This window comes from Anguilla anguilla, chromosome 11 (assembly GCF_013347855.1).
Source record: "Anguilla anguilla isolate fAngAng1 chromosome 11, fAngAng1.pri, whole genome shotgun sequence".
Lineage (NCBI taxonomy): Eukaryota > Metazoa > Chordata > Actinopteri > Anguilliformes > Anguillidae > Anguilla > Anguilla anguilla.
This window is the reverse complement of record NC_049211.1, coordinates 3,582,018-3,870,375: the sequence shown is the minus strand read 5'-3', so window position 1 is coordinate 3,870,375 and position 288,358 is coordinate 3,582,018. Positions and strand designations below refer to the sequence as shown.

The 288,358-nt window shown below is 45.5% G+C and overlaps 7 protein-coding genes and 1 long non-coding RNA gene across 22 annotated transcripts; 2 read left to right on the top strand and 6 right to left on the bottom strand.

The window, feature by feature from the left end:
• Positions 1 to 1,427: 1,427 nt before the first annotated feature.
• si:ch211-169p10.1 (coiled-coil domain-containing protein 120) lies at positions 1,428 to 59,546 on the bottom strand. 2 transcript variants are annotated; one of them, XM_035382910.1, is made up of 12 exons: positions 59,059 to 59,546; positions 58,010 to 58,901; positions 13,960 to 14,124; positions 13,475 to 13,580; positions 11,912 to 12,042; positions 10,082 to 10,198; positions 9,846 to 9,969; positions 8,817 to 8,873; positions 6,810 to 6,966; positions 6,347 to 6,448; positions 4,967 to 6,097; positions 1,428 to 4,522 (listed from the first exon to the last, which is right to left on the bottom strand). In XM_035382910.1, exons 3-12 carry the CDS (start codon positions 14,005 to 14,007, stop codon positions 4,417 to 4,419), a joined length of 2,079 nt encoding a protein of 692 aa, XP_035238801.1. In that variant the 5' UTR covers positions 14,008 to 14,124; positions 58,010 to 58,901; positions 59,059 to 59,546; the 3' UTR covers positions 1,428 to 4,416. The 2 variants fall into 2 exon arrangements, with proteins under 2 accessions (XP_035238801.1, XP_035238800.1); XM_035382909.1 differs by lacking the exons at positions 58,010 to 58,901; positions 59,059 to 59,546 and adding an exon at positions 31,451 to 31,770.
• Positions 59,547 to 67,870: 8,324 nt separating this feature from the next.
• Positions 67,871 to 105,298, bottom strand: mbd1a (methyl-CpG binding domain protein 1a). The gene is made up of 19 exons (XM_035383288.1): positions 104,990 to 105,298; positions 86,779 to 87,925; positions 85,042 to 85,185; positions 84,653 to 84,782; positions 82,730 to 83,319; positions 82,058 to 82,140; positions 81,861 to 81,904; positions 78,718 to 78,861; positions 77,141 to 77,206; positions 76,776 to 76,823; positions 76,228 to 76,260; positions 74,998 to 75,051; positions 73,809 to 73,880; positions 73,061 to 73,225; positions 71,223 to 71,480; positions 70,968 to 71,054; positions 70,341 to 70,433; positions 69,640 to 69,813; positions 67,871 to 68,344 (listed from the first exon to the last, which is right to left on the bottom strand). The coding sequence occupies exons 2-19, from the start codon at positions 87,162 to 87,164 to the stop codon at positions 67,871 to 67,873; spliced, it is 3,045 nt and encodes a 1,014-aa protein (XP_035239179.1). The 5' UTR covers positions 87,165 to 87,925; positions 104,990 to 105,298.
• A 5,471-nt stretch (positions 105,299 to 110,769) lies between these two features.
• cxxc1a (CXXC finger protein 1a) lies at positions 110,770 to 130,484 on the bottom strand. Of its 7 annotated transcripts, none has more exons than XM_035381965.1 (15): positions 130,192 to 130,484; positions 121,278 to 121,399; positions 120,910 to 121,010; positions 120,077 to 120,225; positions 119,606 to 119,761; positions 118,830 to 118,892; positions 117,601 to 117,750; positions 117,193 to 117,300; positions 116,331 to 116,518; positions 115,727 to 115,934; positions 114,686 to 114,796; positions 113,483 to 113,532; positions 112,856 to 112,952; positions 112,330 to 112,482; positions 110,770 to 111,969 (listed from the first exon to the last, which is right to left on the bottom strand). In XM_035381965.1, the coding sequence occupies exons 1-15, from the start codon at positions 130,303 to 130,305 to the stop codon at positions 111,823 to 111,825; spliced, it is 1,917 nt and encodes a 638-aa protein (XP_035237856.1). In that variant the 5' UTR covers positions 130,306 to 130,484; the 3' UTR covers positions 110,770 to 111,822. The 7 variants fall into 7 exon arrangements, with proteins under 7 accessions (XP_035237856.1, XP_035237857.1, XP_035237861.1 ...); XM_035381966.1 differs by having other exon boundaries at positions 120,098 to 120,225; positions 130,192 to 130,483; XM_035381970.1 differs by lacking the exon at positions 130,192 to 130,484 and adding an exon at positions 122,115 to 122,458.
• LOC118207853 lies at positions 123,907 to 128,296 on the top strand. The gene is made up of 2 exons (XR_004761473.1): positions 123,907 to 124,056; positions 127,328 to 128,296. It is a non-coding gene; the product is annotated as an uncharacterized LOC118207853 (long non-coding RNA).
• Positions 130,485 to 146,438: 15,954 nt separating the features above from the next.
• On the bottom strand, positions 146,439 to 172,375 carry tfe3a (transcription factor binding to IGHM enhancer 3a). Of its 3 annotated transcripts, none has more exons than XM_035381744.1 (11): positions 171,725 to 172,375; positions 163,105 to 163,218; positions 159,880 to 160,123; positions 159,144 to 159,365; positions 156,190 to 156,285; positions 151,737 to 151,854; positions 151,326 to 151,364; positions 150,922 to 150,978; positions 150,334 to 150,409; positions 149,830 to 149,977; positions 146,439 to 147,320 (listed from the first exon to the last, which is right to left on the bottom strand). In XM_035381744.1, the coding sequence occupies exons 1-11, from the start codon at positions 171,907 to 171,909 to the stop codon at positions 146,868 to 146,870; spliced, it is 1,752 nt and encodes a 583-aa protein (XP_035237635.1). In that variant the 5' UTR covers positions 171,910 to 172,375; the 3' UTR covers positions 146,439 to 146,867. The 3 variants fall into 3 exon arrangements, with proteins under 3 accessions (XP_035237635.1, XP_035237637.1, XP_035237636.1); XM_035381746.1 differs by lacking the exon at positions 171,725 to 172,375 and adding an exon at positions 166,186 to 166,655 and having other exon boundaries at positions 146,441 to 147,320; XM_035381745.1 differs by lacking the exon at positions 151,326 to 151,364 and having other exon boundaries at positions 146,441 to 147,320.
• A 2,860-nt stretch (positions 172,376 to 175,235) lies between these two features.
• Positions 175,236 to 238,723, bottom strand: fgd1 (FYVE, RhoGEF and PH domain containing 1). Of its 2 annotated transcripts, none has more exons than XM_035382954.1 (17): positions 238,564 to 238,723; positions 192,898 to 193,110; positions 192,590 to 192,773; positions 191,488 to 192,214; positions 190,104 to 190,342; positions 188,861 to 189,017; positions 185,819 to 185,957; positions 184,860 to 184,918; positions 184,068 to 184,214; positions 183,407 to 183,499; positions 182,995 to 183,074; positions 182,404 to 182,434; positions 182,140 to 182,241; positions 181,759 to 181,887; positions 181,354 to 181,512; positions 180,795 to 180,941; positions 175,236 to 180,331 (listed from the first exon to the last, which is right to left on the bottom strand). In XM_035382954.1, exons 1-17 carry the CDS (start codon positions 238,721 to 238,723, stop codon positions 180,062 to 180,064), a joined length of 3,036 nt encoding a protein of 1,011 aa, XP_035238845.1. In that variant the 3' UTR covers positions 175,236 to 180,061. The 2 variants fall into 2 exon arrangements, with proteins under 2 accessions (XP_035238845.1, XP_035238846.1); XM_035382955.1 differs by lacking the exon at positions 238,564 to 238,723 and adding an exon at positions 208,827 to 209,382 and having other exon boundaries at positions 180,062 to 180,331.
• A 3,043-nt stretch (positions 238,724 to 241,766) lies between these two features.
• LOC118207509 lies at positions 241,767 to 256,587 on the bottom strand. 3 transcript variants are annotated; one of them, XM_035381166.1, is made up of 10 exons: positions 256,444 to 256,587; positions 251,088 to 251,336; positions 250,636 to 250,809; positions 249,936 to 250,093; positions 249,131 to 249,329; positions 248,276 to 248,372; positions 246,653 to 246,824; positions 243,848 to 244,048; positions 242,813 to 242,952; positions 241,767 to 242,346 (listed from the first exon to the last, which is right to left on the bottom strand). In XM_035381166.1, the coding sequence occupies exons 1-10, from the start codon at positions 256,485 to 256,487 to the stop codon at positions 242,278 to 242,280; spliced, it is 1,503 nt and encodes a 500-aa protein (XP_035237057.1). In that variant the 5' UTR covers positions 256,488 to 256,587; the 3' UTR covers positions 241,767 to 242,277. The 3 variants fall into 3 exon arrangements, with proteins under 3 accessions (XP_035237057.1, XP_035237058.1, XP_035237059.1); XM_035381167.1 differs by lacking the exon at positions 256,444 to 256,587 and adding an exon at positions 251,739 to 251,834; XM_035381168.1 differs by lacking the exon at positions 256,444 to 256,587 and adding an exon at positions 251,671 to 251,732.
• Positions 256,588 to 256,822: 235 nt separating this feature from the next.
• Positions 256,823 to 280,620, top strand: mecp2 (methyl CpG binding protein 2). Of its 3 annotated transcripts, none has more exons than XM_035380542.1 (3): positions 256,823 to 256,936; positions 269,136 to 269,516; positions 278,087 to 280,620. In XM_035380542.1, exons 1-3 carry the CDS (start codon positions 256,905 to 256,907, stop codon positions 279,450 to 279,452), a joined length of 1,779 nt encoding a protein of 592 aa, XP_035236433.1. In that variant the 5' UTR covers positions 256,823 to 256,904; the 3' UTR covers positions 279,453 to 280,620. The 3 variants fall into 3 exon arrangements, with proteins under 3 accessions (XP_035236433.1, XP_035236431.1, XP_035236432.1); XM_035380540.1 differs by lacking the exon at positions 256,823 to 256,936 and adding an exon at positions 256,950 to 259,361; XM_035380541.1 differs by lacking the exon at positions 256,823 to 256,936 and adding an exon at positions 268,125 to 268,213.
• Positions 280,621 to 288,358: the final 7,738 nt, after the last annotated feature.

The window sequence follows — 288,358 nt, the reverse complement described above, 5'->3', positions numbered from 1 at the left end:
TACACAGTTAACTCGACTCACCTGGTGTGTTGGGTCTCAACTGGGTGCTGATTTTAAGGTGAAAACAAAAACCAGCAGACCCTGTAGCTCTCCAGGACCAGGGTTGGAGACCACTGGACCACACCATCTAACCTTCCCGAGAGAAAGTCCCTTCACAGCCACTATATCGCCTCAGTAATCAACACATATATTCAGTGTCTGTTCTCGAGCAAAATACCTTTAAACAGGTAAATAAGGTGTGCATGTGGCGTAAAATGGTTCGATTAAAACCGGATTTCCTACATAACTTCGGCTTTTCCCATTTTTTTCCCCTCATATTCAACAAGATGTTACATAAATCTATCAATAGTTATCTGCATTTGAGTACACTGAAACAGATTAGTGTGAACACACCTTATTACACAGAAAATGTCGCCTTACCAACGTGAGAAAAATCCAAATAGCAAAGTATGCTTACATGTTCATATGATTTAATAAATAGCAAACACGTATCATAAATTTTCTGGGAAAATAATAGGCAAATAAACAATAGACTGTGACAAATTTTGCAATATGCTCTTAATTGCCTATATTTAGCAACATTTGACCTTTATTTGAAGATGTCATTGTGCTAGTTTACAAAGCCAATACAACAAGAAAGCCTCCTGTAAGTGCGCTAATTACTTGCAATAGCAACAACAACAGCACTACGATAGGAATCTGAGACGATGTATAGTGTGCTTGGCTGTCGGGACAGACATCCCTATTTGAATCCATCTTTATGAACGGCACTGATGGAAGTTAGTTCTGCTCGCCCCCTAGTGGTCAACGGCAGGTAACAGAATTGCGCTCTCTCTCCGTCGAGTCAGAATTAGATGCCTTTATTTTTTTTGCTCGTTTGGTTAGTGGCGCAGACTTGATTTGACTTCAGCTTAAAGCTGTAATTACAGGAAAGCAGCATGTTTCCTACCGAAAATTTCGTAAGTATTGCAGTCATCATTAAACATGTTCTCACCGATAACTAAGTTGAAACAAAGGGGGAAAACCAGATAGAAAGTCATGCGGCCCCGAATTGTGCTTTAAGCCGAGCGAACAAATGTACACATTCACAGAAAGATGCATGTGATGGTGACATGTAGGGGGTTTACATTAGAACTTAGCCATTGCCGTAAGGTTTTGTCCTAATTACTCTCCATTTTGCTTACTGTAATGTAACTGTATGTTGTCACTAAACCATCCTGATCAATTATAAGGAGTTTTCAAATCGGATGTAGCCCCAGAAAGGAGGAGGTAATTTATGTATTCATATAATAAAGACGGGGATTCCATGTTGTGTTTGGAATATACTGATCAAGAGTCTGAAGTACTTTCCCCTTAAAATTAACCAGAAATGACCATTTCACAGCTGTTCTTTAAAAAAAGAAAAAAAAAAAGTTTTTTTCTTTGGGGGGGGGGGGGGGAATAATGGTAGAGATCGATGATACTGAACACAAGTGATTAATTTACATGGATTGTTTAGTATGGTGATGTCACTTTAAGGTAAAAAAAAACGACTGATTTCTCACTACTTGCTCTGATGTAAGAAGTGTTACAACCAAACACTGGCTGGATGACAACCATTTCATAGCCATGACTCTATAATAATTTAACACTACAGAAAAACGTACACTAACAGTATTAATGATGGTGGAAGCATTGGAGTGTTTTTAATGGCAGCAAAATGATGTGGAAGTACTTCTCAGATGATGTTACACGTTTTGTTCATTTGTTACTAATCTTTGAAATAATACCCGTCAGTGGGTTCATATTCAGCTCAGCTCAAAATTTATCTTTATATTTGTATGTCCCAAAAATAAAATAAAGAGATATTAAGGGCCATACCATATAAGGACTTTACATTGTTTAAATGTTATCTGGAAACCATCTAGGTTCAGCTGGACTTATATTTAATATTCAGAATAAATGTAATAAGGTTTTTTTAAAATAAAATGATACAGCAATTTATTTGTAGTAATACTGTTATGTGTTTGGGGGAATGACACTAAAAATACATTTGAAGTATAATACTAAACCTAGAGGGAACTAGGAATACCAACATTTACTCCTGACGCGATTTGGACCACATGACATATTGCATTTGTCGAGTGACACGCGCGAAGACAGCGACGTCACTATGCAGCATTACAACGTACGCGCCTCAAGCTCTGCAGCAAGGATCCGTGTTAAATTAACACGGCTCTCTTACACACCCAACTGATTCTTTCATCTCATCAGCCTACACACTTGTCCTTCAACATGCGTCCTGGAAGCCAACAATCCCTCATTTGTTACCTGAAGTTACCTGAAAGCAGGAATGTGTTCACTTGAGGGATTTCCACGATGGTACCTTAAAACACAGTGGCTTTATTTTACTAATCAGCTCTGTTAAATACAAATTCTAACTTGGTGCTGTGTAATATTTAGCTGTTGAATTGTGGGTACTGTTTGTGTACGATGTGTGAGCTTTTCTTTTGTCATCACAAAGAACAGGTTTCACTCTTGCAGTTATACATGTTTTTCTCGTTAAAACCCGCACACACAACTTGAGTAAACAGTATTACTTTCTCCTCTTCATTGTAATCCAACTGATTAGTTTAACCTATTTTCTTTCTACAAAAGATGTATGCAGCTCTTAAATATTAAACATAGTTAACATTTTTGAATCAATAGTTATTGAGTGAAAGCTTTTAACAGTGATCCCACTGAAAACATATGTAAAATCATTTTTTTCCAATGACACCAAGGATGAATTTATGGTTTTCAAATATTTTTTTATAGAATTTGTGAAGCAACTGAGTTATACTGCACCTTTTGTGAGGTAAACACACATTACTTCCAGAGTATTCTGTGTGTACCAAGGTAAATACCTCACTATCCTGAGGACCAATGAGCTGGCACTATCAGAACACATGACTTAAAAGGTGTCATAAAGCTAGCAAGAAATATTGATATATTTTGGTAAATGTTTTGGTACACTTTTCCTAAGTTTTCAAGGACAGTCGAGTGTGGGATATTTAACCACTTTCCAGGATTTTTCCTCGACGTTCCAAGATGAAAATATTTTCATGGCTTTTAAGAATTTGCAAGGGCTGTAGGAACCCTGCTTTCATATTGATTTGTTTGTTTATTCTGGAATAAAATTATGATTTTAAAATAAATTGCACTCTACCACATATAGTTATCTACAGGCTTATACATACCTGATGGATTGTTGACCTCTTGGACTAAGCTCAATAACCTCAATCAAAATGAGAAGCCCAACGTATACCATTTTTCCTGCACAAAATGCTTTATCATACTAGTGCAAAACTAGTATTACTGTACACCTTATTCCATTTTAAAACGATGATATTCCTCAAGAACGTCGATAAGCATTAAAAAAATACAGCATTTTTTTTTCCTTTTCACACTTTTCTCTCCAAAGACTCCGCATTACCTGCTTTCAGCAAATGTGCCAAATACGAGAAGATTTCACCAAGATCATCAACTGAAAGGAACTTGCGATCAATATGAAGAATTGGTCAAGGTCAGTTTGGATCACGTCAACCTGGTTTTTTCACCAATGTAATGCAACATGAAGGCAAGCAAGGATTCCTTTTATGCACCTATATGTGCACAGATCACACTATTCTGATGTGCTCCATTAATATATATATATATGCAGTGTATATATATATCGTTGTTGTTTTGATTCTGGGCACCAGACATACTTCTGCAGCGTACAGGACAAGTGCACAAGACACAGCTGGCGTTTCGCTTGGATTTCAGTGCCCCTGTCTATCACAAGACCCGGGATTTCTGACGCTACGATTCCCAATAGAATACACTGACAGACTCCCAATAAAGAGCACAGATAAACTGGAGAGGGAGGGAAGGGGGGGAGGGAGCGAGGGAGCGAGAGAGAGAGAGAGAGAGACAGAGAGAGACCTTGAGAGAGAGAGAGAGAGGAGTGTTTGTAGCAGGTTGTCGAGACAGAAAAAGCGGGAAGCTTCAGATGCCCTGAGCTCATAGCGGAGGCCAGAGGGTCAGTTCGGTCCATTTGCGTTTCCAGTCCGTCTCTGGTTTTGTTCAGTCAGAGTTCCTGTTTCACAGAAAGACTGAGCAGGGCCCCTGGCCACAGGCCTCAGACTCTTTCTTTTCCTCCTCTGTTTTTCCACCGCTCGGCCTTTCCATCCAGGGAAGAAACCGGACGAAACCAGGGGAATGTTTATGTCGTCTTGTGTGTGTGTGTGGGTGTGTGTTGGTCCGGTACATTTACAACTCGATTTGCATCCATGTCTATTTGTGTGTATACTATGTAAGTGTGTGTGTGTGTATATACATGTTTGTTTATGTGCCGGTTCGTCATCTGTCTTTTTCTGAGCAGGTGTATGCGAGATGTGTGTGTGTGTGTGTGTGTCAGACCAGGGTTCCAGGAGCTGGCAGGTCAGTACTAGGCTCTTTCAGTGTTAGCTCCTGCATCTGTGCTGGGAATGGATCCTGGAACAGCGACAGCTCCATCGACCTGCAAGAGCCAGAAACAGCACATTAATGCAAAACTACACAGGTTCCCTTACTGCAAAACTACACAGGTTCCCTTACTGCAAAACTACACAGGTCCCCTTAATGCACAACTACACAGGTTCCTTTAATGCCCAACTACACAGGTCCCCTTAATGCACAACTGCACAGGTCCCCTTAATGCACAACTACACAGGTCCTATTACTGCACAGCTACACAGAACAGCTGTGTAGCACTACAGAAACAAATTTGGCATTCTCACAAAAGAAAAGAAAAATTCTTCTGCTCTAAAACAGCATTTCCCAAACCGGTGTGCTGGGTGAAAAATCCTTTTTTTTTTTTTTAAATGTAAGAAGTTCTAATGATTTAAAAAAAACTTAAGAACAAAACCCTTTCAACAAATTAAAAAAAAGCGTACAAGGTTCCAGCGAAGTGGCAGGAGCTCACCTGCCGTGCAGCGGGTGCCCGTGGAAGGAGGCGGACTGGGGCAGGTGGCCGTAGGCGGGCTCGCCCTGGAAGGACTGGGGCTGGTGGGGCAGGGGGTGGGCGCCATGCAGGGACGGGGGGGTGCGGCGGCGGGACAGGGCCGGGTCCTGGAGCTTGGCCGGGGCGGCGGGGTGCCCCAGGGTGTTCCGCAGGTACCAGTCCCGCAGGCCCTCCAGGGCCAGCGCCTTGTGCAGGCTGCGGGTGGAGTCCTCGGGGGTGGTGGCGGGGAACGGGGGGGCGCGGCGGGGCATGGCGGGGGCGGGGCACAGCGGCTCCGGCGGGTAGGGGTACAGGGCGGCGGTGGAGGAGCTGGCCGAGCCGGAGGGGGGGTGCAGGGGGGGCTCGGAGTAGGCGGACAGCAGGATGGACTCCTGCTGGTGCGGCTGCAGCGGGATGAAGGGCCCGCAGGACTTGGTGCGCGTCACCTTGACCCGCCGCGGGTCCCCGGGCTTGCCGCGCAGCAGGGGGCTGTAGGGCGGGGGCCCCGCGCCGAAGTGGGGGGGCTGCGACGGGGGGAAGCCGTTGAAATGGGGGGAGGACACCGAGCCGGCGGGGGGGGGCGGGCAGGGGCCGTCGGGCCAGGGCCTGCCGTTCCCGCCAACCCCCGCCAACTGCTGCTGCTGCCGCTGCTGCTGCTGCGCCTGCTGCTGCATCTTCTGCTGCTTGCCCCAGATGTAGTCCATCAGGATCTCGTTGTAGCCGCCTCCCCCCCCGCCGCCGCCGCCGCCCCCGCCCCCCCGGCCCCCCACGGACGAGCGCATCCTGCCCTGCTCGGCGTGCCCGTTCAGGTGCCTCTCCGGGCTGACCCGGTGCACCTGCCGGAGCCGCCCGTCGGTCAGCGCCTCCGAGCTCTTGTAGGGGCCCCCCCGCGACGGCATGCCCCCCCGCTGGGCCGCCTCCTCGGGGAAGACGGTGCGGTCCAGCAGGGCCTCCGAGCTGTTGCTGCGGCGTGTTCGGGCGCTGTACGGGCAGCCCCCGCGCTCGAAGGACCCCCCGGAGGAGGACCCCTCCTGAGACTGCAGCGGCAGCACCTGCGTCCCGTCAGGGCCGTCGGTCCAGTGCTTTCCCCCGACTCCGCCCGACACGTCCGACCTGAGGGGGGGGGGTACAGAGAAACAAAGTGCTCAGAGCTGGTCTTTCAACCTAAAGGTCACAGGTCCTATTCCCAGGTAGGACACTGCTGTTGTACCCTTGAGCAAGGTACTTAACCTGCATTGCTTCAGTATATATCCAGCTGTATAAAATGGATGCAATGTAAATGCTGGGTAAAACGTTGTGTAACTCGCTCTGGATAAATCCCTGTAATGTAATGTCCTGTAAAGGAGGGGGCGGGGACTGTACCTGACGTGGACGCTGGTGGGGGCGGTCCTGCTCAGGAGGGGCGTGGCTGGAACGCTCCTGCCCTCCACGTTGGAGATGCTCCTGGGGAGGGATCGGCTCGGGCTGCAGGTGCACACGGGGAGAGTCACTACAGGTGTGTTCCGACACCTGACCAATCAGGAAACCCAGCTCACTGGTATGGGTGGGTATTGTTTATATTTTGCCGATACTGATGCAACTACTTTCGCAACGGTGCCAATGCCAGAGCACCTGCCTAAACCAAGGGCCTGGCGGAACTCTCAGTGTACCTGGCGGAACTCGTAGCGTACCTGGCGGTACTCATAGGGTAGCGTACCTGGCGGTACTCGTAGCGTAGCGTACCTGGCGGTACTCATAGGGTAGCGTACCTGGTGGAACTCGCAGCGTAGCGTACCTGGCGGAACTCATAGCGCAGCGTACCTGGCTAGCGGTACTTGTGACGTACCTGGCGGAGCTGGCCATAGAGTTGCGGCGGGTCCTCATCTCGTAGTACACCTCCACGGGGGAGAGCTTCCGGCTGAGCCTGCTGTCGGGGCTCCCCGGGGCCAGCTGGGGCCGAGTGGGGGACAGGCCGTCTGGGGTCACGCCCGAGGAAGACTCCTCTGATGAAGAGAGATTGGGGGGGGGGGGGGTCGTTACTGCATGACCCAATGCGAAAATACAGTATGCTGAAGTATATACTTTAATTATACTTTAAGTACAATTACAGTTTATATCTACTATGCTTTAAGTACAATTACAGTTTATATCCAGTATGCTTCAAGTATAATTGCAGTTTTTATCCAGTATGCTTAGAACACTGTATTTTTCACACAGAGAATCACTGATGGTTTCACTTCACAGAAAAGGTTCAATTTGACCATAAAATAGAACTTATTCTACTGGAATTCTCTATTCAGATAGACATCAGTGTCAAAAAGAATACGATGATAGGTGGTAACAACAAGTGGTACTACTTTGTAAACTACTTTGCAAATTAGACACCGAGCGCTAGGTACTGATTCACACACAGGGCTGAAGATTCCTGAAGGGGAAATTAGGGCCAGTGATGGATATCGAAGAGGTAGCTCAAAGAAAATCTGTTTGGTTACAAATATTTACTTTCCCCCCCCCTAACATTACTTCGGTGAAAGCAGAAAGGTGTGTAAAATGGTGGTGAAAAGCATACATTTGCAATTAAAAACATGGGTAAACTTCTTTGTGGTTAAGATTAACTAGGGAAGCACATTTCCCAGAGTTTCTCCCAAATTCTTTTAAGGAGATGAAGATTCAATGGGGTAAGAGGGTTTTTTAAGTAATTACAAAATTACAGAGTGAACCAACTTTAATTAAAAGAGGAAGAACCTGATAGATTAACTAAGCGCTTTAGTATAATTAAAGGAGGCAATTTTGAAACCCGATGCAAGCTCTAGTGTGGAAGTAGAGGTCTGATTCAACGGCTTCAGCGATTCAGTTTTAACACGACACATTATCCTGTCTCTGAGAACGTGGTGGAGGATCCTCTTTCACATAAACACGCCGTCCTGGGAAGTTTCAGGATTCCTGCTGAAGCTCAGTTCACTTTGAAAAGGGAGGGAAAGTGTGGCAGTTAGAATGGGAGGGAAAGTGTGGCAGTTAGAAAGAGAGGGAAAGTGTGGCAGTTTCAATGGGAGAGAAAGTGTGGCAGTTTCAATGGGAGAGAAAGTGTGGCAGTTTGAATGGGAGGGAAAGTGTGGCAGTTTGAATGGGAGGGAAAGTGTGGCAGTTAGAAAGGGAGGGAAAGTGTGGCAGTTTGAATGGGAGGGAAAGTGTGGCAGTTTGAATGGGAGGGAAAGTGTGGCAGTTAGAAAGGGAGGGAAAGTGTGGCAGTTTGAATGGGGGGGGAAATGTGGCAGTTTGAATGGGGGGGAAAGTGTGGCAGTTTGAATGGGAGGGAAAGTGTGGCAGTTTGAATGGGAGGGAAAGTGTGGCAGTTAGAAAGGGAGGGAAAGTGTGGCAGTTAGGGAGGGAAAGTGTGGCAGTTTGAATGGGAGGGAAAGTGTGGCGGTTAGAATGGGAGGGAAAGTGTGGCGGTTAGAATGGGGGGAAAGTGTGGCGGTTAGAAAGGGAGGGAAAGTGTTGCGGTTTGAATGGGAGGGAAAGTGTGGCAGTTTGAAAGGGAGGGAAAGTGTGGCAGTTTGAAAGGGGGGGAAAGTGTGGCAGTTAGAATGGGAGGGAAAGTGTGGCGGTTAGAAAGGGAGGGAAAGTGTGGCAGTTTGAATTGGAGGGAAAGTGTGGCAGTTAGAAAGGGACGGAAAGTGTGGCAGTTTGAAAGGGGGGGAAAGTGTGGCAGTTAGAAAGGGATGAGAAGTGTGGCAGTTAGAAAGAGGGAAAGTGTGGCAGTTTGAAAGGGAGGGAAAGTGTGGCAGTTTGAAAAGGAGGGAAAGTTTGATTGAGGGGCTGCAGTGAGCCTCCCTCAGCTTCTTCCACTCACCGTTATCCTGGGTGGTGGAGTCCGACATGGAGCTACTTTCTGACTTCACCGTGTCATCTAAGGGAGAAGCACACACGCGCATGAGCACACGCACACACACGCACACACAAACACACACGCATACAAACACACATATATTAATACTTTTACTCATGTCCACATACCAAAATAACATCAGAGGACATGAACAGTACAGACACACAATATATAATAATGACACAGGAACTTGCAGGTTCATCAGGGATATAGATTGCAGCGCCGCCTCCTAATATGGTGGCTACCTAATACTGCTGACACAGAACAGTATCTTGCCAGCCAATTGCAGACCCCTTCACACTAATCTGTGGACATTGCTTAGACTGATCACACACACACACAAGCACACATGCACATGTACGCATGCGCACACACTCACACAGACACAGACACAGACAGTATTAAGCATCTGTTTGGGTAGTGGTAGCTCACACACAAAGCAGTCTGTTTTATGGTTTGTGGTTGGCTGAGCTGCTCTGTGCTGTCAGCGTGTGTTCAGACTGCCTTTCCTCTCTGCCTCTCTCTGAGCTCCACCGCCTCAGTAATAATGGCAGGAAGTGACCCCTCGCTCAGCACTTCCTGTCCAGGACTTTCACAATGTCCTGTTCCTGAAAGGGGCTGGATTTACCGGGGAGGTGCAGAGAACCTCGTTTTCCCAGTGAACTTCATAACCTTCGCACAAACACAGTGAACACTGCAAAAATGACATGGCACACACACCCATCAGGACACACACACACATACACACACACACTAATGCACGAATGCACACACTCACACACGCACTTTCTTATTTCTGCTATGGTCTGTCTCTCACATGCACCCTCACCCTGCTCTGTCTATCTGGCACAGACTGCCCAACAAAATACACTACAAAATTATGTACATGGCCTAACCTGACGGATTTACCAGACCCTAGTACATCTAGTTAAGGGAGATAATTCTGTGTTTAGTACAGAGTGTGGCATGCTGGGTAATGTAGTTTCTTGTCACCCGTGTGGCAGCCGCGATGCACCGTCCTCTTGCCCTGCGGTGGATGCTGCTCTGAGTCGGTCTGCCTGCGGAGGGCGCCACTGAACAGGGCTTTTTTTGGTTTCCGCTGACACACCTCCTCTTCCTACCAAACACAGGACCGCAAGTGACTGTTACTTTTCATGGAGCTACACAACAAATTTATCAGTTTTATATTATCCACCCCTCCGCAATGATAAATGGTACGCCCCACTTACCTCTCCCTTAGCGCTATGTTTGGGAGCATGGTGGGCCAGTCCACTTCTGCGCCGCACGTGGGGGGGCCTCTCTCCTGCCTCTAGGGGAAACTCTCTGGGAATTTCTCCTGTCAGTTCCTGTAAAGACAAGGAAAAACATGAGGCCCTCCCCAGGGTCTGGTCAGCGAGTAGCAGGTCTATAAATTATGCCTCTCTCTGAGTTTGTCTTGGTTCTGCTGTGCTCAGTTTCCTGGGTGAAACTCACAAGGGACCGAGACTTGTGAATTCATCTCAAAAAAGAAACCGCAGGACGGGGTTGGGTTGGGCTGTGTGAAACTGAATATTTTAAACTCTGAAATTATTTCTCAGCACGCTGGCCAAGCGCTTATTCTCTAAACCAAAGACAAAAAAACACAACCATTTTATTTTCCCTTTTTCTTTTGATGGTTTAAAAAAAAATTTTTTTTTATAGCACATCAAAACTCAATGAACAATGAGAAGATGCTTTTGTGTTTTGCCAAACACAAATGCCATGCCTGGGGCACCTTGGGGCATCTGTTGCCTGCTCTCCCCCCCCTCACCCCCCCCACCCCATAGCAGCGAGCCTTTGGCATGGGGGGGGGGGGGGGGGGGCGTATGTATCCCTGTCCCCCAGCCCGGGGGGTTAGTATGTATCCCTGTCCCTCAGTCCGGGGGGTTAGTATGTATCCCTGTCCCCCAGCCCGGGGGTTAGTATGTATCCCTGTCCCTCAGTCCGGGGGGTTAGTATGTATCCCTGTCCCTCAGCCTGGGGGGGTTAGTATGTATCCCTGTCCCTCAGCCCGGGGGGGTTAGTATGTATCCCTGTCCCCCAGCCCTGGGGGGGTTAGTATGTATCCCTGTCCTCCAGCCCAGGGGGGTCAGTATGTATCCCTGTCCCCCAGCCCTGGGGGGGTTAGTATGTATCCCTGTCCCTCAGCCTGGGGGGGTTAGTATGTATCCTTGTCCCTCAGCCCGGGGGGGTTAGTATGTATCCCTGTCCCCCAGCCCTGGGGGGGTTAGTATGTATCCTTGTCCTTCAGCCCAGGGGGGTCAGTATGTATCCCTGTCCCCCAGCCCTGGGGGGGTTAGTATGTATCCCTGTCCCTCAGCCCGGGGGGTTAGTATGTATCCCTGTCCCCCAGCCCGGGGAGTTAGTATGTATCCCTGTCCCTCAGCCCAGGGGGGTCAGTATGTATCCCTGTCCCTCAGTCCGGGGGGTTAGTATGTATCCCTGTCCCTCAGTCTGGGGGGTTAGTATGTATCCCTGTCCCTCAGCCCAGGGGGGTTAGTATGTATCCCTGTCCCTCAGCCCAGGGGGGGGTTAGTATGTATCCCTGTCCCTCAGCCAGGGGGGGTTAGTATGTATCCCTGTCCCCCAGCCCGGGGGGGTTAGTATGTATCCCTGTCCCTCAGCCTGGGGGGGTTAGTATGTATCCCTGTCCCCCAGCCCGGGGAGTTAGTATGTATCCCTGTCCCTCAGCCCAGGGGGGTCAGTATGTATCCCTGTCCCTCAGTCCGGGGGGTTAGTATGTATCCCTGTCCCTCAGTCTGGGGGGTTAGTATGTATCCCTGTCCCTCAGCCAGGGGGGGTTAGTATGTATCCCTGTCCCCCAGCCCGGGGGGGTTAGTATGTATCCCTGTCCCCCAGCCCGGGGGGGTTAGTATGTATCCCTGTCCCCCAGCCCGGGGGGGTTAGTATGTATCCCTGTCCCTCAGCCTGGGGGGGTTAGTATGTATCCCTGTCCCTCAGCCCTGGGGGGGTTAGTATGTATCCCGGGGCTGATGTCACGGCTAACGCGGAGTCCTGCAGCAGTACTGAGCGCCACTGACCGCTTCCGCCAGACAGACGCGTCGGAGCTCCCCCAGCCGAGCGCTGAGCAGCGACTGCAGGCCCCGCCTCCTCTCCTGCAGCTCCGACAGACGCTCCGCCCGCTGCTTCCCGTCCGCACAGCCCTGGAGATCTGCTCACACACACACACACATGCACACACGCACGTACACAGACACACACACGCGCATGTACACACATGCACGCACACGCACGCACATACACAAACACAAAAAAAAAACACATTCTTACAGAGCGCTCCTAGGAAATGAGGAATCTGCACACTGCACACAACTCAGGAAATTAACTTTTAATCCCCCTATTTTTTTCCAAAAGGTCAATATTATTTTCCAACGTCATACTGTAGCTGGCATTTAAGTGTATTTTCTACATAGACAAAATGTACATTATTTTAACTAATTATTTACAAGTCTTCACAATGCCACAGCCGGCACAATGCTCTACTGTATCAGACAATAGTGGAAACAGTGCACCAATAATATTTATCATCCGATCAGTTACACATAGAACACTGCAAAACTCAGTGTTCCATGTGTAACTGAGTGTACATTATCAGACCTGTGTCACTGTGCTAGCAGGTTTGTGTGCTGTGAGGTTAAGGACACTACACATGCCCTGGACATGGTTTTGTGCATTAAATGGTGGACACAGCCAACAACTGTAACCTTTCACAGTAATGACTCCAGAGGGGGAAAATTCTGTTAAAAATATGCTAAGAGATAAGAGAATACATATATAGATTTATGACTGCTTGAGAGAGTATTCGGTAAGCTAATGAGAAAACTGAACATTGTAGAGGATTCTGTAATGCTTCCACAAATAAAGTGGAACATTTTGAAAACAAGATACTTGGATTTTCTGTGTATGCTAGCAATAAAAGGCAACAATATAAGTCCAGTTTGAAGGACTGCTCTTTTCCATCTGCATTCCTTGCCTCAGAAAGCTTGCTTCAGTTGTGAAACTGAGATGCGGTACTGAGCCAAAATGGCAGACGGGTCAGGGATGGGGGCTCTGTAATCCCTTCCTGTCAGCCTAGGCGGTAATGTGAGAGTCAGTGCTAATCACCAGAGCGACGACACACACAAATGCATGTAACTGAAGCAAAGGCGAAAGCGTCCATTTACACATGTATGCAAGCCAGGGGTGCAGAACAAGGGTCGATCCGTTTCAGGATTTTGTGCCAACTTAATGATTTAATTAGGTCAATCATGTCTTGATCTGTCATTTTGTATAAGCAGCAGCTACAACCGCAGACTGTAAGTGTGTCCTAAAGATTTCACTGCGCTCAAGTACAAGAATGAACCAGCGCTGTTTATAGAGCTGTCAGAAAATTAAAACTAAGGCAACCGGTTGGAACAAAAACCAGGACCGGAGTTGTGCGCCTCTGATATAGGCCTCTGTATGTACACACAACACGCTTCATGATCATATCCATCCACTGAAGATGAACAAACACAGGGAACATGTGTGTGTCCCCTTCACACACACACACACACACACACACACACACACCCCTCCCCCCAGTACAGGTGGCCGTTGCTCACCTGGAGCCCCCAGGCCCATAGCAGTGATGGTGGGCCCTTTCACCTCCATGTCATGCGTCTCCCCAGTGGTCCTGCCGCTCACGCTGCCTGCCCAATGAAAACTCACCTACAGAGGAAGGGGGCGGGGTTTAACAAGCACAAACAGCAGGATTCAGAGACAGACCAACAAAGCCAAATAATGCAAACAGACGCCACCGGTAGCAGTGGGTAGAGGTGTTAGCACATCTGACAACCGGAACATTCCCTGAAAACCCGAGATCTATGAAGTACAGGTGACTGCCTGTGAGGATTTTCATTGGACGGTTTTTTATAGCATTACCAGGTGGCCAGAATACACCATTCTCTAATGAACTTTAATTCATGCTTACTTACATAACACACCCAAGTGTCCTGACTGCACACTTGAGGAGCTGTAACAGTTTGAGCTCAGTAATAATAACAGGCATGGGCTCCTAACACAGGTCACATGCACATGCGCGTCTCACCTTGCAGTTGTACTCATAAGTGCCACAGTGGTTTGGGCCCCTGGCCATTCAGCGCCCTGTGCCAACTGGGCCCCTGTGAGAGAACGCTGCAGTGCCCCCGTGGGCCTGAGGGGGGAGCCACTGTGCTGCCGCAGCTGCTGCTGAGGGCCGGTCTGACGCAGAGCCCTGGAACACACAGAGAGACCCCCCCCCCACTGTCAGAAACTCCACCTCCCTCCTCACAAACATGGTGGACTGCAGGGGAGGAAAAGAACCAGGTTTAAAACCCCTCAAAGAGCAAGTTTTTTTTGGAATCCACCCCCCCCAACATTCTAAGTCAGAGTTCTAGAAGCCCATTGTTTTCAGTTACCAGTAGTGATTGTTACATCAGCGTTAGAATGTTCCATTAAGAACATTCTAAATCACAAGGACTCTTAACTTAGAAATGTATGTCCATTTTATTTTTGGCTCACTACTTTTACAGCAGCAACAGAACAGGCAAAAAAAAAAAAAAAAAGTACAAACATTTCAACAGGAAAATGGTTACAAACATGCATTAAAATATGCCTTTTTTTCCCTGATTCTTTATTTGGCAGATGTCCTAATCCAGGAGACCGGTGCAGCCTTTGTGGATACACAAACAGAGCACTGAAAATATTGATGTAACCTTTACTAAGCGCGAGGAGGAAGGAGTGACTCAGAGTGACGCTCGAGTGCCTGATGAAATGTGACTGGGAGATCAGACTGTAACTGATCCAACGAGCCAAACAGAATCACACCTGTCTGGGTTTTGGTTCTCAGACCTGTGCGGTCGCGCCTGTTCCCCATCCCCATGGTCAGGTTCTTCCCAACCGTCTACTTACATATCCTCACAACCTTAAATGCCTGGTTTCACCTGTAGCCAAAAAAAAACAAAACAACCTGAATATCTCTGATCCGATTGGACAGACTGGATGGACTAATATGACATAACGTTGCTACGAAATTACTAAAAAGGTAGCTACCAGTGTTTTGCTCTGAAACTTAACGGCAGTTGAAAGTGTGGTTCTCGGCTATGATTCAGCTTCAACTTCACTTTGTTATGCCCTCGAAAGCATTGCCTTTTTTTGTGCAGTGACATCATGCAAACGTGGCTTCACTGAAACACTGGGGCCTGGACGCCACATCTCGACTCCTGTGTCTTTCAGTGAGGGAGTCTGGCTGGCTGTCTTAGCTGTGTAAAAACACACACACACATGCTGAGGACAATCCAACATGGCCACCCCGAAAACCCAACCAGTTTGACCCCAGGTCACTTCTACACCTTTTTTTTTTTTTTTTTTTTTTTTTTTTTTTACAAGCTATGCTCGAGTCGTACGGGAGCTGCAACTTCCTCGCTCTGAGTCCGAGTACACGGAGGTACAGGACACGGGTCTGGGAACAGGAAGTGCAGGATGGGAGGAGGAAATGGTTCACAGGACAGGAAGTCAGGACCAGAAATGGGAGGCTGACGCTGAGAAGGGTAAACAATGTGGAGAGACACAACCCATCATACGAATAACAAGCGGTGCCATTTAACCACACGCTTGTTATTGTGCTGGTTTGCAGGGCCTGAACAATGAGGCAGGCCCTCTGTACCCTGTGTGGTGTTTTCAAAGACTTATAATTGAGAGAAAAACATCCCACCGCTTCCAGCAAACGACATAGCTCTAGGAACACACACACACACACACACACACACACACACACACGCTCACTCGCTCACTCGCTCACTCATGCACACACACACACACACACGCTCACTTGCTCACTCGTGCACACACACACACACACACACACACACACACACACGCTCGCTCGCTCATGCACACACACACACACACACACACGCACGCTCACTTGCTCACTCGTGCACACACACACACACACACACGCACGCTCACTTGCTCACTCGTGCACACACACACACGCACGCACGCTCGCTCGCTCGCTCGCTGGCTCATGCACACACACACACACACACACACACACACACACACACACGCTCGCTCGCTCATGCACACACACACACACACACGCTCGCTCGCTCGTGCACACACACACACACACACGCGCGCTCGCTCGTGCACACACACACACACACTCGCTCGCTCATGCACACACACACACACACACACTCGCTCGCTCGCTCATGCACACACACACACACTCGCTCGCTCGCTCATGCACACACACACACACACACACTCGCTCGCTCGCTCATGCACACACACACACACACACACACTCGCTCGCTCATGCACACACACACATACACACGCTCACTTGCTCACTCGTGCACACACACACACACACACACACGCTCGCTCGCTCATGCACACACACACACACACACACACACTCGCTCGCTCGCTCATGCACACACACACATACACACGCTCACTTGCTCACTCGTGCACACACACACACGCTCGCTCGCTCATGCACACACACACACACACACACACGCTCGCTCGCTCATGCACACACACACACACACACTCGCTCGCTCGCTCATGCACACACACACACACACACACACACACTCGCTCGCTCATGCACACACACACACACACACACACACACACACACACACGCACGCTCGCTCATGCACACACAGCTGTTCTATTTTTTGCCGTTCCGCCTTTTGTGCCAAACGACGCTCGCGCGGAACGTTCTAAATTATTCACGGTCAAACTTGCTTCAAGCAAACAATAATTATCCTTTTCAGTTTGTGAGTCTGGAGTGTGTGTGTGTGTGTGTGTGTGTGTGTGTGTGTGTTATTGTGGTGACCTGAACACTCCCTGTGCCAACACAGCAGAGTACGAGCCGACCTCTGCTGAACGCAGCGCTGAACTTCTGAGCGAAACGGCCCGACGTGAACTCGCGGGGCGAGGGACCAAAGCCCTTAATAATAAATAAAGACAGGGACTGAACAGTGATGTACCCTGCAGGGGCGTGCTACCTTTAACTACAAGCAGAGGGGAAATGCACATGGGGAAAGGACTACAGAGAGAGAGAGAGAGAGAGCAGACAGCTGGCAAACAGAGCAGAAATGAATATCTAAAGTTTTGCGGAGATAACAGACGAGATCGATGTCGCGCTTTGAGTGCTTTCATTAGTCAGACCGCTACACTGATATGACAACTTCTGAGCAGGGGAGAAAGATCGCCAGCTCTTCTGGCTACGACAGACGCTCGCTCGCTCGCTAGCGCGCAGGGCGAAGCAAACGAAACAACACACGCCTTTCATCTTCTCTCATCGCACAGCGGGACCACTGGGGGGGGGCAGTGCAGATCTGACTTTGTTGAGAGGGATTATAATCCTGAGGACAGTAACGGGGCTAAAAACCCGCCGGGGCTGTGACGGGATCTCTGAGCTCGCGGTCCGGTCCCTCCGCTGGGAACACCAGAGCGGAATGCGAGGCAAAAGGTGGGCCCGTTCGAAAACAGAAGGCACATCCCGGGGGGGTGGGGGGTGGGGGGGGGGGGCGCTGGAGCTGGGCCCGGCTGGGCTTCACAGCCTCGGTGTCAGAAACCAAAAGAGGAACAGGACAAATGGCCCTCCCTTCGGCACCCTCCCTTCTGTTTCAGAGTCTCTGTCGCTTTAAAGTCCAAGGCTTCATCGCCCCTTTTCAAAGAGGAACACATTTTTTAAAACTTTCTTTATTTTCTCTGGTGACTGATTCTGCTGCAGATCAGACTGGGTGTCTTGAAAGCGGCTCCTCGTGATTGGAATGTTCTGAACCGAACATTCTAACGGTGATGTCACAGTCACTGCCGGTAATTGAAAGCAACGGAGTTCTAGAACACTGGCTTAGAATGCTGGGGGAAAAAAAAACAAAAAAAAACCTACTCTTCGAAGGGACCAGCAGGGTTCCAGTAAAGGCAGAATGTCTGTCCCTTCTGGGGGGGAAAGAAAAGCCTTTATGGAAACTTTCTCCTTCTCAGAACAACACAACGTAAAGTAAAGGACTCAGCACATTTTCTTCCCGGACCCAAGTCGACCTTCTTGATCTGGCGGGGGTCTGACAGACACGCCGCGCCTCCCGCGATTAATCCCTCGCTAACGAGGTCCTGTCGGACCAGCTGCGCTTCCACATGGCCGCTCGCTACAGAGCGGCAGGTTTCTCATGAGCGGGAAGGGGGGGGGGGGGGGGGGGGGGGGGCGGAGGAACGCGCAAGCCCACTCAGACAAGGCCCAAAAAATGCTGGCTCCTGTCTGGGTAGAGACAGACGCCCGGGCATGGGGGGGGGGGGTGTGATGGGGGCGTCCTGGTGCTCCTGGCACCACACCCCTGCTGCTTGGGAGAGGCGGATGCCCGGGCATTGGGGGGCGGGGGGGGTGATGGGGCGCCCTGGCAGTCTAACCTCACACCCCCACTGTTTGGGGAAAGGCAGGCACATTGCCATAGGGGCGGTGTGGGGGTAACAGTGCCCAGGCATCAGTTTCGCCTGCCCCCCCCCCCACTCTAATACCACCGCTCAGCATTCCTCCCAACGAGTGGGGGCGTGGCCTAATCTTCACCTCTCGTGCCAGGTCTCCGCTGGCCAGCAGGGGGCGCCGATGGCAGCTGTCCTTACAAACCACCGCGCCGGTCACACACTGGCCAGGCCCACCTGTGCCCGGCTCACGGGCCAAACCCCCGCCGGTCTGGTCTGGTCCGCCGCCAGGTCACCGCTAGGGGCTGCTCTGGGGTTAGCGAGCGGGTTTGGGCCCAGTGAGCACGTGTCTGCAGAAGGGTTCGTCGCTTCATCGTTCAGCTCTACTGGCATTCACACCCCTGCTGTATCCGGTCAACAGGAGGAAGCAGGAGAAAACCATATTTACAGAGTAGCCCTGCTGGGTTAGCCTATCATCAGTACTAAGAGCCAATCAAAAGGCACATTCAAGTGTGAAGGGTAGCTAACAATTCATAACACAACATAAAATGACGAGAACAGGCCGTTCAGCCCAATAACGCTCGCCAATTTCCTGACTAAATTAGTGCTCTGATTTACCTACAGACTAGATACTACTTAACACCGTATGAAGCCTAGTGTTGAAAATTCCCAGAGTTCCTTTGTTTATTCACACTTTGGCCTGACAGTTCAGGGCAAGAAACTAGAAACAAGAATCTCGAGGCTCAGCCATTTTGTGAAGAAAAACTCAAACCCGAGCTGGGAAGGTGAGGATTGACGGGAAAGACGAGCAACCCAACGTTCGTAGATCAGCAAAGTGACCTTGTTTTCCAACTAGTGAAAAAAATCTTGCGGTCTCATATTTCGGGGTTTCACATTAACATTAGCCCTTGTGAGGTGGCTCTTCAAAAAAACAAACTGCCAGTAAATTATAGCAAATTAATTTAAACTTGATTACAAAAAAAACATTTGGCTGTTGGTTTGGTAATCCATTCTCAACAATGTAGAAGACTGTTTGGCTGAGGCAGCAGAAACCACAGAAGAAGTCAAATAAACACTCCGCTGCAGCTTCCCATCCATATCCTGTACCAACAACGGTATCCCAGGGTCCTTTGCGTCAAGACACTGGATCCAGGGCATCACAGAGAAGCCAAGTTTCTAGGGCGACACGGTTCCTCACAGGGGAAGTCTTAGATTAATCTTCTACTCTAACACTAAAACACTACGCAAATGACCAGACTCCCGGACTACAGTTCAGTATCAGTCCATGTGAAACAATGAGGGGGAAAGAGCCTGCGTCATCTGAAGCTCTCTCATCCCCAAATAACACTGCCAGTGAGCAGACACACTCAGAATATCACTAAAAGCTCACCCTACAAACCACGCACAGCACCCAACAAACCACGCCACTTTTCCCAGTGTGCACTTATCTGTGCGTGTTACTGCGTCATTTACCCTACGCCACATATCTTAATTATATGGGCATTTACCTCCTATTACATCACCACCATTTACAGCAGCAGAAACTCTCACACAACAGAATGACTGACACAGCTTAAGTATTTATTTATTTATTTTTTTTAACATAGTATCCATTTATACAACTGGATATTTTTACTGAAGCTGTTCTGGCTAAGCACCTTGCGCAAGGGTACAACAGCAGTGTCCCCGACCTGGGAATCGAACCTGCAACCTCTAGATAACAAGGCCAGTTCCTTAATTGCCCTGCCCCGCCGGCCCAAGTCCCTGTGTGGCGGCTTCAGAACTCAGACGTTATGAAAATAAACGAGCGTTGCCGAGAAACGGGGGGAGGAGGGTGCCGGACAGCGGGACTCGGACCCCGAATCCGGCCGCGCTGACGGGACGGGACGGGGCGGGAGGCGCCCCGCTGAGAGAGGAGGAACAGGTGGGAGCAGATGGTTCCTGAGTGAGGGACAGAGACACCGGGCAGAGCAGCTGAGAATGAACACACACTGCACGCACGCACACACACACACATGCACACGCACACTGCAGAGACACCGGGCAGAGCAGCTGAGAATGAACACACACTGCGCGCATACGCACACACAGAGTAGAGACACAGGGCAGGAGGCAGGGCAGCTGAAAATGAACACACACAATGCATACACACGCACACTGCATGCGCAAACACACACACACACACACACACACACACACACACACACACACGCACTGCAGAGACACAGGGCAGGGGGCAGGGCAGCTGAGAATGAACACACACTGCACGCACGCACACACACACACATGCACACGCACACTGCAGAGACACAGGGCAGGGGGCAGGGCAGCTGAGAATGAACACACACTGCACGCACGCACACTGCATGCGCAAACACACACACACACACACACACACACACACACACACACACACACACACACACACACACACACACACACACACACGCACGCACACTGCAGAGACACAGGGCAGGGGGCAGGGCAGCTGAGAATTAACACACACTGCACGCACGCACACTGCATGCGCAAACACACACACACACACACACACACACGCACACTGCAGAGACACAGGGCAGGGGGCAGGGCAGCTGAGAATGACTTCATTGGCGCTGTCCCGTACGATGTGTCACCCTCACAGCGAGCTCCGAAACTGCACAATACGGACAAAGCTGCAAACGCCAAGCCTGCATTCCACACACACACGCATACACCGCACACACACACACACACGCACACACACACACACACTGCATTCCACACCGCGCACACACACACACCGCACACACACTGCATTCCACACCGCGCACACACACACTGAATGCACACGCACGCACACACACACTGTACACACACACTGCACGTACACACACACCGCACACACACTGCATTCCACACCGCACACATACACACTCCATCCGCGCGCACGCACGCACACTGCATTCACACACACACACACACACACACACACACACACACACACACACACATACACACACACTGCATTCCACACCGCACATACACACACACTCACACACATTGCATTCCACACCGCACACACGCGCACTGAACGCACACGCACGCACACACACACTGCGCACACACTGCACGTACACACACTGTACACACACACGGCACGCACAAACACATGCACGCTCGCACACACACACTGTGTACTCTTTTTCTCTACTGTACTTCTGTTTACATTTGACAGTATCACGAGGGAGCTCTACGCCCATCATACAAGCAGCAGCAGCAGCAGCTCACTGTAACAGCGCCGTCACACTTTACACTGTGGAAGCCCCGGGGCATTAGGGGTACATTACTGCCAGAGGCGGGGCTGATACGGGTGAGACCCGCGCCCGCAGCCGCGCCCGCACCCGCGCCCCAGAGCCTGCTGCCGTTTGGCAGCTCCCGCGGCGTGGCCACGGTAACCACCTGCACATCTGGCAACCAGATGCTCCTTAACGCCCCCCCCCCCCCCCCACAGCCTGGAGACCAGGGCCTCTACAGCACAGCCTGGAGACCAGGGCCTCTACAGCACAGCACAGCACAGCCTGGAGACCAGGGCCGCTACAGCACAGCCTGGAGACCAGGGCCGCTACAGCACAGCCTGGAGACCAGGGCCTCTACAGCACAGCCTGGAGACCAGGGCCTCTACAGCACAGCCTGGAGACCAGGGCCTCTACAGCACAGCCTGGAGACCAGGGCCTCTACAGCACAGCCTGGAGACCAGGGCCTCTACAGCACAGCCTGGAGACCAGGGCCGCTACAGCACAGCCTGGAGACCAGGGCCTCTACAGCACAGCACAGCACAGCCTGGAGACCAGGGCCTCTACAGCACAGCACAGCCTGGAGACCAGGGCCTCTACAGCACAGCACAGCCTGGAGACCAGGGCCTCTACAGCACAGCCTGGAGACCAGGGCCTCTACAGCACAGCACAGCACAGCCTGGAGACCAGGGCCTCTACAGCACAGCCTGGAGACCAGGGCCGCTATAGCACAGCCTGAAGACCAGAGCCTCTACAGCACAGCCTGGAGACCAGGGCCTCTACAGCACAGCACAGCACAGCACAGCGCGTGGGAGAGGCGTTCTTACGCACAGCGCCGCCTCCTCTCTGTCCAACACACACAGCGCACACACACAATGCTCAGGAGAGGCTTTCTTACACACAGCACCGCGTCCTCCCTGCCCAATGCACACACAGCGCACACAGCCTCAGTCAATTCTGCAGCGACTTTGGTGGGGTACACAATGCAGACCAAAATTTACACCCCCCTGACCCCCTCGATCCCTGGCTCTCTTCCTCAAAATGATCAAAGCTCACCTGTTTAAAAAAAGAAAAAAGGTGAGTGCCAAAGTTTCCATCTATTAAAGAAAAAAGTAAACAAACGCTTCTCTCCCTTAACCTCGCAGATCTTGATGGTGGCACTTAATGAGTGTAATTATGAGTCTGTCTCGCTCCAGCTCTTGTGGTTGTTTGCTTACCAAGCGAAATGCACTTTCGTGGGCCGATTTGGCTTTAAAAGCGTCTGCCAAATGACTAAACTGTAATTTTAATAGAAAATTTAAATACGTGTGTGTGTGTGTGTGTGTGTGGAAATTAATGTGGCTCCTGGCAGTATCGTAGCCGAGGCCCCGGGTGGGATTTTTTACGGCCTTGTTTTAATCCTCAAACGACTGCGGCGTGTGGAAAATCACCACCGCCTCCTGCTCATTTAGGTGAAATAGCCCCTGTCTAGAAGGTGAACAGAAATAAGAACTCCAGACGAGATCAAGGTGATGGGGGTGGGGAGTGGATGGGGGGGGGGGGGGGGGGTGCAGGTTGAAACAAAAAAGAAAAAGTGAAAGAAAGAGGGATTAGGGATAAAGGGAAGAAATGAAAAACAAAGTAGGATGAGAAGAGGGGGGAAAGGATAATGAGAAACAGGCTGACAGTATAAAGAGAAGATAGAGAGAGGGAGTGCAGGAGGACCAAAAAAAGATCTAAAGATACTGACTGAGAGATGAAGGGAGACAGGGAGAGAGAGAGAGAGAGAGAAAAGGGGAGAATGAGGGCAAGAGTGCAGAAAGAGATGCTGGGAGATAGAGAGATAGAGAGAGGGAGAGGGAGGGGGGAAGAGCGAGAGAGAAAGAGAGTGAGAGAGGGAGAGAGACTTTGACTTTGATGCCCTTTTATTAAAACATCAGTCAAATCATGACATTAGGGGGAAAAAAAAGTAAAATTTAAAATAAAACAAAAAGCCCCAATACACCATGATCGACTAAACATGTCAATACTGAGGGAGACAGGTCAAAGAAAGAGACAGCGACAGAGACTGAGTGAGCGAGAGAGAGACAGAGACGTTTATTTAAATAGGAGCAGTGTGGAGAGAGAAAGTAGTCCCAGAACATCTTGCAAATTTGAGCTGATTTGAATATTCAAAAACTGTGGGCTATCCAGCCAGCGCAATTACACCCCCCCCCCCCCCCCAAAACCAGAGCACTGCAAACTTTCACTTGCAGCATGAGTCAAAGACCTGAGAAAACATACACCAAATCTTCACTGCAGCCAAAACATTACACACAAGCTCCCCAAAGCTCCTCCCCCAACCCCCCCCCACCTACTGTAACACTGAAGCAAAAGGTCAAAGGTCGCAGATTGTGCCCGGTCAGCTCCCAGCAGGATTTGGTCTTTGAATGAATCATTTCGAAGAGATGAAGAGATTGTAATAACTTCACCTCCACTGATCGGTCTTCATCCGCACCAGAGATTAAAATTTAAAAAAAAAAAAAGTTTTTTAAACTCTTGGTAGCATTTAGCTACCAAACCTACATATGAGGTTCAGCTTTGTTCAGTTAATGAAATGCGTGATCTCCGTGAGTGGTACATGACACGTATTTTTATTAGCTCTTTGCTACCTTTAGCTAACCGTGGTCTTGCACAGTGTTAAACTCAGGGGCAAAATTCAGTCTGAAAGCATAAAGCCCACAGACAGGGTGGGAAGGTCTTTCCCGGCACTGACTCCAAAAACGGCAGGGTTTGGCACGCGGGTTCCTGGTGAGCACTCGGCCCAAACACTCGTACAGTTTGGAAATGAGCAAACAGAGGAACACAAGGAGAGTAGACGCTGTTACATATTTAAACAGAAACTCAACACAACACCCTACGGAACAACACAACAGAACACTCCCCCTCCCCCCTGAACACAACGGAGCGTTTAGTGGGCAGTTCACACGTTGTTTTTCAGTTGTAAATGTGAGGGGGGGGGGGGGGGGGGTTAGTGTTGTCCACCTGTCCCTCTGAAATGAGCTCACAGAAAAGGACACCAGCCAAAAAATTAAAAAATTAAAAAATTAAAAAAAAGACAAGTGGTGACTTGGACAACTTGAATCCAAAAGTCAGCGCGCTTGGCCCAAACTGAGCCCACCTGGTGTCCATGGAAACATCAGTTTGAGCTTCAACGCCTTTACGTGAACAGACAAGGGGACGGAAGACAGGGGCCCAGCAGCAGCGGAACAGTACTGCAGACTCACACTGTCCCACAGAGACACCGAACATGCTAAAATGGTGGGTTTCGGCACCGTGTGGAGCGTGCAACCGAGCCGTTAGCCAAGGGGGGCAATGCTAAACGCAACAGCTTGGGGCGAGGTGCATTCTGGGACAGCTCGTTAAACTGCCAATGGCGGTGGGATGACAGCCAGCAGACGTCACATGCTCTGGAGGCGAGCACACGCACACAGCGCCCCCCCCTCCCGAATAGACAGCGGGGGTTACGCCAGGGACCACTGAGAAATACGAATGGGCGTTCCAACTTCGGAGGAAAAGGGGCAAAAATAAATTTTAAAATAAAAGGTACTAATGTACCCATATGCAATTTATCTAGTATGACTCACTATTTCCTCTAGAAAGCAGATCTTGAACACATTTTACATTAGCACATGACTGTTGACAAAACTCGAATGTAATTATATCTCTGTAAGATTTAACAACAATTTTTATCCGACAGCTCAGACAAAGCGCCCATCAGATGTACTACACAGAACCGTGCAGGCAAGCATCAACACGGCCATCTTCCCCTCCGAGCTTTCAGTTTCTCCAGTTTCCAAGGTGTTGTTTTAACAGCTGTTGGGTAGGGGCGGGGTAGGCGGGACGGCGGAGAGACGGGCGGGGGGGGGGGGGGGCAGCTGATCTTTGACAATGCTGGAATGGATCCCAAGCCAAACACGCTGAAATACGAAACTCATTTCCACGAGCCCTGACCCGTGACGCACACTGCATGTGCCAGGTACACTCACACCTCACCTGTGCAGTCCCATCTACTGCAGCGGAGAGATCCACAGGAGCAATTTTACATCAGTTACTACAGATTAAGCAAACTACATTACCCAGAGTACCCAATGTATGTAATGTACACAGAAGTGCGCCACCAAATCAGCACTAGAAAATTCTTCCTAGTGACATATTTCAACCAGAGGAAAACACTCGCAGTCTGATAACAACAAATTAGACACAGTAATACGGCTCTGTAATCTTATTCTTCAAGCAGTATTTGGCTAAACGAGGAACTATGTACCCCACCATGTGAAACCAGCAGGTTTGGCTGTGTCCCGGTGTACCTAAGACAGGTGTACAGGGACACTGTGGAGACGGCCCAAACTGAGCTATGCAGGCCACAGCGTCACTCTGCTGGAGAGGTGCTGATTGGCTGAGAGCTGAACAGGCTATGGCCCAACAGGCTGTGGCACCAGAGAGAACAATATTGACTTCAAGTACACGGAACAGACCAGATGACACTGCAAATATCTCTGGACAAAGCACCATAAGAAAACTACAGGATTCAGCACCATATTTACTTTATTTCCCCATTTTAGTTACCGTTTAATTTTACTTTTATTACAAGTAAGAATGGGGTTCATCCCATGTCTGAAGTGAGTGCTGTTCCAGAGTGAATACTACAGTGACCAACAGTCTAGCCCCTCCCCTCTGCTGTGGCTCCTCCCCCAGGCTGTCGCCTGTCAATCATAGCAGGCGGGAGAGAGCAGCAGCTGACTGAAGGGGGGGGGGGGGTAGAGCTGAAGGAGGTGGAGCCAGAAGCCGGTGGCGGGTGGAGTGTGTCAGCGACAGCGGTGCGTATACACAGCTGCTGCTGTCGCGACCTCCGCAACCCCCCCCCCCGACCCCCGACCCCCGACCCCCCCCAAACTCACCCCCCCGACTCTCTCCACCCCTCGCTCTCTCGCTCTCACAGACACTCGCACTGCACAGGGGGACAGCAAACCAGGAACACCCCCCCCCCCCCCTTATGCCAGCTTTACCCATAATGCTCTCTGGGGTCAGGTCAGCGCACTGTCACCACTCTTCATCCTCAAGAACATAAAAAAATAATAATAAACCTGTCGCTGGGACATCCTAATTACTGCGCATTCAATCCAACACCTTTCCAGAAGAGAATTCTGTTTGCGCCACTAGCAACAAAAAACTGTAAATACTACGTAGGAATACCAAGATAATTATATCAGAGAATGTAATGCATACTCACAGGCAGGATGTCATTTGCTAAATTATGAGGGTCACTTTTCTTTTTAAGCTTCAGATACTGTATGGCACAGGATCTGCTGTTTTGAAGGGCTGATGTCTTTATAAAAGGACATTTCAGGTCATAACAACCAGTTAACAAATGAAGCCACCTTACTTTTTGGAAAAGATTTTTACTCAGTTCAATGCAATGCTTTAACACTGTTGTGTGAAATGAACCTTCACTTTGGGTATGGAGAAACAGTCACTTGTCCTGTAAGCATGCCCACGTGTGCACATGCCAAACTGCAGTTGCTGAGCCCATTTTCTGAATTCTTCACATGGCACAGAGTACCAACATTGCTCAAAACTATTCAGAGGTCAGCCCTGCATTCACTAGTCTTAATACTCATATTCATATTCATATCACACAGCTCCAAACTGTGCTCTGACTTCAAGTGATTAAGGTGTGAGGTCACAAAGACACAATTAGAATGTTCCTAACTGAACATTCTAATGCTGATGTCACAATCACTGCTGGAAACTCAAAGCAGTGGAGTTCTAGAACACTGACTGAATGTAAAAAATATATTTTTTAAATACTCCAAAAAAAAAAAACCTACTCTTCTGTTTTACTCATTTCAATTCTGTATTCATTATTTATTCAGTTGGGTGTACAAATTTCACCTGTTCACCCAAAACAGCACACTTTTTTTAAATTTTTTTTTTTTTTTTTTTTAAAAACATTTCCCCCGCTCTGCGCACACACAGCACATTCCAGTAAAGACTAAGCCCTGCACAAGAGGAGGCCTCCAATGCCAGGCTGACACGGTCACGCGTACAGGGCCAGATTAAAGCAAACACGGAACAATTAGGGAGCTAGCAGAGGACTCTCATGCACACGACACACACCACGAGCATTCGGATGCGCTCGGTTTGCTCCCAGAATGCAAACGCTGTATGAATATCAACATACGGGCAACAAGAGCACAAAACAGGGAACGGAACTCCAGGGCTGGAGGGACGCGGTCTCTGCTGGTTTTCCCCTCATTTCCTTTCAATCGGCAGGAAAAACGTAGGCCTCGGAAACAAGGGGTGCAGACTCTGCAGCCAATCAAGGGCTTTAAATTAGGCACTTAAGTGCGGGAACGCAACTGAGACCGCCCAGACCCAGCGGGCCCTCCAGGGTTTGGGTTTGACACCCCCCTGTCCCAAAACGCCAATCAGAGGACTGCGAATGCCCGCTGCAGGAAGAAAGATTAACGGACACACGAACGTTTGTGGCGAGCGATCGAGCGCTCGCGCGTTCACTCGTTCTGCGCAGCAGGTGGAGAGGTCCACGCTCCTCCCGGTTCTGGACGGGATGAGTCACTGAAGATAAATCCATCGGAAAACCACCTGCAGCTGCAGAACACCGAAGAATCCTGAAGATCCTGAGGCTTTGCCCAGCGCCAGTGTGTTACTGTTAAAATACTGTGTTCGGTAGCTAAGCATGTAGCTCTCATTTCAGCAGTTGGGGGGGGGGGGGGGGGGGGGTAAACAACAAACAGGAAATTTCCCGTTAAGATTTTTAGGGGGAGGGACACCAACAGTACCACCCTACATGGCATGATAATATTGGGGGGGGGGGGCATTTGAGGTTTCCCCAAAGTTGGAAAACAACCCTTGTTGTTTTTTTTTGTTGATCTGATTTTTTGCCAAAACGTTGGTTTAATAAACACAGCCAGGAGCATTCTGAGGGCGCGACTCCCCCCCCCCGGTCCGACTCTCCAGGAAACAAGCAAAAAAAAAAACAAAACAAAAGAACAAACACGGGGTCATGTTTAACCAGCGAGCCGACAAAAGACACTTCAGACCTCAAGCATATCGCGAAATCGCTAAAAGAGAAGGATTTGGGCCTCTTTGATAAGGCTACATGGGACCTCATCCTCTCTGACCTTCACGCATGAACTTATTTTCAAAATTTGCTAGTATCGCTTTAAGGGTGCACCATTAAGCTAATTCCAATCGGACCTGGGTCAAATACGTATTTGTTTTAGATTCAAATACTTTTCTGTGCTCCGTTGATCTTGTCTGGTGTAACTGAGACTGCCAATATGAAGGCAGAAGGCGGGGTTTGCATTTTTTCTGAGAGTATTTCATTGGTTCCAATACACCAGACAAGATCAGTAAAAGCGTAGAAAAGTATTTGAATTGAAAACAAGTACGTATATGACCCAGGTCTGATTTCAATCTATGACACAATCTCTCTCTGGATAATGGAATCAGGAAACAGGTGAGAGCAACTGCACACTTTCAAGCATCTACCACACAATGGCAGCTGATTAGCTCACCCACTCCTACAAGGCGGCGATGATGATGATGAAGGGGGAGGCAGGTCAACCCAACGGCAGCTGGGGGTTAAGCAGGCCTAGTTACCAGGCACCTGCCCAAACACCTTGGTTACCAGGCACCTGCCCAAACACCTTGGTTACCTCAGACACACAAGGGCCTCTCCACGGAAGGGGCGGCGACGACGCCTCCCTTCCCCCCACTGAGTCCCGCCGTCCAGGCTGCACAGCCACTATCAACTATGACATCACAGGTGACAAACGATACGCCGTGGCGACCGTTCGCAACACAAGCGTTCCGAGCGGACGGGTAACCGGGGAATGAAAAGGACAATAAAGACAATAAAGTTTTAGCCGCATAGAAACAAGTGACACGGCCGTACTTCACTGACGAGGTAACCCCATTTTAAAGGGTGCTTCTCTCAAACAGAATCTATTATAAATGTGCAAGAAATGCTGAACACAGCAACCCCATAGAACCAATAATCAAAACTGATTTCTGAACTGATCAAGACATTTTTTTCTGAACAGTCAAAGCACACCCCTATTACTTAGAAAGCGTTGTTCTCACAGTAATTGTTTGTGAATTGAACATGCACTTAAGAAAACACACATTTTGAAAACCTGCTCTCACAGCACAGTTTTAAATAAAAGCACAAAACTTAATACTATGAAAATGTGATTTCAGTGCTAGTTTTGTACTTGGCAGGATTGTTGTTTATTTGCAGAACAGGTTACCCTACAGGGTTGGAGTCCTGATCTATGTGGCCACTTCTGGCACTACGATCTTTACTTCACTCTAGTGTGAAATTATTTATCATGTTAACATTATGGAGGCAAAAAACATTTGAAAAAATCTGAAATTATTTGGAAAACAAGTTATGCAAGCTCTCTATATGTCTTATAACAGCTCACAGATCAAGGCATTTATGCAAGTATGCTCGCCAATGTATTATTTTTCTCACAGGGGAATAACAGTCTTCAACTCTTTCTCGTAGTGGCCTTACATCTGTCTTCAACCTGACAATAAGGGAGACCGCAAGGAAGCAATTTAAAACATTCCGACCACAGTATCGGTCCAGCTGGAAGGCTGTAGCAATATGCGCTCAGAAGATAACCCTAATTTCCCTAAACCAATCAGCAATTTCTCCACGGCCCGAGCAGAACATGCTCCAATTGCAGTGCTTACGGGCCCAAGGTTAAGTAGACGTGAAGTCGTCAAGGTTATGCATCTCAGCAAACTCCTCGGAACTTAAGATACCACGACTGCATGCCTAGCTGAAGCTTGTGCCACTATGAACAGTGAGACCTCAAGACAAGGAAATGCTTTTAATTTTAGAAAACGACGACACACGCATATTATTCTGGTCTACTGTCCAGTAGGCAAGTGCACTGGCCACAAAATTGCTATGGCTATCTTTCCCTTTGATAATGAACGTCTTCGAATGGGTTGCGCAAAACCCTACTTACTTACGACCTATGTTTAAATGATCAAACCTATCATTAAAAACGTCTTGCTCTTGCACTCGCGCACATCCACCTCAACCGAAAAGACACCGGTTTCCCAGGTTAAAAATGTGTGCCTTTCTGGCTCATTACCAGAGAAAATTATTAACTGTACACAAATCCATACGTTATGGAATTTCATAATTGCCCAGAACTTCCTGGCACCACATGATACTTCAAGTTTTTTTTTGTTGTTTTTTTTTATGCACTACTTGACAAAAAACACAAAGCCTATATCAAGAAACCGGCATTTTACGGACAGTCAAAGTCAGCTTTCCAACAATTTGAGACTCTTTCATTTTGAGCAAAAATGCTAAATGCATGGTCCATCTTACACCACCATTCTCTTGACCACTAAACAACATATTTTCAAGCTCCCCCGTTATCAGTACATGACATTATTAGGCCACTGGTCATTTTTCTAGAAGTCGTGGCAACATTTCACAAAAGTTACGGGCTTCAGAGGACCAAGGTGAAAGATAGTAACAAATACATTTGGCAACGAGCGAAACAAAATTGAGGCCAGATATCAAAATAAAAATGATGCATGTGAGGTTTTCGAGCTATTACGTATCCTGTAATAACTTGACAAAAGGGCTGGCGATATTCAAGGAACATTGTGACCAAAAAGCATCAATACAGTATGTCAATCGAGTTGGCAAAATACAGTCGACTTAATGTTTGTCGCTACCAAGAGACAATTAAGAGAACGATTTTATTTTTTAAAAAAGAAGACACTTGTGGCTATACAATTCCCGTTGAGATAAAAGCTTACCTTGGTATCTCTACACCTTCCCTCGGCGTATCGCGACCCTCATTACTACGCTGGAGAGGGGAGGGAGTCCAAACTCAACGCTCCAACCTTTTTTTTTTTCGCTAGCTTGCAAATACAGGCATCGGTCCCTCGGTCATATTCCAGTAGAATTTGACCATCCCGTGAGTAGAATGTCGGAAGACATGACCAGAATGTGCAAACTCTGGTAATGCATGGAATTGCGATTAATTAAGCGTTAAATAAATACACAACAAACTTCTCGCCCCACGTAACATACCGGACTAATCTCGAACTCCTGTTGCCCCCCCCCGTTTCTCAGGTTAGAGTCACCCAATACAGCTGGCTTTAAATAGACGAGACCAACTCAAAAAAACACAAAGGGATACTAAGTGTGGAGACAAACTTTATAAACATTACATTCTGTAACCGATATTTGCAAACCTCTCTCAAAGAAGACACCAATTTAAGGATAAATATGTAGGCGTTGTTTTGTTCCATTGTTTGTTTTAACTTGGCTCAACCGCAGCGTACTTTTAATTATTCACCCCGGTGAATCGTCTGTACATCACCCTTGTTTTCTTTCGTTGGTTTGGTCCAAAATAGGTGCACAGAGTTGAGATTCCTCTTTCCCCCTTACTTTATACCGTCGAGGGCTTCATTGTAGCATAATTTATGCCCACGGCGATGGAATGTTTAATATATTGCGACCCAGGCAAATGTTTTTGCACCGACCACTGAGCGATGCAGTTAATTAAACTGAATCTAGACTTATTGTGCTTAGCAACATGAACTCTTAACCAGCTTTTTGGTTAAGGTGCCCACTGACTGTCGAGGATTTAATTATTTAAAGATACGTACTTAGCTATGATATTTGGAGTTGAAAACGCACTGCTGAAATTGCAGCAGAATTGCACTATATTACAAAAAGAAGTTGGACTTGTCTTTCAAGATTACTGTTGTTGTTATAATCATAATTACCATCATTATTTCAAATGTGAAAAATAAAATGAAATGTCACAAAATTAGGTTAATATTCTCAAATAAGTTTGTATCCTTCTACTCATTGATAGTATGTTAAAGATACACTCTCAGTTTCGTCAGTATTGACAGACTTTTTCAAGTTTAATTAAGAAACCAGAGGTTCATGACATATATGGCCCTTTCCTTGACATAATCTATGATTTACACACAGGGCTCCATATATTGCATGCTGTAATATCAGTTCTGGTGTCCCCCAAGGGTTTATACTGGACCCCAATCTGGTTATTCCGGTTTGAATCCCAGCAGGAGCTCAGTGTCCACCTGGGTTTCCTCCCACAGTCCAAAGAGGGTCTAAATTGCCTGTAGGTGTAGGTATGAGTGTGTGAGTGAATGGGGTGTGTGACCCCCCCCCCGTCCCTAACTAGGAATAAGCGGGTATGATAATGGATAAATGAAAACAACCTGCTAAGCCACATTTCATCTTGATTTGTACTGATGATTAAACCCCTATAACACTTCCTGTAGTTCCATCCGTGCTTCCTTCTGCCTTCTAATCGTAACAATGGTCTTGTGATTGTCAGTGACGAACCAACTGAACAACTAGCTGGATGCTCTCAAACTAAAAACAGACCCGCATGCTACCTCTGTGCAAATCAAGTAGCCTGGTTATAAGTAAAGCACAACAGAAAACAAAAAACATGGAAGGGCCAGACTTCTTGTGTTGGAACATCACCTTTCATATCTCGAAACACATATCTGCACCAGCAAAAGAGAATCCAAGGCCAGCACTTGTCTTTTGGAGACTTTAGGCCAAATTTACTTTGTTGGCCACTTTAGAGTTTGTTTCAACTGCAGACAAACAGACAGATGTGGGGGGGGGGGGGGTGAGATGGTCCGTAGGTGGAGGGGGGGGGGGGGGGGGGGTGGCTTTCAGATTGCAGAACAGTAGGGGGATGTGGGGGGGGGGGGGGTTGCAATGGCCAATGTCGCCTATGCCTAGAATCGGCTGTCAAAGTTTCCCAGGGTCGTGGTGACTGGCATTGAGCTCCAAAGGCTGCTCCAACAGCGTACAACCAGAGTCTTATCTGGAGGAGCAATCACGTACATTTAACTTTCAGAATCCAACAATGAAGGCACATGACCTCAGTTTAACTTGTGCGGCCTCCTTGCGTTGCACAAACAGACGCTACAAATACTACAGGTGATGTGGTGCGTCACATCCAGAGACTGTAGGTCACATCACTAGCTCCTGCTGTACATAACTTAGCACATTCTCACACGGTCTGTTCCTCCAGGACGGTTTAAAACTCCTCTGTTTTTTCTGGATGAATTTCCTCCTCTCTGGAAATCCCTCCCTTTATTCTTTTACAGGGAGACGTGTTTTCGAATTGCTAAAACTTTTTTTTTTTTTGTTCTTTTTGGTTTTGTACTAGGCACACTCCCGTGAAAGCAGAGGCTTCCTTTTGATGCACACATTGAGGTGGTCGGCAGCAGTTCTATAAGACATTTTTCAACTTTACCTCTCTGTCTTTCATCTAGTAAAAAAAAGTGCTCCAAGGGACCATACGGTATCACATGCCAGAAACGATCATCCTTTTAACAAAGAAAGGGTGTTCAACTCTCTCTTTTAAAAAAAAAAAATTATTTTACTTTTACCATTTGTGACACGCAAAGTTTCATGCCTTTCCATCTCAGTTCGACTTTTATAAAAACTTCATATAACCTCTGCACCACAAAGAAACTACCCTATAGTTGAACACACACAGCTGAAATTTAAATGTATTGTCGGTTCAGCAAAGAGGCATCTGTAGAACCTAACTGACAGCGATGGGGACTGATAGGTCACAGCGTCTCGCTGTGATTCTTAAGTAGATGCGCCGTACCTGCGCGTGATTGGCTGTGTATCCACACTGACTCCGGCTCACACTTTATGCATCGTGGCAGATTAAGGTCCGCGCCACTTTCCCATCCTGATTAAGACAAAATGCGGCTTTTAGTCCGAGCCTTTTATCGCTGCCACAAATTACAGTTTGTTTTGCTCACTCTGAAGATGCCCCCCCCTACATTACAGGTCTCTCTGCACCTCTTAAGCCCCTATTTTTTTATAATCTGTCTTTGCTTTTTAATGACTTTGTTGTTAATGGGTTTTTTTTTAATTGTCATTGGGAATTTGTAACTGAACCAATACAGGTCTAGTTGTGAGGCACATACTGACTGTTCGGTTGTGAGAGAATGGAAAATTACCACACGCACAAATACAAACATTAAAAACCTACGCAAACATTTCTGACCGCACTGCTTTCGATGTGCACAATCACGATGCTCTCTCTGCCATAATGATACCGTACCGGTAATGCTGTAATTAGCATGGCCCTCCCGTTATTCCAGCAGCTGTCGGTCATGGCGACCGCGTTCAGGTTTTCACAGCAAAGGGGGTGCGGACGTCTGTGATCTGAATCAGAGGGGGGAGTGTGGGAGCGGGGTGGGGGGGGTGGGGGGGGGTTTGAGCTGAGGAAGGCCCGAGCGTGTGAATTTGAATTGGGGGAAGTTCAGCTGGCGCTCGGGACAAGGTACACCTCCAGGCCCCTTCCTGGAATTTTCTGGGCAGAAAAAGTTGTTTTTTTTTTTTTAGGGAGGGCAGGGTTTTGGGGGTGGGGGGGGGGGGGGTTGGGGGGGGGGAAAGGTTATCCTAGAACACCGCGCTCCGCTGGGACTGCGCTCAACGTGGCTTCCACTGGAAATTCATCAATTACACTCTGAATCGGGAGCCACACAATAGCCACCGACACAATCATACCGCGCTACCAGGCAATATCCTACTGATTCAAATCTGCTGGTGCCATTCTTATTAAATGTCATACTGTCAAAACAGACAACAAAAAAACAAAGATATGAAAATCAAATGGGCTATTTCCACGCTAGCGGTTGTTTATAGTCTTGACCTTACATGCCACAGCAGGACAGCAAAGAAACCAAAATTCCAAGAGCCGTTTTTTTTTTGTTTGTTTGTTTTTTTTGGAATTTTCTATCAAAATTCTATGTCAGTGTACTAGAACTTCACTGTTTTCAGTTGCCGGTAGTGATGTTTACATCAGCATTTAGAATGTTCAGTTAAGAACACTGGAATCACATGCACTTGTGATGTCACAAATGAAAGGGTTAAAGAAACAGCAGCATGTGGACATCTGAAACAGCACCAAGGCACCAAGCACGCAAGCGCAGCAGCTTAATCAAATCAATGGGATCACTTCCCCCTCCCCCCCTTCACACGTGGACCGCTAGGCGTTACTGATGAAAATATTGGGGGAGGGGATTAAGGGGGGGGGGGGTAATGTAAAGGACGTCGCTGAGTTATGACTGAGGATCTGAGATGACAGGGGGGAGAAGGGATACACCCCCTGCTGCATGCGTCTGGCAAAATTTATGAAACCGAAACAGTCATAAATCAGAATCAAGTTCACTGTTAATATAGAACAGTACAGCACAGAATACAAACAGTGGAGAGGCAGACATAGAGATAGAGAGAGAGAGCGAGAGAGAGAGAGAGAAAGCTAAACAGAGAGTGAAAGCGACAGAGTGAGAGAGGGGTAGAGAACAGACAGCTTAGAGAGACCCGCCATAATTTAGGAACCAAATGGAGACGTTTGGGCAACGGCCCCATCTGTTCGACACATCAACACCACCTCCGATTCCCACCACAGCTCGAGATGAGCCGGTCTGAAATGAGGCTCTTTTTTTTTTTGTTTACGGGAGTCCCACGGCCTTGCTTACCTATAGCCATCCTGGACTGCCAGCGTTCGGCAACACTGGTAGGCAAATGGCTGAACCAAATGAGCTGGTAAAAGAGAGGGGTATAAACAACACCCCGGAGGGGTGCTCGGTGTACCTACACCAGCCACATTAAATTGTATGTAAGTATATAAGTCTGACCATAACGAATAGTGCACAAATGGTATTTGGACCACGTGGGTCTAAAATAGCAGACGTTGAGTTTATCGCCATATTGTACGTGTCCTTGTTGATTCATTTGTCCTAGCATAACAACATTTTGTGCAAAGACGTGTGTCCTTTCAATGAATAGTTTTGCCTCAAGGACCTAACATCTGCCAGGCAAGATTTTTCCACCAGTAAAATACTTCAAAACATTTTTGTCGTATGTACCTTAGGTCTAATTGATGTGAAAATTATGACAAAGCTTCTTTGGAAAGTTTCAGGGGGAAAAGCTGCAACAATGTACAATGGCAGAATGACACGTCAACAAACTGGTACAGCTTTTCACCTAAAGGTTTATAATTCTAAAATGTTTTGTAATAATATGACATAGCTTGGTAATTATGTTGACAGCCCCAAATCAAAACACATGGTCAGGTTAATGCAGCTGAAAATATTATCAAAGTTTGAGTGCTTGGACCCCGTAGTTGCTGCTTGCAGATATGTTTTTTTTATTATTCCATTTTATTTTAATCAATATCTGTTGCCTCCTCTCATCCCTTCAACGTCCTAATAAATTTCAGATAGCACAGACAAGAAAGCAGATGTACATCTCCAAAGCATTTTCTGTCATCCGAGGCTGGTGTTTTCTTTACTTTGAAGTCCACCAGCTGAGCTATACATTCACTGCATCAGAGGACTACAGACTAACTGCCCAGCTGACCAGAGGAGGTTTCTACTGCAGTGATACAGAGACTTCCTTGGAAAAGAAGTACCCTCCTACCCTCGGTGGCCTTGACCGATAACTCACCGCCCTGCAGACTTACCAACCACAGCTGGCACCTGCACAGTCAAAACTCAATGTCAGTTATTTTTTTCCTCTGGTTCCCAGACAAATATACAGTACAAGGACAATCACTGACTCTCTACTCCACAGATGAAATGAGTAACGGAAAAAAAAGTGGGTCACTCTGCTATGCTTGATACATTCATTCATTGTTCATGCCAACTTTGCAAAAAGTAATCGGTCAAAAATAGCTCACTTAGGATAGGGTAGTTCCCCTGAAATATTAACCCTTTGAAGAGTCAGTTTTTTGGAATGTTTTTTTTTTTTTTTTTTTCAAAATCAGTCAGTGTTCTAGAACTTTGTTGCTTTCAGTCGCCAGCAGTGATTGTTACATCAGCATTAGAATGTTCAACTAAGAATTTTGTAGCCATACACTTGTGATCTCACACATTAAAGCGTTACTTCTGAACTAAGAACTTCCAAGTACCTTCATATTCATCGCTGTTCGTTTCACAAGCTAAAAGGGCAAATTCCACTGCACTGTTGTTTTTTTTTACTCTGTGTTTTTATTTACGGCTTTCAGGTGCGCCAAGCCCCCTCAGAGTCATTCAAAATGGCTCTTTGTGTTTCGGGTTTAACTGGCTGACCCCGGGAGCTGACCCTAGACCCTCTCCAGCAGTGTTAGTAATCAACTGCCCCTCCCACGGTCCAGACATCCTAAATACAGCCCGACAGGGAACTGCTCATGGGAACTGCAGTTCATTTCTGCCACTTGCATGCTGTTTGTAACTGTCCACATGTGTGCTAGTTTGAACCATGGAAAGTGAAGGGACATGACGTTGGTACTGTTTTTGCAAACTCAAATTCTAGAGCATGTTAGTAAAGTCAGCAGCAATTCCAAGTGGTTTTATTTTGCATGTAGTTTTTTACTATAGTTTTTACAACTTTCATGTGGTTTTACAATAGATTTATCTTGAAGAGATTTAAAATTTTATGATTTGGGAGATGAAGGGTTTGGTATTAAACAACATTTTAGGCCTGACACAAAGGCAGCACACCTGCAGAATAAATTACTTTAACGGGCACATCAAAAAGCACTTGGGGTTCTTTGTATTTTAAAGTAGAATGACTAAATGAATTCATAAAAATACAATAAACAGCATTTAATCAGTTAACTGTCCATACCTTCCCTCTATTCTGAACTAAAGCTTCTTGTACTGTTCACTTACTGGGATTTATGGAAAGCAACCCTTTAAGGTGCAAAGTATAAGATCACAAATATGTGATTAGAATGTTCTTAACTGAACAATCTAACACTCCAATGCTGATGTAACAATCACATTGAAAGCAATGGAGTTCTAGAACCTTGACTCTTCAAAGGGTCAAATAAATCAGGCCAACTTCAGTTTGGCCCAAGTTGGCTGGAGAGGGTGTTAGGTACGCCAGCGAGCTACAGAGAGACTGCCCTCCCAGCCCAAGTTGGGCTGTGAGAGCTGGGAGAGGTAATATAAATGCTAAAGCTTTAGCTGTACCCAAACCCAAGATACTGTAAACACGGCATCACAACAAACTCCTCCAGCATTACATACAGTAGTATGGTGCTGTCACTGTTGCAGTGTAGGATGTATTATTTTATATTGCCATGTAAAGTAAGGCTAGAACAGTCCCAGGCCATATTTCTAATGCCAACCCTCATGCTACAGTCCATCTGTTGCTGGCATACTGTGAATGGATCAACTGATGCACAAGATTAAAAGCAATTATTAAGTATTAAATGTACGACTTGATGATGCCTTTTTTGGACACACCCACATCTCACACTTTTGTCGCGATTCCAAGATAATGACGCTAAATATGGAAATTAGCTTTACGCTGCCTCCCCATTAGACCACAGAAGCAACCGATGTTTGCCAAAAATTAGCTGAAAAAGCCCCTTTAACGTTATGTCCCTAAATATATCGTAATTCAATATTTATTTTAATTTCGGTGACATTTAGGACATTTCCATTTGCAAATATGAAACAGAAATGCCACTAAAAGGGAAAAAAAAGAAAACGATTTACAATAATTTAATTTAGCTTCTCTACATTTTTTTTGCAGAACAAATATCACCGCCCCATCGTACTACACATACATTCACGCGTACGGCAAGGCTGTCTTACAGAAGCGAGCAGTAGAGTGCGTGAGAAGCTCAAGCTGAATCTACTCCATGCTGTCTTCCTGTCTTTTTGGACACCGTAACGGAGTGAATGTAAATGAAAATCAGGAGAGAGCAAAGCTGTATCACTCCAGCAGCGGGGAGAACATGGACATGTCGACATGAGGCAGGAAATAAAAAGTATGTGCATTCCTAGTTTAGCATGCAACATTTTAACATTCATATATTCTATTCCATATGGGCATTTAGTGCTAATGCCAGCAGTTCTGTGTTTGACAGGAGGAAGCCCAATTTCAGACTCCAGAATGCGGTTGCTTTCACGCTGTCTGTGACTGCATGATTTTCAAACGCCCTTCTGTGGGTAGTGCCCCCAGTGGAGGGCTGGTATCTCTACGGCAGCTCCCTGGAGACGGATTGCGCTCTCTCTCGCTCTCTCACTCACACACACACACACTCACACACACACTCACACGCAAGCACGCACACACACACACTCACACGCAAGCGCACACACACGCACACACACATACACACTCACACGCAAGCGCACACACACGCACACACACATACACACACGCACAGACTCATGCATGTGTGCACACACACACACATTCACACACACACACGCGCATGCACACACACGCACACACACACACACACTCACACGCAAGCGCACACACACGCACACACACACACACTCACACGCAAGCACACACACGCACACACACACACACACTCACACGCAAGCGCACACACACGCACACACACACACACGCACAGACTCATGCATGTGTGCACACACACACACATTCACACACACACACGCGCATGCACACACACGCACACACACGCACACCCACATACAAACACGCACACACACACACTCACACGCAAGCACACACACGCACACACACATACACACACGCACAGACTCATGCATGTGTGCACACACGCACACACACACACTCACACGCAAGCACACACACGCACACACACATACACACACGCAAGCGCACACACGCACACACACATACACACACGCACAGACACATGCATGTGTGCACACACGCACACACACTCACACACGCAAGCGCACACACACACACATATACACACACGCACACACACGCACACGCACAGACACATGCATGTGTGCACACACGCACACACACTCACACACACACACATGCATTTGTGCACGCATGCGCACACACACACACACACGCAAGCACACACACATACACACACACGCACACACACACACATGCACACACACATACACATATGCATGCGCACGCACACACACACACGCACACACACACACATGCACACACACATACGCATGCGCACACACACACACACACGCACACACACACAAGGGCAGAGAAACAGATGCACTGCCCTTTAAAGCCGGTCTGTTGCGTAACAAACCCAAGATTTATTGAGCAAAAGACAAAAGAGTAGCGGTGCCAAGTGTTTCTGTTTTTTTAAGACAGGCCCTGGAATAAACTTCTTACACACACTGGGGTGGGGGACTGGAAATCTCAGCACAACAGCTGATTCTGACAAGTTTAACGCAATTCCTTTAGTCCTGTGCCAGTTGGCAGTGTCTCCCCCTTCCCTAAACCTTCCCTAAAACACGCGTCCCACCCTCCCTCTTCTCTCTCCCCCTAATCCTCAGCTTGTTCACACTCGCCCCAGGAAAAACTTATACTTTTTCCTGGTTAGATTTCGTACTTAACACCCGACCTGAAATTTCAGAGACTGCAGCCGGGACACTGGCTCCCAGTGCCAATTCCCCCAACAGTCAAAAAAAAAAAAAAAAAACCGCAAACAATGTTAAACGCTGGATAAGTGGAATTGCACAGTGCTTATGTGAGATTTAAAGTGAACTCAAGAAGCACCGCGAAAGCAAACAGAACTGAAAACCTACGCTACTGCTATAAAAATAAAGCAATGCCAACATGCCTCTGACACAATCGCGGGACACAGCTGACTAAAGAGGTGTGAGACGACGAGGGTCACTCTGATCCCAGCACACGGGACCGAAAGCCAGGTGGTCATCCGAGGCAGCAGTGTAGTATAATGGGTAAAGAGCTGGTCTTGTAACCTGAAGGTCGCAGGTTCGATTCCCTAGTAGGATACCGCCGTTGTACCCTTGAGCAAGGTACTTAACCTGTATTGCTCCAGTATATATTCAGCTGTATAAATTGATGCTATGTAAAAAAAAAATTTCTTTTAAATAAAAAAACGTTGTGCAAGTTGCTCTGGATAAGAGTGTCTAGTGCCTGTAATGTAATGTGTTTTCATAACCGCTGCGTTAGGGCGTGTATCACAAGTGCAGCATTATGTCATCAGTGTAAAAACACAGCTCAGCTGGAAAAGGGACCTCCCCCCCCAAAAAAAAACGCAGTGGTGGCTCTTGCCCACGCTGTTCTTCCTCTGACCGTGACCCGGTTACCCGGGGGATGAATGACTGGCCCGCAGTCATCAGAACTCGCCTCCCTCCATTTCCTCAACGGGCATCCATCACTTCACACTTCCACCTTACGACTGCTTTCCGACACACTCCTCCCCCTCCTTTATCTCATCCTCCTTTCCATACTGTTATTTGTCTGACACTTTGGAAACGACCCCTTGAGAAAAAATAAAATATATATCTATGTGGGCGACATGGCTCAGGAGATAAGAGCGATTGTCTGGCAGTTGGAGGGTTGCCGGTTCAAACCCTGGCCTGGGCATGTCGAAGTGTCCTTGAGCAAGACACCTAACCCCTAACTGCTCTGGCGAATGAGAGGCATCAATTGTAAAGCGCTTTGGATAAAAGCGCTATATAAATGCAGTCCATTTACCATATCTTAAAGCAGTGGTAACCAATCCTGTTCCAGGAGATCTACCGTCCCGTAGGTTTTCATTTCAAACCCTAATTTGGCACACCTGATTCCACTGATTAGCAGCTCAAGGAGATCTCTAGCTGTTGAATGAGGTGTGCTTTGTTAAGAGTTGAAATGAAAACCTACAAGACTGTAGATCTCCAGGAACAGGGTTGGTTAGCACTGTCTTAAAGCAATACAGTGCTATGTAAGGATTTTAATTAGTCAGTACCTATCAATACATGACATATATGCCACAAATATCAATTATGGATAACATAATAGATACCATACTCATAGAAACTAATAAAATAGATGTAATGCATGTATATGAATACATTGGTACAATAATTCCATATAAAACATGTAATTCCATATAAAAGGGTAACCACAAATATAAACAACAATTTCTGTTAGAGTAATATACCAGTATGGCATATTAAAATAAATACACTATTCGTATATTATTCGTACACTATTCGCCCATGTTTAAATAACGGCTGAAATAACCAGCTATGCCAGTTCTTGTCTGATATCATTTTATGCAAAGACCAACATGCACACTCTGCCACCAGCAAATGTTTTATAATGCAATTATTACAGAATTATTCCTTTAATTTTGCATCTGAATGTGCGGCGCTACACTGCACCATACGTTTGCCTCTACGCCCGTGACACGAGAGGGTTTTAATCCCGATTTTTTTAAGAAGTGTCACAGCTGATGAGCTACACCACTTCTCTCTTTTTCCCGCCTCGCTTTGTGCATTCTCCCTCGCCCTCCGGATCCACAGAAGAGAGGCGGCATCATACATATATTTATATTCATGGACGGGGGGGAGATCAAACGCGCAGCGAGAAGATGAAAGCGCCTTTGAGAGGGGGAGAGGGGGAGAGGGGGAGAGGGGGAGAGGCGCGTGAGCTCGGGCCCCGGAGAGGGAGACGCGCGAGCCGGGGTCCCCCCCCCCCTCTCTCTCCCTATCTCTATCTCTCTCTCTCTCTCTCTCTCCCCCTCTCCCTCTCTCCCTCCCTCTCTCTCCTTCTCTCTCTCACCCTCCCTCCCTACCTGTCTCTCTCCCTCCCTCCCTCCCTCTCTCTCTCTCTCCCTCCCTACCTCTTTCTCTCTCCCCTCTCTCTCTCCCTCCCTCCCTACCCCCTCCCTCCCTCTCTCTCTCTCTCTCTCTCAGTTCATCCTGCCGGTGAGGGGTGCTCGGTGCCGGTGGGGACCCACACTCCGCGGGACCCCGGTTGTCACCACAGCGCGGTGCGGCGCGGTGCGGTGCACTTTTCTCCCGCGCGCACTCTGTTTGCGTAACACCGTTTCTCAGCTCTCTAACATCCTGCGCGGTTTTTTATTTCTTCTCAGCGGCGTGTGTTTATCTTAGCCGGCCGTCCTCCTTATTATTTCATGCGCTGTCTGTCTGTCTGTCTGTCTGTCTGTCTGTCTGCCTGTCTGTGTGTCTGTCTGTCTGCCTGTCTGTGATTGGCTCAAAGACTCGGGCGGAATGGGACGGGGAGTCTGAGGCAGGCCACGGAAAGAGACTTCAAACGGCAGCGCTTGCCTCGCTGAGATGAGCCGCCGCGATAGCGGGTTGCGGGTGCGGGTGGGGGGGGGCGTGGGCGCGGGGGGGAGGCGGGGCCCGTGCTACAGTGCGGAAACCCAAACACAGCTGTCTCCTCTGCCCCCCCCCCCCCCCGCACCGCCTCTCGCACCACCACAAGTGTCGTCTTGCAACAGCCGAGCCGTTCCACGAAGATAACTTTCGCGCGCAAGGCGCGGTTTCCCTCTCTCGGGTAAAGTGCCTCGCGAAAAGGCTGCCAGGCCGGGACAGGACCGGAGGGTGTCCAAAAAAAAAAAACGGCACGCTCTTTTAATGCTCTCCACGGAATATTCTCCTCTCATGAACACCTGCACTTTAAACATTTCCCATCTCATCTCCACATTTAACAACTTGCTGGAAACCCTCAGCCAATGAATGGGTGAGACAAGCCATAAATGGTTACCGTAGGAACTGCAGCTACAGTCACGTGTTTCCCGCACTCTGCCATGTCCTAAACGTGTTATTACGCAACATGTGATCAACAGTAAGCCTGACTGCGCTGGACAGCATCAGGTATAGACCACTCCCCTTTTTCCAGGGCCAATGGGTCCCTTCATTTTCTGCAGGCCAATTTAAATGACCAAATGATTAAACCAGGAAAAGATCATAAGACTCTAATCAACCCATTAACGTGTTAAAGATCTGGTGTAAAATATGAGTAAAATAACTTGTGTGAAAATATGTAATTACAATGCTCTGAAGTGAACATTGTACTAATGTTCATGTAACAATCACTACTGATAAATTTAAAAGCCGTGGAGTTTGAGAACACTGACTTAGAACGTTGGGAAAAACAAAACAAAAAACAAAACAAAAAAATAATCGACTCTTCAGACGGGTTCAGTGATAAATAACTGGACGGAATCATGCACAGGAACCCCCTCGCGGATCTTTGAAAGATGAGCAGAGGACCGGGCCCTCGCTGTAATGGTAGCATGTGCTCTGCCTGTGTGGAAGCGTGAAAGCTTTGCAGTCCGAGGAGTGGGGGCTGGGACGGGCAGAATAGCCCTAGTACCGCCAGCTGGATCTGCAGGCTTGTCGGGACCTGCTCCTCTTATTTGTGACAGCGTCTGAGGAGGCTTTTGCTGGGCTCCTGGGGGGTTGGGGGGGGGTGGGGGGGGGTGGGTGTGTGCAGGGGGGGGGTTGTCTGATGTTATCAAGTGACCAGCACAGATACAAGAAGAGGAGGGGGGGGGGGGGGGGGGGGGATGCTACATCGTTTAAAAAGCCTTTCATGCAAAGACGGCAAAAAAATAAATAACGATAATAATAATAATAAGAGGCCGTTTCTCCGCCGCTCGCCTCTCCCGCAGTGATGACTCAGCACACGCGCCGCACGGCGGCGGCTTCAGCGGGGCGCTACGCGCAGACGCGGGAGAGATTCCTCGCCCGGGGTAACGGCGAGGCCCCGCGGCGTGTGTCCGCACGCCCGCGACGGGGGAGCTCGTCCAGCCAATCATCCGCCTTCACACAACATTCCCCGGCAATAACACCTCGTTGGAGTTACCGCAACTTTTCTTTTTTTTTTTTTTTTCTTTTCTCCCCCCCCCCCCCCCCGCGTTTTACCTTTTCCCTTTTCCCGACAACAACACCAACAACACCGCCGTCTTCGGAACGGAGCAGACGCGTGAGTAGTGACGCGTGTAGTGGTCTGCCGTTTGTTCATTTAGAAGAGAAAAGTTGACATCAACTTTGACGGTTGACATCATGGGTCCACAGTCATATCTGCTTTAGTCTCGGTGGTTCGCAGAGCTCTACGCCAACATTTGTTTCCCCCAAAGGAGCGCATGTGCTCCTAACTAGAAAATTTTAGGAGCACACTAATGCATCCCAATTAGTAGACGTGCTCCTTAATTATTTTTTTCCCCAGTTAGCACACATCGATTTTCAGGAGCAAAATGCTCCTAAAATGGCAGCTCAGTAGACACCCTGATTTGTGTGAACAGCGCGGGGTAAGTGGTGGTATGTGCAAACAGGAGAGATTTACAGCACCAGATTTACAATCGGATCAATAGGGGGGTTCAGGCCCAAGGTCCACCGGCTTTTGTCTCAAGTTTATCGAGCTAAACCCAACGCCCTCGCGGCGCTGAGTCACTCCTCTGCTCACTAAGGTCAAGAAGAGAAAATCAGGCCACAGAAAACTAGAAAAATAATCAAACAAGAGCGCTGTGGTGGGCGTCTCTTCTGGGGTGACCCCAATGTGTAAACAACCTCCAGGTGCGATAGGAGAATTGGTAAAAAAAAAGAAAGAAAAAGTAAAAATGTAAAAAACATAGGTGTCCATTATGCATACAGACTTCTAAACTGCAAAGAAGCCCAGTCATCCATCCACTGTGCTGTGGAAACGGTATGATCTGTTTTTGAAAAGAAGCACGCAATGTCTTTAGCAAAACACCTTCCTCCTCCCAAACTCATCGAAAGACTCACATATTTCCTTCCCATCCTTCACTCTTCCCTGCAACACCAAGGCATTATGGGTCCACCGAGTGGCCATGCTTTGAGCACGTGGACGTTCAGAAACCGAGAGTAGAACTGCTTGATCAGATCTAGAGCCATTGTGATGTAAACGAAAAAAAATAACATGTAAAAAAAAAAGGCCTAATGAATCCGATCTGAAGTTCGTAATCAAATAAGTGGGCCTCAGTGGGCCCAGACAACTTTGCGAAAGAAGTGTGTTTTATCCCCACTTCCGGCTTTATGGTCTTTGGACATTCACACTAAACAAAAAAAAAACTGTTTAAAATGCAGCTAAAATGCCCAAATTAGACACTACAGTTTGGGTACAGGAAGGTAACGTAAGCACTTAAATGAGAGATCACTAAATGCGCAATCTGTGAGTCCAGCCAAATTGCCCATCCTCTGGTTGTTCCTGGAATTGTTCATGCAAACACACCGGAATGCACGAAAGGGGCGTGTCTACTGCACTCTTCTCCGTTGTCCATAGGTGGCGGGAGTACAGCAGGAAAGGACAGGGGTCGCAACGCTCCAACTCCGAAAAAAACAGGATCGGATTTCACGACGGCGACCTTCTGTCATCCCCCTCGGCAACCATCCACCTGTTCCTCCGCCGTCCCGCTCCAGCGCGTTCGACGAGCGTGAAATTCCCGCTTCCCGGCGGGAGAATCCGACGGCATTCCCAAACCACGGGCCCGGAATTTGGGTGGAATTTCATTTAAGTGCAAATCCGCGGCATGTGAGAGAGCAAGCAGCGTACACACCTCCACAGAAAACTACTGTAGAATGGAACGAGCCTAGATAGATGTATTTCTACCTTGAACAAATATTTTTTGGGAAATTCTGAGTTAAACAGCTGCTATCCTGTCAACTCAATCCCCGCACCTGCTGCTGTCCATCTTAAGCATCAGACCACAGACACAAGGTCATAAAGGTTTTCCTGTTCTTCTGAGTGTTTTTTCCAGATGTCGCATCTTGTTTTGTTTACAGGGGAATGGTGTCTCCCTTCTTGATAGTGGTAATGAATGCAGTTAAACGAAATCATTTTAAAATCAATATGAAATGAGCCAAACATTAGACACTTAAGACATAATTTTAATCATTGTCTTTAAGTCCCCACTCCCCCATTACCAGCACAAATCCATAATGTCAGCTGATAAACCACTGAGCACTGAGCATTGAGCAAGAGAGGCCAACTGTAAGCGCATAACACAATGAGAAATGGCCTGACAAATTAGGGGCGAAATCATTTCAATATCACATCCCATTAGCATATCTGCAGTAGGGTCTGCAGAATAATGGGGATTTTAATGGTGTTAATTTGTGAACCCATCATATCCTATAGAAATAAGGTGTTATGATATAAAAGGAGAGACAAACTATTAATATATCAACGGTATAATCCAGATAGGTAGAAATATATTTATGCAGTAAATATGCTCTCATTTGGCCCTTATCCACAGAGCTAATTTTCAGTAACTTTCAGTAACTGAAATTTAGTCTTTTACTTGCTTTTATATAGGCAGTCACTTAAAAAAAAATATGTTTGAACTTCAGGATGAACTCAGTGAGCTCACAGAATATGGCTTAATCTTCTTTGAAAACTTATAATTAATTGGTATTTTCCAACTAAACTGCAAGTGTTGAATTTCAGCAATTTAAAGTCAATGACTAAAAACAGCCAGTACATTAATGATTAATTTCAACACCACACACAGCTGCCATTTTGCCCGACCTGGGAAGTTTTCTGTTCCAACAGAACTTAGCTGAAATAGTTGCAACCTGGTTGCTGGCAACGTTGTTCATTTCCATGCCACTGATCCTACGTTTTCACTAAAAGTCAAAAGGCAGTACCATGGTAGTGGAGACGAAAAGTATGCGCGCATGGAAATGGCAGACGGAGGTAAACAGCGCCCTCACTGGTGACAAACAGGAACTGACTGAAATCCCTTGGTAACAGACTGCACTAGGAGCAAACTGCTGGATAAAACAGAAAGGAAAATCATAGTGAAAAAGGTTCACACAATCTTTCCCTTTAAAGCCATTATTTGTCTTCTCTTTCACCCTGCCTGACTGCGTCACATTTTTTAAAAATTTGTAAATTTCTAAACATGGATTCTAAACGACCATCTTCATTTCCCTTACACACAACCACAAATGTAAAATCGACAGCAACCTTTCACCCTGCATAAAGGTGACCTTTATAAAATAAAGTACAATCATTATTATTGACAAAGATATTACCATAGGCTGTCTGGCTTATATCGCTAACATAATTACCGCAGGTTGTTTGGCGGATGTCACCATTGAACATGGCGGATAAACAGCACTTTCAGGAGATTAGATAAGAGGAGCTGTGTTTTCCCAAAAGAAACCGGTCGCACGTGTTTGTCCGTGATGACTGGATTTGTCCTGTGTGTGTGTGTGTGTGCAGAAAAGCAAGGCACGTCAGGCTTTACCTCACGCAAGATAAGTCTGTGTGGTAAGCACTGGACTGAGAGGAAGCCATTTTGGCTAGGGGTCAGGGCCGGGTCATTCGACCGGGCTTTTATTCCGTCACCCTCGGCAGACGGGGTGATGAGCGCAGTATTCACCGTGTGTTCAGCTCACCGCTCACCGCTCACAGCTCACCGCTCACAGACGTCTAGACCGAGAAGAAACTAAAATAGGCTCCGTTTAGAGCCTATTGGGGCATCTGCGCTAGGGCATCTGCGCTGGTCCTCAGTGGCAGGTAGGACATCCCCAGCCAAACGTGTAATGTTTTCGCAATGTTACTGGAATGTTCTGTCCACTACATTGCAGCAACACTGTGAGAACGTCTGGCGCTAGCTGGCACTAGCTCATTCAGTGTGAGTCAGTAGGATAAGGCCATACCTTTTCCACCTATATCCAAGCTACGCTAGATGTGAAAATATGAATCCTACTGGTAATAGCTAAATCTCACCTTAGCATGTCAATACACAAACATCGAATAAAATGCTTTAAAGCATGGTGGAATGATGCTTCATTGCACAGGTAAGGATCTAGTCAGTCTTTTGTGGCTCACCATAACCCTTCAACCAGCCTCCTCCCTTGATCATCCCCACTGTCTCACCAGATCGCTTTCACTGGTGCGATATACACATCTCATCATAGCTCCACACGAACGAAAGAACAATAACAACCAACAAATCTACTCCGGAATGTTCTGACTCCAGGCTCTCTGACTGTCTCGCTCTCTCTCTCTCTCTCTCCCTCTCTCTCTGTCTGTCTCTCGCTCTCTCTCTCTCACTCTCCCATTCTCTAGGTGTTTGCTTCAAAACATGACCTAATTTTTTCTGCCTGAGCGAAGCGGCGAGATCTGTCACGGTTCGAGTTCTCTCTCTCTCTCTCTCTCTCTCTACGCTAACGCCAAAGCTCCCGATTGCGCTCGGCGGCTCACAAAGAGGAGAAACAACACTAGGGGGGGAGGAGGAGGAGGAGGAGGAGGAGGAGGAGGAGGAAAAAAAACTGACAAGACAGTGAAAAGCAGAGGCAACCATCGCATGGCAACAATGTGGAAAATCCCCTGCTAAAAATAGTGGCATATCGCAGGGCAGGCAGCACTGATAGAACAGCCAATAACCTTTCACCCCTGGGGCACTGTCGGGCGGGGGGTGTGGGGGGTTAGTGGAGTGGCGGGGGGGGGGGGGGGTCGGTCCATCCGTACGTAATTTGGATGAGTGACTCGGATCCAGATGTCTCGACCGAGCCGCCAAGGTCAAGCCCGTGTTAACGAATGGCGTTGGGGAGCTGGGCGCATGAATGCATAAATATCCAACCGCCACTCACTCTTACGCATTGTGTGTATTCACTCACATTGAGGAGGGGGGCTCAACGAACGCACTAGAACCTTCCGGAAGGTTCCATCTCCACCTTCCCTTCCACAGCGTTTGCCAAGGAAGCTCAAACCTCTCGACAAGAGACACACCCACCCTTCGGCGATGCATTCGTTTCCTGACTCTCTGGTCCAATCAATTGGTTCCAGTCAACAGGTTCCTCTGGAGATCTCAATACTGTTTCTTCAGTCATTTCCCACTAACCACATTTAATGATATGAATCTGTCAGCATACGAGAAATCTTTTCTAAAGGGTTTTTAATGAGCAAACCAATCAAATCAAAGACAGCAGAATACAGAAGCCATACATCTACTATTATGACATCATGTGCATGCAGTCCAAAAATAAACGTTTTTGCGTATCTGTCAGCACTACACTCCCATAACTGCATGGAGGTGATAACAAAAAATTCACAATTCCTCCATACAAGTCGATGTATTTGCCAACATATTCATAGAATAACTTTCATAGAATAAGAATGCACAATTTTGAGCATACAAGGCAATGGCATTTAAAATTAAAATCACTCGAGATAACCAAGCCACTGCGACTCCCAAAAACGCAATCTGTTGAAGAGTATCACCGTAAACAGCTGACTCATCATAGTACTCATTGCTGAAAAGCAATTCATTTTATTTAAAATCACATAGACCTGCACACTGTTTGAGCCTCTTCCAAAACGGCAAACTCAGCACGTGACAAACTCTGAACACAATGCAAAGAAGGAAGCACTCCGTGTGCCTCTCCCAGACAGAAACGCTCACTAATAACAGCCTCGGGTCAGGGCGTCGTGGCGGACTGACCTGTGAGAACCGCGTCCGTTAAAAACACACAACAGCAGCGCGTCTTTAAATGCTCGGAAAGGCTGTAATTACAGCTGATCGCCCGGCAGAGCTCAGCACCGGGCTGCAATTACGCTGTCCCGCGATCGCCATGGCGACGTTCACTTCCTGTCCTGTCCTTCGGCAGTGGAAAGCAAAAGGCCCAACCGCACGCGGGACCAGGTGCGGAGTTCAGGTAGGAAAAGAGCGGGAAACTGCCCTGCCCGACAGCTTAGCCTCGGCTCACGGAGTAGCGGCGTCCATCTGACATCCATCTATTCTGACACATAAAAGGTTTCCAATGTTTACTCAGAAAAGATCTGTATTCAACGTTTCTATCAAAGATCAGGCCATGCTAGCTGCCCTTGGTCAAGGCACTTTACCCGAATTGCTTCAGTTAAAAATATCCTGCTGTATAAATGTCTAATATGCAGAAATATAGTCTGTGTAAGTCGCTTTGGATAAGAGCATCTGCTAAATGCCATCACGCAATGTATCATAAAGAGAGCACCTCACCATATCACAACAGACATTAAGCATCCACTTGAGTGAAGCATGACAGCCATTAGGACCCCCATCCTTCAACACAATGGGCAGGTTAGACAGTTAAAGTGGAGAATTAAATGAGCGATTTTGTAATGTTGTCAGAAGTTAGTTTTCTACAAAAAGTGGCAGTCTCTCGTGGCAGAACCTCAGGGCTCCTAATTTAGGCTACGGTGCACACCTCCCGTCGCACAGTGTCCCCCTCGCCGCACATGAGGGAATTGAGGAAAGAGTGCCCTCTACTGGTCAATCAGCGCTATGTCCAGCTGCAAGCAGTGCTTTGTGACGGTGTCCCTTCCAAGAACTGAAGAGGTCCGACTATTCTGGGCTAGAAATGGTCTGGAAGCAGTTATGATGCCACGTCAACAAACAGCAGACTGTGGTTCACCAGAGCAAGCTACTCTTTCCTGAGAGCAAATTACTTTCAAAAGGAATGCGTCAAGTATCAGGGAAAATAAAATCAATAATTCAAATAAAGATCATTAAATAAATAGGTGCTCATAACCAAAGACCAAAGGCTTAGCCTGTCACGTAAAGATCAGGTTCAATTTGTTCCATCTATTATCGGTTTCAAAGGAACGTACAGTTTGAAGCAGTTTAATTTCACATCGGGAGCTTGACAAATATTTCAACAGAAAACCAGATCAAATTGTGTTAGCCTGGTTCACACCCCCCAAATCAGGGTTGAAAACACTGAATTTTCTATTTGCAGTGCAAAGGCATACCTGCCTGCTCTCAGTCCAAAAGTATACTAGGGAGATCATTCAGAATGTCTTATTCGCACATAACACCACAGGACCATAAATCACTTCCTGATGTTGTTCTGTGCCATGTTGAGTCAGTATTACTTTATACTTTACATCAAAACATTTTTTGGAGTCACACAGGCGCATTTAATCAACTAGAACAACACATTTTAAGTCTGGCTTTCCCTTTCTTTCCTGAGCTATAACTATCTTTTTCCTACTTTCTGGGAACAACCTGTTTTAAAACAGTTGAGACCTGGTTCTTATTAACATACCTCTACCGAACCAGGTCATAGGTATATTTACTGGTCTTTAGAAAGCATGGGAACTATTTGCTTTTCAGTTTTCAATATTTCACAGGGTCCATGTGTTTTTATTTTAGCATTGTGTAGTTTTTGTATTTCATCCACTGTACGAAAAGCAAATCCTACTGTACAAAAATACATAAATTTGTGTAAAAGTCCACTCATTTGCAAACTATAAATACAGAGAAGTCCTTATATTACATATAGCCTACTCTAAGTACTCTATATATGGCACATAACAGCCAGAGTCAAACATTCATTGGAAAATGGTAGGCAGCTAACCACGGGCAGCAATGCTGCATGGGGGGGGAGGGGGGGGGGGGGGGTTAGGGTGATAATAAGGGCCTGACTGAAAAGATTGTGCAGGGATGGGGTGCCCTGGGATGATGGGGCCCAATACCAGATCTTTTCATGGGGCCCCAAAATCCCTGGTGCCGCCCATGACCACAGGCACACCTGAGTTACCTGTTACCTCTCTCAGAGCACACCTCCCTTACGCCCGGCTCAACCATTCTAACGGAGGAGCTGAAGGCGCCATTGGATGTTCCAGATGGTCCTCTCCAGCCAATGCCTCAGTCAACTATCAGCCAAGACAAGTGAATCATTTAAAATAAATTTCTTTTAACTGACAGATTTAAAAAAACAGTTTTAATATTTGTAGCATTGAGGATAGTTTGGTAGAACAATGAATTTTCTTGTTATCTTTTAAATTTTTCATAACCAAAATCACCTGAATAATACATGATTTCAGACAGTAAATGTCAGGCTTGTTACTTTATAAGTGTTCTTCACAGACTCTTTCCAACTTTAACCCTTTAAGGTTTAAGATCACAAATATGAGATTAGACTGTTCTTAACTGAACATTCCATTGCTGAAGACACAAAGGCAGCACACCTGCAGAATAAATTATTTTGACTGGCACATCAAAAAGCAGTTGAAGTTCTTTGTGTTGTAAAGCAGAAATTAATTCATAAAAATACAATAAACGGTATTTAGCCAGTTAACTGTCCATACCTTATCTCTATTCAGCAACTAAACCCTCTTGAACTGTTCACTTATTTGGATGTACGGCTAGATAAATTAACCCTTTAAGGTGTAAGGTGTAAGATCACAGATGAGTGATCTGAATGTTCTTCACTGAACATTCTAACATTCTATTGTTAACGTAATAATACTGGTAATTGAGAGCAATGAAATTCTAGAACACTGGACTAATACTGAAAAAAAAAAACATTCGAAAAAACCTGCTCTTCAAAGGGTTAATCATCAACCAGCTTAAGTCCAACAGCAAATCTAGACAAATATCAGAAGACAAAATGACAAAGAGGTTCCGAACGCGCTTATTGTTTCATTGTGATGTCACAATGCACTGGCGCCAGTGTTCTGGTGAGTTTCCCTGAGAAAGAGACTAGCGGAGAGGGGGACTGCGAGTTCTATAAGTGGAAGCTTGTGTTGTCAGCACTACGAGAGACACACACAGTGCCTCACAGTCACCGCAGAGAGAGAGAAAAAAAACCTGTGTTTGACACCTTGACTGCGCTACGTTAAAAAGAGGGAGAGACTGCGCTATGCGCACAGCGTCCCACATTCTCTCAAATGCACACCCTGTCCCACATGCCTGAGAAAAAGAGAAAGAGAGAGAGAGAGCAAGACAGGGGAGGGGGTAAAAAAAAAAAAAAAAAAAGACTTTGATTTAGGCTCTGATTAAAATATTCACACCAAGCCTCTAGTGGCAGTGCGTGCACTGCCCTGAATGTCTAATTAGAAACTGGAAGCAGAGGCTGTCCTAATTATACTCAGAACTGCACACTTTCTCCCTCTCTCTCTCTCTCTCATCCACTTTCCTTTTTCCCATCCCTCCATATCTCCAGCTGACTGCGCCCGCCACCAACTACTAAATCATCTTCCCCCCGTTTCCCCTCTCAACTTGCTTGTTTCATCACTTTCGCTCTTTATATTTCTTTTTCTTCTTCTTCTTCTACTTCTTCTTTTTTTATATAACTGTGGCTTTGTGCACATCTTTAATTTGAGAGTGAAAGTGCCTTTAGGACTCCTGGGTGAGCCCCGCCCACCCCAACACCGCTGTCCTATAAAAAGACAAGAAGGGTCATGGCTGCAATAAAAAAAAAAAAAAGGCTGAAGGAGATTTTCCCAGCATTCTCTGTGGTGCTCAACTGGTCCCCCCCACCCCACCCCACCCCACCCTACCCTCAGCCAACGTGTGAACAGCACCCTAAATAGACCCTCTGCATTAGCTCCACATCCTCATACATGCCACTGAACACTTTTTTCCCCACTGAACACACTTTCCAATATTGCACTGACACTATTTCCTGTAGTAGTTGTGTAGTGTTGCAACAACACTCTAATACAGTATGTTACTGATGATTGACAGTATAGTAAATGACAATACACAACATCATAGATATGACTGAAAAGAGAAATGTCTAGTTAAATTTTTTTTCTCAATGTACGTAGTAAAATAGGTTAAATAGGAAGGTAATATGGCATTTCCCATTCTGTACGATTGCAAATTTAAAGTAGTGTTTCAGTTTTTAATACGATATTCTGAATGGTAAAGATAGTTAAAAGATTTATGTAAATGTATGGTAATATGTTGTGTATATTTCGTATAATAACAAAAAACAGGGTTGGCAGATTTGGCAAGAATCTAAATAGGTTTATACTAGTTAACAGTATTGACATGAAGTAGTTAAATAAGACAAGCAAGGTAAGGTGAATAGTGTAAGACGTTGGACATGGCATCCATCCATCTATTATCTATACCCGCTTATCCTGGGCAGGGTTGTGGGGAGTGCTGGAGCCTATCCCAGCATGCATTGGGGCACGAGGCAGGAATACACCCTGGACAGGCCGCCAATCTATCGCAGTGGACATGGCATTAGAATTAAAAATAAAATCAAACGGCATTTTGTCCTGGGGGAGAAAACGATGACCCCGAACACTTTGGTGTTAACTTCAGAACCTGAAGGCAGCCACAGTTCAGACACAAGCCTACATGAGTGGGCATGAGAGGGGAAGTACTGCTGGGGAAATCTGAAGCCTCTTCCACATCAGTCCACCCTGAATGATTCACACTGCTCTACTGTAGGTACAGGACGTTTTTTTTTTTTACCCGAAACTTTCCAACCAGTTTCAGTCCTCTCTGGCACTTCAGCGGTGGGGCCGATCACCAAACATAACGCAGGAAGTCCACATCTAAGCACAGGAACTCCACACACAAAACAAAATGGGCTGTATCCTTGGCAACCGACACAATTAAAATGTTAGAAACCACGGGGAGACGGGAAGGTGTGAGATACCGCAGGTGCGAGCACAGGCCACGCAGAGAGTCTATCACAGGTGCCAGCACAGGCCACGCAGAGGGTCTATCACGGGCGTCGCACGGCCTCGCTCACTCGGAAATTCAAGAGGCGGAACAGCGCTGTTCTGAGTGATTGTTTTTCCGAGAGAGAGCCGATTCAGGAACTTTGGTTGATTCGTTTTTTTTTTTTCATTTCGACGTCAGTCACTGATGGACTTGCATTGTTAATGAAATGTGTAAAATCAAAACGTTCAACCGGTTCAGTTCAGACTAATAAATTAAATTGCTTGCTATTAAGTGCTCCAGAGGTTTATGTTTTCATTATTTATACACAGACAGAATTGTTATACCTGCTCTATTAACCATACATTATTTAACTTCACTGTCTATTCCATGGGCAGGACGGTGGTGCATTGTAATTGTAAACTGTCCAAGGGTATAAGTGTGTGACTGAATGGTGAGTGAATGGTGTGTGTGTGCCCTGCGATAAATTGGCGGCCTGTCCAGGGTGTATTCCTGCCTCTCGCCCAGTGCATGCTGGGATAGGCTCCAGCACCCTCTGTGACCCTGGCCAGGATATGCGGGTATAGATAATGGATAATGGCTGGACGGATGGATATCACCAATTACATTAGAATTACAGTTTCAATAAGGAGTCGGAGAAGGAAAATGAACGAAGGAGTCAAGAGAAAGAAGTAAGGAGGAGAAGAGCGAGCCCAAGTATAACCGCAAATGCCTGTATTTGCCGAAAAGCCGCGAAGCGCTAAGGCATAGCCAGCAGATAGCTTTTAATACAGAAGGAGAGCGAGGCCTAACACAGAAAGAGGTGTACAAAATGAGTTAGGATCAGTTTTTCTTTTTTAAGAAAATACACACTACGTGGCCCAAAGTATGTGGACACCTGACATTCAACATCTCATCCAAAATTATGGGCATTAATATGGAGTTGACCCACCCGTTGCTGCTATAACAGCCTCCACCTCTTATGGGAAGGCTTTAAACTAGATGGTGGAGCATTGCTGCAGGGATTTGGGTCCATTCAGCCAGGAGAGCATTAGTGAGGTTGGGTACTGGATTGGGGCGATTAGGCCTGGCTCGCAGTTGGCTTTCCAATTGATCCCACAAGTTTCGGATGTGGTTGAGGGTCAAAGCTCTGTGCAGGCCAGTCAAGTTCGTCCACATCGATATCAACAAAACCATTTCCATATGGACCTCCCTGTGTGCCCGAGGGCACTGTCATGCTGAAACAGGAAAGGGCCTTCCCCCAAACTGTTGGGGAAGCAGAGAATCATCTAGAATGTGATCGAATGCTGTAGAATAAAAAATTCGCCTTCACTGGAACTAAGGGGCTTAGCCCAAACCATGAAAAACAGCCCCAGACCAAATGGTGTCCAGATACGTTCGGTCATATACTGTGTGCGAGAAGGACAGGGAGCAGTCCAGAGACACGTGAGGACATAAAGCACCACACCGAGTAACATGTTCAGCATTAAATTAACTCGGAGTATACGGTCCCCATTTAACATATGTACTCTGTCAGAGTTAAATGAACACTGGACATTTTACTGAGTATTTCCCGTCAGGTAAGGTGCACCTTGTGCCATGAGACCAAAGGCTGTCGCTCTACAGCATTTGAATACGACACGTGCAAAATAATTTGCTTATAATAGGAAAAATAAATAAAAACCTGGCAGTCACCAACTAGATATGAAATGCACATTTGGGGGTTCTCCTAACTTGAAACACTGCCACAGACAATCAACGAGGGCACCCTTGCTACAAAAATAGGCTTGCCACTATGGAGTCAAAATATAGCACAACTACATTAGCTACCGCAGATGAATCTGCCACTTGCACCATAATTGCACGCACACGATACGACCACTAAACAACTTGCACACAACCGTGACCGATGCCTACACATTGATTAAGTGTTTGGAACCACCGCCTACCCACCCACCCCAAAAAAACAATAAAAAAAACAAGACGACACATATTCAGATTCCTGCAGTCAACACTCACATAGCCTACACGTCCATACTGTCGGAGGTAAGAAAATACACCGTCACACCTCACACCCTCTCCCCGTCTCGTTCACTGGCATGCACACCAATACGCGGACAAATATATGGCACACGACGGGGAGGGACTGGAGTGTATGCCATATTTTGAACTATACCTGTTTGTGCCTGCACCGTCCCTGTACGCAGCCCTTGCGTGGTGAGAATGTGAAAACCTTCAGTGCTGACCCAGCGACCAGCCTCCAAGCACAAGGTAGCAGCAAACTCAGGATAATTTCGCCAGGATTCTCCTGTTTACACGAAATGATAAATGTCCGATTCCCGCAGCAGAGCGTCTCCAAGTTTCAAAAGCCTCTTCAAATGTATGTCAAATGGAAGCGTAAAAAAAATTCAAAAAAAAAAAAAAAACCTTGGGCCAAAAACGAATGTTGCACCAGGGTCAAAGAAAAATAAAATTTGCTCTTGGAAAAAAAACCTCTTAAAACAGCCAGTGATGCAGTATTGCCGATCTTGCGTTAAACATAGATTGGGGATGTGCTATAACCACATAAACATTTTGATGGCACGTTGACTAAAATGCACAAAAGCGGAAAGAGCGCATGAAATTTTGACTGTTTTCATTCATGCAAAACCCGGTCAGTTTAACAGCAGCTTCGATAATTAAGTCACAAACTGGGAAGCCCGTGTCTGTATGCGAGAGCAAAGCACGCACTCAGAATACCAGACTGAAACGCGAAGGAAAATAGCTGCGCCCTTTTCTTAGCTCCAGAGCCGAGTCCGAGAGAACGGAAGAAACCTGAAAAAAGATCATTTATTGCGTCTTGTGTCTCAAGACGGAATTCCACATCCTTATTTAAGACATCTGAGGGGGGAAATCGTGCAAGGATTTGTCTTATTTAAAGGCATCCGGAGGCCCTTATCGGAGCACGCGTGTATTCCTCGGGTACATAGAGATCACATATACATCAATATATAGCTATATTCTCTGCTTCCAGCACCATGTCCAGTTGATAGATCAAGTAGCTCGATTTTGAAAATCCGCTCTCATTCCTAAAAAAAAATAAAAATCAACTTGTGAATTAGAATTTCCGTTATTTAAAGACCTTCATCAAAAGTCTTGCTCTGCGACATCAGATCCCAACCGTTTTCGAAGCACAAATTTCAATTAGGAGTGCGTAGCCCGTTTTAGGTAGCAGCATTTATCTACTTCTCTGTGAAGGGCTGGGGTTTCCATTCGGTTTGACCTGCAGTCTCGTTTCTCGTGCACGTTGGTCCAGAAGTCCTCAGCATCCTCAGCGCAGAAGCTTCGAGCTCAACGAAAATATGAAATCAACATATGTGTTCAGCATATACACGGTGATATTTTAACCCAGTAAGCCGGGTAAAGCTTGATTGTCTGCTCTTTTAATTAATAAAAAAAAAACATACACACGCATACACGCTACACACACACAGCCGCCGCAAATGCGCACGCTTTTACAATCCCCACCCCCGTCACATATCTCACAAACATACTTAGGCGCGTACAGTAGCAGTGCCTGGCTTTGCACTCGGAGGACCAAACCAATCCCGTCCCCTCAACCCGCTCAGTATTCCGCTGCCATGCCCTCGACTGTTAACCCTTCCGTGGCTGAACACTTGTTTATTTCCCCTTTAGGAAATAATACGCCTCACGATGATGGTCATCGTTACGCAAAAAAGATCCCCCACGACCCGTAAAAGTAGACTCAGGACCACATTTTTTTTTTTTAAACTTAAGGTAACATTTCCAGTTCCGAGATTTTTTTTTTTTTTTTTTTTTAAATCATGGTGCCAATTGCAATTTGGTACCATTTTGATATTGGCTACGCTCGCGACAAATGCTGTGAGCGCAATTTGACAGTACGGTAGCCTATCTTGTAGTTCCTCATTTTTCTCAAGATTCGAAGTTTCTTACTGATGCCAGCAGTATGAATATTTCATAGGATTTAATTAAGTAGATTAAAATAAAAAGTAGCATAACATATGTAACTAAGAGTGAACACTGTTACTGTAAGCCAGTGCAAAGTTCTGCAGAAAAAAAACGAACATGTAAACAGCTTGGTACTGTATTAAAACCAACACTGAATATGTAATTGTGATGTCATGATTGAATATGTGGTTTGAGAAAAACTACGGGAATAAAAATAAAGACAATCACGAAATGGGCCATGAACGCGCAATTCCATATAGTGGGCTACAGAACAAGGGGACGCAATCAGGCAAATTCGTTTTTGAAAGCATTTCTATCCAACGTGCTGAACTGATGACTTTGTTGTCGAAGGGCAGACACGCTGAGCATATTGGGTAATGAGTCCGCGGACTCTTGATCTTCCATTGGTTTACGATGGGCATTGACCTTACAAGCTCAGTCTGTGCTTCCCTTCCCATCGACCGTGCTCAGAGCGAAATTTCCGTTCGAGCAGAGAAACGGTTAAAATACCAGGACTATAATCCAGATGGCGCCGGTAGAGATTATAAACTGGGAAATGGGGGTGGGAACGGAGTGTGGCGATTACATTGATCTGGGACGGGTGATGTGAATGTGTTAAATGTGTGCAATATGTCGTTTGGCTGGCATACTGTGTCAAACACATACAGTTGCAGGAAAACGTTGTGAACCCTTTGGAATTACTTGGATTTCTGCATTAAGTACTCATTAAATGTAGTCTGATCTTCATCAAAATCAAAGGTAGTCAATCTTCAGCAATAGACAAACACAATCTGCATATACTAATGACAAATAATTGTACTTCTTGTCAATACTGAATGCATCGTTTAAACAGTCACAGTCTAGGTTGGAGAAAGTATTTGAACCTCGAGGCTAATGACTTCTCCAAAAGCTAATTGGAATCAGGTGTTCCAATCAATGAGATGAGATTGGCGGTGTGGGTTGGAGGTCCCCTGCCCAATAAAAAAAAGCCACAGTCTGGTTACTGATAGTCTTCTCAAGAAACATCTGTTCATCTGAACCACGCCCTTACCAAACCAATTTGGTCAATAACAATAAAGACCAGGGTGTTCATCAATCCACAATAAGACTAGTTGTCTACTAATTGAGTAAATTCTGTAGGCCTACTGTTGCTACTCTCCCTAGAAGTGGGCTTCTTGCAAAGATCATGGCAAAGAGCGCAGTGTGCAATTCTGAAGCAGGTCAAAAAGAACCCCTTAGGTAACAACAAAGGACCAGCAAAAATCCCTTGAACTTGCTAAAGTCTCTGTTCATGTGTCCATTATAAGAAAAACACTAAAGAGGAATGGTATCCGTGGGAGGACACAATGGAGGAAACCACTGCTCTCCAAAAAAACACTGCTGCACTGTCTAAAGTTTGCAAAAGACCACTTTGATGTTCCACAACGCTTCTGGGACAATGTCCAATGGACGACTGAGACGAAAGTTTAACTATTTTGAGGAAATGCATGACGCTATGTTTGGAGGGGAAATAACCTGCTGACCAACACCAAGACCTCATCCCAGCTGTGAAGCCTGGTGGAAGGAGCACCATGGTTTGGGGCTGCTCTGCTGCCTCAGGGGCCTGAATAGCTTGCGATCATTTAGGGAACAAAGAATTCAAAACTGCACAGAGAAATTTTGCAGAAGAATGTCAGCAATGGTAGCGACATTCAACAACATAATGCTTTAAGCAGGAGAAAATCTGTGTTTTGGGAATGGCCAAGTCAGAGTCCAGACCTTAACCCAATTGAGACGTTGTGGCATGACCTGAAGAGGGCTGTTCACACAAGAAATCCAAGAAATATCGATGAACTGAAGCAGTTTAGCAAGGAAGACTGGTCTAAAATTCCTCCTGACTGTTGTGAAAGTCTGATCGGCAGCTATAGGGAACATTTGGTGGAGATCATTGCTGCTAAAGAGGTCCTACCAGTTACTAGGTACAAGGGTTTGCATACTTTTGACAGCCTGAACTGTGAATATTTAGACAATGTGTTCAATAGAGACATGAAAGACGCAATATATTGTGTGTTATTTATTTGAGCCGACTGTGTTTTGTCTATTATTGTGACTTAAATGGAGATCACACCACATTCAATGAATTAATTAATGCAGAAATCCAGGTAGTTCCAAAGGGTTCACAAACTTTTCCTCGCAGCTGTATTTTGAGATGTAAGGCTTGACTTGGGAGTCCAGGCCATGAATACGTCAGGTCTTTGCATCCTGTAGTATTAGATTACAATGTCCCCATTGGACCTTTTGGTCAATAGCGGCAGGCAGTGTAGCACAGTGAGTAAGGAACTGGGCTTGTAACCAAAAGGTCATAGGTTCGATTCCTGGGTAGGACACTGCCGTTGTACCCTTGAGCAAGGTACTTAACCTGAATTGCTTCAGTACATATCCAGCTGTATAAATGGATACAATGTAAAATGCTGTGTAAAAGTTGTGTAAGTCGCTCTGGATAAGAGCGTCTGCTAAATGCCTGTAATGTAATGTAATGTAATGTAATAGATGGTTATAGTCAAACCATAGATCCAGCCAGGGCACTTGGTCATGAAGTTCAAAGAGAAGGCTGCCTGAAAATTCTCTATTCAAGATTTTCACCAATTGAATCAACCTCGTGGTTACACCATAAAGCAGGGTTGGCCAACCCAGGTTCTGAAGAGCCGCAGGATCTGCTGGTTTTTGTCCCTGTGACCCTGTGGCTCCCCAGGACCAGGGTTGGCCACCCCTGTGTTGAAGGGTATTCACAATGACCACATAAAATTGGTCCAACTTCGGCTAGCTGCCTATAGCCTTTGCTTCTGCTTTCTGTTTCCACTAGTCCTTTCAAACGTCTGTCATATCAATTGCTTTCTAAAGAAACTCTAGTCTTCTTGAACCAATACCTGCTTTCTTTTCTCCCATAGCTTAAAATTAATTAGCAATTAGTGCTTCGCTCCAAGAGAGTGATCTACATGATCCTAAGCAATTTGTCTTTTTAGATCGTAACTCCAATGATGTCACATCCCTGCTTCAGTTAACTGTTGCTTTCCAGCAGCCACATTAAAATTGCACGAAGAACACATCACATAAAACAGGTCCTTTGTATTGGGATTGTATGACTCAATGTTTACATGTGCAAGTAACCTCGGAACACTGCAATAACAATATCAATATCAAAAAAGAGGTTACTTGCACCTACGATTTCTCATTATTGAGAAGCCATTATAGCATTGTTTTTTGTCAGTAATTCCAATTGTTATCTTCTTCCAGTAATGTTAATACCTTTTATAGTCAAATGTATGGGTTAAAAAAACTTGCTGTATAGAGGCTGAAGCCCATACTAGCTATGAACAAGATGATGAAATTGGATTGAATCAGCATGATTATTAGTCAATAAACCATAAGTCTTGACTCAACAGTACGAACCTGACTCTTGTGAAAGTGAGGATGATGATGGTGCCGGACAGCTGCCGAAGCACGAGGGAACCTAAGATCTGTAGACAAAAGTTGCGGTATTTGTGAGACAGAAAGCCCAAGGAATTATCAAACTTTCTCAAAAAGTCAGCGGTTCAATATTAAGGTCTCACCCGAAGGGAAGGAATCTGTTTCTAGTACGGTGAGAGACGATTTTTTAAATTTTCTCGCTAAAATAACCCCTTGCAAAAACTCCATGGTAGCAATAAGTATAATTCAAATGACAGCATCAAATAAGTGGTACTGCTGAGCTAATCAACAATCACAGGGAATATGAGATAAACAGTTCTTCACTGCTTATGTAACCAGAGACAGGGGTGTCCATATAATTATCATGTAGGTAAGCATCTACACCTTTCTGTGACAAGTATATCTGCTGGGGGGAAAAAAGAAACAAATGTCAAAATAAGATAAGTGAACAATGGATGCAGTATGTAGCTCAGTGTTTTCCAACCCTGTTCCTGGAGATCTATCATCCTGTACGTCTTCCCTCCAACCCTCACAAAGTGCACCTCATTCAACAGCTAGAGATCTCGTTGACATGCTAATTAGCAGAATAAGGTGTGCCAAATTAGGGCTGAAATGGAAACCTACAGGACAGTAGCCTATATCTCCAGGAACAGGATTGGGAACCACTTGGGTAGATTTACACTGCGGCCTGTAACGCTGTCAGTTGCATCCGTTTTCTAGGCCCGGATGAGGCAGCGTACTGGTTCTGTAATAAGCGGATGGAGGAGCACGCATGAAAGGCTTCGTTTCATGGCAGTACTTCTTCCTTCTCGCGGAGACAAAGCAGCCCTTTCTGCTCAGGGTAGATTTACTCACTGCCGCACACACTCGCTCAGAGAATGACCCCTCTCTCTCTCTCTCTGCTTTCAGCAAGGCGAGCTGAACGACTGCAGGTGTCTCCGAGTCAGGGGCCGCATCGTGCACTTCCTCCAACGGCAAAGAAGAGAACGCGAGAAAAAAAAAGAACGTTTTCGACTCTCGCGCCCAAACAAAAACTTTTCAAAAACAAGCTCGCGCACAGGGGCGGCGGGTTCCTCGGAAATACGCCCCGTGTCACCTGCTACAAACGGATTGCAGAGAAATGGATCCTCCCCGGTTAAGATCCGTAGACCTCTGTACTCTTAAATCCTGCGCTCAAGCTGCTTTTCACATCTGTTTTCCATTTAAATCCCTAACATCTTCACCGGCGCTTCCTAACACAATTCACGCAGCTATGTGCTGCCCGGGTTTTTCATGATGATATAGGCCTACACGGTATTTACTCAACTGCAAAGCCGCTTAATTTTATTTGGCCCATGGAACCAACAGATAAGCACTTTATAGTTATGTTAAAATTACCGTCTGTACATCTTGGCTACGACATTTAAGTCGTTGTGTATTATTAAGGTGGAAAAAACAGCAATTTACTTTGGCTTAGAATCTTCGACCACATTTAGTGTGGATTTGTTCTGTAGTTATTTTTTTAACGTTGTATACATGCTTAAAAGCTGCCAAATACCTGTATTTACTATCCAAAGACTTCAAAAAGAGTATTTGTGGAATATTCTAAAATGACCTTCCAGCGAGTGAGGGACCTCTTGTGGACACGATCTAAAATTACAGGTAAAACGAGCCAAAATGAAACACTAACCATTATTGATATCGGCGGCTTGGACATATTTGGCATTGTGTGTCATACTTTGGTATAAACTGAACAAATTGCGATAATTACTTCTGGGTGTTGGTGGGACAAATGATACCAAAACCTGAGTCAAAACCTGGGACTGCAGCCGATCACCGCGCAATATCACTGCAGTGAACGGTGAAATGCCTTGCACTGAAAGCTCCAGATCAGATCTCCAACCCCATGAGCATAACACGAACCTATCAGTCTCAGTATTCAACCTTCACCATATCCATGCTCTCACGTTGTAAGGGCCAAATCTTTTTTAAACAGAAAAAATAAATGGGGCGTCAACCGGCAACAATTTACTTTTACTTCAGTAGATAAAGTTGGAACATACAAACCCACAGCATAATGTTGAAATTTTGTTTATAATTTTGTTTACAATTTTTGTCTTAGGTGATTTTTCTTTGTGGGTTTTTGACTATTAAAGGAACGTATTTCAGTTGTTTTGGGAATTTAAAACCAATAGACACAAACCTTCAGCCTAAAACCAGCGAATCGTATTGTGGCTAGCTTCATGCAGACATACGTAGCCTACCTGTGAGTAAAAACTGTTGGTCTCAAATTCCATTATTTGTTAATCGCTGTTTACAATTCGACTGAATCTTTGCTCGTTCTCTTTTTGCACGAACCTAAATGTGTGTTACAGAAAACTGTTGAATTGTCAGAACTGAATGAAACAATGAAACTGGACAATTGATGTGCCCCCCCCCCCTCAACATATTAACATGCATATTAACATCACATTTGGCAAACAGCAGTACAAACACATCAAAGAAAAGGCCTGATTCTTATTTTCAAAACATATGGTTTAATATAATTAGAAAAAATAAACCATTAACCATGAATTCTAGAATGCGTCAGGGACAGCCAACAGCATTCCCAACACTAACTGACAATCTCTACTAATTCTTTATGTGGACTTAGTTTTTAAGTATAAAACTGAAAGCTTCAACAGACACAGGAATGATAAGTCCAAATGCAGTGATCATCCTTTAAAGAACCGTCAATGAAAAAGCATCCCAGAGAAATTAGGAACATATTAATATCAAAACTGAGAAATTGGGGGTGGGTGGGGGGGAGGGGAGGAAATCAAATTGAAACAAAGAAAAATCACTGAGAACACCCCCCCCCCCCACCCCACCCCCACACCAATCTGGAATAAAACAAACTTGGTCATGGTGAAGTGGAACTGCATTTAGACATGATTCATCATCGATCGATAATCCAAATTCACCTCTTTGCCAAGTGTACTACTTAAAGGCTTCATCCAAGTGTGTAAATATAATCTTATTCCAATTTTTTAAATAGTCCTGTTCATATTTACAAGAGCATAATTTCGCACAATATGAATAAAAAATACTAGCCACACTTGGTTAAGAAAAACACCTTTGGATAAGTTTGTGTTTCTTTAGGAACTCTAAAGATGAGCTTGCAAAGGTATGGGCTTTGCTGCATAAAGTGGTTTTTTGAACAACTTGGCACAATTTTTTTTTTAGATCTGTGTGCTTTTTGACAAACCTCCCCCCCTCCCTTGCTTTACCCAATACCCAATAGCAAAGGATATTTATGTTTCACACGTCACTCGAGTGTCATTTACCAGACTGGGGACGCAATTTACAAACTTAAAACACATTCGTTCAGAAACAGGAGACTGAGCCCTGGGCTCAATTATTCGGGGAAAGATGGTCCAGTTTGTACCACAGGTGGAAGGCAAACAAACGTTAAAAAAAACGAACAAACTAAAAAGTGGTGAGTGCTCTCACTCTACCTGGGGAGGAATGGTAATGAAACAGGCTTGTGTGCTGGAAGCAGTTTTGCTAACATGCAGCGAAGTTCACCCACCTATTAAGAGTGAGCGAGCCAGCTTGGAAAGAGGTCAAAGTGTTCTCCCCCATGACGGGAGGCTGTGGCTGTGGATTGTTTACTTGTGCAGACGGACACAACCTCACCGGAAGGAAGCGAGCAACAGGAAACCAGCACCCACCTGAACTACCATTAGGATGATGACACTACACATTGTCACCGCTCGACCGGGGTGAAAACGGTCAACATGAAACAGGTTTGAATTTAAACTGACAAAAGAGACCGATCGGCTAGCTGAACGGCGGCTAAGCACTAGCTATAAGGCAGTTTCCAGCAAACAGCAGAACAAGCGTTCCAGCAACGGACGATTTTGTGCCTGTGCCGTACACCTGTCTCCATTACCACACCTCCATTTTGATGACAAAAACCCAGGAAGCAGCAAGAAAAACTAAAAAAATACAAGAAAAAAATCGGAGAGAGAAACATGGAGCCAAGTGGGAAAACCACTGAGAGGTAGTCGAGTGGATGAGTTCACCTCCCTCTCCCTAAATGCGACAAGCATCGAGTCAGAGGCAGAATACAAAAAAAAACACAAACAAACAAACAAAAAAACAGCAGTTAAAACAGCAGCAGTCTCATCTTGCTCTTTTCACAACCAGAAGCGGCCGTTGAGAAGTGGGAGGCCGTTGGGTGTCCTTGACGAGCTTTAAATGTGATTCCACACTAAGCACCATAGAAACAGAGCTGGGGGGTTGGGGTGGGTGTGGGCAGCTCTGATCCTCTTGAGGGTGGGGGGGTTGTAGGAATCCCAGTGGGGGGTGTGGGCAGCTCTGATTGGGAGGGGTTGAAATCCCCTCCTCCAGTTCTCATACATTTTACCAGTCTTTATTCTCCAGTAGTGCTGAACAGCGGTTAAGTGTAATACACCTCCACACCTTAGGGGGGAGCTGCAGATACACCTCCACACCTTAAGGGGGAGCTGCCGGTCCCGAGTTGCATGGAGGGGGGGGCAGCCCCATGTGATCAAGTACACTCTTCGGTCCCGTCCCTGCACCACCACCCCCCCCGCCCCCGCCCCCGCCCCCGCCCCCGCCCCCGCCCCCGCCCCCCTCACACCACCAGCTGGGTGATGTCGCACTTGTCGCAGCGCTCCTCGGACTGCAGCACCAGCAGGCCGCAGGCGGCGGCGCGCACGTACAGCACGGGCTGGCGGTCGGGCCGCGGCACGCAGGACGGGTAGCCCTGGCACACGGTGTAGCGCTCCAGGTCCAGCAGCACGGACACCACCAGCTCGGCGCGGGCCAGGCGGGGCGGGTGCGCCTCGTACAGCGGGTGCGTGAGCAGCAGCGGCTGGCCCTGCACGCTCACGCGGTAGAAGAAGCCCGGCTCCACCTGCAGCACGGTGTCGGCCATGGTGGACAGCTTGGAGCACTGCAGCAGCTGCAGCCGCGGGCCCTCCACCATCAGCCCCACCCAGTGCGCCGGCAGCACCGTCCGCCGCAGCGCCTCCAGCAGCCGCAGCAGCTCCCGCTCCGCCTCGCTCACCGCCGGCGCCCCTGCCGCCAGGCTGAAGATCTGCGTGATCTGCAGGGGCATCATGGGAGAGTGAGTTTTTTTCCTGACGGGCCGCTAATGGCCTACAACAGGGCTATTGCCCAACCCTGCTCCCGGAGATATACCGTCCTGTAGGGTCTCACTCCCACTGTAATTGGGCACACCCGATTCACCTACTGATCAGCAGCTGAAGGAGATCTCTGGCTGTTGAATGAGGTGTAACTTTGTTAGGGTTGGCGTGAAAACCTACAAGACGATAGATCTCCAGGAACAAGATTGCTCCATAACCTTAACTACCCAGCTATCAACCATGGTGCCAACATGACTTTTAAAAATTGTATTTATAAATTTGGTGCCCAACGTGGGGTTGAACATATTCAATTCCCACCCTAATTTTTGGAATCTCCAATTACATACACACCACTGCACACACTTGTCCAATATTAATATTATAATAGCAAAGTGAGCAGATGATATTAGTGTACAGCAAAATCAATAGCAATTATTTTTGTAATTATAATAGCATTCACGTTATAAATTTGGTGCCCAACGTGGGGCTGAACATGTCCAATTCCCACCATAATCTGAATTTCCATTTATGTGCGACCGCAGTCACATTAATGTGCGATCCCCACTGCCGATTTGGCAAAGTGTAGACACCTGCAGTTCTCCGCTGAAACACAAGGTGTCACCAGAAGCTTCTTTTCACACTAGCAAACTACAGATAAGCTCGCACAGAGCCAAGTTGGAGGAAGAGCTTATACTTTCACATGCAGCTTCTGCATGCAGTCTGCCAGCCCCCCCCCCCCAAATGACCAGCAGGGGTCACTAGATAGCAATGAACGCGGATCCCAGACGTGTCTGAACAGTCCTGTCGCCCAGGCAACGCAATGGGCAGTTGCACATCGCACTATAGAGCTTCCGACCACAGTCGGCACAGGCACGGTCCAGATCAGACACAACGTGACGTCTTTTTCACACAGTCCCTCTAATGAGTGTTCTCTTTATTCCTTACTAATATCGTACCATACATTTTAACTACTAAACTGCCTATGTGCGTGAAGTGAAACTGTGTGAAGTGCGTAAAGTGAAACTATGTAAAGTGCGTGAAGTGAAACTGCTGCTAAATTTAAAAAGATTGAAGCCAAATTGGGCACTCTAGCTGTCAGGAGGTGCTGGTGTGTATCCACGCCGGTGCGCCTGATGTCCAGGCCCGTGCTGGGGTAGAGAGCAAGGCCCGTGCTGGGGTAGAGAGCAGGACCCGTGCTGACGAAGCCCTCACTCTGAAACAGCTCAAAACAGAAAAGACGACTCTGTTCACTCACCACAGGGGTGGACTCAGGTTCCCCTCGCTCCCCAGAATCCACCTCCACGACCTCCACGTCCCCCCTCAGGACCAGCGCATTGTCGCCGCCGCCCGTCCCAGAACTGCTCAGGAGCTCCGGAATGTTCCTGTACTGGCCCGGCAGGCCGGCCTGGCTGTACAGAACCTCCGGGTCCTGCTGAACGAGGGATGAATCAGACGAGAGGAGGCTCAGTTTTTTAACACCCGCAGGTACACGTTTCACTTACAGCAGCGTGGACCAGGGATGGCACCAGAAACATTTTTTTTTTTAAGTGTTGGAAGTTTGGGCACCCAAACGTGGTACTACTATGGCACTGGTTCCCATAATGACCGGTACCAAACCGGACCGGATCTGAACCCAGATTTCAGGACTCATTTTGGTGCCACACGCCCCGTTACACTCGCTCTGTCTACTCAGTCAGAGACAGCAGATACCGTTAGCAAGCCTGCTAACATTAAACATGGCCAAAAGGCCAAAAGCAAAACTGTATAAATTATAAATAAGTATAAAATATAATATAAACAATTAAAACAATTAAATAGTTCAATTTACTTGTATTTGCAATGGAAAAAGACGTCCTATAATTTTGTCGTTTTGCCTTTGATATATCGGCAAACGATAGTCTAAATGATACCCGTCGCCGGTTGGCAGACAGCAGAGAAACGGAGGGCGGTGCTTACCGGAGGAGGGAGGGGCAAGCCCGTGTCATAGACGGCCGGCGAGCGGCCCGCGTTCGCCATCTTGAGTTTGGTCCTGTCCGTTTGAAAGTGGTCCTGGCGCAGGGAGGGAAGAGGAGGGGTAAGCGGCCAGGGGCGGGACCCCACATTCAGTCCTCGACACCAAACGGGTGCGAACGCGCATCCCGGCGTGCGGATTTACGAACGAATGCAGTGACCACAGAACGGAAGCTCCCAGTGGACAGCGACAAAAGGAGATTCCCCACCACCACCGGCTGCCTGTGCCAGACATTAGCAGTGGCTAACCTCCTGTGTGCTTTCCAAACACAGCAGGGCTGCTCAGCCCTGCTACCAGAGACCTACCGTCCAGTACAGTTTCACGTCAACCCTAACAAACACGTCTCAAATTATGGTTGAAACGAAAGCCCACAGGACGGTAGATCTCCAGAAACAGGGTCAGACAGCCCATGGCCAACAAGGCTCAGGTGTGATTCCAAATTCACTGGGCAACATGGAAAGGTGCGATTCCAGGCAACACAGACAATGGCGGAAGTGTGCACAACATCCATGAGAAGATCGGACTTATGGAATGATCACTATGGGAATGACTTTCCTCCCGTCTCTCCTGACCTGGATGGCGAGGGGGTAGCTGCTGACGTAGAGCTCCTCGGAGACCAGCGCGCCATTGCTGGGGTCACAGTGCAGCACAGAGTTCATCTACAGGAAAAGAAGTTGAGCGCCTATCTACCCACTCATCGCACAGGCATGAAACACTGTTTTGAGGGGAGTTCCCTTTGCGCCAGTCGTCCGGTCCGGGCGCGGTCTGTCCTCCTTTCCGGCTTCTCTCTTTTCGAGAAGGCGCGGCTGACACGGACAGGAGCTCACCTGTGAGACCGCGGTCGCCACGTCCCCGTCGGCGTCCCCCAGGCCCTCCTGGTCCTCCTGGTCCTTGTCCAGGTCGTACAGACCCGGCCGCAGCGTCCCGATGTAGCCTTCCTCGTCCTCGTCGTTGGTCAGCTCCATGTCCTCCCACGACAGCCGCTGGGACGACTGCACCCGCCTGCTCCAGTACTTGTCCCGGCCCGATTTGGGCATGAGTCGCCTGGCCCCAGATTTACCCATCTGAAAGGGCAGCAAGTGCCTCTGTGGAACACACACGTGCACGCACACACACACACACGTGCACACACACACACACACACACACACGTGCACACACACACACACACACACACGTGCACACACACACATGCACACACACGCACACGTGCACACACACACATGCACACACACGTGCACACACCCACGCGCGTGCCAACACACACACACACCCGCGCGCACACAAACAAACACGTGCACATGCATGCACACACACACACACACAACAACTTTTAAAAATTGAACTCTAAGCCACGAGAAGTTCAGTACACAGTTACAGCCCAAAAGCAGGAACTTTAAAAGTGGTTGTTCACTAATCACTTTGTGACATGTGAAAGGGTGGGAAGCCTGGGAAAATTACTTTCAGTTATCAGTGTCAGCGTTTTCATAACAAATTTCAAAATGTCAGGTGGATGGTTGGATATGTGCTCAATAAACCACAAGAAAATTAGCAAATTATTAAATTTTAGGAAAATATATAAATCACTTTCGCTTTTTGGGGGCGACGTTAGCTCGGGAGGTGGAGCAATCGAAGAATGGCCGTTTCGATCGCCGGCCAATCTGGGCAAGAAGTGCTGAAGTGTCCTTGAGCAAGAAACCTGACCCCTAATTACTCCCCACAGGCTGGCTGGCATCACACATGACTTCCTTTCGCCAATGGTGTGTGTCTGTGTGTGTGTGTGAGAGAGTGTGTGTGTGTGTGTGTGTGAGAGTGTGTCTGTGTGTGTGAGAGAGAGAGAGTGTGTCTGTGTGTGTGAGAGAGTGTGTGTGTGCGCGTGCGTGTGTGTCTGTGTGTGTGCGTGCGTGTGTGAGAGTGTGTCTCTGTGTGTGTGTGTGTGTATGCGTGAATGAGGCATTAATTGTAAAGCACTCATGTAGCCACAGTAGTTGGGAGAAGCGCTGTATAATAAATGCAGTCCATTTACCATTTACACGCCAAATCATGTTTTACATCAACACAGGGAGTCTTCAGGAAGAGATGGACAGGAACTGGTTAGCCACACCTGGTGTAATTGATTGACTGTTCTGAAGCGTGCTGCTGCTGGCTAATGTTGTATGGGGGGTTTATCAATTTATTGCAAAAGGGCTGTTGGGCTAGGGTACTTTATGATGCTGAAACGAAAAAATGGCTTTCCATTTTATGCACTTTGGTGTGAAAAACAGGCATTTTTAAAGGCTTTTTACCACATTTTTACCTTAGAGTATATTTATACACACCGTGCTGTCCATCCCTCTGGACATCAGAGGCTGCTAAGTGATTTTAATGCTTCACACCACAGCCTGAGTAACACAACGCACACAGATTGATTTTCCATTTCATTTTGCAGGCCGCTTCCCTCTGGAGGCGAGTGCATTAATTGACCCTGCGCCCCCCGCAACATTACCGCAATGCTGCTGCAATGCTGTGGCAATGTTAGAACGTTCACCGAACATTCCAGTAGCACTGTGAGAACACTCTGTGTTGGCTGGGACCCCAGTTTGGCTCTGTCGGGGCTGACTCCACCCCCTATCCCCCCACCCCCCCCCCCACGCAGGAGCCGCGACTGACCACAAGGGGGCGCCTACCATGGCGTGACTCTGGCACTGGCGCAGGCGGCACTTCTGCCTCTTCTTGTTGCGCCCGCCGAACTTGGGCTTGTCCATGCAGAAGTCGCAGCGGCCGCAGTCCGTCGTGCGCAGGCAGGCGTCGCATCTCCCGCAGGCGCGCCGGCTGCGCTTCTTCGGCCCGTTCTGCGCAGAGGGAGCGCAGGTCAGTGCGCGCGTGTGTGTGTGTGTTTGTGCGTACGCGTGTGTGTGCATGTGTGTGAGAGACAAAATGGTTGCTGTGGCATGGAGGAAAATGTGAACAAGGGGAGCAGCGCTGGATCAGTTAAAAGGTGTTTTTCTCTTAAAACAAAATGGTCTGATGTTTCCAGGCAGAAACTTTAAATCTGTCGCTGAATCTCCTTCCCATTTAATAAAAAAATAACAGAGAGCTGTGGGAATGCACGGGCACATTCACTGCACCGGCCATTTCTATTGGTTCATGGAGATGCATACAGGTCAACATACAGACGAGTAGCCCAGCACAGATTCACAATTGTAAAAATAAGATCAACAATGTTCTTTGTATTTTTTTTCCAACAACTGTGGTTGAAATGTTTTTCTGTTATAATTATTATTATTATTATTATTATTATTATTATTAACTATTGGTGGATGTGATGAATGTGCATTTTCTGCTTGAAAAACAATAAAAAGATTAATTGAAAAATAAAACAAACACAAAGTGGTGCTTAAGTGTAGGAAAACATTCACCCTCCTTCATACTCACGTCCATGTCGTCGTTATCATCGTAATATCCGGGGTAGTCTTCCGTGTCGCTGTACTGGGGAACGGCATACGGCTGCACAAAGAGAAACTCCTTTTAGACCCACCCATCCATCCATCCATTATTGAACTCACTTCCGTCCATCCATCCATTATCTAACTCGCTTCCATTCACCCATCCATTATCTAACTCGCTTCCATTCATCCATCCATTATCGCTTCCATTCATCCATCCATTATCTAACTTGCTTCCATTCATCCATCCATTATCTAACTCGCTTCCATTCATCCATCCATTATCTAACTTGCTTCCATCGATCCATTCATTATCTAACTCGCTTATTTCTCTTCAGGGTTGAGGGGAGGCCGGACCCTATCCCAGCATGCATCAGGCAGGAAGCAGAAGTGTACATGACCCAGTTGGCCAAATGGTGCACCTGTGCCATTTGCATCAATGAGCTTGTTTGTTCCTTAGCAACCAGTCCAGGGCCAACAACAGTACTCCAATAACAGCCCCCAGCAACAACCTAACAACAATCGTCCAAGCTGTACGTTGTGTTTTGACACACAACGTACAACTGAATATTCAGGAATCTTAATGTACCAATCTCTGGTCAATGTAGGCTGCGTACTGATCGCGTCACATCTTTAGTCAGATTAGGGTCATCAAACTATGTGGAAATGCTGCCATTTGACAAAGAGCTGATCTGCATGAACAACTGCTTAGAGAAAATCAGTGGAACCTTCAGATTGCAAACATGGGCTTTGGAAAGACGAGATACTTTTGGGGAAGTGTAGCACACCATTATCGGCTCAACATTGGTAGCAGACAGATCAGCAGTAGCACAACCAACAACGCGTGAGAGCAGGCCTGCAATGGTGACCGTCGACCACCACCTCTACTAACACTGGGCCAACCAGGGCATGTTCACAGAGTTCTCCGGACCACGACTAACATGCACAAACACAGCCCACTGACATTAACACGACACACTTCATAATCATGCACTGATTCGCTCAACAGTTTACAGCTGTGGGATTATCATTCCCCAAGCAACCACAGAATCCAGAAACGATCATGACTCTCCTTCAGACATACTGGCCATGAATGCATTAAAAAAATATATATAATAATAATTATATATATAACAGAAGGCTTGATATCAGCCCCGTTCCAAGTCTTACCGCCTCACCTTCTTAAAGCGCTTAGTCTGGCCATACTCCAGGCGCCGAGCCCTGGGCTTTCTCTAAGGAAGAGACGGCGTAAAATGGGCGTGTGAAGTGAAATGGAATGACGATAATAATTTTCACCATTAGGCTGTGGTGAGCCAAATATTTAAAGCAACAGCCCCACATGTACTTTCAAACAGAGAAAAAATACCAGCGCAAGGGAAGAGAGTAGAAATTCTGAACGTAGCAACGCTGACTGTGATTTCACCCAGTTCTGTTGCAACAGATGTACTTTCTCTTTATTAGAATGCTGGGTGTTTATTAGAGGGTATAGCCATTTACAGATTGTACGTCAGTGCTTAGCAACACCCAATGATGGGAGGATTATTATCCACTGGGGGAACCAAAATCCTCCTCAGGGATTGAGAAAGGGTGAAGGAGAGAGATAGAGAGACAGATAAAGAGATGGAGGAAGAGACAGAGATATATGACAATATATGACCAAAGGTATCTAGACACCCCTTGGTCTGGGGCTGTTTTTCATGGCTTGGACTAGGCCCATTAGTTCCAGTGAAGGCAAATCTTAATGCAGTGACATTCTAGACGTTTCTTTATGTGCTTCTCACTTTGTGGCAGCAGTTTAGGGAAGACCCTTTCATGCTTGAGTATGACAATGCCCCTGGGCACACAGGGAGGTCCATATAGAAGTTATTTAGTCGAGATCAATGCAGAAGAACTTCACTGGCCTGCACAGAGCCCTGACCTCAATCCCATCCAACACCTTTCGGGATCAACTGAAAAGCCAACTGCGAGCCAGGCCAAATCGGCCAATCAGTGCCTGACCTCATCAATGCTCTTCTGGCTGAATGGAAGCAAATCTCTGCAGCAATGCTCAAACAACTAGTATAAAGCCTTCCCATGAGAGTGAAGGTTGCTATAGGAGCAAAGGGTGGACCAACTCCATATTAAAGCCCATCATTTTGGACGAGATGTTGGCCATGTAGTGTACATAGACAGACAGACAGACAGACAGTGTGTTGTGCCCCCCCATCTTGTAATGTCATGTGGTGTGGAACCGTGGCTGTGCCCAGCTCTCCTTATACAATACAGACAGAACAACGAGAAATCTCAGTGTTAGATTTGGACTCTCTTGTACATGGACTATAAACCTCCTTTACACAAATACATTTCACTGTAACGACGTAATAAAAAAAAAAAAACCTAAAAAAAACCAAACATCTGGCTGCACTCACCGTCACATCCTCAGCAATTTGCCTCTTTAATTTCTGCAAACAAAAAAAATGTTTGATTTGGCTCCCATACCTTCCTGTGCCCCAGACCTATCAGCTGTGCCAAACATGCATATTAATCAACCAAAGAATTGCTGTTGACATCCCCTCCCCCACCCCCCCCACAACGGCTTAACCACTGTGGCTGTGGTTAACAACACTTCCATTTTGTCATTACATTGTTTGTTATTCACATTTTTTTTACATTGCAATTTTGTTGCTTTGCTAAGTTGTACATCTTCCTATGGTGTAATCCTCGTGTATTTTGCCCATAACAGGCATAGCTGGTTAACGAGTCAATCCCAGGTTTCCACATTTGTGTTCTCCGAGCATTTACCTCCCACCGCTGGGGCGACTGCTGGTCTAAAACGCTTTTATCCAGAGTGACTTACAACAACTGTCTTCTTCTTGTAAGTCGTCCTGGACAGAAGCATCTGCCGAACGGCTCTAATGTAATGCAATGTAATGTGCTCCCTGTGGGATGATTCAAAGTGAAGCATTCTCCTACTCACCGTCAATTTGAGTTTCCTCCCAAACTTTGACAATTTATCTGTCTTTTTCTGAAAGAAAGGGTAAAGGAAGTAGACGTTCGGTTATTTTTCTATTGTTATAGATCTGCGTTGATCATATTCTTAAAAGGCTTTACTTTTAAAAACTGCGCTCACTGATGAAACGTGAACACAAAATAAAAACACAAAAGCGTAACCAATGATTAAACTCTTGAGGGAAAAGAATAAGACCATCATCACACTCGGCATGCCAGGCTACCACACTAGACTGTTATAAACATGATACACACAGTCACAGAGGGATGAACGTTTAAAAATCTTTAATGCTCAACTGCAGATAATTGTGCCACCGTGGCCGTAGGTCTTACCGGCGTGGTTGTGACTTGTTCCTTCGTGTCCGAAGCCCTCCCAAGCACCCACTGGCCTTGGCCGTCCTGAAAAAAGCATTACACAACAGCTCAGCCACACCACTCTCATCATCACCATCAGGTAACTCTCATCAATCGCACTTCAAACATATTACAACATTTTGTAATTACAAAAACCGCAACGAGGTTAGTAGTGCTTACTGTCAAGGTGATTAGAGTCAGTGACAAAGAAAATAACACTGGTCAGGCTGTAGTCAAGCGAACCGGACATGCAAAGGTGTGCAGTATTTATGTATAAACGTGAGGGAACAGAAAGACAGAGGGACAGAGGGACAGACTAAAAGGCTTAAGGGCAGCAGTAGTGGGGGTTTTCCATACACGGCAAAACATTCAGTGTTAAATCAACTCTTACAGAGTAAATATGGGTTCCTACTGGACTATATATGTACTCTGTTAAGAGTTGAATTAACACTAGATATTTTACTGCATATGTTGTGGGAGAGCAGCAAGCAAGCTCTTCAAAAAAGATTAGGTTAGCTATTAGTCTTTAGTCTGAGGCGAGAAAAGTCCAGTTCGGACAAGATGGGGGTTCATTCTGTTGCGAAACACTTACATAGATGCCCGCGCTGCACTTGAATGAGGGATTTGTATGTCATATATGTATGAAAATCCACATTGCCTGTAGCACACAACACTGTTCATTAAGCAGGAACTTTCAGCATGCGAGTCTCAATAAAGTTTTGCATATTCAAACACGTTTCCATGTATTACTAACTAATCTACAAAAACACAAATTTCCTACTCTATCCCACTTCAGTAAACTTATCTGCTTCATCTAGGAGAGGGGACCCCTGTTGAAAACCCAGGGTATAGAAGATTCCAGACACAATTAAAATTCACTCTTTAACAGTTCATTGGTTGTCTATTAAAAACTTATACGTCATATATTAAATTCAAGAATCCAAGTTTAACTGCATAACTCTAGAAGTTTTAGTCTAGAGTTGCTGTGAAATGCAATTACTTCAATCTGAGAAGCGTTTGCACTCTTTCACCTGGCAGTAAGCATTCTTTTTTAAAATCCAAAAAATACAAATAAATAAAAACGCACGCCCAGAAGCTGAACGTGTCCCTGGATCATTCCAGTGAAATCAATCACAGAAGCCAGAATATTTGTTTTAGCTCATAGATTTCCATGTTTCCAAAGCTTCCCAAAAAAGCACAGGGAATGAGTTTGGGTACGGGGATAGGTTAAGATTACAGTGTAAACTCTAGGCCTTAATGGCTCATTCGGTAAATGCAGCACTACACCTCTTGATTGCCAGATCTCTGCTGTTTATTGGGACATAATGGAATAGTATCCTCATAAATACGAGTCACTTTTATTTCGCTTTAACTGCATACATAAATACATAATTTATGCCAAATATGCAACAGTCTTAGTATTTAACTCTCTAGTTCAGTGATTAGTGTCCTCACCAAACGGCTACTGGTTTGGATGCACGAGGACCGGTGAGCAGGTGGACAGATTTCACGTGGAATGATCCTCCTGCGTCTCCACGGAGACCACCAGCCCGTACCTTGCGGATCGGACAGAGGCACTTCCTCCGGCGGCAGCGGACGGGTTTCAGGGAGGCGGGGTTTAACAGGCCGTGCCGGCAGCTGGCGCACGTGCCACAGTCCGCTGTGACCTGGCACGCCCGGCACTGCCCGCACGGCAGCCACTGTGAAGAGACGGGCAGAACCCACAGGACCCAGTCACCGCTGGGCAGAACCCACAGAACCCAGTCACCGCTGGGCAGAACCCACAGAACCCAGTCACCGCTGGGCAGAACCCACAGAACCCAGTCACCGCTGGGTAGAACCAAAAGAACCCAGTGACCATGGGTAGAACCCAAAGAACCCAGTCACCACTGGGTAGAACCCAAAGAACCCAGTCACAGCTGGGTAGAACCTAAAGAACCCAGTGACCACTGGGTAGAACCCAAAGAACCCAGTCACCGCTGGGCAGAACCCACAGAACCCAGTCACCGCTGGGTAGAACTAAAAGAACCCAGTGAACACTGGGTAGAACCTAAAGAACCCAGTCACCACTGGGTAGAACCCACAGAACCCAGTCACTGCTGGGTAGAACCTAAAGAACCCAGTCACCACTGGGTAGAACCCACAGAACCCAGTCACTGCTGGGCAGAACCCAAAGAATCCAGTCACCGCTGGGAAGAACCAAAAGAACTCAGTGACCACTGGGTAGAACCCACAGAACCCAGTCACCGCTGGGAAGAACCCAAAGAACCCAGTCACTGCTGGGAAGAACCAAAAGAACTCAGTGACCACTGGGTAGAACCTAAAGAACCCAGTCACCACTGGGTAGAACCCAAAGAACCCAGTCACCACTGGGCAGAAGCCAGTCACCGCTGGGTAGAACCCAGTCACTGCTGGGTAGAACCCAGTCACCACTAAGCAGAAGCCAGTCATCGCTGGGTAGAACCCAAAGAACCCATTCACCGCTGGGTAGAACCCAGTGAGAACTGGGAAGGACCAGATCACCATGTAGGTTTCTCCTTCCCCCTTCTCCCACTTACAGTACCCCACTGGCTGGGGGTGGGCCCACACCTCTTTCTCTTTCTATCCATCTCTTTAGCTCTCTCGCTCCTGTAACAGAACACACACCGTGTGTGCGACGGCACTTTCATAACCTCAGCACAAGCGTTTCTTTCAACTGCCCAAACCTTTCACTTTCTATACAGCGCCGAAAGTGTCAGCGTGACATATCACAGAGCGGAAAGGTGAACTGAGGCTCGAACACAGCTGTGGATGGGAAACCTTACTGATAACAGCAGGGGGAGGTAGATCCGATAGCTGAACACAGCCAGGAGCTGGTGCGCTAACGCGAGCACGCAGCACAGCTGTCAGCGCTCTTTGTCGAAAGGGGCCCCTTGGGAGGTCCTGAAGGTTGCTAGAGTGGGCTCAGATTAAAATCAGGAGCAAAGGCGGGGGGGGGGGGGGGGGGGGGGGGGGAGGAACACAGGCGTCCCATACAAGTGCAGTCAGCTGTACTGCAGATGAAAGAGGTACAGAACTGAAACACGGCCAGCAGCTAGTTAGCTGAGTTTCACATTTCAGCAGTGAAGCCAATGCAGTCACAATAAAATTACGCTTCTAAAACTAAACAAATTTCCAGCATCACGGTTGTCCACTCGTACATCTTATGGGTACTCCTCTGGAATGCCCAAATCATACATTTTTGTGAAACTGGGAAAGTGGACATTGCCAAGGGAATCAGACAACAGAATGTAGTAACCCAGTACACTTTAATATGAGCGCCAGGTCTTGTCCTACAGCCCTTCCAAAAATTTAGGGCTGCATGAATTTGGCTTTGACCTCAGTGACAAAACATCTGTCATCACTGAGCCAGTGTCAGTGTATGAATTCTACTCTCGGGTTTTCCCTGCTGGTCAAAACTAGGAACATTCCAATAATTATAATGACACAGGCCTAAATCAAAAGTGCTCCAATCATACAGAAGCATCTGGAATATCCCCGGTTGTACACGACTCGCCTGACTGTGAAACTCTCGATGCAGCGTGAAAATTCAGCGCTCGACTGAAACGGACCAAATCAGCCGAGCGAGCCTTTGCCCTGAGGGATTTGGAACGGGTGCGTTCAGACCCTCTACTCGCCATCTCACTGCCTACATGTGACCTGGTTTTTAGCCCCCCCCCCCCCCCCCCCCCCCCACTCTCCCTCCCAGCCCTCAGCGCATACAAAGCACAAACCCCGTAACAGCTCCAAAAACATGGCACCAAAAGCATGCTGCAGACTGGCATACACAGCGCCCTCATGCCCGAGATCTTACAAATCGCAACCCACCGGGTGGCACTTCAGTACAGTAAATTTCCTGGCATTAGCATATTCACCCTCAGGTGTGAACATCAACACAGCAGCGCGAGCCACACAGCACTGGTTTCTATTCACCACAGAACAAGCACGGCACAGGCAATGAGAATTTCAACAGCTAAAATACATTTAGCAGATGCTCTTATCCAGAGCGACTTTCTTACACAACATAGTATCCATTTATACCGCTGGATATTTTTACTGAAGCAGTGCAGGTTAAGCGGATTGCTCAAGAGCAAAACAGCAGGGTGCGCTACCTGGGAGTCGAACCCGCAACCTTTAGGTTCCAAACCCAATTCCTTCCTTTGCCCAAGGAGGCCTTGATCAGTAGGCCCATTTGGAGGACCTACGAATGACCAATCCTGACCCAAGACCAGAATATTCGGCCATGAGGGCAGGCATGCTCCTAAACACGAACAAGCAATCACTGGACACCATGGCTGCCAATTGAATTTAAGCGGTTGAGAAATAAGGAACTGAAAAACATGCGGTCGAGATGGGCATTAACATGATTAACCTCAGGTGCAAACATCTACACTGGTTTCTATTCACCACAGAACAAGCACGGCACAGGCAATGAGAATTTCAACAGCTAAAATTTCTACACCATTTATTCAAAAGCACGTACAGCACAGGCAGGAACCCCCTCCCCCTCCCCCCACCCCACCCTACCCCCATGGGAAAGAAGACAGAAACCCCAGGAGATGAAGAGCGCCATGCACACACAAGGGGGAAATGGCGGATGGACAAGCAGGAGAGCACATGCAGGCAGGCAGACGTGCTGAACGGGTGTGGGGCGGAAACGGACGGGCGTGGGGAGCGCTACCTTCCTGAAGACGATGTTTCGGGGGGCTTCCAGCTTCTTCTCGGCTACAGAAGCGGAAAGCGAAAACGTAAACCGCCAACTGAGGCAACGAGACATCGCAGACATCGACTGGCACGACAGCTTTAACTGCTCTCTTAATTCTTGCGTGCGAACACACACACATCTAAAGTAGCTAAATTAGCGAAACTGAGACGTACGTGTGCATTTTGGACAGTAGGATTTCTGGTCAGGTCTCCTGAACACCATGCCTGGGTACGAGGAGCCACACTTGGAACAGCCACTGAAATGAGAGGGGGAAAAAAATGTTTGTTTTTTTTTCATTTAAAAAAAATCTGTTAAACAGAAAAGAACTGCTGCTGAAAATCAAAACACATCGCTGTTTATTTATCAAATGTCTGTAATCTGCGCTTATGTATTTATAATCACGGCTCAAAGCTTTCAAGATGAACTCTAATTGTTATTAAATATATATATGGATTTTTTTCTTTCTTTTTTTACGTAAGGTGGCTTAACTGAGTTGTCCTTTTGTAAGCATCTGAACAGTGTATATATATATATATGGATTTTTTAAATTATTATTATTCTTCATTTATTACTATTCTTGTTTTATTTTTTCTAAGGTTACTGTTTCGTATCATTTTGTCCGTTTGTTTGATTTTATGTCTCACTATACAAGCTTGTATGTATTGTATGTATTTTATGTTCGGACCCCAGGAAGATTAGCTGCACACTGTGTATTGCTAATGGGGACCCTAAATAAATAAATAAATAAATCACAGTTTCCCCCACAGACGGCTCACGCGGAGGGAACCATAGCGGTCAGTTATACGGCTATGGTTACTATGGGATACGGCCACTCTGCTACTCACTACACGAGCGGTCCAGCCGATCCAGCGTAGCTGATAGGCCCTTCCTCCCCATTGGACGGCGAGTTGGGGTCTAGGGAGTGCGAGATGGGCAGGGATCGCGGGGAGTGCTTGGACACTGGCAGCGAGAAGGCGGGGGAGGACTTGAGGTTGTCCAAGGCGGGGCGGGGGTCTCTTTCGGGGCTGAGGGCGGGGCCGAGGGGGGCGAGGGAGGAGTCCAGGCAGGCCGGGGACAGCCGAGGGAAGAGGAGCTCCCGGCTGGGGGTGTCGGGGGGGCCGAGGCGCTGGGGGGAGAACTCCCCGAACTGGAGGGCGGGGGCGCTGGCGGGCCGGCGGACGGGCGTCACGGCGACGGCGAGGGCGAGCGGGGAGGCGCGCACCAGGCGCGGGGGGGAGCAGAAGGAGCTGGGGGACTGCGGGGAGGGGGGCGGCGCGGCGGCCTGCTGCTGGGGCGTGAGGAGAGGCCGCTGGGGGGTGGCGGCCTGGCTGTGGGGGGTGTGGCTCCGCTCAGGGGTGCCCGTCTTCTCCGAGGAGAAGCTGCGCTCGGACGGCGTCCCGTCCTCCGTGGAGGCGGCGTGGTCTCCCTTCGGACGCTGCGGGGTCACGGGGGGGGGGGGGGGGGGGGGGGGGCGTGCGGGGGGGGGGGCGGGGGGGACATGAGAGACGGTGAGGTACGAGAAATCGGAAACACTGTATTCAGTAACCAGAGATTAATTTCTAATTATGTTCATGGAATTCTAATTAAGTCAATAATCAATTTTAAAAATGTCTAATGGGATCAATCATAATAGCATGCCTTTGGTGCACATTATTTAGAAAGTAGAAGTTTTTTGTTAAAACACATATAAGTGGTCAATACTTTATTTTTTTTTTTGTTTTGAGTCAATCCAGGCAGAAGCAAACGATAGGACAGAAAGACCAGATAAACCCTGATAATGCTGACGCCACTCGGACCCTTCCCAAAACGTGTGTGAGGCAGGACAGACAGATATTTACCCAAAATACACTTTAAGAAAATTCATGTTCTTTATAAAAAAAAGAAAAAGGAAAAAAATCATAAGTATGCATATACAAAATTCTGCATGAATAGTAAGTAATTTTGCTGTTCAGAAGTACAGGCAGGAGCTGCTGCACAGGTTAAGAGACAGGTACTGCTGCACAGGTTAAGAGACAGGTGCAGCGGCACAGCTTAAGAGACAGGTGCTGCGGCACAGGTTAAGAGGCAGGTGCTGCTGCACAGGTTAAGAGACAGGTGCTGCTGCACAGGTTAAGAGACAGGTGCTGCTGCACAGGTTAAGAGACAGGTGCTGCTGTACAGGTTAAGATACAGGTGCTGCTGTACAGGTTAAGAGACAGGTGCTGCTGCACAGGTTAAGAGACAGGTGCTGCTGCACAGGTTAAGAGACAGGTGCTGCGGCAGAGGTTAAGAGGCAGGTGCAGCGGCACAGGTTAAGAGACAGGTGCTGCTGCACAGGTTAAGAGGCTGGTGCTGCTGCACAGGTTAAGAGACAGGTGCTGCTGCACAGGTTAAGAGACAGGTGCTGCGGCAGAGGTTAAGAGGCAGGTGCAGCGGCACAGGTTAAGAGGCAGGTTCTGCTGCACAGGTTAAGAGGCAGGTGCTGCTGCACAGGTTAAGAGGCAGGTACTGCTGCACAGGTTAAGAGACAGGTGCTGCGGCACAGGTTAAGAGGCAGGTACTGCTGCACAGGTTAAGAGACAGGTGCTGCTGCACAGGTTAAGAGGCAGGTGCTGCTGCACAGGTTAAGAGACAGGTACCGCTGCACAGGTTAAGAGACAGGTACTGCTGCACAGGTTAAGAGGCAGGTACCGCTGCACAGGTTAAGAGACAGGTACTGCTGCACAGGTTAAGAGGCAGGTGCTGCTGCACAGGTTAAGAGGCAGGTGTTGTGTCACACAGGTACGTACCCTTCTCCTCAGTCTGATGGAACCCTCTTCCAGAAACAGGCCAGACTTGTACTCAAAGTTGGTGATGTCAACAGACCCCGCCAGGAGTTTCATCAGCTCAATCTTACTTCGGACACGTTCGCCACGGGGACTGAGGGGGGGGGGGTCACAGCAGTGTAAATGACTCCCTTTTCATTTTGCATATGAGCACATACAATATAAATATGGACTAACAAAATATCGTATTATTTATTCATATCAAATAGGCACAATAGGCCTATGTCACTGCTTGTTGAGTCCTTTCAACTTTGATAAGATAACAGTCAGGTGAGTAGGCATTTAAAAAAAATTGTTTTTCAAAACTCTTGCCCGTTCGGGGTCTAGCCTGTGTGTGGCGGCTTGGCGGGTACCTCATGTAGTACGTGTCGGTCTTGCCCATGCTGAATCCGGAACGGCGGAAAACCTCTCTGCGCTTCCAGCCCTCGCCCAGCAGGGGGCAGTCCAGCCACTTCTCACCGAGCGCCGTCCTCCGCCGCCTTCGCCTGGGGGTGCCGCTGAGAAACAAGAGCAGGGTCGCGGCTATCAACCAAGAGGCCAGCTTTAGCTTCTCCACCTCGGGATCGGATGCAATGTCGCCCCCTACTGATATGTATGATTTTCGCTCAAAAAGTCTCCCCATTGGACTTTGACAGCAAAAATAAAAAACTTCCACTTAAATATTGATGTTAACTCTGTGCATTATATTAGCTAATAAAAAAAATCACTTATTTTTCTGAGGTAAAATATATTTCTCCGATCACAGACAAATATATGAAAGAATTTTTATTAAATTTTTGTTATTTATTTTAGCCAATGTCTGCGCTATCCTCGTTGTACTCTAATTTAGCCATGTGACCAAGGACACAACTGAGCATGTCTGTTGAGTGAAAAAATGGTACTTCCTGGTTCCAATGTGCTCCCCGTAGGTTTCTATTGCTGTCGCTGTCTCTACATATTATACACTCTAAGCCATCAACAGCCCATCCATCCTGTCGAGGAATAAAATAGTCCACACCGAATTTCGCTCGGTACTTTCAAAATGCGATGCGTTGTTTATTCATGTGGCATGGAGAGAATACATATTAACTCTCTGCGATTCTCTGACTAACAAAGGTTTTCTGTCTCTCTTCATCGTTCAAGACTAGTCCACACTCGTATTTTTTCCTTTCTTTTCTTTTTCCCTACAAGCTAGAATCTTCCACAGATGTTGTGTAGAGCCTAAAACCCCTTTATTTTCAACCTTGAATACCTCTGAACCTGGATTTCCTGTACCACACCTCAGTTTCATGCAAGACTTCCAAACGCTACGTGGTGAGACAGCACGGAACTGCAGGGGTTATCCATGCATCCCAGAGGCTACGCTCCTAAGGAAACCCTTTGCACAGACAAAACTGAATACAACATCTCTATCAGTATCAGTTTCCATGAGGAATGTGAAATGCACAAACACACCAGCCTCGTTACAACGTGTGACTGAATCTGAGACAAGACATCTGGGGGCGGGGTTTACAGGCTCAGCTGACATATTTGAAAATAGACTGCAAAGCAACGAGACACAAGCCGAAGTGTCAAACCATTATGGGCATTCCTCGGGCTGAGCCCTGTGACGTACTTTTAAACACATAACCGCAGTGTTTATAATCCAGTTCTTATACTCACAATTCACAAAAAATACGTACGAACACATTTGATCGTAAACTGCATGCAAGAACATTTCCAGGAACATTTTGGCATTCATAATTTTTCTTATTTGTATTTGTTCATGGCTGTTTCCTTTTGCTAATCACATGAACAGGATTGTGCATAAAATTTACAAACAGTCAGCATTCCTCATCTCATACACCTGGGATATGCACGGAAACAAAGGTCTGCACATGTGACGTGAATCACATATTGGTTTTTGTAGGAAAGTTTTAAAGAAAAAAGTAAGAATAATTTAAGAAAAGTTTTGTGAATGAGGCCCAATGAAACAACAAGTTCTTTATGAGGGAGAAGACTAATACTCAGCAATGAAGGTTGAGGTTTTTTTGCAAGCGATACTGTTCCGGAAAGATCTGCTGACAATATTAGCGACGCGAAAACAAGAGCGAAAAAGGGGAGGAGCTTACGGAGTACTGCCGAAGCCCTTCGTCTGCTTCCTGTCCCCGTCTCCGGCCGCACCCTCCTCCTTGCTCCCGTTGACCTGCAAGGACACGTCGGGGTCGGTGCTCTGGCCGTCTTCGTCGTCCTCCTCTTCATCATCCTCCAGCGGCTCCAGCCAGTCTCCGGGGGGGTCCTCGGGGGGGACCTCGGGCTCGCCCCCCGCCGCTGTGCCCTCCGCTCGTCGCTTGGCACCCGCCGGGGACACCGGGCATTCTGGGACGGGGTTCCGCCCCTCCCCCGCCTCCACCGCTTGGCGCGCGCTTCCGTCTGCCCGGGCGTCTCCTCCCCCCCCCATGCCCCCCTCCCCCCTCCCTCTCTTCTCCTCCAGCAGATCCGGCGCTCCGTCCTTCATTTCCGAATCCCGGCGTCTGCCCTCCAGGCCCCCGCGGCCTTCAGCACGCTCATGCACCCTCAGGGCCCCGGGTCTGCCACAGCCGCCAACACCGGTCCGCCTCAGCCGCCAACACGGGCCTGCCTCAGCGATACGAACAACCGCCAAAACGCTCAACCACCCAGCCGCCAACAGAGGTCCGCCTTAGCAACACAAACAACCGCCAACACGAGTCCCCTTCAGCGATACGAACTACCGCCAACACAAGTCCCCTTCAGCGATACGAACAACCGCCAACACGAGTCCCCTTCAGCGATACGAACAACCGCCAAATCTCTCGACAGCCCAGCCGCCAACACAAGTCCCCTTCAGCGATACGAACAACCGCCAAATCGCTCGACAGCCCAGCCGCCAACAGAGGTCCGCCTTAGCAATACAAACAACCGCCAACACGAGTCCCCTTCAGCGATACGAACAACCGCCAAATCGCTCGACAGCCCAGCCGCCAACACGAGTCCCCTTCAGCGATACGAACAACCGCCAAATCGCTCGACAGCCCAGCCGCCAACACGAGTCCCCTTCAGCGACACAAACAACCGCCAAATCGCTTGCCTTTCCTCAAGGTCGCTCCTGCGGGCTCCTTACTCAAGGACCGTCTCCCACGTCATATTTAACGTGAAGTCAACATCGTTGCCCCTCTAAGTTACAGATGTTGCAGATGCTCAGGCCACTTGCTTCAAATTATTCTTCAAATCCCAAATCTTCAGGGGACTTCATATAACCTGATGAAAAAGAAAAAAAAACATTTTATAATTTGCCTGCTGCACAACAGAGCTAAAATATGAAATGGCTAGCTGCTCGTCAATTTTGAACTTAAAAGACAAACTTTTAAAAAGGTTATCACATATCACTACAGGTTATCACATATCACATGCACTGTCATTCATGCATTGCCCCACATTAAGGTAGTACTTATACAAGTGCATGCAACAGAGTTGTGAGTACACATTTGCATTTTTAAGAAGTCAACAGATTTGTTATCACATTTTTGGGTGACATTAGAATTAAGCCCAACGGTGGAGTGGCACGTAAATCATCTTTAACGTTTCTGATTTTTTCGGAATTCTTAAACAATATTTTTTCGGAATTCTTAAACAATATTTTTTCGGGTGCATGTGTGATGCACAATAATTTCCAAAATGTAGAATGTTAAGGAGCAACCACGGACGAATTGCACTCATGAAATACACACCACCGCAGTTAACGTCTAATATTCGTATTATTATAGCAGGGTGAGCTGATGAAATTATCATATTCCACAGCAATTATTTTAGTAATTACCATAGCATTTTTTGTTATAAATCTGGCATCCAACGTGGAGTTGAACACATCAAATCCCCACCCTAATTTGGAACGTCCAGTTGCATGCAACCGCAGCCACAACCCCACCGCCGATTTCGAAGAACGAAGGCGTCCACGGTTCTCCACCGAAACGCAAGCAGATTCTCTCCGCGCCGCAGACTACAGCTATGCTCACATCGAGCGAAATCGGAGGAAGACCCTTCATCTCGCGGCCTTCACATGCAGTCTGTTGGCACCCGCTCGACCAGCAGGGGTCGCTAGAGAGCAATAAAACGCCGACAACTAACCAACATACTGAACCCCTTCGTACCCTGGGAGACACAAGCGCCAACCTTGCATTGCCCCCACCGGGCTACCAGCCAGTCGGCACTGGCACGGTCCAATCTGAGACCGTGAGCCTCATCCAGGTACCTTAACCGAATGACCCACCCAGCAGCCCATAATGACATACTTTAAATAATAAGTGTTGTTACCCAGGTATCTTCAGGGATTTTTTTTTTCCGCACTCATTTCATACAGTTTTTTTATGAGGGTGCGATTACGGACCCCCCCCCTACGGACCCCCTACGGACCCCCTACAGAACTCGGACCCCCCCCCACGGACCCCCTACAGAACACAGACCCCCCCCTACGGACCCCCTACGGACCCCTACAGAACTCGAACCCCCCCCCACGGACCCCCTACAGAACACGGACCCCCCCCTACGGACCCCCTACGGACCCCCTACAGAACTCGGACCCCCCTACGGACCCCCTACAGAACCCGGACCCCCCTACGGACCCCCTACAGAACCCGGACCCCCCTACGGACCCCCTACAGAACCCGGACCCCCCTACGGACCCCCTACAGAACACGGACCTCCCTACGGACCCCCTACAGAACCCGGACCCCCCTACGGACCCCCTACAGAACCCGGACCCCCCTACGGACCCCCTACAGAACTCGAACCCCCCTACGGACCCCCTACAGAACACGGACCTCCCTACGGACCCCCTACAGAACCCGGACCCCCCTACGGACCCCCCTACGGACCCCCTACAGAACACGGACCTCCCTACGGACCCCCTACAGAACCCGGACCCCCCTACGGACCCCCTACAGAACACGGACCCCCCTACGGACCCCCTACAGAACTCGGACCCCCCCCCCCCCCCCCCCCCACGGACCCCCTACAGAACCCACACTCTGCTGGGGTGATGGGGTCAAAATTGGTTTACTGTCACTCTTTTTTAAAAATACAACAATATACCGAATTTGCTATTTACAAAATACTACATATATAGTACAGCGTATAGACTGCAAGTTCCCAATAATTTTAGAAACATCACAACTGAAACCTGGTGATTTTTTTTTTTTAACTGCCCGTTTCATGCATTTAAGCTGACCGGGACCACAGCTTGCCTGAGGTGATGAAGTCATGAATTATCAACTACGATGGAATTCTCTGGAAAGAAGCAGTCGCACAAATTTATCTGATTTACCAGAGAGCTCTTTGCACAGCGCTGTACAACAAATCACGCTCCTTAGTGGCATACTACTGACAGCCACACCTGATTTAGCTACACAGGTTCACATTACATAGCCCCCACATTATTTAATAAAATACACATTTAGAATACCTTTCGCCTCTATTGTGTGTTTTCTGAAGTAAACAAGTATTACTATGAAAACTTCCATTACATGAGCCTTATAACATCACAATTGCCTAAAAGCGTAAATAAGAGATTCCCAAAATAAACATAGAATTTAGACACAATCCTTTTGATCATTTTATAAATATGAAAAAACACAGTGGAAATGGCAATCAATGGAAACCTGACGCCAATCGTTAGAATTTCACACCCACGGGAGAGTCAGACGCGAAAGCTATGCTCTCGCAGTGAGGGGGATGGTGGAACATATATTTAGCAAGAGCGAGTGGAGAAAGAAAAAGAAAAAAAAACATTAGAATGGTTGCCATGGTGACGATATTGCAGTAGGCCGAGCGGGACGAAGGATAGAGAGGGAGAGCGAGGAAGCAAAAGAAAGAAAGGGGGAAAAAAAAAAACGCCAGCCCGACTGCAAGAGCTGCAATACAGCGGCGTAATTACGAGCGGGCTGACGCCATTTTGAAAGATTCACCAGACGGTAAATCATCCAAGAGCGGGACTATTCGGGCCAGCGCAGCTACGCGAAGCGATGATCGCATCTCGCGAGACTCCGCGAAGTATGCAGACATGCAGATGTCGCACGCTGAGGTCGGTGTGCAAAAATCTGTAGCACAGCAATAGAGGGATTATAAAGACCATTTCTCAGGCCACCCCTCCTTGCATTCAATGAGGATTGACATAACCGAGTCATTACACACCAGACTTTAATACTGATAAAAACAGAAGAACATGAGTTGTATGCACAGAGCTAATAAATGGGTAGCTTGACCAGCGATAGATTGACGGCCTGCCCAGGGTGTGTTCCTGCCTCTTGCCCAATGCATGCTGGGATAGGCTCCAGCACCTCCGTGACCCTGCCCAGAATAAGCGGGTATAGATAATGGATGGATAGATAAATGGGTAGCTTAGATCGCACAACATATCTGAGGCACATTTTAATGTAACATTTAATATGTAGTTTATAAAATGACTTACTTTAATTATCACTATCTCAATTATTCGCCCCTTCCACATTCTGTTAGAAATAAATTAATACTGCAATCCTTACATTTTAAAATAAACCAAGCTACTACTTGAACAGCTGTAAATCCAACAGTAGGCAATCAAGCCTCATGACACATTCTGTATGACTAAGTGTTTACATCAGTAATAATCAATAAACGATCATGTATATGTTTAAATGGTCACATAAATATTAATTGCTTAATTTGCCAAAGTAATGTATTCAACAGACACTTCTAATCTACAAGCGTATATTTAACAAGATAGCCTAAACCAGTGGTAACCAATGCAGGAGTTTATTTCAACACTAATTTAGCACACCTGACTCTACTAATTAGCAGCTCAACATGATCTCTGGCTGTAGAATGAGGAGGTGTGCTTTGTTAGGATTGGAATAAAAACCTACAGGATGGTAACAGGGTTGGTTACCACTGGCCTAAGCGCTAACTGACAAAAACAGATGTAGGTGCTGAAATCAGAATTCTAACCAACCAGCCCGATTCAAAACGTATGTCCACATCAAGAGCTAAATCTAAAATAATGAACTGGAACATACAGTGCGAATCATCCGATTGCCTGGCGACATTAATGCCACTAATAGAACACACAAAAATACGGGTTATACTATGACCTATAAAAATGATTGGCACGTATGATTTCGATGTCTGGAATCCATCGCTCAAACAAGCCAAAGCACCTCACATCACGTGTCTGTCCACACCGCTTTCCAGGAGAAGCGATCAATACTGCTACGGTTATGAGGTTATGAGAATACGGTTATGAGAACCTGAGATTCGGCTTTTCCAGGCTGAACCAGATTACTGAAGTTGTGTGGCGGCTCCAATACCAGAACAGCTTATCTACCGCTGGTGTGACATGTGATTCTGATTCTTCACATTTAAAATGTGCCCATCTGCAAAATAAATTTAAAAAATAAATAGAAAAAAACACTGCATGTAAGGTTTTGCATGCAATACAAAACCTTATTCTGTAGTGCATTCAAAACACATTTATGTGTGCCAACTGTGCATGCAACACAAAATGCACGTGTGCAGTGTAAGTGCACTGCATGCCATATGGGCAGTTTCAGTGCATTGTGGGGATGGTAGGTTTTGTACAATGCAGGCTGTAACAGATACTACTGTTTCAGCAATTGAACATTTAAGCATATATATAAATGCAGTCCATTTAAGCACACAGTGGACTGTAATGCAATGCATACACAAAGATGGAGAAACTTTGGTTTAGAGTTTCCAGGCTATGGTTAATAGCATAAGTGTGAAGTTCTTTATACAATAAGTGTGTATTGGAGTATGTTTTGCTACAGCAGAGTGTGAATGTTTTTTGATGTGTGCAACACATACAAGTACGAGTCAGAGCTTGTATAACTATTAAATAGGCTAAGTGGAAAACATTCTGGGCATGAACCATGTTAATGAGAAAAACAGGTCAAACATACAGAGTCATCATTCCAAGCAGTTTTATCTGTGGTCACAGAGGCAATGGCCACTGGCGTAACCTCCTTATCAAACGGACACATGAACAGTAGTGACAGTATAAAAGCATGTCTGACTGACTGTTCTGCGAGACGGAGTGCGGAGACACTGCTACCAAACACAAGTGAAACAAAAACCACCCGTACTGCTGAATTTGTGCCGACTCCTCTGTCTAGCTGAGATCATCATTGCAAGACTTTAAAAAAGCCATTCCTCACAACGTGTTTACAAGAACAGAAACCATTACAAATGCAGATTCTTGCTATTGGACAGTAATAATAGGCCTAATTCTGGGGAGATGCTATTGGACAGTAATAATAATTCAGGGGAGATGCTATTGGACAGTAATACTAATTCAGGGGAGATGCTATTGGACAGTAATAATAATTCAGGGGAGAGAGCTATTGAACAGTAATAATAATTCAGGGGAGAGGGATATTGAACAGTAATAATAATTCTGGGGAGATGCTATTGGACAGTAGGCCTAATAATAATTCTGGGGAGAGAGCTATTGGACAGTATTAATAATTCTGGGGAGAGAGCTATTGGACAGTAATAATAATTCTGGGGAGAGAGCTATTGGACTGTAATAATAATTCTGGGAAGAGGGCTATTGGACAATATTAATAATTCTGGGGAGAGGGCTATTGGACAGTATTAATAATTCTGGGGAGAGAGCTATTGGACAGTATTAATAATTCTGGGGAGAGAGCTATTGGACAGTAATAATAATTCTGGTTAGAGAGCTATTGGACAATAATAATAATTCTGGGGAGAGAGCTATTGGACAGTAATAATAATTCTGGGGAGAGGGCTATTGGACAATATTAATAATTCTGGGGAGAGAGCTAATGGACAATATTAATAATTCTGGGGAGAGCGCTATTGGACAATATTAATAATTCTGGGGAGAGCGCTATTGGACAATATTAATACTTCTGGGGAGGGCGCTATTGGACAGTAATAACAGGTTTAACTCTGGGGAGAGGGTTATTGGACAGTAATAATAATGCATTACCTACACTAAACTGGACCTGCGATGCCACTAAACCAAGCCTGGAAAATACATTTTTCTGTCAGGCACGCAAGCAGAAAAACACTGTGAAAGAACTCATACTCAAAGCATTTGCCCGAATGGCTTGGTCCTGGTTTTGGTGACATTCTTTTTAACATAATATTGAATTCACTAACTCCAGATTCTAAATAATGCAACACTCACGCTAAAAGACAAACATTTTATATGAAACGGAGAAACGTTTACAAGTGACATACCATGCCATGACATACTAGTGACCACCTCAATTATCACAATCAAATGAAAAAGTGTATTTTCATTCTGATCATTTTATCATTTGACACTGGTAAATCCAGAAAGGATTATCTTAAAAACAACAACACAAGCTGATCACTATCACAATCTACAGCGCACTGGTGACCGGTAACTCATTTACCACCTCTTCGGTTGTCAGCCATGTTTTTTGCTCTGATTAGTTCATTTTGGGTAATACTGCATGCATTTACACATCACACATGCACTCGAAGCCCTCCCCCCTTTCAATGCATCTGTTTGCAATGATCAATAATCGTAATTTTTAAAACCATTAATGGAAAGAATTATCTGTGCCGATAGGTATAACCTCACATAAGTGTAGTAAAGAGGGAAAGTGGCTGAGACTAGTTGATGTTTTAAATCACAGAAAAAAGTAGCCTAATGTGAGAATTTGAAACTTCTACTTTTTTAATTTTATTGATTGCTTTGTTTCAAATGTCTCGACTCAACTCATGCAGCAGGTGATCGACTTAAAACAGGAATCAGGTTTAACCGAGCATCAGTGGACCACTCTTAACTTTTTTTTTTTTTTTTAAACATCTGCCATTTCGTAAACATCACGTCGGAATACCTACTCTCAAGCCAAATAACCATATTCTTTTTTTCTTCTTTTTAAAGTGTTGCGACAGCATTTCAAGTCTAGTCTTCTGAGACGATGAAAATAGAATGAACAGCCTCGTCTGTCCGGGGGGTGTGCTTAACTGGTTATACTTCAAGGTAAATTAACGCAAAAAAAGAATGCTATGATCAGCATCAACAAAATAAACAATCAGTAATGGATCATAACGGCCAGTAATTATGAAACGAAATGTTTGATTGTCTTGACAACTGCTATCGTTCTTCTTTTTAAAACTCAGATGACAGCTACAGTCACACTGTAAGCAACGTGCTTCAAAGTTTACAATTCCATCATCGTTCCGGTTCTGGAATACTCCTTTCACTATCCACGGGGGGAAGTACAACGTGAATTTAACACTGCATAATAATTGTATAATCTTCCACCTAAACACTGCCACAGTGCCAGTCGGGAATAAAAGGGAAAAACTGATATGGCACAGATCCTACTACCGTTCTAAGCGGTGGTCAATTTCATATCGAACGGTGGCCAATAATTAATACCGTTACACATGACCAGGTACAGTACAAGATCTAGTGGAGGACCGGATTTAAACACTGAACCAGTTAGATTTAAATGCTTCGCCTGCACCTACAGTGATTGAAATTACACCACACTGAAAAGTTGCATTGCGCTCTTCGGAAGGTTCCACTCAATACTGAGGCTGGTGCGTAAAACTATTTTATTCTTATTAACTGCGAAAACTTAACAACGATCAAAGGGGTGGTGAATCACGTTGCAGACGCACACGTGCACTACCCAACACATCACATCACCCAAATTGGATTAAGGACTTGATCAGCATCCACACGTTAACATAATACTCACAAGCCAGGAACCGGAAGCCTTTGGAATGAAGCCGGAGTGCAGCCTTCGGAATTAGAACACGGAGCAAGAGCAAAACAGCCCCGACGTCCCTGTCACGTGACGACGCCCGTAGGCTATCGTCAACGACAGAAGATGAAAGGAAGCAAGCGGGTCGCTCCGCCGATCGAGTAGAACTAGCTTGGCGGCTTGCTATAAATGCATTTGCATTTACCGTCCTAGTGCAAATATACCGAACACAAAGCGATATTAATTATTTATAAAGTGAAAAACAATACTTAATGTAATCACCGTTCACGATCTGTCCTTCCAGGCATGGAATAGCATTTTAAAACGCCCTGATTTAATGATTAAACTGCACGTAAAAGATCGGACAAAGCTCCGTCGTATTTTTTTTAAACAGTCGCTTCGAGGGGAAAAACTCCTCCCACTCCACTGACGTAACATCAGCCTTGTGTCTTTGAACGCATATTGTTTGTCAACAAGACACAGCCTACAATTTTGTACGCTTTAAAAATTATTTCAGCAAATCCCGGTTTAAAACACATTTTAGCGAGATTCTGTCATTTTCATTTTGACGGCTGAAGCGCAAGTAGCCTACGACCAACTGAAAGCACAGAGTACCCCACAACGCTACCCCCTAGCTGGTAGGCAATAAAAGTAGCCGTTTCTTTGCAATTCAACCAGGAACGGCGACATCCATCAACGCAAATTATGAAGCCTATTAAATAATTTCGTGTCAAACCAAATTAAGTTCGGGGTTTCGGTGGACTACTCTGGGTTTAAATTCAAATGAACTATATCAGGAATTGCATTACGTCATATTCTACCGAGTGACATTAATGTCGCTGCACCCATGAGTAACGGACAACCTACGACCAACGGTTTTTTTATTTGGTCACCAATGAGAATGACTAATCGTCCCCACGCGGCCCCTCTCAGAAAAAAACTGCCACTAAACTATTCCACATTTCCAAAACTAGGGTCGCCGGTAGAGGCGGGAGTCTCGAGGACTTCGCAAAATAGGAAAAAGTCGACTACGTGCCAGTCCATAACCTATTTTGTTATACAAATGAATACTGAAATCGCAAAGTGGCATCATAGGCCTATCACTCGTTTTCTCTACCTCCAAGGCATTCGTTTTCAACATAGATTTAAAAAATAAATAAAAAAGTTGTGTTAGCCAGCTGCCGATTCTTGCCTCTTTATGCCACGGAGGGGGGGGGGGGGGGGACAGTAAAAGTGACAATACTTTACAAATAATTATATTGCGTAGCTATGTAGCCTATTCCAGGCTACCAAGATAACATAGCAAGCAACAGGCAGTTAGCTAGCAGAGAATTCACTATTCACGATTACATAGCTACTTATGAGAAGAATGGCACTAGCATGGAGCCTATGTTATCCATTCATTCTTCTCTTCACTCAAAAGCACTCGTCCAAGAAAATCTCTTTCCGCAGTCTCTTCGATATTATACAACACTTGTGTTGTCCACAACAAAATTATTAACACCCTTGACAAAGATGAGTAAAGAAGCCATATCAAGCTATACTGTATGGTCAGAAAAATTTGTAGTAATTGTGAAAAAAGATTTTGTTAAGCAAAGATACGTCAAAATTACACACACCCAGAAAATTCTTTCAAATAAAACCCTATAAAAAGAATTCTGGATTAATATGCTACTTTTTAAGTTCAGCTCAAATGTTAGGAAACAGAACTGTGGCCTCCCATAGCTTCCTGTTTCACTAGGGTATATAAATAAAATGACACACATGCAAAATATTGGCTGTCTGAAACGACATACTATGTAGTTACAATATGAACTAACAGTACTACTTGTACTACTATGTAGTAGAAAGTATAAATACATTTTCAGCATACTTAATAGGACAAAAGTATGCTGAAAATATAACTATACTTTATACTCGCTTGTATAATGGGTGTGACAACTCGCAGAGTCTACCCTCTGGATAATTATTTTCCCGATTTTTAAGTAGCCCATCATCGTCAGCTTAGTAACTGGCAAGTAGCATCTCATTCAAATTTTCTCTCATCAGAAGTCTTTCCATTCTAGTTCACATTGTCATTAGTCACTGCAAAACAAGTGGCATAGCAGAATACCTACAGTTTAATGGGAGTTATTTTTTCGTTATTTGTTTGTTTTCTAGCTTGCTAACACCACCCCTGCTGTAGCTAGCTCTCGCCATCTGCAAAGTACCTAGATAGCAAGCTGACATTACAATAATAAGGTTTAGTTAGCTTGAAGCAGCAAGCTAATTACCATATTTGGAAATATTTGCTCGTTTGCTAGTTCACCAACATCAACACTGCTGTTGCTAGCTATAGGTATGAATTGGCTAGCCAGCTAGTTAGATAACTCAATTAGATTTATGATAATGAGAGCTAACATGATCTAACTACGTAGGTAGTTTATTAAACTGCTAACTGCACCGACTAAATAAATATTGGTTATTAGCAATTTACTTCTCATTTATTACAGTTGAGTCCAGACAATTCTAGGAAAATTAACTGGTATTTAAATATTCCAACTTTGGCTGTTGCAGAATTGCTCGCAAAATTCATTCAAAAATTTCTGGTTGATGCCAAACCAACTGGTATGTCCGCGTGGAAACAGTTCAACATCAAGAACTGTGGGATTTCAATTGCCAGAACAGTGTGCAATGAATAGTTTTTATTTCATGGAATTTCCCATCTGGGAAATTCAAGAATACTAGATTTTGCATACTGTGAAACTTTCTAACCGTGCATGCTCAAAATGCAAACTAAATAGTACTTAGTGTGCGGTTTTGGACATGGTACGTGTCATCCATCCCCATGGGGACAGAAAAACAACTCTCGGAAGGAGGGAGACTTTGATTAACTCGGAGGATTCATTTGTTAGTTCACAAACTGAATTTGTAACCACTAGCCTTCACGAGAATAGTGTGGGACTAGATTTGGAATTTGGCAGGTACTGACAGTCCAGGGGTAGCATTATGAGAGGCAGCTAACACTGAAAACACTTGGCAGGTTCTTTGCTGTATTCTTCATATCTTTTGTGTAGTTCTGACTGATATGTATTTGCTAATACTATCGTATGGTTAAAGTGTCAATCCTTAATTTTTTAATATTAAAACATTTTTCTCTGTGTGAAAAGAAACTGAGCCAAGGGGAAAACGTTCCAAGTTTACAAACTCATCAACTGATTCAGACCAGAGCAAACAAACTATAGGTGTAAAAATGCCCTAACCTTAAAGTAAACTAGCAGCGAGAAAGACTCTGCTTTTCATACATTGTTGACGGATACTTGCTGCGGTTTAAGGTGGACTCATTTTCAAGTTACATAGGTTAATATAAAAATCATGGGGTTTTACAACCACTAATCAACCAACTCACATTTCCTTTCTTTCTTTTCATCCCCTCTCCGAAGAAAGACATTAAATTTAACTGCTGTTGGCGTTTCATTTTTATGAACTGCCCCTTCCTCATTCAGTGAGCAATTTTTCAAGTGCGTATGCGTGGAACACATCCATGTCCACAGATGCCAAAATGTAGTACAGAACCGCGTAGGCAGGCTGTCCATGTCCGCTACTCATCTGTGGCAATTTTTTGGAGTAGGCTATATCAGGGCCTTACAATCAGCAGCTCAATTCACATTCTCAGCCAGAATCTGACAGCTGGCCAAACAGTATCATATTAAGCACGATTTTTGCGGTTAAAAAAGTGGGGGGGGGGACACAAAGAGGATTTTGAAAAGAGGGGAGGACATGTCCCCCATCCCCAGTGGAAATTACGCCCCAGAAAATGCCTCATTTGATATCTTTTCATGATGGAATTTTGTAGCAATATCAATTCAAAGCATTTGTGTTCTGTCATTTCTCCTCTATACGCTATTTTCCACTTGTGGTACGACAATCCCGCCAAATATTCGAATACAGTGACGCACACGTAGGGACTTGCATGCCGAAGGCGAGCGCAAGCGTCTAAAATCCAAATCCAAAAAGCGTCTTTAAAATGAGGTTCGATAGCTTTCTCATTATTACCGCAACAAGTGAAATTATTGGTTGTCACCAGTCAGTCTTCTTAATCCAAGATACTCCGCTGCTGGATTATCTATCTTCTAAGAAAAATAAGCACTGGATGTGCTCCTAATAATAATGTAGCTTTGTTTCGAATGGAACTCTGGTATGGAGTGTGAAAGGGAATTTGTGTGACCACCAGTCACCATAGGTGTCGCCAAATCCACCAAAAACTGAAAAATTAAGGAGAGGCACTTTTAAGTTTCCCTTTTTAATCAAAGCCTGCCATCTCTCTCTCTCTCCAGCCTGGCTAGCGTGTTTTTGCACCCTTTCCTTGCGGCTGATGATGCCATCCCATTAGATTACAGGCATTTGGCAGACGCTCTTATCCAGAGCGACGTACAACAAAGTGTATAACCATAACCAGGAACAAGTGTGTTGAAAACCCTAGAGGGAAGTACAGTTCCAAGTGCTTGGAGCGACCGCATAGTTTAACTTGGACCCTGTAGGTGATGCCAGTGGTTGTTCGCGGGCTGGCCTGTCAGTCTCTCTCCTACACTGTGCCCATTGAAATAATCAAAGACCGATGGCACAGCATCTGGCTTCAGTCGGGTCTGTGGTACGACACACAAATCATCCAAGTTCATCAAATCCACCCATCCTTCACGCAATCTGAATCAATGAAGCAGTCGTTGCAGACCAGTGTTGTTTTTGTGGGAGAAAAATCTGGTTTTTATAAACATTTTGCTTATACTGAGTGCCAATGTGTTTCATCATGTGTGCTTGAAAACAATATGTCTATTTCTGTGTGCCAAGATGTGCTTGAGCAGTAATGGTAAACTGTAAAAAGAGGAACCCGCCCTATTCGGGGCATGAGGAAACGTAGAGGAACCAAAAAATTAGCAAGACGTGCTGTTTGTGCCTTTTAAATGCCTTTAGAACAAACTGATTTTTATCCTTATGAGGCAATATGGAGGATAAGATTGGAGGATAAGATTGCAGAGCTGGAAGTGTATAAAGATCTGATTTACCCCACCTTAGGGTAGAGTCATCCTACAGCACCACTTTGAGTGTTTTCTGGGTGTACTCTCTTCAGCTGAATAAAGCTACTCTGATTGAATCCATCACTGCCTCGTGGATAGTCTGATTCTTTGCAAGAGACAATAATCTCCACGACATTTTCATCAACTAAACTTATTTTCATAATCATGACAACAAAGATAATGATGTGATGAAAATGCCTTTTTGGAACGATGACTAATTCATTTTGCATTTTACATAAGGAAAGTACGACAAAACGAAAATAGACCCAGACGATTTTTGTTTCAGTCGCCTGGGTGCACATATAAATATACTACACCAGGCCCTGACGTTAGCACCCAGCACTGGCCAAGTGTGCATAGAATTCGACAGTGGCGTGTAACGCGTTCACTCTTACTAGCCTCTTTGGCTGGTGACCTTTCAGCATCACTTTAAATGAAAAAGTAAATATTGTAGTTTACAAAAAAGCATCTGAAATAGTTCAGTCTATCCATGGTGATACTACATGATACTACAACTCCCATGACCACTGTGTGCTCAACCCATTGGTCATGCGCTTCGCCCTCTCATTCTCGCTTCTCCTCATTGGGAGAAGATGAACTTGGCCGAAATCAAACATCCAAACACGGTGCCATATACAAAAGTGTGTAAACCTTTTCTCGTAGCAGCTTAAAAGTGTTCGCTTTGCGAGAGTACGAGAGCGGAGAGCGCAGATTCAGATTCTCCAGTTCTGATCGGAAAACACGGCAGTGACAACGATTGCAGCACCAAACACAGAAAACAACAATGGTTCAATAAAGTAGCATAAACTTCGACCACAGACAGTTCTGTGACTTGGGACAGATGGACGATGATTTCGAAGTTGCTTTAGTTTATTTAGCGCTGCAAAAAAGAAAAGAAAAAAGTAGGTGTGTAGCAGTGTTCCATTTAACCGGTGCCATGCGGTACGTAAGCTAACACAGGTGTAGTTATTTCCACACTGCCATTACTGGTACTTTGAAAATGAAGTTAAAATTATTTATTTTTTAACGAAATAAAAGTACATCAGCAGAGCTTCAATGTTGACATTATTAAATGAATAGAAGCACATTATTTTCACAAAATGCTCAATACCATCAGGTATAGCCAGTTCTCCTCAGCTACCTGTAAGCGAGTAATAAAATCATTTTTATTTGCAATGCAAATAATAATTTTATGTGCATGCTTTATCAACATTATTTAAAATTGTCGATACAGGTATAATATAAATAATATAAATAAAATATTACGCCCAAACAAATGCATGCAGTTGCATACCTATATTTACTTAAATCAACAAAGTTTAATCAACAAAAGTTATGAGTTTTTGAATAAAATTAATTAATTTTTTTATATTAATCTTTAATGTCTTTAAAATTATAAAGCTGCTTAGTGACAGTGCCATTCACACTGTAGCTGGACATTGCTGCATGCACAAGTGAAGCAGACTTTACTCGTAAAAGGGACATACACCGACACTGAGTAGCCTATGTTACAAGGTATTATATAGCCATGGCATTTACTGGAGGCAGGGTATTAAATGTGGCAACAAAAAAAATTAAGTTAGGACTAAAATGTGACTAAAACACTTGGTACTTTTCGTCAACTTAAAATAAACATGATTTTAGTCATTTTTGTCCAGACAAATATTAGTGAAGGCATGACTAAAATATGACTAAAACTAAAATTAATTTTAGCCAAAGGACTAAGACCGTGACTAAATCACGAACTGGTGTAGACCCGTCGACCCCGTCCCACAGGCGGACTTGGCCTGTTCAGAGCAGCCAATGAGAAGAGCCATACTTCCGCCTCTTTAGAGGAAGTTCATGAAAATGAAAGTGTTTACTGGTCTCTCATGCGGGACAGTATTCATTCAAGCGTCCCGGAGCAACGCAAAAGGACCCTCCCTCAGGTTCTCCATTTTGTGTTTTCCCCTCTCGAACCACTGAGCTCCTTGAATGTCAGCAGCAGCAATTAAAGTACTTTAGCTTCAGCAGCTGAGCAAAACCATTCACATGACCTCACAACCTAGCTTGTTTCGCAGTTGGCTGCATCATAGTCGCAAAAAAAAGCCTACCTGTTTGCTGTTCACTACTTTCTACGAAAGTACGCCGACTGTGTATTTCCACGCAAAGTCTCAACCAAGGAGTACCAATATTCTGGGAAGCAGTGTTAACACTGTTTTAAAACATTTTAACATTACGTTACATTTATTTGACAGACGCTTTTATCCAAAGCGATGTACAATAAGTCCATACCGGAGGTCATTAGAACAACTTCAAAACACAGGTCCCATAAGGTGCAATACTCATTATGTATAACAGCTATTCATAGCCATGAACACATTAAGTCCAGATTTTAACAACAACAGCCAATTTTAACAATGATGACACTGCGCCCCAGAATACTGTTTTTGTTTGTTTCTAAAGAAGGATGATTGAATAATAATAATAATAACTGGTAGGTACACTGCACTGCTATTATAGGCCCATTTGTGATGCAGTCCATTCATTGATAATGAACCAAAATGTCAGCTAACAAGCTAACATATATAGCTGTATACAAAAGAAGTGTGTGTATAACTACCTATCACACTGTATGTCCAAACCGCAATTACCTCTAAAAAAAATTGCATTTTCACGAATGTCAAACATATATTTTAAATGGACTTCTCTTTTTAATTTCCATAAAAGCTACTTAAAAGCAATTATGATGTAAAATGTCCAGCCTGTGACTTAAGATTTTGTTTTTGAGGTCAGTGCTATTCTCTTCAGAATGGACTACACATCACAGGCAATCTTACAGTAATACCATTCTTGCACCTGTATGAGTCTCACAAGTGCATATGAAACAGTATTTTGTATTTAAGCCCCCTGGATAATACTGCAGATCAGCTGAATGTAAATTGTGAATTAACCAACCGGTGAATTTAAGAAAGGGACAGTGATGTCGTTGGCAGAAAATAAGAAAATAAGTGTTAATCCATTAATAATAAATAAATACAGCATCTGGAAAATCAGCACTAATAACTAATCACAGTAACTGACCTGTGCCAAAAATATTTGTACACAACTGCAATATTATTAAGAAGCACAGATAAAAGTGGGTGTGATTTTTCATTAACATTCTATTAACCAGTAGGTTATATCAACATGTAATTTATTCAACGTGGTATTTTCAATCTAAAGGCTCCTAAACTGTCAATGGCCCGATCGTCTGCCATTGCTCTTTTGACATTTGACTCTTTTGCATTATATTTATCTGTTTTCATGTAAACTATTTGCATAACAAACCGGTGCCTGCCAGCGGCAGATGGGTTCCCCCTCTGAGTCCGGTTCTGCTCAAGGTTTCTTCTTGTTATCAGTCAGGGAGTTTTTCCTTGCCACTGTTGCCCTAGGCTTACTCTTTGGGGGCCGGTTTTCTGTAAAGCTGCTTTGTGACAAAGCTCCTTTGTTAAAATAAAAATTGATTAATAAATAAAATAAAAATAAAAATTGATTGATTTTGACATTACAGGTGAAAGATGAGCAGCAAGATATGCACGCTGATGCCACTGATTCACTGATTTAGAGGGACCCCCTCGAGATGTACCCAGAAAGCATCCTTATCATAGTACGTTCACTGACTTTTTTTTGGTTGTTTTTTTTTTTTTTTTTTAAACAAGCACGTTCAAACCAGTTTTACATTAATATCAAAAAGTATGTCACCTGATTAGGATTGCCTACACGGACTAACTGTGAAGTAAACTCTCTCAACGGTTAGTTGCGATATTATTCTATTTTAAATGAATAACCTTATACCCGTCATGTGTCAACAGAGCGAATTGTTGTGACTCGTTTTTCCATATGCATTTAAAAACCAAAAGGCGATACTTAATTTCTAAAATATAAAATTAATGTACAACAAAAGTTCATGTCCATGACAACTTCGTGATATAATCTAAACCCCCAGCACCTTGTTACGATAGTTGAGATGATGTATACTGACAAATAAATGCGCTTTGTAATTAAATTGGACGCTTCGTAATTAATTAACATGCAAAAATCAGCATACAGATGGCCACCAAAATTATAACAACATCTGTATCTGATCGTTACGTATCCGTAGAATAATCAGGCAATGTAGTTCATCGTTAGCCAGTTCTGCATCAGCCTGACCGAGCTGTGTGCACAGCGTAACTCAATCCTGAAGCCCACATCCGTACGTTTACCCTCCCCCACCCCCTGCTCTGCACTCCCCTCGTCTGTTTCTCTGCCCGAGCTCGACGCGAGATTGTTCGCTAGTGAAAAACGTTTGTAAATGCCGACCGAGCTCCGGTCAGAAACTCGCCGTTTCCTATTTTCCACTGGTTTCTAGTTCACATCTGCGTTTCACGTATCTCTGCAAGGAACACGTTGCTACTTCATACCCCTAGCAGAGGAATGTTGCCACCAAAGCAAACAGGGGGGGAAAAAAACATTAAAAAAAGAACGAGGCAGCTACTTACGCAGCACGTCTCCCTCCGACGGGCCCATCGTGTCTCGTCTCGCTCGTCGACTCTCAGCGCTCGTTCAGTTTTTTTCTAGTACGTAATGAAAACTGAGCATGTGCACAGCGCTAGGTCGCCGTGGGAACAATAGCTAGCTACATTAGCTAAAACCACGCTGCTAGAAGTAATATTACACACAGTGCCTTGATTTATGTAAAACTGTGAACCAATTCAACTATTTTAAGCATGTTCTACTTAGAAAGCTGATGCAAAATGGTATCAGCGACACCACTCATCAAAGATCGAACAAGACAGGAATTATAAAGACAGGTCCAAAACCGAACAGTAGTTGGCGTGCTTAATTTCGTAAATCGCACCAATTGGTAGCCTACTTGCCGCTCCTATCGACGAGCATGCATTTTGATCATTAATTGGTCGTTACTTCTAAGAACTGAATCGAAATAAGTTTTAAAAGTTCCTCGCTCGGAGCAAACTTGCATAAATAAATAGATGAATCCGCTGTAGCCGTGTCGCGTAATCGGGCTCGTATCGACTTGCCTTTTTACATTTGACGAGACCTGAGAAATGTGCTCCATCGTAAGGGTTCAATGGGAATTTCACCACAGTTCTACTAACTCTAAAAATTATCTTATTTAACTTGCGATAAAATACAGCGGTTGCTTTGCGGCCCTGTGACCTAATTATAATTGTAATTAGGTCAAGGGAAGAATATAACCTAACTTAAATGTAGGGATACATGAAGGGGTTATTTTGTCTCAAAAGTGAATTTAGGCTAATATAGCAATGCAGCTTGTGCTTTTGTTTTCTAGTGCAGGGGAGAGCATTGACACATCTGTGATGGAAATAATGAATCCTAATAGCACAACCCTGCTGAAAATTTCAGCTAAGACTAGTTGGGATTCTAAGATGGTTTTAGCTGGTCAAAACTGGTTCAAGCTGGTAGAGCAGCTGGAGGCCACACCAGTGGCTGGTCAGCTAGTGAACATCTGATCGACCAGTTGCAACCAGCTAGAACTGTTGAAAATACAGCAAACCAGCTTAGACTGCGTTAAGATGGAATTTTAAGGAGGGAAACCATTCACAATTTTAGTAGTTGATAAAGACAGTTGGATGTTTTTTTTTAACAGTGATCCAAAATCTCCACTTGAATAGAATGCGTTGACTGTGATTGTAAATATGACATGGTGTTGAAAGGATTCTCTGTTACCACACATTTAATGGGAGCCTTGAAAAATTGGATATTGACCTTGGCTCATTCCCAAATAACTAATACAAAATGGCTTCGTCTGCCTTACATTAAAATAGGCTATTCCAACAGCCTGTTTAGGTCTATTTCACTGTCAAGCATGGTCACCCTTCAGCAGTGTTCGAATTACGGGTGGATTTGGGGGGGGGGGGGGGGGTCTGACCCCCATAATTAAGACTTGGACCCCCCCAAAAGAGATAAAAACAACAGGTTGGGGGTGTCTAAACATTTATGTATCCTTCTTACCTGTAGTCGTAAATATTACAGTATATGTCCCATCAGTGGTTGAACACTGCCCTTCAGGACAAGCCTATATTCTCAGAGCCACGGAAAGAGATGTTGGGTGACGAAGGAAATACCCCCACAACGGTCTACATATTTACATTTTTTGTGTGGACAAAAAAAAACAATGGGGTTATTCAATCTAGCGTTGGCCTAGAGGAGGCTGTTAGTTTGTAACCATACTGATAACTTTCTAGGCCAAAAGCCATACTTCGTTTAAGCCAATGAAAGGCTAAACTTGGTTTCTGTCCATATTAGTGAACAAAAAATGATAAAATAATTTTTTTTTTAAATTAGATATAAAGAAATTTGAACACTGTAGCCTGATCAGCTCTGCATAGGCTGAATATATTCAGTAGCCTTTTGAGAAAGTTTGGGAAATGTGGTTATTTGTTGTTCTACAGCCAGACAAACAGGCTGTACCGCCCTAAGTCATCCAAGCAGCATGCGTAATTGCAACTGTGGGTGGAAAATTTTACACAACTTCTGGACAAAATGGGACTTTATGGCAAATAGGCTAAAGGTTCATGTGGAGCATATGTATCCTAAATAGCCTATTGATCTGCAGACATCTGGTCAACGGCGCTGTCATTTTGTGTGCCATCCTGCATTTTTTGTAATATTTTGACATCTCTTCACAAATAAATAGTTATAAAGTCCCCTTTCTAAATATGTATGCATATGTGTAGAGTCTGTATCTCGGCTTGTTCGCTGCTGATGCACAGTAAAAGGTGCGGTAAAGCGAAGGTTACCGTGACAAAGCTCAACACTCTACCGCTGGCTACGGGCGATTTTGGCTTTTGGTAACTGGTACGCATTTGCCTGTGAAATCTTTGAATGACTGAGAGGTCGGGTTCAACTCCCACCTCGGACTCAAGCAAATATCTAACTCGTTCGTTACATGTGCCTATGGATCTTTGCTAAAGCATACGTCAAATTTCCCTGTAGGCTACAGATCGTTGAAGCGTTTTGGGGGCCTTAAGCAAGGAACCTCCATTTCGCTCTGAAAATGTTTAGCGCGACAGGGAGGGGGATGTGGACTGATAAAACTCGTAGAAAGCGGTTGGGGGAAGGGCTACTAACGCGCAGTGCATGTAAAAAAAAAAAACACAAAACCAACCGAGATTTTGACAACTAAACCACAAGATAAGTGAACAACTGAAGAATCATATGGACAAACTGAATGTGCACACGCAATCTGCCCAGATTACACTATTCGAAAATTAACAAACAAATATCATAAATATCGAGGTATTTCGAAGTAACGTAGGTCTAATATTCCGAAGCCTACCCCCCCTCAACGGGGATCCCCCGGGTCCGACAGCTGCCGCCCTCGTTCACCATTATGCTTCCAGCTGTGCATGTTGTCTAGCTTTAACCAATTATAAATCTGACGACTATATCCTTGGGCTGCATTTACCAGTAAAGTTGGGGGAACGATTTGTCGTTTATTCGTATGGAAAAACGTGGCAAAGTGGCAGTTCACACAATGGTCATCAGAAAGTGGGCAGAGAACCAAACGTGGTAAAAGCGATTCAGTGTCCCACGCTTGCAGAAGTTATACGAGCCGATTCGGTGGCTGCTCGCTTCTTGTGTTATTATTAGATATATTTCGAATTTTCAGCTTCTGTTATGTGGGCTATAAGATTTGGTTGGGTCCTGCTAAAAATTCGAATTGTTCGCCTATCTCTGCCTAATCCCAAGTATACTTTAAAACCAACGGTAAACAGCTTTAGTCATAAACCACTTAACTGTGTATACCAGGCAATTTAGCTATACACGTTTTCTCTGGCCGTGTCTAAGCCTATGGTTTAAACACAATTGTTTCAGTTCGACTTTACCCTTGTAAAATCACAAATTAGAATGTTCTCAGCTAACCGAACATTCTAATGGTTATGTGACAATCACTAGCCGTAGGCTAATTTTGGTAATTGAAAGTATGGAACACTGAAATGATTTTGAAAAAAACATTACAAAAAACCTACATTGCTAATCGAATTCCTCTGTCAGGTTTTTAAGGATAGGTTTTTCCACGTGCCGAGCTATTCCGAAGCATATGATTACTGTAGACAAAACTCACGTGTTTCCAGACCTCATGTATTAATAGGAATATCGTTTACGTGTGTGTAAATTGTAGATATTTTACCCACCACTAGTAATTCGGTTATTGTGACACGGCTTATGCAACCATAGAAACCATATAGGCTTACATACATGTCTACCATAAGCGGTTGCAGGCACTCGTCTACGGTAAAATAAACACTCCGAAAGAGACGATCGACTTAACACCACGTAGACTGCAATCAATTTCCCGAAAGAACCGGGTCAAAATTGTTACAGTATAGGCTAGGCCTACACCACGGTCGTAAACATCCGTAGTTGGAGAGATTAGTGGCCTATTTTGCAGTTGAAGTGTTGTCGCACATTGTTCACAGGTGTAAAATTAACCCACTTTCGATTGGGATGTGGAGTTGCATCTTTATCCATATTGAAGTTATCAATTCCGAACACACAGCCAGACGTCGAATACAGCCTGTCTGCATCAACATGTGGTGGGTTTGCTCTGTGTGCCAAATGTAGGCTAATTTGGATGCATAACTCACATCGGTCATGTCGAGGATCATGAAAATAATTGCTGATTTATGAATCACATGCTCTAAGTACAGGCCTATCCATGTAAATGAAAATCCCTGGCGACTCTACCAAGTTAGTGATTCGATTGGCATTACAGCCATGCAACCAGTTTGGTGGCAGACCTAGAACAGGCATAGACTGAAATGTTATTTGTGAAGAATAACTATTATCTTTTAAGTAATTAATAGTTTTAACGGAAAGTAACGGTTATTAAAGACCCAGTGGGGAGGATATGCATTGAGAATGGGCATGTCATACCTATCGGGTTTAGAAATGACATAGGCCTAGCAACTTTACATTAAAGCAGAATGAATGCTTTAACTGCAAAAGTAAATGATTGCTCATGGTCTTCATAAATAGAGAGCAGAAAAGATTAGAATGCAGATCCCAGAAAGCAACTTGTTTTGTAATTTTGTAATTAAATGCAAATATTTAAATATTTGCAATGTAAATAGCAATACATGAAATAACAATTGACTGAATTGTAGCTACAGGAGCTTACTAGTATTTTTTAATTCAGTGGTTAAAACTTATCCACATTAACCTGCCCATTCCTCATTTGACATCCTCTTCAGTCATAATAAATATAGTAACTAGTTGGGAACCATTTGATATATTAATGTTTTTAGTTTGGAGGATGTCCATTTATGGATTCAAATTCTTTAAAATACTTGTCTTAAGATAATGCTTAAGATAATGGTGAAAATTATTTTTGTGGGATTGCATGTTGTAATACTGTTACTAAGAGTTGTGTAGGTACACTCGGTTGAAACTCACAAATTCAATTTAAACATAAAACCACGTAGTTGTATTTACATTACATTTTGCCATTTAATACAGATAGCTTTACTGTAGTGCTTCAGGTGAAGTACTGTGCTCAAGGGTTCAATGGCAGATGCCGTGACAAATTTTTGGCCCAGATCTGTTTAGTGGTATGATAACCTACCAAAAACTTTCTGAATGTTTGAAGAAAAAAAAAGTTTTAGATAGTGCCTCAGCTAGCACAGCCGTGGAAGAAGGGGTGTCCAGTCCAGATCAACGTGTCAGTCCGAAAAGCAACCTGATCCGATCCGATCGATACAACGTGCAAACCGATAGAACCGGGATCGTTATGCGATATAGTAAAATACTTATTTAAATGTCCAAGAACTTACGGCCGGTTGCCCTCTGGCAATACTGCCTACATAAGTTTAAATTACCGACTCAACTTCAGTTTTCCCTTCTGTTTAACATGAAATCAGTAAGTTTTCCGACTCTCAACCTCATTTTGGGTGTATGTGTACGTTGTAGCATGATTGTGTTAGCAGGATCATATATATTGTTTCTTACTGTGACAGATAGTTTTTGATCGTATTGTAGCTAAATCTGTGATATTGCCAAATATCAAACGGTTGCCTCAAGAATCTAAATTGTATCCCATTTTGGTGAAGCCAGAGGTTTACGACACAAAAACCAACAAGACTTACAATTTACACCACTAGGTGGCAAAAATGCACAACTTGGGACTTCCACTAAAACACAAGAGTAACTTCACTTACTAACCACTGCCTCTGCATTACAACATTTTACAGATATCTTTTCATTTGGTGAAGAAAATACGATTCACACGAGAAGGTACTGCATCTGTATTCCTTTATTCTTTTTTTTTTCCTGTTGTTTTTCAGAGCCAGAGACAAAATTTAATGCAAAAGTCACGTACAAACAGACTTCGAGGACTTACAGGATTTATAGATGGAAAAACTGCACACAATGGATAGAATTCCAAAAGTATTTATGTGTAAAAACCATTCACACCAAAGGACACACACAGAGCAGTACTATTTCTACACACTACCTCTGCCAAGGATCAACGCTGACATGTGTTCAACTGAAAAAAAAAAAAAAAAATGTATCCAGACAAATGAGAGATCAGAAAATGTTAGAGATGTCATCTTTGACGGCATTCTCCGATGTGACTACATTTGTTCATTATTTCTGGCATAGCAGAAAATTCTCAAAGCATCATTCTTAACACCATATGCAATTTTGTATTTTTTAAAGCCTCCTCTTTTCACAAGATGGAAATTAAGGGTGCACTGGGAGAGAAGCAGATACCAAGTCATAAAGTAGTAAAACAAGTGTTAAAAAAAAGAAACACACTTAAAAGAAAGACATCTTAAGCAGCACAAATAACTCTACAATGCGTTTGCAGGATTATATGCGATTATATATACACATAATGGTAAAATATCCACAAGCAGTTGATAGGTCAAAGCACGGAGGGCAGATCTAAATAAAAAATCCTCTGCCAAGTCTTTCCGCAGTCTGTTCTCTGTATATGCAATGTGAAAATAGAACTCGCAGGTCAAATGTACAGAGAAGTAACAACGGTTTGTGAATAAAAACCATGGACCTTGGAGACAGGCCCCGAGGGATACACTGTCCTTGTTGTACTGGAGGTCATGGTGTGGGGGTTGCGCTGAATTACTATCTGTCCTTGTTAGATTGGAGGTTGGTGGTGCGAGGGTTGCGCTGAATTACTATCGGCCCTTTTTAGACGGGAGGTTGGTGTTGGGGTTGGTGGCAAATGATTATCCGTCCTTGTTGGACCGGAGGTCGGTGGTGTGGGGGGTCGTACTGAATGACTATCTGTCCTTGTTGGGCGGGAGGTCGAGGTCGTGCTGAATGACTATCTGTCCTTGTTGGACCGCAGGTCGGTGGTGTGGGGGTCATGCTGAATGGTCTGGTGGAGCATGAGGGCCAGCAGACCGGCGCGGTTGGTCATAGCCGTGCGCACGTTGCGCTCCTGTTCAAACAGCTCGTCCAGCTTGTACCACTGTTTGGATGGGAAGCAGAGAGAGAGAGAGAGAGGGGCGCTCAAAGACCAGTTTATATATGTCGCAAGACACGTTCGACAAGTGTAGCTCAACAATAAATAACGGATCTTCAACTGAAATTTTTTTTTGTGCGTGTGTGCATGTGCATGCCTGCGTGTCTGTACGCGTGCGTGTGCATGTCTGCATGCGAGTGCACGTGTGCATGCCTGCGTGTCTGTACGCGTGCGTGTGCATGTCTGCATGCGAGTGCACGTGTGCATGACTGCGTGTGTGTGTGTACATGTATGAGTGTGTGTGTGTGTGTGTGCATGCCTGCATGTGTGTGTGTGTATGTACACAGGAGCGCTCATCGCACTGACCACTCTGACGCGCTCCAGGTCCACCTCAGCTCTCCTCAGCTTCTCCCAGCAGTAGTGCTTGTTGCATTTGCGCTTGGACACCCTGCAGAACTCTCCGGTCGGCTCAAAAACGTCGCGCACCAGGGGGCAGCCACACACTTCATCTGCCGGGACCTGCGGGGGTACAGCAGTTAGAGCCAGTCATCTGAGAGTGGAAGCAGCTCAGAAACTTTAACATTGACTAATGAAATTAGAGTGTTATTTTGTTACATGTTCCCCTTCTTAAAACTCTAAAAAAAAAAATATATATTTTTTTTTCCAGATTATCCCCTTACAACTACGAAGCATGTAAGATTACTGTACAGCAATATTAAAGTTTGAATTAAATTTCACAAAACTGTTAAAGGACCAATCTACACCAAGTTTATTCTGTTTAAGGGGTGATCCAGAAACATATCATATAAATACTGGCCGTTCAATTCAAAACATAAATTTTCAGTTTTCTGTCCTTTTTTTTGTGTGCAAAAGCAGTTCAACCAATACCGACCTTGGGGTCTCTGGAATGTTCTGGACACAAGACCTGCAGTCTCTTGCAGTACGTCTTGCTCTGCGGGTTGTACACATCGCAGAACAGCCTGGTGGCCCTAAAAACGCATACAAACCAGGACAAAATTCAGCAAGCGTGAGGACTGAAATATAAACTTCTGCATTTAATGGACATTTTCACCAATATAAAAGTAAAGCCCTTATAATAATAAGAAGGCTAATGGAAATGACTGGAAAAAGTTCCTGACAAAATAATTACTTGAACTAAATGAAACAAAAATATTCTGTGACTTCCTGTTTGGCTCACAATAGTCTCCCAAAATGACTCTCGATTCTCTCCGACTCAAAAACCACACATTTGTAGCCTGGGAAAATTCAGAAAAAGACGGTCTAAAAATTCCTGTGTAAAATGTAACAAAATATTGATGGTGCAAATAAAATAAAGCCTCTTTATTCAAATGCAAAACCCACTGCTGGTGGCCAGAAAGCTCAATTTTTGGTTCCAAGTTCCAATACCATTTAGCAAAATCCAAATTACACACAGACAAAACAACAAAATCAATATTAAAACATTGAAATAATATTTGGCTGATTGTCCTTTTTTCAGCCCAGCCAGTGTTGGCCTCACCCTTCGATGCGCGTGGGGTACATGGAGCCGAAGGATGTCTGACTCTCGTACTGTACGGGGAGACAGACAGACAGACAGTCAGGCCAGAGCAACACTCAACAACACAGCATCTATTCCGTATGATGTACGTCGCTCTCGATAAGAGCGTCTGCCAAATGCCTGTAATGTATGGCTCCTTCAACAAAGAAACTTCACACATTCATTTTTGTAACATCTACATGTATTTTGAAAGAAATTTGACCGAACAAAGAATCACCAAACTTTCCGCCAAAACTTAAGAGTAGTTATTCATACACTGTGACCAAAGAGTATCTGGACAGCCCTTGGTCTGGGGCTGTTTTTCATGGTTTGGGCCAGGTCCCTTAGTTCCAGTGAAGGCAAATGTTAATGCTACGGCATACAATCACATTCTAGACGATTCTGTGCTACCCCAACAGTTTGGGGAAGGCCTACTTCCCCCACACCATAAGACTGCTAAAGCGCTGACACCCCCCCTCCCCCTGGACTGTGGAGTATTTTCTCCCTCCCTCCCCCCCTCTCTCTCAGACACTCAGTCACTTCACTGGAACTGCACTGGCCACCTTTTATATGTTATAGTTTTTATTGTATATTTTTATTACTTACAGTTATATGTCATATTATTGTTTATAGTATATTCTTAATTTCTTACATATTTTTTACTTATGTTTATCTGGGGATGCCTGGAACCAACACATTTCATTGTCATAACACTGCTCTGCTGTTGCTATTGCACATATGAGAAATAAACTTGAAACTTGAACTTTCCTGTTTCAGCATAACAATGCCCCCGAGCACACATGGTTGTGTCAAGAATGGTCTGGAAAAACTAGTCAGGCCTGCACAGAGCCCTGACCGCAACCCCATTCAACACCTTTCTAATCTCACTAATGTACTTCTGGCTAAATGGATGCAAATCCCTGTAGCAATGCTCCAACATCTAGTATAAAGCCTTCCCAGAAGAGTGGAGGTTGTTATAGCAGCAACGGATCGACCAACTCCATATTAATGCCCATAACTTTAGATAAGATGTTGGATGTCAGGTGTCCACATACTTTTGGCCACATAGTATATATGAGAACATGAGGCAGCAGTGTGCTCATTTGGATTTGTTTCTTTATTGTTTGAGCCTGGAGTTTAGGCCTGGCTCTGCATCCATAATACAAAGCAAACGCTGTAGCTCACCTTGGCGTAGCACCTCTCCATGTGTCTGAGCGCCACCTTGGGGTTGATGGGGTGACTGCAGGATACACAGAAGATCTGAAGGTCCGTGTCGTCGCTGTCCCCCTCGTTGACCTGCAAGAGAGTCAGAAAAAGATGGTTCAGCTTAACGCAGCACACCAGACGCCATGGCAACAGGTCTAAGACTTTCTACCAGCAAATTGTCATTCAGATCAAAACAGCCAAGATCATTGTTTACGTTTCTGACTCAACATCATTATCACTCCTACCAGTACCGTTTTTCCTGTTAAATGTGATGCCAAGGTTTTTGCATTCTCAATCTCATTTTAGTTGTGTACGTACATCATAACAGGATTGTGTTAGCTGGATCATATATATTGATTTCTTACCAAATCAGACAATTCTGAAATCTGAATATCGTAGCAAAATTTGTGAAAGGGCCAAATATTGAACTGCTGCGTCAAGAATCAAAATCGTATCCTATCATGGTGAAGCCTTAGATGTACACCCCTACCTGGAGGCAACAAGACTTCAGTTCAAAGTACAACATGGGATTCCAATAAAGCACAAGAGTAATTCCAATTACTGACCACTGTCTCTGCTACCACTGCACTACAATATTTGACCGGTCCCGTTTCATTTGATAAGAAAATACAGATCACGTGAGCAGGCCCTGCACCTGCACTCATTTCTGTCTGTCTTTCAGAGCAGGAGGACAAAAAAACCGAAGAATGGAAAGCGCATCGTACCGCGGTGAAAAACCAAAAGCTTATCGCATCGTGGTAAAGAACCAAAAGCGCATCGTATTATGGTGAAGAACCAAAAGGGCATCGTATCGCAGTGAAGAATCTAAAGCTTATCGTATCGTGGTAAAGAACCAAAAGCGCATCGTTTCGTGGTAAAGAATCGAAAACTTATCGCGGTAAAGAATCTAAAGCTTATCGCATCGCGGTGAGGAAATGAGAGCGTATCGTATCGCGGCGAAGCCTGCGGTGTCACGCCCCCCCCCCCCACCCCCCCGCGGCGAAGCGCGGCAGGACTGACCTCCTCGTCCTGCTGCACCACCTGCTGCTTGGCCTTGATGATGATGCTCTCCAGCTCGTGGAAGCGGCGCTCCATCTCGGTCAGCCGCAGCCGGGCGGACTGCTGCTCGCGGCGGATGCGCTCCAGCAGCTTCTTGCCCTGCTCCTCGGCGATGCAGGGGCTCTGCTGCCACTGCTGGATGCGCTGCGGCAGGATCTCGTAGATGCGGCTGCAGGGAGGGAGGGAGGGAGGGAGAGAGGGAAGGAGGGAGAGAGGGAGGGAGAGATGAGTACGATGCTACCGCTAACCTGTGGACATGGACATAGATCCTATGGGGTGGGGGGTGGGGGGTGGGGGTGGGGGAGGCAATATGAGTCATGCAAGAAAATGACTAAATTTAATCAGAAAATTACCAAAACAAAGAACAAGACCATGTCGTTTGAGAGTTGTGAGGTACTCCCCCCTAAAATACAGTACTGATCAATTGCCAGCGTTCACTCCCAGATGTGTGTGCTAAAATACTCTAGGAGCACATCTGCTAATTGGGGCGCATTAGTGTGCTCCCAGATTTTTCAGCTTAGGAGCACAAGTGGCCCTTGATTAAAAACCCGCTAGCGTCCCGTACTTGGCAGCCAGCTTCATGCCGCAGTCCTCGGAGCAGTATTTGGAATTGGGTCGCGCCGCCTCCACGCAGCTGGGCCCCAGGCACTGGCGGAGCCCCCCGCCGTCCCGCCCCTCCCCCCGATCGCTGTGCTTCACCCGGTCGCGGTGCTTCTGCTTCTGCTTGTGCCGGCGCGACTTGTACTCCTCCTTCTGCAGGGAGAGAGAGAGAATCAGCGCAATACAGAGCCTCATTACAGTACATTACATTACTGTTACATTACAGTTGCATTACACCCCATTTCAGTACATTACATTACTGTTACATTACACCCCATTTCAGTACATTACATTACTGTTACATTACACCCCATTTCAGTACATTACATTACTGTTACATTACAGTTACATTACACCCCATTTCAGCACATTACATTACTGTTACATTACAGTTACATTACACCCCATTTCAGCACATTACATTACAGTTACATTACACCCCATTTCAGCACATTACATTACTGTTACATTACAGTTACATTACACCCCATTTCCGCACATTACATTACTGTTACTTTACATTACATTACTGTTAGATGACATTACATTAACTCTACATTACATTACGGTTATGTTACATTGCATTATGTGCATTTAGCAGATGCTCTTATCCAGAGCTACATATACGTTTTTACACAGTATCCATTTATACAGCTGGATATATACTGAAGTAATACAGGTTAAGAACCTTGCTCAAAGGTACAATGGCAGTGTCCAACAAGGGAATCGAACCTGCAACCTTTAGGATACAAGGCCCTTAACCATTACGCTACACTATCCACATGGCTCGCTGTATATGCGGAGAATGCTCGGCTGCACCTCCTCACCTTCTTGTCAGATTTCTTCTCTCGTCTTTTCACGTGCTTGACTTTGACCGCTCTCTTGCGCAGCACTGGGTCGAGGAAGGGGCCATCATCTTCATCGCTGAGCCATGGCTATGGAGGGAGGGGAGAGAGAGAAAGTGAGATGGAGGGAGGGAAAGAGAGAGAGAGTGAGGGGGGAGGTGGGAAAGAGAGACAGAGACTGTAAATCATGAACGATAACAATGAAGGTACAATAAGCAAACATGCCACTTTTACACCCAATTAATAATAAATAACAAAGAAAAGCAGCAACAAAAAAAAAGAAAAGATAATTGAACCCTTCACTTCTAGGTCACTTTTCATAACCGACACTATGCTGCACTCAGGGCAGGCTGTGCAGTATGAAATACGAAACACTCCTGAAGGGGTTACCATGTTGTGGTCGTCGTATCCGGCGGCTCTGTACTGCTGGTAGAGCTCCAGCTCCTGCTCGTCGTAATCGTCCGAGAGGGGCCCGTCTCGCCCCAGAGAGCTGTCCTGCTCCTTCATGGAGTACTCCTCGTCCCGCACACGCAGCATCTTCTGCTCGGGAAACACACGCGAAACACGCACACACATTACACACGTGTCCCTCATGCCACGGTCTGGAGAACACGCAACACGCCACAGCCGCTTAGAGACGACACACACACACACACACACACACACACACACACACGCACACACATTACACACGTGTCCCTCATGCCACGATCTGGAGAACACGCAACAGCCGCTTAGAGACGACACACACACACACACACACATTACACACGTGTCCCTCATGCCACGGTCTGGAGAACACGCAACAGCCGCTTAGAGACGACACACACACACACACACACTCACACGCACGCACACACACACACACATTACACACGTGTCCCTCATGCCACGGTCTGGAGAACACGCAACAGCCGCTTAGAGACGACACACACACACACACACATTACACACGTGTCCCTCATGCCACGGTCTGGACAGCACGCAACACGCCACAGCCGCTTAGAGCTCACACACACACACACACACTCACACGCACGCACACACACACACACACACGTGTCCCTCATGCCACGGTCTGGAGAACACGCAACAGCCGCTTAGAGACGACACACACACACACACACACATTACACACGTGTCCCTCATGCCATGGTCTGGAGAACACGCAACAGCCGCTTAGAGACGACACACACACACACACACACACGTGTCCCTCATGCCATGGTCTGGACAGCACGCAACACGCCACAGCCGCTTAGAGCTGACACACACACACACACACTCACACGCACGCACACACACACACGTGTCCCTCATGCCACGGTCCAGAGAACACGCAACACACCACAGCCGCTTAGAGCTCTCACACTCACACTCACACTCACACACACTCACACTCACACTCACACTCACACTCACACTCACACTCACACTCACACACACACACACACACACACACACACACACACACACACACACACACACACACACGCTTCCTCATACCACAGTCCTGAATTTTATGAAGGAGCTACAGGTCAGTGTCAAATGAAGCACTGTTTGTCTCAGAGGTCTTTGGTAAATGTGTTAATCCAAAGGAGTCACTTTGTTCACAATACCGTGAGAAAGCCAGGGCAGAGAGGTGGAGAAGTGCTGTGCAATCCAAGATGACGTTTATGAAACTAAATGTATAGGTAGAAAAAAAGGGTAACCAGGTAAAAACAGTAAATAATCAGCGTGTTCTTTATTCAACAGAAGGGGAGTCAGTTCACACAGCAAAGATGTGTGTCAGATCCCCACAGAGGGGTAGTGCCTCTGAGCATTTATACTATTAATATCACATCTCTACTGTCTACATTCAGCATTATCAAATCACCACTTATGTTCTTCCGATTCCCAAATAAGATTTTGGATAAAGCAGTACTCCCTCACCAGTCTAAACCACTGTACTAGTTATAAATTCCAAGTATGGATACTATCGATCAGTTACTGTTTTACTTAATATAATACTTGTATTACTTATATTGGTAAAAATACAGACATATCTAAATATAACTCTAATATACGATTGATCCACACATTCAAACTAACACAATCACACAGGAGTGCACACTCACACAGGACGAAGTGCACACTCATACAGCAGGAAGTGCACACTCATACGGGAAGAAGAGGGGCTCATACGAGAGGAAGTGGGGCTCATACAGCAGGAAGTGGGACTCATGCAGGTGGAAGTGGGGCTCATACGAGAGGAAGTGGGGCTCATACAGCAGGAAGTGGGGCTCATGCAGGAGGAAGTGGGGGCTCATACAGGAGGAAGTGGGGCTCATACAGCAGGAAGTGGGGGCTCATACAGCAGGAAGTGGGGGCTCATACAGCAGGAAGTGGGGCTCACCCTCGCTCGCACTTCACACTGCCTCAGCCTGCACTTCTGGCGTATCTTGTTTGGGCCCCCGAACTTCTTCATGTCCTTGCAGAAGTCGCACTGGGCGCAGTCCTCCGTCCGCCGGCAGGGCTCGCACTCCCCACACATGCGGGCCGAGCGCTTGATCTGCGACGGGCGAGCGAGGGGCACAGCCACACGGAGAGAGAGAGAGTTAGTCATCCCCCAGTATAAGAGGCGTATACACTCCTGCATCTCCCCACCTCAGATGAAGCGGTGAAAAACAGTTAAATGCACATCACCCTTGCGTCTGCCACTGGCAGTCACTGAAATTAACCTTAGCGTTAACGTCAGCTAACAGTAATTGCAAAGTGTTTTGGGACTGTGAAAGATTGTGAAAGGCACTAGATAAACACAGTCAATTATTATTATTATTTTTAAAACCTAAACTTCCAGCAAATTGAGTTTCAGGATTTATAAAACCGTAAAGGGGAGGTCAGAGACCCGTGATCCCCGGCGGCGGTCGATCTTGAAGTCGGGCGTGCCGCGCTGCTTCTCCAGCCTCTCCATCTCCGTCTCCTTCTCCCGCGGCTTCTTGGGCCGGTACTTGATCTCCAGGGAGCCGTCTTTGCCTAGGCAAGGGGGACACAGGCTCTGTAAACCTGCGCTCTAGACAGGGGGGCACAGGCTCTGTAAACCTGCGCTCTAGGCAGGGGGGCACAGGTTCTGTAAACCAGCGCTCTAGGCAGGGGGACACAGGTTCTGTAAACCAGCGCTCTAGGCAAGGGGGACACAGGCTCTGTAAACCTGCGCTCTATACAGGGGGACACGGGCTCTGTAAACCAGCGCTCTAGGCAGGGGGACACAGGCTCTGTAAACCAGCTCTCTAGACAGGGGGACACAGGCTCTGTAAAGCAGTGCTCTAGACAGGGGGACACAGGCTCTATAAACCAGCTCTCTAGACAGGGGGACACAGGCTCTGTAAACCAGCTCTCTAGACAGGGGGACACAGGCTCTCTAAACCTGCGCTCTAGGCAGACACAGGCCCTGTAAACCTGCGCTCTAGACAGGGGACACAGGTATTTAACCTGGATAGTCACAGTTTTAGGATCGACATCACATTTGCAAGCGAGCCCTGGAGCCTGCATGTCTTAGGACGGTGGGAGTAAGCCGGAGCATCCAGAGGAAACCCACACGTGCACAGGAAGAACACACAAACTCCACGCTGCGAGGGTCCAGCAGGCAACAGTGCTAACCACTGCACCACCTAAACTGAATGGATGAGACGGCCTGCAGAGACACCAGGAGATGCTCACCCCTGCACTTCTGACAGTACCACTCCCGGATGGCCTTGGCCATCTTCTCTGTGACGTTGATGCAGTCTCCATGGAACCACTCGTTGCAATTGTCACAGCCTCTGCAAGGAACAGGGAGACAACAGACTAATGTAACTCAGCTCAACATCATTTCAATATTTTTGTGATATCACCATAAATTTGCAGATGCAACACTTCACTGAACATCCAACAACTGTCCCATTAAACATAAAAGCTATTACACTGCAGTGTAGCGCTTAAAATGAGAAACACAGACTGGCCACAACCTGCAAGGGACTTTACATGGTATTTAAAGTCCCTTGCAGGTTGTGTCAGTATTTAGGTGCTGACAGGTGTGCAAAACTCACATCATGAAGCAATTGATGTCGGGTTTGCGGCAAATGCAGTAGACTGGAGCGTTCTCTCCGTTCTCCCCCTCCAAGCTGCCGTCCATTCCCGGCGGCTGGTCGAAGTCTGACACTTCACTGTCCTGGGAGTGCATAGAAACCATCGCAGAACGATCAGACAGAGGAATCATACCAATTTAAAACTTGCGCTTGTAGGCGACATTTGTAGTCTGCGTGCTGTGCCTTAATCTAAGAGTGCCCAACAATAAGGTGTAAACTGTTAAATGAATTCAGATATGAAAATGCATTCCGACCTGCTGCTTATCATACTTTACACATGCACTATAACAACAAGTAATTAGGATAGCTAGGCTATATTGCAAATGTGTTTCACATTCGGAGAAATATATTCGCGATACATCGTTACTATATTTGTGAAAAACTTGCAAAGTACCAAAGAAGAAAGTAAACAATAACGTTTTTACTAGCTCGTACGAAGCTAGATTATGTGAATACAGGCGAAATCAAGTGTTATCGATATATTTCGTAAAGATATACCTGAGCGAGCTAATAGAATAGCTAGCTAACTTGGCTTGCGAGTTTAAATGAGTAATGCTAGCTATCTAACTAGACACACAGAGTGGGTACGGGTATGATAAGTTGTGGTGAATCAAGACAAATTTACTTAGCGTGTTACCATCTCGCAACCCTGTTTGCTTTGCCATCCTAACGTTAGCTAGCTAACTAGCTAGCTGGCTGTCGTTTGCAGAATAAATCAGCTAGACTAGTCTAGCTAATTACCTGGCAACCTGAAAAGAAAATCTGACGATAACTAGTGATAAATATTGTTATACTTACCATGTCGATTTTCTCGCTGACCCCACGCAAAACTCGCGTATATTTAACTACAGATTACTACTGTAGCTAAAAGATAACCTTAGTCTCTTTGAAGAAAGACAACAAACAACGTTTCCGTAACAATTATTCTATAAGGTTCTTGTCTTCCGCTTCCGGTTCACAATGCCATCCAGTCAAGATACAAGAAAATGAGGGTAATTTTTCATTTGTGAAATAGCCACGTTGAAGAACACTGATGTATTGTGCACTGTAATCTATGGGCATATTTTTTTCGTTTGCATACAATTGTTTTAGAATTTCTGATACATCTGTCTAAAACACGAAGCAGACTACTCTGGATAAATATCTCGTAGCACTCAATTGTCCTATGACTGAACCTGATGTGAATATTTACGTCAATGGCCTAATTTAAACGTCACTGCTATGATGGCGGAAAGTCTGGCGGAGGATTGGACGGCTGGCATGTCTAATCAGAAGTGCATACATTAATTTAGGCCTACATTAGTGACCAAAATAAAGGTTTGACGACTGTATATTTCAAATGAATCTTAAAATGTAGGCTATTAAAATAACTTGGTGCAATTTTAGGCCACATGATTCACTGTGTTGCATTTTAATTAAACTAATCCAGTCTCTCTTTTTGGATTTTCTCTTGTAGATTGTGAAAATCATCTTATTGTGTACCCCCACCTACATTATGTAATCTGATTGTATTCTTTAAAGAAAAATGTTTCTAAATTGTTTAAAAAACATTAAACAAGAAAATAATGCATGCCTATAATATTTCCAAACATAATTAAACTCTTTCAACATTAAAATATTAAAATAAATCCAGTGTTACAATTTTAGGTTTCATTACACCCCATATTAATCAACGTTCCCTGACATTAATTACTATTTATCAGGAGTAATTGGACGTTATATTACAGAACATTACAAACCCTATTGTTGTTGTTGTTGTTGTTATAAAGCCCTGCATTTTGGACATTTATCATATTCTTAATGTATACTATTAGTACTACTAGCCTCCTCCTCCTCCTCCTCCTACTACTACTACTACTAGCCTACTAGACTACTAAGAAGCTTCCAGAATAATTCCCTTAATACCGGTCACATTTTTCAACGCTAAATGTAACAAATGAACACCAAGAGATCCGTGCAGTGTCACATGATATTTCTCCAGGAGCACAGCTGATAAACGTAGATACGCTTTTCGGGCACTTGTTTTGGGCTTGTTCGCTTGGCAGTTCACTGGTAATCTTTTATCCGTTATTGTTGAAGTCCCATTCGCACTTCTACAGTTCTACCACATGGTGGAGCTAAAGACTTAAAAAAAACTTATTGCACTTTTTTTTAGGGACTGCAATAACAGACAAAGAAAAACAAAATAAACAAGTAAATCATTAAATTAATCATAATCAGAATCGTCATAACATTGATAATAATCTCGAGGGAAGAATACTCCTGATAATTATTAGCTAATACTAAAAAAGAATACTGTCATAAGCGCGTGTATGATTATTACAACCAGTATTATTAGTAGTAATATCAATATTTTAAATATCAATAATAATAGCCTACTACTAATAAAAACTCATCATTAATGTCATAGTAATATGTTCTTCTTTTAGACACTCCAGTTAGTAGAATCCTCTACACCCTTTCCAACTATGATGTGATAAACTCGATTTCAAGGTTCAGGCCTCAGAGTCTGACGTCAGAGACTCAATTTTAATTTTTTTAAAAGGGGGGCGTAACCGCTTTTACGTCGACGATAATGTGCAAAAAAACAGTTATTACCAATCAACGTAGAGGAGCTACGCAGAACCGGTTTACTATCCCCAGCAAATGAACGGAGCGTAATAACTCTTCATTCTGCAGTTCTGCTATTTCCCCCGTACTGAAACTTTCAAGGTGTAAGACTGGCTCTAATTACGTTAAGGTAGGTTGCCGTTTTTGTACCATTTAAAATAAAATAAGCTTTTCCGTTTTTGGAATTTCTTCTGATTCAATCACATTTCGTTTATCTTAGATGTTCGAAACATCCTATAAATGTCCTCTTATTTGCTTAATTTGTTGCAAAATGTTTCGCGTTTTACTGTTTTTAAACTGTTAAAATACAGCGCCCCATGACTGCATTACTATAAACAACCATTACACTATAAACGTGGACATTTCCTTATAACGGTACAGTGTGATGTTCAGTGTTAAATCAACTCTTAAAGAGTACATACGGTCCCAATTGGATATATTCTGTTGTAGTTGAATTAACACTGAACATTTTACTCTGCAGTTACATGTACCAGAAATAGTTTTGTCTTAGTGAAGTGCCAGTGAATTGTCCGCATTGTGTAACTTTAATTGCTTGCTATAGCTAACCTCCAACTTCAACTTCAGACTTCGTACTAGGTGTATACTATAGCTCACTACTTAATTCCGATTGTATGAAGTAGGTAAGCTTATCTTATTGGGAGGAAACTACAAAACAGCAGTGTTCCTTGTTAATATTATTAACTTGATAACCCGATCTGGTAGATTAGTGAATTGTAGAAATTATTTTATTGGGGGTTTGAGATATAGGCTATACGCCTACCAAAGGGTATAGATCCGCTTTGTCAGGAGATTTGAAGTAAACCACCGTCACAAAAAACATAACAAATAATATGAATGAAGCTGTATAATAGAGAGAATGTTGGTTCCACATTTTTCTCAAAATTACATTTTGAACTGTTGCGCAATGGCTGATAGTGCACGTCTGAATTTATTTAGTCCTCTTAATTAACAACGCAACCCACGTTAGTTGGCCTTTATTGCTAGTCTGTGGGCACCTATAGCTAATATTTACACTTAATTGTTGTCATATTTCAGCAGCAGTACGCATTTCAAAATAATATTGTAGCCAACTGCCGATTTAAGTTAAACAGCTAAAATAAAATGAGCCCTTAAACTTGTCTTGACCAAAATGACAGTGAAATTAATTTCATGCAGCAGAGGTGGCAGAAATGGCAATGTGTGCGCTGTTGCAGTGGTCAGACAGACAGAGAAGGTGAAGCTGATTTGAATGCAGTCCACTTAGCTGACAAGTCCCCCGTGGCATTTATTATTTAAACGTGTTCACAGCAAGTGCAGTAAAACTGTAACCGTTTCATTTTATCGATCCTGATTCATGTGAGTGAGGTGAGAAAGAAACCTCTCTACGTTTATTTTCCGAAGGGGTTCTCACTCTCGAAACAAAACTATTTCAATAGCCTACATCATATCTGTAGACATTTATTTTATTTATTTATTTGTAACTGAGGTTTCAGAATCGATGTCACAGCTGTGTATGAAAACAGTTTTCAAAGCCAAAATGTTTTACCACCCATGCTTGGTGTGGTAAATGGAGGTAATGTGGACTAAAAAATAATCTCAGATATTTCTAGCATTAGGAACATAGTTATGCAGTGCACACATTTTCAACAATTTATTGAAATTGGGTTTATGTGCTATAAAAGAGGGTAACAAATATTAAACATACATTTAAAGGATCCATCTTTACCCGATATCACATTACATGATCTTAATCTCAATATTCTATATATTCTATATTCCACAGCAATATTTTCTACTATTTTTGAAAATATCTTCACTGCAACACATTTGTCATCCAAAACATGTGTATTGTCAAAAAAAGTGAAAGTACTTATGCTGGGTTTCAGGAGAATCAGTAAATTAAAGTATAATTAATCCAGCAGTAGCTGCAATGTACTTTTTACTCACACTTTGGCATGTCCAGTGTGTTTTAGGCCCATCTTTGGAGGATTTTGGGGCAACAACTACATTCGTGTTAGGGCGGGTAGCCATGGCCGTAGCCAGGAATTCTGGGCCCCCTGAAAGAATAGTGCACTGGGCCCCATAGTGGGTGCAAAGCATAATTATTTGTGAGCCCCCCCCCCCCCCCCCCGTGCCTGGCTTTGGGCCCCTGGAATTATTACCACCTTTACTCCCCACTTAAGACAGGGCAGCAGGCAGCTGGCTCACTCTACAGCCCCCCAGCTGAGCTGTCTCTGAGGTTCTGCAGTACTGACGCTGCTGGCGGTATCGAATGAGCCCTGACACAGGCAGTACCCTGCTGACGTAACCCCTCCTTTCTTTTAAAAAATGTAAGACACTGGCGCTCAACGTGGGGCTGAACATGTCCGACTCCCCCCCTAATTTGGAATGTCCGATTAGCCGCGTTCATGCGCAATCCCCCGCTGACAATTCAGGAGACATCCACTACAGCTGAGCTCTTATAGAGTGGAGTCGGAGGAAGACCTTTCAAATGTGGCTTCGCATGCGGTCGACCAGCAGGGGTTGCCAGAGAGTGACAAAATGCAGACCCCAGCTGATTGGTCCCTCCCACACGCTCGGTGATGCTATCGCTAATCGCGCGTCGCCCTGGGGAACTACCAGCCAGTGTCGGCGCTGTCATGGTCCCGGTTTGATCCGAGGCCATGGGGCTCATCCATGCACCGCAGCGTGATGCTTTAACCAATCGATCCTTAACCAAACGATCCTTAACTAAACAATCCTTAACCAAACTGTCCTTAACCGAATGATCCTTAACCAAATGATGCCTTAACCAATCGATCCTTAACCAAACGATCCTTAACCAAATGATGCCTTAACCAATTGATCCTTAACCAAATGATCCTTAACCAAACGATCCTTAACCAAATGATCCTTAACCGAATGATCCTTAACCAAACTGTCCTTAAACAAATGATCCTTAACCAAACTGTCCTTAACCAAATGATCCTTAACCAAACGATCCTTAACCAAACGATTCTTAACCAAACGATCCTTAACCAAATGATCCTTAACCAAATGATCCTTAACCAATCGATCCTTAACCAAACAATCCTTAACCAAATGATGCCTTAACCAATCGATCCTTAACCAATCGATCCTTAACCAATCGATCCTTAACCAAACAATCCTTAACCAAATGATGCCTTAACCAATCGATCCTTAACCAAACAATCCTTAACCAAACGATCCTTAACCAAACGATCCTTAATTGAATGATTCGTAACCGAACGATCCTTAGCCAAATTATCCTTAACCAAATGATCCTTAAACGAATGATACTTAGCCAATTGAGCCAAATGAGCCATCCAGCAGCCAATCCCTCCTTTCCTAGCTGGTTAGCAGGGGCTGCTGGCCGACTGAAAAACATTTTTTTCCCACAGAATGAATCACCATTGATGAAGAAGCCGTGGCTTATAAGATCAGAATTGCTTCAGGGGGTGTGTGTCAGTGTGGAGTGGTGCACATGATGTTGGGAGCTACACTGGCTGTTCAGCAGATTCAGATTTTAATAGGGAGATTTTTAATGGGAAGATGGTTTCTCAAATTGTTTCTTGCATACAAGAGGTGACATAGTAAAGATACTGATCAATACTTCACTATCTCGCTAAAAAAAGCCAAAGCAATACTGAAAATGTCCACTCTCTAAGGCAGGTGGCAGGATGGCTATGGCCATGTATCATTTTACATTTTTTATCAGTACTGTGTATATGATTTTGAAAGTGACTGGTGATTTCCACTGAATCAGAATAAAAAAATCTTTAAAAAAACAATCCATAAATTGTTGTGAAAAAACTGGCTGAAGAAAAGAATGTTTACTCACGGCCGGAACATGGAAACACACACTTTTCAGCCCGACCTTTGCTATTTATAGACCCACAAAAATATTTACTGCAGAGATATTTCTTTCTTGTAATCAGAAAGATGAGGATAATCATTTGCAACTACTGAACGAAGACGCTATTTTTAAAGTACCGACATGGATTCAAACAGTTTATGACATAATTACGACCTCATTTACCAATGTTGAATAATCCAAGCAATTTCTGTGTTTTTATTCCTGTCTGTCTCCACCTAATTAGTTAGTGCATAGAATGAATTATATGAATAAAATATAATGTGCAGTAGATGTTACAGCTTTGTTTTAATTGCACCATTACACTTTTTCCTTGAACTTTCACAGAGTAAAGTTTGGATGTGATAGCTGCCCTGGTATTCACGAAATGTGTAAACCTTCTGATAAATATATATATATATATATATATATATTGAGTGGTAACTTTGAATAAACAGTTTATTTAGCGAGGTCAGACATATTCAAAGTAATGCTCCACAAAAAAAAAAAAAAAAAATTCACTGTGTTGTCTTACCTTAAATACAGCTATGTTTGGAGAAACTCTTTGGAGAGTGCACCTGCTTTTTCAGCAGATATATCCAGCCTGGAATTTCTGTAGAAGTGCCAGAATAATAGCTATATTTGTGTTTGTGAGGGATTCTGGTAGTTCCATGCGGACGTTTGTAAATATGGTACATTGTCTGGGAACGTACCGAATGCTAACAATCATGTTTTCTTTCTTTCATTTTGGGCGTTTTTTTAAAAAAAATCCTCGGTTTTTTAAAGTTTTCCACGAGGCCCCCTCAGGTTGTTTGTCACATGGCTGGTACGGTAACAGAGCTCATGGCTTTCTCGGCAAGGGATTCAATAACACGGACAGATCATTATCGGTCACACGGAAGCGCAACTGGATAAAAGCGTCTGCCAAATAAATGTAATGTATGCAACGCAACGTAGGTCTTAAAATGTTTAGTGAGCAAACCCAACAGTCCAGGCTGACTGTCTCTGTCCGGTCAGAGGGTGCAGAGGATGTCTCGGGGAGAGACGGAGATCACGGACGTGCCGCTCCAAGGACAGGAAAGAGACGCGGGTCACGGCGACCCCCGGAACCGGGACGGCACGGAGAATTCCCGCGCCGAGCCCGAACAGAGCAGAACCGCTGCGGAGCGCGCGGGTGAGGCCGAACCGCCAGGACCAATCAGAGATCTCTGTTGGTTTTTGTTCTAGAATGGTTATGCTTGGACTCGGTCATTTATCATATTCATCTGTTTTGTTTTAAAAAAAACTTGCCTCTCACAAGGTACAGGGAGAATTTATGCATTTAGAAAAATATTCTTGGCCTCTTCCTCAGACAGCTTGCCTTACTTGAACCTTCTCAGTGAGGTATAAGGACCAACACTGATAGTTACCTTACACCAGGGGTGTCCAATCTCATCCAAATAGGGCCAGGGTGGGTGCAGGTGTTTGTTCTAGCCCAGCACTAAGACACCTGATTCTACTAATGAACTAATCACAGTTTTAGAATCAGGTGTCTTAATGCTGGGCTAAAACAAAAACCTGCACCCACACCGACCCTCTTCGGATAAGACTGGACACTTCTGCCCTACACAGATAGTAGTCTATCACTGAGGTCTGTATATATAAAGTATATTACTGATGTCTTTGTTATTAGTAATAAGAGCACACACAGCCTTTTCAGCTTTCTTAATATTAACAATGCAGGTTTTACACCATTACAGCGACTTGAGAGACCCATGTACTTTATGGATAGCATAAATAGCCGCTAATTGCTATGTAAAAATATTTTCATGTATGAAAGTTTGGAACAAATATGTAACTCTTTGGGTGTACGCTGACCTCTCTGTTTGACTTTTTGTGACAGAATCTGCAACAGAACAGCCACCAGACTCTGACAGAGCGAGTCTGGGAAAAAGTGATCGTTCTCTGACCGATGACGTCTCGGCCAATGAGAACTGCCGTCTCATCCCCCAACACACATCAACACCCAATCACACGCTGAGGGCAGGTACGGTCACCACCACTGATTTAGCACTGAATTTAGTATAAGCTATTGGAGTGGCTCTATTTTCTTTTGTAATTAGGTACTGTAAAAACGGCTCTGCAAACGTATGTTAGATGATAAATTGTCATTTATGGAAATAATGCAAACAAAAATAACAGTATGGTTACGATGCACCTGGGGGCAATTGTTCCCCTAAAAGTTACATTGTTGCCATAACATTAGGGGCATTTAGCAGATGGTCTTATCCAGAGCAACTTACACAGCTTTCACATAAAAATTCTATATTGTTTCCCCTATTAGTAATCACAGCAAGGTTCTGGACCTTCTAAATACCTATATATAATTTTTTTAAAGTTAAGTACCGGTTTAGATGTTTCCCCAGGACGTACCCGTTTGGTCTTGCCCTGCTTCGTTCCAGAGGCCGGCGGGCGTGAGAATCCCGCGGCCGATCTCCGGCGTGACCACGCCCCTCCGGCGGGCCTCGCCAACGGAGCCCCGCCCATCTGCACCCCGCCCGCTGCCGCCGGCGGCCATCCCGGGTGGCGGTCGCCCCAGCCGCCGCAGTGCAACGGGAAGGTCTGCCGCGACAAGAAGCGCCTGCCCTCCACCGCCTCCAGCGGCCACAAGAGCCTCAAAACCACCGCTTCTCAGATCCAGCAAGTGGCTGGAGATGGTGAGGAGAAAGACACACACACACACACACACACACTCATAAACACACACACACACGCCGTACACCACAGTACTCGATCCACTCTGGCTTTATCTCTAAGCCACCTTGGGTCCCCCATCGTGCTCAGTGTTTATCTGACTGAACGCCATGCTGCTTTATCTTAAACCAGTCCCTAAGAAACACTGCTCTGTATATGTTATGCTTCAGCTCGGAGTCTTATACCAATATTTAAGTGGCAAAATGCATTCATTTATATGGTCCTAATCTGGTACCTTGGTCATTATAGGTTCAGGGAGCTTGTGGACCACTAATTCATTTACAGACTTTTCCCCAAGGTGTTTTTTATAAACTGTATATTAATATTAATTGACATGCCCTCTGATTTCATTTTCCATCTTTACTTTTATGCTACTAATGTGAAGTTCCAAATTGGAAAGAAATGTGCTTATTGGCTTTTGCAGTTTTGACATCTCTGTTTGCAGTGCCTGTACTGAAAGAAATTCTGGACAAATAGAACCTATTAATTTCACAATATTCAGATGTGTACACAATTACTTCATGTCTTCAGGATAAGTGAAAGCAGTTACCCATAGATTTTTACACGCTGAATATGTTAATACCAGTGAGTATCACTGTAGGCACAGTAATTAATTTACAAGCTTTAGTGTGATATGAATGAGCAGTGAATACAATGGCCATGCTGACTTTTGACATTGCACTGTGACTTTGCATGACTTGACTATCTTGTCTAGAATACTAACACTCTTCCCCATTTCTGTCGCCCTTTCCCATATACTTTCCCTTTCTCTGCTTCTCCCAAATAAACAAAAACTCCCTCCTCCTTTTTCTTTTTTTTTTTTGTTTGCCTCCACATTAACCGATTTGCTGTTCAAATTCTCTCCTCCATCCCTCTTTTAATCCTTCCTTCATTCTCCCTCTCATGCCGTTCCTTCTCTCCCCCTCCTCTTTCTGCAATCCCTCCGTTTCTCTCTCTCTCTCTCTCTCTCTCCGTCTCCCCCTGGCACTGCAGACCTGTGCGCCTCTCTCGTTCTGGCTTGCCTGTTCTGCCGGCTGTGGGAGTGCCTGGCGGCGGCGGGCGAGGGGTGCTGGGCGTGTGGCGCGTGCGTGTGCGCGTCCGCGCGCGGTGCCCTGCCCTGCTGCTGCTGCTGCTGCTGCTGTGAGCCCGCCGTCCTGGAGCCCCTGCCAGCCGATTCGCCGCTCTGCTGCTGCTGTGGTGGCTGCACAGGGCTCGCGCCCGACTGCTCCATCTGCGACCTCTGTCTCCAGGCAACCGAGTGCCTGGAGCTGGCCATGGAGATCTCCCAGCTGCTCTTCCATTAGCCTGGGCTAGCTCCCCGCCTAGCGCCTGACTTAGCGCCCAGCCTATCACAGCGCCAAGCCTACCACCCCACTTAGCACCCGGCCTAGCTCCCGAATTAGCGCCCAGCCTAGCCTAGCGCCTTGCCTAGCGCCCGACTTGGCGCCCAGCCTAGTGCTCAGTTTAGCACCCCGCCTAGCGCCCAACTTTGCGCCTAGCCTAGCGCCTAGCCTAGCACCCGGCCTAGTCTAGTCCCACCTGCATGCTGACCCTCAACCTAGTCTTTTTCTTCCCGATGGGAAGTGTCTTTTTTTTAATTTTTTTTTTTTTTACCTCAATTGCTCATTCCTTGGTGGTTCAGGCCGGATCCCTCCCCCCCCCCTCCCCCAAGACAGCCCCGATCTTGATAGGACCCATACAAGTGAAAGGTGGGAGTGCATAGCACTGTGCTGTGTTTCATGAAGCTGTGATATGTGATGAGGTGTGTGCGCGTGTGTGTGTGTGTGTTGCATGGCATTGTGCTCTGTTTTATGAAGCTGTGATATGTGATGAGGTGTGTGTGTGTGTGTGTGTGTGTGTTCTACAGCACTGTGCTCTGTTTCATGCTGTGATATGTGATGAGGTATGTGTGCGCGTGTGTGTGTGTGTTGCATGGCACTGTGCTCTGTTTCCTGAAGCAGTGATAAGTGATCAGGTGCGTGTGTCCCCTGCAGACTGCTGTGTCCACTGCGTACTGGCCTGCCTGTTCTGCGAGCTGCTCTCTCTCTGCTCAGTGCTGGGGCAGTGTATGGCCTGTGGGCAGGGCTGCGAGGCGCTGTGCTGCTGCGGGGGCGGAGCCACAGGAGGCGTGGCCTGTGGAGAGGAAGCCTGCTCGGCCGGGTTGGATTGTGGGATGCTGGAAGACTGCTGCGGGTCCTCCGACTGTCTGGAGATATGTCTGGAGTGTTGCTCCATCTGCTTTCCCGCCTAGTTCCGGTTCACGCGGCGATTTGCCGTGACGACCATGCCGAAATCCAGCCAAAGACACATCGGATGCAGTGGTCGCATGGTAGCTTTGTAACAAACAGTTAGTGTGTCATTTCAGTCTTTTTTTACAGTCTTGTATTTATTTGGCCGTTTATTTTTTTCGTTTCCCGTTTTGAAAAATAGATTATATACCTGTTACAGAAGAACTTTTCCATGTGACTACATTTATTCCTTACACAAAAAGTTAATATACTTAATAACCTAATATCCTCCCGGCAGAAAAAAAGTTTTCAGTATTTATGGTTCTTGAGATTAAGTCCAGGGACTCGTAGGGGACAAAAATTTTAAGCTGGGTTTTAGGACACAGGAACCACAATCAAAGTGGTCTGGTGTACACTGAGTCAAGATGTGCCTGATGTAACCTATAAGATATATTCATGTTTTTAGAAAACCGTGTTTAACAGTACTTAGTCACGCGATCAATAATCCAAATGAAGGATTATTCTACTTTGTGTGCCAGTGCACATAAGAGGGCTCAATGGAAATGAACTGTTATATTGTACATTTTACACCAATAGAGTACCTTTTCTTGTGTGGAATAATATTATCTCTGTTAGAGTTGAATTACCACTGAATTATTTACTTTGTTACTGACGACACTATTGTAATGTGAATTTGCATTTTTCTAAATATTTATATATTTTTTTCAGTTTTTCTGTTGTAGTTTTAATGCTGTGAGTGCATCGTCTTGGTTACCTTTTCACATTAAGTTTTAAGCGGCAAACTGACAGATATTTATTGTGGACATGATTAGGATGTATGACTTTTCCATTTAGCAGCTAATTACTTTATACCCAATTACTTTACAGCCAAGGAATGACATCACTATTAGATTTGGTCATTTATGTGTACACCTGACCAGTTGCTGTGGGATGTGAGTAGTTCTGCTGCAGCAGAGTAGGTCAAAGTCATGGCTTTATGACAAATAATACAAGCGTAACAAGTGTTAGAAATATCACAAACTAAATAAAAGTTTAGCATTTTTTGGAAAGAAATTGCCTTAAAACCACAACTTTCAAATATTATAAATAGGTTTACTTTTCTGATCTGTGTTAAAAATGAATAGTAAAAATGTGAAAATGTTTCCTCACTTGAAATAGCATTTTTAAGAAACTTTGTGTTCCTTCTATTTTCTGTGTAATAAATCTCTGGTCATTTTTTTTCTTTGCCTCTGACCTGTCTTCTGTTTCAACTTTAACATTTGCCTCCATGCACTCTCAGCCAAACCCTACACTATCAACCTAACCCTGCACTCTCAACCAAACACTGCACTCTTAGCCTACCCCTAAGTGTCAACCTAACCCTGCACTCTCAACCAGAAACTAAACTCTCAGCCAAACACTGCACTCTCAACCATTACATTACATTACAGGCATTTGGCAGACGCTCTTATCCAGAGCGACGTACAACAAAGTGTATAACCATAACCAGAAACAAGTGTCGAAAGCCCTAGGGAGAAGTACCGTTCCAAGTGCAGGGAACAACCGCATAGTTCAACTTGGACCCTGTAGGTTAAACTGATTAACACTAATACACGCAAGAACAGCAACAACGCAGTCTATGCAAAAATACAAGCAGTAGTTAAGACGAGTGCAATAACTAGTCACCTACGAAACAGCTACCTAGTTACAACCCTAAGCTTACAGTCAATTTAGAGATTACAGGGAGGTAGGGAGGGATGGGGAGAGGTGCAGCCTGAAGAGGTGAGTCTTCAGTCGTTGCTTGAAGTGGGTCAGTGTCTCAGCTGTTCTGACCTCCACGGGGAGGTCATTCCACCATCGTGGGGCCAGAACAGGCAGGAGACGTGTTCGGGAAGCGCAGGTGCGAAGAGGGGGAGGTGCTAGGCGTCCTGAGGTAGCGGAACGGAGGGGTCTGGCTGGCATGTAGGGTTTGAAGATCAACCAAACCCTGCACTCTCAACCAAACCCTGCACTGTGCACTATTTCACTAACAAACCAAATTCCATTCTCTCTCTCTCTCTCCCCTACACACTCACACACACACACATTTAAAAGCTGCACACAGTTGTTGCACATCTGGCTGCGGGCAGCGTTCGGGGATTTTCCAGCGGTTGTGCGTACTTTGTGGAGTGAGGGCGAGAGGAGGGTGGTGGTGTTAGTGCCGGCTAGGGGTGGGGTGGAGGAGGAAAGTAAAATAAAGAGCCTTTTGTGTCTCAGCTCTCTCCAGTCTTTTCTGTTTTTATTACTTTTCACTTTTCGTCACAAAACATGCAATCGCTGAAACTGCTGCTGGTCCATGTGGCAAAGTGAAAATCAGGACATCCTGAATGTTAATGTTGGGTAAGGAAGCTTTTAGTTGCTTAGACATTACATTACAGGCATTTGGTAGACTTACAGAACTTTTTTACATAGCATTTACATTGCATCCATTTATGCAGCTGGATATATACTGAAGCAATGCAGGTTAAGTACCTTGCTCGAGGGTACAATGACAGTGTCCTACCTGGGAATCGATCCTGCTCCACTGCTTCTAGAAGTCCACTGCTTTCAGTAACCAGTACTTGTTATTGTTACATCAGGATTAGAATGTTAAAAACACTCTAATCACACACTTGTGATCTTAAACCTTAAAGGGTTAAATATATGAGGTAAGATAATATTATACAGGTGAGTTGATGAGCAGTATTGTGGTGGTGGGAGGTTGGGGAAAAAATACAACTGGGAAAAAAAAGGTAGACGATCAACAAATACGTTCCTTGTTCAACTTCATCTTTTGTTTGCCAATTGCACGCAAATATTGCGTTCCTTGAAATGATTTACAACGCGATGGGAATCTTTTGAAAACAGAGAGAAGAAAGGGGTTCAAAGAGCAGGAAAGAGACGCAGCAGATGTGATTATGGAATGGCTGACCCACTGGCACGGAATCCTGACTGGTGCAGACAGGAAGAGGGACACGTAAACCCCCCCCCCACCACCACCTCCACCATCCGCCCCTGCCCCCCCCCACCCCCCACCCCCACCTCCCCCACTCCATCTCCACCTGTGCTCCAACCCACATCGGTCCCCCCTGTGTTTAAAATGTGTGACTGCTTCGGTAACTGACCTTTGCTGTACTTGGCAGACATCGCCACCGCAGAGGAAGACGACGTGGCCAAAAGTCACACTTGCTTATTAAGAGTCTCCAAGACAGAGAGAGAGAAAGAAAGAAAAAAAGAAAGAGAAGGAGAGAGAAAGAAAGACAGAAAGAAAGAATTCCAGCACGAAGAAGAGAAACGGAGCGAACGAGGCGCTGCAGCCGCTGCATGGGGCAGCGCAGTGAGGACGTTACGAAAATAGCGACAGGGCTGGAATGTTACCTGAGAATTCCCCGGGGGGGGGGGGGGTCGTAAAGCGAACGCGTCAGACGGTGCCCGGGCGCGCGGGCGTGGACAGGAAAGCCCGCTGCCCCTCCCACCGCCCATGAGGCCTCAAACACAACACTGCGAGCCGCGCGCGCACCGGACAGACTCACTAAAACAAGCGTTTATCAGCCAGAGGACATCGGCAAAGCCAACTGTTATCCATCCGATAGCCACGTTGTTATGTCCTGTCATGTTATCACAACTAATGCGTTAGTAATAATAAAACAACTCCATGCGTCTGGTCAAGTCTGGGCAGTGCAGTTACTGTTTGCGCTCGTAACAAAAAGGTAGTAACGGAATTGTAAAATACAAGCTAATTATAACGTACATGTGCATCGATTGCAGAAAAAGCAAAAAACAAAAACAAAAAAAATTTGACGGCTTTTTTTAGAGAAGCGTTTGCTCAGGCTCAATCGACAGAAAAGCGTCTCTGTTTTCCCAAAAGACCAGCTGCCAGGGAAGGCCTCAGCTCAGCTCGGACCGGAAGTGTTTGTTTATAGTAGCGGTGCGCCAAAGCCAGCGTCAACAGGAAGTGGAGGAAGCGAGCGGACGGGGATGGCGTTGGCTGACGGGAGAGCCCAGGGGAGCGCCGGGCCCGGCCCAACGCCGCTGTTCCACTGACCTTTGACCTCAGAGCGCCAGGCTTCAAAGGGCCGGCCGACCGCCCGGACAGGAAGCAGCTTTTGCAGTGTCACTCCATCGAGCTCACTGCCAGCAGCTACGCCATTACCCTCCCATAGCCCCACATACAGCACTGCCAGCAGCTACGCCATTACCCACCCATAGCCCCACATACAGCACTGCCAACAGCTATGCCATTACCCTACACCCCCCCAGCTACGCCATTACCCTACACCCCCCTAGCTACGCCATTGCCCTACACCCCCCCAGCTACACCATTACCCTCCCTAGGTTACCCTACAGGGTTGGAGTCCTGATCTATGTGGTCACTTCTGGCACTACGATCTTTACTTCACTCTAGTGCGTTTCTTTTGCACCTCTGCACCTTGAACTGATGCACTTGTTGTACGTCGCTCCGGATAAGAGCGTCTGCTAAATGCCTGTAATGTAATTACCCTACACCCCTTCATCTACACCATTACCCTACACCCCCCCCCCCCCCCAGCTACACCATTACCCTACACCCCTCCAGCTATGCCATTACCCTACACCCCCCACCCCCCACCGACACCATTACCCTACACCCCTCCTCCTCTCATAGTCTCACATACAGCACTGTGCAGAAAAAGCATTCTGGACAGAACATTCTGAACAGAACATTTTGGACAGAACGGAGTCCGTAATTCCCTTATTGTCCTTTTGAGGATGTTGATGTCCGTTCCACCCAGTCATCTGATGAGAGGCAGAAGTAGTAATGCTTGGCACTGGCTTTTAACTTCTGATGACTTTTGATGACAATGTGTGAAAGATCTGCATTGTCATTTTGGATCTGGGTTGTCAATTCCATTTCATTTACTAAAACATGTTTAAGTACATTTGTTTGTTCATAGCTTAAACAGTACTGCCCCATCCAGTGACCTTCCAGTGACCTTCTAAGCCTTCAGCCACCGCCACATTGGGCTGTCACGGTGAAATTATATCACTGCCCGATGAAATAATTGCTCCATTTTCTATTTTCTTTTGTTCCTTACCGAGAAAAAAAAAAAAAAAAAAAGCTTTCCGGAGAAAATTTAGAGTGTAGCACCACTGGCGAAAAGCTTCACGCTGGCAAACCCAGCTACACTGCACATTCCAGCTCGGGCAGGGAGGCAGACCACTAAACCAGTGTGTGGGCAGCATGTTCTGCGGAGGTTGAGCTACAGTTCTCTTCAGTCACATTTCATTTTTAAATAAATATCTGACACCCCAGGCCAACACAACAATTCAGCCCTTCAGCCTTTCCAAAAAAAATAAAACTGCTATTCTTTGCTGACATGTTTTTGCTGAACAGTAGAAATAAGACCCTGTGTTTAAAATTAGGCCTTCATTGTGTGAGGAATCAAATTTTAAGTCTTTTTTTTAAAATTGTATTTACACTACACATGGGGCTGCACAATTACCTCTACACTGCTTTCTCTTCTCTTATCCTCTTTATTTCGTTCTCTGCTTTTTTCCTCTCTCACTTTCCGCTTTTCCCGCCCTTTAAAACTTCTTTCGCCCGTCTCCCTCCGTCTCAAACTTCCTCAGTCCCGTCTCCCTAACAACCAGAATCACATCGGTAGTAGATAAAAACGGGTAAAATAATTATTGCGGTAAAAGGCGAACACCAACAGCCAAGCTGCTGAATCTGACAGAACACACAAAAACGGGACAGGGTTCAAAAAGTATCGAGGAAACTGAGCAGTGAGCGTGGTTTTATTTTTAGATGAATTTTTTTTTTTTTCTCAGTTCAGGTTTTTTAAAAATGAAAACAGCAGATGTGCAGACTTTGCCAAAACCAACAACCCAGCAGGAGTCCCTCTGGTATTTAGGGTACCAACGCCTTGAAAAACAAAAAAAGGAAAATAAAAGAAAATGGCTATCTGCCCAGCATCCATTGCAGATAGATTAGAACAGCCGTTTTCTCCAAATATTTAATGTATTTGTTACGCGTACGGGGAGAGAAAATTCATTTGATATTAAATGAATTGTGGTACGCACCCAGCTAAGCCTGGGTTAAACTAATAGAATTCATCAGGGAGAGCAGACAAATTCCAAAACGAATAAAGAATTGCGAAGGGGAAATGACTTTTTTTGCAGAGAGAACTATTAATTTTAACAGACAGGGACACAGTGGGCAAAACCATATTTCACAGAGCCCTGCTGGACCAGCCAGCAACCTGCTGTTTTCTTGACTATGTGGGTTTAAAACAAACGTGTGTAAGCGCGCGCACACGCACACACACGCGCGCGCAAACGCACGAAATATACGTAAGATTCTGTAGACACACATATATAACGTCGTCATAATTACAAGGGCAAATGCACTTCTCGTTAACACCCTTTCATTGCAATAGTCGTGTTCATCCACACACTTCAATCACAACGCCCAGGAATCCAAATGTGCGCCGCGGATAAAAGGGTCATAAACCGCCCGCGAGAGACCAGTTCACCGGTTCCAGCCCTTTTCGACCAGGCGTGGCGCGTGGCGTAAGTAGGGAATGGCCACCGTCCAGGTCTTCAAAGAGAGGGCTGAAACGGAATCCTTTTATCTCCGAGATCAATCAAGCTTAATTTGGCATTAATGCACTCCATAATATTGTTACTTACAGTACAGTGGCACTTTGCAATTTAGGCTACAGCTTGAAAGAAAAGAAAAATTACTCGCAAAAATATTAAGTACGATTGCAGTTCATTCACCAAGCCCATCGATTTTCGAGAGCCCAAACAGTAGATATTTGGTTTGTTTTACACTTAAATGGGATGATAATTAGTCTGCGTGTCAAACTGATTTAATCCCTGGGGATATGTACTGCAAGCGGCTGTTCGGGTCTTATTCAGAGGTTCAGTACACTTATCAAAACCTTTCAATAGAAAGAAAATACACATAGGACAACTGTAAAAGTGTACCTTAATTAATGGCTCAAACAGGAATTCACGTACAGTGACATTTTACATACGCACTGAGGCAGAAAATGCACATTCCATCAGCGAGTGTTTAGTGCAACTTTGGCAGTTCCTCACATTACGTCTCTCGTTTGAAAACTTTTCACTTCAGCTGTTCAGTCTTTAAGTGCCTCCGTTAGAATGTCTTATAAACCGCCAATAATACACTTATAATTGCAATAATACACTTCCCTACGAAGGTCTCGTTTATCCAATGGTATGCCTTCACTGTAATGCTCCCAGACACTGATACAGACTCTCTTAAAAAGAAAATACATTTGCCGAACCCTCGGCCGTTCACATCCCCACTAATATGCTTGATGTTAGTAAATTACTGCCATCTACATGAGCAATGGTAGCTCTCAATGCGAAGGCTGAGAGCTCAAACTCACAGCGCATCCGTGTGTGAACAGGAGGCGGTACACTAAAAGCTATCCATCACTCGTTGTTCACTCAGCGAATCACAGCTCTCTCAAGAGCCATTCAGGCAACCACTGCTTGCCTCGCTGACTTTGAAAAGATTTTCACCCTCTGACTCAAAGACATTTCAGAATCTCTTGTCAGAAAGCAGAGATGTTGAATGGTGAAGAACAGAGCTGCCCCACCTTGTTCCTGGAGATCTTTCGGCCGGTAGGTTTTCACTCCAACCCTAACAAAACATACCTCATCCAACAGATAGATATCTTGTTGAGCTGCCAATTAGTAGAATCAGGTGTGCCAAATTAAGGTTGAAACGAAAACCTACAGGACGGTATATCTCCTGGAACAGGGTTGGGCAGCCCTGCTGTCGAACAACCCATAATGCAGCACGGCCCCAGTTGACATCCATGAAGAGTTCTCTATGGAATTAAGCTTGGACAAGTGCACCCAACACATATGCAGTACACACACAGACCAGTGGTACATGGCGGAACACGTTACCATGACCACGTTAGCGTGACTACATTGTTTCCCGGTGCAGTAAAGAACACACAGAACTAACCGTTCCGAGACACCACGCGAACGCATCGCTCAACCGCGTGACCACTGAGCAGCGTGGCGGACGGCGGAGGGCCCCAGGGGTTCAGGCAGGGTCACGGAGGAGTGCGGAGCTGTGAGAACACATTTTCGGCTCTCTCACGACCAGGAAGTACTCCTCCGCACGGGAAGGAAGACGGGCTGAAAACTGAGACAGAGACATCAGTTAAACAAAACGAGCTAAGAGCCAGATAATTATGTTAGAGTGTCAACGAGAATACTGGTGACATCATTAATGCACTAGAAGCAGCAGAATGTTCACTTATACTTGGTCCATCAAGTAATTGGAAATTCAATGACTGCACATGGCTGAAATCTTTCAGTCAAACCCAAATCTTAGCTATGGGAGTCCTCTGTCTTGTCCAGAAAGGGCCGGTGTGGATGCAGGCTTTTGTTCCAGCCAAGCAGTAACACACCTGATTCTAATCAACCACTAGAGTCTTTGCTAAGGACCTTGATTAGTAGAATCAGGTGTGTAACTGCTTGGTTGAAACAAAAGCCTGCATCCATACCGGCTTTTTCTGGATTAGATTTAAGACCACTGCTTCACTAGATATTCTGAGATATATAACTAATTCAGTAACCAAGTAAAGCTTATTGGCATTCTGTGGGCTCTTGAATTATAAATAATAAGATATTCGACTTGATGATTAATCTATAAATGATCACAAATGTGTATATTTTCCCTCCAAGTACTGGGTGGATAAAACGTCTTGATAAGAGTCCGGAGAGTGTACTGCAAGGTCGCCCTCTAGTGGAGCATTTCAGCATTTGGTCTGTTCACTCATCACTGAACTGATGAAACGGTAGTATGGCACAAAAGCCTTTGATTTCCCTATAACTTTTGCTGAGGTTAGAAAAAAATAAAATAAAGTATTATCCCAGTGTTTGATCTGATGGTTTCAAACATCAATAACATTTTGTAAATGCACCTGAAACAATGTTCAGACTGTATGAATGGAATAAACAAGACTGTCGAGAAAATCTGGCCTTTAATAATGATAAAATGTCCTTTTTGAATGTGTAATACAGGAATACATTTTTATTATCTGTTTGAGCCATGATGTCCAGCATTAGAACAGATGGGTCACATCACTGTCGTCTGGATTCTTAATGGTTTACAGCTCCCAAGAAATAGCCTCCCAAAACCACGACCGTACAGTTAGTCGAGTTTAGACCACTGTTTCGGGAACAGAACGTCGGGAAATCTGCTGACCGTGCTTCTACAGCTCAAGGGGAGGTTGGCACACCCCCCACAGTTCACTAGCTCATCTTCCGTCACACGAACCCCAAAGGCTCACAAACAAAACAAAAAAAAAAAAACTCTTCATTCTGGTTTGAGGCAGACAATCACTCGTGTTTATTTCATCTTACAATTTTAATATTTTTACTTAAAAATTCTTTAAAAAAAAAAAAAAAAGACAAAATGACATTAGTAAAACTACGCGACTTGCTCTTCAGTGGCAGCATAAACAGAAGAATAAATCAGATTATAAGTCATGAATACAGTCTGACAGTCTGTGGAAAACAGAAAAAATAAAAAGGATAAAAGACAAGTTGCGGTAATTTCCCTTTAAGTTCGTCTTACACAGGAGATCAGAAATCTTTTTTTATTATTATTACAGTACACATTTTCAAATACAGCAGCAATGGAAGTCATTTTCATCATAGATCTGTGCTGCATCGAAGCTGATGATGGCCGTTCTCAACCAATAAAGTTATGCTTGTTGTAGTTACCCAGGAACAAAATTGTGTAAACCTCTTTCATATTAATGAAAGAACGGTCACCAGATAATGCTTAAAAAGATAATTCTTTAAAAACAGATTGCTACATAGCCTTCTAATGAGATGGGATACGAAATATCAACTGAGCATAAACATTTCTAAAATATTAATGGTTTACCAATAAATGTTATATAACTGTGTGTAAATTCATACTACTCTCTCTGGCACAAAATTAAAAATTAAAAATTAAAAACTAAAAAAAAAAAAAAAAGCTTCTCAGTAGCTAATCGTGATCCAGCACTCTTCCTGTAAAACTGAAACGGGACACTGGGACTACGGTCACACCCCGTCCAGCTGTTCCCAAACATACGCAACCCAGAGGAGAGGACAGGTTGACCCCCAGCTGACCCCTGGGTGACTCCTGGCTGACCCCCAGCTGACCCCCGGGCTGGCCGGGCTCCTCGAGACCCTGAACACACCCAGTAAACAATCCAAAGCACAACTCGGATTCCCACGCGAAGATCCCTCAGAACATCGACACACTTTTGACAGGGCCTGACACAACACACTGCCCAGAAGACCCGCTCACAGTGCAGTTTAAGCTGCGCAGCAGTTCCTTTCCCCAAGAAGGGGGGGGGGGGCATACCCCCATCATCGAACGCGACTGCACAGTCCAAAAGACCCAGTTAACCCAACTCTCTGTCCTGTCTGTCTGTACGTACGAGGCCATAGATTCTGTTCTCCTGTTTGTTACACAGTAGAGGAGGAGGGGGGGAGACAGGAATTTCAACGTCTGAAAAACAGGAGAGACCAAATTTTCTCACCACAACAGATACGGACACCACAGTGGACTGCACATCCCCTTTGAAGGCAAGGCCAGTCCTGACGGTCACAGTCGCAGACGAAACGGCACACGGAACGCAAACCCCAGCGACACCACAGGACGCACACCCGACAACTTACCACACCCTGACAGATTCCACACGCACAGAGACACCACAGCACGCCGTCGACAACCCCCCACCCCCCCCCCCGACCCTGACTCCCACCCCCACCCTCAGCCCCCGCCCTGAAAGGTGCACAGCACCCCCCAGGGCATCGCCACCCTCTGCATGCATGCGGCTGACGTGGACAAAACGAGCCTGAAACCTACTGTGGACCTGCTATCCAGACTCCACCGGACTGCGAAAGGAACGGTGCATTCCACCAGCAAACGCTGAAGAAACCCTCCCGAGCAGAATCAGAAAACCGAGGCGAACAGAAACAGATTAATTGCTGTTACGCGAGCAATAGAGAGGGAAAAGGATATTTTTTTAAATGCTAGCTGCATCAATACCAAACCTAAGGTATAATGTATAACGACTAACACAACTGTAGAATACACAACCTATTTAAAAATATAAAAAAACCATGTTTCATCATATAGTATACTGTGAAATATATGTGTATGTACACGCAGACAGACACACACACAGACAGACACACAAGTGTACTGCATACAGACACACTGATTAGTCCGTTTTTTCTTTTTTTTTGTTTAATTTTTAATTGGGATAAACATTATTCTACTGCCCTGCTGGTATCACTGAGCGTGGCGTCATGCTTAATGTGTGAAAATATATCAGCTAGCTACGCAACCAGAAGTTACACTTCTCTTCAATACATATTGCTTTTATACATGATCTATTTAAAAAAAAAAAAAAAAAATCATTTTTAATAAGAAGCAAACTGGGTGGTGAAATTAAAGGATTTAAATGGAAAAAAAAAAACCTTAAACTTCAGCCCTTCTCGATGTCAAACATGACGAGTTGAGGAGTTTGTGACTTTTCCCTGAAATCAAAACAAGAGGCACCCAAACTCTGCGGAATTCTGTGGCTACTGGGGCTTCTAGAGGGTGTTTTTTTGGTTTACGCTACAAGCATAGCATGTCCATGTTTGGGTAAATATTTGCATTTACAAGTATCAAGCCAAATCAGTGATCTTTAAAAAAATAAACAAATTTAAAAAATCCAGGGAAACGACGGCTGGCTTCTTAAAAAAAAAATAAAACTGAGCCAACGCAACATTTCCTCTTTTCGTTTCCATGATTCTTTTACACGATTATGACAAAAAGCGCCACTGAGTTTAAAAACATCAAATAAAACTAAAAAACAAACAACAAAAAAAAACAAAAAACAATGGAATGGATCTTCATCATTTGAATTATTCGCTGCTTGTAGACTAATACGGGTTTACTGTGATACCTCTGCTAAGTTCTCTGTTCCAAACCCAGTTCCAGATTCAAACAGCCCGGCACGGTTTATGGTTCATTCTCTTAAGAGCCATGTTCAGGCTGGCGGTAGGCTACTTTTTTGAAGCACGTTCTATTAGTAATACTAATATATTAAGAAGTCATCGCAGAAGATTTTGAAGAAAGGCCATAGGTAAAAATAAAAATTCTACGATGAAAGTTCTGGTTGTGTGATCGTACGCGTCACGCACACACCAGTGACAACAGCCGTTCTGTCAAGTCCGTTTAAGCAACTCATGAAAATACTGAAATTAGTTAGCAAGTTAAATTCATGCCAAAACGCAGTCAGGTTGAACTATGAGGGCGACACTCCATGACGAGCTAAGTATAGTATAATATAACTATCATAAACAATTGCCTATTGGACACCAATACAAATGCATTTTGTTGTGAGGATATTGCTGGTTGCATATTAAAGAGGGCAAACTTTGTATGAATTCCACACCATAATCTACCATTTCTTAGCACTCATAAATCTAAATTTCACTCATACAAAAAAAAAAAAGTTATCACAGTGAGCAAACCTTTAAACTTATTGCTTAAGATCTCTTGATGCTTGCTTTGGGAAAGTCTAACCTACAGAGGAAGAGTGTGTGTTTCAAACCAGATCGGTCTCGCAAATCGGTCTCTGTTGCGATGTGAAACACACGTGAAATCACGAGCCAGTCGGGCAGAAAGACGGTGAGACAGAGGCCGTGTCATTGGAAGACGGGCCTACAGATGACCTCTAAAGCTAAAGGACACGCCCAGCCTTTCGGCGGGAGTATCCCAGGATGCACTGGTAAACGGCCGAACGACGGTGGACCACAGCGACATCCCCAGACATGCTACAGTTGGGAGGCAGGATGTATTACCAACTAAAATAGCTTTTCTGTTAAAGGGAGAGTTTTATCATAAAAATAGTGGTACAAGAAGCAGTGTTGCTCTGGAGTGGACAGCCCATCCGGAAGCAGAGTTTAGAGATGTTTAAAGTGTTGTTCAGTCTACTTCCTGTCGCGTTCTCTCTCTGAGCTTGCTGACACGAGCTCAGCCTGAACCAAGTTCACAAATGACAGTGCAGTCCACAATCCCTTTTGTTACCGACAGGCTACGATCCTTTAAATCAGGTGTACATTCATGCATACAATTATATATATATATATATATATGTGTGTGTATAAAAACAAATCTGCGTAATAAAATAAAAATAAGAATTTTTCTGGTTGTCTAAGCACTTTTCATCTTTCTAATGTTCATCTCTGCTTGCACCTGAAACACAGACAGGTGAGGCTAATCTAATCCCTCCGGGATTAGAGTGCGTATAACTATTCTAGTTAGGATACTGTATATACAGTAAAATTTAAGGAAAAAAAAAAAACTAAAAGAAAAGCAGATATAAACCTAGAACATAGTTTCCAAACAAAATCTACTATTGATGTTAATAAATGTCTCTTCTTTTAGTTCCTTTTCTATTTGTAGCGCAGAGTTCTGCGGACGGGAACCCGTCGGGGGAAAGAGCCACAGCGCCTTCTGCCCCGCAGGTCTCGCCGAGCTCGTTTAACTCTGCGCTGACCCAGAACCTCCTGCCCGAGAGCTCTAACGGAAGTCGGGGGGGGGGGGGGGGGGGGGGGGGGGGCGAAACGGCATTTTTGAATATCAGCTGCATTACCCATCATTGGGATTGGGGGGTTGGGGGGGGGGGATCTGCTTGCTGTTAGGGAGATGTGGGATCTCGCACTTTACAGACGGGACACCCCCGCCAAACTGGATTCAGCGCTGGGGGGGGGAAAAAAAAAAACCTGGTCCAAAAGAGGGATGGGCAACTGAACAAGAAAAAGGGGGTGGGGGGGGAGACCGCTTCTCACTTCAGTCGTTTCCATGGTTACACAGGACTGGCACACACCTAACAGGAAGTGAGAATGCAGAAGGCTGCTGTGGCTCTTTAGAGAGAGAGAGACAGAGAGAGAGAGAGTGAGTGAGTGTTGTCCCCCCCCCCCCCCCCCTCCCCGGCGAACGCCCGTGTCCAGCCCCCCCCTCGCCCAACGCCGCGACTCTCCGCGCACACGTTCCCGCTACGCTGCCGAACCCGGTCACGAGTCCTCCTCCATGCTGAAGCTGCTCCTCCGGCTGCTGGTCTTGGAGGCGCCGGGGGAGACGGACGAGAGGAGGGGGTCGGCGCCCCCTACGGGCGACAGGGCGCTGCCGCCGTCGTCGTCCATGAGGATGTCGTCCAGGCCCATGTCCGACATCAGGGAGGCGTTGAAGGCGGAGGAGGCGGGGTCGTCCAGCTCGGCGAAGCTCAGCGACCCCAGGTCCAGCGGGCTGCCCAGGGCCACGCCCCCCGGGGAGGCGGAGGGGGGCGGAGACAGGAAGGAGGAGGCGGCCTGCGTGGCGGAGGCCCCGCCCAGGCTGAGGAGGGACTGGGAGAGGGCGTCGCCGGAGGCGGGGTGCTGCTGCTGCTGCTGCTGCTGGAGCATGTCCAGCTCAGGGGACAGCGCCGAGGAGGCCGACAGGCCATGGATTCGAGCCTGCATCTCCAGCTCCTGAGCAAAGACACACACAGCCTGCGTTAGCTCTACACACACACACGCCCGCGTTAGCTCTACACACACACACACATACACACAGTCTGCGTTAGCTCTGCACACACGCCTGCGTTAGCTCTACACACACACACACACACACACACATGCCCGCGTTAGCTCTACACACACACACACACAGCCTGCGTTAGCTCTACACACACACACGCCCGCGTTAGCTCTACACACACACACACACACATGCCCGCGTTAGCTCTACACACACACACACACAGCCTGCGTTAGCTCTACACACACACACACACAGCCTGCGTTAGCTCTACACACACACACACACACAGCCTGCGTTAGCTCTACACACACACACACACACAGCCTGCGTTAGCTCTGCACACACACACACACACACACACATGCCTGCGTTAGCTCTACACACACACACACACACACACACACGTTAGCACTACACACGCACACGTGCGCCGGCGTTCCCCCTGAGATCTCGGCCAGCGCGCACACACACACACACGCACACACATACACACATGCAGACATGCACACCTGTAGTTTACAGAGTGAAACCAATATTAAGGGGCCTCATTGTAACGTGTAATTAACCGCAAAGATGGATGAACTGCTGTTCCCAGGACAGCAACTCCATTCCAGGAACGGAGGGTGACACTGCATCTATAAATATGCTCACTAACTATCGTTACAAACGATGGCCGGAAGAACTAAAATGGCCGAATTGTGTTTACATCCCAGTAGCGATTTTAACAGGAGCGTGGGGCTTTCCTGAGCGGGCCAGCATGGCAGGATTACTGCGCTGTAAGGCTTAGCAGAGACTGAGAGGCATTCGCTGCATCGGGCCTGAATGTACAGAATGCACAGTCTGTCCGCGAGATTCCATTCCACACGGGATCAAGCGCGGGCTCCGCGAACAGAAACAGCAGCTCTGAGGGCTGCTGAGCAGTCCGTACAGGACGACGTAAACACGGAAACCCACAGCCTGCTCCTCCTAAAGCCTGAGTCACGTTCACAGCCCGCTCCTCCTAAAGCCTGAGTCACGTTCACAGCCTGCTCCTCCTAAAGCCTGAGTCACGTTCACAGCTTGCTCCTCCTAAAGCCTGAGTCACGTTCACAGCCCGCTCCTCCTAAAGCCTGAGTCACGTTCACAGCCAGCTCCTCCTAAAGCCTGAGTCACGTTCACAGCCCGCTCCTCCTAAAGCCTGAGTCACGTTCACAGCCCGCTCCTCCTAAAGCCTGAGTCACGTTCACAGCCTGCTCCTCCTAAAGCCTGAGTCACGTTCACAGCCCGCTCCTCCTAACGCCTGAGTCACGTTCACAGCCCGCTCCTCCTAAAGCCTGAGTCACGTTCACAGCCCGCTCCTCCTAAAGCCTGAGTCACGTTCACAGCCCGCTCCTCCTAAAGCCTGAGTCACGTTCACAGCCCCTTCCTCCTAAAGCCTGAGTCACGTTCACAGCCTGCTCCTCCTAAAGCCTGAGTCACGTTCACAGCCCGCTCCTCCTAAAGCCTGAGTCACGTTCACAGCCTGCTCCTCCTAAAGCCTGAGTCACGTTCACAGCCTGCTCCTCCTAAAGCCTGAGTCACGTTCACAGCCAGCTCCTCCTAAAGCCTGAGTCACAGCCCGCTCCTCCTAAAGCCTGAGTCACGTTCACAGCCCGCTCCTCCTAAAGCCTGAGTCACGTTCACAGCTCGCTCCTCCTAAAGCCTGAGTCACGTTCACAGCCTGCTCCTCCTAAAGCCTGAGTCACGGTCACAGCCTGCTCCTCCTAAAGCCTGAGTCACGTTCATAGCCTGCTCCTCCTCCTAAAGCCTGAGTCACGTTCACAGCCCGTCTCTGAGTGTTTCATTGACCGCCGACCGCTAAGCCAAAAGGGCCGCTTCCCAAACGAGCATGCTGAGGGGAACTCAGATAGAACGAGCAGATTGGAATTGTACAAAGAGCACTTCTTTAATGAACGTGTGTGTGTGTGTGTGTGTGTGTGCAGTGTGTGTGTGTGTGTGTATGTAGTATGTGTGTGTGTGTGTGTAAGTGTGTGTGTGTGTGTGTGCATATGTGTGTGTCTGTGTGTATACTGACCTGTATGCGCAGTAGCAGGCTGCGGTTAGCATGTGTGTGTGTATACTGACCTGTATGCGCAGTAGCAGGCTGCGGTTAGCATGTGTGTGTGTGTGTGTGTGTGTGTGTGTGTGTATACTGACCTGTATGCGCAGTAGCAGGCTGCGGTTAGCATGTGTGTGTGTATACTGACCTGTATGCGCAGTAGCAGGCTGCGGTTAGCATGTGTGTGTGTATACTGACCTGTATGCGCAGTAGCAGGCTGCGGTTAGCATGTGTGTGTGTGTGTGTGTATACTGACCTGTATGCGCAGTAGCAGGCTGCGGTTAGCATGTGTGTGTGTGTGTGTGTGTGTGTGTCTGTGTGTATACTGACCTGTATGCGCAGTAGCAGGCTGCGGTTAGCATGTGTGTGGGTATACTGACCTGTATGCGCAGTAGCAGGCTGCGGTTAGCGTGCTCCAGCTTCTTCTGCCGCGTCTCCATCTCTTTGGTGCGCTGCTGCTCCTTCTGCAGCTTGCGGATGTAGTCCACCGACGCCTTCAGGATGGTGCCCTTATTCCAGCGCATCTCCCTGCGCCGCCAGCAGAGGGGGACAGAGAGCAGCGTTCAAACACACAGGACTGAGCACAGACAAACTGACTGAACACAGAACAGCTGAGCCATTCCTGCATGCTCTAGTGCTTTCTGTCTGTACTGTCCAATCTCCACACTGGCTGAGCATCGGGTACTGTATATCCATACACACATACAGCACAATGTGAAATACATTGTTTTTTGGGGGAGAGTTCTATGGGTCATTAAAACAAAGCCAGATTTCCTGCAAAAAAAAAGTGGTGACTTGCAAATATTCACAAAGTTATGACATCTGAGACCAGTTGCTAAATTTGAATCCCTCACAGAAATAAGAAGTAAACATGGAATACTGACGGGTCGCTTGACTTGGGGATGAGCGCTCCCAGCTCCTTGATGCGGTCGTTGATGTTAAACCTCCTCCTCCTCTCGACTGCACAGGGGAGAAACGCGCGTCAGGTGGGGAAGGACACGCAAGAAACACAGATGCATTTCAGATGTAACGAGATGGTGGAACAGCGAGGATGGCGCACACACACACACACACACGCGCACGTACGCACACACACACACGCACGTACGCACACACACACACACACACACACACACACACACACACACACGCGCGCACGTACGCACACACACATGCACGTACGCAGGTACGCACGCACGTACGCACACACACACGCACGTATGCACGCATGCACACACGCACGCACGTATGCACACACACACACACGCACGTACGCACACACACACACACACGCACGTACGCACACGCACGCACACACGCACGTACGCACACACACACACGCACATACGCGCACACACACACATGCACGACACGCACACATGGACACACAGACAACACACACACACGCACGACACATACACACACTCAGCACACGCACACACGCGCACACACGCAGCCGGGGGGAAACTCACTCAGGTTGTGGTTGTCCTTTTTCTGACGTTCTTTCATGAGGGCTTTCGCTTCTGCATCTGGGGAAAAAAACGACACATTTTTACCCCACACTGGAAAACCTGATGTAAGTGTTAAAATATGTTACAGCTAAAAACAGACATCTGGAGCAGAATCTCCTGCCATTTTGATATAATTTAATCACAACTGCACAGTGACAACATAAAAATCGATAACAGAACAGAAATGACACGCAAATCCAGCACATTGCTGCAAGTTGTTCAGAAAGACACACAGCAACGTGCGCTACGCTCCTCTGGTCTCTGTGCTTAGGGCTTCACTAAACCCTCCCGTTTACTCTGGGATTGATTTTGCGAACATTTGCTTCATTAACAGTCAATAACAGAAAGAAATTTGTAATAATTACATTTTGGAAACGGCGAGTTGGCCGATGGTGTCTGGGGGACTAAGTAAACGGTTAAAGGTTAGGAGAAAAATACAGAACACACAGCAGAACAAACAGATCAGGGGCGCACAACTCCGGTCCGGGAGGGCCGGCCGATCCGTGCGCAGGTTTTCGTTCCAACCGATTACCGCAGTTTTAGATTTCGGAATCCAAACTGGTTCAACCCGCCGTACTCGAACACAGGAAAAGCATTAGCACACACTCGCAGTCTACGGCCGTAGCTGGCGCTTATAACGAAGCGTCAGCTCGATATACGACTGATCCAGTTACGTAAATTAAGAGCAGAGGTTGGAATGAAATCCTGGGACGGATCGGGTCCTCGCTGTGCAGTTCTGAGGCCCGGAGCGGGACCGGAGCGGCATGCGGTCGTACCCGTCATCTCCCTCTTGACGTTGGGCAGGTCCGCGGGGCAGGAGTTACTGACGGTGATGGTGGGAGCCGCCATCCCGGGGCCGCTGTACACGTCCAGGAGGTTCCCCGACACCGGCAGCTGGAAGCACCCAATCAGAACGCAGAGTTCAGGACAGGCCACGCCCATCGAATTATCATTACATTACATTACAGGCATTTAGCAGATGCTCTTATCCAGAGCGACGTACAACAAGTGCCCACCCAGTTATGTTATAGGTTACCAGTTTTTTTTTTTGTTGTTGTCTCTTTTTTTATTTGAACTGTAATGCCATTTGAAACTGTGTTGTGTTATTTAAGTAATCAAAGAAGACGAGTTAATCTCAGCACCAAGCTTCCCCAATTCCTCAAAACCACAGAACGTGTCAGACAAGCACGCCTGCTGTTCTTTAAGACTTCCTCTTACGTGGAAGTCACAATTCATCACATCAGAGATAAATGACAGCTGTGAAATAAATTACCATAACCAGAAAGCAAAGAGGGGGATCCACAAAATCTACAAATATTTGCTGTGTGAAAATATATTCTCAAAATTCAAGAATGTGTAAAAACTGTCGCTGCGTGTCAAAATGACTTGCCAGGAATGTGTTATTCAACTGAAAGAAGAACTACTGAATCAGTGCAGCAAAGATGACTAATCTTGTCTTGTAAATGGAAATGTTGGTGAAGTACACATAAAAATGTACTTAACAGAAAATAAAAATACATACTTACAAAAAAAAATTCCATCAGCTTATAGTTCAATTTTTTTTTTACAAAAAACTCTTATGATTCCTTGAGTTCTAGGAAAATATACTTAAATGCCAAGATAATTAACCCATCAAGGTGCAAGGTCACAAATATGTAATTAGCCCTAATGCTGACGTCACAATCACTACTGGCAATTGAAAGCAGTGGAGTTCTAGAACACTGGCTTAGAATTTTGGGGAAAGACAAATTCCATCAATGAAATAACTGCGAAACGGAACTTCCACAGGCGATCTTTGCGGTGACAGTGAATCCTTCATCGTCAGCAGGCCCTGTTCCATTCTCACTGTCCTTTCTGATTCCGCGGTGCCCGGCGCTGGCTGTGTCGCCACAGTTTCCGCAGAACACCGCGAACCGTTCCTAAAAGAACGAGGCTCAACCTGAACGCCCACGTGTTGGCCTGTCGCTGACGCCGCTCTTAATCTGTACATTACAAAGTGCAAAAACACGTTACAGCCCGGACTCCTAGAATCTTATTTACCGAAACACAATCACGCGTTTTCCCAGTAACGAGAGAAATTTCGAGACAGGGGAAAGCGTTTCACCGAACTAACGATAACTCTGCTGAACAGAGGCAGCTAATCTCCGGGTGATAAGCTCTCAAAACGGGCGGCGGGGCTTGTAGAAAGCCTCAAAACACAGAATTAAAGAGTCCGAATAGAGCTGAATAATTAACAAAGCACAAGAAAATGCTGGCTGTCTGGGTGCTGAGAGAAATATTCCAGAAGAGCCTCCCCCGTTCACACACACACACACACACACACACACACACACACACACACACACACACTCCCCAGGCTGACGCAGGGGCGAGCAGGGCCCTGACCAGGCCACGGCGTAGGCGCTCCGTGTCTCCCAAAAAAACCTCAGGCCGAACGCCGCTGTGCAGCGGACGCTGGAGCGCGAGAGCAGGAAGCTCAGAGCGGTTCCACCGAGCGCCTTCCTCTTCCCCCAGGGGCTCCAGGTTCACACAGAGCCGCGTGTGCAGTGCGCTCTGGTCCCATCTGCCCATGCATTTAACTTTAACATGCTTTAACTGCACCAGCACACCGTCCCCACAAGCACAGGGAAAACGGTTTCATTCGCCTCACCTTACACTGCCCGTCATATCAGTTTCCAAACATTGAGCACCCACCGCATGAAGCAAGGCAGAACTGCTACAACAACAATGCCCTAATTGTTCAGAATACATGCGTTAAAGCGCCTGTCTAAATCTAATTTAAAACACACTGTCGGCACACACACACTCACACACACACACACACACACTCGGCACACACACGCATTTACCTCAACGTTACTTCTTTTCTTATCATGCTCCTGCAGCAACACTAAAATCCTCATCTTCAGAACAACCACGTTCACCTTCCTCTTTCTCTCTCTCTCTCAAAGAGAAGGCAGTTTAAAAATGGGGAAATGAGGAGAAGAGAGGAGCGAGAGAGAGAGAGAGAGAGAGGAGCGAGAGGGAGGGAAAAAAAGCTTCCCGTTGGCTATCTGTGCTGAGCAAGGCGCCGCGGCCGCAGTGAGCCTGTGCTCTCTGACCCCGCCCAGGTCGCGCGGGCCTGGCGTGTGTTAGCCATGTGTCAGAAGTGTCGGTTTACTCCCACCCTCCCACTGGATTCCAGCTCCACCAGCCACTCATCTGCAGCGGCCCAAACCCGCCACACTGAGCTACAGCACCCCAAACCCGCCACACTGAGCTACAGCACCCCAAACCCCAAACCCACCACACTGAGCTACAGCACCCCAAACCCCAAACCCACCACACTGAGCTACAGCACCCCGAACCCCAAACCCGCCACACTGAGCTACAGCACCCCAAACCCGCCACACTGAGCTACAGCACCCCAAACCCCAAACCCCAAACCCGCCACACTGAGCTACAGCGCCCCAAACCCCAAACCCGCCACACTGAGCTACAGCACCCCAAACCCCAAACCCGCCACACTGAGCTACAGCCACCCGAACCCCAAACCCGCCACACTGAGCTACAGCACCCCAAACCCCAAACCCGCCACACTGAGCTACAGCGACCCCAAACCCCAAACCCGCCACACTGAGCTACAGCCACCCAAACCCCAAACCCGCCACACTGAGCTACAGCACCCCAAACCCCAAACCCGCCACACTGAGCTACAGCACCCCAAACCCACCACACTGAGCTACAGCACCCCAAACCCCAAACCCGCCACACTGAGCTACAGCCACCCGAACCCCAAACCCGCCACACTGAGCTACAGCCACCCAAACCCCAAACCCACCACACTGAGCTACAGCCACCCAAACCCCAAACCCACCACACTGAGCTACAGCACCCCAAACCCCAAACCCGCCACACTGAGCTACAGCACCCCAAACCCACCACACTGAGCTACAGCACCCCAAACCCCAAACCCGCCACACTGAGCTACAGCCACCCAAACCCCAAACCCACCACACTGAGCTACAGCCACCCAAACCCCAAACCCGCCACACTGAGCTACAGCACCCCAAACCCCAAACCCGCCACACTGAGCTACAGCACCCCAAAAAACCCCAAACCCCAAACCCACCACACTGAGCTACAGCACCCCACACCCCAAACCCGCCACACTGAGCTACAGCGCCCCAAACCCCAAACCCGCCAACCTGAGCTACAGCGCCCCAAACCCCAAACCCGCCACACTGAGCTACAGCACCCCAAACCCCAAACCCGCCACACTGAGCTACAGCACCCCAAACCCCAAACCCACCACACTGAGCTACAGCACCCCAAACCCCAAACCCGCCACACTGAGCTACAGCACCCCAAACCCCAAACCCGCCACACTGAGCTACAGCACCCCAAACCCGCCACACTGAGCAACAGCACCCCAAACCCCAAACCCGCCACACTGAGCTACAGCACCCCAAACCCCAAACCCGCCACACTGAGCTACAGCACCCCAAACCCCAAACCCGCCACACTGAGCTACAGCGACCCCAAACCCCAAACCCGCCACACTGAGCTACAGCGACCCCAAACCCGCCACACTGAGCTACAGCACCCCAAACCCGCCACACTGAGCAACAGCACCCCAAACCCCAAACCCGCCACACTGAGCTACAGCACCCCAAACCCGCCGCGCGGACGAGCCCGGCTCAGCGGCTCAGGGCGTGACTGGACCCGGTCCCAGCCCAGCCTTCCCTCTCTTCCTCTGCCGAGCGTCTCGGTGACAGTTCCCAGTAAAAAGCGATGAGGGCTCAGCAGAGCGGTGAAGGCCCACACGGGGCTCTCTCCAAACTGAGAGGCTAGCGCACCGTAACGTGCCGCTCCCACACTGACGCAGGTAACACTCTAACGAACCGCACAATCTGTAACACCTGACCCCATCCGGCCGCTGCGGTTTATGAAGTCGTGGTGCAGAGTATTCGCAGAACTATAGACTACACTGAACATTAAAAGCTCTTATTCATGCACTGCGACTACAAATCAACAACCACTGTCTGTTCTCATACCGTCTCAATGCAAAAACTGAAATGAAGTCAGAGCAGAACACGGAAGAAAAAAACATTTACACTAAAAAGTGACGGCTTCTCATTTTCTGGAATTTCGAGACAGGAACGAAAAAGAAAAAAAACTTTTCACACCAGTTCCCTTCTGCGTGCACGCTTGGTGATGACGTCCATCCCCCGAACCGCAGCTACGTACCGTGCTGGGGAGCTGCAGGCCGTGGTCAATCAAAGTCATGATGTCATCATTGAAACTGGACTCCAGGCTGATGATGTCATCGATCACGTCATCAATCTGAGGAGAGAAACGGATTAAAGATTAAAAGAGATCAGATCCGTAAAGGCGGCAGCTTTTTTTTTTTTTTTTTTGCCGGCGTACCGAACGCACGGATCCTAACTGCCTCTCGCGGCTGAGTCAGCAGGCGAACGACGGCAGTACCGCACAGCCTCAGATGACTCAGAAAGCGCACTAAAATAAGACATCCTCCGCCTCGCTTTTACACAGCACTGACAGCTACAAACGCTGATGACACGTCAGCCAAAGAATCAACTGTAATACCGCCTGACTGATAACTAGCAATGGCAAACAAATGTGCAAATAACCGCTTAAAATAGGTCTTCATTCTGAGACCCCCTCTGCTCTACACCCCAGCGTACTGTTGGCCATTTAATGCGTTTGCTCCCCCCAGTTACTTAGGGCCTGAATACCCAGATCTTAGCGGTGGGCGTCGTGTCTAAAGTGGTATATGGTCTTAAGAGAGGGCCAGGCCGGCTCCGCCGCGGGCACAGATGTCATTAAGACGCAGGTGTGGTATTTGGCAAAGCGGCGAGGCACCAGACCGGAGAGCGCCAGATGAGAGGAGGACCGATCTTCACACAGAGGCCCGAAAGGCATGGGCGAACGGGGCTCCGAGAACAACAAAAACCACAGGCCCCCGAGGCACAGCGTTCCACAGGCCCGAGGCACAGCGTTTACAGGCCCGAGGCACAGCGCAGCGTTCCACAGGCCCGAGGTACAGCGTTCCACAGGCCCGAGGCACAGCGCAGCGTTCCACAGGCCCGAGGCACAGCGTTTACAGGCCCGAGGCACAGCGCAGCGTTCCACAGGCCCGAGGCACAGCGCAGCGTTCCACAGGCCCGAGGCTCAGCGCAGCGTTCCACAGGCCCGAGGCTCAGCGCAGCGTTTCAGCTTCACAGGCCCGAGGCACAGCGTTCCACAGGCCCGAGGCACAGCGTTTACAGGCCCAAGGCTCAGCGCAGAGTTCCACAGGCCCGAGGCACAGCGCAGCGTTTACAGGCCCGAGGCACAGCGCAGCGTTCCACAGGCCCGAGGCTCAGCGCAGCGTTTCAGCTTCACAGGCCCGAGGCACAGCGTTCCACAGGCCCGAGGCACAGCGCAGCGTTTACAGGCCCAAGGCACAGCGCAGCGTTCCACAGGCCCGAGGCACAGCGTTCCACAGGCCCGAGGCACAGCGCAGCGTTCCACAGGCCCGAGGCACAGCGTTCCACAGGCCCGAGGCACAGCGTTTACAGGCCTGAGGCACAGCGTTCCACAGGCCCAAGGCTCAGCGCAGCGTTCCACAGGCCCGAGGCACAGCGTTCCACAGGCCCGAGGCACAGCGTTTACAGGCCCGAGGCACAGCGCAGCGTTCCACAGGCCCGAGGCACAGCGCAGCGTTCCACAGGCCCCCGAGGCCCAGCACAGCGTTCCACAAACGGAATCGCCGGGTTTCATACAGAGCTAAGCCGCTGGATTAAAGGAATGGATCGGGTTTGTTAAAAAAATTATTAATTAAAAAAACCAAAGAAAATGCACTTTTATTTCTGAGGCAATACGAATGGAATTACAAAGATTGCCCAATAAAGAAGTGAGTGGGATGGCTGAAAAGTCATATTGCTAAAAAGGAAGATATAAACAGAAAAGGGAATTTAAAAAGGATTATGTGTCTTAACTGGATGTGCTTCTCAATTTAAACGCATAACACAAGCCAATACATTAAATATTCCTCACTTCTAATTTAACCAACTAAACTTTTAAACAATTCGAAATGTAAACTACCACAGTTCCCCATTAGGGGTCAGTGTTGTTATTTGTAGATGCTAAGTGGAGGGGAGGGTGGGGTGGGGTGGTAGATTCTCAAATTACAAAGCCAGGATGCTAGTTTACATTTGAAGAAAAACAAAAAAACAAAAAAAACCCAACTCCACTAGCAGTGGCAGACTTCTCAGAAAATTTTTTCTGATCTTTAGTATTGAGAATAGAGATGCTCCTTGCTATTTGGATGAATCAAATTTATTGGGTTAGGGCACTTTTTTGGCCGACAGGAGGAGATGCTGAGCTACTATTATTCTTAATACTAAGAATGCTAAAGTTTTATCACAGGACATTTTAACGAATCGATTCTGAGTGCGGATTTTGTGCTTCCTTATTTTTACTTCTGTGTTTTAGCCCACGCTCGCGATGCTGATAGTCTGTTGATAACACTGCAGATAACCACAGACAAGGCGGTGGGAATTATGTGTGAAGGAAAAAAAAACCTGTCTTGTTTTTAACAAGTTCACATTGTACTGGTAAAACCCAAACACTCACATCCGGTTACAGGCACTAGGAAACACATACTCAGGACATATAAGACACTGCAGTGTGGGATGTCTCAGGAACATCAAACCAACTACATTAACCTCTGCTCTGGCATAATCTGGCACGGTGTTCAGTGAGCTGCATAAAGTCATGATGTTCACAGTGAGTTGTATTAAGTCACAGTGTCCAGCGAGTTGTGTTACGTCGCAGTCATCAGCGAGTTGTGTTAAGTTGCGGTGTTCAGTGAATTAAGTCACAGTGTTCAGTGTGTTAAGTCAGTGTTCAGTGAGTTGTATTAAGTCACAGAGTTTGGTGAGTCGTGTTAAGTCATGGTGTTCAGTGAGTAGCATAAGTCGCAGTCTTCAGTGAGCTAAGTAAAGCTGTGATGCTCAGTGAGTTAAGGGATGGTGTTCAGTGTGTTAAGTTGAGGTGTTCAGTTAGTTAAGAGACGGTGTTCAGTGAGTTATGGGATGGTGTTCAGTGAGTTAAGGGATGGTGTGCAGTGAGTTAAGGGACGGTGTTCAGTGAGTTAAGGGATGGTGTTCAGTGAGTTAAGTGACGGTGTTCAGTACCTCCTCTTTGTTTCCCAGGTTGAGCAGAGCCATGGGGCTGCTGGGAGTGCTGCTGGCTGCAGGGGTGAGCTCGGGGGTGGAGCCAGACTGAGGCGAGGGGGACGTCCCCATCGTCTGATTGGCCACCTTGTTCCCGAGGGTGGTGGAGAGGTAGCGCTTCACCTGCTGCCTCTGAGCCTGCTGGATGTGGTACTTTGTGGGGTTCTCCAGGTGAGTCTGCACCTGTGGGGCACAAACAGACAGACGGGCAGACGGACAGACAGACAGACAGGCACACAGACAGACAGACAGGCGTCAGAAACCGGGCACAAGCGTGACTCATTTCTCTCAGCGATCCCAGAGGTTGAGCAGTAAACAGGGCTGTTGTGTAAACCTGCCATACAGGTAATTAATAAAATTAGGATGTAGCTAATGTAGGCTACCACCCAACGTGTTTTTAAACATTCTGTGGGAATAGCAGTGGTAGTATGCTACCGCCTTGCCATGGTACGCGCAAAATAAACATACGAATGACCTTTTTCTAAACAACGGTTAGTTTGGTCTTTACGTCATACGGGCACGTTACCGTGGTTACTCAGTTAACCGACTGCCGGCACAGTTCTATCGGTAAATAACACGGCCTTTTGCCAAGTCGTCCACAGAGCACGAGGACAGGTACTGAGTGAGCCTGCGATGTCCCACGCAGGACAGGGACGGTTTCGGAGGCGCGAGGGGGCGTCCTCGCCCACCTGCTTACCTTGAGCACCTCCACGGGGACCTGGGCCGGGGGCGGGCGGGCGGCGCTGGGGGGCGCGGACACGGAGATGGCGGGGGAGGAGTCGGCGGCGCGGAGCTGCGCGGAGGAGGCCTGCCGCTGCGCCTCCCTCCTCTCCTGCTCGCGCGCCTGCTCCCGCATCAGCTGCTGCCGCTGCAGCACACGCGACGCCATGACTGCGCTGCCCGAGGGGGAGGGGGAGGGGTCAGCCGACGTCGGCGTGGGGCTGCGGGGGGGAGAGAGAGAGGGGGAGAGGGAGGGAGAGCCTGGTCAGAGGGCGAGAGGCAGGCTGTTTACCCCGTGTTCCTAAAAGCGGCGGTTACGCAAAGCGCTGACGTCACTCGCCAGCTTCAAAATACTGCAGCACATCACACCAATCTCACCAATACAAAGTGCAAATACGCGTTGTTCACAGTACTGTGCTGTACCGTGCAGTTCTGATATATCATTCACAGTATCACACACACGTCAGGTATCTCTGAATTACTTTCCCCAAATAGGAAAGGGAAAATATTTCACCTTTCACATCAGTGATTTTGATACAAACAACAAAAGTTGAAATCACTTTCAAAAGGACATCATGTTCACATTCTATAGGCACTGTTGTTCAGCCTAAGCCCCGCCTTCCCAGTTCCACCCACTCTCCCGGTATTGTACCCTTCCCGTGTATTTCCAGTGTCTCCCACAAGGGGCAGTGTTGTACACACAGGATAGCAAAACAGGAAGATTAAACGCGACTGGGAATTTTGGGGGGGGACTTCTGTAGGCTTATCGTCTGGGAAGAGGAGGGGGGGAGTAGGTGTTAAATGGGACAGTGTAAAGTCCACAGTAAGACATTCTGTCTGTTCAGACCACAGAGAGAAAGAGAAGAGCAACGGGGAGATTGTGCAGAGTCATTGCTGGGAAGTCCCCGCGTTCAGACAGAGGAATCAAAACAGAAACCCAACACCCTGTCCCCGGGACGTCCCGCTGAGGCACTGGCCCGCTTCGGGCCGGGCGCAGTCCCCTCCCACCCCTCTCAGGCACCTGGACGGCGGTATTTATATAAAACGGAGGCTCTGCTGAGCTCTAAAAGCCCTTACGCAGTTTGTTTTCCACACAAAATGTACATTCCATACGGAATGCACGTTTCCCTGGCTGAACAGGGCTCTAGGTTAACGTTTTTTTTTCTTCTTTTTTTCCTTTCTCCCCAAGATGTGCTCCCAAGCTGAGGAATTTAGGAGCACACGGACGCACCCCCCGTTAGTAGATGTGCTCCTAACTTATTTTCCCCAGTCAGCACGCAGGTTCTTGCTGCGAGGCGACAGCGCTGCCCACAGCACCCCGATGACGAGGACGTCGCACGACACAGACAGGAGGAGCGAAGTCACAGGGAACATATATAAATACCAGAAACGCCGAACGCTAAAAACACAACCTGAAGACGTCGGAAAAAACGGCAGTCCTTGGCACGCTCTGCCGCCGCGTTTTTAAAAAGAAAAGCCAGCGCTCTAATCAAAATCAGGACGTCTCCGCAGCGCACATCAGAGAGAAGGGCCCGTGTGGAATGTGCTTTTAAGTTGCGGACGGAGCGCCAGGGTGGGTCCTGGAAAGATCCTTTTGGGTTTCTCGAGCGCCGATGAGCACGCGGATCATTGTTCGGCCTGAGCTTGTCGGTTCCTGTCTGAGAGGGCGGGTTATTAGGAGACTTTCTGGCAGGAAACGGCCGGGGATTTGGGTCGGCGATGCGTTGGGGCACATCTCGGTTCCAGAGCCTGGGAATCTGAAGACAACGGGCTACTACTAAACCGCCCGCCCGCCAACCTGAGCCATTCGCTGGGGGGGCGGGGGACGGAAAAAATAACACACACACACACACATTCAAAATCTGCGTCCCAGACGGAAAACAAATCATGAAGGGCGAAGCAAAGCACAGTCTGCGCAGGATATAGCTAATGGTCTCAAGACCAAAGGGTTTCTTATCACAACAAACACGGTGTTTTGAGCTAGACGGCCATCAAAGGTTTTGTCTGATGAAGAGCGTGTAGCTGGAAATGTCACGTCTGTAGTATTAACAAACGCTTTCATAACGGGGGGGAAAACACTGCTCCCCGCGAGAGACCCAGTCTATGATTCAGGTATCAGGCACTGAAGGCGCCAGTCCAGTGCTCAGAGGGAACAGCCCAGCTGGGCCTCTGATAAACACAAACACACGTCCATGGATTCTCACACTCAAGTTCTTCGCTGCAGTTCCCCAGCCGAACGCGTCAGCCCTCGGATTTCAGGACTCAGCTGCCGATTGGCTCTCGTTTGCAGGACGCAGCTGCAGATTGGCTCTCGTTTGCAGGACTCAGCTGCCGATTGGCTCTCGAGTTAGGGGAGCTTACACCTTCCTGGACGTGACTGGAAAAAGACCAGGGCCCGATTTACATGGTTTTACAGCGGTGGGAACATGTAGCAGGTTCTGTGTGGCGTCCGCTTCCATTTTAGACTTGAAATCGAAACGGCGCCGCATCCGCACGCCAGACCAGCACCAGTACAGTACAAAAGCGCTAATCCGCTAGCGCGGGCACCGAAAGGAAGCTACGGATCCACTCCTGGGGTGATCCAGGCCAAAGAGGCCAGTCCCGGTTCCAGAAACCGAGCAGCCATGTTTGACCATCTCCTGTCAAACGCGCTCCCAGGTAAAGATCCTTAACCAGGCCGACTCCTAAAGGCAGATGTGTCATAATAAAAGAGTCCAGAGAGAGAGAGAGAGGGAAATGCACTATGGCAGGCCTCTCTCTACCTGACATGGGCCTCTGCATGTACCACAGAGAGCAGACGAATGAAGGAGACAGCCAGGCTGTGCAAGCGGGTAAAACACACACACACACAACAAAAACAGAGTGAAGAGCAGCCAAACACTGGCAAATTAAAACCTCTCCTCTCATCCGCTACTCAGTAATGTTGCATTCATATTAAATCATGTTACAAATTAAACCTTAGGTTTTATATTAAACCGCATGTTTCATATTAAACCACATTCCTATTAAACTTCATATGTTTAATAGTGTATACATATGAACTGGGGTCTTTCACCCCCAGAACAAATATCCAGACTACAGTAATGTTAATTTCCCTTTTCACACATTTTACGAAAGATAAGTGGATTTGTAACAAATACATTAAAAACAACAACAACAACCAAAAAGCGAAGCTGTAAAAACACTGCGTGACTGTACTGACCTTAGAGTGATGGGCTGGCTCTTGAGCTGGTAGAACGTGCCGGAATCGGAGGAGAGGATGTTCTCAATGTCGATATCCGCAACGATACCCGACTCGGGCAACAGAGACTCCAAACTGAGGGGAGAGAGAGAGAGAGAGAGGGGGAGAGAGAGAGGCGACTCAGGATTAAGAAGATTCAAAATTTACAGAGATCTGGTTAAACCTGCGAGAAACTTGTGGCTTTTAGGCAAACAAACAGAACTATAGTTTGACATGGAAATGTTCTGGGGTGGGATGCACATTCATTTCAGTGAAATTTCTTGTAGCCAACAATGGAGAACAGAAAGCAGCAGGCAATGAAAATTATTTCTGATCTGCTGACAGTAAGACATTAGCGACAGACAGACAGACAGACAGCGGCTATACTGACAGAACCGATACTAGATGTCGATACAAAGATGACCACACAGAGCGAGAAAGGAACACAGTGCTGTTCCCTATTGTCTTTGACACCCGCCTAAAGGAAAATAGCGCATCATCATGGCTAATGCACAGAGTTCTGTGGAAACGATAGGCTCGACAGACCACGGTTTTCTCGCCCAATCAGAGCCATGAGGCAGAAAACACAGGGCCTGACAGCCCGGTCGAAGCTCGCCGACGCGTCTGTCGGGTGAAATTACTTCCACGTCACTCGCTTCACATTCTATGACAATGAAAGGTTTCCTGCGCAGGCAGAGTCTTTGCTGACGGAAACAGGAACAGTACGGATTCTGGGAAGTTTGGCGAGGTAACCGAGAAGAGAAGAAAAGAAAAAGAAAAACGTAGAACAGGATCGTAGCTAAGCGGCCGCGAGATGTGTTCAGACAGCACGCCAACCGACTCCTCCGTCTCGCCCAACGGGACGGGAAGGCCACGAATCGCCTCGCGGCGGGTCTTACGCGCGCGCTCTGGTGAGGTAACACCGCCGCACCGCCATCTTCTGCCCCCGCTTCTAACCGCCACCCAAACCAGGGCCGAGTGGACGCGGTTTCAGCCGCGCGGACATCCCAGAACCCAACCAAGACTGGTCTCCATTGATCCACGCATTCTTCTGCTCTCTCAGAGAAAGAGAGACAGGAAGTGAGAAAGATATGGCAGACAAACTTTTGGCGATAGAGCAAACCGTCGTGTCTGGTGTGACAATGCAAGATGCAACTACTCTTAAATCACGCTTCAAAAAGAAGCCCTTTAATTGTAGGGACAGGCACTGCATAACTGCAATCCATCATAACCAGCAGACACATGTAACGTTCTGCTTCTGACACACCGGAACACAACTGAACCTGAATGAAAGACGAACGCGACCTTGCTGCTGGAATTTGACAGCATTTTTACCTGCCGCACTGCACCGCGCAGCAACACCTACAAAAAAAAAAAAAAAAAAAAAACTAAAACACAGTGCCCTGTACACAGGCTAAAGCTAAGTCCCTGCCAATGATCAACATTCCGGCAGTGGAATGCCATGGAACTGTGATTCTATTGTGCTCAACCTCTCCAGCGAGGTTCGGCAACACACGGGAGAGTAACAGAAGAGCGTGGGATCTCCCCTAGTGAGTCGCAAGCATGACTCATCATTTTACAGTAAAAAATAAAATAAAATTCCTCACGCTAAAAGGTCTTGGCTCCTGCACAGTCAGAGACTTTGGGAAATTTTTGGGCCGCCGATTTCAAATGAGACCAACTGTACTGCCATTGGTGGCAACGAACAGAAATTAATAACAGGAATACGTTATAATTTACGGTAGTAAACACACAAAAGCGTCCATAACAATTCAGAAAGCATTCAATCTATCTAATAACACCGTAATTATGCAAATGGACTGTATGTTCTACTGTCGTTCTGACAGTTAATAAAAGGGTTGGTGTTCATTCAAATGAAACGCTGCTATGAATGAAAGCGAAATGTCTATAACCCTCACAATCTCATTACCACACACGTGAGCCTGGAGTCTAGCGCGACCTACCTATAATTCAATGGGCAAGACGCTTTAAAAAAATAAAAAATAAAAAAATCTCTCAATAACGTCAAAACACCCTGATTGCCACACATCAACAAAATATGCGCTATGTGCGCGATTTAGGCAATACAATGCCCTCTGGACCCGAAGATCCCTGTACAATGCCCTCTGGACCCGAAGCTCCTAAGTTGAAAAGACACATGCAACAGGGCTTGTTGCAGGCTCTCATTGACCATAACACTGTGATTAGGCCGACGCCACTCAAATAAATAGCCTACTTTATTTCGGTAGCAAATTGTAATAGTTAAAAGTACAAGTAATAGTTCAATTTACCTGAACAGTAATTAGCAACATATCAATTGAATCTACGTGCAAAAAGAAAACAATTCCAAGCAAAATAAATGTAACTATTTGAACCAAATGAATAATGCAAAAATAAGACAACTGACAGCTACAGAAATAAGACTACTGCGAAGTATTCTCTAGAATGTATGATATAGATTCTATCAGTTGGTTCTTAATATACCTAAATTAACACTGAAAGTAAAAATAAAATAAAAATGAACAGGAAAATCACTTTTCCATATGCCGTAAATGTTCTATCCAATATCGACTAACGTGGCTGATTAATACTGACAGCAATCCCACCAGAATGGGGAAAAATTAATAATGTAAACCGAAGTTATGACATTTGTGGGGAACTGTGTCGGCCATAAATGTCAGTGGTGAATAGTCCACCAAGCACAACAAACTAGCTATCTAGCCAACAAACGAGTCACAATGGGCCGTGTCCAAATTAAGCACAATATAAACCATCATTTTAGTTCTCGACTTCGCATAGTGTCGAATGTGCGCATTTAATGGAGATAAAAACCGCACGTTTAAGCAAACTACAACTAGAACCCTGCCCTGCCGCCTATTGCAGACTAACGTTTCCAGAATGTAAACACTGCCGCTCCACCGAAACGCCAAATACTGTAGTTACACAAGCAGAGGACTGAAATACGAAAACATCGCCGTAAACAATATACAGTACTCAGCATTTTCTTTTACACGAAGATGACAATTTACAAACACACGCGAGTTAACCGATGTGTACACTTACCTATAGTCGGCCCCGTTGTCGAATGAAAGTGCACGGTTGGGTAACTTGAATATTCCGGCCGCACGTCGAAATTCCACAACTGGCATATGCCGAGGTAATGAATTTCCCTTCCAAACCCGGTTCAATATGCCAACTTGAGCAGATGTGATTTCAGTCCCCCGCCGTAACGTGCATATTGAATGTTCTCATGCAATCACAATTTCCGTGTTTTGTAAGCTTCAGCAAGTAAGCCATCGTTTGCCATTTTGAAAGAGGAAGCACTCGCAGCTAGCCGGTTTTACTCGGAAAATATTCAATGAAAATATAAAATACTCTGCGGATGCATCCGGTTCCTACTGGAAAATGCTTCACACCACTACCGTCGTCGTTTATGAAGATAGTGCGTTTCTTCTACGGTCGGAATTGGCTTTGAAAATTAGCCAGAGGGTTTAAGTTGCGTAAAACCCTCAACACAGCGACAGAGTTGCTAAAAATAGTGAGAGCTAGTAAACTATGAGCACGACGGTTGGCACCACACGGGGGCGTCATTGCACAACATCATTACATCCAAATACCGCATTTGCCTTAAATTTCATTGTGCAACTCGGGAAATATTTTGGGACTATCCACTGAAAAGGGCAATCGGGGCAGACACCAGTGATGACAGTGGCGCCTGCAACACAAATTTTTAAGAAGTGAAACTCCTGAGGCAGTTTATAGAATAGCCCCTACCTCCGATCATGGGATGGTGGCAACTAGCAAGACAGGGGGTGTCCTAATTGTTTTATAAAGGTTTCAATAAGAGAATAGGCATAAGCATTCAGTATGTTATGATGTGTAAGGCAAACTAGATAATAAGACAATGAGACAACGACTTCAAAATAAATGTATACCCTTTACAAATCAACAGAATTATGAGGTGACAGCAAAGCAAGTATGCCTGTATTTTTGCACAAATTATTTAGAATGTGTACATACAGTATAACATGGAATCCACAGAGTAATGTGTAATGACTGTACACCACCACAACACAGCTGCCTACACAAGAGCAATGCAACCAAATACACACATACACGCACATGCACACACAGACGCAAGCGCACACACACGCACACACACGCACACACACCCTGCCTGTTAAACCTGTTTTTAGTAGAAAATATTACTTTCTCCTTCCAGAACAAGTTCAAAAGATTTATGATGCAAAAATGTTTATCATTAAACAGCAAATGTATTCACTCCACCAGAATTAGTCAGAATACTTTGTAAAAAAAAAAAAAAAAAAAAAAAAATTTAAAAAAAATTTAAATGCCTTTGGTGGCAATGACATTGCTGAGTCTACTCAGGTGTGTCTGCATGAACTGATCTGTTGTTTCAAAAGTCAAACCTCACCAAGTCGGTCACATTCTGCAATGGAATTATCATAGGGGGACCTCATTAATGTATTCAGTGTGCTCTCTCAAAAAAATACGCCTGGCTCAATTTAGGTTGCTAATACAACAGGGCTGAGTACTTCTCAATTAAGTCATTCACATTTTTAGAAATACAATTCTGTGGACATCCAAATAATACTTCCTTTCATTTACACTTTTAGAGAAGTAGACAAGAATTGAGGGGCGAAAAATTAAAACTTTTTTATGTTTGGAACAACAGATAATTTTACTCATGGTGCCTTGAGAAAGTTTTCACCCTGTTGATTATTGGTATGTGAAAAGATTTATTCTCACCAGTGAAACTTCCATTTTGTACATCCTCTTTCGTAGTTTGTAGTGAAATCTGATGACACTGCAAAGACGCATCCTGTAACCCTTCAAAAGCCTCAAGCCCCTCACGAGACACTAAGGACATTTCTTCCTGCCTGAATCTACATCTCCTTCAGCACAGCTGGCTTTTGCTTGTGAACCACTTTGAGTTTGAACCACAAAAGCTTGACCTTATTAGCAGAGTTCAAGCTTAGAGAATCAAGGAGAGAATCCAGGTTTTTTTCTTGGTATGTGATAATCACATATTTGTAAAATGATGCATCGATAGTTCCGGTTCCAGCAGAAGTTTGCACGCACGAATTTACTCTTTGTCTCTTCAATGTAATGCGACAGGAATACCTTATACTGGTTTTTCCAAGCAGTTGCCTATGATCTGTATTTTGTTACTTTAAGGCAGCTTTTCACACACAGCAAACAGTCATTTTTAGTATCGTTACAACAAAGACTTTTAATATTCATTACAGTAGCTCAGAACGCCTTAAACCTTAAACAGTTTGCCAATTTTCCTCAACAATAGAATGACAGTGAATGGCTTTTTTTTTTTTTTTATGGCAATCTTTTATAAATATAGTTTACAATATCACTTCCACAGGCCAAAGCGTTATTTCATTGGCAAATTTGTGCGAAACCGCCCCTAATCAAGGGCAACGTCATTTTTTTTTTTATTTGACGGTTGCGTCGCCAGAGAGTGTTGTCACGGTAACCTGCTACGAGACCTTCGATTTACCGCAACTTTACTGTGCTTCACCAGCGAAATAGCCGAGCTACACCCGCAGTTGTTTCACTCCCAACTTTGCTCACTTTTCTCTGTTACTAAATTATTGTGAATGTAGCAACTGTCCCAGGATCCTTGAACTTCTTGATACTCAGATATCAGATTTGAGGGATCGGCGGATTACATCATTTACAGCCATCATCGGACTCAGGGATGTTTATGATGCTTCAGACCACCTGTGCATCAGTTACTGTGCATACACCTTTCCGACTTGTATACCTGGTGGTGGTAAAACTTCTGTTTTCTTCCAGAGAATGCAAACTTGATACAGGATCACAGGTTTACAGTAAGTTTTAAATATATGCAAGATATTCACAGTACTAATATGGGTTGTATTTGTACCAGGACATAGGCTCATGATTGCATACTTGCATTTATTTGGTTAAATCATATTTATATTGCTGTTTATCAAGGGGCGTGGATACATTTGTGGCCAACTGATACGGAAAATAAAATTATTTGTGAACCTGCAATTGTTCAGTACAACAGAAGACAGGATGGAATGATATCAGTGCACAAAAGGAAACCAAACTCCAGTGTATAGCAATGGGTGAGCGTCATTTTTGTACAAATCCAGCAGAGCGGGCAGAAATGTTTTAAAGTTGAGGCAAGGCAAATAATACTGAAGTCAGCAGGACTACAGAAATCACAGCCAAGAAATCCACAGGATGTAGCTAGGCCTCAAAGGGAAAAAAGGGGAGAGCTATGCTTGTGGATTTGCTGAGTCATATCCTCATGTATTCAAGGTCCACAGCCAGCCATGTACTGGAAAAACAATAAAAGGTTCGCTTTCTACACCTTATCTATGTGCACTGAGGGAACCTGGTGCACAGGGAACATTGGGGAAAGTTATAAGTTATTATTTCTCCTTTTCAAACCATCAGTCATGCTTTTCAGTCACATTGTTTTATGCTGATTAGCCACTGTGGGGTTATGGAATTTTGCTATCCTTAATATTTCAATGACAAAGGCAATATGTGAAAGTTGAGGCCTTAGCTTCACCTTTAACTGAAAAACTGTGAGTCTGGGCCTGTATATTTTGTACGTTTAGTGGAATATTTGATCTATGCAGTTTTATTTAAAAGCAGGTCCTTTTCCTTGTTGAGTTTCAGTTAGGAGTTACCTTTTAACAGCCCTGCTAAAAATAGGTGCTGTGATTGACATAAGCATGTAACAATATTTCTGTGATGATGGCACAATGCCAAGTTGTTTGAATTTTCAGTTTCACCTTAGCTGAAAAACACTGAGTGAGAATCTCATGACTCTTGGTGCTGCTCCCTCAAAATTTTGCATAGAACCTGGCCTACATTTTGGCTACTAAATAATTGCAGATATTCTAAATAAGCTGTGCATGTTTTCAGTTAACAGACTATCTCCCTGCACCCTCTCCAGTTGAATGATTATCAGACCTGACACTATTTGTTTGCCTTTTTTTTCCTTTTCTTTAGGAGATATTTCAAACAACTCAGCTTATTTTGCGATTGGTGAAATTTCATTTTCTAGTGCAAAAGGTACCCTAATGTTATAAATAAAAGGGGGGAAAAAACGGGAGTTCATGTAATTTTTTGAGATCATTAAAACTTGTAGGAATTACAAATCTGAAAAATGTCTCAGAAAAACTTTAAAGTATTAAGCACCTCGTCCAGTGTTCTACACGAGTGGTAAACATTTTTGAAATAACAGCTAACTACCCAATAAACGAAGCAGTTATCTGTTACAGTGATTAATAAACCGGATAATTACAATTAATTTAAATGAGCAAGAAAGTACGAAAGTTCACCGTGAAATTTCCCCATTCTTCTCCTACGATGATAGGATTGTTCCAATTTCAGTACACAACAACAAAAGCTGGAGACTACATGTTTTTCTGCAAGGAGTTCATTGGAATGGTGGATGAGTCACACTGTGCATTTCATGCCAAACTTCATTCAATGCTACACCGCCAGTCTCGATCCGACCCTGCTTGTGAGATCTAGTGAAACAAAGGAGTCTCTGTTTATATAAAAGAAACAGTGTACTAGCCGCTCAATATAGCCTCATAATAACGTGTAAACAATCACATAAACCAATTTCGACGGCCACTGATGGTGAAAAGGTGCATGCAGCACAATACTTTCTTCATACTTAACGGGAGTCGCAACAAAAAGAGACCGCTAGACTAGACTAAGGTGGTTAGCTGAATTATTTACCAATGTAAAGCAACGTTTGCGACTTTGACACAACGTGATACATGACTGTATGCTAAAACTACAACCGTATATACCAGCTATATGCACGATTTATGCGTGGTAACCTAGCATAGCCTATTCAACTGTGTTCAACTATGACGTTTACGAGGTTAATTTATATCAAAGCAAAGCAGCTAGCAAGGTAGACTGGCTTCTCATTCTTTGTCAGAGACTTCATGTCAGGTTATTAGCCTACAAGAAACTGCTATTATTAATGACTCAACAACGTTGTTAATAAATTGCATAATGTTACAGCTGCAGCATCTAATTCTAAGGTATTTTAACAGATAACATTTGATGAACAGACAGATGCAAAAATAAGCATCAATGTTAACGTTTCAGTAGGCTACATTAACTAATTATCCCGTAACACAACAACCCTAAGCCAGAAAAACCAACGCAGTATCATAGCTACAGGCTGCTGAAAAAGTCGGCCAGTCTGCAGTTGTTGAGTACGTTAGTACTAGACTAAGTTAGTATGCAAATAACAGGGCGAGAATAAGTGATTTTTAATAAGTAACGTTATGCTCAGTGAAGATAAATTAGCTACTCCTGTTCGCTTGCCAACTTTGCTTACTACTACTAGTCTAGGCGAGCTATGTGATCAGCTTCAAACTACAACTAAACTAACTTCTAATCTAGTAGCACCCGTAGAATTACTAACACAACCAGCCATTCAATCGAATACGCCGTGGCGTTTTTCATATCCGATACACGGTAGCTGTCAACCACATCACATAACTGGCTTGGAGAAAAAGCACTGTTAGTTAGCTACATCCAGCTCACAACTTACCTTAATAAATTGACGGAGTCTGCAGGCGAATCCAAAATAACGAAGACAGTCTGTGGTTGCTCGTGCGGTGCTGGTTGTCCAGGTAACCCTACCTGGCTGACAGTGTCTCGATACGAATCTGCTGTCGACGACAACAAGAGTATTCCCTTTTCACCGTTTTCTTGTTCTGGTGTGACGGCAGACATTTCTTAGCCGGCTTAAGGCTATTTTATTTAATCCTATTTCTTGCGTTGCCTAATTAGCTACGGATGTCACCAATTTGGGATAAATGCTAACGTTGAATGTAAATAACGGCAACAGCTTACTTTTAGCTAGCTTTAGCTAAAAAGATTTTGCGTATTTAGCTAATTTAAACTGTAGGCTCAGCAACAATCAGCTATTAAATTCACAGGCTAGCTAACCTCGATCGGCAGAAAAACAGCGTACTATAACAGTTGGCTGGCTAGCTGACACCCAGACTGTGAGCTAGCCAGCTAGCTAACAGTAAACTTAGCAATAGTAAGACTAGCTAGCAACTGTTAGGAGCTCTGTGTCTAAGGTAAACTGTAACTAAAGGAAGAACAGGACGACATCCAATGCACTTCACTTGCCCGTTACTAGTCTCCTACGAACATGGGTCTACTCTGCACATTGATCTCATCATGGTAATCAAGTCACTCTATTCGTAAAATAGGGGAAATCCACGGTGACGTAAGCAGCGAACGACTGATCAGCCGAGATATGACAGACAAGGGAGAAATCCAATAGAATGGCCTGCAATTTTAGGCACTCCTTTTATTCAACGAATCGAAATAAACTGGGTAGGGAGCTAATTTTTTTACAGTCTCTGGTAGGGGGTCGGCGCACAGGGCTAGTAGGGAGGAGGGACGTGTTTTCGGGGATGTTTTTGCCATTTCAGCTTATTTCGTCAGCCGTTTCCCCTTGGGCTTCGAGGTAAAACGGATTTTTACTACGCGATTCAGTGTTTATGAAGTGTATTTTAAACACTGCCTTGCTAACTCACAAACAAAAATAGCCACTTTACACATTTCAGCGCCCAGTCTGGATCACATCAAAAAGCACAGCCTGCCCCACTGCCTTTCACTGACCTCAAATACCGTTCATCGGCCTCAAATTGAAAAACACGCTGGTAGTGAAAGAACCCCTGCAATTGCGCAACACTGTTGTTGACGCCTGCAGCCTTCGAACTCCCCCCAACACACACACACACACACACATCTTGAAGAGCTTATTTAAAGCTTATTTAATGATAATATGGAATATATCCACCTCCCTCAACACCCCCCTACGGTTCAACCTAAATTCCTGAACAGGAATGTACAGTCTCCATATTTTACCCACTGCTGACAAATGTTAAAATATTGAAGTCCTGAAGGTGCGCACCTTAGTGATGAATGCAAAATGGAAGCAAAGTGATTGAACCATTACAATAAAACAGCTTGGCTTACATCATGTTTTTTTTTTTGTTTCTTCAAGAGTGTCATATTGATAATGAATTATCTGAATTATCACATTCCACCACCGTCTGCAGATATCTTCAGAACGAACGGAGAAGCTCACCTCAGCTGGCACCAGTGCTTCATACCACCTGGGTGACGTCCACCGACTGCAGAGATCTTCAGAACAAGGGGAGAAGCTCACCTCAGCTGGCACCAGTGCTTCATACCACCTGGGTGACGCAGAGCTTCCGTTCTAGCATTAGTCTCAGAGGATGAACACACGCCCAGTCTCACAGACCTGGGGCCTCGATCATTTATAAAAATGGTCTTAGATTTATACTTGAACTTAGTCTTAAGATCATTTCCGACGGTGATGAAAGTTTCATAAAAGTTACTGAGCATAAAAAACCTTGCTTACGCAGGTTCTAAGAAGCCCATTTGTTACTTACGCACCTATGATCTATAAATCTGAAATTAACCTGAACGTGCCTTACAATCCTCTTATATAATGCTAGCACAAATTAGGTTTTAGTCAGGAATAAACATGGACCAAAAGAGAAAAGCAAAATTTTTGGAAGATCATCAAGCGCAAAAAAGCCATTCCGGTCTCTGAAAATTCTTTCCCTTCTAAAAGCACGGTTTTCAATGTCTTCCAATAACGCAAGAACAGCCATGGTTACTTTTTTCTAATTTGACAGACTATTTATATAACATCGCATCCTGTTTTTCATTCAAAACTCCTTGTGTCTGGCAATTAATTCCTCGCACCTTTAATTGATAATTCCTATCAAATTGTTCATAAAGCTAATGCAAAATTCACCACAGGCTTGGACACATATGCGTCCCAAACGGCAATACCCCTACATAACCAGCAGGAAAATCACTTACGTCAAGTCTAGAATTCGCGTAGAGATAAGATCATTTCCACGTCAAAGTAAGGTGTTATAAGTAACTACTTATATGTTATATTATATGTGGTTTTCTGCGTAAGTCACACTTAAGATCAAAATTGATCCTATGTCCGTTCTATAAATGAGGCCCCTGCATGTGGGCCTCTGGCTGGAATACCCCACTTTGTGACGCAGTTTAAGTGGTAAGATATTGGGATGGCAGGTATGCCATCCCGCCAAGTTACGCCTTGGCGGGGGCATGCCCCATACCTATACATTTCATATTACCCCAGTGAGCCAGGACCTTTAGTCTACCATCTCATCATAAAAATGGTGGTGCCCTCTACTCATTGTAAAAGGGGCAATGGCTTTCTTCTTGGCTTTCATTCCCCACTGGGGAATGTACTAACCACTGGCTTGTAATCACTCCTTCCAGTACCAATACCCGGGTTTTCCCAGGTAATTTCTGTCTTTACCATGCCCAACCCCACATTATATTTCATACGGGAAGGCTAAAAAGAGATATGGTTGCAAGAAAGAAAAAAAAAAAGTACCACAATTGTTTGCAATATTTTGTGTTTCTTTAAAATGTATTTATTTGGTGTCAAAAATAGAAGGGTTGTCTTGAGATTAATACTTAAAACTATTGATTTTTTATCCACCTACAGGAACTCATAATAAAGTATAATTAAGCTAATGTTTCACAAAAATATTATTCAGAGCAACCATTTTTTCCCCCTGCACCTGTAGTCATTATCAGCCTCGCCTGAGACTTGCAGGTAGCTTTGTGTAATGTGGCCAACAGTCACACACAATGGAGACACTGAATATCCAGGCCAGACGCTGTTAACGAGCCCAAAGTAGGAATACTTTATTAATGAATGTAAATGGTGTGATCAATGTTTTTATCTCATTCATTTCGAAAAAAAATTATCAATTTATTCCCTCCCCCCCCCCCCCCCCCCCAAAAAAAAAAAAAGAAGCTGTTTGGAGACTTGGAAATGAGATACTTTATGTCCTTTTAAGAAATCATTTCCAAGCATTTGAAAGACGTGATCTTCTATTCATCAGTGTCTAGTTAAAACATTTGCAAATATTGGTTGTGCTTCACCGTCCATAACTTATAACTTTATAGAATTTATATCAACTATCCAAATAGAAAATGAATATTTTTAAAAGGAGTTTGCTAACATTTTTTTTATTTTTAAATTCATAAACATTTTCAATATCTTGCACAGATTTCATTGGGATATCAACATACAATGGTACCCAGTGGCCTGCCACTAATATAATTAATAGTAATAACAATAATAATTATAATAACAATTATAATAACAGTAATACTCAGTCATGTTTACAATAAACCTATACAGTTTGTATTCACGAAAAAAAAAATGTGCCATAGATTATGACATGATGGGCTTAGCAAAACTAAAATACTGTTTCGAAGCTTGAATGGAGTTTGTATTTTGGAGTTTGTATTTGCTAACTATTCAGCTGGACCTTCATCTACAGAATTAACTGTAAACACAAATTAAACTATGTAAACAAAATTTGGAGTTGTGATGCGCAAAATAATTCGATTTGCAAGACTTGGACATTGAATCCTATGAACCGATGTGAGGATACTGTGTACACATACTGGTGTTTCTGTGTTGATATCCACACATTTTAAATTATAACTTCCACCTGAACACAGGACATCACTTCTCCTCTGGTATTTCAGCAAAGGTACATTTTGTAGATATAATAAGCCTCATAAAGATGACAGGAAAAAAAAACCTAATTAAAATTTAAGCTACCAGTTTTCCAGATTCTACACAGATCAAATAAATGTAAATGTAGGGAATAGTAATAAAATAAAACAAACATTGATACATGCCTGTGGCCATTTCAGTCTAATTTAAAAGTTCCTGCTGTATACTTTGGCAAAAGCAGAGGTAAACTACAATTGTAATTACCCACAAACTATGAGAATGTAACATATAAGCGATGACACAGACCACCGTAAAGCAAAATTTAAATAAATAAAAAATACAAGAGAAAATACGTTAATTAGACCATGTTTACTGGGTGAATTTTTCCCTAGGTTAAACGAATGTCTTTCCATTCAGCATTATAAATCTTTGTCTATGGAGTTTCGGAGGACCGCTCTGAATTCCTACGACTTAAACAGCAAGGGTTAAAAACAAAAACCCACCCTTATCGTCTGAAACAGTCATCTTCAACACACAGACTAACCAATAATAGCACTGCAGTTCCATAGGGTATGAAATTTGTTACAGTTGAAGGGTATGAAGATCTCCACCACAACAGACTACAGGTATTCAGATGAGCAGGCACATTTTACGTTTTCTTAAATGGCACTGGAGGGTGAAATATGCACATAGGGTGAGAGAATACTGAATGGTTATATACAAACTCTGAGGTTGACTGGTTTGGGTTTTCATATTAGTCAAGCATTTGTCTAACAAAGAACAACATCAACAAAGAAACGGAATACCTAACAAATATCTATAGTTGTCTTGAAGAAATGCTTAAAATTCACCCACGCTGGCTTACAGTAGGGAGTTTGGGATCAAACAAAAGAGAAACATTACATATAACTCTTTCACCCCCTTCCAGGATCCAAAAAAAAAACAACCTCAGATTGGGAAACATGTAAGTGGTCAAGTAAAGAAGCTATTCCCAACAGGAAGTTCCACCACAGTTATCAGGAGTCAAATTTAAACGGCACAAGATAGAAATAACACCAAGCTTGCCATCATACCTCGCCCACGGAACTGGGCACTGAGGAGAATAAATTATATTTACAAATGCATTTTTTTAAAATTACCCTTTTGCTTTTTTTTTCTTTTTTCTTTCTCCGAATACAAATACACCTCCATTCACAATTTTCCGTTTCATCTCAATTTTTTCCTTCTGTCTTGATTCCTTTGATCTTTTGAGTGGATGCTTTATAAAACCATTAATAAGGCAAAAATGCCACATCAGCTCTGAATGAGTAGACCAACGTTCTTGCGCACATTCACTCCATTACATACTCATGTCCTGTACACCTGATCCGAGAGAAACAACCTCAAAAACTCGTTCCTGAGTCCCATTATAAATGTTTGGATGAGCACCACCGCTACGGAAACTTTTACTCAATATTTCAACAGTCCCTGGCCTACCAGAAACAAAACAAAACAAAACAAAACAAAAAAAATTCCCCCTAGAAAGCAGTTGTATTGCCATCTAGAGTTTTAAAATTGGATTTCAACACTGCAGCCTTATTTTAGAATAAAATATTGGAATGCCAGTGGAAATATGGGACTGATATCATACGAGTATGACCCAAAGCATTCTAATCCATTTGTCCAATTTGAGCAAAAAACCACAGACTTTCCAAAACATCATTTTAAGAAAAGATCTGCGATGCAAGAGAACGTTTATTTTTTACGCGTTAAAATTTGATCAGAATTGAACTTGTGCCTTATACATTGCCAAAGTTTGCTGCTGAACATGGATCGTTTTGACACAAAGGTCTCTGTTTTCCTTTCTTACCACAGATATTGAACTCATTTCTGTCACCATGGATACGTTAACTTTAGTCTCCATGTTAATAAATGAGTTAAATTAAACTGAAAGGCATAAGCAAATACACAGAGAGAAGATTTGAAATTCATTGTCTTTTTTTAGTGGTGTCATCCAGCCCTTTTCCATCAACTTAGATTAGATTTAGACAGCAAAGATATAAGATACTAATTTCATCTGTTTTAAAAGGAAAAACAGTTTAAAAATAATTTCCAGCCAACTGGACTTGATTGGTCTGCAAGTGTGGATGCAGCAGTTCTCAAACCATCACCCGCATACTAAATTCTCAACTGACTGATCTAATCTCAAGTTCTCAAAAACCGAACAACAGCACAACCATCCCTACTACCTGTTTTACATTGCCCGCATAGTGTAACCTAATAATCTTAAGGATAAAAAGTGCAAATACTAGATGGAACTTCCAATAACAATTTAGTGCACAGCCAATTGGCTGGAAAACCGGTCGCAACAGGCTTGGGGGAAAAAATCTCAATGGACTTCTCTCAGCTTCGGTGCTCAATTCAACCACTTCTGAATTGAAAGAAAAATATTGAAATAATCTCCCCACCCACTACTATCACAAGTAGAGCAGTAGGAAACGTTTGCTCTTTGGTGTACATTAGCATGTATTACACTGACTCGACCACTAGGTGGGAGGGAAGTTACATCAGAAATAGGGGCCCAAAGAACTGGAATCCAAACACTTGCCTACTATTGAGTATACAAGTGATACTTGAGTACTCAATAGTAGGGAAATGCGCTGATTGGGACATGGCCTAAGGCTTTTTTATTTTTTTGTCGGTTTGTTTTTTTTATGGTTGTTGGGGGACAACTCATGTCCAGGATACTTGCTGGCAGGGTTGGGGTCAAATCTGTTTTCAATCCAGCCAATTCACAAAACAAATTACATTTTAGTTCATGAATAGAAAAAATTCAATTCAATTCACGAAAAGAATTTTTGTTTAGCCATTTTTAATTTCAGTAATTAAATTTCTATTCATTTTGTGAATCAACTGAAATGCAAATGGAGCTGAGCCCAACCCAACCACACTGACTGGGATGTGTTAGTCATCTAAGGAGACAGCATAAAACTCTCTATTTAGATACCATCTAATTTGCTCCTGCAGTAAGAGCATGGGGTTGGTGCAAATTACTTGGCAAAAAGTTCTGACGGAGAACCCAAAAACATCTTCTTCGCCCGTCTCAGAACGATGGGGGGCTGGTAGGGTTGACTGTCTCCTCGGTAGCTCTAGTCAAACCTTCAGCAACATTCTATAATCCATCATTAAACATTTTTAAGCGAAATGCCACAGAAAGTGTCAGTGGTGTCAGTGCACTAGCTCATACTAAAACAGGCCCCTCGAGGCCTGGGCTAGGCCGCAATACGCTGGAGAGAACAAAATAAAAAATAACAAAAAATGTTTTATGGAAATAAAATCTGATGACAGCATCCTAATCACACACATTTCAGTCTAGACACAGCTAAAGTTGGTCTCCAAAGCTCCTCAAATAACCATCAGCAGAGGATTTGAGAAGCCATGACGCTCAGTCAGTTAAAATGGAGGCTGGTTTGTCTCTCGTCGATCTGTACCATTTCACCACTGGAGCGGAGCTACTGCACCTTCTCTTTGCAGCGGCTGGGCTCTGGACCTCACTGGGCCTGCGGGCCCAACTGCCGTCAGCCAATAACCAGGGAAGTCTCTTTGGTCCATCTCCTCAAATTTCTTTCAACTGCCTGTGGGGCTACACTAACAGGCGGCACTGTAGTACAATGGGTAAGGAACTGGTCACAGTTCCTAAAGGTCAAAGGTCACTCGATTCCCGGGTAGGACACTGCCGTTGTACCCTTGAGCTGGATTATACACCGCACTTAACCCTCCAGCTGTATAAATGGATGCGATGTGAATCCTACGTAAAAGTTGTAGCCAGCCAGTCCAGTTGTAGATGGGGACAAACAATTAGCCTTCTGCCAGTATGCACCAGTCACACGCACACACATGTACACACATACATAGCTTCAACAGCAATCACTCATGTAAAACCACACAAAAATGAAAAACATAAAAATAAAAAATTGGGCAAAAGTAATTTGTGCTGAAGCTGTTTGTGTAATTACATAACTGCAATTACATAGCTTGTTGGCAGTTTAAAAAAAAAACATTTCAATATCAACTATGCCTTTACATTTTCTTTCAGGTACATACATTTTTGGCAGATTTTTTTTTGCAAACACCCGTCAATCTCACAAGATTAATAATACAATAAGAAACTGAACATGTATTTCATGCAACTGACCACTGACACTTGTTATAAACCTTGTGTGTTTTGTGTGTCTATGTGTGTGTGTGTGTGTGTGTCTGTGCGCGTATCTGCGAGTGTATATTTGCAATAGTCGTCACGGCCCAAAACCCAACGCCCCTTTATTTATGTGATCACGTGTTTTCGTCCGAAAGTACTGACTCCTCCGCCTCCTCCTCCAGGGATTCCGAGATGGAGGCGCGGGCTTGTAGCTCCTCCCCCCGGCCGGCCCGGGACAGGACCTCCATCCAGCGGCGCTGGAGCTCCTCCCCCTCGGCGCTGAAGTAAACGGTCAGGTGACTCTGGCTGATTTTGAAGGCGTTGCGCCGCTCCAGTCTGTCGCCGGGCTCGGGGTGGGACACCTCGAACCCGATCAGGGGGATGCTCCGCTGGGCCTTCACGTCCTGGACGCAGGGGGAAAAAAAAGACTAATTTAAATTTTACATTTTTTTTCTTTTTTTTTTTACAAGGCAATGAAGCTTGTGTCACGAGATGCCACAGTGCAAAAAAATCCAAAAAAAAAACAAAACAAAGAATAGAATACTGTTTTATTATGCAACTTCTCACACAACAGAAAATCAGGGAAATCAGCCTGGTGAAACAGCTGAACAGTGACACAAAAATGACTCAAAAGACATCGCCCCAAAAGTTGGGACGTCCAGGGGTCAGATACTGTATGTCCCACTGTGTGGTTCTTCCACCCATGAACTCAGCCAGTCGATTTCTCTGACTACTTCCACCTCCATTCTGAAAAACGGGCAAAAACGAGCAAATCCAGGCGACAGCGACAAAAGACTGGGGAAGATTTCTACTTTCTGAACCTGGATTTCCCCCCTGTGACCCCCTCAGCCCCCCCCCCCCCCTCACCTGAGGTGCCCCGTAGATGTACAGGACCAGAGGCTCGTTCTCCGGAATGACGAACCAGGCCTTCTGCCACCCGCGCCCCCCTCCCTTCTCCATGTGGTGCAGAAAACTGCACATGACACTGTTCTCCGCTGCCACAGAGGCCTGTTTCTGTGGAGGATACAAATATATACACACACACATTAATACACACACACACACACACACACACGCACGCACGCACACACACGCACACACACACACACGCACGCACACACACGCACCACACGCGCGCACGCACGCACAAACACACGCACACACACACACACACACACACGCACGCGCACCTCACACGCGCATGCACACACACACGCACACGCACACGCACACACACACACACACGCACACACACACACACACACACACACGCACACACACGCACACACGCATTAATGCACGCAGGTTTATCATGGCCCATTAGCAGCGCACAGCGCTCTCATTGTTAAAAACGCTCGAGCCCCTCGTTTCGGGGGGGGGGGGGGGGGGGTTCCGTTCCCTCCCTGGTTTCGGCGCGTTCCCTCACCTCCAGGATGGAGCGGCGCCTCTGCGCGGTGCTGGGCAGGCAGGCGGGGGAGGGGGGCACCCCGTGCAGCGCGGTGTAGCAGTCCACGCACACGCGGTTCGCTCGGTTGTTGTCGTACAGCAGCCGGGCCCGGAACTCGGAGCACTTCCCGCACACCACCTGGCAGGGGTTCGAAAGAGCGACAGTCGCCGCTGTAGCGGAGTGGAACTGACCCTGGAGCGGCTGCACTTGCGGTACTTAATCTCTTTTGGGTATTTAATCTCTGAGAAGTGGGGGGGTATTTAATCTGTCTCTTTAGAGGATCGTGCAGATCTGATGTCGAAAGGACACATGGATCTCCATGGTCACCCTTGACCCCGCCCCACCCCCACTTTCAAAAGCTAGCCAATCAGGTGGGAGACTTACATGCCCACAGGCCTTGCAGTGGTGGCGCCTCTTAGTGATGGAGTTGAAGGGCTCCTGACATTTCATACACAGGGTGACCTCCTTCTCTCTGATTGGGGTGGGTGCACGCTTCCCCAACTCCGTACAGTTCTGTGAGACAGAGAGAGAGAGGGAGAGAGAGAGAGAGAGAGAGAGAGAGAAGGAGGGAGGGGGGGAGTGAGAAAGAAAGATCGAGAGGAAAGAGAGGGAGAGAGAGATAGGAGGGAGAGGAAGAGAAGAAGAGAGCGAGGGCAAAGAGAGATAAGATGGTCTTCAGAAAAACTCAAGTAACAGTTGAAGTCGTGTTCATGTTCTCAAGGTGAGCCGGTTCTAACTAGCTGTAACTAGTTCTCGTGGCCTCACAGGGGAGTTGGGGGGAGTGTAGTCCTCCTCACGGAAGGAGCAGTTCACCAGCCTGAACGTCTCTAACGTCTGCTCATGTCTCTGAATGGTGGCCTGGATCGCCTGAGAGAGAGAGAGAGAGAGAGGGAGAGAGCAAGGGAGAGAGAAAGAGAGATGGAGAGAGAGAGGAAATGGAGTAATCCACTTATCCCGGGTGATGGGGGGGGGGGGGGGTCAGAGATCAGACAAACAATATGACAAAGAGGAAAGTGCCTCTCTTCTTACCTGGATCCAGTCTTTCTTCTCCTCTTCAGTCCTGCACAGAACGAAATAGATGAATGAAAATTAAAAAAATAATAATAATTTTACAAATAATTATGGCTGTAATTATGGCTATAGTGCGTAGGTGCTGGGGCTCTCTCGAGCTATGTTATACCCCACTACAAATGCACTTCAGGAAAAGGGACTGGTACATTCATATAAACAAAAGCTTTGGCTGGATCTTCGTCTGTAAAAATATAGTAGACATCCACATAAAGGCAAGGCACTCATGTTGTGTATAAATGTTGAACAGCCTTTATTCAAAGTGACTACGTAATTAACAACATCGCATACTGACCAACCCTGTCTTCTTCAGGGTCACACAACAAGTGTAGCGCCACAAAAGTGGATTTAATTACATCAGGTTTCCATAACTACACTCTCACACAGGGAATTAGATAATTAGCAGGATGGAACTGCTTGAGCCTCCACGCCATCAAGACCAATTCAACTTGATTAAAACAATAAGGGCCACAGTTCAATCGGGGATAGGTACATGTTTGCACTTCTACACTCGAGTTGCACTTCGCTGTGCAATGTAACGGCCCGACTCACCTAGCCTGCAGCTCCAGGGACCGCTGTTTGCCGGAAACCAGGAACGTCCGCGGCACATTAACACTGCTGGTCTCCTTCAGCTGCACAAGCGCAGAGGGAAACATCACTACACATGTCCACATCTATAATGTCATTTCATCACCACAAGAGGGTACACAGATCTCAAAGTAAATCTGTCACCTGTATTCTTATACAAGACATCATTGTGTAGTTTGGGCTGAATAAATGGATATACAAAGTAGGAGCTGAGGGTGGATACACTGCTGCATTACTTCATAATCCATGGGGGAAATATGCTATTAAACTACTGATGAAAATAAGGCAGGACAAGCTACATGAGGCTACATGACATGAAATTTCCCATGTTTTCATGTAAACAAATAAAAGGCAAAAAACAAAAAAAAAAACACACCTCCATTCCATCGACATCAATCCTGGCCCTGACTCCAAATTTCTGTCCAATCAGACGCAGTTTGGGGACGCAGTACAGTAACCTGTCATTGAACTGCAAAGAGAGAGAGGGGAACGGGGGTAAAGATACACTCAAAAGGACCACAAAAGAAGGTTATGCTATGTTATGTCATGCTATGCTATGCTATGTTATGTTATGTTATGCTATGCCATGCCATGCTATGCTATGCTATGCTATGTTATGTTATGCTATGTCATGCTATGCTATGCTATGCTATGTCATGCTATGCTATGCTATGCCATGCTATGCTATGCTAAGCTATGTTATGCTATGTCATGCTATGCTATGCTATGCTATGTCATGCTATGCTATGCTATGCTATGTTATGTCATGCTATGCTATGTTATGTTATGTTATGTTATACTATGTTATGCTATGCTATGCTATGTTATGTTATGTTATGTTATACTATGTTATGCTATGCTATGCTATGCTATGCTATGTTATGTTATGTCATGCTATGTCATGCTATGCTATGCTATGTTATGCTGTGTTATGTTATGCTATGTTATGTTATGCTATGCTATGAGGCAATGGTAGTTTCTGCAATAAGTATATTCGTGATCATAGATTAATTTCAAACTGAGGGACGAGCGCTCACCAGTATGAGATACCGATCCTGTGACGTGCCGTTTTTGGCAGACAGCTTGAGGATGTGTCCCTCCTTGATGAGCTCATTCGTGGGGTTCACAATGTCCTCTTCGCCGCCCAACAGCTCGTAGACCTTTAGCAGCTTGTGCATTCTCTCCTGAGACAGGAGAACAAACACACCGCACTTTTAATTTCGCTGATTAAACACTTAAACACACGGGTCACAGATACAGACAGGCTAGGGTGTCGTCGGGGAGTTGGGGCCCCATGAAAAGACCTCAGATTGAGCTCCACCAACCCAGGCCACCCCAGAAAAAGAAACGGGTAGTTTTATTTGTACATGGTAAATAAAATATTCTATTAATGTCAGTTTCTGGCATAACTGATGAATAAAAAGTCATTCATCCTATGTTCTAATATTTTTTGAGGGTCCCTGTCAGTTAGGGCCCTTGGAATCGTCCTAACTCCCCCTATATGGCGCCGCTGTAGATAAATTTAGATACTTTTTGATAAAATGTTCCTTGAAATAAATACTTTTTTTTTTAAACTTCACCAATAAACAGCTCTAAATGAAGGGCTCTCGTTAACAACCTCTCATTACGGCAGCGTCCACCCCCCCTTAATTACAAACTCAGGGAACGTCAGCGTCGTCCCTCCCTGGGAGCTGGTTGCCATGGCGGCTGAAACAGAAGCCAAAAGTATGCGCTCTCTGGCGCCCCCACTGGCGCTGGGTGGTAGTGCGCGCTGCAGCGGTCCCAGGGGGCCCCTGGCCCTGTGTAAAAACGCCGTTTACTTCACTCACCATCTTCCTGATCGCCGCGTTGGAGTGTTCTGCTGCGGTCGCTATCAACTCCAGGGATTCTGAAAAGGCACAAAAAATAATCCAACTCAGACCGGCAGAGTCCCGCACCGCACAGCTAGCACAACCAACCATCTCAAAGGAGGGAAGCTGAAACACACCCCCGTAGAGGCGTTGTGATTTCGCCATTTAATTGGAGTGTGGATTATATTACTATTTTCTAAACCAGCGGTAGACAGACCCAGGTCCTTGGGTGCCAGAAATATTTCAGTTTTTTTCCCATCCAAACCCAGAACTACATTAGTGTATTAATTAATTACAGGTTTAATGCACACAGGGGACAAATGCGCTGGAGGCATTTCTCAAAATTTCACCATTCAGACTGTAAATATTCAGACTCGGGCTCTAAATAATCCATCAAACTCATGAGGTCAAACTCATGAGGTCAAGCTCAGACGGAACAAACAGCAGAAGCATCGCTGGCACAGCAGGACCAGAGCGTGCAGCCGTCGACCGTTGAACTGAACTGCAGAGAGCTCTGAGCGCCCGGCTGGAGTCCTAACTCCAGCAAAACCGCGAGGAGAACTCCTGTGAGGTGCATTATGGGAAAAACAGAAACTCAAGCTCTCTTTAACTCAAGAGCTTCAGACAGTGGCTGTGCTTGCAGACCACTGGGCTGCAGGTGCACTATACATCAGGGTATGCATTAGGGTTTCTGTGAAGCTGAGAGAGAGTGCGTTTGTGTTTCTGTGCAGGAGTGAGAACGTATGTTAGGGTTTCTGTGCCTGTTTGTGTTTCTGTCTGCGTTACGGTTTCCGTGCGTGTTAGGGTTCTGCGTGCGTTAGGGCTCTGTGCGTGTTACGGTTCTGCGTGCGTTAGGGTTCTGCGTGCGTTAGGGTTTTGCGCGTGTTAGGGTTTCCGTGCGCATCAGGCGGTGCATGCAGCAGGGCGGGGATCCTCACTCTGCGCGTCCTTGGAGTCGTGGGCGTCCTGCGGCAGCCGGTGCAGGTAGTCCTTCAGCAGCAGCTCGTAGCGCGGGATCCGCTGCACCGGCTCCAGCATGTGGTGCTGCAGGGTCAGGTTCCCACACATCTCCTCTCTCTGAGACACACACACACACAGACACACACACACGCACACATACACACACACGCACACACACACACACACACACACACACGCATGCAAGCACGCACACACACACACGCAGACACACACACGCACATGCACACACACACACATGCAGACACACACACACACGTACACACGCATGCGCGCACACGCGCACACACACGCATACACACACATACGCAGACACACACACGCACATGCACACACACATACACGCACGCACACAGAGAGATACAATGAGAGAAATATAGATACAGCTTGGGAATAATCTGAAAGAGGGTGAGAGGAATGGATAGACCCACAGTGAGAAACGCACGCGCACACACACACACACACACACACAGCGACGTGCGAGACAGAGCGATCGATACAGATTCTCAGAGGGCGACAGACAGTGACACAGGGAATGAAAAACAGACAAATGCCCCAACAGGGAGTAACAGAGTACAGACACAGAAATACATAATGCAAGGCTCCATAAAATCACAAGTAAAACCAGTATTAACGAAGGAAATAAAAAAAAATACAAAACCACCACATTCTCCCAACCCCAGCCCAAAGAACATAGTCTATGGCAGCGCTGCCCAACCCTGTTGCTGGAGATCTAACGTCCTGTAGGTTTGCACTCCGGCCCTAAAGGAAGCACACCTCATTCAACACCTCATTGAGCAGCTGATTAGTAAAATAAGGTGTGCCAAACTAGGGTTGAAATTAAAACCTACTGGACATCACATCTCTAGGAACAAGGGTTGGGCAGCCCAGGGGATCTGCTGCCCCCGGTGGCAGTTCTGTGCACTGCAGCGCATCAGCACAGTGGCCAGTTAGTATTCCACAGGTGCAGTCGGGGAGCCGGGTGGAGCCGTTTGAAGCTGTAGGGCAGCCCAAACTCCGGCCCCATTAGTATTCCCAGTGTTTACCGAAGCTCCTCCGCACGCCCCTGGCCCCTGACAACCCTCCCCACCCCCCCACCCCCCCCCCCCGTCTCTCTCTCCCTCCGTTTGATCTGTCGGCTAACGCGAGGGGGGCCGTCAGCATCCCCCACCTCTCCACCTTCACATCTCTCTTTCGCACAAGTGCCGCTTTCATTTACTTCAATTTTCATTTTTATTCCTCATAATGTGTGGCATACAAACTAAGCCTCCCCCCCCCCCACCCCACCCCCCACCTCCCAAAGGTCAAAACTGAAATTTCTCTGATTCTATCCGTTATTGCCACTGCAGACTAAATCAAGTAAAAGTGAGATCAAGGGATATTCTGGGGATAAAGACAGTTCTTCTTTGGTGAAAATAATAAGCATTTATTTTTTGAAAAGCTATTTTACTAATTGTCCCCCCCCCCCCAAAAAAAAATAGTGCTGAGTATTTGCAATGTAATAATGCAGATACTGCAAATTAACGAGATGAAAATATTGTGCCCTGTCACAGCAAAGTGGGGGTTTATCCAGAAAAAAAGCAAAAATCTTACGCTTTTCAAGCACGGTCCCTGCACAAATAGGCCATTAATAGATGATCACATTCCTCATTAATCCCCTAATCTAGGGCAGGCCGGCTTGCACCCGGCCCATTTACACAGACGGGTACTTACGAGAGCAATTCAGGTTAAGCACTTTTCAGGGGTACAACAACAAGTCTCCCAATCCCAGGACGTGAACCTACAGCCTTCCGGTTGCACTCCAAGCGACTGCCACGAGCAAACAAGCCGTGCATAGTATTTCAAGAGAACGTCACAACCTGCAAAGTTTGTCGATGGAACAATTCCAGTAAACACAACTGTGCTGCGATCCCTTTCTCACCAGGTTCTTCAAAGACCTTGGCGCCTCTCTAAGAGTGCACCTGTCAACCCTAAAATACACCTGCGTTCTGCACTAACGTCAACACAGCCAAGCAGGGAGACAGCCGTGACTGCTCATGAGCAGATGCACTGGATGTTTTGCTTTCATACTGGTCTGCTACTCACACACTGCACTATAAATAAACTACAATGTGCACCACAGTAGCTGCCCCCCGGTAGTTGAAAGACTACAGCAAGACTACAGCCTCCAGTGTTACGAAATGACTACTTTTAGAAAGGGATCCAATTTTATACCTACATCTGTGAATATTAAACGTACAACTGCATAGGTTTTCCTGACCGGCATCACAGAATACCAGGCAGGACATATAAAGTATGCTCGGGCAACACTACACTTATACAGACCTCCTGTGGGAATCCTGTTGACAGAAAATTGGCTGGATCTCAGGTATGCAGGGTTGCAAATCCAGCCAGCCAATATGTGTCAATAGCGCTGCAATCTAATCATGGCCAAGGCCAGTGCACACTTTGATCAGGAGTCCTACGGTGTTGTGACCTTTAACGCGACCATGAAAAGCATGACATGCATTACCACCACTCACCACCAGGGTGGAGAAAGGAAGTGATTTCCCCAAACGGGGGATGACATCACACGAATGTTCTGCTGACTGTGTTGACATGACACCTCTTTCTTTTCCCCCTGAACAAGTATAAATTATTTTATGAAAGTGTCACTGAGGGGGGTGGGGGGGGGGCTAAAAATCAGCAGAGTGTTCCCTGCCTAGTGCCACAAGAGTGACTCCTCTGGTCACCCTGCAGTTTGCCTGCATAAGCTGAATGCATCCCAGAGCCAACCCATTATGTTACATTACATCACAGGTATTTAGCAGACACTCTTATGCAGAGCGACTTGCACAACTTTTTTACATACTGCAGCATTTATATTGCATCCATTCATACAGCTGGATATATACCGAAGCAATGCAGGTTAAGCACCTTGCTCAAGGGTAGAACAGCAGGTACTACTCCTAGCGCCTGCTTCTCAGCTGATACCGGCCCATGGAGGAATCTGAGGAGCTCACCTGTATGCTGTGGATGATGGCTTTGAACTGGGAGGACCGCTCCATCCAGGTGTTGACCAGCTCCATGGCCCGGTCGAAGTTCTTCACGTACTCCCCGTACATCTTCAGGAACGGGGCCAGCTTCTGGAGGATGTCCCCGATACGAGGGTTCGAGTCCCTGGGGGAAAGCGGGAAAGAGGGCAGGGCCAGGATGAGTCCCGGAGCAGGATGGACGTCAGCAAAAAAAAATATAACCAACTGTGTTGTCCTCCCAGATCTTGTTTTTAAAGATGTGTGTTCCAGACGTTCATTAACAGCAGCTAGAATCATCACACAGCACTACGTACATTCTTCATTCTGCAATGCGCACATACTACTGCAAGCACCTTCTTTAGCAGTTGTCTGGTTACGTAACCTGAAGCGTAGATTATACTAAAAGAAGAAATGAACAGCGCACACTAAAGCGCTGCAATTTTACTACCAACGTTTCGGCTTCAAGTCCTCATTAGGGCTGAAACGCTGGCAATAAAATTATGGAGCTTAAGTGTGCGTTGTTAACTTCTTCCTTTAGTACAATCACTATGAATACCAGCACCTCAGGTAAAATTACGGTGAGCATTTATTTAGCTTCTTTTTTTAATAAAAGCACGGATATCGGAGAGCATGGATAGCAATGGATAATGAAAGCATGGATACCAGAGCATGGATATCGGAGGTCCTGAATAATGAGAGTATGGATTTCGGAGAGCATGGATATCGGAGATCACGGATAATGAGAGTATGGATTTCGGAGAGCATGGATATCGGAGATCACGGATAATGAGAGTATGGATATCGGAGATCACGGATAATGAGAGTATGGATTTCGGAGAGCATGGATATCGGAGATCACGGATAACGAGAGGATGGATTTCGGAGAGCATGGATATTGGAGATCACGGATAATGAGAGTATGGATTTCGGAGAGCATGGATATCGGAGATCACGGATAATAAGAGTATGGATTTCGGAGAGCATGGATATCGGATATCACGGATAATGAGAGTATGGATATCGAAGAGCATGGATATTTGAGGATAATGAGACCATGGATAATAAGAGCATGAATGTCTGAGAGCATGGATATTTGAGGATAATGAGATCATGGATAATGAGAGCATGAATATCTGAGAGCATGGATAATGATAGTATGTATATCTGAGGATAATGAGGGTATGGATATCTGAGGATAATGAGATCACAAATAATGGAGTACTTCTCTCACCACTCCTCCATGCGCTTCTCCAGCGCGGGCAGCAGGAACTGCTGGTGGAAGCAGTAGATGGAGCAGATGTTGGAGAAGATGCCCATGACCACCTCGCAGGGGAAGGAGCCGCGGGAGCGCGCCTCCTCCATCAGCTGGGAGCAGAAGACCTGGTCCAGGAGGTGCAGGCGCGACACGTACGCCTTCTCCGTGTGCAGCAGCTCGTTGGCGATGTTGAACACCCGCTGCTGGACAGAGAGCTGGAGGGACGCAAACACACACATACACACACACACACACACACACACACACGCACACACACAAACACACACACACACACACACACACACACACACACACACACACACACACGCGCACACACACACACACACGCACACACACACACAAAGCCTGTAATACAACACTGCCATCACAGCACGAATAAACTATTCTGATATTTTATCCCGTTTCAAAAGTAAAATATTTCCAAGCGTAGTTGCCCTTACGTACTTGTCTCTAATAAAGAACAATCTGCTTAAGTCTTGCATGTGCACATCGATAAAGCCCAATTCTCAGACAAGCGCAATACTCTCGTGATTCATGTCCCAGTAGAGCTTTTCTCCTGAGGGCTCTCCAGGCCTCCCTTAATCACACCTGAAATTACCCTGAAAGTCGCCACCGTAGGAAGATTAAGTGCAGGCCACTGGCAATCACTGCTAATCATTCAGTGGGGTTAATCTGGTCAATAACTGTGTACCGTGACCTTAACACAGCATTCAGCGTTCAGCAGATTTCATTACGCACAGCGGAGGTACACAGAACATACTGGTCAAAGGGGTGAAAATTATACTGAACAGCGCCTTCGTAAAGATCAAAATTACATACGGCAGCCAGCCTTTGGCAGGGATACTCAAATCTGCCCCTCGAGTACATTAATAGTCAGTAGTACTGCTGCTTTCCTATTACACTTGATAGCTCATTGATCGATTAAAGCCACTGATTGGCTCTGCTGGTGTCCCAGGATTAAAACAGTCCCTGTTTAGGGGGGACTGATTTGAACCAGCAGCACTACAGGTCCTGGAGGGCCAGATTTGAGGACCCCTGACGTATGGGAAGAGCTGGTTGGCAGGCCGGCCTGGGTCAAATACGTATTTGTTTTGGATTCAAATACATTTCTGTGCTCTGTTGATCTCGCCTGGTGTAACTGAGCCTGCCAATATGACCAGAAGGCGGGGTTTGCACTTTCTGAGAGTATTTCATTGGTTTCAATACACCAGACAAGATCAGTAGTGTAGTGTAGAAAAGTATTTGAATCCAAAACAAATACGTATTTGACCTTAGGTCTGTTGGCAGGTAATGTAAATAATGTTAATGTCCTGTGTGTTTCTGTGAAAAGCACCCTCACCTCACAGGAGTCCTGTCTCTCCGTTTTGGGGAGAACGAGGGGCTGCAGTGCAGTGGGGGTGAGCTCGCTCTCGTCCCCGCTCCCCTCCTCCATGTCGCTGTCCCCCTCCGAGTCCCGCCCCCCCTCCGCCGAGGCGCCCCCCTCGCCCCCCGGCCCCTCCGGGCCACCGTAGGAGGAGGAGGAGGAGAGGCGCGGGAGGGTGAGGGCGGGGCTGCAGGGGCACACCTCCCGCTCCTGCCCCGCCCGCTCCTCCTCCCCGGCGAAGCACAGCTCCTCGCTGTGCGAGGGGGAGCTGATGCTGTCGATGCCGCTGTCCCGATTGGCCAGCTTGCCGTCCGTCTGGGGCGGGGGGAGGGACAGGCGGTCCAAGGGCACGTCCGATTGGCTGGCCAGCAGCTCCCTCATCTCCAGGGAGTCCAGGAGCTTGTCGGAGGCGCCGTAGCCCGACTCCAGCGACAGGCGCCTCTCCGCGCACGCGGCCCCCAGCTCTCTCTCCTCCTCTCTTTCCTCCCCCTCTCCTTCTTTACCCTCTTCCACCTCCTCCTCCGCCTCCTCCCCCCCTTCCGCCAGCCCCACGGGGGCTTCCTGGACCTCCTGAGGCTCAGGGCTGGGGGCAGGGGGCTCTGCCGATGGGGGGGTGTGGACCCCCCCTCCCGACGGCGGCTCCGGGACCCTGGGGACGCACAGGGCCCCCCCGGTGATATCCGGCACGACGATGATCTGCTCTCTGAGGGAAGGACCACAGACAGGAGAAGAAGAAGCTGTATCTGCTGCTTTAAAAGCTGATGCCACAAACACAGAGAGGAACTGCCCCTCCCACTCAGAGCTGGGAACCCAATCTGCATTTGCAATGGAACACCTGCCTCTTAAAGAAATTACCATTTTATTCCAACGGGCGTTGCACGTACAAAAGATTAATGACACCGAAACTTACTTGAAACTTAAACAGCTATTTTATTTCCTCTAATTAAGTTTTGGAAGTTCTGTGCGGCCCCTCTTACTGACCCCTGGAATTACGACGGGCCTTTAAACGGAAACCAGAATCGAGCACGTTGGCAGGAAGCGGCCGACTCCGCCCCCTTTCTCCGCGCGCGGGACTCACCTCTCGAACTTCTCGATGAGCGAGAGGACGCAGCTGGGGGAGGCGCTCCCCTCGCCGTGCGTGGCGGGGGCCCGGGAGGCGCGGGGGTCCGCGGGGAGCGGCCGGGACGGGGGCGGCGGGGGGAGGGGCTTGTCGGGCGCCCGTGGCCGACGCCCGCTCTGCAGGTGAGGCGGTTTCGGGGGCACTGTGAGAGGGACACGGAAGAGATTCGGGGTTTTTTTTTTCGGAGTCGACTGACGTTAAACACACAGAGACAAACCCGTGAGGCACACAGCAGGGGGGGGCTGGCGTCGCCGCAGCGGTCCTACCTTGCGGTTTTGGCCCGGGCAGGGGGGGCCGTGTTTTGGGGGGAGGGGTGGGGAGTTCCGGCGGCCCGTTCTCATTGGTCCCGTTGCAGTGGCGGGGCCCCAGGGGCCCGGGGTCGGAGCACAGGCGCTGAGGTGTCTCGTGAGCCCCGATACAGGGACCCGGCTCCAGGGAGAGGCTCTTCGTGAGGAGCCTGGGACTAGAGGAGGAGGAGCCTGAGGAAGAGGAGAGGGAACACCTGCTCAGTTCTGCCTCTCTTTGACACATAAGATTGCACTAGCTGACTTCTGTCTCACTTCAGGGCACACTGACTCAATTGCTGGCTCACTTCAGGGCACAAGAGCTCATTTCTGTCTCATTTTGTGCTCATTTTGACACTTCAGATTACACTGGTTCACTCCTGGCTCACATTGGCTCGTTTCTGTCTCACTTCAGGACACACTGGCTCCAACGTATCGCAGACGGCAAAATTCCGATCTCTTCGCCAAAGCTCACAATTACTACGGTAACAGAGGAGAACTGTGATGAGGCTGCAGTGGTCTGCAAGTGTGACAGTCATCCGAAAGTTGCCTACTTCTCTAATGTACATCGAGGCACAGGAATGACATAGGCTTTACGGAACTAGCACACTGTATGGTGAGACCAGACAGAGACTTGTACACTGAGCACAACGCACAGGTAAAGGATGCACAGCATGTATCCTTGTGTGTGCTACTGCCCCACAGACACAACCACGCAGCAAAGTGGATGATTTAGTTTGGACCTTAACAAATTGGGAACCATGAAAAGGGGGGGGGGATTTCTGAACTAAAAGATAGTTAGGGTTAGGGTTAGGGTTTGGGTTTTTCATGATGATATTGGACCCAGATATCTGTTATATATTAACCTACAAGGCATCAAACTCCAGTCGTGGAGGGCTGCAGAGTCTGCTGGTATTTGTAGTTTCCTTTCAATCAGCAGCCAATTAAGGGCTTGAGAACAAGGGTGTTGACTCTCTAGCCAATCAATGACTTCAATTAATCAGTGATGCTGATGCACACTGAAAATCAGTGGACACTGCGGCCCCCCAGGACTGGAGTTTTACACCCCTGCTCTAAGATCCGATCATTAAACAGAAACTCATGGGCACAAACAGTCCTCAGTAAATCCTTCCTAATCAATAATTCCAAGTTCACACGCAATACGAGGAAGTCTTCACCCTCCTAAATATTGCACCACTATGGCCAGTTTTACTTTAGATACAGAGGTGTAATAATCATATAATTATTGTAATGAATCCTCCACTCTCAACATTTACAAATAGGACGGAAGAACTTCTCACACATGCACTCATACACATACACACATACTCAAACTTTTGAAACAATTGCTCATCATTCTTTTTTATCTTGTTTCACGATATTGTCCTTTTTTTCTCTCTTTTTCTTGTTTTTATTTTTCTTGCATTTTTATCATCATTATTATTATTATTATTATTTATTATTGATGAAGGTGAGGCCCCACATGAGCCCTTTTGGGTTTCTAGCCCCATCTTGCACACAAGTCTACATTAAATTTTTTTTTCCTTCATGTTATGTCCTCAGTTTTCTTTTCTTTTTTTTTAAACAACGTACAACCAAACATGAGGGGTGGCGCAAAGGATCAATCCCGTCTTTATACGCGTGCGTCTGCCGCACTGGCACACACTGACAGTGCAAGTTTGATTTACGCGGCCCCGGACAGGGTGGGTGTATCTGTGGCACATCCACAGAAGCAGCTTCCCGAGCCCCAGAGGGGCCGCTTCGCGATGTTTTTATTATGACTGGCGTAAATCGAGACGGACCGTCCGCACTCCTGCGATCGATTCTCCTGGCGCTATGTTCCCGCAGCAAACTGCCGACCAATGGCTGTACTGTAACTTGGCTGGACAGAGGCACCAGACAGGAAGTGAGTTATGTGGCCAATAAGGCCAGAGCGGGGGGGCTGGCAGAGCTCCCGGGTGACTCGTTCGGTAAGCGGCGCAGTTTGGGCCCTGTGGCGTACGCGTTTACGGGTCACGCCCCCCCAGCCGACGGTGACTGGGACCTCAGAGCAGGGGAACGACAAACTGGATCCACCGCAGCAGGGCTCCCTGAGTTACGGCTGTATTAACCCCCCCCCCCCCCCCCCCCCCCCCCCCCCCCCCCCCCCCCCCCGATACGGCCAGCAGGGGTCGCTAGAGAGCAATGAAATGCAGAACCGACTGACTGACTAATCCCTACTGTCGTACCCAGGCCAGTGCGATCCCCCCGCACGTCGCCCTGTGGAGCTACCGGCCACAGTCGGCGCTGGCACGGTTCGGATTCGGTCCGAGGCCGAGGGGCTTATCCGAACGCCTTACCCGAACAAGCCTACCCGGCAGCCCCTTGCCTTACTGCTGCGCCCCAGGCTCAGGTCTAGGTTAAGGCGTAAAAAAATTTTTTTTTTAAAAGAGGCCCAAATAGATTCAATATTTTGGACAAAGGAGGGGACACACACCGCAAAAAAACAAAAAATAAGTCTTAAGTGGGTCTTAAGTATTTTAGTGTTAGGAGAAGAACAGGGTCCTCAGTAGGTTAGTGTGTTAGGAGACTAGGGAAAAGGGTGCTCAGTAGGTTAGTGTGTTAGGAGACTAGGGAACAGGGTGCTCAGTAGGTTAGTGTGTTAGGAGACTAGGGAACAGGGTGCTCAGTAGGTTAGTGTGTTAGGGGACTAGGGAACAGGGTGCTCAGTAGGTTAGTGTGTTAGGGGACTAGGGAACAGGGTGCTCAGTAGGTTAGTGTGTTAGGAGACTAGGGAACAGGGTGCTCAGTAGGTTAGTGTGTTAGGAGACTAGGGAACTGGGTGCTCAGTAGGTTAGTGTGTTAGGAGACTAGGGAACAGGGTGCTCAGTAGGTTAGTGTGTTAGGAGACTAGGGAACAGGGTGCTCAGTAGGTTAGTGTGTTAGGAGACTACGGAACAGGGTGCTCAGTAGGTTAGTGTGTTAGGAGACTAGGGAACAGGGTGCTCAGTAGGTTAGTGTGTTAGGAGACTACGGAACAGGGTGCTCAGTAGGTTAATGTGTTAGGAGATTAGGGAACAGGGTGCTCAGTAGGTTAGTGTGTTAGGGGACTAGGGAACAGGGTGCTCAGTAGGTTAGTGTGTTAGGGGATTAGTAGGTTAGTGTGTTAAGGGCAGTGCTGTGTTGCACACACACACACACTCTGAGTGGCTCAACAAGACCTCTCAGAACTGCTGAGGTGGCTCCCATTGGCTTCCCCCCTCTGATGGGAGGGGCAACCTTTTTAAACATAAAAAGGACTTTGATTCTGTCACAGGCTGCCAGAAATGTTTTCAACTCGCACGGAATCTCTTAAAGTGGCGTGGCCAGGTCACACGGTGGGCAGGCCCCACCGCCTGGATGATGTTGCCCTCTTAAAAAAAAAAAAAAACAAGCCTGTCCCCCACATGGCCTTAATTCATTCCATATGATTACACCAGCACCCATTTCTACAGGCAGGGGTTTTTAAATGAGTTCCACATGCTGTGTGCTAAAATTGCCGCAGTGAGACCAGCTAGTAAAAGCAAACCCCAGCTATTTTGGCCTTGCCTTCGCCTTTTTTTTGGTCCTTTGTTCTTATTTATTTTATTTAATATCTCCTGATGCCTGTTGAAATTGTCCATTTACTCCACTTCGCACTGCACAACACAACAACGCAAATTTTATTACTACTTTTAATAAACCTCCGCTGTAGAGGCATGCAAATATTACACAATGTTTTGACTAAGGGAAGGAAATAATTCTGTTGGCAGAAACCTTCCTCAGAAAAATACATAGATTTGTTCGCCAGCACATTCTTCCACCATCTTCTTCCATTTTATAGTCAGACAAGCAGGAAGTTGTGCGCGCCACTGAAAAACACATTTGTTATTTAGAAAAAATATCTTTCGAGCGCAGCAGCAGCACCGTTAATGTTTTCAACAAAGAGACCCAGAGCCACAGCTGGTTAACATCTCTCAGGCTTGCCACGGCTCTTCCTTAGTCATGTAAGAAATGCCCTTTTTTGTACTTCCTCTAAGGAGCTTCCATACCTTCAATAAATGCTAATCAATAAGCCCATTTAGAAGTATGATACTGAGGCCCTATAAGCTCAGGTCAAATATTTTTTGCACAAAAAGCTAAAATAAATCATTACATTACATTACATTACAGGCATTTGGCAGACGCTCTTATCCAGAGCGACGTACAACAAAGTGTATAACCATAACCAGGAACAAGTATGACGAAACCCCTAGAGAGATGTACCGGTCCAAGTACAGGGAACAACCGCATAGTTCAACTTGGACCCTGATGGTTAAACTGATTAACACTAACAACGAGAACGGCAACAGGAGGTATAACAGACAGAATCTGCTCATATCGCTCGGTAACTCCCCTGTCGTTCGAACCCCAGCGCCAGACTGCACCGTGGGCCGAGTTTTCACAACACGATCGAAAACGCGTTCGACCCGCCAAGTTTCCACGTGCAAGTTTCCACGGAGACTGGGCTCAACGCTCCGTTTGAGAGAAAAAGAGCATGCTGGGGGTTTCTCTGAGGATCGCCTCCGTCCACGCAGCCATCAATCACCTGCACTGAAATCAGTCCCACTTTTTAATAACAAAAAAAAAGTTAAACTACGTTCGACCGGTAGCGGCTGGTACCCCTTCGGATTGCGATTTTTCTGACAAATTTGCGAAAATTTCACATTTTCACTGTGTTGAGCAGTACCCAGAAATGAGCATTTGTGCAAGTTACAAAAAAAGCTAGTAAAACTGTTCCTTAACAATCCAACTTTGATTGCTTGGTTTTGTATATTAGTGGGAAAATGTATCACTTATCGGGTACAAAGTTATTTCCTGCACAACCTTCTAAACCTGTTTCAACGCATTACCTAACATGGCAGAAGCACTAGACTCCGAAAACACACCTGCACACTTTCCCAACACACATTCCCCACATCTCAGAGGCTGAAATCAGTAAATTAGGTAAATTAGGCAAATTGTCTCTGAATATAATCAGTTTCAACTAAAAAACTAGCTTCTAAAGACAAGCGTCAATAAGAGACCTACCCAGCCTGCAGACACCCGACAAACAGGAAGTAAAACTGAATACTAGCCAAAATATAGTCCTGATATTTTTTGCAGTATAATTCAGTGCTAAGCAGTCAGCTAAATGAGGTGATACAAAGATCAGTTCATCTTTGTGCCATTATAGCCAGCTGGCAATGCACACGGATTGTTGGATTTAAACCATCTACATAAATAAAGCACAGCACAGCCCTGGAGATCTAACGTCCTGTAGGTTTGCACTCCAGCCCTAACAAAGCACACCTCATTCAACAGCTAGAGCAGGGCTGCCCAACCCTGTTCCTGGAGATCTACCATCCTGTAGGTTTTCACTCCAACCCTAACAAAGCACACCTCATTCAACAGCTAGAGCAGGGCAGCCCAACCCTGTTCCTGGAGATCTACTGTCCAGTGGGTTTTCACTCCAGCCCTAACAAAGCCACACATCATTCAACCTCATTCTCATTGAGCTGCTGATTAGTAGAATCAGATTTGCCAAATGAGGGTCCTAAAAAAAAAAAACAAGGAAACTCAGAAGGAATGTATAATGAGAAGCACATCCTGACTACCCACATCTTCGTAGGCTACTGGGTACATTTTTTATTTTTTGATTTGCCCTGTTCTTGTGCAGGCAGACGAGGATGCTCACTCACTCACTCACTCACTCACTCACTCACTCACTCACTCACTCACTCACTCACTCACTCACTCACTCACTCACTCACTCACTCACTCATTCACTCTCGCACTGACTGACTGACTGACTGACTGACTGACTGACTGTCTGACTGACTGACTGTCTGACTGACTGACTGACTGACTGACTGACTGACTCACTGACTGACTGACTGACTGACTGACTGACTGACTGACTGACTGACTGACTCATTCACTCTCGCACTGACTGACTGACTGACTGACTGACTGACTGACTGTAATCCCCAGCGATCTCGCACCCTGGGACGGGCGTGCATTTAAAATGGCGTTCTTTCCGCAGGGCACCGTTCCAACAGCACGTCAGCGGCCAATCGGCTGCACCGTTTCCACTTTGGCCTCTCCTCACAAAATTCACATTTTCAGCAGGAAAAATATTTACCTTAGCCAGCTCGGCCCGGCTTTTTAAAAATAACCCAACTTATCATTTCTGCTGCTGGAAACCTTCAGCCAAACTGAATAATGGGTGTTGGAACTTCTTAACAGTGAAAGTTTTCCATCAATCGTTTTTGTAAAAATGTTAATTGTGAACGCTAGCCTATCCAATTCCTTCTGCAGGAAGAGAGAATGTTTGATCAAATGAAATATTTGAGGGTTGAATGTCATCACACCGATTGTTTAAATGTTTTATTGGCCATATTAACACGCCGACAATTACAAACGGTTTCAACCTAAACATGAATCTTCTGAAGTTAGCCACACGGCTAACCTCCTGAAGTCATAATCGTATACACCGAAAAATCCGGAAAGCTTGAAGCTAATATTAGCTAATGTTACCTGCCCGTCATAGTCTTCTAAATGAATTGCCAGACAGTGTATGATAATACTGTGTCTAAGCATTTCCAGTATGTACTCTAAATACATCCTGAACTTTTCTGCTTAAGTAAATATTTGGCTCTTATAAATGAATTGGCTAATAGCTGGAAAAGGCAAAGACGGCTAAAGCCCTAAACCAGGGGTCCTCAAATCTGGCCCCCGGGGTCAGTACTGCTGTTCGTTTTCACTCCTCCCCTCTAATCAGGGACTGATTTAAACCTGGCGCTCCAGGTGAGTGTAGTCTCTGGCCAATCGGTGACGTTACTGGACTAAGGACTGTCAGGTCCGTAGTCCACCTGGAGTACTACTGACCTTGAGGGCCAGATTTGAGTATCTGTGCCCTAAAGGCCACAACCATTGCTAGCTGAAATCTTGGCTATGCTATACTTATTACAACATCAGAGTCTGCAGTGGATGAACATCTGGATTCCTGACAGCGTTCTGCAGCACAGAGCACCCCTTCCTTCTACAGCACAGAGCACCCCTTCTCTCTGCAGCACAGAGCACCCCTTTCCTCTACAGCACAGAGCACCCCTTTCCTCTACAGCACAGAGCACCCCTTCTCTCTGCAGCACAGAGCACCCCTTTCCTCTATAGCACAGAGCACCCCTTCTCCTGCAGCACAGAACACCCCTTGCTCTGCAGCACAGAGCACCCCTTCTCCTGCAGCACAGAGCACCCATTCTCTCTGCAGCACAGAGCACCCATTCTCTCTGCAGCACAGAGCACCCCTTCTCCTGCAGCACAGAGCACCCCTTCTCTATGCAGCACAGAGCACCCATTCTCTCTGCAGCACAGAGCACCCCTTCTCCTGCAGCACAGAGCGCCACTTCTCTCTGCAGCACAGAACACCCCTTCCCTCTACAGCACAGAGCACCCCTTCTCTCTGCAGCACAGAGCACCCCTTCTCTCTGCAGCACAGAGCACCCATTCTCTCTGCAGCACAGAGCACCCCTTCTCCTGCAGCACAGACCACCCCTTCTGCTGCAGCACAGAGCACCCCTTCTCTCTGCAGCACAGAGCACCCCTTCTCCTGCAGCACAGAGCACCCCTTCTCCTGCAGCACAGAGTACCCCTTCCCTCTGCAGCACAGAGCACCCCTTCTCTCTGCAGCACAGAGCACCCCTTCTCCTGCAGCACAGAGCACCCCTTCTCACTGCAGCACAGAGCACCCCTTCCCTCTACAGCTCAGAGCACCCCTTCTCTCTGCAGCACAGAGCACCCCTTCTCTCTGCAGCACAGAGCACCCCTTCTCCCTGCAGCACAGAGCACCCCTTCTCTCTGCAGCACAGAGCACCCCTTCTCACTGCAGCAGAGTACCCCTTCTCCTGCAGCACAGAGCACCCCTTCTCTCTGCAGCACAGAGCACCCCTTCTCACTGCAGCACAGAGCACCCCTTCTCTCTGCAGCACAGAGCACCCCTTCTCACTGCAGCACAGAGCACCCCTTCCCTCTATAGCACAGAGCACCCCTTCTCTGTGCAGCACAGAGCACCCCTTCCCTCTGCAGCACAGAGCACCCCTTCTCTCTACAGCACAGAGCACCCCTTCTCCTGCAGCACAGAGCACCCCTTCCCTCTGCAGCACAGAGCACCCCTTCTCCTGCAACACAGAGCACCCATTCTCTCTGCAGCACAGAGCACCCCTTCTCTCTGCAGCACAGAGCACCCCTTCTCCCTGCAGCACAGAGCACCCCTTCCCTCTCCAGCACAGAGCACCCCTTCTCCCTGCAGCACAGAGCACCCCTTCCCTCTCCAGCACAGAGCACCCCTTCTCCCTGCAGCACAGAGCACCCTTTCCCTCTCCAGCACAGAGCACCCCTTCTCCCTGCAGCACAGAGCACCCCTTCCCTCTCCAGCACAGAGCACCCCTTCTCTCTGCAGCACAGAGCACCCCTTTGATCTGTTTAAAAAAAAAAAAAACTAAGTGATGTTACCGTGTTATATTTTGCTCCGTTGGTGGTAAGTAGATGTGATGCTTGACTGTGACACAAACTTATACTACCCCTGTCAATCACTGTCCAGTTTGTATCTTTGCTTTTGTTATAAATGCAAATGTATAATCTGAATTTAACCTTCCAATAAATGACACTTCATGTACAAATTAGTTTCTTTAGTTTGTCAAGCTCTATCGTCAATGGCAGTGTTCAAGAGCTGTAAATCTTATGCCAACAACTATAAAAGGCTAAAGGATGAAACTGTGAAAAGGCTATTTTAAGAGAGTCCCCCTAATTTGTGCTGCTCTTGGTTTTTTGGTTCTTTGGCGCTTTTACCAAGGAAAAATAATCTGAATACTTGTGGTGAAGTCTGTTTTCATTAATGTTAAAAAGGATAAAACAAGAAAAAAAAAAAAAAAGAAACCCAAGCATTTCAAACCAGGAGCTTCTTACCACTGAGTCATCAAAAAACATGAAAAAACAAGGAGTGCAAAAGCTTTCCGAATGTCATATACAGGCAGACATGCAGACAGGAACAAATAGCCTATAACCCCGCATGAAGACACACAAAACAAACACTCCAAACATGTGCTGAACATGCATCTCTTTTTCTTTTCTCTGAACCTGTAGAATAACTTGGTATACCTTCCCGAATGGATATAAAAAGCAAGAAGGAAGCGTTTTTTTTCCATAGCTCAACACGTTCTGTGTAAAGAAACGGAAGCAGTACGGTACAAATATAGATCATACAGCAAAAAAAAAAAAAAAAAAAAAGCAAAGAAAGAAAAACAAAACCTGAAACTCTGGATTTTACACCACAGCTGGAATGTTCAACAACAGTGTCCCTCAAACCTAGGCCAGGGGACCCCCCCTGTCTACGCTGGCTTTCATTCCAACCCCAACTTCTGGCTCAATTAAGGTTGCTGAACACACGCTTAAATCCTTTCATACTTTTTCCATTAAACTCATTAACACAATGCCTGCCGGTTTGGCTCATTGTCATTTTGCTTTGTCTTTGAATCCCTCATTACCTTCCACATTGGTTAGCTCTTGTGCACATTATGTCCACACTTTCACCAATTAGGAGCCTATTTATTCACCTCAGTCTTTAATTTGATCAGTTAAAAAAAAAAAAAAAAGAATTTCCCCTCTCTTTATGTAATCGTATGCAATATAGTGAAAGGGCACGGTTCTCAAATCTGACAGAAAATTATCTTTATTAGATAAGATGGTGGCAAATGAGTGCCAGGATGAGAGAAATCACGTAACCCGCCCCCACCCCCCACCCCCACGGGATTCAGTCAGTCAGGACCTCTATCCCCCATATTGCCTTCTTCTCATACATTTTGCAAGCTTTGATCAAGACCAGCGAGAGCTGGACAAACACAGAGGATGGAGTGAACCTGTGACCTCTCTCAATTAGGCCACAGAGTATCGCTCATGCTGCTGATTACATTAGCTTAGTCTTTCGAGTTGAGTAGTTCCTGATCTCAGTTCCTGGCTGCCATTCTACTATTTAATCGATGTGTACCAACTGCATTGTAATCGTGAGAAGATCAAGGGAATGTGTGGTCAGCAGACATAATGGCATCAACGACAGGTATTTCTTACAACAGCACAATGTAAATGGTAAATGCATATAGGACTGCATTTATATAGCACTTCTATCCAAAGCGCTTTACAATTGATGCCTCTCATTCACACACACACTCACACTCACACACCAACGGTGAAAGGCTGCCATGCAAGGTACCAATCAGCTCGTTGGGAGCAATTAGGGGTTATGTGTCTTGCTCAGGGACACTTTGACATGCCTCGGGCAGGGGATCGAACCAGCAACCCTCCGTCTGCCAGACAAACGCTCTTAACCTCCTGAGCTATGTCGCCCCAGTGTGAATATGGGACTTTTATTCTTCATGGCATGCATAGTTATCCCTGACATAAATATGGCTCAAGAGGCTAAATGATCCCTCAAAACCTGCAAACCCATAATTAAGAAAAAATTAACAGCTTGTTAAAATTCTTGGATTGCAATTGTGGTTGGAATAGTTGAGTACCCCTGGACCGAACTTGAGAACCTCTGGGTTTACAACAATAAGACTAGGCTAACCAGAACGTGGATGGATTTTCGATGGATAAAAACACTCCAGTTCCAGTGTCAATTGCCCAGACAGACAAGAGATGACAAGAGACACTCTCTACCTCTCTCTGTGCTCATTAAAAACCTGCCTCTCCAGCAGGGATTTGTTCAAACATCAGTGCATTGTCCCTCTATTAGCAAATATGCATATTTTGAACAGAACGACTGGGGATATTGAAGAGGAAGCAGCGTAGGCACACACGTTCATAAAAATAAACCAAGATCTGGATTTCGAGAATAAATTCAGCACAGAGATAATAAAAGCATCACCAAAAATTGTTCCTCAAAATCTGCAAATGCCTACGTATGACTATGCCCTGCAATAGATTGGCAGCCTGTCCTGGGTGTATTCCTGCCTCTTGCACAATGCATGCTGAGATAGGCTCCAGCACCCCCCCGCAACCCTGCCCAGGATAAGCAGGTTTAGATAATGGATGGACTTATGACTACCACCATGTCATACAAACTTCTGGCTTACTGTAGCCTCATTAGCCAGCCCTGTAGTTAATGTTTCTATACAATCTATTCAGAGTGTTTCTATATATAGCCTATATATATATGTTTTATGATGTATTGTGGATGAGCATCATAAGTACTCCATTGAAATGACAGAGAGGGGCATTCCACCATGCCCTTGACTCCTCACAACTGACAGATAGCCCTGGGCCTGTTCATTATCACACACTCTCCTCCCCATCAAATCTGTCCCCCCCCACAATCTGGCGCTCATGCACAATGGCATAGACTATACAGGTATACTAAAAAATGTGGCCAAAACCATGCCACACAGACCAAGTAGAATATTTTTGGTCAGTATACACAACATGTTGCCAGATATTACAAGATATGCCTGGATATGACTGTACCAATGTACCAATGGGAAAAAAACAAAAAGTTATGTCCTGAGTTATGTACAACCATTATTCAAATTTGACAACGCGATTCTGTGGAACAGATAACAGTAGCAGAGCAAGGACTGCCAAACTGAATCCCAAGGGGGCCGCAGTGTCTTTGGGGTTTTTTTTGTGTGCTTTCCTTTCAATCAGCTGCCAATTAAGGCCTTGAGAACAAGGTGTGTGGATTCCTCAGACAACCAGTGACTTAAGTGAAAGGCTCGTGCGCTGAGAACACACCCCAAAAAACCAGCAGACACTGCCGCGCCCCTCCAAGACTGCGGCTTCACACCTGCGCTAGTAGATGGTTTTTTTTTTTTTGCAGCGAACGCAACAACGTGCAAGTTCACGACGAGAGCTAAAATAACACCACATTCCACTGTCATTAGCACGCTTCCCAGTCAAGATTCTTAAAACAGGGCAGATGGCAGCACTAGCAGTAAAAAAAAAAAAAACCAAACACCCTCATGTGTTATTTGCTTGGGTTTGCCTTCGCTTCAGTTCACTGCTCCTCTTGGCAAGGCCCGGCGGCCCCTTCGCACAGAGAAGCTCCAGCAGGACGCCCGCCTACTTGGCCAAGCCGATCCGCCTCTCCCCGCCAAGCCAAAGTCCGGCAATTACACAGTCCATTTTTCAGATCAATAAGCCATTTCAATCACATTACCCCCCCCCCCCGCGGGACGCCCGTCTATACGCCGCGTGTGAATTTAAATAAAACGCATACGCTGAGTCATTATTAAAGATCACGGATTGTGTGGGCAGCGATTTAACCGGGGAGACTTTATTACAGTGATTTAGAAGAATCTCGAGAGAGAGAGAGAGAGCGTTTAGAACTAGGGGGTCGAGATTACGCAACTTGAGCTGATCTGACCGTCGAGCCGCAGACAATGGGCCCAAGTAAACCGTCATGCTTTAAGTTCCGTGACCGATTACACAGCAAGAGTGTGCGCACAGCTAACACACAATATGGCAGTATCAGCGTGCTGAGTAAGGACAAAATGGTTATACACTTCAAACAAAAACATAGGGCTATGTGGACTTGGGGCACTGGCTCCTGGGGTTTACTGTATAAGACGGGTGGGTCTATAAAAAGCTTGTTCACGGGGACGTCGTATAGCCAGTGTTTTTTTTTTCTTCTCCTTTTTCTGGCACAGTCATAATTAACTTCGACATCACACTCATCTGTAGAGGACTGCGGAGAGCGTCCTCCCAGCATTCCTTGCTCCTAATGAAAGGGCTTGGGCTCTCTCACCGCTGCGGTGGTGCAGCTTCCCCCGTCGTCACTTTTAAACATACACCTTGTGTTTCCCCACGTCCACAATTAAATGTTTCAGTCATTGAACCAACACTTAAGAGCGCTTCAGATAAAACGATAATGGGCAAAAACAACACGGGGTCATTTGTCTTTAACCGTTCTTTGATCTATTCCACGGTGCGTCAGATTCCGGGCCACCGTCTGTTGGTTTTTGGTGAGTTTCAACGCTAACGATTAATTTACGTCGATGAACGGCTTAAGATTCTGAACACCTTCTCAATGCCTTAATTGGCAGCTTACAGGAAGGAACCCACAAACGCCACGGCCCTCCAGGACTTGAGCTCGACACCCCCCTGATCTATTCTCTGACACATTTTTACGGACCACGACAATAATATCATGGAGTAGCGTGATCTCTCATGGATTTCAACAGAAGGAAACGTCAATATCCGATGTTTAGAATTACCGGCCTGCACACGCAGACCTAACTGTTCGATACTTGACACAACTGATCAAATACCAAGCGAGCCTTACAATAAAACTCTAAACCAGAAGGAATGTAAGAAATGAATCATTTTTGGTGTTAGACCAAAATCGACTTTCTCCTTATACCCATGCTGAAGGGGTTAAAGAGGAACAGCCATCTATTAAATTATATCAAGTCAGTGGCATCCAGGGAAAATATAGCCTACCAAGTGATGGGAAACTTCCCATTGCTATTAACAATAACATGTTTGCACAGCATTATAATGTTGTGTCAGTGGACATCCAGTATCCAATGACTCAACAAGGATTCATAAAGTATGGGATGATTAAACCAGCAGAACTATATGTCATATGAGAAGAATGTGTATCTTGCATTTTTTTTTTTTTTTTTTGGGATAGCGTATTCGCATTTGAGAGTGCATACTCCCCAGCCACCGGAAACACAAATAGCCATAGTGCCTCTTCTTTTTAAAAATAATAAATAAAACAAAATAAAATAAAATTCAGGCTACAGAGTTAACAAACAGCTTAATTAGCACCTGTGCAAGCAAAAACAATGTCCCAGAATGCCGAATCTTTCCGCTTGGCCAAGTCGGTCACGGCGAAGTTGATTCTAGTCTTTTCGGGTGCTGAACACTCCCACCCGTCGTGTTACAGACACAGATTGTGGGTCTTTCAGATTGTGCCTCTTTCAGTAAGTGCTGCCGGTTATGCACCAAGGAGGCCAGTTCAGCAGCGATTATTATTAACCTCCGCTAAATCAAAGGCAACATTGTTGACTGCCCATGCTGACACTTGATTGACTTGTTTTGGAACATGAACTGCAATGAACCTCATAACGGGCTATATTTCGGCAAATGAAAATGAGCGTTTCATCGTAATGATGCACTCGGAACAGTTTGTCATTAGGAGGGAACGCACAACTCAACAGCAATGAGTGATTCACCTCTACAGGTACCACATCGTAAAAGACAGTGGACAAAAAATGAAAAGCACCATGTGACATTGATATGGTCCATTTATCCAGAAGAGCATCACACCGCAGGTTCATGGCTTTACAGTATCATCATGCACATAAAGAAATGAAGACACATTCATTTTATATTTACTCCTATTAATAATAAAAAAAGGTTACTACCAAATGGAAAATATCATCTGTGGGAGTTACACAGTGGCGAGAATAGCATAATAGACTATAAAAAGAAGATTTTTGTATGTCGATTCAAGTGAATGAAATAATGTGTATATTTTGCATTGAGAAATCGAATATAACATATGTGACTATTTCTGTACGGAAGCCTTTCTTAGGTCGATGTAAAGAATGTAGGATCACTTGGGTACTATGCAGAGGACATCTATCTCAGAAAATATACAAAAACGATACAAATGAATCCTCCCGATAGATAATAAAATGGCAGATGTAGCCCAACTGTCCCAATTTTGCGGAATTTCCGCGTCCTATCCTCCCCCAAAAATGAAGACAATATAAAATACACGAGCAGATGACCGCACGATGCAGACACACCCACCTCACCAATACGGCTAGTAGTGTTCACACTTACATGCTAACACACCACCACACCATCCATATTCTGCTCATACCTGCTGCATTCGAAAAAATGTAGTGACACAGACCAAATACTGCCCAACACGGCAGTGACAGCGAGCCAAACCGAACACAAAGACTGGCAACACTCAACCGAAACAGGCACCAGTGGTATAGTGCATCAACAACACAAAAAGAAAAACATCTGTAGGAGACTCGCAGCGCTTAAAACAAGTAAAAACACACCTTTGGCTAACGTTAAGCTAACAGAGCTAAACACGCCGAGATAACGGTAGAATTTAAACAATATAACGAAACACACAGAGAAACCACACATCTGAAGCGGGCTAATGCAGCGAGACACACAGAACCCCCCTCCCCTCCCCATCTCTGAACCAGAACCCAACACACAGGGACTGCATGTGTCAATCAAAATTAGCCTATTAACTGCGGCGTTCGGTTTCCCTCAGTCCGCCGTGATGGAACATTACCGCTGGACCCGGCTGTCTGACTGCATTCACTATTGTACCCAATTATTTTTAAAGTGCATTTAGGTGTAATCAGGTGTAGCCATTTTATTTCGAATATTCATCTGAAAGACAACATATTTTGTATATTCGTTGACAGACAGAATGTGGCATATTAATACCAGCATCACGATAATAAAGAAACCATTTAGAAAACCTGTGCGTCAATGTGAATACAAACGAATTGCTTTTGACAGAACACATCCAACATTTTACCGTTGCAGTGTGATCACTGTATTTGCAGAGCGTCTTCGTTTGACATTGTGACAGAATGAAACCATTTTTCAAAAACAGCGTGGAAATGGGGGATGCTCGTCCATTAATTACAGGACGACCATATAGATATCTCATACAACACTCGGTAAAACATCAACTGTAATACATCAGTGATCAATAACATAGGCTACATCATATGGGTCATCCAGATACCAACATACAGCAGCTAATTAAAAACCACAGGTTTGCATTTAAACTTAAAATCCAAATATCAACTACATAGCAAATAAAATTTAAAAAATAAAAGCCATGGTCTTACCCCGGAGCACACTGGTTTTATCCATGTACATCGCGCAGCAAAACACGAAACCAGTCATCAAAAAACCGAACGGGAGACACAATCCCCCAATCGCTCAAACGACGAAATAATGTAGCTAAAAACTATATATAAATATTTGCAAAAAAAGTAACCCCGGTCCTTCCGTCGCCGGGAGAGAGGAGAGCGCGCGACAGGGGAGGGGGGAAAAACCTTAAAGCTGGCTAGCTTAAATAGGCTAAGGCTACCCGGAGAAAGGGATTGCCCTATTCAAAGAGCCGGTCGAGCGGACAGCATCCTCACTAGGTCAAAGCAGACAGTAGTTACACAGGAGCTGCAGCAGCAGAAGGCAATTTCCCCCCTTTTCTGTAGACGCCTGAGATTCGTTTTCCTTCACATCTAAATTATATCCATAACGATTATAACGAGAATCGACGAACGGTTATGACAAAATAACCACGAAGAGCGTGCATGGATTTAAATCCTCTCGCCAAACATACCCCCACCCCACTCCGACTGCCCCGTATATCGCAGACAGCACACAAGCGCGTCTGTGCCGTTATACACATTATAATACGACCCCCGGCCCCCCTCCCTCCCTCCTCCACACACTCCTTCCGTTTCTGTCTCGCTCGCGTTCTCACCCCAACACGTATCGCTCCCCCCTTTCGGTTTCCTTGACAACAAATTAAAGGCTATACATTTGGTGTAGAAACGTATACAAATATAACTAGATAATACGATATTTATGTACATATCAGGTCTCGTTATTCTGTTCTCCTTTCTCGACCGTTAATGATGTGACGGGACATTTCTACCAGAAATCCCATTATACCGAGGAACTGTCACAGACCTCTCATAGAAGAAAAACAGACAGCGTTTGGACACGTTCAAGACTGCATAGCGTGTCCTTGCTGCACAGACATCTCTGATAATTTGGCAGGCTACTGAAATACGATTATGCAGATTAGTGATCCTATAAATTCAATAATAAAATTGCCCCCGCCTAAGAAAATTAGAAGGCCAACATGCATGCAAAATATACAGTCTTCTATAGATATATGACATCCTTGTCTTGTATTATGACTTTTGGAGAGGAAACAAATACACACACACACACACACACACACACACACAACTTAGCCAACACTGCCGATAATGTGTCTGGAAAGAGGCTGCACCACTTCCCACCATGGCCATAATGAATCTGACTGGCGGTCCTGAGGCGGTTTTTCAATAGGTAAACTCTAAGGACCAGCATCCCGCTGTAATTAATATATCAATGCATTTAATTTTAGGTTGGTGAATGAAACCATACAAAATACACACTCATCAGATATCGAAAAGGTTTTTTCTTTTTTTTAAAGGCACAAAGAACACAAAGGCAAGACAGGCTAAAAAATAAAACCATTTTCAGAAAATATATTAAATTTAAAATTTGAACAATGCTATTTGAACAATGACAGCAGTACAGTGTGGTGATTTAATTTATGAATCAAAATAAATTGGCCATTACCAGCTGGATGATGTACAATTATTCCTGCGATGTAACAGTTTTGTTGATTTCTTGGATTTGTAGCCAATTTCCCTGTTCCCAAAGTGCATATTCTACCTGGCGCAATTGATCTTATTGATGACAATGAAGTCCAACTGCTAGTGAACTTTTTTTTTTTAGCTGCCTTGTTGGTAAATCTTGGCTGAAGCAGACTGTGTTTTACTCTGTACATTAGCTGGTCTGGCTGTCTACAGAGGGTCAATCTTGCAAGCAGCCAAACAGTAGGTCGGGCAAATATGGTCATTTGAACAACACAACAGGGCCATTTTTGGTACCCTGCATTAGGTTAAGTCCACAAAGCACGGATGCATGCTTTTGTGGGTGGGGGGGGGGGGGGGGGGGGGGGGGGGGGGGCCCGAGAGGTCATTTGAACTGTATCAAATATCCTACATGAGGGCTTGCAGCAGTTGTTGGAGAGATGCGTCTCCCCATTGATGAAAACTGGTAGGCCGTGGGCGACTTGTGCACTGTGGGGAAGAACGAATGCTGGTGTAACCCAAGCTGTCCCCCCCAACACCCCCCCCCACCACAACATCCCACCCCCCCACCTGCCAGCCACATTCCTATCCTGGCAGGACAAGGTCAACTGTCCCATGGTTCCAGACTCCAGGTTAATTGTTCCATAGGTTCCAGACTCCAGGTTAACGGTTCCATGGGTTCCAGACTCCAGGCTAATGGTTCCATGGGTTCCACACTCCAGGTTAATGGTTCCATAGGTTCCAGACTCCAGGTTAACGGTTCCATGGGTTCCAGACTCCAGGTTAATGGTTCCATAGGTTCCAGACTCCAGGTAGCAGTCAGCTACCGTCACAGCTCACGCAGAACCCAGGGACTAATAGGTGCCAGTCGCTCGTGGCAAACACTTTTACCTTTTTTTACAAACTGTGCATTTCTGCGCGGCCAAATATGTTTGATGTTAGACGTTGATTGCGCTGGGTCAGCCTCCACTGCGCAACATCTCTCTTAACTGCATTACATAAAGGAGCATCAATACGTCCAGCTCAATCCCATCTGAACAATTTATTTTCCTTTTTTGGTCATCTCGCATTTTTAATAACATAAGCTCACGCTCAAAATAAAACAACCGGCATATGAAAAAGGCTCAGGGCGAGAGAGAGAGAGAGAGAGAGAGAGAGAGAGAGAGAGGGTTTATTAATAATACCCTTTTTGCTTTTCTCCTTGGATTAATAGGGTACCAAATTGGTGTTGGCATTCATGTGTATGTCTGGCTGCAGACACACGTTTTCTACCGACTTCTCCAGGGTACCAACACGAATCTTCAAACTGCAAATAAATAAATACACACATTTAAAAGCCGAAGAAAATGGTGGAACTGTTTTGGGCCATTAGAATGCAGGTGCCAAAAAGCAAATGAGCATAAACTCAACAACACTATATACTTTTGAATCAACCAATGAACTGCAATTTGTAAAAACAAGAAATGCCGGTACAGTGTTTACCCTCATGTTGAATAGCCAACTTTGCAGGACACCACCAGATATTTAATTTTATTTAATTTGGCCCTCGCCATGGAAATGTAGTTCCTTAAAGGCATACAGTATACAAGCTTAGAGGAATTACACTTTTACCCTGAATGAGTACTGAGCTGCAGGGATATAGCAACCCCCCAAAAAAGCCAGGTTTACTTTTCATAAATAATTGAAGGTTTCCTATGGAGAAATCAATAGGAAATCTCCTCTCCTGGAGCCATTTTGGCTCAAGATGATGTCACAATTTAGTACTGGTGCAGCAAATTCAAAAAGATTCAACTCCTTCCACATAGTACCCAATTTCTGCACTGGAGCATAGGTTTCTATTTGGTGACAAAACCCAAAGATTGTACAGCCTCTTGTTTCCCCTCCAAAATCCCCCAAGAACTCACTTTCAATTAAGAACAACATGTAAATGTTCCTGTCAGAATGATCCGACTAACATCCCTTCTCTCAATACGCAGACCGGCATAATTACCCGGTGTCTGCATATAAAATGAACACATCAATATATTATTCATAATATGACAACGAATGATATCATACTCCCATGAGTCAGGATATCAGGCAATCTCAATTCTCTCAGGCTTTTTACAATGCAAAAGTTACTCTTACCCTTAATCAGTGGTAAATGAACTAAATTAATTTGGCTCATACTTAAAAAAGCTGCAGAGCACAAACAGGGAAAACTTCACACTTTAATTTGATGCCATTTGCCATTAATTTGATGTTAAATTTGACGATTGTTTACATTTTTGTCTAGCAGGATTCTGAAGTCAAAAAGAGCACCGAAATTTTAAAATTTTAATCCAACAATACAGCCCCTTTCACATAAACTATATGGGTTTCAGACAGGCTTAGCAGTGGGGTTAAGACAGTAGCACTGCGGTTTAACAGGAGACATCACAGCCAGACACAAAAGGCAAATGTCACCTTAATTCCTTTGTCACAGTCAGGTTTGACTGACACTGAACTATGGCCGCCTCCCGGGGCAAATTTTCCCTTCGTACTTCATCGATGCGGCAAACGCACTGCGAACAAAATACCTGCACCCCTGCACGAGGTGATTTGGGACAGAAAATCTTTATGAGTCACCAGCGCCAAGTGCCCTGCTAAAACACCGATCACAGTACCCCCAGTGTCAGTGTCTTATGAATACAGTGTATTAAGCCCCCCCCCAATGCATCCCCATTCACTCCCTGCCCCCCTCTCTCCACACGATTTATATTTTGACACACCCCTGCTGGTGATCTGCTCTTCCATCCAGCCCCGACGCAGGGTACTTCTGGGGCCTAAACAGAGAGATTTACCCCCCTGATTTCCCCCGGGACGGAGCCATCTGCCCCGCGCTACCCATCAGCTCCATTACGTCAGGCCCGCACACTTAACCACGCACAAATACACAAATACACAACACAAATACACAAAGCGGGACGCAAAAGCAAAACAACGCCGAATGCACTACAGCGTTCCTCACACGTGCGTACACTCGCATACAGTGAAAGGCACAAATGGCTACACAATAGGCAAACATTCACAATAAAAGTCCAAACACGTCTTGACCGTACATATAATTTCAGACACGTCGCTCACATTATTATGTTTCAACACAAAAACCCCAAAGGAACTGAAAATGAACATGTTGTGCTTCACACGGTAAAAACTGCATGAGTATGAAACATAGGACTTTTCCATCGTTTACATATATTTATATTTGTAGACAAACTGAATTTAGAAGTGCACCCTGTAGCAGAGCTAAAAAAGCATCCATTATGTCCCGTCTTTCCAAGTCCTCCCCCCAGTCACATGTAAAATGAGCCCCACCCCATCAGCTGCTCATTCACCCCGTCTTACAGCCAATCAATACTGTCCTGAAAGGTCATCTGGGGTCGTATCTGCAATACATTTGCCAATTTACCCCCTTCACAACATGAGCACACACACACACACACACACACCTGCCATGCACTTACACTCATTTTCTCTCTCTCTCTTTCTCTCTATAATACACACACTGTCTCACACACACACGGTGAAAAGCAAACACACAAAATTGATCTCAGTTTCCATCAAAATTGTCAAACTATATGTTTGTTTTTGTTTTTTTCTGATTTTCCATAGTTGTACACAACCATTTTCTCTGCAGGATCAATGGGCACGCATTGAATTGTAACTCACAATGTGTTCTTATACCATATGATTACAGTGCCATTATTTGCATTAATTACGGCAGTAGGATTCTTGACACACAGTAATACCGTTCCCTAAATAACAATAGTACCCAAAACAAGGGTTGCACAAGCCCTGGCCTAAAGACTCCAGCAGAATGCCTGGGCAGGTTTTTTTTTTAAGTTCCACTCACTTTAATAAGCAGTCAAAGCTACTCAGCTGAAACCATAATTAGTTCAACTGGCTCTCTCTCTCTCTCTCTCTCTCTCTCTCTCTCTCTCACTGAGACCAGATATAGACCTGAAGCTAATCAAATAACGGCCAAAATCCGATGGCCTGGGTTTTTCCCTCCCTTTTCACCGGGGTTTCTCGTGACGGGGAACCGGCTCCAGAAGGAGTGAGAGGTAAACACTGTGCTATACACTAATGAAGTACAGCGGATAGGCTTATTCGGCCATTTTAATCCTCATAAACCCTATTCTTGATATTGGCCAATTAGACGACAGTTAGGTCCGGTCAATTAATTTGATTGGACAAGGGGCATTCTGTGAGTGCTGCTGACACACAGTACAACAGCAATGGAACTTTTTACTGTAACGTATTACTCCACTTTTTATTTACCGTCCATGCGATACATTTTTCAACAAAAAAACATTTTTTAATGGAATGCTGATGGAACTATATTTGATGGCGTAGCAAAATAAATGACAAAAACCATAATCGGTTGTCTCAGCCATTACCTGATAGACAGTTTGTAGGCTGGTAGAACTGTTTTATGAAAGAAATCACCTTTGAGGATGTGCTGGTATGCTGTATATTAGGGTGGCTGTGCTGATCTTTGACCAAATCATGGCCGTACTGATGCACAGCACAACAGCACTCCTTATCGTATGATATTGCTTAATTATAGCCGGGTAAATCTCATTTCATAGAGAGGCTACTGTATCAGTGCATCTCATCCCCATACAGAAAGGTACGCTAACCACTGGTGATACCTGCTAAGGTCGCAGACTGTATTTCATGTTTTTTTTTGGAACAGAATATGATGTATGAAACAAAAACCAGCGTTTCCAGTTCCACAGAAGCCAGTCCACCTCTCTCTCTCTCTCTCTCTCTCTCTCTCTCTCTCTCTCTCTCTCTCTCTCTCTCTCTCTCTCTCTCTCTCTCTCTCTCTCTCTCTCTCTCTCTCTCTCTCTCTCTCTCTCTCTCTCTCTCTCTCTCTCTCTCTCTCTCTCTCTCTCTCTCTCTCTCTCTCTCTCTCTCTCTCTCTCTCTCTCTCTCTCTCTCTCTCTCTCTCTCTCTCTCTCTCTCTCTCTCTCTCTCTCTCTCTCTCTCTCTCTCTCTCGAGCGGTTTCTCCGCTGGCGTTCTGTGCTTCGTTTTTGCGCTGGGACCTTGCGTGAGGTCAACGGTAACCGATCGGTTTCTCTTCTCCGTCCGCCTTGGCCACCCTGTGATTCAGCTGCCTGACTGCTGTCAGAGTACAAACACTATCAGTGGGTGGCAACCAGTGACCATCTCCCAGCTGTCTGCAGGCACATTCATGAGAGGACTTCACTGGGCTGGGCTCGGCTGGGCAGTGTGTGTGTGTGTGTGTGTGTGCGTGCGTGTGTGTGCGTGCGTGCGTGTGCGTGTGCATGTACTTCACTGGGCTGGATAGTGTGTGTGTGTGTGTGTGTGTGCGTACTTCACTGGGCTGGATAGTGTGTGTGTGTGTGTGTGCGTGCGTACTTCATTGAGCTGGGCAGTGTGTATGTGTATGTGTGTGTGTGTACTTCACTGGGCTGGATAGTGTGTGTGTCTGTGTGTGTGTGTGTGTGTGCGTACTTCATTGAGCTGGGCAGAGTGTTTGTGTGCATGAATGTGTGTGTGAGTGTGTGTGTGTTTGTGCATGTGTGTGCATACATGCATGCGTGTGTGTGTAGGTGTGTATATGTGTTTGTGTGTGTGTGTAGGTGTGTATGTGTGTGTGTGTGTGTAGGTGTGTATATGTGTGTGTGTGTGTGTAGGTGTGTATATGTGTTTGTGTGTGTGTGTGTGTATGTGTGTGTGTGTGTGTGTGGGTGGGGTGGGGTGGGGTGGGGTGGGGGGGTTGTAACTTGGAGGGGGGTTTACAGGACAGTTTTAGCCTGTGTTAAAAGCATAGCTTTGTGTGCACATCTTACATTCTTATCATGCTTTTGCTATGGCAGTCTTAATCCATCTAAAAATACATGCCAGTATATCACTGTGTGTGCCTGTCACTTTCAACAAACTCTTTACTTTGTGTCACAAGGGTCACATAGTGTCATTTTACAATAATGAGTCAGATTTTATAAATCAAAACCACAAAGAATAACATCCTATTTTTCAAAAAACTAACCCACAAACCCACAATCTTTGCAGTTTGTACATCCTCCTTCCTACAATTCCACAGGCTGAACAGATCCACCCTGTAGCCTTATGGGGATACACAGCAGCTGAAGCTAAGAGCAGCTATACGCACATCCTGTCTCAGATGCTGGGCTGAAGAAAGTAGGACCCGCAAAACTCCGCTCTGTGAAAGCAGTCGCCGCCCGCCCCCCTGCCCCCCCCCTCCTCCAGGAGATCAGCAGGGCACGGCGGCGGACGGGAGCAGGACGAGTTCACGCACGCGCAGAAAGAGCTCATATTTATTTTGGCTCACCGTAGCCTTGCCCCGCAGACGTCGATGCTTAGAGTCCCCCCCCCCTGCAAGAAAGGGCTACAGTAGGGAGCCCCACAAACCCACACCACCCCCTCATCCCCCCCAGAAAGGAAAAAGTCTGCTGGGGGGGGGGGGGGTTTTGAGGATGAACGCCTGTGACAGCCTAGGCCTAACCTTAACCTCTGATCCACCACCGCCCCCCCCCCCCCCCCCCCCCCACAACCCCCCAGCCCTCCCCACTAAGAAAATCAGGCTGAAATAGCCCCCCCTCCTCCTCTCACAGGGAGGGAGCAAATGAGAGGAACAGAGCGAAGCAGGAAGACAGAGGAGGAGGAGAGGAGAGAGGGAGTAATAAAAGAAGAAAGAGGACATGCTATATGGAGTTCTGCGCAGCGTTTCAGCTGAAGTGCATAGCTGCAACAACAACAGCGGTTCCAGCAAGACCCATTTCCGTTCATCCTAAAAGTAAAAATGCTTCCACGGGCTGCGACATCCAGAGAAACGCCAGCTGTCAGTCGAAATGATTCTTCGCCAGCTTATTAAACAGTCAAACGCAGTAGCAGGTTATCAAGGCGGACTTGATAAATCAGGAATGACACCTTGGGAATAAAGGGATAATTCTGTAATTACTCTCTCTGTGATGTCGAAATGTTTTTGTTTTTTTTTTACGAAAGAGGCAGTGGCATCGTTTCCACTCACACGTAGCCTCCCCCTTTCCAAGGATAACAACACTGTGCCCTGCTGCTGATCCCCTTCTGTAACGACATTAAGAGAGGGAAGGAAGGACATGGAGCGCCGACAGAATTGAATTACTTTGACTTCTGGGTGCAAACGGGGGAATAGTGTGACCGTTTCAGGCCAGCTGAAGTACAGAAAGTACCCCGGGGTAATGCACAATATAAACAGACGCATGGAAAGTAACCCAAATGAAAACTAAACTAAGTTTCTGCCAGACAGTCCAACCCATGGTGCACAAATGTAGCTAATACACAATACGAACAGACACACAGAGCGAAACTTACAAATAAAAACTGAACTTAAGTTTCTGTTTGACAGTCCAAATGAATGTACATCGAATTCTTCAAAATTTCAACATGCGCAGTTACAAAGAAATGTAAATCATAATCAAATAGTTCTCGTCTGAACAAATATTTTAACATTTGACCCCCTACACCACCCTATTTGCACAATAAAATAATGTACAATATGTATACTTAAAACTTGTTTTGAATTACGAATAACTAACATGGAATGCAGCTCGTTACAAGTTCAGCACAGCCATGTAAAATAGTAAACCAGCACCATGTAGGTTTATCCTACACTACAAATGGCATTTGGAATTGCACTGGTGATACATCTGAGAAGATCACGGTACGAATGGCAAACAGCTCTTTGCAGGCCGCTGTGATCTCCCATCACAGCGGTACATCAGAATCGGCACTGAAATCATTAATTCTGGTTTTTGGGTAGAAATATTTACAGAGCAGAAAGATATTGTTCCTCCCTTTTTTGATAAAATATTGTACCCACACGGTCTACAAGCATCCAGGATCGGCTCCGATGGTGATAAAAGGGGTGATTTCAGAACAGCTGGATCAGGAGACTGCTGTCTTCTACACAGGCTGGAATGTTCTCAACAGGGTTTTTAAAAAATTATTTCAACAAGGTTCTAAAACAGCAGTTCCTCAACGGGTTGGGGGGGTGGGGGGGGGAGGGAAGGGGGGCGAGGCCCAAAAGGGGGCCTCAGGGAGCTGCCAGGGGGGGGCCTTGAGATGACAGGAAATTACTGAAAGCTTCAGTCACAAAACATCAAGACAAAAGTAATGATTCAGCTAAATAAACACCACAAAGCAAGCAATTAATAGTATCTAAAATATAATAACATTAGCAACTTACTGTAATTTTGCTGGCTAGCTAGGTTTGATAGGCTTTAATACTACCTGTGCCAATTTGCAAGGTTATTATCCAGAATTAAGACCATTTTCGCACTAGCTCACTGTGGTGTTTGGTCAATTTAAATTATCTGGGCAAATAAAACTTACTAGTATAAGTTGCTAATACTAGCAAGACTGGCACAAGAGGTTGTGATAACCAGAATTCATTAATAAAAGTGTGAATAAAACACATTAATCTGCCATCTGACGGCAGATGAATCTTACACTCAGTCAGTCGCCATTGATCACATATTTTTCTGGTTTAACAACACCATTGTCATCATGACGTCATTTATTTGTGGTTACCAATAAAAATGAAACTGAATGCCTATCTGAACAGTGTACAGCTGCTTCAAATACTTCCATATACTAACTCCACCCGACTAAATAACTTGTGTAGTGTGTCAACACTTTATAGGCATGCTGTCATTGTGTTTGCACAGCCGATAACAGCTACCTAACAACGACAAACGCCAGTGACACACGGAAAGTAGATTGCAAAAAAAGAAACCAAATAAATAAAATAAAAATTTAGAGTAAACACACGCGTTCTGTCTGTGTGTGCGTCTTTATTGATGCCACAGTGAAAAGGTGTACGCTTCATTCTGAGAAAGGCGTGCTCTAGTGCCGTTCTCTTTTAGTTTAAAATAAGTCTGCAGGATGTTATCCATCAGTCTGTCTGGGGAGATGCAGATGCTGTTCTATGTTATTCTATTCCGCCCTCCTCATCCCCGCGCCCCCCACCCCCCCATTTCTATTCCTGTCCAAGGGTGTCTGTGCACTGGAATGTGGCTGCTTTCTCTGTGGGTGGAAGAGGGTCGGGAAACGCCAGACCAACGGTCTTCAGTTTTAACGCTTTGGTGTTTCCACTCCAGAGCGTATAAATAACTATGTGCTCCACTGACACTAGTATCAGCAGCAGTTGTGCTGGTAGGAACGGAGACTGCCAGGTTCTATCACACACAGAACCAGACTGCCAGGTTTTATCACACACAGAACCAGACTGCCAGGTTCTATCACACACAGAACCAGACTGCCAGGTTCTATCACACACAGAACCAGTCTGCCAGGTTTCATCACACACAGAACCAGTCTGCCACATTCTATCACACACAGAACCAGTCTGCCAGGTTCTATCACACACAGAACCAGTCTTCCAGGTTCTATCACAAACAGAACCAGTCTGCCAGGTTCTATCACACACAGAACCAGACTGCCAGGTTCTATCACACACAGAACCAGTCTGCCAGGTTCCATCACACACAGAACCGGTCTGCCAGGTTCTATCACACACAGAACCTGTCTGCCAGGTTCTATCACACACAGAAACAGTCTGCCAGGTTCTATAACACACAGAACCACTCTACCAGGTTCTATCACACACAGAACCAGTCTGCCAGGTTCTATTACACACAGAACCAGTCTGCCAGGTTCCATCACACACAGAACCAGTCTGCCAGGTTCTATAACACACAGAACCAGTCTGCCAGGTTCTATCACACACAGAACCAGTCTTCCAGGTTCTATTACACAGAACCAGTCTGCCAGGTTCTATCACACACAGAACCAGTCTGCCAGGTTCCATCACACACAGAACCAGTCTGCCAGGTTCCATCGCACACAGAACCAGTCTGCCAGGTTCTATCACAAACAGACCAACTCTGCCAGGTTCTATCACACACAGAACCAGTCTGCCAGGTTCTATCACACACAGAACCAGTTTGCCAGGTTCTATCACACACAAAACTAGTTTGCCAGGTTCTATCACACACAGAACCAGAACCAGTCTGCCAGGTTCTATCACACACAGAACCAGTTTGCCAGGTTCTATCACACACAGAACCAGAACCAGTCTGCCAGGTTCTATCACACACAGAACCAGTCTGCCAGGTTCTATCACACACAGAACTGGTCTGCCAGGTTCTATCACACACAGAACCAGTCTGCCAGGTTCTATCACACACAGAACCAGTCTGCCACGTTCTATCACACACAGAACCAGTCTGCCAGGTTCTATCACACACAGAACCAGTCTGCCAGGTTCTATCACACACAGAACCAGTCTGCCAGGTTCCATCACACACAGAACCAGTCTGCCAGGTTCCATCGCACACAGAACCAGTCTGCCAGGTTCTATCACAAACAGACCAACTCTGCCAGGTTCTATCACACACAGAACCAGTCTGCCAGGTTCTATCACACACAGAACCAGTTTGCCAGGTTCTATCACACACAAAACTAGTTTGCCAGGTTCTATCACACACAGAACCAGAACCAGTCTGCCAGGTTCTATCACACACAGAACCAGTTTGCCAGGTTCTATCACACACAGAACCAGAACCAGTCTGCCAGGTTCTATCACACACAGAACCAGTCTGCCAGGTTCTATCACACACAGAACCGGTCTGCCAGGTTCTATCACACACAGAACCAGTCTGCCAGGTTCTATCACACACAGAACCAGTCTGCCAGGTTCTATCACACACAGAACCAGTCTGCCAGGTTCTATCACACACAGAACCAGTCTGCCAGGTTCTATCACACACAGAACCAGTCTGCCAGGTTCCATCACACACAGAACCGGTAGTGAATCAAAACGGTTAAACCCGGCTCGTGCCCACTGCTTGATAATCACAACTGAAAAGCTGTGCCAGCCACAGTCGCATTCCCACTTAAGTGCCGGGGGGTCAGCTGTTTCCAATACAGAGCAGGGCCTTGGCTACAGCCGCTGACCCGACTCAGAAGCACACTGGCCGGGTACAATAATAGCTTTGACACAGGGCCAGGGGGCAATTTGAGCAGAAACAGTTAAATGCCACGGCTATAGAGAGCGTCTTTCACAATACTGCATCCCATATATAAACGCTGTGCAAAATGGCCGCAGTGCTCCGAGTTATGGCCTCTCCAAAGAAGGCAACAAGAACAATAACAACGGCATAAATGTCACAGTTTAATCGCAGTGGTCGTAAAACTATCCGACTGATGCACCAGATTGTTGTTGAGCAGTGCAATGCAGGCACATGCCCGTGTATAATATACCGCATTAATAATAATATGATCTGTGTGGCGGTTCAGAAGAAGAAGAAGAAGAAGAAGACGTCAGCATTTAATAAAGCAAAGCTGCAGTGGGCACTGCAGGATCCGCACACAGGTAATGCTGGGTGAAAGCAGTACTTATGGACTCGTAGCTTTGAAAAGTGGCTACGCACATCTCTCACAATAAGGCAACAGCATGGCAAGAGGGATTTATTTATTCAAACTGACTGTCTACGGTACGCATGTGCAGACACACATTCTCCCCCCTGCCCATGACCCCCCCCTCCCCTAGTGATTTCCCGTGAGGAAAGGAGAGAATAGCGTCCATTACTGTGTGTGAAGTTGCCTGAACTGCACGATGCCACACTTCTTGTTTTAACGTTAGACGACAAACGACAGCTATTAATAGCGTAACACATGAACCGAGTACAGGACAAAACGATTTATGAAACACATTTACGCGCTCCAATCCAAATGCAAAAGGTTCTTTTCTTAGTGTAACGTAGCGAAATGTGCAAAGCAATTTGATTTCAGAAAAACTGAAAAATTCACAAGGATTGAACGGGCCTGAAATTCACAATGATAAATATTCATGAGCACATTAAAAAAAAAACAGTCAAACTTCCGATATTCCCACACGTTCCCGCTGCGTTTTTCACTTGAACACGCCATCTCCCCCCCCCCCCACCTCTCTCACTCTCTCTCTCTCTCTCTCTCTCTCTCTCTCTCTCTCTCTCTCTCTCTCTCTCTCTCTCTCTCTCTCTCTCTCTCTCTCTCTCTCTCTCTCTCTCTCTCTCTCTCTCTCTCTCTCTCTCTCTCTCTCTCTCTCTCTCTCTCACGCTCACTCACGGGGGTTTTTAAATATCCTCAGCATTTCATCCCTGGGTTTGTTGGGACCAACCCCCACCCCCGCCCCCCCCGCCCCTTCTCATCAAGTGATTAAAGCTCTCGCCGTTTCTCATCATAGGTCAAAGCTCTCTCTCTCTCTCTCTCGCTCGTTCTCACACTCCCTCTCTACATCTCCCTCTCCCTCTCTCCTGCACTCTCCTCTCTCCCCCGCCCATCTTGAGTGATTAAAGCTCTCGCTCTCTTTCTCTCTCTCTCTCTCTCGTCTTGAGGGATTAAAGCTCTTGTGCTCTCTCTCTCACTCGCTCACTCTCTCATTTTCCCTTGCCACGTTGTCTGTGGTTCCCAACGGTCTGGCATTCCCACACACTGACACAGTGACACACTCTCCTCCCCGCTCCCCCTTCTCCATCTCCGCTCCCCCTTCTCCATCCCCGCTCCCCCCCCCCTTCCCCGTCTCCGCCCCCTGCTCATGCTGCACTCAACTGTTGTTCCAGCTGATCACACACAGACACACACTCACACGCATTCACAGACACACACACACACACACACCACACTCACACACAGACACACTCGAGCATTCACATATCTCCCGGTGCACAGAACTACACAACCAATTATGAGCGTATTCGCTAAGCACAGACAGACAGACAGACGCAGTCGCACGCACTCGTTAAAAAGCTCTTTATTTTGCTCTCCCTCCCCCCTCTCTCTCTCTCCTCTCTCCCCCTCTCTCTCTCTCTCCTCTCCTCTCTCTCTCTTCCTCCCTCCCTCTCTCTCTCTCTCTCTCTCAGAAGCTCTAAAGGCCAGATTCTCTGCACTGCACCAGCGACAGGGAAGAAACCGCAGGGAAGCGTCTTACAGCTCTGCAGCCTGTGTCAGCCTCAGCCTCCCCAGCTGGTCTTATACAGGGCTACACAGACCCTGCTAACACACAGAGTTCCCACAGCGTTGCTGCCATGATAGTTACAACATTCAGGAAACATTCCAGTAACGTTGTGAGAACATTCTGTGTTAGCTGTGTCATTTTTGCACAAATGACCGCTCTCTCCAGCTGATATTAGACAGTGCATCATACAGAACCCTTCGAAAGAATGGGAAGAGTAGGGTGAAACTAGTTGTTTTTGCTATTTACTGTACTTAAGGCATATACATTTGATATCAGAAGGTGAAACCCTGCAAATGCGTGTGTGTGTGTGTGGTGTGTGTGTGTATGTGTGTGGGTGTATGTGGGTGTGTGTGTGTACATGTGTGACAGCTTTTATTTAACCACAAATTTAGTCTCTCCCCCTCCCATACAAAAAAGAAAAAGTACAGCACCCCTGTCCCACTGGCATAGATTTCATTCCAAAAAAAATTTTTTTTTGGGGGAGGGGCCCTCTCTCCTCTCCTCCTTTCAGTTCCTGCTTCACTCTGTCCCTCTCTTTTGCTCCCCCCCCGAAGGAGCTTCGTTTTCTGGGGGGGGGGGGGGGGGGTAGATCATAGGTCAAGGTCAGCCCTGGCGGTCACAGGCAAAGGCATCGATTTCACGTCAACTTTTGGGGGAGGGACGCGCTGCGGGACCACCGAGTCTTGTGCGGTCAATCGTCAAGTCTCATAAGATCACTAGCTGTCAATCAATCAATCAAAATGTATTTACATCGTACATTTCACAAACAATAGTCACAATATGCTTCACAGACAACCCTGGCCTAAACCCCCACAGGAGCAAGCCTAAAGCAACAGTGGCAAGGAAATACTCCCAGTGGCAGATGGGAAGGAACCCCGGAAGGAGCCAGGCACAAGGGGGGAACCAGGCTATGAATTAATATTAAAGCATTGGGGGGGTAGCTTGTCTCCCTGTCTCCCCCTAAAACCCATGTGCATGCCCTGGCCTCTGGAACTGGTACAGCTGGCACACCCAGGCCAGTGGGAACCCTGGTTTACGTGGGGGTGTCTGCTCCACCTGGAGCACACACACACACACACACACACACTCCAACGGAAGCGTGTTTCCCTTCAATGGCAACAACACCTTCTTACTGTAAACTATTTACATTAAGGGGGGATAACATAGCAGCAAAAACGATCACATTTCCCTTTACTGCTTTTAACAAGATATATGAGAGAGAGAGAGAGAGAGAGAGAGAGAGAGAGACAGAGAAAGGGAGAGAGAGAAACAGAGACAGAAAAAGGGGGAGAGAGAGAAAGAGGGAGAGAGACAGAGGAAGGGGGAGCGAGAGAGAGACAGACAGAGGAAGGGGGAGAGAGAGAGAGAGAGAGAGACGGGTAGTTTCAATCCCCCCCCCCCCCCCCCCCCCCACATTCCCGCACTACCTCTCTCCCATGTCTCTGGGCTTCAGCTCTACTCTGGCCCTGAATCCAACAGCCATTTTCCTTCTGCCAGACTAAACTTTCCACTAAACTTACACTGCGCCACCAAAAACTCCCAGCTCTGTTCATTAGTGCCGCCATTATCCTCTGGACACCATTTTAGACTCCCGTTGACATATACACTTTTTTAATCATTAACACCGCTTCCTAATGGCAATCGTAAAACATGTTATCAACACTTTTTTTAAAATGGAGAAAGCACTAGTAAAAGGTGTCTGCCTCTCTCTGAGGCGCTCCGTGTGCTGAATAAGTACAGTGGAGTCATAAGGCTCCTAGAGAGATGGGCAATGGACAGGGACATTCCTGGGGGGTCATCCAGGGGGTGGGTGGGGCAGCCCTGGACACTCGGTCTAGTGAGGGGGGTCACCAGACTGGGAAACAGGACACAGTGGATCCATAGGGGGGGGGGGGGGGGGGGGGGCATAGAAGGGAGGGTCCATAGAGAGGGGGGGGCTGGTCCATAAAGGGGGGGTCTATAGAGGGGGTCCATAGAGTGGGGGGGGGGGTGGCATAGAAGGGAGGGTCCATAGAGAGGGGGGGGTTGGTCCATAGAGGGGGTCCATAGAGTGGGGGGGGGGTGGTTTTCAGGGTGTGAGAAGCAGGGGTTCACCTCTCCGTCACACAAAGCTATTTTTAACCAACCAATGTCAGCGCCACTCCTGACCCACGGCCGACAGGAGCGCTCGCCACCCGTCCTCGGCGACGCAAACGGGGTCGCGAATACTTCCGCGGCAACAATTCCTCCGGCTTCCCGGACGCGAGCCCTAACTCGCCTCGTTAAGCGGCTGCTTAAAGTTCACTCTCACACCCCCGGAGACTAAAGGGTTAAAGGAGCCCAGCGGCGCCCGACGCTCAGCCACTGATCTCGCGCGCCTAACGTGATTTCAGCTGACTGCCGACAGTGTTCCCCTACCGCAGCCATTTAAGAGAAGCCTCAGGTAAAACACCTGAACCTTCATTTTCTTTTTTCTTTTTTTTTTTTTGGGGGGGGGTTTGTGAAGTGAGTGGGGGATGGGGGTGCAAAAAGGGAACCTGTATAACTGTACCAGTCTGGAATTTCTTATCCAAAATGTACGCCGTGAACTCTTAAAAGAAAGCTCACCTTTGTCCAAGAGAGGTAGACAGAAGCGCTTACACATTTGAATTCAGTCTCCCTCAAGCCAATCAAATCCAAGTTATGTGATGACTGACAGGAGCCTCAGCCCTTCTTTCCCCGCCCCCAGGCGATAGTTTAAGCTCACAATCTGATTGGTTTGGTTCAGAAACACAAGTGGGGAGGAAATGAGAAACATTTCTCTCCATTTACGACTGAGCTGAACTGAATACATCTTATAATCTCGCCCTTGCAATATTATAAACAATCTTTGATGACATGCTTAAAGGGATAGTTCACTTCCTGGAGTTATTTAACATAATTTCAGTTTTAATGAAATTTTGTATTTATTGGCATACCATTGTCATACAAGCAGCGTTGGAGTTACTTGAAGTGTATTTTCTTCCTTTAAACCGTGAACTTGCAAATACTCGTATTCCAGCCATTATACAGCCGGCAGATCATCAGAAACTTCCATGAGCATGCAAAAAATATCCATCATCACACACAAAAAACTGTGAACATACACTAAAACTGAAATAATGTATACAGAAAAACTCTAGAAAGTGAACTACCCCTTTAAGAAATAAAGGGAAAAGCAACTTCTCTGAAGGAAATGTCAGTGCGAAGAGGGTCTACGTTATCATCGTAAAGCCCGTGGACCGTCCCCTGCTCTTCCCATTAAGCAGCACACATACGCCTTAACCCCCCTCACGGAACGTCCCGGGACACCAAATTCCACCAACGTTGCTAATTAGCGGAAAATGCCTTTTTTTTTTTCTCTCGACAAAGTGGACGCTTGCCAAAGACTGGGAGACGGTGCTGGGCCAATGAAAGGAGCGCACATGTTTAGGCAGAACTGGCTTTCCTGCGTACTGCTGTGAGGACCTAACTTCAGAAAGCAACTAAGTAGTCCGAAAGAAAGAAGAATGGCGGCCATTTCATACAAATCCCTGTGCGATGGGAGCATGAGGCAGAACATGTCGCAAGATCAGTCAACAAAGCTGTGGAAACGACCCTGAATATCAATAAAGTTGCATTATTTCATATCGGAATTAAGAACCTAAATATTGACATCATCACATTGTTGTTCAGTGGCGCTTCTTTGAACAGTCGGCAACCATCTTCGCAAGGCTTTGACAGTCTTTCAGTGTATCGCATTTCATTTGTTTCATAATGAAAGAAGTCGCCTCATTTAAAATCAACGGTTACAAAAAAACCCCCCAAAAACACCAAGCTGTTTACTAGGGAACTTATTTTTGTTGAAAGGGTCAACTGAAGAAAAAAAGACAAGTTTCTTCTTACTGAATAAACACGGACAGACGGTTGGTGAGTTGGATTTGTTATGCTGAACGTTAAAACAAACAACACTCGGTATATAACACTCAGCTGGATTTCCCAAGGAATGCAGCACATTTGATTCCACAAAGCTAAGAGAAATGAGCGAAGTTCAAGAGGTACTGCATAGACTGCCATATACACGCACAGACACACACTCCCACACACATACACAAACACACACACACACACACATGCATACACACACACACACACACACACACATGCATAAACACAAACACACACACACACACGCATACACACACACACACAGTATGGAAATGGCTACTTGTGTGTAATCTAATCTCTCTACCAGATGGCTTTTATATGAGCACGGGGGCGGTTATGAACTTCTTAAAGGGTATGTCTGCCCAGTTAAAGGCATAACTTCAGCTTCATTTTTCCAGAGGGCGAGGTCATCAGATCTTTCACAGAAAAGGGGGGGGGGGGGGCAAATTCTTCAAAGTTAGTTTTCCCTTGTGTTCACTTCCAACAAGGGGGGGGGGGGGGGGGGAGTAGATAACACAAACCTACAAAGAAACAAATTAGAAGCTTCAAGCCAACAGCTAACAACACTCTTTTATTCTTCCTAGCGTGCACCCCAGGATATATCATGACCATCCAGGCCGCTTGCAGGGCGTGTAGGAGTTGATTACTGTGCATACAGCTAAGTGAGTGATAAAAAAAAAAAAATGATAATAATAAAAAAATATATATATATATATATTTCATGCATGCAGTGTTAGTTTCGCATGAGTTTCTTAAAACGCTTTTTGTTTGTTCATACAGGCAAAAGTCAAAACGATGCATCCGCCTTGTTAGAATGAGACATTTTCCCGACGTCGGCCAGAAGACAGAGCTGCGCGGTCTGTGTTGTGCCGGGACCCGGAGAGGTGCTGACTCAGCCAGTCAGCCAATCAGAGCACCCAACCGCCCAGCGGGGAGGACAATCTACCGCCCCGCTGCTGCTGCTTCCCGTTAACCTTTCACTCTTCCTGCGATTCACTATTCACACTGTTCCTCAGGCGGCTATAGCACGACTCGTTAGCCTTCTGCTGCGAGCCAGACAAGACAAAACATCTCTGCACCTGGAGTAGAGACTTGGCTGGGAAGCTCAGGTGAAAGGTATCGGTGGACCGCCAGGGGGAGGCTGACGATAACTCCCCGGCATCGTGATGGGGACACTGTGCTGTAATGAGTGCCTTTTTTTTAGCAATACACACTGGGTCTTCATCAGGGGGTCGATGGACCCCACAGGACCCTTTAAGGTACTGTAGGGGGGTTCCTGGCCAGATTTCATATGCAATGACTATATAGATATGGAAATATATATATATTTTTTCAATATATATAACCATTTTTAACCTATAATGTGGGTCCCCTTCAGCCAGGGTGGGGGGCCCCAGATCAGAAAAGATTGAAGGCCCCTGGCATACAGGGACACCTGACACACCTGGTGCTCACCTAAAATCCACCGGTACTCATCAGCATGAGGGATGAAAACCCCCAGCAGTCTACCTGGGATTTACCTCAAAGCCGCGTATCCAAGGTGCTCGTCAACCTGTATGACCCCCCCGGTGCCATGGCAACAAAAACAATCCTCTTAATCTGAATACCGAGGAAAAGGTTTAATCTCGATATTGCATTCATTCACCGTCAATGTTCGTTCAAAGAGGAATTCACAGCTATGAAAGCAGATCGTAAACATCTTCGAGATCCCTGGATAAATGATGCAATATAAACCCATCACATAGGCTACCAGAACCATAAAAGCTTGCCCCCCCCCGACCCCCATTCTACTCATTTTCATAAACGCTAAAATTAAACGACATTTTCTAACTAGCGAATTGTGTCTCAAGTCTAAATACCCAGGTGAGAACAAAAAGTTGGACCACGTGCACAAGCCCATCATAGGAGAATGGCTAAAAATGCACTTGGCTGCAATAAAGTCAACAACGATATAAAGATCTGACACTAGGTAGTAGGAAAGGCAATAAAATCAGCATACTTTAAATCTTGTGAAAATCTGAGGCTATTCGGGTTGGTTTTTATTTAGTAATACATTCGTCTTGACAATCTCAACCTGATGCCGTACTTTTGAACAATAAAGAAAGTTCACATTTGTGTCCACTGTCTGAGGAACATAATGGCAACCAGAGGATTGTATTAAGAGGGTATTACTGAGATATGTCTTTTAAATTTGACCTGAAACAGATGTTTTCATTTAACAATAGCATATATTATATATTATATATTTAGCATATATGATCTATGTCCCATATGATTGCTTCATCTAATACTTAAAGTGGTTCATGCATGTTCCCCACAGGTGAACTATGAACGTTCTATCTGTACTTTTTCAGTTGCATACCTTACTTCACACGGAATGTGAAATGATCCTCCTTTCTCACCTTCCTGCTCGCTGATTGGTTCACCGATTAGAAGCCTTTTGCTGATGGCCATCCAAGTTTCCACATGTAGAATCGGGAAGAATATTCTGGACTACATCTGTTCATGACCAGCTCATATTGGTAGATCATGTGCCTTTTTTTGGGCCAATGCTCTGGTCGCCTTTAATGGAACCAGTTCAGGCACATCATTTAAATTATCGGTATAACAGACACAGTCTTGGTTTCTTGTATAAAACCCCAATTTCCTTTCATTTAGCCAACTGTGACCTGTTTGTCTATGAATTGAAAATAACCTTTGCAAAAACTGTACCCTCTATTTGAAGGACAGATAGTGTTCTCTAAAGGCCTTAAGAAGACAAAAAGCAAAAAAATCTGCTTTCAGCATCAAATGCAAAACTTGCAACATGCAATCAAGGTCTGAAGTTCTGCTCTTCGATTTAAAAAAATGTCATGATAGAGATGCAAGGAGATAAAGACGTCCAAAGCTTTAAACCTTCTGGGAATGTAAAAATGAACTCATGCTCTGTTCCTTACTCCGTTGCATAAGTTTGTTGGCTGTGTGGCTGGGTGGAGACTCTGATTTGGCTCCAGTTAGGGTGGGGTCCAGACCGGCCCGTACACACTGTGTGCTAGCTGGGCTCAGAAGGTCAGGGCCAACCCGTACAGGAAACGCATGTTTATCCTGGCTCAGTGTCACATCTGCTACAATGTGTTGTCCGGGAAAGGTTAAAGGTCAAGTTGTGTGGGGCTGACCGGTTGCGTTCGGTGCTTCTAAAAGGGCACTGATGTACTGTGAGCTTCGGACGTGGAGCGGAGAGACAGGAAGTCATAGTTTTTCGGCGAAAGGAACCGGCACGTGCTCCCTCCCTGTGCAGCGTTAGCGCGTTAGCATTAGCGCCTCAGCGGAGCGATCACAGCGTTAGCGCCTCAGCGCAGCGATCACAGCGTTAGCGCCTCAGCGGAGTGTTAGCGCCTCAGCAGAGCGTTAGCGCCTCAGCGGAGCGATCGCAGCGTTAGCGCCTCAGCGCAGCATTAGCGCCTCAGCGCAGCGTTAGCGCTTCAGCGGAGCGATCGCAGCGGTAGCGCCTCAGCGCAGCGTTAGCGCCTCAGTGGAGCGATCGCAGCGTTAGCGCCTCAGCGCAGCGTTAGCGCCTCAGCGCAGCGTTAGCGCCTCAGCGGAGCGATCGCAGCGGTAGCACCTCAGCGCAGTGTTAGCGCCTCAGCACAGCGATCGCAGCATTAGCACCTCAGCGCAGCGTTAGCGCCTCAGCGGAGCGATCGCAGCGTTAGCGCCTCAGCGCAGCGATCGCAGCGTTAGCGCCTCAGCGCAGCGTTAGCGCCTCAGCACAGCGATCGCAGCGTTAGCGCCCCAAGTGCAGCGTTAGCGCCTCAGTGTAGCGTTAGCGCCTCAGCGGAGCGATCGCAGCGTTAGCGCCTCAGCACAGCGATCGCAGCGTTAGCGCCTCAGCACAGCGATCGCAGTGTTAGCGCCTCAGTGCAGTGTTAGCGCCTCAGCACAGCAATCGCAGTGTTAGCGCCTCAGCGCAGTGTTAGCGCCTCAGTGCAGCGTTAGCGCCTCAGCGCAGTGTTAGCGCCTCAGCGCAGTGTTAGCGCCTCAGCGCAGTGTTAGCGCCTCAGCGCAGTGTTAGCGCCTCAGTGCAGCGTTAGCGCCTCAGCGCAGCGATCGCAGTTCTTGCACACAATCTGTGGTATGAGACACAGAAGGGGTGAGAGGCTGGTGCTGGCGAGATCCTGATAGAGTGCAGAAGGAGGGTTCTCTTTGGTCCATACACACACAAACGCACGCACACACACACTCACACACACATGCACACACATGCACACACATGCGCGCGCACACACACACACGCAGACAGTCTAGCAAACGTGCACATACACACATGTGCATGCACACATAAACACACACACACACACACACACACACACACAGTTTCTACTTGAACAGATCACGGACCAGGGGGGTGATTGAGACGCAAATTCATCCGAAATAAATCCCATTATTTACTCAGACCCAGCATTAAACTGTCCGGTCGGGACCACAAACCGGACAGTCCGGATAAATTATTTTAAAACCGGACATTCCGGTGGAGAGCCGGACATCTGGCAACCCCTGTCTGGACGACGCAGGGAAAACACCAGCCCACACTTGAAATAAGAATCAGTTAAACTGGAGCTCCTCAGGTATAGCAAATCACTGTCAGTTAGGTTTTTAAAAGCTGGGCACATGACACCATGAGCAGATACCAGGTATTAACGAGAATTAATTACCAAAAAGGTGCCATCAACTTGGGATCACTGACAAACACTAAGAGAAGTGGAAAGTGTCACTGAGTTTATAAATAAGACAAATGGTCACCGAAGTGACTTAATCAAGAGATTCAAGTCAGACCTTCGGTCCTGCAATATACTTAGCTGCATGCTCTTTACAATTAATTTAATTGGGACCACAAACACAAACACACACACACACTATATACATCACATGTAAAAAAAAAAAAAAAAAAAAATTTTTTGGTTCAGACTATCTTGTTGTTCCTTACTGTATGCTACTATAGTAAAGGCTTTTATCTGCATTTTATTCAATGGACTTAAGTGGACTTGATCCTGAGTTTGGTTACACTGTTGTAAGTCGCTCTGGATAAGAGCGTCAGCTAAATGCCTATAATGTAATGTAATGTAATGTAAAATAGACAGGCAGAAGGTTTTTATTTAATAAGGAATACATTAAGAGGCACTATTTAAGTGATAATTAGATGTGAATATGCAGTTCTATGTATATTGTATATTGCGTTGGTCAAAAATTAGTAGATGGTTCACTTCAATGATGACATCATTATTCTACACAGGTGCACCTGGCGTAAAATGGCAGTGTACCCTTGAGCAAGGTGCTTCAGCATCAATCCAGCTGTATAAACGGATGCGATGTAGATGCTGTGTGAAAGGTTGTCCGGACAAGAGCGTCGGCTAAATGTCTGTAATGTAAATGAAATGTGATGTAAAACTGATCTGCAGTTCGTTCATCAGAGCAGGTGTGGGAGCACCTCCAGGTAAGGCCACACCTGGGTGCCATCCAGAGGGGCAGCCATAAATTTTTGGAGAAACACGCTAGACGTGAAATTTACGGCACTGTTTGCTGCAAAGAGCCTTCGGACGATGCAGTCTTTCAGTCAGCCTAAAATATTACTGAACATCACACACTCCAGTTCCCGCTATCAGAACCTGCAGTGGTGTACCTGAGCTGAAGTACCTGTGCTGCAGGTGAGCATCGGCCACATGACAACATGCAGACAGGTATGAAGGTAAACGCAGTGAGTGACAGTAGCAGAAATGGGCAGAATCCGTTTCTGGTTTTCATAACAACTTCCGGCCTTAAGTGTATACCTAGCCCTAAAATTTATACCACCTGACATTACAGCTCCATTTTTTGATAGGTGGATGAAGAAAAGTGTTCTTGTGTCCCTATATGAAACTTTTTACTGTGCTCTAATCTACACGTGAAACAGGGTTGGTGTATAAAGTCAATCGGCTCATTCGGCCAAGGTAACTAGTGGGAACAAAAACCAGAAAACACACCGGCCCTCCGGGACCAGAACTGCCCATCCCCTGTAGCACAACCTTCTGACATTCCATTAGTGCCAACAGACACTAGCAGACCCACTTCACACACTTGGAGGACCAAGCAAGGCTTTTGCCAAAAAGAGCTTTTAATTGCTCCATAGTCACCAGACGAAAAACCAGTTTCAAAGAATGTTCATCCTGTGTAGCAGCACAAACACCAATTTCTCACTATCCATTTTTGGAAAATTTAATTGTAGCTGGATTCCAGGGAATTCATCAGGTCTAACAATTAAGGCCCTCTGTTGGTTGTTCATAGAGCCGAATCCCACACTTCAATGTTGTTTAATTTTGAGCTGCCTTCATAATTTGTAGACAAACACTAGGCTACTGGAAGAAAAAATAACTGTCAAACTGGGATGAAAAGAGACTTGCAATTGATCCCAGTGTGCCACCATTATTACTTCAGTTATTTTTTTTTAAATCTTTGCTACACCTGGGTGTTTCTCACTGTCAGATGTAAGGACTCACTTTACTGGTAAAACAGCACTGGCAGCTTGTAGCGGAGACGTGGACTCTGTGACACTAATGTGCCCCAGTAAGTCAGGGGTCAGTATCAGACTGGACAGTGCTCCAGGTGCGTCGTCTCTACCTGGCTGGGCTTCATCGCCGAACAGAGCGCCTCGCCTGCCGCTGACCCTCTGCACTGGGCCCAAGGTCAACACTAAAAAGACTCTCCAAACTGCTTTCAGGTGTGCGGCACAGACGGGTTTCCATGTGAGCGAGAAGGCAATCCAGCTCCAGCACACACAGGCTGCGCTATAATAGTGTCCCTTCTGAAATTTCAACTTTTTTTAAATTATTTTTTTTTTAATTCTTGCCATTTTTGTGTCCGGCTCAAAATCTGAAATTCTTCCCAACGCGTTTGAGAATACGTGGGGAGTTCAGGCAGAAAGAAAACGCTACTTAAATTCCCATTCTCAACAGCAGCGAAAAAAAACTAAAATGCAACATTCTGAGAACACAGATTATTCGTACAGACATATCACACCCTTCCATACCCTGCAATGCATTTTAATTTAAAATCAATGTGTGATATACATGACACTACGTATACAGCACAGTACAAAATAAATATCTACATGCCACCCCTTCAAGGGTCATTTCCCTTCAAATTTCAGCACCAATTGAACGTTTATCAACTAAATTTGATTTAACTGGAATTTAATTAATGCACTGCGTGCAATTCTTTCTCCTTCATTAGCTTAGCCTACAGTGCGAGCAGCTCTTACATCCTTAAGACTGATTCGTTTTTTTTTTTAAACACAGGTAGGTACATTACCATTCCCAGTATTATTGTATTATTTTATGTATTTTCTTAACAAGATGGCAGCATGCAGTGCCTAATGACATGGTCAGCAGTGTGGAAATAAGCACTACATGCAGTCATCTGGAAAGAAAATTAATATGTGCGGATTTGCCAGTCATTACACAATATTCTGATTTCCATAACCCCCCTGGCATGGTGGCCAACACATAGCACATATCAGAGCTATCCCTTTTTATCTTTTTTTCTGCAGTACAGAAAAAATCCACCAAACTATGTTTATCATCATAAGGAATACTAATTGTGCCTACAGATACGTGGGATCAGTCTCACTCAGTTTGTCTTGGCTGCAAGACAGCGGTTCGCGTAAGCCAATGCATGCGGATTTCCATTTCGCCTTTTCAAGCCAGGATACAGACCCCTCCATTTTGAATCATGCATTGCATCTGAGCAACAAAATGAAAAAAAAAAGACACAAATTTTGCAAAATCCTGGAAAGATTAAAAATGCCCTTTGGTGGCGCTCACTGTATTTGTGCCTGGGCTACAAAAAAATGGAAAAAATTATAATACGTTTTATTCACTACTGTTTATATTTCAGTATACTGGGCGCTAGCATTGCAGTGCTGGCACTGCCCAGAGCAGCAGCACCTGAGTGAAACTGTCTCTACCCCAGCGGCTGATTGGATTTCACAGTTTAGTGCTTGAGTAAACAGGCCGAACAGACAGACACACACGGGGGGACACACACGAGCACCAATGAGAACGCAAACACAGACTGGCTAACCGATGGTGACACACAGCAAAAAAACCACACACACACCCACATGTGCACACACACACGCACACACACACACACAGACAGGCACACACGCGCACGCGCGCGCACACACACACAGATACACACATACACACACAAACACACACACACACATACAGGCACACACACAGACACAAACACACACACAGACAGACATGCACACACACACACACGGGCACACACACACAAACATACACACACGGGCACACACACATGCAGGCACACACACAGGCAGACACACACACAAACACAAACAAACACACACACACACATGCACACAAACACAGACACACACACACACACACACATGCACACAAACAGCCCCATTGGCATCAGTACTGCCCCATTTTTCAGCTCCATGTGCATGTCTTGTCACAGTACGCACACACCCAAACGGATAATCGCACAGTTATGAAGTCGGACCTGTGACCACATCTACTAAAAATTCGTTTTTGAAACCCTTCCCTCATTCTCGCCAGCTGTCCATCAAACTTTCTCCCTCTGCACAGATTTTTAGTCTCTTCCGTGGAATAATGACTGCATTTCTGAAGGCCACCCTTGTTTGTTTTTAAATTGGCTAGCTGCATGGATCTCGGAGTGGAAAAATAATGTCATATCTGTAGAGGCTACACCCTCTGAATGTTCTGTTATCAAATGTTTTTTTTTTTTACACTTCTTAGACACTTACAGTAGATGAATGCACACATTTTTCAGTATTTGTAGTCCGAAGGGATTGTACCCACAACCTTCGCGTTGTTAGCACAATGCTCTACCAACCAACCCATAGGACAATCACGAACATCAACTAATATAAACATTCCACAGCTCGCTTGCTTATACTCTTTCTGCTGTCAGTGATGATCACAAAAATAAACGCCTAGCAACTGGTCTGCAGTGAAATAAGGTTTTTTTTTGGTTGTTTTTTCTCAATGTCTTGAAGAGAAACCACCCTCACTCTCTAATTCACAGCTGTCCGATTTTATTACGCTCTTCTTGTTGTAGGGGCTGCACCAATTTTCTATCATCACTGCCAAACCCGTTCTGTCACCGCTAAGATTCCAACAATTTAAGCGTGTTGCGCACAAGCACCTGCATCCTCCCAAAATATGGGCGGCCAGCCAAAGCGTTTCTTATTCCCGCGAGCGATACGTCAGCTGAGCTCGGACTGTTAGCAGTTAGCGCACAGCACAGCGGGGCGGTGCACAGGCATGAAATGAGCCCTGGCCAATGGGATGGGGGGCTGCGGGGGGGAGAGGGAGGAGGCGGGGGTTGGGGGGGGAGCAAGCGGGGGGGGGGGGGGGGGGGGGGAGCGGGCAGGGGGCGGGGGGGATACTGTCCCAGTTGAAGCCCTCCATCCCTGGCTGGGTAACATTAGGGGGGGGGGGGGGTAATTATTCCTGGTAATTATCGTGCGCAGACCCGGTCGCTAGCCGGCACAAACACACCGATGCAGTCGTTTAGGGCCACAACCAACCCCGGGCCCAGAGGTGAGGTGGGAAAATCCACATTCAGAAAGAACAACGGCCTCTCCACAGCATACTCTTACAATCACCTACGTTAGTTTATATAGCACAATTCTCCAGGCAGGAGTTGGAATTAATTAGTGAAATCGGCTGGCTGAGTTCATAGGTGGAAGAAACACATGGCAGGACTTTTACTTTCTGACTACTAGACTTTCCACCTGTGCCTGAGCAATTCAAGTTTTTTTAATGTATTTTTTATGTGACTTAGTGATTCATGCTGGAGCTGCAGCAATACACTCTGCACAAGTACCTCGACTGTACAAGTTCATCAGGTAAACTCTAAAGGTGACACATTACCTGTCCATTTTACCACTATGTTTGCCCACTCAAATGCTCAATCTAATATTATCAGCATCATAGTGGTTTCATAATACAGTGATATTATTTTGTTGACTATTCCCCATCAGAGGCTGTAAATTTGGAAATTTATAACATTCCTATAACTGAAATAGCCCATTTGATGCGAATAGTCAATAACTCCAATACATATTACATCGACACACGTCAAATGACTTGCTTTAGTTACGGCCCTTCACCCCTTTTAAACTTAACTGATAGGCTGCTTCCTTGTTCTTGAAGCGTGTGAAAGGAAGAAACACGAGAAAGGTTACTGAATAAGACGGATAACCGCGATTGCAATCAGTACTACAGGAAGAAGAGACTGGATTGTCGCTTTTACAGAGGCAAGCACGGTCGCATCAATCGGCAATGCTTTCAAGCAAAGGGAAACAGCCAGGAAACAAGCGTCTCACAAATAATGCTCTGGTGAAAGTTTTCCTTTTACGGTGACGGAACCCACGTTTAGGCAATTCAGGTTTTCAGTTAACTGGTTGAGGGAATTTATACGCAGATGCATTTTTTAAATCACAACAGCCAACACAATTCTAAGACATGTCCCGACCGAATTTAAAAGAGAAAACAACTGCACGCTTAGGTCACGACAGTTTATTATAGGCCTAGAATTTAGACGCGGATATATACCGGCCAGCAGCCTACAACATTGACGACGTAGAAATGACGGTTGCCTTTCAAGGTTGGAGGAGAGACACGACGGAGTCCTTGTAAATTTAATGATCATTCGACACAAATCTTTGCAGGCCATGCCTGCTCATGCAGTTGAGATCATGTTATATTTCAGGAAAATAAATAAACTAGCTTGATAATTCGAGTTTCCTTATATGATATATTTCGTTATAGTCTTTACAATTAATTAATTTCTTAATTTCAACAAGGAAATGAAATTAGATATTTTCGTTTTAGCTTGGGGGCAGACAACTACAGACAAAGACACATTCACACAAAAAAAAAACAATGACAACAATAATAAAACATAAAATAAAAAAAATAAAATAACTGTCTGACGGGGGGTTAACTGCTACACTACACTGACCAAAAAGTAGCCGAACAGCTTGGTTTGCTTGTTTTGCTGAATAAGCAACTGCTGCAGCCAGACTGTCAACAGAATGACAAGATCAACCTGAATTCTCAAATTATCTTGATGCAAACCCGCTAAGGCACGAAGCACGCAGATAAGGATTACAATCCAGAGAAGACGATACTGTGCCGCTGTAAAGCGGAACTCACCTATTCTTCGCAGTGGCGGTTGAGGACTCGGCAAGCCGCTGCTGATGTGGTAAGAGAACCGCATTGTTTTGAACTGGCTGGAGTATGAATTCTGTGTCTCTGCGGGCGACAGCGGCGGGCTAAAGCTGATCAAAGCGCTCTTTGGTCGGTTCAGCTGCATACCTGGACAGTTACACAGGTATAAAATATATTTGGTTATCTCCGCGTAAAAAAAACAAACAAAAGTGATAGCTACAAGATTAGATTCCAGGTTCCAGGTGATTAATCCTCCGAGAAAAGCTGCTCTTCGACGTGGTCAGCCACCAGGCGCCCACTTGAGCTGCCTGTCCTGGTAGTCACTTTACTCGCTTGGTCGGCCCGTTTTGGGCTGCTGGTCGCGAAGAACGGTCTCCCCACCAAACTGCAGTGTCCAGCCAGCATGCGCTCTTGCAGCACTCCACAACTGAATATCCCATCAAATCCTCCAAGAAAAACGTAAAACGCCATCAAATAACTTAAAATCACTCCCTCTTACTGTGGCAATCGAATCGAGACCATTACATTATGGATGGATAATTACGTCCAATTTGTATGACCCGTTGGCTTAACTGCAATCCTTCGCTTTCAAGCACTATGTAGCGATAGACATGCTACGTCTACACTCTGTAGTCTAATCGCCGAGGTAGGCGACTCCAAAAGTGTTTACACTAGTTTCGGCTAAATAAATCGACAGATATGAATAAAGACTAGCCTATGCGATTTTGCCATAGCATCAACATGTCACAACCTGTATACAGCGCATGGATGTGCCTAATTTAATTCCTCGTCCAGATACAAAATGCTGAAATGGATTACCAATTCCAGCATCTTCGTTCCAGCCCGACAATTCTAAATGGTTCATTGGGAACAGTTTCAAACTTTTCCTGAAAACAAAGGCACACGCAGAATGACCTCGCCAGCCGCTGAATATGCTCCTTAAAAGAAACCCGGTTTAGATTCTTCATCCCGATGCACTTGGGTTAGGCTACTGAAATTTAGTTCTTAAGTCCTCCGGTGAAATGTGTCTCGTATGACTTCTTTCGCTGGAAACTACTAATCTAATAACAAATTAAGTGGGTACAAAAGGCATGTAAATATTTATGGGAAACACGGTAAATAAATTTCACAGGGAAAAGTTGACCGGACGTCTACGTTAACGTTAAACGACAGCTTCAGGCTTTCAGACATCGACCTGGCTTCGGCTTTCTCCCGTTTCCCCTCCAAACGTAACCCAAAATATGCAAACTCAGCTGTTGCTGCCCAAATCCAATTCAGACTTCGCCGAGAACTCCAAACGCTCCATTTGAGCGTTCATTGTTTTAAAAAAAAAGAAGTTATCCCTTTTTAATTTATCTAATTTTGGACGCCGTTTTTTCCCGTCGACTCAGTCCCATCTCAGTTCTTTTCCGTTAGCATCCGTCTGCTTATCCATTCTTTGTGTGAAACTTTGACGACACAGTCAAACTGCAATTTCTGCGTGCGTTAAACTTACTCCCCCCTCCCCTCGGCTGTTTTCCCTGCTCCTGTGTGAGCGTTAGCTCGCCGACATCCGAAACCCAGTCTCACCCCCCTCCTCCACCATCTCCCTTTTTCCCCCGAAAGTCTGTTTCTCATTTGGAGTTTTTTTTTCCCCTTGGAGGGTTTGTGCATGAAATTTGATCCTTCAAAAAACGTCGAAAAGATTCTAATTTCTCTCAGGAATGGCGTGCAGCTGCCGTTATCCGAAACCGAGGGCTACACTTTTTTTGTGCGCGTGTCTGTAACTGTCATTGGTTGAAAATGTATTCTATAGACTGAATTAAAACGCGCGTAATTGAAGGCTGTGGAAGAGAACGAGAAGGAATGCAATGAGGAGGAAAACATATTGCGCCTCGTGGATGTCATGGACTCATTCGACTTGACCCAGATTGTTCCAGTTACCAATAAGGAGAAACGTTTAAAATATACCAACTGAACTTTTTTTGAAAGGTGGCCTGTTTAAATGTATGACCAAATATTGTGATACATTTCTTAATTTCCTACTTGCATATCTAACTTTTTTTTCCCTTTTGGTAAAGGCCAATCACCTGGGTCTATTCACTGGAATTTCCTGTCAGTGTTTACATTCTATTTGAGTCTGTGCAGGTTTAGTCATTCTAGACTGTACCAGCTGCACACTGTGGAAGCTCGTATGCTGCTGAACAAAGAAGGCCTGGAATCTGGTTCCATTGATATGATCGCATGGAATGAGATATACTGAGAATTGGATATAATGTGAGAATGGTGGTATGATTGTTTTGAAAAATATTGCTTATGGCTTTTGTGCAGTTACATAAGGATGTTGTTCTCATCAAGAAGTTTCAGTGTTATTTATTTTACACTGTTTTTCTTGTATTTATTATAATAATGATTTTGTTCTATTTATAATAATGGGGGCTATTCTGTCAGTAAAATGTCAATACCTGTGGATGCAGATATATTTTTAAAAATGATATGTGTGCATGTATGTATCTATATATCCTTTTAACAAGTATGAATAACAGTGACCTTAACGCTTGGTTTCAGTTGAAGTTCCAAAGATGACATTTACTTACAAAAATGTTTTATTTTCTTTAATTGCAAAATATATCTGTGATTTCTGCTGTGATTTAAGTTATGAAGCGGTATTATTGGTGCCTAACCAGCAGGTGTCAGCCATGTCTAAGAATTCATAGGAAGTTTGCAATATCTATTTTTGTCATTTGGAGAAATTTCCTGTGCACCATGCATCTGAGGTTGAGGCTGTAACACTAACATTACACCTTATTTTGATATCAGAATGTGATTTGCTTGATTGTTACTTATTGGAATTTAATATTAGATGTTTGCAGTAGTAACAGATGCATCCAAGTACAAATGGCAAGTACAGTGTTTTAAATATCTTCCATCTGTAGCCTAGTCAATTGGGGTGCAACGGTTCTCCAAATCCATGGTTTAGTCAAACCCTGAGTTTTGAGCCAGCTTGTTTTGTACCTTGGGTTTTTTTAAGAGAAACGAAAAGGTTGTGGCCTTTAAATTTATATTTTGAACATAAACAGTTACTGTCATTTTTTTTTAATTAAAAAAATGCTTCACTTATAGTTATGTAGTCCAAGAAAAAACAGTATTGAAAAAATATGCACTTAACCTTTATGACATGGATCACAAATCACACACCGAGCGAAGCTCTACTCTAAGAGGTTATGGGGAGATATTTATTTAGATAAAATATTTATTTATTCACGTGACATTTATTGAGATAAAAACAAAGTGAACACCACATTAAAAAAACAAGGTCAAAACCACTGATTGGATGAGACCTGACGTGTGATCTGTGCACGGCACATGCAGTTCAGTCATTAAGTTATAAGTTAAGTTTAAACGACAATTTGTAAAAACACTCGCAGCACACACAAAGGCACACACAGCCGAGTCCACCTGACCCAGCAAAAATCCTGACAACTTGATATCAGACACATATTCAACGTGCTCACACCACCGTTCACTAGCGTATGATGGTACACATTATCCTTATTGGCACAGAGTATGTGTTAAGCTGCAAAAACCTGATTTAAGGGCAGCCCAAAAAAAAAAGGCAGAATTAATACCCATCATGCCATTTCGACCGCTCAGGGATGAGGAAGACTGCGCCCGCGGTTAGCGCCCGTGGTTAGCGACCGCGCTCTCAGGTGTGCATGTTCAGGTGTGTATCTCCAGGAGTGACGCCCCCCCGGACAGGGACCTGCGGCTCCGGAGGTTGTAGCGTGACTGTGGACGGTTGGGCAGAACGGCGTTAGCGACCGCTAATAGGAATAGTTACATAGCATCGTTACATTGAATTACACTGCAGGCATTTAGCAGACGCTCTTATAGTTTTTACCTGGCTAAACCCATTGATGCAGACAGATATTTTTACTGAAGCAATACAAGCTGAGCACCTCGCACCAGGGGTACGATGGCAGTGTCCTACCTGGGAATCGAACCTGCAACCTTTAGGTTATACCACACTGCCACATTACAGCACGTTATTGATTATAGTTTCCCAGGTGATGTTATTTCAGAGATGTGCGTGTGTGTGTTTGTTTGTTTGTGCATCTGTGTGTTGTTGCCTGTGTGTGTGTGTGCGTGTGTGTGTGTGTGTGCATGTGTTTGCATGTGTGTGTGTGTGCATGTGTGTGTGTGTGTGTGTGTGTGTGTGAGTGTGAGTTTGCATGTGTGTGTGTGTGAGGCCTACCTGACTGTCCTCCACCAGCACACTGTAGACCAAGGCGGGGCAGGGGCTGTGCTGATAGGCCGAGGACCGGCGCCGCCCACGCTTGCGCGGGATTTCCGCCGCGCCGTGCGCCAGTCCTGAGCCACCGTCGCCATGGCGAGCTGTGCCAACACAAACCCACGACAGTCAAACTCCTGTCACATCACTGACATTATCTGCAGCATTTGTATGTTAAAAAAAGTAAAAATCCATTAGACTAAATGTTTAATGTTACTGTGTATAATCGTCTGGGGATAGACGGCACGTTGTTTTAAGATTTTCAAATTATGTACAATCCAAAGAGAACAGCATTAATGAGAGCTTTGTGTTTAATGGCATGAGCAAATTGTTTTTTAAAACAAACAAAAAAAAACTGCTGAGGGAACTTCAGGGATTTATAAGCAGTGTTTATCTGATGCAAACTGCAGTTAATTGGACTGAATCTGCTGTATATAAAGACGGTTGAGATAAATAATGTAAGTTCCCATTACATGAGTTTTGTGTGTGATTTTGGGTAGGAGGGTAAATCTAGAGGAGGCAGAGTCTGCGGTGGTAAACTTCCTGTCACATGTCTAGTCCTCATGCCTCACCACACAGGGCGAACACCTCTCCCTGGAGCACTGCCACCCCTGACCTTTTTAAGGACCCTATGCAAAATTTTATCTCCTCCCCTCCCCCCTTAGGGTCCAGTAGCAGTAGTTGTCATTGCTGACTGGGGCAGGGTTAGTATTAGTGAACTGGCGGGAAGGGGGGGGGGGGGGTGATGCCAATATTCCTGTCCTCTCTTGGACGCTATCTGGTGACAAAGCCCCTGAAAGCTCTCCTGACCCCCCCCCCCCCCCCCCCCCCCCCCCCCCCCCCCCCCCCCGCCTGCCCCCAGTTATGTGCAGGCTTGCTTTGGAGGATGTATAAATAAGAAGTTAAGTTGGAAAAAGGGCCTCTCATGTTTCATAAGCTCACTCTTCTGAACCCAACTGCACAGCCCAGCAGCCTGTCGCTGCTCTGTGGGGAACTCACCCTCAGTAGGGTCACAGAGGGAGGGCATCTTCGACACGGACATCACATCGGTATGATCGGGGGTGGGCAGGATGACGGACAGCTCGTGCACCACCCTGTCCAGAGCCCCATCTTCCTCCCGAGTCCTCCTGCTTTCCTCCCTCACCCTCTCCACCCGTCCCATCATCCTTTGCACCGCGTCCGCTGCCTCTGTGAGGCTTTCTGAGCGGGCAAAAACAAACTCAGAGGACAATTCAGGCATCTACTGTACATACCAGAGACTGTAAAAAATACATACATACACACAATGGGCCTCATTCACGAAACATGCGTACGGTCATATTTGATCGAAAACTAGATGTAAGAACGTTTCCATGAACAATTTGGCATTCACCATTTTTCGTCTGTATTTATTAATGGCTTTTTTCTTTTGCTAATCACAGGAGGTGGGCCTAAAATTTACAAACAGTCAGCATTCATCACCTCAAACACCTGGGATATGCACAAAAACAAAGACCTGCATGTGTATCATGAATCCCATATGGGTTTTTCATAGGAACATTTTTAATGTAAGAATGATTTAAGAAAAGTTTTGTGAATGAGGCCCAATGTTTTACATTACACAGGATACAAACATTCACATACATAAACGGATGCAGACACACATAAAATACAACAAAAGTACAATTAAGGGAGATGGGAGAGAGAGACAGACAGAGACAGACAGAGAGAACGAGAGAGAAGGGAGGAAGAGAGGGTGAGAGAAAGGGAGAGAGAGAGAAGAGAGAAGAAGGGAAGAGGAAAGGGAGAGAGAGGAGAGAGGGAGATGGGGGCAGAGAGAGAGGGGGGAGAGAAAGGAGAGAGGGGGAAAGGGAGATAGGGGGAGAGAGAGAGGAGGAGAGGGTGAGAGAGAAGAGAGATGGGGAAAGGGAGAGAGAGAGGGGAGAGAGTGAAGAGGGAGAGGGGGGGAGGGAGACGGTGAGAGAGAGAAAGAGAGAGAGAGAGGTCACCAGCTCGTTGTAAGGGACAGAGGTGAGAGGGAGAGAGAGGAGAGAGGGAGATAGGGGGAAAGAGAGAGGAGGAGAGGAAGAAGGGGGGCAGAGAGAGGGAGTGGATGAGAGAAAGAGAGAGGTCACCAGCTCGTTGTAAGGGACAGAGGTGAGAGAGTGAGAGAGAGAGAGAGAGAGAGAGAGAGAGAGAGAGGTCACCAGCTCGCTGTAAGGGACAGAGGTGAGAGAGTGAGTGAGAGAGAGAGAGAGAGAGAGAGAGAGTGAGAGAGAGAGAGAGAGAGAGAGAGAGAGAGAGAGAGAGAGAGTGAGAGAGAGAGAGAGAGAGAGTGAGAGAGAGAGAGAGAGAGAGAGAGGTCACCAGCTCGTTGTAAGGGACAGCGGTGAGAGGGAGAGAGAGAGAGAGAGAGAGAGAGCGAGGTCACCAGCTCGTTGTAAGGGACAGAGGTGAGAGGGAGAGAGAGAGAGAGAGAGGGAGTGGATGAGAGAAAGAGATGTAACCAGCTCGCTGCAAGGGACAGAGGTGAGTGAGAGAGAGAGAGAGAGAGAGAGAGAGTGAGAGAGAGAGAGTGAGAGAGAGAGAGAGAGTGAGAGAGAGAGAGAGAGAGAGCGATAGAGGTCACCAGCTCGCTGTAAGAGACAGAGGTGAGAGAGAGAGAGAGAGAGAGAGAGAGAGAGAGAGAGAGAGTGAGAGAGAGAGAGAGAGAGAGAGAGAGAGAGAGAGTGGGCTCTCAGTCAGCTGGTCATGAGACTGACTAACCAACTAAAACCAAACACTGACCAAACTCAGACCAGAAATTAGAGTAAACCAAATAATTAAACAAACAAAAGATGCCTATCTGGAACACTGGAATAATGAAACCAAAACACAAAATAAACTTAATTGCTACTTGGCCCTAAACAGAGAATACAATTTGGCAGAGTATCTCTTCTCTGTCAGAGATACAAAGCAGAGACAAATCCTGACCAAGTACAGGCTCAGTGACCACACCTTAGCAATTGAAAAAGGAAGGCACAAAAAAACATGGCTACCCAAAGAAGAACGTATATGTGGTCACTGCAAGACAGGAGAGGTAGAGACAGAGATGCACTTCCTGTTATATTGTGAAAAATATTCGCAGATAAGGGAAACATATTTTAATAAGATCCTAAATTCAACATCCCTAAACAAATTTCCCTCCCTAACAAACGACGAAAAGCTGCGAGTTCTATTAGGAGAAGGAGCGACAGCCTCACTCGCAGCTAGATACGTTTTTGCCTGTCACAGCCTGAGGGACAGTGGGTGAGCATCCGGCAAACATATGTATGTGTGGGTGTATATATACATATTTGTTTGTATGTATATGTGTGCGTATGTATATGTGTGTGTGTATGTATGTGCGTATGTATATATGTACATATATGTGTATATATATATGTATATGTGTATATGTATGTATATATATATATACATATATGTATGTGTGTGTATGTGTGCATGTATATAATATAATTAGTTTAATTCAGTTAATAGATAAGTATTATGTTCCTATCATTTGTGCTGTTATCATTGATGCTGCTTGTCTTCTTTTTCCTTTTGATTATATATTCTTACTTAGTTGATTGCTGTTGTCACTACGCTTTGGCAATATGTATTTTTAAATATGTCATGCCAATAAAGCATTTGAATTTGAATTTGAATTTGAGTGAGAGAGAGAGAGAGAGAGAGAGCGAGGTCACCAGCTCGTTGTAAGGGACAGAGGTGAGAGAGAGAGAGAGAGAGAGAGAGAGAGAGAGAGAGAGAGAGAGAGAGAGAGAGAGAGAGAGCGATAGAGGTCACCAGCTCGCTGCAAGGCCAGGTGAAGGTCGGACTGGGTCTCCTTCAGCCGGGCCAGGATCTCCAGGCTCTCCAGCCTCGCGTCGCGGAACCGCGCGGCGGAGTACACCAGCACCAGCAGCCCGAGCAGAACCATGGCCCGCCGGAGCAGCCCCACCAGCAGGGCGGCGCGCTCCTGCGCAGGGACAGGGTAACGCCATTTAGCGGGAACACGCTAGCGCCATTTAGCAGCTCTTATCCACAGCGACTTACATTACAAAACATTACACCTGTGCAGGCACACGCTAACACGATTTAGCATGCGCTCTCATCCAGAGCAACTTACATTACATTACATTACACCTGTGCAGGTGCACGCTAGCACGATTTAGCAGACAGGAGCGGCAGTGTAGTGTAATGGGTAAGGAACCTGAAGGTCATAGGTTCGATTCCCCAGTAGGACACAGCCACTGTACCCTTGAGCAAGGTACTTGTTTCAGTATATATCCAGCTGTATAAATGGATACAATTTAAATGCTTGTGTAAAAAGTTGTGTAAGTCGCTCTGGATAAGAGCGTCTGCTAAATGCCTGTAATGCAGATGCTCTTATCCAGAACAACTTATATTACTTACTTACATTCACACAGCATTCACTTTGCATCAATTCATACAGCTGGATATATACTGAAGCAATGCAGGTTAAGCACCTTGCTCAAGGTTACAACGGCAGTGTCCTGTCCAGGAATCAAACCTGCAACCTGTAGGTTACAAGCCCAGTCCCTTACCCATTATACTACACTCCCGTCTAACGGTGAGCACTGCATGCAGCGTCTGACCAATCAATCCCAGGGCTTTCTACCAAACTGACTCTTTAAAGTAGCTTCATAGTAATCTCATTTTACACTTAGCCCTTCAGTGGCAGTAACCCGCCCCCCAAAATTTTGTAAACTGAACCTGTGCCCTTGAGTATTGGGACCAAGGCTACCCATGTTATTAACTTCCTACTGCCTCCAGGGGTTCTAAATCTTGGATCTGGGGACCACCAATGCTGGTTTTCATTCTAACCACAAAATCAACCCCTGAATTTTTAATGAGCTGTTAATTGTTCTTGATTAGACGCTTCTTAATGGCTTTCAAGGAATTTAAAAAATAATTTAATCTCTCATGTCTCATTATGTCGGATGTGTGTCTTTGCACGCCAAGAATAATAATGATGCATCTCATGTGCCAAGACTTTTCATCAGCCCAATCAACCTCAGTAATGCTTTCATCCTATGTAAAGTTCCAAATTATTTCTTTAGAATTGTTTTAATGATAAAATAAACTTGAAATGGTTGAATAAGCGTGGTCCAAATTTCTGAAAGCGTTGACAACTGGTCACCGAAACAAAATCGATTAAATAATAATGTGTAAGGAAAACATCATGAAGAAATTAAATGCCTGTTTTCAACAACAGATCGATCAAGATATTGGCTGTAACAAAAACCAGCAAACACAGGGGTCCCCCTGGACCAAGTGCAAGAATCCCTGCTCTGTTCCGCATTGCTTCATGTGGACCTTTACAGTGCGATCTTCACTGTTCCCTGTAACATCAAGCAGCACTAGAGCCATTCAGTCTTTCAACATGGTCAGTTCCCCAGTACTGACCATCTGTAGATACCCAGGGTCTGTAGACTCGAGCACGGTCCTGCATATTGTCCTCTCCAGGTACACATTCACAGCCACCAAGCCGAAAAGGACTAACCTGGACAAAAAAAAATGTAAAAGGGAAATTAATCACAGAAACTCTCCTCACCCCAAGTAATCTACCAATCGCTTTGCAACCGTAGCAGTTTTAGAGAAGTGTTTGGACATTTTACACCACAACCGACTGAACCGATTTGGCCATTACGAGAGTTGAAAATTTTTTATCACTGCAACATCACAATGATAAAGAGCAGAGAGCAGTAGGGTGCATTAAACTGCACACACATTTTTAACTGTGTGGGGGGGAGACACACTCCTGGTCCTCCCATCAGCGCATAGTCAAGCATCAAGCCTCACAAGCGTACTAGCTAGTCTAGTAATGAATTCATGTGAAAATACTGGGAGGGTGACATGGCACCCTGTCTCCCCCAAACCCCCCCCCCCACGTTTCAACTGTGGGGGCGAGACACACTGCTGGTCCTCCTACTAGTTGTGTGTAGTGAAGCAGCAAAGCCTCACAATGCATACTAGCTAGTCTAGCAATGAATTCATGTGAAAATACTGGGGTGGTGAACGATTCAGATTTAGATTCAAATTCAGACAACTTTATTGATCCCAAGTAGGGCAATTCATTTGCAGCTCACCCAGGCCATACACACAACTCCAAAAACTCACAGACAGGCAACAGATCAGCAAACATGGGTCGATACAAGGAAACAACGAGCAGCAATAACGTGGCTCCCTATCCCCTCCCCCCCTCCCCTCCCCTCCCCCCCGCCCCCCGAGGCATAGCGGATTTGGCGGGGTGTGACCCACCGGGCCCCGGCGGTGCGGCGCGTGGCGGTGAGCAGGAAGGCGGCGCACAGCCCCAGGGCGTTGTACAGCAGGGAGCTCAGCGTGTGCGACTCCGACATGACGAAGCTCTGCAGGTACGCCACGCGGCTGAAGATGGCGGAGAAGGCCAGCTGCTGCTCCCGCGCCGTGTCCTGGATATGCGAGAACACCTCCCTGACCCCTGCAGAAAACAGGGAAACAAAAAACCCGGCCTGAAATACAGGGATCGCCACCACAAAAAGAGAAACAGAGAGATCGCGTCATCAAAATCGGATGCTCAAATGCTGCATTACAGCTGTTATATTTCGGCGGTTCTATAAGCCAGTCTGGTATTGAGAAATGAATAGCAACGTTTTCTCCTTATGCTTACAGTACAGTGCTAAACAGTACATTTCAAAATTCATTGGTCAGGTAAGCGTAACAGCAATCCTGGCCTAAAACCCCACACGGGTAAGTCAAGGGCAATGGTGGCGATGTAAGACTCAATCATGAAATCAATCATTACAGCACCCACAGATTTAACCAATTTGGTACATCAGACTGAACACACACTATAAGCTTCAACAGGTCTTGATCCAGCCCCAACCCCGCCCTGCCCCCATTCACAAAAAATTATAATGTAAAAATCCTCCTGCAACTCAACAGTGGCAAAGTGTTGTATCTACGCAAAAACCAAAACAGGAGAACTGCAAGCTGGGAGGGATCTGAACTGCCAGCAGTTGGGAACACCCAAGAACCCAAAAATCAGCTGTGATTGTGAGAAAACGCGTGAGATTACGGCTGCCACCTTGCGCGGAGTCGTGCAGCGTGTGCTTGAGCTCCTCCCCGTTGCGCAGGATGGCCTCCTGGGTCTTCAAGGCCGCGCTCTGGACCTCCACCAGGTCCTCCGCCACGCGCCGCGTGGACGCCAGCTGCTCGGCCACGCCCGCCGAGCTCTCAGTCAGCCTGCGGGAGGACCGGTCCTGTTAGCACCAGGGAGCCACGTAGGACAGACAACCCCCCCCCCCCAACCGGTCCAGGTGAACACTGAGGGGTGGCATCAACAGCATAGCCAGAAATATTAAGAAAAGTGATTATGAGAACAGGCCATTCAGCCCAATTCATATTCATACAGTTAGGCCTTCATGCATAGGGCTACGTAAGCCAGAACTACCTGTGTGGGTATTATCAATAATAATAATAATAATAATAATAATAATAATAATAATAAACTTTATTTATATAGCAGCTTTCATACAAAAAATGTAGCTCAAGGTGTTTCACATTCAGCACTAAAACCAAAGTAATTTCAATAAAAATAAAATATAAAATACAACAAACAATCGGGTATTCTCAATTGGGTGTGGTGGTCCAAGCAAGAAAAATCAGTGGGCCAAGGCACTACTTAGGTGGCTGTGGCCCACGCTGGCGCCCCTGTGCCCACGCTGGCGCCCCTGTGCCCACGCTGGTGGTTGGCATGCGTCTAAGTGTTCAGAGCTTCGGCGCACCTGTGGATGGTGTTCTCCGCCTGGCCCTGCCAGCGCTCACTCTGCAGGTAATGGCAGATGCTGTGAGCGTGAGTGAAAAACTCTGTGTAGGTGTTGAAGGCGACGGGGTCCATGTCCCGTGTGCACTCCCGAACCTCGCTGCTGTCTGTGCATTCGGGGAATGGCCGGTCTGACCTATATTGGAAACACCAGACATCTGTCATTTAGATCAGCAGGGCACATTAAACTGCACACAGATTTTTAAAAGAGCAACAAGATGCAGGCCATTCACATGATAATTGAAAATAACGGAAGCATCAATACACATGTGCATCAATCAAAATAAAAATAAAAATAAAATAAAAACAAGAAAGGGGAAAATGCTATTTTCAATATTAAAAATAGGCTGCCTCAATTATGACAATTGTGTGTGTGCGACTATGAAAGAGAGAGAGAGAGAGAGAGAGAGAGACCTGCGCAGATGACAATGCGTAAATGCCAGCGCGAGTTTGCTCTGTGTCTCCTCGGTGAATTCCTGGCAGCTCATCTGGATCTTCTCTAGCGCACGCGACCAGCACGCGCCGTAGCGGGGCTGCGCTGCAAAGCCTTGCAGCTTCTGAAGCTCCGCTCGGCCCTCTCTCGCGACGTAGTCATTAGGCTGAAGGGTGCAGTCCTGCGGCGGGCCCAGGACTGCCATGCAAACAAGCATGAAACTCCACATCCTGTAGATAACAGAGACAGGACAATGAGTTTCTGGTGAAGACTCAGATAATGATCGTGTTATTTTCACCAAAGGAAAAGCAAAACTGATAAAAAGGTTAATCTTGATGTCGAATTATTTCCTATACACGTATATTGATAAGAATATGCTAACCGAAACGTGAAATAGCACTAAATCTAAGCTTCAGTGTTAGCTAAAGTTACTACGACTACTAAATAGTACTTTAAGACAGTATTTCTTCAAACAATTGTGACAAACAGCAAGTTATTACAAAAGGACATTTTGACAATTCTGTCATGCGTGTTAAGACCAAAAATAGCTACATTCTTACTAACCTAAAGGTCTCAGAGGCTCATCACTATTAACGGTAACGTTTTCAGATAAAAGTAAAAAAATATCATACCCTCTCCAGTCGGCGTCAAACAGGAAATACTAGTAAAAAGAACGGGGTCACGCAAAGGTCAAACCTTCCAGAACAAATCCCGATGGGCTATAATATCGATTGTCACAAGTTACATGCGTTAATTTTACGAAAGCGTCTGTGCTAAGCGTGTCCCATTACACGCAACACGTACCGTCTTTGATTAATAGTGGCGCCAGTTCTGGCTGTCTTTTTGGATTTAAAACCCCACTCTTGTCATTTTTTTGGTCAGTTTTTTTGGCTTTTTACTAAAATAATGTATTTTATCACTACCACAGGCGTTATAGCAAGAGAGAGATTATACAGCTATTTTGTTCAGTCAAATGTATGATGCGTTTTTGTCATTTGAGCATGGTTTTGAATCACTATTTTACGGAGTTCTGCAGTAAAATAGATCTTTTGATTAATGGTAGTCGTTATATTATTATTATTATTATTATTATTATTATTATTATTATTATTATCTGGGATGACCAAAGCTGTGTGTATTCAGTGCATGGAACAACAATCTTAATTATTTTGCACTTTGTATTATAATATTGTCCCTTTGTTTGCAAACCAGCGTTTGTTTTCTTTCACATATATTTGGCTATTGCAGAGAAGGAGTTCATTGATGAGTGGGAATCAAAAATATTTTCTGTTTTAAATTACAGGTGTTTGTGTAAATAAAAAGTATTGGATGCAATATGAGCGGCTGACACTAGATGGCAGAAGTTTACATTTGTTCAGCCGGGGCTTCTGAAAAGCTTACCTTGGATCTCTGATCAATCCAACTGATTTTAAAGAGCCCATCTTGAAATTACCTGTCACTTTATCACAAATATTAAATCCGCATTCACAGTCATCATGTTATATTGTATTAGGTATATTTTCAATATTAAATTCAATTTAATAGACCTATAATGGGTGAAATAAACTGGTTAACAGGCACAATCTTACATTAAAATCACACAAATATGTAGTACACTAAGATAATACAGGAGGCAGAGAGAGATTTAATTTTATTTAAATTTAATTAACTGTAGTTTATGCATATTCCATAAATTACAATGATAATATGAAACTGAAAGCAAGTACATTTATAATACATTTTAAATATAGGAGACAGGTGTTATGGCTCATATTTTGTCAATTACCACCACACAATTCCACCCACAGACAACATCCATCAAAATAATAATAAGTCATCCAATAATAATTTCTGGAATGCACTACAATTTGGTGGCCTGTTCATGGTATGTTTCTGCCTCCTGCCCAATGCATGCTGGGATAGACTCGAGCACCACCCACAACCCTGTCCAGGATCAGCAGGTATAGATAATGGATTGATGGATGGATGGATGGACTACCACTATGGAGTATACACAACAAATGACCTTTGCAATACTGTATTCTGGTTGAACCGATGAAAAGAGTTTGAAATAAGAGTGATTCAAACAGTTACTTCAGTTGTTCAGAAGTCCCCTGTGGTGGCCAGGGCATGATAATGTTAGCTCATGTGTGGTGAGCATTCTGGCACAAAATGGCTGCCGTGCATCACTCAGGTGGGAGCTACGCTGGGTGGGTGAGGTGAGTACCCATCACTGTAACGCTCTTTGAGAGTTCGGAAAAGTGTCATATAAAGGCAATGATTCATTCATTCATTCATGAATACATTTGGGGGGCACGGTGCTGCAGTGGTGGCCCTAGTTCTCCGGTTTCCTCCCACAATCCAGACACGTAGGCTAGGGTAACTGGGTTAATAAATAAATAGCTGGAATTCCTGCTGTACAAGATTTTTTGAGGATAGTTGGGGCTTTATGCAATATTTATACAACACCTGGCCATTGCTGGCTCTTTATGAAGCATCCTTGAGGAAAAAATTCACTATGTTATTTAGTCTGTTTGCTTTTGAAATTCAGAGTGCCACACCGGTAGTTCATTGAGTATATTCAAACAAAGTCACAAACACTGTTTTTGAAAATAATCAGTAGTGTTTAGTTTAAGATTCCTGTGGGAAAATATCTTTCCAACAAATGGAATCTGTGTTTCCTTTGAACGAAAGCTCACGCTCAGAGCTGGTCTCTAAATGTGCATGGCTACACAACCTATCCACCCCCCCCCCCCCCCCCCCCCCCCCCCCCTTATGGTGCCTTTTAATCTGAAATCACTTATAAATGTGTTGAGTTTTATATGTAATCAGCTGAAGAAATCACCACTCCAATGGACAAAATGAACAAAACCATGAATAATTTCCTCTTTAAGTAAGCGAACAATCACATAATCAAACAAAATTACTTATGAAATGTTAACTAACTGCACGTATAATTCAGTCTTCACATTGACCTCAATATAATATATTTGAAACATGATTCGTTAATGAAAGGAATCTAATCTGAGGTCAGCGGAAGGTAAAAAATGCGCTTGACAGATGTCGATTAATCCTCCTTTGCTGAGATTTCTTAGGAAAAAACGTCAGCCAACAACATTAAAACTGACATCAAATAAGGAAACATATTTCCCCAGAAAGGTGAGGGATTATCACGGATTGCTTATCAAACCCATCGTTAATCAGATAGCCAATGCATTCAGTTCAGGAAATAGTGCCATGATGCATATAATAAATGTTGATGGATGAATAGATGGACTCACATTAGAGTTGTCAAAGCTGAAAGTGGTGATGCATGATATACATTGCAAGGTAAATAAGCTTTAGAGGAACACAACCCATAGGCGTAAATTTCGAAGGGGACCCAGGGGATATGTCCCCTCAATATTTAGAACACGTGAATTTGTCCCCCTGAACTTTGTGTTTTCCATTACATAAATAATGACATTTCTGCCATAAATTGATGCAGAAAAGGCACAAATTGGTGCATAGAAATTCACCAGAATGCAGGAAATGAAGTGTTTGACGCTCAAAATTTCATGGGGGCTTAATGTGGCTTAATGTGTCCCCCCCAATGTTCAAACGAAACCTACGCCACTGACACAACCCTATGCTGATTAACTTGGACCACCTCTCTATGTATCTTTCATTGACTACAGGATAACAGACTAGAAGAAGAAGAAAGCATAGCAATGTACTGCAGGGCTGATTACCTGATTTTCCCATTGAAAGTGACATTTCTGTGAAAATATATTTAAATTAATTGTCTCTACATATCAAATGATCATGCTATATATACATATATATATATATATATATATATATGTATATGTATACACACACACACATATATACAGTATATATAACATATCAATGTCACTGTGTACTTCTGTTTTAGTGAAATAAACTGCCACAGTGAATGTTGACATCTTACACATAGAGTGGTCCTTACTCAATAATAATTATACATATACCGCAATAATATTTCAGTGAGAATAAGTAAGTCATTTCCTCCCAAACTTTAAACTTGCCCTCTAAACTCTTGATCAAGAGGCACTTTGTGTACCATGACATCATCCAGGGGAGAAGGCATATCGGTTATGGACAAACAAAATGCTGTTTGGAGGAAATTTCAACAATAGAACAAGCTGCTCTATTCTAGGCCAAAGGACCTATGTAATGCAATGCTTTGTAATTACATGAAATAGACTGAACAGAGTTTATTCTCTGTTCATGTGGGAAAAAAATGGATCATATTGCTCCTCAAACACCATGCTTAGTCTTATCTGATTGGTCTAAATGCCCGTCTCATGACATGTACGTAAAAGCCAATCACTTATTTTGTGTGAAGAAAACAACAATGTTATTGGTTTATTAAAATATATTAAAGGCACATATAATCCTGGAGCATTTATATGTAATCACATCATTATTTTTTTCAAGTTATTTAAGCATTTCAAGACATTAGTTGGAACAAAAACCAGCTAACAAAGAAAAGTCGTCATTACAAGTTGGAGAAACTCTATGTCAAACAGAATTACAAAACGCACGGGTGGAAAGGATGGGAATTTAACACCTGTCCAAACATTTGTGTTATTTGTGTTACATACAGCTTTCAGTAATCAAATGGTTACCAAAACAGGTGTAAATATGTTGAATAAAGTCCACATGTACTACACTATTTTTCTCCCCACTGGAACACAGTACTGTTGTGTCACCTAATAATATCCAATTATAGCCATGCATATTGGCATTTTATTCAAATTTATAACGAGACACTGTTTAGTGCCAAATGATCAAGGGAAATTAGAAAAAATGAAAGACATTCTATTTGCGTTTGTTTTCTTACTGTGTTAAGGGGAGGTGCACATTTATGATTTGTTAAATTATGTATGTAATTATGTATTATAAAGTAGAGCTTTTATTAACCTATAACTGAATAACTGCTTAGTCACCAGTATCCTTTCATTTATTTGCACGTTGATAATGAAGCCTACATAGAATTTACAGTTCAAAAGTAAAATAACTGACATACAGATCAGTGAAGATGTGTATTAGTGTTCACATTATATCATTTCCTTCATGGTATTGTTTGTTGCTGCTTGAAACATTAGTGATACAACAAAAAAGTTCTGTATATCTTGGGCTTCTGGTTGGACTTGAGATGCCACTTCATGGCATAAACAAACAACGACAGGACATGTTCACATTAAAAATGGTCCTTATGTTTGAGTAACATGTATTTACATGTCTTCATTCGTAGTTTAGCATTTAGCAGCAATTCAGAATTGCATAAATTGCCATTCATCGGATACTCACTGGACTTGAGTTGATCGACTAGTTCGACTGTGTGCGCCAATCATAGTCAAACGCGTTCGTCAATCGGGACAAAATCGTGAGGCAAAATACAGCTTGATGTGGTGACAGAACATTTATAAGTTTACCAGAGGGGTTATTCCGCCAACCAAGAACCAAGGCCAAGCGACTCTGTGTTCGGTAACCAATGGTAAAGCAAAACGCAAAATGTCATTCTTTACAGCCAATCGACGATTATAAAATTAGTTTGTAGGCGGGGGATTCCGGGGATGCTTTGGAGTGAGAATTTTTTGGTTTCGCAGTTGAGTGGAGGAGATCTCGCGGGAGTCCCAATTGCTTGTCTATGGACTACGTGTTACAGATCTCGCGCGAATTGTTTGAAGCGGTGATGGTGCGCGTTAGGGGAGGGGGAGGGGACCCACAAAAGATGTGTAGTGAATTTTATTTATTTATTTAAATAAAAAATGGCCGCCGCAGAGAGCGGAGAGGAGAGACTGTAAGTGTGAATAACATATGTTCTCTTTTCAGTGTCTTGGTAGATTTCAAATGACTCCCGAAAAGAAGTGACAGTGTTTATTTTTGCCTTTTCAAACGTTACTTATGAAATGTTCGCTAGTTTTTTAGAGAGGCGGGGAGAGTACGTCAGAGCTTTTCTCCCGCTTTCACATTTCAGTAGGATGAGAAGAAAATAATTTGTGCGTTAGTGGGAGGAGGTGTGTTTGTCTCTGTCATTTACTGACGTTTCTGCTAGCTTACTCTATAAGCTACTAGCTAGCTAGTCAGCAAGCTATCAAAGGCTAAATATGTATTAAGCATTTTACCGAGTATTTAATTTCTGCAACGTTAAATCTTTGTTTCATCAGTTGATGGTCTCTTTTAACGCCTGCATCCACACCCCCTTTGTAAGCAGATTTGAAAATTCAGCCTCAGTTGCTAGTTGGCTAATGTCGTTAGCGAGCTAGCGACCTAGCTGGCCAACTACATTTCAAGATACATCTCTGAAAAAGTAAAGCTAACAAGAATGTTTCCATATAACATACAACATTGTCTTAAACGTGCGCTCATAATATTTCCAGGAACATGCAGCATGATGCGATGCCGGGTTTTTCTTCTGTTTATAGCTAGCTGGCTAACATTAGCGATATAGCTAGCTGCCTAATTTGGCAGCGTCGTAACTAGGTAGCTAGCTTTGTAGCTGGTGCTTGCTAGCTAATTGCGTAGTGAAATTTCTGGCTTTCTGTTAATAGAGCAAGGACAAAATTGGGGTTGTATGAAATTTGTGTATTTTTCACGTTGCATGTGGCGTGTTCATGTTGTCGCTATATGATTTGAATTTATTGAAAAATTGAGGTGTATTTAGCTAGCGAGCTAGCCAGCTAAATATAAACCGTGTAGCTAGCTAGCTACGTAGCGTTTCTTGGTAGCTGTACCAGCAAGCTTGCTGGCGCAGTCAAACTGCTGGTTTCTAGACTAGTTTGCTTTTTAGCTGCTAAGTGACGTTTTGTGCAGCTTTTCTTATTTTACATCGAGACTCATTGATAGTCTCACATAGAACAGGCTTGTTGCGTCATTTGTTATGCTTGGGAAAGACTGGAGGTTTATTTTCGCTGCCCTTAAGATGTCCGTTTTACACTCGCAGTGGATATTTGGCTGGCTGTGCAGCTGTATTCAGTTTTATTAAAGTGATATTTAAATTTGGGGGTGAAAAAAAACAGCAATAAGTTTTTGTCCTTGGAGGACAAGGTTTTATTTGACATTAGAGAATGATCAATGTGTCTTCTGTGTACACCATGTGATTTACATGGCCACAAAGAACGTTTCCCTGATACAAATGACAATTAATTAGGAAAATTTCCGATTTTGTATCATCTAGCTAAAAGGGTATTTATATTGTTCCAGAAAACAAAGAGTTTTGGAAATAACATTAGGTGTTGTTATGGTGATGCCGTGTAGCACACCGGTCTATGTTAGCCACTAAACATTTAAGCTATTTGGACTGGACCACCACTGTCTCAAAGTGCGTCACTGGTGGAAAAAGACGGCATGTTTTTGGGAAATGTGTTGCAACGGCTGGGATGTAACTGAGGAGTGTAATTTTAGATAACCGCAGAAGTCGGTAATTACACATTTAAATTTTTCATTTTGATTAGCTAATTCGGGATTTAGATAATCAAGGAGGCTATTATGTCTGGCAGTTTAGTTTGTGAAAAGTCACAATTTGATCTGTAAGAGAAGTGGGCATTTGTTTAGTCTGTTGTTGTAAATAATTCTTGCTAAAAGGATTGAAAAGGTCAAATAGGAGATTCAGTAATATGTGTGTATAGTTGTGTGTATTTATTTAATGAAATTAGTAATACATGAAGTATGTGTCGCTATCTCTATTAAGAAAAAAAAGTTAATATGAATGAGACTGGTAGGTGATGTTGCAGTAAATTCACTGTATTGTAACACTTCTAAAAGCGGTCTAACAACAATGAACTATTATCTTTTTCAAATGTGCAGTCCTGGCCCAGTAACATAATTTTCTGCATATCTGTATTTATTTGTGTATCTGCGCAAATATATGTAAAAGCGTATTTGTATTTCAGTATGAGTAAATTACAGGAGTTGGTATCGCCGTCTTCGGTTCGGTCTTTGAGTCTCATTCTGGCTCTGATTGGCATCTTTTGGCACAGCAAAGCTGATGGTTTAAGTGTGAATGCAGTCTTGTGCACTGGCAACACTCTTGATACTGTGTACACCGAGTTCAGGAAATGCTGTAGCCGTATCGGGCTTTCACCACGTAATCTGTTTTGCTTAATTTATTATATATTTTTTTTCAACAGCTCTAATTTTCTTCTTCTTCTTTTCACCCTCGATGTGGAACGCAGACCCGTCCCAGCTCTGCTACTTCCTCCTTTAATTCGGGGAGGTGCGCAGAGGTGCATCCTTTGAAACGTGTGCAGCCAACTACCGCTTCCTCCCCCCCCCCCCCACCCCCCATCTTTCTCTTTCTCTCTCTCTCTGTCTCTCTCTCTCTTTCCGATCGACCGGCTGCGTTGTGCAACTGTCAGAGTGAGATCATAGAGGCCTGTTCAGCCAATGGAGTCGCTGTTAAACATTGAGTCAGGGAAGAACACGCCAACAGAAACCCTCCATCCCTGGCAACGCTACCCGGGCATATACACGTGTCCCCATGGGGGTTTTTTACAGGCACGTTTGGCCCTTGCACGGTCAGGATCGTCTCTGGATCGTGGGCCCCATCTCTACACTCAGATCAAGTTTCTGGGCTCGATATGTGGCCCACTGGCCCAGCTTCATTTATGCGTTGCAGTGTTGAAATGTTTTAAAGAGGTCTGCATGACTTGCATGTGATTTCAAACAGGAAAAGAATAGGTTTTCATGAGACTACCCGACCTCACAAGCTTTATTCAGAACAGATCAGGGGATGAATATTCCCTCTGTCACAGTCTCATAACGTCTCTTGCTTGCTTGCTTTTTGCGGGCCCAAGGCTTGGTTTTCGCCCAGTTTTCCTTCTGCTACTCTCTAAAGCGTCTTTGTGTGCCGGGTTCTTTGTAAAAAGCGCTATTACAAATAAAATTGATTTGATTTGATAACTGAATGTTGAAGTTCAATTGGGTTTAGGCTATTTTGTCTTGTATTTAGTGCATGTGTGGGAGGTGCCAAAACTTTTGATATGTGACCCGAGTCAGTTGCCTCATTCTTTCCAGTGTTAAAGTAAATGAAGAAAAAAAAAAAAAAGGGTCACATTTGGCCACTGAGAGCACGGGCCAGTCTTAGAATCGGAATGTTATTGGCGTGGGTTCCGAATCCCGCCCCACTCTGGAATGGCCGATCATCTGCGAACCGCTGACACGTGCACGTGCGGTCCCCCCTGCCAGTTTGAGAGGGCGTAGACGTCCGCGGTTCTCCTCCGAAACGCGCGGAGTCCCCGTCCGGCGCGGGCGACGGGTCTGCAGCGACGCTGGCGCCGAGCGGAGCTGGACCTCTCACGCGGGCCTTTAGCGCGCGGTACTCGCGCGGTCGCCAGATGGCAGCGAAACGCGGACCCCCTGTCCGACCGAACCGCCCCGTAGCCGGGGGCGACGCGGTCGCCCCAAAGCGCGCGGGCCCGTGTGGAGCCACCAGCCAAGGGCGGCAAGTCTCCGCGCTCTCGGGAGACGGATGGTGAGCGCAGACGGCGATTTAACAAATTTTTGCTCGCGTAACAAAACGTTTTGACTTTCTTACTTGAGTCCCGAGAGCCTTGCTTCTTCTGATTTAGTCGGTAAAAAGAGGAATTTAAAAATAAATAAATAAAAAATAAAAAAAAAGTTTGGATGACTATAATTAGGCTACTTATCGAGCATTTATTATTAACATTTTCACCGAATGTATCTCGTCGTCAGACCTTCCTGCTCCTGCACGTTGTGTCATCATGTTGGGCAGTCCTATCAGCCGATACTGATGAGTGTGTTTTAAGCTATTATCAGCCAGTATATAGATATAGCCTCAATGTCCTGCGTCCTTATTAAAATTTAGTACCGACTCCTATGGCTTTTATGTAAAATATCACATTTTTTACGTTGTCTATACAAGTTTCACCAAGCCAATTTCTCCATGTACTCAAGCTGGCAAGTATTAGCCTACTGAGGGGTTGCATGATTGAAAAATTGTGTTTAAACACAGAACTTGTACTTCGGGATTTATCTGATTAAGGGAGCTGGATGCATAATCTCTGAATTAGAGAAATCGTTTGTTAATTATCATTTTTGTCTAGCAGTGATCATACAGTCATCGTGATGCGGTGTATTAAATTTTGCTCAAACGATCCTTGTATTTCTGAAGTCACTAGCTGTGCCGTCTCCTCAAATCTATTTGTTTTCACTAAAGCTCGAGAATTATTAAAAATTATGAATTGATAATGAAGTTAACACGAGTCTGTGGCCTTGAGTGACTCAGCCGTACTGCGGAACAGGACTTTAACGGAAACAGAAAATAATCATGACAGCCCTGCACTTCCAATGTAAAATTCTGGGGACCATCTGCTTCGGTCAGTGGTTCATTTGTGTACAATTATCAATGTCCTTTTTGGCCTACGTTTTTTGGGAATTATTAAATGTATATTAGCGAACGTCTCATCAACCTAAACATAACATAAAACTCTATAAATTTTCTTTCACCGCGAATCTGTTTTTCAATCAGTTTTGTCTCCGATGTGAACAATCGTGTGGCTAGCTTGTTACCTCACCTGACCCTGTGATGTGGTTATCCCCTGCTCATAACACAATATAACATGACATGACATGACATAATGACGAGTACTGGGCATTCAGCCCAACAGTGCTCGCCATTTTCCTGACTAAATTGTACCCGGTGGTCTGATTACCTACAGACTGCATAATGGCCATAACCTACACGAGCCGGATACTTCTGTATTCCTCACCTTCATAGCACGTTACCTGTATTATTATCCATGGTCACACCTCCGATCTTGCAACTGTCACACAGGGTGTCCCACAAGGTTCTGTTCTTGGTCCCCTCCTTTTCACCATCTATATGCTTCCTCTTGGCCCCATCCTCCGCAGCTTTGGTCTCAATTTCCACTTCTATGCAGATGACACCCAAATCTATATCAGCTCTACATCCACAAATCAGCCACCCACTGCCATCATGGAAACCTGTCTGACACACGTCAAATCCTGGATGCAACACAATTTTCTTAAACTCAACTGTGAAAAAACTGAAATCATTCTCATCGGACCAAAACCCCAGCTCACAAAACTACACAACTTCTCCCTCACCATTGACGGTTCCCCTGTCTCCCCCTCCCCCCTGGTTCGCAACCTCGGTGTCATACTCGATCCATCCCTCTCCTTTGAAAAGCACATCAACAACACTGTCAAGGTTTCATTTTTTCACCTGCGAAATATCTCCAGACTCAGACCCTCTCTCACCCATCCCGATGCAGAAAAACTTATTCACGCCTTCATTTCCAGCAGACTGGACTACTGCAATGCACTCCTCACTGGTCTTCCCTCCTGTCTCCTACACAAACTGCAATTGGTTCAGAACTCGGCCAAAAGAATACTGTCCCGCACATCCTCCCGGTCTCACATCACCCCTATCTTGAAAGATTTACACTGGCTCCCAATCACATCACGCATCACATTCAAACTCCTCCTCCTAGTTTACAAATCCCTAAATGGCCTCGCACCCACTTACCTCTGTGATCTCCTGCTTCCCTACCAGCCACCCAGACAGTTACGTTCATCCACTGCCGGCCTCCTCACCATCATCCCCTCTCAGCGCCGTTCTTTTGGCGACCGCGCCTTCTCAGTTGCCGCCCCAAACTCTGGAATGCCCTCCCCTCTGACATTTGTACCTCTGACTCACTCACCTCCTTCAAATCACGTATTAAAACCCACCTCTTTTCCCTAGCTTTCCCTTGATGTTTGTCTTCCCCCCCCCATTTTTTTTTCTCTTTTTGAATTGTATGTTTCATTGTATGTATGTATATATGTATGTACCACTTACTGTAAAGCGTCTTTGAGTTCATGAAAAGTGCTATATAAAATAAATGTATTATTATTATTATTGTATCCATTTTATTGGCTTAATGGCGAATATAGCATGGTGATAAATTGAATCTGAAAAAGAAGTTAATATATCATTATTACTGATGATGATCTTAAAATGCTAATGAAATGGATACTCTGATATTCACCATAGTGGTGTAATTAATGTCTTTTCATATAATTAAACAAATATTACAATTTTTTAATTAATTGATTAGTCTTACCGTTAGAATAATAAAGCAGGGTTGCAGAATTCTACATGTTATCTAATTGTATAAGAAATATTTAAATGCTGGCTTTGCGTTTTTCTTATGAACTCGGGGATTAGTAATGGGGAATAATTATTTCTGTTGAAAATATGTTCTGACCTAGCTTGCTTTAATTACAGCGAGAATTTCGGCACTGTTGAAACCGCAGTCTGTGGGTTTCCCCTGCACAGCAGATGAATCTGATATCATAATCTTTGGGAAGTAGGCGGGAAATTGAGCTTTGTATGTGAAGAGGCACACTGCCCGTCAAAATGATTCACACCTTTGATGAAGATGAGTGAATAAAACAAGCAGAAAGAGACACTGAGCTCGCGTTGTGTTCTCAAAAATGAGAAGCGCACTCTTTTATGGTAATATAACTGCGCACAGAACGAAAAGCCACGGCCATATTACCCATAATTCCTCAGTGAAATTCCACAAAAATAATTCTGCATTAGCATACTACTTAAAAAATAAAAAATAAAAAAAGACCTAAAATCTGGCCGCCCATTACTTCCTGTTTCACTGCTAGGGTATAAAAATGAGGTAACGTGTAAAATCCATATGTCACCTCACCCTTCACCATGGGAACTGATCTGTCAGAACAAACGGTTCTTGAATTTCACAATCAGACCAAGTTAAAACAAATAAAAAATAAAATAGAAAACTTAAAATACCACTCGCTATTACGTCGTTAATGCAGAGGTTTCCAGCCAGGTGTGTCTTTTCCCCATGGAGATGGTTTAGGAAGCTTAAAAAAAAATTTAAGGGCCTCAGTTGAAGAACTTCTCTGTACTACTCATCCATATATCTCTACGGTTACTAGTAATTAATAATTGAGAGGAAAGATTTAAGCATGCTGCATTCTGGATTACCGTTTTCCATCATAGATGATCATTTCAAGCCGAAACATAAGCTGTGCAAAAGGCCAGGGTATTCATATGGTGGTTAGTTTTGAGTTTTACTGGGAGATAATCTCGATAATTTAAATATAAGTAATTAAGTGCGTGGGACATAATTGTGTGTCTTAGCCCCAGGGGACTCTTAAAATGAACCCCCCCCCCCCCCCCATATACAACCATAAAGTTTACTATATGTCATTACTTATGGCATATATCAGTATGAATCTTGCGGGTTGTATAATTATCTAATTGATCTTAAAATTAGAACCTCTGAACATTAATTTTAATTCACGTCTTGCTGTTTGGAGGTTCAGGCCTGGTGTTTGCTCGGGTTGCTCTTTCTGCTCTGTCTCTTGCCTTGCTACCATGTAAAGCGTCTTTGTGACAGTTCTCTGTAAAAAAAAAAAAAAAAGTGCTATATAAATAAAATTGAATGTGATTTTGTATTTTTATGCAGAGCTTTGATTGGCTATGAGAAATACATTATTGCACTTCCTGAACATTGCACTTTAGGTGTAAGTGCTTTTAATATATGAAATTAAGGCGTTTACTCGCAATAGCACATTTCAGTCAACATCCTGCTGTAGGAACAGAGGTAATCTTCCACAGGAGGGTGAATTTTAGATGCTGTAAGACATTTTCTTAAAAAAAAGAAAAGAAGAAATGTTCTGATATTATCGATGCCGCATAGCCTGTGGTATAGTTGTCAAATATATTGTTAATTTTCTGTGCTTGTCGAAGCATGAGTTACTGTAATTTTATCTAATTTTTAACTAATTAATCGGAACAAATCCCCTGTATTTTATTATTTTTGAATTCTTAAGGAACATTAGACAATACGAAAATCGGAATCAGACTTTATTGGCCGAGTACGTTTGTGTGCATATAAGGATTTTGACCTGGGTAATCAGTCGAGACAAAGACGAGCCAAACTGGGGGGTGGGTGGGGGTGGGGGGTGGGGGGGGTCTGGTAATTTGTGGTGCAGGAATGCTAGCTTTGTAGCAGAGCGTGTTTTATAGACATGTGGATTAATTTCATTAGACTGAGCTTGATTCTTTCTGGAAGTGTCTAGACAGGAAATGACACTGTTTCACACACATTTTTAATTGCGTGGACTACATCTTGTTACGACTTTCGGAATTTAGTGAATCCTGCCTGTTTCCCACCCTGCGTTTGATACTGTTCGGAGGTTTTTTTTAAACAATATTATCAGTACTGCATCCAGGCCTAGATTTGGCTGGACGGGCAGGTTTGTGAAATGAATCCAGGGAGTGATTACGTGCTGTGTAATTAAGCTCTGTAATTAAAATATATCCACGGCTTCGCTATAGAAACAGACCTTGTTTCTGTTTTTGCAGTGCAGTGCTAGAGATATGCTCCTAATGCTCCAAAATCATTGTTTCTGAATTTGACTACACAAACTGAATTCTTTCCTCCACTGTATCTGTATAGTGAAGCCTGTACCACACAGGCTAAGTGATCAAACAAAATTCCTCTTTAAACAATTCCCCGCTTCCTCTTTAAACAATACATGACTGTAAATTCTTATGAACAAAGTGGTGTTTCTGGAGGCTTTGATTGTTTTCTTTTCAGTCAACATGGAGATGAGTTTCTCGAGTCTGCTGCGGGTATGGCAGCGAACGTGCGATGGCATGTGGAAGACAGGCGGCTGGAGTTCATCGCATGCAGAAGCCATTAAAATAGAATTAGTGTAATCTGCTTGGAAAGTTGTCGTTTGTTTTCTTTTATGGTTTTTTTTGGGCTCACGGTACACTGCGCTGTCTGTGATTTCGCAAAAGCGAAAATAAGGGCTTTGTATGGCGTGGAAATCGATGTGTGCAGGAAGCCGTCGCTGAGCTACTGCAGTCAGTGGGCCTATCAACGCGGTTTTGTTCTGCTTCCGTAAGTGTCCTGCGTCCGGCGGGAGCATCGTGGACTTTACGTGATGTGTGGTGATCACCGGCCCAGAAACTGGCTCGTGAACCCTGAACCCCCCACGATGACATCATTGCAAATGAGTGTTTTTTTGTCTGAGCGTTTTATTGTGTTTGTGAATTACAATAGGGCCCCCGCCCTCTTGCCTGATGACCAAATTCCCATGTGTAATTTTCAAGTTCTCCTTTGTGGGCTGTCCCACAGATTTAGCCACTGAAGAGGCTATTTTTGTGTCTGGTGGGGGATTTCACAGTTGCAGGCGTGTGCAGCGTCTCTGTTGTGGTGCAACTCGGATGAAGATGTGGAGATTGCCAAAAATCTGCAGTTAAAGGGAAAGTTCACTTTCTGGTGTTGGTGACGGAGCTTTTGGTTGTGTTTGTAGTTTGAAGCGATTGAATACGCTTAAAGTAACTCCAAACAGCTTGGTGCTGCTACATATTGTTTCCATGGGCTTTACGTTTGAACGTTTTCACTTTATAGTGTCCATACACAAACAAACATAAATATGCTTTTTTTTTTTTTACTGTGCCTTTGTTTTTTTTTGTTTTGTTTTTTTCCTTGAGTGTTCATTTCCTACATTTCCAGTATAAGATTAAACAGTTTCATGAACATCATTCTGGGGATATGCATATGTATAACAACCTCTGGAGGCATAAGGTTGCTTAACAAGCTGATTTGGAGCAATGCTTCAGACCACAAAACCCAAAATACCACAAATATGAGCCTCTGTAAAGCTGTTGGATAATCAGAAGCTGCTGGGAATATCTAAAATATTCTCCATTACACATAAAAATATGACTGGGCAATTGAAAATGTGCACTAAATGGAATTAAACCAGAGTCTGGGTTAATGCTTCTGATTAACTGAAACGTGTGCATAAAAACCGTTTAACGCACAAGTAGTTTGGGTCAGGCTGAAGCACCGTTCTAAATTCATACGCTGGCTGGCCGGCTAACCAACCTACGTAGCCATGGCAACATGCTGAAACAGCACCAAGCCTGGTAAATAACTTTGTAAGTAGCTAGCGCCTGCAGATTAGTTTACATTTTCAGGGCCCCAAAATATTAACGACCCATTTTTATATTTTGATCTTTGGCAAACATCAGTGGTACTGAAGAAGCGGAATAGTCCCTGTCTGCGGTGTGTGTGTTAAACGGTTTGAATGCGATTTTGCGCCTTCGCATCGAGCGTTTGAAACCCTCTAGCGCGCACTTCCTCGGTGGATTATTCCTGACCTCACGTTAAAGAACCGTCGCCGTGCAGTGCCCCTTTAACTGTGGCGGGCGTGGGGGCCATCCGCTGCTCTGTGCGGGACAGATCGCTTCGCAGTGACCTTCCGTTTGTCACGGCTGCCTTCGCGCAACTCCGGCGGATAAGGGCGCTGGCGAGTCGTGTGAGGGAAGGGAAAGTTTAGCGTACTTTTTGTGAACTGGAATTTTCCAAAAATATTTCTCCTTGTTTTTTTTGTTTTTTTTCTTTCTCCCCCACCCCCCTCCCCCCACCCCTTTTTGAATCCGCTTCTGCTGCTCAGTGTTTGTGGTGAAGGTTGTGCCTGTGCTGCGTGCCGCTGTCTGAGCCCGAAAAACATTTTTCACCACGGCGAAGGCCTCAGCCGGTTTCGACAGCGTGCGCAGTTTGGTGGACGACTGCGCCGGGTGTTATTTCTGGACTTGCGCTCATTTTTTTACTTCCTGAAGTGTGCACTGCATGCAGAAGCGCTTGCAGCGAGGTCCTCCAGTCCAGTTTGGCTGGTTAATGGCTCGCAGCCAGACCTGCTGTTGTTCATATTAGGCAAAGCAAAGTGGTTTGCGAAGGCCCCTCCCGTGCATTGGGCACGTTATAACCGAGTTCCGTTTAGCCGCATTAAACAACGTGAGCGTGGGGCCTAGATGACTGTCCGTATCTATGCGAGGTGCTGTGCGACCTTTTTAACCCTTTGATGTGAAGGTTTTTTTTTTTTTTTTTTTAAAGGTTTTTTTTAGTCAGTGTTCTAGAGCTCCACTGCTTTCAGTCACCAGTAGTGATTGTGACTCAGCATTAGAATGTTCAGTTAAGAACACTCTGATGCTGCACTTCCTGGACTTCAGAACGCTTTTCACCAAGCCCATGGAGAGTCTGTGGATGAACTGGTCCGTATTTTTTTCTTCAGTGTATGATTTTAACATTGACAGTTAGTGAGCTCCTTTCTGGTGTACTCCTGGTTCCTGAGCTGCAAGCTCTCTCTGAACCTCAACAGGGACAGCTACAGTCATTCGACATGGGGGACGCTTTATTTTATTTGTGAAATGATATTTATGAACGGCTTCTGTGGTAAAGAATAAGATACCAAATCAGTTTTCGGGCACGAGGCTCCTCCAGCCCTGTGTCTGGACCGTGGCCTGAAACAGATGTCCAGGCATATTGGTGGCAAAATTGATTGAAGCATTTAAATGAAAGCCTTTTGCACGACCTCTGTAACCATAATCCATGTGTTTAGAAAACTGCAGTATTACATTGCATGATTTGTTCAGCTGCTGGCACTGTCCGGATCGAGCGGATCAGACAGAGCGTACACTGTCACACCATCCCGTTGATGCAGCTGGTCTTGCCGAACTAATTCAGGGGTGCGTTTCACAAAGCAGGATTACTGAGTTAACTGGATAACTGCGCCGAGTAAAACCCTGTTTCACAGAGCAGGATTACTGAGTTAACTGGATAACTGCGCTGAGTAAAACCCAGAACAGCTCGTTTTGCTTCAGTCCATCTTCCAGATTTGGGAGAGTTCCGGGTTTTCCTCAGTGCAGTTATCCAGCTATGCTCAGTAATCCTGAGGGCTATTTCACAAAGCAGGATTACTGAGTTAGCTGGATTAGCTGTACCTCTAACTTGGTGACCATGCTTCTTGAAATGCCCCCCAGGTTAAATTGGTCAACTGAACAATGGCAGAGCCCCCCCTGGGGGTCGGGAGCTGTAAGGCCACGTTCGGACGCGTTTACCCTTCCCTCCCCCGCTGGCGGCCGGGCGTTTTCCCCCCAGAGTAACGGTGTGCTGCTTGTCTCGTTTGACCCGCAGTGATGAGAAGAGCGAGGATCAAGAGCTACAGGGCGCGCGAGACCGGACGCAGAAGCCGAAGAAGGCCAAGCGGGAGCGCGGGCCGCGGGATGAGGCGCCGCCCGAGCCCGCCATGTCCGCCCAGAGCTCGGCGCTAGCGCGGCCGCCGGAGGACCAGCGGCGGCCGGCCGACAGCGAGGAGGCCGAGGCCGAGGAGTCCGGGTCCGGCGGGGGCGACCCGGCCCACCTGGAGCCCTCCGCCTCTCCCAAGCAGCGGCGCTCCATCATCCGGGACCGCGGGCCGCTCTACGACGACCCGTCGCTGCCGCAGGGCTGGACGCGCAAGCTGAAGCAGCGCAAGTCCGGCCGCTCGGCGGGAAAGTACGACGTCTACCTGATCAAGTGAGTACAGCCCTGGAGACGCCTGCCGGTCGCCGGGGCAACCCCGGAACGCGACGCTGTTGCCGGGACAACCTCCCAGAATGCAACGCTGTTGACGGGACAACCTCCCAGAATGCAACGCTGTAGCTGGGACGACCCCAGAATTAAACAGTGTTTCCAGAAGCCTAATTAGGACAAATCTTGTGCAAAAAAAAAAAAAAAAAAACCTATGTACTTCTATTTTCCATTCTGGGTGTGTGGGATTGGCTGTGTGGTTGTTTACAGAGTGTAATTTTTGCTGGCTTTCATCAACCCCCTCTCTTTTACATGAGATGTTCCATTTAGTGAAATTTTCTTTGTTTGTGGTTTACCACATACAAATGGCATCTTGATCACTTTGTGTCAGACCTAGGGTCTTTGCGTAAAAAAAATTGAAAAGAAAATCCAGTGAAACATTTCACTATGAGGAACATGGACACTGAAGCGGCGTGAAATACTGAACAACATTCAAAAATTGTATAGTAAACATAACAAACCCAAATGCGCGGCCTGCTAATTTTACTATGCAGTATATTTAAGCAAAATAAAACAAATATAATCTTCTAGGTTCGCAATTAAATGGGCTGACCTGTTTCTTCTTTTTAAGAAAATATTTGTCGAGACGGGATTCCAAATTCCTCAAAATGTCTGGTTAAGTTTTCCTTGTTCCTTTGACTGTATATAAACAAACAAGTAGCCTGCCCCTGCCCTTTCTTTAAAAAAAAAAAAGGAAACCAGTTCATGGTTTCCCCAAACTAAATGAAAAAATATACCTCTGGGTGGGGCTGTGTGATAAACAAAGTTAATCAAATGTTTTTTTTAAGCGTAATAACAATCCTTTCACTGCCACTGACCAGTGATTGGTATTGAAAGCCGTGTGAACTAGGTGAAAAATACTCTTTTTCTAAGCTTTGAAGCCTCTGAAGAGTAATTGATAAGTATTTGTAAAGCATTTCATTTAGGTATGATTTATTTTTAAAAAATCATATAAACGTAAAATTAAACATAAAGCACTTTTGGAAATTTTGTTAAAAATGCCTCAAATGCTTTATTAAAATTAATTGCAAGTGCGAATACAAGTAAACACTGGGCTTCTCCCATTTCATAAAGCATTCCCATACTTGACTTGCGTGTAGTTTGCATACCTATTCGCATGCCTGTTTCTTCTGAAATTTCACTCAGAAGTTATATTAGCTTTTCATGGATAAAAAATAATTAGTATTCTTCCCAGAGGCCGGAGTGGCAGTCACATTGGGTGGAATTGCTTTTCCAATTTTTTTGGGTTGCTCTAATGGCGTGCCTCTCTGTTCTCTGAAACATTCCAGGAATTCCCAACCCTCGGTACAACTGCCCTGTTTAATGAACTGTAGACAGGGCCGTTGATGAATGCCTTCCATTGATACAGTTTTCCCTCCAAAATACTTTGAATGTGGCTGAGGTAAAAAAAAAAAAAAAAATTTTTTTTTTTTTTTTAAGTGTCCAGTGAACACTGGCCACTCTATGAGCAAAGTCAACATGTCCAGGGTAAGAGGGCTGCAGCAGTGTGCCGGTGTAGTTGCCGTAGGAACGTGTCTCGGTGCAAAGAGGGGTTTTCACGAGATCTGAAAGTCCCTTTCAATCCTCCACACGGACGTCAGCCATATTGAAATGAGGGCAAAGTGAGTAGGCAGAAAAAGTAGGTATATGAATCCAAAATGACAGGACGATATGCTGAGTGGCCTAGCTGTGTGTGTGTGTGCGCGCGCGCGCGTGTGTGTGCGTGCGTGTGTATGTGTGTGCGTGCGTGTGTGTGTGGTGTGTGTGCATGTGCGTGCGTGTGTTTAACCATGTTAGACTGGTGTAGTACTGCGGTAGTGTTATGTTCCATGACTAGTGATGTGTTAGTCATGGATGTGTTTAAGTACACATACCCGTAGACAATGTGGTCATTGTGTGTTTAGTTCAAATAGTTCCTCATTTAAATTTTTTGGTGATTCATAAGATATTTAAGCATCGTAGCATTGTTTAGCGTAGTGGTTATTGCATGTTTGAGGCACGGATTAAATTACGCATCTAAATATTGACTATCGGGGCGGTGAATGTGAGCTATTAATGCTGGTCCCTGCCCCCCCCCCCTCGTGTGACACATGAATTTGACTCTGCTAGGTGTTTCGGTTTCTGACGGGCGGCTTCTAAAAGCTGCTGCTCGCTCTGTGTCGTCCGCTTCCTGAGTGAAATGCGAGACTCGGCATTAAGAGCTGGCGGCTCTCGCTGACAGTGGCCGAGGTGTGAGATTCTGGGGAGTGCGAATCCTGTCACGGTCTTGCGTTCCTCTTCTCTGAAACACGAGCCGTTGTGGTGAAAAAAGAGCCTCAAGTTTCCACTGAAGTAGAAGTGCGACGTACTGTTGTCTTAGAAAGAGTGTAACGCTGTCACGGACGTACGAGAAGAGCCCTACCAGGAAGCGGTGTACACCAAACGACAAAAAAAAAAAAAAAAAAAAAGAAAGTGCAAAAAACAGTTAAGTTGTTTCAATTTGCTCCAGGAATTTCAAACCTCTTGGGTTTTATTGTATACACGAATACAGTTACAGATTCTGAATATATGAATTTGCAATTTAAGCATTATTGCTTGTTGGATGTAGTGTATGCAATTACAATCGATAAAGTAGACCACAGAACAGTATTATCACGCAAGAAGTGCAGCTTGCACTGTACCAAGTTGAGGTAACCTTTACCGGAGTGCTTGTCTCAAGGCTTTCTTTCTATTCTAATGTGTCCGTTAGTTTGTGATGCACGTCATTGACCTACTTTTTCACGTTTGAGAGAAATACTTTTTTTTTTTTTTGCTTCTTAAATAACCAGTGAACTGTAAACTTTGTACTTAACAAAGGTGATCTCTTATATTGGTACGATAACCTATTTTTCCATAAGTGACCCCCAGCTAATACAAAAACGTTCTCACAGTGTTGTTGCCGTGTTATATATATATGACGAAACATTCCAATACTGTTGAGGGAACGATTATCTTCCAGCTCACCAATTAGTAATTTGAAAACATTTTGGCCCGAGGCCAAACTTAGTTGCCGACCCCTGGTCTGTCAGTCATGCCTCAGGATGGGCATAGTTTTGGGGTACTCAGCGGGGTACTTAGTGGGGTGCTCAGGCCTTGGAACCCCTCTCTCCAGGGAGGCTGTCATTATGGGTTTCCCTGTGAGGCTTCCCCTGGGGGAGCAGGTGGTATTGGCGAAGTCCAGGTTCCCACCACAGGGTGCATCACTACACCCTGCAAAACACATTTAACCAAATTTTCATTTTTAATTTTGCACTCATTTATAGTGCCAGTTCATGTCAAATCAGCTGCTGACCTCACTTCCTTTGATTTTTTAAAATAAATAAATAAAAAATCCATAAATATTTGCCCTTGGGCAAAATGATTAGTCTTTGATTTCTGCACTTGAATGACAAGCGTATGCTGTACCTCAACAGATGCCAGACACAGCACACAGACTTCAGCACGGGTTTAAGCTCTTACATATGTACAAATATAATAAATCCGAGTTTATGTGTTTTACCATAATAAGTCAAAGGTAAAAATAATAATAATCAGCATAAATTTGTCTTTTTTACAGAATTTTACAAAGCCATTTGTAAGCTCAATCAAGATCACCCTTCTGAGTGTCCATGATGTGGATATGGACGTGTTGCGGTAGAATGGGGGCTGGGGGGGGAATCTTGAGAACGCTTTTTGAATGGATCATTATTTCAGGTCCAGAAATCTAGCCATTTCTCCCAAGGTGAGATTCTGATACGGGATGCCCCGAAAACATTTACTGTACATTGGCCAAATTCTAGGAACACCTGATTCACTTCTGTAATAAACAAGGGACATTAATTCCTGCTCGGTGAAATCATTTCTGTTTCCCATCCGTGCGACTAATGCATCCGGAGAGGCGGGAAAAGCTCCCATCTTGTCTCACTCTGTCTCCGTGTCTGAGCACACATCGTTCCCAGGTACGAGCGATGCACTGCATGCAGTGTCTGATTTTTTTGGGGGAAAGGTGATGATGAGGTGTTGCGGTAATTTCAGTCACAGAGACCTGCCTCGGCTTGCTCATACGTCTGACACCTTCGTGCCTCTTACTGATGACTGTGTGCTCTCCCCATTAAGGCGAATGAGCACTGGATGTCTGTTACTGTGATTAGACAGCTGTTCCTGTTAGGCTGTTTCTACAAGTCTGGGCTGCATATTGCTCTTCTCGGTGGCAAAGCAGGGATTACTATAATACGGCTGCATGTGTGTGATCAACTATGTATTCCTGTGTTGTGTGTGTGTGCGTGTGTGTATGCGCACATATGCGTGGGTGCATGTGTGCGTGCCTAGCAAGTGTGCGTGCGAGTGTGTGTGTCAGCGTGTGTGTGCATACATTTTACAGTGACATGGCATATGTGGATGTCTTCATTAATCTACAAAATTATCAAGTCATTAACTTTTTTTATATGCTGTAGCTCTATATGGCTCTATATGTACTCTTAAAAGAATGATTTGCACCAGTTGGCACTTCTTGGCATTATCTGAGGATGTTAAAATGTTGTTTTCCTAAATTTGATTCTAATTAATGTTTCTTATTAATGACTCTTAATGTAGGCTTCGCTGTAAAATGTAAAGGTGGTTTTACTAAATGAATTGAGTAGTCTCAACTTTAAAAATGGAATAGGCTAATTTGTTATAACTCAGTTTTAAAAAACGAGTTTATCGTAAAGACCACCGAATACTTGAGATAACATTTTCCTACTCAAATTACATTACAGACATTAAGCAGACGCGATAAGAGCGACTTACACAACATTCTACATAACGTTTATATTGTATCCATATATGCAGTTGGATATATACTTAAGCGATGCAGGTTCAGTACCTTGCTCAAGCGTACAACGGCAATGTCGTTTTTTTGTGCACAGTGTACTTTGTAAGCATTTCAGGAAGATGAAGTCAACGAACGAGTCAACAGGCTGGCGGCTAAAATTACATTGTTAATTTTTTTCTGTCATTGTAAAGATTGTAAAAACCAGACATGGCCAGATGTTTTGTTTTATCGCTAATTCCGTAGTCTAGCCATATCCTTTTATGTGTCGCTTTAATGAAAAACAAATCAAGAAACGGGGGCATTTTTCATCATTTCACTTCCACAGAAAATGCCTTAGATCTGTGTGACCAGAAAAGTTCGCTATTGCATTGCCAAATGGTGGATACTCTGTTTCAGACACGAATAGGCCTACTGCTGTGATAAACTTGTATACATTGCACTGTAAAAATTAGCTAGGCTAATAGGCTAATACTGGCAACTGGGGTTACCATAACTACCATATAAATGACAGTAACAATATGCGATGTTTGCAGTTTCTTACCTTCGCTATTTTACGGACTTTTATTATAAGATTCACGGACATATTTTACTGCGTGTATCCTCATTGCAGGCTTAAAATATGAAGATCCAATGACATTTGTGGCTTTTTGTATTTTTTATTTATTTTTAACTCAGGCTGTCGGTTCTGCTTTATTGACCGTTACTCGGCATAGAAATGAATGACGTATTCCACATAAAATTAACACATTTCTTTGTGGTGCGCAAGTACTGTGTATTTCACAAACTGGCTTGATTCTTTATTCACAAAATATCATTTTATCCCATTTTAAAAATTGCGCTGGATTTTTGTTTATCATTTTTCTTTAAGTAAATTAAATCCCAGAGGTTTTTTGCTCATTTAATTGATGTGGCAAATATGAAATTAGTCTAAATTATAAAAATGAGAACTTGTTCCGTTTGTATCTCGCAGTCGCGCGTTTATGATCTATCTCTAAACTAAGGCATAACGACAATGTTTGAATATTTGAAGTTAACTGCTTTTCAAAGAGTCAGTTTTTCCGCGTTTTATTCTGTTCTGGAGAATGAGAGCGTGTATTAGAGCTGAAGCTTCTGTGCTTTTTCGAATGATGATATCCCTGTGCTGTTTATTTATACATTTTACATTTACTGAGTAACTTATAAACTGAAAAGATGCCTTTAGTAATCCTTCGAACGAACCATTTTTTTGCAAGAGTGATGTCTTGCTTTTCTGTATAGGTATTCCTTCGCCAGGAAACTTAAACCGCACTATAAAGAGTTTTCAGCCATTATCGATTTTAAATAGGATTGTGAGCAATCATCTGCAATCTCTAACGTTTCGCTAAAACGAGGTTTATTAAGAGATTACTGAAAAGCTGAAAGATGTAACAGAACCTTGATGTCTTCAAAAGACCTTTCTGTCCTCACAAAAAAAATCATTATCGGTTGTATCGGGGATACGCATCACCTTACGGGTAAGTGACGGTCATGTTTAATATTCGCTTATGACACTGTGCTGTTTTTCAAGAACGTTACACGGTGTTCGGCCTCCTAAGAGAGCTGCTATAATTAGCGTAAGGAACTCTGAGACGAATAAATATGCCTAAATAAATAAGGCTATTTTATCCCGTAAGCATATTCGATAATTTAACATGTTCGATTTCAGGATGAATGTAGGTCAAATAACCTCAGGCCAGTAAATGCTAATTATTATCCAATAGCAGTGAAATACCTAAACATCGCTGGACCGTAATTGCGGTCTGTAAGGTCTTCTGAGTGACTCGGTCCACGCCACGGAAGGCGTTCAGCCCGCCTGCCTATTGTGATGTGGAGTCACAGGTTTGAGTTGAGCTGCGGTTTGGCAATGGCCTATCTGACTGTGACAGGAAGTTCGCTGTTCACACTACGAGTAAGCACACTGCTGACCTGGGAGGAACCCAGGCTGATGATTTTGTGCAAAATGGGGGCAGGGAGAGGGAAAATGTCGCAAAAATGCAAATTAGTTATTTTTTAAATCCCTAAATCTTCACAGTCCTGCTTCTGTATAGATTATAAGTGAATAAAAGTAACATGAAATTGTTTTCCTTGCACAGGAAATTTGTATTCTGAATTTGGTTTACCCCTCTAGTGCACCTTCTAGTGCAGATTTTTAAAAATAATTTCAATAATCCTGCACAAGAGGTGCTATATAAATAACGTTTGCTTGATTGATTGATTGGCTGGTTGATTGATGGTAGTTGTAATTATGGCTTCAAGCACTGAAGGTGCTGGAACTATGTATTTTTTGTAGGAGTTTTTTTTCTCTCCCTGTGCTCTCTTTCTTTCTCCTCTTTGCACCCGCTTTATTTAGTTGACAGGGGCCAGGTTTTACAAACTTGGTAGGCCTATCAGTACCTCTCGCTCAGAGCTGGCATGTTTGGGGAAACCGTGGCCAGAGGGTGCCATGCCCCGGCCGGATAGGAGTGATGAACGAGCGTTTCGAGGCTCAGAGAAACCTCCAGCTGCCCCGCCCTCTCAGCCTCTAAATCACCTGTGCGAGCTGTGAAATGTAGCGGCACTGATGTCAGCTGTGGCGTGACAAGCCAGCAGTGTCCAGGAGCCACAGAAGCGATTGTGTCCCGAAGGAGAGGAGGGGGGGGGGGGGGGGTCCAGTGATGAGCCCCCCCGGTGTGCTTTTGAAGCTCTGTCACGTGACCTTGTGGAGCGCGTTGCTCTGTTTAAGCCCTGTGATGTGACATTTCCGAGCGTGCTACGCTGTTTAAGCCCTGTGATGTGACATTTCCGAGCGTGCTACGCTGTTTAAGCCCTGTGATGTGATGCCCCGGAGCGTGTTGCAGCATATTCCCAGAAGGCTGGCTGGGTTGGGCTGTGGTGGGCTGCGCAGGCTGGATTAGGCTGGGTGAGCTGTGCATGCTGGGTTAGACTGTGCAGGCTGTGCAGGCTGGATTAGGCTGGGTGAGCTGTGCATGCTGGGTTAGACTGTGCAGGCTGTGCAGGCTGATCGATGGTGGCAGTAATGTGGGGCAGTGTGGCACTCACAGCACAGTGACCCATATATCACTCTATTCTTGGGTTGCCTTGTGCTGCCCTGCACGTCTCCCACAGGAGCCCCCCCCCCCATAAGGAAGAAACAAGTCACTATAGGCGGAGAATGATTCAGAGGCACACTAAAAAGATAATAATAATAAACACATACCCCTATAATAAATAATAAACACAAAACCTGTATTTTTTCCTCTGAATGAGGCTATGGTTATAAATCAGTGGTTCCCAACCCTGTTCCTGGAGATCCACCTTCCTGTAGGTTTTCTCTCCAACCCTAACAAAGCACACTGCATTCAACAGCCCGAGATCTCATTAAGCTGCTAATTAGAGAATCAGGTATGAAAAAAATTTAGTTTGAAATGAATACCTACAGGAACAGGGCTTGGAGCCACTGTTACAAACTTTATTGTTTATATTTTGAATTCCTCAATTAAATTTTTTTGATTATCATGATTCGACAGTCTGTGACAGCAGGTTTAAAGCTGGACTGGTTCTAACATATTTGAGAATTACTTGTTCTGCTACACGGCATTACCATAGCTGGCAATAACTTCCATATAGAATCTAGTGTAACAAGGTGCAGTCTGAGATGAGTCTGCTGAGTGACTTTGTGAATATTAAGAAAATGTCGTTTATTTTTCAGCCCAGAGGGGAAAGCCTTCCGTTCCAAAGTGGAGCTGATAGCGTACTTCCAAAAGGTAGGAGACACCTCCACTGACCCCAATGACTTTGACTTCACGGTCACGGGCCGCGGGAGCCCCTCCCGCCGCGAGAAGAAGCCCCCCAAGAAGCCCAAGGTGGTGAAGCCTTCCGGGAGGGGGCGGGGCCGTCCCAAAGGCAGCGGCAAGGTGCGGCCCGCCACGGAGGGCGTGGCCATGAAGCGGGTGGTGGAGAAGAGCCCCGGGAAGCTGCTGGTGAAGATGCCCTTCACCCCCCCCAAACCCGAGGTGGGGGGGCCTTCGGGACAGGTGGCGGTCCCCAAACTGCGTCCGGGACGCAAGCGGAAGTCGGAGCAGGACCCGCAGACCGCCCCGAAGAAGCGCGGCCGCAAGCCGGCGGCGGCCGCCGCGGCGACGGTTTCGGCGGGAAGTGCGGGCTCCGGCGCTCCCTACGCCGCCACGGTCGCCATGGCCGCCGAGGCCAAGAAGAAAGCGCTGAAGGAGTCTTCCACAAAGCCGGTGCAGGAGACCGCGCTGCCCATCAAGAAGCGCAAGACGAGGGAGACGGTGGAGGAGCCGGACCCCCCCCCTGTGCCCCCCGCCGCTGAGCCGGGCGCCGCGCCCGGGACGAGGTCCGAGACGGCGACAGGAACGGGAATGGGGTCGGGAACGGGAATGTTGTCGGGAATGGGGTCGGGAACAGGGACTAGTGCCGTTGCCTCTCTGGGCGCGGCCGGAGCAGAGGCGGAGGAGAAGGGACAGAAGTTGCCAAAGAGCCCTGGGCGGAAGCACAAGGAGGCGCCTCTGGCTCCAGGGGGCGGGGCCGGGGGCGGGGCCGGAGGCGAGGCCAGCCCCACCAAGAGCCACAAAAAAAAAGAGCGTTCGCAGCAGCACAAACACCACCACCACCACCATCACCACCACCACCACCCGCACTCGCCCGTACCCCAGATCCCGCCCCCGCACCCCCCACCCCCGCCCCCGCCCCACGCGCACCAACACTCCCCCCCAAGCCAGGCCAGGAGAGAGGCTCCAGCGCTGCAGGACAGTGAGCCCCAAGACCTGAGCACCCACCGACCCTGCCCCGACGACAAGCAGCCGCCGCCGCCGCCGCCACCGGGCCGCCGCGAGGGGGGGCGGGCCGACAGCTGCCCCGGCAGGGACACCGTCACCAAGACTCAAGCGCCGGCGGCGGCAGCGGCGGCTGCCGACCTGAGAGCCAAGCACCGGGTGGGGGAGGGGGTGGAGGGGCGGGAGATGAAGGACATCGTGCCCAGCGCCGCCGTACCCAGGCCCGCCCGCGAGGAGGCGGTAGAGTCCCGGACCCCAGTGAGCGAGCGAGTGAGCTGACTGACGTAGCCCCCAGAGCGGGAGCGAGCGAGCCGGGGAAGAGAGGGCAGCCATTTTCTTTTTTTTTTCTTTTTTTTTTTTTGAGAAAAACAAAAAAAAAAAAAGACACAAAAATGTGTGTGTACATATATGTGTATATATGTTTATATGTATATACATGTGTGTATATATATGCACATATATACATATATGATATGGTAAAACTAAAGGCAGCTGTTGTGTCTTGTTCTTTCTGTGGGTTGGGCTGTTTAACCAACGATGATGACATAAGAAAAAAAACAAAAACAGATTTTGCTTCCTGATTAAATTTGCAGGTTTTTTCCCAAATGTTTATTACCTTTTTTTTTTACCTGACCATCACCCACCCTGCCCAGTTGTACCTTTGTCAAAGCTTCAATGATGTGGAGGGTCAGCAAGGTAATCTTTTAGAAAAATGCTTCTAAGTCTAAGTTTTTTTTTGTGGTTTGAATCTGTAAAACGCCGACCGATCCGCAAGTTATAGATGTCTCTTCATCATCTGGTATTCTCTGTGTTTTATAGCTGGCTATTAAGGGACAGAGATAAGGACAAAACTGATATTCGGGAAAGTGAATCACTGTTGCCTGGCGACATGCGTGTTCAAATGGTTTATGGGGGATGTGCCACCGCCCTGTGTTACTATCCAAATAACGAACATAGATTTTTCTTGTACACCGTGTTTCCCCTCTGGCAAGCAGAATGATTCTGGATGTGTGGAAAGGGACCTTGGAGTCTTTGCTAACCAGGGACTTTCCTGTGGTTTGTGGATTCTTAGCTGTTAGGTCTTTCTTCCTCCGTGATGAATAGAATCACAGCCTTGTGTGGGTTGAGTTTCAGAACTCTGATCGGACAATTTTATGTAAATATCGTCCTTGCCATCCTGTTCCATTTCCACTGAAGCTTTGAACAAAGACAAGTTTTTTTTTTTTTTTTTAATTTGTTTTGTTTGTTTGTTTTCTTTTTAAATCACAGCCAGATAAGAACTTCCTAACAGGAGATGATGGTGAATGCTGATGTCTAGGGCCCTTCCATAAGACTCGATGAAGAGCTTCCATTTTAATCCCTTTATTTAATACGGTAACTACAGCATTAGCTTGTAGTGACACACACTCTCACAAATGTGGTACACCATTTCAAAGCAAGTTGTTTTTTAAAAAAAAAAGAATTTTTATTAGTGTTTCTTTCTTCTTCTCCCATTTAATTAGGAATGTTGTCTGTTCTCCGGGTGCAGTAGAACATGAGCACCCTGTGGAGTTGGGAGCCTGGAATGGCGGGGGTGGGGAGGGGGGGCGGTTAGCGTGGCTGAATTCTGTGTAGAATAGAGAGCAGAGTGGAGCCGGAGCTGCTGAATGGGCCAGGTGTACACTGGCTGCTGAGCGTTCCTCTCTAATCGGCCCGCTGAGGTAAAGGATCGTCTCTGTTTGAGCGCTCATTTAGGGACAGGAGCAGTCCTGCACGGGGGGGTGGGGGGCGTGCTCAGCGCAACAGGGTAATTTCATAACATGACTTGAGTAAGTCACTGTCCTGGGACAAAACGGTCCCAGTATGCCTTTTTATTTTGTTTTGCCCCCACCCCCTGTTGTTTCCGAGCAATATGGGTAGCCTAAGTATGATCACCTTGGTAATCCTGTGAGATGGATTTGCACGCTGGCTGAGGCGAAGCTGCAGTTTTTTAGCGTGCCGTGGTCTTATGTTCCTAAGAGTGTCTGCGATTCTGCATCTAAGACACAGTTTTCTGTAGCTGCTCCACAGGTGGGAGTTTAGCTGGCAGTGCTGGTATTAAAGCATAAGGGAGAGTCTTCCACGACATCACCTCCACTGTGGGGCCCTGTCTGTGACATCACCTCCGCTGTGGGGCTCTGTCTGTGATATCACCTCCACTGTGGGGCTCTGTCTGTGACATCACCTCCGCTGTGGGGCTCTGTCTGTGACATCACCTCCGCCGTGGGGCACTGTCTGTTATTTCCAGAATCCACCTCTTGGAAATTGTATCTCTGTGGGGTCAGTTATGGGACAGTTTTGGAGAGAGAGACCAGTTCTGATGCTTCTGCTATAATTCTGTCAAATAGGTGACAGTTTGGTGAGAAGTACAGTAATGGACAGGTTTTACAGCAGGTGTTTCAAAAGCACTTCTTGTCCGTTTGCCAAATGAAAGAGGGTAGCCGCCTACTTCCATAGAGCCTGTTGGTGCTCAGAGACGGTATCCCAGCTGAGTGGAGTAAGGCTTTTGGACCCGAGGGGTTAAGCATGTCACTGCTCCTCAATCGCTCCTGAGAACTGCAGCTCCATAAAGCTGTGGGGCAGTTTCTGAAGAGAGAAAAACTCGTACGACAGTCTGGAAAACGTGTCTGCTAAGCCAACCAAGCGGTGGATTTACGTGGATTTGAAACCGTGCGAGTTGTCATTTGAGAGTGCAAACACGTTTTAGCGCAGTGCTTCCTTCTCAAGCGAGAACGCTGGCTCTCGGTCGCTCACAGTTTGGAGGAGCAGGTCTCGGCCCTCTCTGAGGCAGATCTCATCTCCAGTTTTTATTATATTTATTTATTGAGAAAATCATGAGGGGCCTCTCCAAATCCCCCCCCCCCCCCCCGTAATCTTACTTCTCAAATTGCAAGCCCCTTTAAACTACGTCCTGTCGGTCTTCCCCACCGTTCCTTTTAAACCGGCCAATCAGAGCTCGGCCTGTAGCGTTCAGCCTCTGGCCTGGCCAGCGTCTGGCCCGCTCAGGCCCTCTGCCTGCCTGTAAGCGTCTGTAAGAGGCGGGAGGGATTAGTGTTCCATCTGCGGAGGCCGAGGGAAACGTCAGAGAGAGGTTCGCTGGGTTCGACGGGTTCGCCGAGTTCGCCGAGTTCCACGGCGCCCTCTCTCTGCAGAGAGAGGGAGAGAGAGAGAGGGAGGGGGAGAGAGGGAGAGGGAGAGAGAGGGAGACTCTTGGCTCTGAGGGTTGCGTCAGGAGCCAGCGCCTCGTCTCCTCTCCAGGAGCTTTAACTCTCCCTCGTCCTGATGGCAGCCCTGCGGGCCTTGGGTAGCTCTGTAGTAAGGCTGCGTAAGTTAAGTACGGACCCTTGAGGGATGCAAGAGGGGGGCGGGGGGGGGGCAGCTTGCTGCAGGTGTTTCTGGGTGTTGGTGTGTTCCCCTGCTCACTCTTTTTTAAAGATTGTTTTATTTCCCTTCCCCCCTCCCCTTTCTCTCTCTCTCTCTCTCTCGCTCTCTCTCTCTTTTTAATATGATGCTTTTATGACCTGCTCGTCCGGCCCTTCGTGTGCGCTGCCTGTCCGTCCCGCCGGCCTGCTGGTTGCTCTGCTTTTTGGGCCAGGTCCCCGCGTCTCGCTGCGTGCAGGGGGAGGAGCGGTCCGTCGCTGCCCGCGAGGTGTGTGCGCGTGTGTGTGTGCGCGCGCGCACAGAAACAGCAGAACTGAAAGCGCGTGCTGACGTTTACACACAGCCCCTGGGCTCAGTAACGCGTCATGCCGCAGGGGGACGTGAGTCTTTGGTGCCGGTCATACTGCGCGACTCGTCTTGGTCACCGTTCCTGTGTCCGGTGTCAATGTGCCAACTTCCATATTTGCGCGCTTAGAGAGTCTCTTTCTTTCCTGTGTAGGTTGGCGGATTTGAACACACACAGTCACACAAGTACACTGGGGTTTGTTCCAGAATGTTGTAACTTAAGATTTTATGAATATATACAGGGTGATTTCTTGTTTGGTTAAATGCATATGTAACCTAAAATAATGATTGTATGAACACAGGTGAGGGTATTGGAAATACTCCCATTGACAATCCCAAAGACATCATCTCACACACCGGAATCCACTTAAGGAAGTTCTTCTGTGTCTTGTATTTTTAAAAAAAAGTGATTTATGAAAAAGTTGTATTATTAATGTATTTTTTTAAACACTTTCTTTTTGTTGTTGTTTAGCCACCTTATGTTAAACAAAATCAAACTTTGGTAAAAGAGTGATTCCATGCCTGAAGATCGCAGGCCCTTCCCTGTTTCGACAGGCAGGCTGTTGACTCACCCGACATCACACGCACTGATTTTTATTTCATGTCCGGAGGTCGAGACCTGTACAATATTTCAGCACTCTCTGTTTGCATGTTCTCACGCTCAGCTAATTTCTCCGTTTAATTGTGAAGACGGCTATTAGGAGCTAAGTAGGTTTAGTTTTCAGTAATTATCCCAGACTGCAGATTTAAAAAAAAAAAAATTAAAATGTGTGGCATAAAAAACTTTATGCACGCTACGACTTTTTTAAAAACGCTTTGCCAATTCCACTGTTCATTCCACGCCCGTGAGTTTGTGTGATTACCGCATTGAAATGGAGACCATTGTGCAGCCATGTTTGCATACAGCCGGCGGTGTGTGACATCAGGTGCCATGTGCATACGGAACTCTGGCTTGCACATTTTCAGATGCAGGTCTCAGGACATACTTTTTTATTAAGAACACACACACACACACACACACACACAGATACAACACACACACACACACACTCAAACATGCACAAATCCCCAGGACAAGCAGTGGTAATGAAGTACCAAATTAACCTTACGTCTGCTTTCGTGACCCAAAAATTTATGGAATAAGTCCTTATTAAACAGAGCATCTGCTTCTCCATCAGGATGTATGGCAGATTTAATGGGATTAAAATAAGGAGTTCTTACTCTTAGGAATTTGTGGTTGCTGTTAGTATTTTGGAGGTCTGGTTGTCATGAGATATGAAGTGGCTGCTCATTGAAGATTAAACAAATTGCAAAAGATACCTAACCCTAAAATTCAGGCAACAGTAGCTTATCTTTGACAGGGAAAATTGGAAAATGAGGTTCACGCCAATATCTGTGTATTTCCTGGAGACCGTTCTGGGCCGATAAGGTCTGTATGTGATAGATGTGATCGATGTTGAGTAGAGCTGATAGACTGGGAAAGAAAGAGGAACACACGCGACTCTGTGTGGCACCAGAAGCCTTTATTTAAAAAAGGAATTCATGTGTGTGGTAGTGCAGTTACTGTGGCTTGGAAAACGAGATAAGCATATGCTACTGTTGACAGCCAGTGTCTTAATTACTCCTCCCATCTGCAATCAAAGTGGGGTTTAAACCAGTCAGAGAAAAGGCAGAAGCTCCATACTGGCCTGAAGCCGAACGGGACACTCCCCACCCCCGCCCCCCCCCACCCTGGCCCGTCCCGGAGCTGTGGGAATGGGCACCCATTTAACCTTGAGGGTCCGGAAATGACGCAGACTGGAGGAGAGAGCGAGAGAACGCATTCTCCATCGCCATAGTTACAAGCGCAACATGCACAGCAGTCTGTGGCACTGGTGTTTAACGGCAGTATTAATGCAGCCTGTCATATTAACTTTAATACGTTTATATGTTAATTGCGTGTGGAGCTGGAATCGTTGAGATGCTTTTTTTTTTTTAGTCCTGTTCCCAGTTTTTAAAAATATAGAAATAAAATAATGCAGCTGTACCTCCAAATACTAAATATTATGACATATGACGTGTCTTGAGTGGGAATTTATTTATATTTTTTTATTTATTTTATTTACAAATGCATAACCACAGATTTAGCCCATGTACGAAGGTACACAATATCAGATTTGACCTCATTTACACACACAGATTTCATTTACACACACAAACCCACGTGTGCCAGTGTAACTACATGCATACATACACTTGGATTGAGTTTATACCCACATCAAAGACAATATAAAGAACAGTGTAAGAAGTCAACGCTCCTACAAATGCTACTAAGTATTGAATGCACTAGATAGGAGAAATACTTTGTTTTCTGTGATAAAAATGGTCTTGTTTGAGAAATTGGTATTTAGATTTTAACACTTGCATGGCAATTCTAGAGAGTTCTATTTATTAGTGACTTTTCTAAGGTGTAGCTTAGAACAGTGTGTACAACTTTCATGCACCAATATCTTAAACGTCAAATAATCAGTGGCATTCTGACATTTTTTCTTCTGTAGATGTGGAAAGTGAATCTATAGAACAGCAAAACTTTGACAATCGGAAGTGGAATGAGGGCAAATCAAACAAACAAACAAACAAACAAACAAACAAAAAAAAAGAATTCATAATTGGAAGATTTGTTTTACATCTTGAACTTTGTTATATATAAAAAAAAATGCAGCCATGGGAAGAATCGGAGTCTTCATGTCAGCGATCGGAGAAAACACTCGTTTACGGCTTGCTGTCCTCCACCGGCCTCCCTTCATCCCCCCCGCCCTGTCTATCATGGGCGGGGCCTATAGGAAAAGAGCAGGATTTCTTGCTGGAAAAGGGCTATGTAATATTACCACATTCTAAAGAGCAGGAGGGGAAAGGCTGGAAAAGCAGAGGCGAGCCGTGGCACTATGCGGCCTGCGGGTGGCAGTGCTGAGTTTATCTTTTCCCCTCTGTGGGCCACAGTGTCTCCAAGCACCGGTGGCGCATCATCACGAGCACTCTCTCAAACCGGGGGTGTGACCCCTGAGCCCTGACCTCTGACCCATGACCCCGGCTCTGGGAGCACACCCCCGGCCTGGATTAAAACTGAAGAGGAGGCCTGAGGAGAACAGCAGCTGGGGGTGGGGGGGGCGGGTGGGGGTCGTCATAGCAAATCTGTTGGAAAGCAAACAACTGCTCAGCCACTAGTGAGTACTGCTTTCACAGAGATCTTAAATAAAATAAAAGGGAAAAAAACAATTCAATTAAACAGATATCAAAAATACACAACGAAAAAAACCTCCAGGCGTGAAGTCCTCCTGTGATGCGATGTGTACTGTGTGGCTGTGACTGGCAGAGGTTGGGCCACAGAAAGGACTCCTCCTAGCGAAACACTCGCACAGCCTGGCTGCAAACTGAGGGGATAGTGCCTTGCTCTGGAGACTGACCTGGGTGACAGAAGTGGCCTTTGATTAAAGCTAATATCTCCTTTTTCCCAAGTGAGCACTGAGATGAGCTCATTAAGTACCTTCCTGAGTGCGTTCTTCTGCCCTCCACTTCCCCAAACTAATATGAGTTTCACAGAGGAAATTTGATTTGTTTTTTTCGTTTTTCAGTCACAGAGGCAAACACTTGCTTGAGGAGGGACAGTCCCGGATTGGTCAGGAATGAAAAGAGGAAGTGATGTCGTTTTTAAGAGCAGATGAGACTGGAGGAAGAGAAAGGGTCGTGCTTAAGCTCACGTGTCGGAAAAAAGCCGATGGCTTTTGTTCTTTTTTTTCTTGTTAATCCATGTGAGCAGAAATGACGCCTGTTGTTATTGTGCCAGCTTATGAAGTGTGAAGAGTGGGTGGGGATGACCCAGAACCCTTCTAAGGCCGTCGGTTTCACACCCAAAATGCAGACTGCGCAGTCTGACTGTTCCATGCTCCTACGGGTGTACCACGCGCTTTTATTTCTGGCCATTGTCTCCAGTGGAGGTTATTTTCTAGCGCGAAGTGCGTGTTTGATATGTGCCTGCAGGGTTTACACCACTGCTCACCGTGGTGGCGAGGTGGAAATCCGCTGGCTCCGTTTGGCGTGTAGCAGTCAGTCGCGAGATCGCCAGTCCCCTGAACGAGCCTGCGCTAAGAGCAATACTAAGGGAAAGGGTTAGTTTTTTTTTAAACGTAACGGTCTTCGGCTGTGCTTGTTTCCAAGGTCAGCTTTTCTGCAGCAGTCTCACACATTTAAATGGAGTATAAAACGTTGCGTATTTCAAAAGTGACCAGTTATTTTTAAACAAGTAAATTGCGGAAAGACGACAGGTTTAAGATTGCCCTTGGAATTGTTTATCGAATACCCATTCAGGCTTAAACGGAAACCCTAGTGAAAATTCCGATCGGTTAGAGTTGACATTAAAAGTACTTGTGAATTGATTCTTTGATGAAGACTGTTACAAATCCCTTTGACCGGGAACTTTAGTGTGTCAGTACTTATATAGCATAGCAACGTGTTGTATTGTGCCTTGAAGTTACTAGAATCTTTGAAGCTGATGTTTTTCCACATGCTAAGTCCTGTCCTGTGTTGCCTCCTGTAAGCATTCTGTGTCCTTCGCTGTTCAAGGAGTATAGGCCTAGGTCTCAGAATAGTTTTTTTCTTTTGTTTTGTTTGTTTTGTTTTGTTTTTGTTTCTATTTTACCCTTTTGTTTGCCTGCAGTTGAACAGACAAATACATTCGGGAAGCAAGAAGTTTGAAAATTGACTGTGTTCGGAAACAGATTTTGACAAGGCAATAATGAACATGCCAGGACCTAGATCTTGTGACAGTTGTTGAGTACCGTTTATCGTGTCCTCGTGTCGCCTCAAAGGAAGTGGTTGGTTGGAGGATGCCTCCTTAACTTCGATTTCAACTCAAAAGCAGATTATTGGTCATTGGAAGCCCGCCTTATTTCTTGCCAACCACACCTTTACATCCTTTGAATAAAGATGAATGTTTTAGCCATGGCCAGTTGGTGAATAGTAAGATTTTAAAAAGGAAAATTTGCACTTTACGAAATGTGTTACCTGGTGGGGACGCCCAGTTATCTTTTTGTATGTGTTTTTACATTCTTCCAAAGTTGTTTTTTAATTTTATATTATTCATTTTATTAAGTTATCCAAAAAAAGGGATGGGCTGTCCACTGTACCTGCAAAAATCATTTTATCAAAACATAAACTATTAAACCTGCATGTCAAAGGTCACTTGTCATTTGCCCGGCCGAGTCCTTGCCTTCCTGAAACTGAAAAAAACCGCAGTTTCTGTCTGCTTTTATAGTAATATATTGTGTATTGTTTATCCTGTATGCGATATAAAATACAAACAAAAAATAAAACAAAAACAGTTAATGGTTCAACCATATAAATAAATAACAACAAAAACAGACCTGCTACTCATGTACTATGTTTTTACGGAAGGGGAAAACTAA

Coding starts and splice junctions, on each gene's coding strand:
- cxxc1a (XM_035381965.1), bottom strand. CDS start 130,305: ATGGGCGGGGCTCCGTTGGCGAGGCCCGCCGGAGGGGCGTGGTCACGC. Junction 115,935..116,330: donor GGCATGAAGCTGGCTGCCAA/GTACGGGACGCT, acceptor CCCTCCCTGCAG/CCGCATCTACGAGATCCTGC. Junction 112,953..113,482: donor TACCCCACGCGCATCGAAGG/GTGAGGCCAACA, acceptor ATGCGTTTTTAG/GGCCACCAGGCTGTTCTGCG.
- si:ch211-169p10.1 (XM_035382910.1), bottom strand. CDS start 14,007: ATGGCCAGGGGCCCAAACCACTGTGGCACTTATGAGTACAACTGCAAG. Junction 12,043..13,474: donor TATGGGCCTGGGGGCTCCAG/GTGAGCAACGGC, acceptor GTGTGTGAGCAG/ATCTCCAGGGCTGTGCGGAC. Junction 6,967..8,816: donor CTCCACCACCCAGGATAACG/GTGAGTGGAAGA, acceptor TCTCTTCATCAG/AGGAGTCTTCCTCGGGCGTG.
- fgd1 (XM_035382954.1), bottom strand. CDS start 238,723: ATGCAGCTGAACCGACCAAAGAGCGCTTTGATCAGCTTTAGCCCGCCG. Junction 193,111..238,563: donor ACCGCCACTGCGAAGAATAG/GTGAGTTCCGCT, acceptor CCTCTTCCTCAG/GCTCCTCCTCCTCTAGTCCC. Junction 181,513..181,758: donor ACTGCAAGGCCTGTGGGCAT/GTAAGTCTCCCA, acceptor AACCCCTGCCAG/GTGGTGTGCGGGAAGTGCTC.
- mbd1a (XM_035383288.1), bottom strand. CDS start 87,164: ATGAAGGACGGAGCGCCGGATCTGCTGGAGGAGAAGAGAGGGAGGGGG. Junction 76,824..77,140: donor AACAAGTCACAACCACGCCG/GTAAGACCTACG, acceptor CCTTTCTTTCAG/AAAAAGACAGATAAATTGTC. Junction 71,055..71,222: donor TGGCGACCGCGGTCTCACAG/GTGAGCTCCTGT, acceptor CTTTTCCTGTAG/ATGAACTCTGTGCTGCACTG.
- mecp2 (XM_035380540.1), top strand. CDS start 259,030: ATGAGTAAATTACAGGAGTTGGTATCGCCGTCTTCGGTTCGGTCTTTG. Junction 259,362..269,135: donor ATTCGGGGAGGTGCGCAGAG/GTGCATCCTTTG, acceptor TTTGACCCGCAG/TGATGAGAAGAGCGAGGATC. Junction 269,517..278,086: donor TACGACGTCTACCTGATCAA/GTGAGTACAGCC, acceptor TTTATTTTTCAG/CCCAGAGGGGAAAGCCTTCC.
- LOC118207509 (XM_035381166.1), bottom strand. CDS start 256,487: ATGATTGGCGCACACAGTCGAACTAGTCGATCAACTCAAGTCCA. Junction 250,810..251,087: donor ACGCATTGTCATCTGCGCAG/GTCTCTCTCTCT, acceptor TTTCCAATATAG/GTCAGACCGGCCATTCCCCG. Junction 242,953..243,847: donor CCTCTGTGACCCTACTGAGG/GTGAGTTCCCCA, acceptor GTGTTGGCACAG/CTCGCCATGGCGACGGTGGC.
- tfe3a (XM_035381744.1), bottom strand. CDS start 171,909: ATGTCTGCCGTCACACCAGAACAAGAAAACGGTGAAAAGGGAATACTC. Junction 151,365..151,736: donor CGTCAAGAGGGAGATGACGG/GTACGACCGCAT, acceptor CCGTTTACTTAG/TCCCCCAGACACCATCGGCC. Junction 149,978..150,333: donor ATCCCCAAGTCAAGCGACCC/GTCAGTATTCCA, acceptor CTGGCGGCGCAG/GGAGATGCGCTGGAATAAGG.